The following is a 273,218-nucleotide window of genomic DNA, read 5'->3' as shown; positions in this document are numbered from 1 at the left end:
CCAGGCTACTTACCTCCTTGGTCTCCTTCCTCCAGGTCATTGTAGGATCACTGCAGTACCCAAGGTGGTAGAGTAGATGCCATGGCTTTAAGCCTCGTGATCTTGGATGGGGGACCCTCTATCTACCATGGGGTTCACTGTGACGATGCACTGGGAAAAGTCATCACAGTGGGCACACATGAGCTTCTACCTGCACCAGCCTGGAGTGGGGAAGGACTGTTGCTCTGATCATTTTATAGATTTGCCAAAGTGTAGAAGCAAAAAGAATTGTTCAACCTTGCAGCATCATCTTCAGGAGTCCTGGGCTGGAGCTCTCCCCCATGAGGAGCCAGAGGAAGCAAGGTGGGTGTTTGAGAACTTTCTAACAGTTTTCCAGACTTAGCCAGGTCTGAGTGAGAAGCAGTGCTAAATTGAGCCACTTTATCAGCTCTTTGTCACAGGAGTTATTTTCAAGATAGGGTCTCACTTTATGCCAAAGGCCATTCTGGACTGTGATCCTCCCATTTGCACTTCCTGGTATTGCTGGATGTTAGGCACAATGTGCTTTCCCCAAAGCTTTGATTGAAAGATGCATACCACCTGCTCTGTCATCGATTGAGATAGAGTCTCATGAACCATTTTTTTTTTGTCTCTCAGACTGGCTTTGAACTTGATGCCTTAATCTCTGCTTCTTACATAGGGTTATAGACTATCGTAATTTCTAATAATACTTTTCCTACTCAGAGAGGCTGAAGAGGGGGTGGGACATTTTGATAAGGAGCAAGGCTTATATCCTACAAGTGATGGGAAAGGGTTTCTAAAGCCAGGATTTATGGGGATGGTTCTGGCAACAATGTGGTTCTGTAGTCTGCCAAGGGAGGGCAAGGGTGAAGATGAAGACCTGGAGGCAGCCACAGTTAACAGCCTCTCTCTATCCCCACCAAGCCTTTTTTTCCTGGCATGAATTTAGTTCTTGTTGAACGTTGCCTGTTGACTGACTGCAGAAGTATCAAGGCCTCCATTGTTCCTACCCTTGTTTAATTTCCTTTGAGTTTAGATACTTGTCCATTCAGTGGGAGCTCAGTGGGTGTGGCAGATCCCAAAGTTCCCAAAGTTCTGAGCATCCTTCCTCTGTTCCCTTAGGGAAAGGCTGAGTGGTCCTGGGGACAGCCCACGAGATTTATGGCTAAAACTTTCCAGCTTTTTCTAATGGTCCTTGAGCTGAAGAGGCAAGTGGAGAAAGCCTACAGGACTTTTGGGAAGCCATCTTTCAAAAATGGGGCCTGCAGTATAGCCAAGAAGCAGACTCAGCCTCCATAGGTTGTTGACTGAGATCTTGCCTCAGTGGGCCTCAAGACTGGTGAGGCACAGGCCAGGGTAACATGTGGAGACCCCAGAGCCAACCCACCTGGGTGTACTTATTCAGGAAAGCAAACACGTCTCTGAGCGCAGGTCTGTGGCCACATTCATGTTTTCTTAATAGCTGACTGCTGCTCAATCAGCATCCATTTAGAACAACACCAGCCATTCTGCCCCAGATTAAGTATGTAATGATCTGCAAGGATGAGAAGATACTATTGTACAGAGCTTGGATCCTCTGTCTGTTGCAAAGCTGCGGCTGCTATGGAGGGATGTGTTCCGTCAGAGCCTGGCTGGCTGGGAGAAATGGGAAGGATCACCTCTCACTCTGAGGTTTGTCCCCCAGAGGATGGTTCCAGACGGGGATGCTTTGAGATTATGGGGCATCTGTGATCAGGCTGTGGATTGGGGCGGCGGACTGGCTGGCACAGGAAAGTCAGCAGCTCTCCAGCTCCCCATTTCCCCCTCATTAACTAGAGGGCAGCTTGCAAGCTCCGGGGACCCACAGTTCAGGCAGACTGTGACAGAGAGAAACATGTACCTCACATGGTCCTCGTGGGACATCTTGACACACTGAGGAAGAGGCTCACCGGGGTGAAGAGCTCTTTGGGAGTGAGAGGCCAAGGTGGAGCCGGGTCCTAGCTGGGGGCTCTCCAGAAGAGGAACTTCCTCTGACTGAGTGGGGGAGAACTAGCAACCGCCCCGTAAACCTGGCGATGCGTGATGCATGCCCTCCCTCATGGCGCCCCTCTGGGACCCCAGCTCATGCCGCTGGAGCGGGAGGAAGGGAGGGGCGCAGGCTGGAGAGGAGACTGCGCATTCTTTCCCTCCGACTTGTCCCTGGAGCTTCCCAGCTGATATTCTGATCCCTGACACCTTCCATCCCCTGCATCGGTAATGACCGCTTGCCAGGCCCCAAGGCGGCTTCTCCGCAGCATTTCCCTGATCAAGCACTTTTTCCTCAGTGCATTATTTTCCTCCTGATTTTCAAATTCCCTGTGGACAATAATCAGGCATCGTGCTCCGCACACTTGGCGAATTTTGAGTGTCAAAAGAAAAAAAAGTTTATTTCTAGGAAGCTTTTTTTCCCTTCTTTCCTCATGAATTTCCTTAACAATTGCAGTTTTCACTTGACTCCAGGCTCTTTCTTGACTTAAGCTTCTTAATGCTAACTCTCTAACCCCAGGTTCTTCATGCAGCCTGCTATATCACTCTGGTGTTGACAGTCTCTAATCCTGAGGATAACTTTGGCTTGTCATCCTCTCAGGCTTCCATTCTGCTGTCCATTCAGAACCTAGACTGGACAGGGAAAAGGAGTGAAGAAATGAACCCTGTGTGCATAGGGGCTGCCACAGTGCCAGACCCTATGCTGCCACAAGGAACCCAACAGTGACACCTTTTACCACCACCAAGATCTGTCATAGCAACAGGCCACCCAAAGTGTCTAAGGTCCCCCCGTGTCCAGGAGGCCACCTCCCTGTAGCCATGACACAGATACAAGGAAGATAGGGGTCACTTAGACCTAGTCCTTCCTTCTGTCCAAGTCTTGGAAAGTAGCCAATCAAGGTTGCCTTCTCTTTTGCCCATGTCTGCTCCCAATGTTTGAGGTTCTAGTGAGGAAGCATGAAGAGGTAAAGACTTCCTTTGGGTTGAAGAGCCATAAGCTGAGGGGATGGAACACTTCCAGATGCCACTTACAGAAAGATTACCAATCTTTCTGGGGTGAAACTTGGATTAGACTAAGAGCTAGAAGAAAAAGAAAATCAAGAGGGGCCTTGGCCACTGCCTCAAGTTCCAAAGGTCTATCATGTGCAATACTGTGTGCCACATCTAGGCAGGGCCAAGAAGCAGAGAGCACAGGTGTATGTTTGCACTAAATGCAACAAAGAACTTTAAAAAATTCATCTTTTAGAGAAGATAATACATTCGCATAGGTCAAAAATCAAAAGCAGGTAGGGAAGGATACACCAGCTTTTCTCGAGTCTTTCCTCCCTCCCTCAAGGGCACTTCCATTAATTCCTCAAGAATTCTTACAATGTTTGTCCATGCAAACACAAGCAAATGTAGCATGCATTGTTTTGCTTCTTTTATGTAAAATGTGGTATACTTCATGCACTGCTTCACACATTATGCACTTTAATTTTTTTTTCTTAAAATATGGAGGTATCAATATGGATTCTTGATTCCTAGTTAGCAAAGTGGTAGATCCACTGTGTGAAATGCCATGATTTTTTTCTCTGTTGATGGATTCTTAGCTGTTTCCAGTCTTTTATGACTACACAGAATGCTTCATTGACTAAACTTGATTGTATTTATGTGATTTTATATATAGCCAGAGAGGGGGCAAGATCTTAAGGCGAGAGAGCCAGATGTGGGATTTCTGAATCACAAGTTAAACATATTTAAAATTCTGATGGCCATTTCTGGACCGTTGGCCTGTGGATTCCACTAGTTCCTGTTCTTTATGTTTAAATGCACTGAATTGCCTGTTTTGTCACAGGGTCCGCATTGGCTTTGAGGGCAGGAGGCTTTGGCAGCCTCTGAGGTAAGAAGTGGCGTCACAACATCTTGCTTTCATGTGTGAGATCAAGCATCTTCTCATAGATGCATTTGTATTTTTCTATCATTTTTCTGATCATGTGTTTTGTTCACTTTCCAGTTAAGGGGTTATTTTCTTCTTTGTTTCCAGAAATTACCATTATAGTAAGATCATCTTGCTCTGATCAGAGAAGGAGAGAGAGAAGAGCTTCCAGTCAGCCAAGGTATTGGCAAGGTTGAGGTTGAGGATTGATACAGGGACTAGGGGTTGGACAAACAAATGTGGTTAGTAATAAGATCCTTGTTATGATCACTACCATGTGTCAAGGCCAAGCTCTGTTTCTTCCTCTGCCAATAAACACTCCCAGAGCTGCCCAGTTGGAATTACTGCTGTCTTTCACCAGGGCATGCTACTGAAGGTTGTAATCTACTTTGTGTTGGCAAATGGGTTGCAGGTTAGATGAGACTGTAGACTCGATGATCCTCATGCAGGTTGAGCTGGGGGGCTTCTCCAGCACACTGGCCTGGTCTAGCCTCAGTTCTGGTGGGATGTATTTAGCTATACACCCCTTCCCGGAGACCTCATGGCGGCAGCCTTACCTATCAGGTCCATTTCCTGGTTTAGACATTCAGGCAGTAACTTATTCCTTCTCTAGGTCGACATTTGCGTCACTGACTTATAGTAGGTCCCAGGAAACATTTGTGGAATCTCATAAACAAGATTATTTTCTTAAGACTTATTTTCTTTCCTATTCGTGCTCCTTATGAAAATATGTGAAGGGGATAGGGTAACTATTTTGTGAGTTCTAAACTGTGTGGATTTGATCCACTGTTGGCACAAACTTAATCTTGCCCAAATTAATGACCCCCAAAGCTATTAGCCATCTGGAATCTCTCCCCGATGGGACACGAGGTCACACATTTTCAACATGCAGACTTCATGAATCATTGTTTCCTCTCTGATGCTGAGCTTGTATTTTCTTGATGAAAAATCCATGGTATTTTGTTCACCTGAGTTGAGGCTTCTGTTCACACAGAAACACCTCTCAACCTCTGTTTTAATAGCTCTGGCTTCTTTGACCTTTCATTTCTGCTCCCTTACTTATGTCACCTAGCTTTGGTAGAAAAATCCAGAAAGTGTGTCCAGCAAATGGTTTAAAAGGTAGGGAGGCAGGCACAGGCAGCTCACTGACTATATTTTCTGGCATTTTCTCTTTTTAAATGCTCTAAACAAATAGCCAGCACCACTGGTCATTAGGGAAGGGATGGATGGTGAGCCAGTGCATCAACCCAATTACTGGGCATGTCTAGCAGGCTTTGCACTGTGGGACAGAGCTCTCAGCACTTCAAGTATAATCGGTGCTCGGGCAGCCTAAAGGATTTGTTTTAGGCTTAATTGGCCCGAGGCTGGTACATGGTCCCCAGCTTTGTCCCCTAAAGCTATGCAGGTAGCTTTTCAGAAAGAGTGGAGGAGATGCTTCTGTAAAGTCTCTTTCCATTAGAAATAAAGCCTCGATGTTTGCCACATCAAAGGCATGCAGCAGAGACCACCTGCCTGCCACACACTCAGGCTTGCTGGGTAATGTGGCATGTTGGAGTATCTGAGATGACCTAAACTACCTTTCTTTCTAATTCTCTGCTCCTACTGCTTTCCTGTGATGTTCTTCTCCCATATATCAGGGTCACTTGTGTGTTCACAAACATCTCTCACCATTCAGCCTTCCTTTACTACTTTGTCATCAAATAAATGACAGTATGGTCCCCACCCATTGCCCTGTTGGTGGCGCTGTGTGGGAAATGAGAGTTCAAGAAGTGGTCCTGGCACAGGAAAACGGAATGTCTTGTGCTCTCACTCTGATACACCAATAAGCGGTCTTCAAAAAGAATGGCGATTACTATCCCCCCCTCCCAGCCAGCCCTTCTGCAGCAGGAGCCCAGCCAGGTGTCCTCCAATTCAGTTCTACCAGGGAGGTCCTTGACCCTCCTCTGGAACACTCTTCAGAGGTCAGCCCCAAGCCCCAAGTGATCCCCTTGTGACTTTGACAGACAGCTGGGCATTGGATCCCACATCACCTCTGCAGGTGTAGTATGACCTCACCCCAGTAGTTCGCAGAACTCAGAGGAACACATGTACTAGTTTCTTATAACGGAGGTTACAGAGGCCGGGAGTTTGGCCTAGTGGTAGAGTGCTTGCCTAGCATGCACAAAGACCAGAGTTCAATTCCTCAGTACCACATACCTAGAAAAAGCTGGGAGTAGTGCTGTGGCACAAGCGGTAGAGCTCTAGCCTTGAAAAAAGCCCAAGGACAGTGCTTAAGGCCCTGAGTTCAAGCCCAGTGCTGGCAAAACAAATAAATATCAAGGAGATTACAAATGGTAAAGAGGTGTACAGGACAGATGTGGGGCTCCTGTACCTCTTTGAGTGCAGAGCTTCCCAGGAACACCTGTTTGTTTCAATTCCCTGGAAGCTTCTGGAACCTGTCCTTATGGATTTTTTGTTTGTTTGTTTGCTTTATGGGCACTTCTTTACATGGGCATGACATGATTCAATCATGGGCCACAGGTGATGAACCCAAGCTTCAGCTCCTCGGCTCAGCCCAAAGAATGGGCAGTGGGGCTGGATCATCCTAACCTTCCAAGCCTGCAAGGTCTTTCCAGTGACCTGCCCACAAACCTACCTACAGGCTTCAGATCTCAGCCAACTGCATGTACAGAGAGTTAAGGATTTTATGGGTTACATCCCAGGAGACAAGAGGAAGACCAAATACAAATTCACCTTTATTACAGCCTAGGTCTTTTCATTGTACCAGGTGACCTCAGAGTCTAATTTAACATCTAATAGTCTCAGTTTATGCCTGAGGAAAAAAAAATGGGACAATCCTGTTTGTCTGATAGATTTATAATTTATAACTGGCTAATTATACAATCAAAGGAAAGTATCTCTGAAAAGCACAAAAGTAGCCCAGTTTCACAGTATTATGAATTTCTCTGCTGTTCACCTCCCTCCCCCACTTTGGATCTTGTGTGGTGAACTATTTTTCACCTGCTAGAGAAAGTTTCTTCAAAGCTAGTGTCTGAAGTAGCAGAAGTGTCGCTCACCTTCCCCGCCTGTCACCATTTGTCACATTTTTCTAAGGAACATCTCTGTAGATCATGCGCCAATTTGTTGGGGGCAACTATCCATCTAGGCGGAACCTGGAGCATTCATCTTGAGAGCTGGCAGCTGCCACCGACACAAAGCAGACAATGCCCTGAAGGGCCAGGCATTGACAGAAAAGTCTCCTCTGAGAGGAGTCTCAGCGCCCGTGACACACGAAGTACACACTGCGGAAAGAGTGCCACAAGGACCTGTATGTCAGCCCCATTCTGCACAAAGCCCCAACTCTAAGACACCAGAAGGAAGACAGGCAGGGCCCAGAAGACTCTGGTCTTGATTGCCAATATTTCAAATGTTGACATTAAAATTAATAATTCTGTTCAGAAAATTTATGGAAAGCTCAGGAAAGGCTGTATGTATCCCCTTAAACTTGGAGGAATTATACATTATTTGTGCAGTGAATAAATTGAACATCTGTTGAGTTCTAGGAGTCCAGGAAGACAAAGACAGACATAGCCTTTTTTTTCTCCGCAGAGATGTGATAGGAGACAAGATGGCAGCGATAAGCAAAGACTGCCTAATGTGATGAGATGGGATTTCAGCAACTTGCCTATCTAAGAGGAATGAGGGAAGCTGGCAGTGAACAAAGTCTTGGCTGAGGAACTTGAAAGTATGTATCAGGCATCCAGCCTGCTTTGTTCCTTCTGGAAGGGATGCTCACTCCCTCTGAACCCTGGGGATGGAGGAACCTTCCTTATGCCTTGAATTTTCTCAAGCCACATTGCATTGTGATTCTCAGTTCCTGGCTGACTGGCAGCTGTCCGTCAGTGACCTGCATTAACCTACCCCCACTCCGAGGAATTGTAGAGAAATGTAGCTGAAATTATAACCAGGAAGTCCTCCCCATGTCTCTCTCACTCCCTCTCAATAAATAGTCTGAGAATGAAATCAAAATATAGATTAGAAAAATCAACAAATATATGAAAGATGCAAACAGCAATGTCACCCTCTTGACCTAGTTGACCTTGTGGAACTTACAAATCTAAAACTGATTTCTACCTCTATTTTCACATGACTCTTACCCTCTGTGCCTATCTGTACCCCCCCACAAGGCTTTATAAGGACCTCAGTGACCAGATCAGGGACCACTGCAATGCCATATAAATTCATCTTGCTTTAACTACTTAAGTAGTTGGCTCATATAAATCCATACTCTGCAATCTCAAATAGACAAATCTGAGGGGAAGAGTGATAAACAGTCAACCTAGTCTAAAGGATGAATCAAGAAAATAGGAACTATGAAGTAATAAAGTTAGATATGTAACTTAGTGCTAAATCACACAAACCATGCACATGGGACCACAGTTTGGGAGTTTATTTGGAAGGCAATGAGTTTTCTTTCAACATTTCTAAGCAGAAGGAAGATGATCCCATCCACGTGGTAGATCAACTTGGAGGTAAGAATTGTGCATCCCAAGTGTAAGCTGCTGTTAACTGTCCGGCCCTATCTGGAGGGAGACAGAGCCCACAGGCAGAGTCAGGAGAATGGACACTGGTTGGAGAATGGATTGAATGTGGTAGAATAAAGAAGAGGCAGGATGGAAGTAAACTTCAGCGAAATGGTGACAGGAAGCGTAGCAGCGAATTGCTTTAGGGGCTGAAGGTTTGAAGGTGGGAGTCAATTTGGATTGTAACAAGGGAATACAACCTAGCATGAAACAACCCAATAAGCAACTTCCCAGTGCATCCAGAACAGCCATTCTTCTGCATGTCAGCCCAGGCCTTTCCCCATGCATTGTACTTGGATTCTGATAGGAAGCTGGGCACAGGGAGCTGCAGCCTAGGAGAGAAGCTAAGACTGAACAGGTGGGTTTAGGAATGAGCTCTGTAATACAGAGGTCTTGGTTTGTGGGGTGGAGACAGAGAGGCTTCTAATGAGTAGAGGGAGGAGACTGCTGCTTATTAAAATGTCCCTAGCCTCAATTGTTGCTGTCTCAGATTGGGTCACAAATCACGTGTTGAACCCATCAATAGCAAGAAAAGTGACATAATATGACTTGTCTTGGTCTTACCACCTGGGAGTGGGGTAGGCGAGGGTATAAATATCTAGATGCATGTCTACCTAGAGTAGGGTATGTGTTGAAGGGATTCAGGAGTTATCGAGGTGAGGGAGAAAGTTCACCCTGACTGAAACCCAGGACCATTTTTATACACTCAGTTTGAAGCAATAACTTGGTTCATTTAAAATCCCATGACAAAACTCCCCAGACCAGGTAATTTATAAGCAACAGAAATTCATTGTTCACAGCGTGGGAGTCTGTGAAGTTCAAAATGAAGGCCCCAGCAGTTCAGTGTGGGGAAAGGCTGTCTCTCTGCTTCAGGAATGAGGCCCTCAGGCTTCATCCTCCCTTGTGGAAAGGGCAGGGAGATCCCATCAACTCTTTGGATAAGAGCACTAATGCTCTTCATGGAGGCCCAGTGGCTTACTCTCTTCCCCAAGTGATTACTACATCCTTAAACTACAGACCTGGCAATACAGACTTGGCAGGCAGACTGATCTACAGTAGTAAACAAATGAAAAATCTTCAGGTAAAGCTTGAGTGAGGAGGGGGCAAGAGAGAAAGAACAGGTACCCACAGCACCAGGCAGATGAGGTTCAGGGGAGTTTTCAGGTCATGAACATGTATAATCTTCATGGTGAATGAACTGTTGGATTCAATTCACAAGCGGCCATGCTTTGAAAATACCCTTTCTTTTCTTCTCCACTGACTACCTATTCTCTATCAATTTGTTCTTGGCCAACAGGCCAAGAGATTCTCCTCAGAACATCATCCAGATGAAGGGCCATGCCCAGAGCAGTCAGGTCTCAGCCACCAAGGCCTATGCTCTAGAATAAGACTGTGGGCACCCACGCTTCCCATCACAGGCAAAGTTCTGCAGAATAAAAGAGAAGAGAAATGGACAAGAAGAAAGAGAATGACAAAGCTCAGTGCTGGTCCTGCTTACCACTGAGCAGGTGCTGGGGTTCAGCAAAGGATGCAGACGGAATCCACTTACAAATAATGGCACCTCCTCAAAACCAGCATGGCAACCACATTAATTGTCCTTCCTGAGGGGAAAACAGAGAGGCCATTACACACAGAAGGGAGCCACCGTTTCCTGCCTGTGAATGAACGCTGAGGAGGAAAGTACTCCCTGGAGTGGGCACTCAACACAACAGTCCTCTGGCCCAATGCACCCAGTCCACTGCTCACTGATCCTGTGTCCTCCCCAGGTGGCAACAAGTAGCCAGCTGTTTGGCTTTGGAAACTCGAGGGAGTTGATGATGGAGTAATGAACTTGGTGCTTGCACTTCTACTGGATGTGGTGTCCACTGCCTGCAGATACACAAACTGCATTGTTGCTCACTGACTTTTTCTCCCAATGAGACAGAGATTAATTACGGGAGGTAAGGAAGGAACCCCATTCATAAGTTTGAGTTTGTGCAGTGATGGAGACAGAGATAAATTAGGAGTGCCTACACCACAAAGCCTGTCGGAGGAAGACTCCAACAGATGGGCTTTAAATGTGTGTACTTCAAAGAATAGTTTCTTCTTGCAATGGCAGGTAAAAGGAGTCTGCCAGGCTGTGTGAAGAGTGTGTCTGGATGCAGAAAAATGGAGCCCATCATCTGCATTTCAGTCAGTTCACACATGCCTTGGCAATTGAAAGAAAAGCTAGAATAAATATCTCCTGGAAGTAATTCTACTCATGGCTCTTGGAGTTTGGCTCATCCGTCAAAACAATGAATGTTACCAATGTGCAGCATTCATAAGTAGGGCACCAGAGTGGAGCCTGGAGGCCCCCTTTGAACTCACTTCAATCCATTAAACTATTCTGGGTCTACTTCCGCTGGTGTCCTTAAGAAGGGAAACATGAGAAGGTTAAAAGAAGAGCTGCAATGACCTTGCAAAAGGTGACATTCATGAGCACTGGGGTGCAGACTGTCCAAGAGAACTCCTCTCCCTCACAGATGGCTTTGCATCAAAGAAGCACCCTTTCCTGTTCTTTTATAAGGCATAAATCTTTGAAGATTGCTGGACTCTGGAGTCACAGGCTCCAATTCTTGCCATCTCCCATGCTAAGGTGATGGAGGGCCCAAAGGACCAAGGAATTCTTGGCTTTTAACTTCAGACCCTCTCAGCTCCACTGACTACACAAGCCATGTCCAGTCTGCTGGGGTGAAGAGTAGAATAAGAGTGAGTGCGAGAAGGAAAACCAGCAAGGCTTTCATATACCTGCCCTTGTTCCATTTTCAGTTCTGCAGCTAGCTTGTCAGTTTTCTTAGCACCAAGAACAGAGTCTGGCCTGTCATGGCTTTGTACTTTAACTTACTCATATCTCTTTCCCAAATCTTGGTACCAAATCTTTGGTAGAGTAGCAGTTCTTACACTTCAATGTTTCTTCACAGGCCTTAGGACTTCACAGATCTATACAACTGCAATCTGGGAATGGGGTTGACATGGGACTAAAATCCACAAGTTCACAGCCTCACAGACTTCTCTGCAGACCCAGCTCGTAGAAACATGGCATAGGTTCTTATAATGGGATTTGGTTCTGGAATACAAACGTAATGAGACACCTGGGAGCCCAGACCTTCGTAGTCCTCCAAAACATAGCATCTTGTTCTTGGTTTTGATCTGTCTCCTCTATAAGGCAGTCAGTCATTATTAACTCATCAAAACAGACAGTTAGAAGGAAGGGAGGCATTAGACTGTCTCTCTGTCTTATGCTATGAATAATCCTTTGTATATTCTATTTTTGACAGCACAATCGAAATTAATCAAAGACAGAATGTCCTATTTGATTATAAGAACCTTCTTTGAATGAGAACCCTTGCTTGAAATGTTAACTCCAAGCAGTACTGTGCTTGGCTACCTCATGCCGGCCAATTACGTACATCTCTTCCCAGCTCCTCCTTCGGTAAACATTGGAAACTTAAAATTAGCCATGCTGGGAGTATTGACACTAGAGAAATTGGAAAATGCCACAGATCATGTTTTTTTTAATTAAATCATCTACCAGAATACCACTGGTTCTGGGCTAACGAATTGTATCTGTTCAAAAGGTCTCAAATCTTTCTTTGGCATTTAAGAGCACATGAGAGAATAAAACTGTGAGAATGAGACCACACCATCACTGAAACCAGGGATAAAAGTACAACTGATAGCCCCTAGTGGGGCTGGCCTAATGGGAAACATAATGTGACCTTCTGTGCTATACCACAGAGTATTCTGGGTACAGCTGGACCACTCCCAGTCTGCAATGTTCCCCTTATCTGTCCCCACCTTACACATATCCTCTAGTCTATTGTATTCATCAGTGGCATCAACAGACAGCGCTGAGGGACACATGAAGGTGTTGGAGGTCAGATCCCTAAAGACATTGGAATAGGGGCAGGTATGGCAATAGAATTTTTAAGTTTTTGAGCAAATTTCATGAACAGTGAAAAGAAAGACTAGGAGCAATCTGAAGTTCAGAGATGTAGAAATCAGAGAGTGCTCGAGACCTTGGAATAAGATCTTTGCTCATCTGTGAACCTGTTGCTACCTGTACTTCCCTCCACCCTGCCTGCAACCTCACTGAATTCTTACATCCTACTCATATCTGAGTCTCCGCCTGAGCCCGCCCCCAGGGAGCGCCACAGGTGAAGACACCATATATGATTGTCTTTGTAGATATTCTCTGTTCATCTGTTTCCAGCAGATGCCTGACAGCCAGCAGGCTGCATGGGTACTAGTGGAAGTGGACGGATGACTTGTGCCAATGGTCAGGCCTGATGTCAGGGAAGAGTTGGAAATTCAGGCCAATGGGAAGCATAAATAGAAACCTGAAAATACCTTCACACTGAGTTTGAGCCAGGAGCTCTGAAGGATTCAGCCCGCTTGCAGCTGCTGGCACCCATGGTGGGGGCAGAAGGGAGTGAGGCTGAAGGGAAAGGGGAATGGCAGATGATCTTACATCTGGCTGAGTAGGTCAGAGAGTTTCTAATTATGTTCTTCCAAAGAACCGGAGGGCTCCACAGAGGCACTTCAGGAGTTCTGTAAATAATTTAAATTTAATTTTCCAAATTACATATTTTAAACAGTAATACAATTACACCAGCACACACAAATTTGGTTTACATTAAATTGTAACACCTTGTTTGCCTCCACTAGGTTCCTGTGTGCCACCAGTTCACTTTTCTGAATAAAATTCTGGTTGTAGCCGTTGAATGAAAGACTATACTGAGTGGCCACATGAACTATTACACAGTTTTACTGATACAAATGAAGATTTTTCTCCAGTTTTTACAACTTAAATACAAACACTTGATGTGGAGGCTGATGTAAGAGGGCCAATTATTTCCATTAACCTAGATTTTAGATTTCTAGGTTCATCAACACAGACTCTTTATTATAATAGGCTGGCTTCAATATGTTCACGAACGTTTAATCATTTGAGCTTATAAAGTTATATTAATGCTATAGAGAATCTAAGCAGAAATAAAGGTTTTAAAACTTTGAAAATGTACAAGCTAAAGGCCAAATGACCATTTCTAAATAGTGGTCAGGCCAAAACTCCTGTGGGGTAATAAGTTTCTTTGAAGAAAATACCCAAATTGGGTTCTTAGATGCAGCCAGAGAGCCCACCTGTGAACAAGGGCAATAGCAAGGGAGCTTTCTTCACTACAAGCACTTTCCTACAATCTCCAAATAAGGAGAAAGGCAAACGGAATAGAACAGGATACAACCAGCTGTCTGCCAGAGATCTGTTTGCTCTGCTGGCCTTCTGAAGCCCACTCCCCAAAGATCTGGGTCTCACTGTCCCTTTATAAATGGGGACCTCAACCTGGGCTCAAGAAAGCCACTGTATCCCCACTTTCTCCACCTCTGGAGAGGAAGTCACTGGCTGTGCAGTGCCCTGTTCATCACCGGCCTGGATATTGCAGGACAGGCCCCGATTACAGGTCACCCTGACTCTTTCCACAAATGCTAATTGTGTGAGTAACTCAACGTGACTTCAAACTGAAACCATGTTAAAACTTTCCATATGTAGTAGATTGAATATGAAACATCTCCCCAAAAGGATCACGTGTTGAAGAGCTGGTCTCCAGATGAAGGGACTTTGGGGCTCAAACTTCATCGATGGATTAAACCCTCAATGTACTTGGATAACATCATTGGGAGACAGTAGGAACTTGGGCATTGGACCTGAGTAGGAGGAGTAGGTCACTAAGGGCACACCCTTGAAGGGTGTCCCTTTATGCTGGCCCTTTCCTCCTTTTCTCTCTGTCTTCTGTCCACCATGGAATGAGCAACTTTCTTTCACCACTGTTCCTGCCGTGGTTTTCTTCTGCATCACTATGGCTGGACCCAGAAGCAATGGAACCATGTACATGACCATGGCATGAAAACCTCATTAACTGTGAGTCAAAATAAACGCCCCCTTAACTTAAGATATTTTGTCACAGTGACAAAAAAAAGTAACTAATGGCATGAAAATTCACAAATAGTATTTCTCAGATTTGGTACCTGAAATCGGTTCTAAAAAACTGAATCTGTGAGATCCCTCGTCATGGCACTGAATGGAAAAGCCACAAGAAGAGGGAATCAGAAAAGTCTTCTTCACATTGTCTCCAAGATCAGCCGGGATGCCTGTGGGGCTCAAAGAAAACCTTTTGTGATTCACAAGGGCCAGGATACATGTCTCTAGTAGCAGCATGCTGGAGTAGATGCATCTCCTAGTGCTGGGTTTCAGTTGGCTGCTTTGCAGCTTCCAACATCCTCCTTGCCTTTTACTTTCCACTTTCACTTATGCCTGGTCCTTGTATTTGGTTACTGATAAGGCGCCATCATTATTCAGAATTGATATACATTCAGAAAACCACTGGATCCCAGAGAAGGAAGTTGGTGCTTCCACTGCAGAGTTTTGAGCACAATGTTTGTTGGCAGGTAATCAGGACTCCTCACAGTAGCAAACCATGGGAGAGAATTGGAGAATTGTCCCATCCCTAAATACTTTACCCTCAGACCAGTGCCAGGCCAGAATTCCCACTAACACAGTGACCCTGTAGGTTAACTGGTAGGATATCACATTTGTGAAAAAGGCTATCACAGCGAGGCAACTCTGGGTTCTTGTCATCTGAGATATTTGCTGAGGTCCTGTACCCACCATGGCAAGTACACACGTGCCCAAACAAGGACTTGGATTTGTGAGTTTTGATAAGTGAGGAAAAGATAGCAAAAGAGTCATGAGGCCTTTTACCAGCATGATTCTCCTCTCCAAGAATAAGGATAAAGTTCCACCCTCCCTGCCTCTGCTCTGTCTCTTTCTTATAGCCCTCAGTCTTGACCATCCACACAACTGATCATTTCTACATGAAGATCACTGCCTCTTTTCATTTTCTTGAATTTGTCCCTTCCCTTCTCTGGCTCTTTAATTTTCCACTTTAACTCCTGTAGTCAATAAACCTGAAGGTTTCTTGATGGTGGGGAAGGTGGATTTCTTTCTCATGGGTAAATTTTACCTAAAAGACATGGCTAGGCACAGGGGAGATACTATGTAAATTCTTGTTGTTTGAACTGTAGGCATATGTTCTTTAACTTGTCTCTGTATGGATAGAACTATGAAAAAGAGAAGTTCTAATTCCCTTGCTCACATACTTCCTGAGGAGACCTATTATTAATAATAGTTATAATGACCACAACTGATGCAATGCTCTTTATGTACTTGGGTTTGTATTGGCTTCTTTAACTTGACAGGTAGGTCTGTGCTATCCAATATGGCAGCCACTAGCCATGTAAGGCTACTGAATACAAGTTGGAATTGAGTTGTGCTTTCTATGTAAGATGAAATTTTAAAGACTTGAAAGGATGCTATTTTCATCTCTTGGGTTAGACAAACTATAATTTAATGTCACCAACTTCTACTTATTTTCTTAAGGTGCTGCTGCTGGAACACTTAATCTCATATGTATGGTTTGCATTTGTGGCTTTCAGTATATTTTGTTTGTATTGTCCTGCTTGGCCCAACAGTAGCAGATGCTAGTAGTTTCGGTTTATAGATGAAGACAGTCAGGTTCAGGAAAGTTTTTATGTTTTGTTTCACTTTTAATTCATATTTAAACTTTGTAAAATTTGATTTCTCAATTAGCACGCATTTGTAATAGGAACAAGTTTCATTGTGCCAGTTCTGTCCACGCACAAACTGCATTTTGAAAACACCCACTCCACCCGTATATTCCCACTGGGTCACAGATCAGGAATTCCTGGAACTGGCAGTGGACCGTGGCTCTGTCTACCTTAGATATCACACCACTATGTTTTACTGTGTCAAGTTCATAGCTCCCAAAGTATACTTTGTTTCTGAACAAGAGATTGGAGCCCACCTATATGAAAGGAGCCAGACCACCACTGGAGATTGAAAAAGCCTCAATACTCCTTGGACCAGTCTTTCAGGTAAGCCCTTGGTATTCAAGTTCAACCATGGAAGCTTGGAACTCCAGGTGCCTGCTCGCCACAGCCTTCCCCACTGTAAGAATTTGACTGGCTTACTGAGGTTCTTCTTGGTCTAAGACAGGCATACAGTGACTGTTGCATTTGAGTTGGCTGGTTGATGAAGGAATGAGGAGTCAATTTTGCTCTGATAGAGTTTCAAAGTCAGAGAAAGGTCAGGAAAACCTTTCTGGGCAGACAGAATGACTAGAGCCAGGGACACACTCAAACTTGTGAATTCCATCAAGGCTTTCCAACCTGTGACTCATATCTAGCAGCCTTTAATACAAGGCATTCCACTCTTCTCTGGTGGCTGGAGGAGCAATATTGTCTATCTGTAGTTTGGGATTTGATGGGAAAATTAGTAATTTACCCAGGGAGGCTGGCCAGGGGGAGGGGAGAGAGAATGGAATTGCCTCCTGGAATCAATGCGCATTTTCTAGAAGTGTTTTTGAAAGTATCTTCATTTCCAGAAAAGGCTAGAATAAACCAGTCTTTGAAGACAAAGCTTTTATTGCTCAAAAATATCCAGCCACAGTGGGGTTATACAAGTGTCACAAAAGAAATTAGGTTTCTCTTTTTTTTTCCTCTGCAAGAACAAATATTTATAAGTGTGGTGTTGGTTGGGTCTCAGGGTAAGGAACATAAATAAATGAGTTCACTTTGCCTCCATGCAGAACAAAATCGAGGGAAAACTGACTGTGTATTTTGAGTGTAAGGGCCTGAGGTAGGAAGTAACCCACAGGAGAAAGTAAAAATAAATAAATAGAAGCAAAATAAAACACTTCCCTTCCCCCTTTCTCTGTCTGGCTAAAAACCCAATTAAAGCTTCCCTGTCCATTTGTGGGGCTCTGACACAGGTTCCATGTCACTGAACTTTGGCTCCTCTCCTGCTCCCAGAATAACAATGTGTGACTTCTAAACTGGCCTTGCTGTTAATCAGGGCCCTGTGGACAGAGCTGTACAGATTGCTGGGGGCTCTGATCCAGTATGTTCATTCATTTATCTTGCTTTTCCCTGAAGTGCCTGCTGTCAGCAGCAGAGCTAAATACTGAGGCGTTCTGAGGTGGTTAACTTCTGCTGGAGCTGAGAAAATAGCTTTCCAAGCCCCTTATCACCAAATCAATCTATCTGGTAAACCCTTGCAACTACAATAATATGTTTTCCCAAATTCTCTTCTGGTGTTTGAAGGCCCTGAGAAGTTATTTTTTTCAATTTAGTTTAATTTGTCTCTCTTCCTTTTTTTGTATTTTTGCAAATTGAGTTTTTATTTCCCTTGTTTATTATTCAAATCTCTGTTGGAGACAAAGTTTGTAAGAGTCTCTAGTGGATTTTTTCCTGGTGTTTAACCCAATGTTGTCCTGTCCAGGGACTCCCTGGATCTGTATATAGAGACAATGAATTCTAAAGAACCTAAGCTAACTGTCCCTGAAGGTTGTTCTTTCAGGGAGACTTGGGGTCAGTCCCTGGCCCAAAGGACCTGTCACCCTGGGTGTTCTGCACCCCTTGAGCTCTAAGGAAAAGGGAAAGGTGGCTAGACATCTGAGTCAGACTGTGTTAGGGCTTGGGTCTCAAGACTGAGTGGAAGGTAAGAGATACCCAGACCAAAATCAGAACAATTGAGTCAAAAAAATAATATGAAATTATAGTTTTTACATAGCTATGTGAGAAGAATAATTGTATTTTATCTAGGAAATCTTTTCAACATTAATATTTAACATGAAATAAATATAACCAAATTATTATAACTTTTAGATGTATTGTTATTATTATCAAGTAGTTATACAAATTCTTCTTGGTCAGTGTCACCCTTCTTTGTACTCCCCCACTTTCCCCTCCTGTTTCTACTGTCAAATTGCATAGGTGAGTTGTTACCCACTGTAGCTTTAGTAGAATGACTGCGTTTTCTCTCCTTCTTCCCCCATCAATTGTCCCCTTCCCCCACAACACATTCCCACTTTCTGGCATTCATTTTGCTGCACCATCCCTCAATTGTTGAAAGGAGTTACGCCTTTGGATTCCTGCACTCAATATACTTTTCCTTTAGTCAGTTTGTTTGTGTATAAATGCATCATGCCCTAGATATGTGACTATGTATAAACAAATAATGCATAAGCAAACTATTAATGAGATATTTTTATAGCTAGCACAGCTCAGCTCATTCTAACCACACTGCTAGGGCTCAGTAGCTATCTATGTCTATTGGATACATATGCATGCGTGAGCATGCACACACGTGCGCACACACACACACACACACACACACACACGTATGCAGGTTAGGACCAACATGTGAGTGTGCTGGTTTGTGGAGGGTTGTGCTGACTCAGCACTGAATGTGCTTCCTGTACTGAATTAGGAGGAAGAAATGAGTAAGGTGATGGGCTCAAATATAAGTTGCCAAGAATGGTTCCCAGAGGAGGTAGGACACAACAAATGCCACCACTTAACCTAGGACAAAGGACCAGAAATTTATAAACAAGGATGCAGAATCAGTATCTGCCATGGCAGAGAAACTGAGGCATGGTTCCCCTTCCATCTCCCAATCTTGAGTAAGCCCGGGAGGGTGTCTGATCCACACGGCATGGTCAGAGGGCAGCCACACAGGGTATGTAGAGGGTGTGGCTGGTGTAACAACAGGCTTTAGAGTCATTCCTTTAACATATAACACCGCACCAGGTGATAAGCAGGGACTTCAACTCTAGTTGTCCTGGGTTCAAATTCTGGCTCAACCACTCAGAAGTTGTGGGCTCAGGGAAATGGTTTGACTTCCTCGAGGATTCACCTCATCTGGAAGCAGAGAGCAAGAGTGGGACCAACCTCCCGGGGTAGATGCCTGGCACCTCTTCAGTCTTGTTCAGAGCTGTTTCCTATAGCACTGGATCCATGTACTGGCTTCTGTTCCAGGCAGCCCTGGCAGGCCTGGCGTGCTTCTGATCAGGGTCAGCATTCCCCAGTTCTAAGTGACAGGAGGGGAGGAGACACTTTGCTTGGTGTTTGGGTGGAAAGCCCACCTGTCTGCTCTGCTGGTGAGCAGCTTTCTTCCTGTCAACGTGGCACATGTTATACCTGTGAAGCATTCTGAGCAGCAGGAGGCCAGTTAGCACTCTTCCCTTTCTCATTCTGCCTTCTCCAGAAATCCATAACCAAGGCAGAGAAACATACTTCCTTATGGAAGTGATGCTGGAAATGGAGTGTGTGTATGTGTGTGTGTGAGAGTGTGTGTGTGTGAGTGTGTGTGAGAGTGTGTGTGTGTGTGTGTTTACATCTTTACATCACTGAAACAGAAGTCAAACCTGAGAGAGCTTATGATTGCTTTCATAGTACTCACCATTTCTTTTGTATGCTCTTTCCTTTTTCTTTCTTCCTTAGTTCCAAGAGCAGGTCTTGAACTCAGTACCTGATGCTTTCACTCATTGGCTAGCTTTCTACCAACTGAATCCTGCCTTCGATGTATTCTCTTAGATTTATTCTCCTATTCACTGGAGTTACAGGTAATTAATTGTGTGACAAGCTTGATCCAGCCTCCAGGTCTGGCCCCGGCAAGGGGAGGGGGGAGGACACTGGCAGACCCTGCTCCCCCCAGAGCCACCCTTTGTGCGGGGTGGTCCGTGTCAGCAGGGCATGAGCAGGCCTGGCAAAACCTCTCAGAGCCCAGAATGGTGGCCCAAGACTGAAGGGTCAGGGGTCACCAAGGCCTTTAGCACTCCTTGGCCCAGTCCCTGTGCCTTCCACCCTCTTCACCTTCGCCACCATTCTTAAGCTTTAACCACGCACCACACGCTCATGTGTCTTTTCTTTAACTTCATCCTAGGCGTGCAAGTTGAGGATTATTGTGTTACATGGGTCTATAACCACAGGAATGATCCGATGTCTTTTGAAACTGCTTGTATCTCAGGCTTTGAGCTGCACTTATCTGGAGAAGAATGAGCTGCCTGCTGGCACAATTCTTATCCGGAAAAGAATGAGCTGTCTGCAGGCACAATTCTGCAGGGGAACTGACTGCTCTCTGACTTTGCCTTGCTCTGGGCACTATAATTTTCACTGCAAAGTCAGACAGGGCCGCTCAGTTCAGATACTTATCTGGAACAATGAGTAGAAATGTTCTTCCACTGGAGGCTTTACAAAGATGGTCCTGCAAATTAATTGAGGGCCACTGAAACTACCGTATGCAGGGAAAAAATGAACTCATGTCATTATAGTCACTTATGAGACCAAGTGCTACTATTCAAATGTTATGTGTCTTTCTCTTCTCTCACTTTCTTTTCGCGTTTCCTTTCTTCTCTCCCTTCTTCTTGTCAATACTATAATTCTCCTAGTAGAAGTGTTTAGGGAGGGTCTTAGTAGTTTTGAATTTGATTCCACTAAATAAGTGGTACATGTTTCAACAGAAGTAACTGACACAGAGACTACATGCCTCATCAAAGACAGATAAATCATTAAGAACATCAGCCAAGTCCTCAGTTTCTCTTTCTCTGTTTTTCCATTTTGTACTCTGATTTTGCTTTATTTTACTAAGTATATTACTCTCAGCCTCTCCTTTTGAACCTGCATTATTAATTTCATTGTATAAAGAACTTCATTTCCCTCCAAAATGCCTCAATAAAATACTTCCTCCTGTTTCTCTCCTTGGTACAGGCTACTTCTTGGCTCCGTGCACAGCTCTACTCAAGTTCTGCTGCCATGAGTTGGTTTCCTTCACACTGTCCAATACCTTGATTAGTGTGACTACACAGCTACGGGGATCTGAACTGAGAAGGGAATTGTGGATCAGGCAGAGCTGGTGTAAAGGTATTTAGCACCTTTCTTCCTTAGGAGGGTCTTACCATCATATGCTTTTGCATGCTCCGAAGGAGTGGAGAGGTGAGAAAATGTTCCCACTGTGGTCCACCAGTGTGCTGCTACAGAAGCATTGCCGTGCTCTGGTCCAGGGGTTAGTCTTCAGATGAACTGGAGATGAGGGAGGGAAATGGTTCAAAGTATCCCTGGTCAGTCGCTCAGTCTACAGAGGGGCCCCGCAGATAATTCTTGCTGTAAGAGTTGAGTTTCAGGAAGCACTAGAGTGAGAGCCACCGGTGGTGTCTTTCAGGAACAAAGCCAGAGCCAGTCGGGTTCCCAGGAGGGGGTGGAAGACAGATCCCACACCATGCACCAAGCGATGGATGGGCTGTGACATGCTCTAGGGCAGGAAGGGCCATCCGAGGGCCGGATAAGCAAGAAATGAAAACCATCAGTGACATAACTGACTGAAAAGACAGGAGAGACCAGCTTGGCTAAGAATGCTTTTTAAAGATTTTATGCTGAGCTGCTGGGACTCCTTTGCGACCTGGGTCCCTGGGTGAAGAGCTTGCCTGCACTGGCCTCCAGATGGGGTTGAGGATTTGGTCTTTTGGGTTCCACTTTTGGAAAAGATGGTGTTTTAAAGCAGCCAAACAGTGTCTTTGGACTTCTATTTTATACATTGCTGTTATTACTTGAGATGACGGCCGCAGTTGCAGCTCTGATCCTCATGACGTCCTCCGTCGTATCTGCGGTGGGCTCTCTGTACCTGGCCTACATTGTGTACCTTGTGCTGAAGGAGTTTTGCATCCTCTGAGTCACCACTATGTGCTGACTTCATCCTTCTTATCATCAACTACAAACCACTAGTTTACTTGAATGAGGCCTGGAAATGGCAGCTCCAGCCCAAGCAGGACTGATGACCTGAGAATGCTCATCGACAGTCTGAAGTCCTTTTCCATTAAGTTCATTTTACAGCCATTGTTTATTATTATTATTATTATTATTAAAACACACACTTTCCCTAAGAATCTCCAACTGATTTTTTTAAATACTGTAAGTTAGAACAGCTATTTTCTGTGTCAATCTTCATTTTAAATATGGATACAATAAAGAATTCACTGAGCCAATCAAAGACAAGTTTTAACTTTATGTTGAAGATGTTTCTGAGATAATAAACTGTAGCCCTAGATCCCTTTCCTCAATTGTAAGGTGAGCAACCATTGCTAGTAATTCTTTCATTGTATAAATTCTATTTCAGGTATAACAAATGCGATCATGACATGAAAATATTTTAGAATAGATACTGTACTCAATATTGCTCTGTTTACAATATGTACTATGTTTTTAGCCATGGATTTCAACATGTAGATTGAACTAGAATCCATTCGTGTGATGTTTGTAAATAAAAGTAGAATATTGGATCCATCCCTGCAGAACTCACTGTGCAGTTCAGTTAAAGCGCAGCAGTCCAGCATCGACGGTGACACAGTGGAAGCTGTCAGCCCTGCAGAGCACCCATAACGAGTCCCGACAGAGTGACTGCAGCTCTGACCTCAGAAACGGTAGCATGGTTGGCCTCTTTCTCATAACCCTGCTCAGAAAGGAACAAACTAAATTTGAACATTCAGGAGTTTTGTAGGCATAAAATTGGATCAGTTGTAACTTCACGAGATGAGTCATGTGATCAAGTCTTCAAGTCCAAGGTGGACACTTGTGGTTAGAAAATGGGATATTTTTTTTCGCAAAAATACCTGTAAGTACCAATATAGCATTTTTAGGTAAAGCCTCTTACATTAACCAAGTTTTCAGTGCAAAAAAATTATTTTTTCCATAATATTGGTGCCAGTCAACCAAACAGTATTCTGGCTGTGGAGTGACGGGGGAGAGCCTGCTCTCCCCAGTGGGTTGATCTCTCCTGGTGTTTTCCCTGTCTTGCTTTGCACTTGAGGATTGCTGGTAACTTTCACAATCAGGTACTGGACTTATAATTTAGTGCTCTGTGTGCAGAACTGTGAAGATACTATAAGTAGATAGATCTGGAGGTGAAGTACAGTAATATTCTAATAGCTGCATAAATATAGTAAGACAACATGTAAAGGCAATTTGAATAAACACAAATGAAATTGTGAAAAAAAATTTATGCTGAATAAAGATACCACTGGGCACCAATGGCTTACGCCTAATTCTGAAAGGTGGTCAGGTGAGTGGCAGTTACAAGTGAGTAAAGAAAAGCTCTTGACTGAGTTGATGACGAGCCACCCATGGACAGCCTCCATGGAGCATTGGCAGAGGGCAATTGGGAAAGGAGAATGGATGGGTTGAGGCAGAGGGCAGAGGACAAAGTACGGAAAGTGAGGAGACGGGAGCAGATTCTGCAGAAAACTGGTGCACATGGCACAGACAGGAGGGCTGATTTCATTCCACCAACATCCATCCCGCTGTATGGCAAGTCAGAGGGCATGCAGTAATAACCAAAACTCCAGCGGCCCACAGACTCTTGTGCTTATGGCAGAGATTTGGAGGGTGTGGGAGAGGAGAAGACAGAGATCTAGGGACAGGAAGGCGGTCTGAGCTACCCTATGCTGCCAGCGAGTCAGTGAAGAGAGGAGGCGCCAGGCACTGCATTGAGATGTGGCATGAAGACAGAGGCGCACAGCAGAGCCTGGGGTGACAGCAGTCTAGAGGAGCAAGAGGGTTCACTTGCCTGGGGAGCCTGAGGAAGGAACCCAGGGTGGGTGGGGTGGCAGCAGACACCTTTGTATTCCCAGGAGGCAGCTCCTCCTGAAAGACCAAGAAGAGGAAGGGACTCCTGGAGGAGGGACAGAGAATCGAGCTGGGAACACATTAAGTATGAAACGATGCAATCCTCTAGTGCTCAGGTGACCAGTGAGACTTTTTTTTTTATCGGTCATGGGGCTTGAACTCTGGGCCTGGACCAGTGAGTTTTTAAACGAACATTGTTCTCCCTAATTAAAAAGTTAGGCATGCTCATGATCCAAGTTCAGAGAACAAGAAAATATATCTCTCATACTTCTTCCCAAAGGCAACAGCTGGTGTCAGTTGTTTTGTACATCCACCCAGAACTACCCTGCATAGGCAGCGTATGCGAGCATGTAGATGTGTGTACAGTCCCAAACCTGCCCCCTCTCTACATATTTGGGAGCCTGCGCTGTTCAGCTTGTTTTCATTTTACTCATAAGCATTGGAGATCATTTCCTATTAGTAGACAAACACCTAATTATTTTTAATGGGCACAATTTTTAAATGTGCTGTACATTTGGTAACAGCTTCAATTAACATGCAGTTCAATTGTTTCTTTTCCTTTTGTTTACACATGACACTGCAGAGCACATGTATATATGGTTTTCCTTTGTAATTGTGACTAAATAGACATCAGTTAACTGGCCATGTTAGCCGTGTGTGTGTGTGTGTGTGTGTGTGTGTGTGTGTGTGTGTGTGTGTGTGTGTGTGTGTCTGTGTGTCTGTGTGTCTGTGTGTGTGTGTGTTTGCTGGGGTTTGAACTCAGGATCTAGTCACCGTCCCGCAGCTCTTTTTCCTCAAAATAAGGGCACTACCACTTGAGCCATAACTCCACATCTGGTGTTTTTGTGGCTAATTAGATATAAAAGTCCCAGACGTTTCTGCCAAGGCTGGCTTTGAACCCCAATCCTCAGACCTCGCCCTATTGAGTAACCAGGATTATAGGCATGAGCCACCAGTGCCTGGTCACGTTAGCCATTTTTGAAGCATGAAGTTCAGTGGCACTGTACATTCCCTTTGCTATGCAACCCTTTAAGGCAGTAACTCCCCACCTTTATCTCTCTCTGCAACACTTGCACTTTAATTACCCTAGGTACCTTGTAAAGGGGAATTATACAGTATTCGTCTTGTGACTGGTGTATTCCACTTAGCATAATGTTCTCAAAGTTCTTCTGTGTTGTAGCATGTGTCAGAATCCTCTTCCTTTTTTAATTCCAAAAGCAATCCTTTGTATTGTGTACCACATTTTACACACACTCACTCGTTAATGGATCACTGAGTTGTATCCAGCACCTTTTGACTCTGGTGAATAAGGCTGCTATGAACACAAGTATACACACTTCTGTTTTCAGTTCTTTTTTATGTTTACCCGGAAGTTGATTTCCTCAATCATATGGTTGTGTTGGATTTAATTCTTTATCCACTACTGTCTATTTTCCATAGCAAGTATATGGCTTTACAGTCTCACCAACGTGCTCATTTCCTGATGCATGTAATTGTAATCTGTCTTTGTATTACCTCTATAATAACAATAAAGTAAATTAATAATAAAAAAGAATTATTCATAATAATGGTAATGATGTGGCCAAAATAGAACTCTATTACACTGTTGATGGGAATGTAAGCTTATTCAACCACTCTGGAAAGCAGCATGGAGGATCCTTAAAAGACTAAATCCAGGGGGCCGGGAGTTTGGCCTAGTGGTTAAAGTGCTTGCCTAGCATGGCCGAAGACCTGGGTTTGATTCCTTGGTACCACATACATAGAAAAAAGCTGGAAGAGGTGCTGTGGCTCAAGTGGTAGAGCTCTAGCCTTGAGAAAGTCCAAGGACAGTGCTCAGGCCCTGAGCTCAAGCCCAGGACTGGCAAAAAAAAAAAAATTCTAAATCCAAAGCTCCCTTATGACTCAGCAATTCCACTCTTGGACATTGATCAAATAAAACATAAACATGTTCATTGCTACATTGTTTGCTGTAGCCAAGATATACAGTCAGCCCAGGTGCCCCTCAGTGGATGAATAGATCAAGAAAATGTGATATATAAATATATGAGATATATATTTGCATGTATATATGCAATGGAATTCTACTTGTCCATCAGAACAAATGATATTGTGCCATTTGTAAGGAAATGGAAAGGCTTGGAAAAGAATTATATTAAGCAAAGTAAGCCAGACCCAGAGAAACATAGATTGCATGTTTTCCCTCATTTTTAGTAACTAGAATGTGCCTATAAACACACTGGATGATAAAAGAAAACAATACATGGGGACATGATAAATTATGCCAGGCCTCTAGGCATTCACACAGAGTGAGACCAAAGGAGGATATTCTTAGGAGATGATCACAAAGGTGCAATCAATTGGTATCTGATCACATAAAATAGTATTTATAAAAATGAACTCCAGGAAATGGAAAAAGATTTTTTGTTACTGTTTTTGTTTTCTTTTCCTTTGGTCTTATTTTTGCCATTTATCTGTCTTTGAGATGGTAAGGAGGGGGGCTCACAGAAATGGTGGTTGAAAAGGTAAACAAATGCAGCCGTGATACTCACTAGAAACTATATAGAAAATGAACTATACAACTTGTGGGTGGGAACAGGAGAAAAAACTGAGAGTGAGGGAATGGGGTGACAGTATTCAAAAAGAAATGTATCTTTATCTGATCTGTGTAACTAACTCCTTTACAATAACAACAAATGTTTTAAAATGATCAAATCCCAAAGCATGTACAGCATACCAAATCAACTGTAAACACAGTGGTAATAACAAACATCTTAACTTCAATTTTACTACAGTACACTGAAAAAAGGGGAATTACTTATAAAAATGCATTGGTAGAATTTTTTCCTATCATTTCCAATTTCATCCTTTGCATTTAGCTTGATGACCCATTCTAAATGAATTTTTGTATCTTGTGTGAGGTACAGGTTGAAATCTTTTAATCCCTGTATGGCTATCAACTTATTCCAGCACCATTTGTTTAAATGATTATACTTTCTCCTTGAATTAGCTTGACACCCCTATCAGAATCAAATAGACCACAGACAGTATATTACTGGGCTCTAGCCTAAGTTAAAAGGTCCTCTCTTCTTCTCTCCTTCCCTTCTTTCTTCCTCTGCCTCCCTCCTCTTCCTCTCTTCTTCCTTCCTTTTCTTCTTTGTCCTTTTAAACAGGCTCTTGCACTTGGTTGTATATAGAATAGAGTTCAGATGTGGTGGTGCAATGCATAATTTTAGTTAGTTTCAAATCAGAGCTTGGGAAATGGGGTTTAAGGCCAGTGAAGGCAAAGTTAAGTGAGAGACCCCATCTGAAAAACAAACTCAAAAAATAGAAAACAGAAAGGCTACGTGTGTTCCTCATGTAGTAAGAGCACCTGCCTACCAAATGCAAGGACCCGAGTTCAATCCCCAATATTTGAAAAGATGACAGTGAGAATATATTTGTAATGCACATTTTTGCAAAAGAATGCTTCTTTTTTTAAACTGGTATTTATTAAAGCCTAACATGATCTGGACACTTGACTATGCAATTAGGAAAAAACAAACAAGAATCAAAGTGGCAAATAGAGCTCGCCTGGAATCAGAAGGGTCTTGGCAAGCTTTCTTCCCTAGCACTTTGCCAAACCTCAGCTCAAGGAGAAGCAAACCCCTGTGAAAACTTCAGCAAGTTTATCTCTGTAATCACCCAAGGGCAAGGATAAAAACCACGAAGTCCTGTTTTGACAGCCCCACCCACCACAGGCAGTGAAAACTTGAGACCTGCTTGTCAAAGCTGATGCTGACCAGAGGCCTGACAGCCTCCAGGACTTCTGATTCTTTGGTTTCATTTCCTCCTTGCCACCCTGGAAGATCCTGGTTTCCTTAGGCCTGGCTGTTACCATGATCCCTACCCACTGATTCTCTCTCTGAGGTCACCAGAAGTTCAACTGAACTCACCAAAAAATTACACATTTCCAAGTTTTCGAGTCCACAGAAGAGATCCTAGTTGTATTTCTTTACCTGGAACTTTTGACTCAATTCATCAGTGACAGAAATGCATGCTTATTTTCCAAGTGAAGAGGGAACAGAAGCTTTAAGTTCATATACCATCAGTCAAGCCATCTTCCCTGGAGGGTGTATAATGAATAAATTAGCCTTCTACAAATATATGTTGCAAACATTCCCATACCATTCAGAGCCATTATGATAATTCATCAACGCTTGTATGTAAATGCGACAATTGCATCAGAAAGAAAAGAAAAGGAATTACTCACATGGGGTAAATCCATGCCTTTAATTTGTTTCCTCAATACTCAGAGCTTACCTGCATCCTTGGTAAACAGGAACAGCATTCCTAGCCAACTCCCCACTTTCTGGACTTTGCGGGGGAGGCAAGCATAGGAGTGGTTTGGGAATACAATACACTGAAAATGATGTCTGATAGTTTCTACTAGATAATGCTTTGGTGATTAAAAAAAAAACAGAACACTTAAGCTGATAAGAGTCATATTTTTCCATCTGTATTTCCAACATATCGCCAGAGGATCTGGACAATAGATATGTTTCTGAGTAAATAGAATGCTAACTCGAGGAAATGGATCATAAGTTTAAGGCAACGAAGCTGTCTCTTCACCATCCAATAAGAAAGGTCACTAGACTAAGAGAGAAACAGAATGGTGGAAGATAGAAAATCATCGGAAAGATCAGTAAAGCTTTTCTGCGAAGATCCCATCTTCATCACATCACAGGGAGTATGCCCATGTCCCTGCCAAACTGCCCCTCGTTCTGGGGATCCAGCACAGCAACCGTGGCTCTGATCTCCCAGAAATCCATCAACTTGTCTCTCCAGGGCTTGGGCTTGAGTCAGTGCCTTGGGGAAGAATGGGGAAGCACTCATTTATTGGCCTTTTATATACTTTTAAAGAAAAAAATAGGAGTTGCTTAATCTTTCCTAGCAAGCCAAACTTTCCCTCAGCTCTGGAGCCTTTCCTTTAGGATGTGTGCTCTTTCTGGTGGACAAGGCCTGAGACTGACACAGAACAGGGTATGGGAAGGGCTCACTGTCACCGTGTGCCTCTGAAGGAGTGTGTAAGTGACAAGAAAAGTATCCTACCTCATTTCCATAGGACTTGACATTAAAGCCTTTGGAATGGCATACATTGAGATGGACCTAGCTAATAATGTTGGGTGGAAGAAATTGGTTAGGCAGACATGAGTTTAGTGGGTGATAAAAGCACAAGTTCTGCCATTCCTTCATTCTTCTGGTGGGAATGTTGATATAATTTGAATTTGGGATGTTCCCTCACAGGTTTCTTTCTTGGCTTGATGCTATTGGAAGATGCTGCAAACCTTTAGGGGGTGGGGCCTAGTGAGAGGATTTAGGTCATTGGTAAGGCATTACTTTGAGAGGATTATGGGATTTCCATCTCTTCTTCCTCTTGCTCTTTTGTATCTCAGCCAGGAAATGGACAGTTTACTCCAGTGTTCATCTGACGTGAAGTGCTACCACAGCACAGATCCCAAGCAACTGGCATGGACTGCTCTGCAAAGCCATGAGCCCAGGTATTTTACTGAAGTAATGGAAAGATGACTAATTCAACTGTTATTCACACACACACACACACACACACACACACACACACACGCACAATCTTGAGATTCTGAACCCTGATCTTTTCTCTAAGAAGTTGACAAAAGGATTAGATGACTTATTAAACAAAATTTAATAAATTCAGCACTGGTGCCAAGTGATGCTGATTGTGAATTACCTCTTGTAGTGCACATGCTGCTGTTAGAGAGTTGTGTTGATCAAATAAACAAATCACTTTTTCCTATAATAGTTCCTAGCCCTATGGTGGCTTAATTTCACTTGTTTATGCATTCATTTTTTAGAAGCAATAGGCCATAATACTATTTCTTGGGAAGTTAACTTCTGTCTTGGGTTTAACTGGCATCTGTGACTCTACTAAATTTTCTCAGACTTCCCTCCACCTCCTCTACCATACAGATTCTAAGCTTTATGTGATGTTTTATTTAATATGACATTCTAGATATTGGTCTTCAGTCCAATTGCAATTTCACATCAATTGCGGATGTCTATTTCTAAAGTTTGCATGCTACCTTGGCTCTTGAGGGGCTAATGGAACCACTCACCTACCCTGAGATGTTTTCCACAACAAAAAGATTTCGCTTTCCAAGGAAAAGTCATTTACTAGCCTCCTCAAGTGCCTTGGTACAGTAGAAATGTGTTAAAATACTATAGATATTTCCCCAAACTACAGGTCTACAAGCACTTTAAATCAGTGCTGGCATGCATCTCTAGCATTACCAAGAATATGGGGTTACTGAAGAATTATCTATGAAGTTTTGAGTTTCTCCTTTGCGAGATCTAGACCCTGCTTTGCCTCCCAAATCTTTGCAGAAAATGCAATTTGATCACAAATTTTATTGACCAATCTTCTTGAGGATAGTTGGGCCAAAACCAATGAAAGAAAAATGTAAACCCTGGTACTGGATATCTTTTAAGGTTAGCAGCCTATACAATCCTTTGCCAAATGATTGATTAATAAAAATAAGATAGCAATTTACATAGACTATGAATATGAAATGTCTGTGAATCTCATGTGTTAAATGTTTGGTTGCCAACCTAGATGTCCCTCAGTTGATGAGTGGATCAACAAGTTGTGGTATTTGTACACAATGGAATTCTATGCTGCTGTCAGAAAGAATGACATCACCCCATTTGTTAGGAAATGGAAAGACTTAGAAAAAATCATATTAAGTGAAGTAAGCCAGACTCAAAGGAACTTAGGCTCAATGGTTTCCCTCATTCGTCATAATCAGTAGAAACCTTGGGCTCTACTAGCAGAGATTTGCAATAGAGCAAAATCTTGATACATAAGGACATATAATGTGAAGCTAATTGAAAGGACCTCCAGGATAGTGAAACAAAAGCCATATAACGAATGATTATTGTCCTTAATGTACTACGTTGTCTCTCATCTCCTTTGCTGTCCCTTGGTTATCTCATATTGGTATAGTATCTCACTTTGTTATCTGATATATTGAATTTATTTGTATTTGGATATTTGAAATTTGATAGGGAAGGGGGGAAAACCAAGACGGGTGGGGGGGGGAGGGAAAAGGGTACCAAGACATGTGAAAGGGTATCAATGTATGTGAATTAATGCACCTTCTATCTGGCAAATATCATGTAACCCTTTTACTAATTACAATAAAAAAAAGAATTATTTCATTGTTTGCTTGTCAGTCTCTTTAATTATTAAGTTAAATCTTTTTCGTGTAATAATGACATTTTCAATATTTCTTCTGCTGTTTCTTTAATAAAATTTCCTATTTTTCTAAAAAAAAATAAATGTTTGGTTGCAGCTAGTGGGACATTACTTGTAAAGTTCTAGAAACCTTGGGAAGTAGGATTGGGCTAGGAGAAGTAGGTAACTAGAGGTATTTTGTCCCTGTTCTTACTGTTTATCAACTATAAGGTGAACTTTCCCCTCTCTTACAGGCTCCTAACAATTATGACACCACTCAAAGCACATGGGCCCAGCCAAGTGTGGCCTGAACTCTTGAAAACCACAAGCCAGGATAGAGGATATTTCCTTCTTCCATCACAGAAATGAAAAAGTAACTAATACAGTCTATTAATAATTGCTCTTAAGGCCAAATGAACAAAAAATGCTATAATTCTCTACAAAATGCTATCGGATGGGATTCAATTTCTTTCAGACTTCAGTTAGCCTTCCATTTTTTTACCACCTATCACTCTCTTCTTCATTGATTTATTGTGTATGTAACAAGTGTCCACTGAGTATCTTTTACCTTCCCCCTGTGTTCTGTATTGATTTGAGTTCTACTATCCTATCTTTTTATTTCAGACTTTCAGACAGGAGGAGTTTTTCCTTACTCCTTTCTATCCTGGCTTTCCAGATCATTGGATACTTTTCTGCTTTGTCCTCAGGTAACTCCTTCAGGTTTTGTATCTGTGTCAATGGAAGCCAGGAAAGCCTGAGATTGCTTGTTTGTGTTCTTCTGGACTTGAAACAGGGCAGATGCCCTGTGTCTATTCAGGTGAATCATTGGAATCCCACCGTCTCATCTCCTCTACCCCCAGCCATCTTTCCCTGATCTTCCTCGAAGCACTCTTCTGTTCAGAGGCTTCATAGTCATGATTCCCATGATCTGGAAAACTCTGCTCTGGTATTCTGCATAAGTCTAACCCTCACTGCCTTTATTTCTCTGCTTAGTGCCATCATCAGCAAGTTTTCCTGACAGCTGTGCCTGGCAGAGCCACTCCTCAACTCCACCTCAGTGTGCTATAGGCCAGCAGATTCCACAGTTCATTCTGTCAGTCCTGGAAAGTTCAAGTCCGAGTGAAGTTAGGCAACAAGTTTGATTCTGACATTTATCATTATGCCATGCCAGCCCTTCAAGAAGGACCCACAGCAAAGGCAAAGCTGTCCTGAGAAGCATGCATTTTTGCCCCTTAAATCTGAAACATTCATCCAACTCTGCAGGGAACAGCAGAGGTCAACTCTAAGCCAAACAGCTTATCTTCTCATAAAGGGTGGCAGACAGACCCAAACTAGATAATATGCGCAATGGTTAGTGTTTTTTTTAAAACGTGAAAACACAGTCACCTGCATGTCTTCTGACAAGTGACCTTTCTGTGACTCAGTTTTCTCACCTGCAAAATGAGACTCTTTGCTGTTGAGAAGAATGTTTTACGTCGTTACCACCGCCCTCCCTGCCAGCCCTTGAGAAGAGTTTAGTCAAGTCAGTGATGATTAAAGTACACAAGACATTCCAGGAAAGTTCTCTTTATGTGTTGGTGTTAGACAGGTCATAGAGACAATGAGTTTGATGCTGGTTTTTTTTTTTTCAAATTCTTCATTTATGAATTGGAGAATGTGGATGACAGGGCTAGCCTTTTCCTGAAAGATCAACAACAAGGGAGCAGGGATTTTAAAGACAGTTTGCAGGATGTCAGTCAGCTGGCTTAATAAGAAGCCTCAGTGCCATGAACTCCACTATAACCTTCATTCCAGCCCATCCTTGGGTGACCGCCAAATCCCAGGTTTCAGGTTGGGGGAATGGTCGGGTGTGCATTGGTTGGTACTGGTCCAACACAGATATAAGAAAAGTGGAGGGAGAAAATGGGGGGAAATGCCAGTGACAAAAAGCTTAATTGGATTTTTGAGCTGTTTGTGCTTAGGAAGTTTCTGCTGGGCTGTTTTAAACTATATGTCTGCTTTTAAAAAAATGTGTGTGTGTGTGTGTGTGTGTGTGTGTGTGTGTGTGTGTGTGTGTTTTAAGTATTTATTCAGACCAATGGAAAAGAGAGTTCATATCTAGTGTCTCCATATGACAGTCTCTGTTCTGGTTCCCAGGGTAAACACAAACATGCTTCCTACAACCTAGTTTGATAGAGTTGACTCAAACCTGGAAACACACCTACGACTTCTGGCCTAGCGGCTTTCTTGTGTGCAACTCAGAAACTTGACTTGCTCTAGCTAGTCCAGAGCAGAACTAACATGAAGCCTGAAGTCAGCCGATCCCACAGAATGTGTGCCTCTGTCTGCACTCTGAATATTTTTCTCATTATCTAAGTTTAGTTTCATTAATTTTCATAATAGTTGTTAAATGGGAGTGGAGTTTGTTTACTCTTGCCTATCATTAGGATGCTAAAAGTAATTTTCCTTTGGCAATTCCAAATATTCTTCAAAGACTAATTTGACCTTGAGAAGAAGTGTCTTTCTCCTAGGTAATTTGACAGATGTGAAAAATCACCTCTGCGCCTCTTAACTGGCGCTCTCTTTGGGAAAAGCTGAGGAAAACTGAGAAATGATGTGTAGACTGTCTTCAATCATATTTTTCTCCTAAGACACATCTGCTCTTGAAATGACGGAGCCTGCTGGAAAAGATCAAGTTTGAAAAAAGGAAAAGGCAAAAAGAGCTTTATTTCCCTGATCAAGTTAGGATGTAATAGTCAGATGTCCTGTTATCATGCTACCATCCAACATTAAATTTCTTCCTTACTGGAAATTTAAATAAAAAAGGAACACAATTGCTTACCCATTCTTTTGATAGATAGCCCTTCCCCCCGCCCTTGCTTGAGGAGCAGGGCTGGCAAAAGGGAAGCAAAAGAAGATACTTCGTAACCCTTGGTGGGCTTGGCTTAGCTGTCTGGACTTGGACTTCATCATAAATTTCCATAGTTCAGGGAATTTGATGATGAATGAGCACTGAGTGAGACAAAGCTTAGGAAAGGACAATATTTGCAACAGTGAAGGGCCCAGAAGTTCAAATCTAAGTTCTTCCTGTGCCTGCTATAAGCTGTTTTCTGTATTTCTTTAAAACAGGCTGAACTCCAGGAGTACTGGAGACTAAACAGAGTTTGAGCCTCTGCATGTCAAGCATCCATGCCAGTATAGTTCCTTCTGGTCTCTGTGAGCTGAGTTTCTGGATCAGAAAGAACAAGATTCTTAGAAGCATGGCTTGTGATACTTTTAAGGCATCCATGTCAAAGACATGCATATTGTTTAGCTTTTGCCTTTTCCATTTTTGCCACAAAAAGTCTGGATTGTAATTGTGTAGCTGACATGTTAACAGACCAGAGAATGTTAACTTGGGTTGTTTTTAAACTCGGCAGAGATCACAGATGTATCTGAGTTCAATCTGAGTATTAAACACATCACATGAAATCCTTCTCTAGTGAAAAGAGCCAGGCAGGGTTCTGTCCTCTCTTCCTGGGAAGTGATGAGGATTCGTATCCTGGTCCCTGTACCTCCAGCCATCTTCCTGTCTCCTGCCAAATCTGACATGTTCATTTACTTACTGGGAGAATGCGCATTCACTTTAGGGGGCTGGTTTTTGTTTCTTCATTTTTATTAGAAGTAAGACTACCTTTGAAATTGCATATAGATGTGCCAATGATATTTTAATAGTACACCAGAAAGTAACTAGATTGTGATTAAAATAAAATGCACATCTATCACACCTTGATTGATCTTATCTGTCACCCTTTGGGACCCAAAGCCACCTTAATAGTCTGATGGAAAAGTGAATTTCTAAGGAAGGAACATTTGCCTAGAGACAGAATCATGATGCAAGACCTCTACAAAACTGTACCACTAGGCTCCTTGGTCTTGCTGTACTGTTTTTCTTGAGTCCAGGGATGCAGAAGGTCCATTTTCTGTCAGTGACAAAAGTGTGTCTCAGACAGCTGTCACTGAACAATTAATCTTCAAAATGAGAGCTCAGTTATGAAACATGTGTTCTCATGAGCAAGACTCAATTCTCATCATCCAGAGCTGTTATTAGACACGTCATATATATTTTCCATTCATAATCATTTCCTCTTAATGCCATCTCAGTCACAATGATGTATGCTGTAACTGTTGACTCCTCACAGTTAGAATTGTTAACATATTGCAAAAATCTGCACAAAATCGTTCTTTCCAAGCTGACTTTTGTTGTTAAAATTAGAAAGACCAATATGAGTTTGAACAGCATGAATAGGAAAAGGAGATGATCAATTCTTTTGCTTGCAAATGCATATTGCCTCTCTGGAGCCAGAATTTTTTTCTTTCATATCTTATGTCTTCTGGTGCTTATTATAATAAAGACAATAAAGTAGAAGAAGAGGGGAGGGGTTGAGGCTAAGAGGAAAATAATACAATATTTTAGCATAAAGTGATTTTGATTTTAATATTTTTCTACTTGTATTAACAGGCTGAGTCATGAGAAACTCGACACAGCTAAAACACATTTGGCTTTTCAAAAGATTTCCAAGTGAATTTTGGATTCTAATATCTGCTGATTTGCTGCTCATTCAAGGAGAGAGAAAAATGGTTGAAAATTAAAAGGAAACCCTAGGCAATAAGCATACTTTTTCAAAATTCATACCTAAAATGAAACAGATATCCATTGAACTGACAACAACCAAGGCCATTTGTTCAGTTCTCAAACTTGGCAAGCATATCTGTCAAGAGACCAATGGCTCCTTTGGTTTTTAATATCAATTAGGTGGTCTGCTTTAACAGTCATAACTGAGTGAAGAATACTTTCCTGCTCCATTAAGAAAATAACCAATTTCCGTTCTTTCTCCCAGCCCCTTTGAGATGTTCAGTGTTTTCCTGGCTTGAATTGGTTTTCTTTCTGCTACTGTTCCATGGGTGTTTTGTTTTTAAGGAACTATTAGGGAACCAGCCCAGTCACTTACAAAGTTTAGAAGCCAGTATGCTTCTAGTCCTTTATTTGGGGAGGGCATTCTGTGACTCACAAGTTTACCATGAATATTCCAGAACCCCAAATGCCCTACGCTTACTCTGATAAGAACAGCAAAACCCACTTCTCATCAGGGGCACCACTGCCTGAGAGACAGCACCTGGTCCCGAGGCCCTGTTGGGGTGACTCCTGCAGAACAGATGGCTGCCTTTGAATGGTAGGCAGAGATCTGTTACAGATCCACAAAGAGCTGCTGTCTGTCCTGCGTGCCTCAAAGGGACATTTTAAAACGGAGCATTTTACCCAGAACAAGCACTAATGAGAACTGGAATATTACAGGAAGGGAGGACATTCCCATATGCATGCACATAATATGAAAAATTAATAGCATCCCAAATTCGACCACCCGAGCAGAAAACAAGCCTCCTAGACTAAGTAGGGAGTGGAGGAGACGTTTTTAATTAAAAATCAACTCTCCATCCAGATTCATTTTAATGCGTTGAGCCTTTAAAAAATAATAAAACAAAAAATTTAGTTTCACGAAGGGTATTTTGCAAAGATAACATAAGGTTCTGCTTAACACCCATGTATCCATTAGTATTTATTCCATCCAAGTCTGGCTTTGGGTTCTGGTGCCACCCATAGCTCAGTGACACTCATCCACTGGAAGGCATCATTTCCAAGTATGCATGGTGTCTGAAGGATACCTACTAGCCAGGTTAGAATAACCTGATTCTGAGCATTTGTTTCTGTCTTTCATCAGAACTCCCTGAAGTTCTGCGTGTTGGGGAGTTAGAGTAATGGAGGTCTAGAACTGTCTTGAAGGAGCCCTGCTTGGGCCCCTCAGTGGAGTATTGGTCAGAAGATTTTCACACAGTTTTGCTTGATGCTCTACTATTTCAATGGTTAAATGTATTTCAGATAAGTCAGAGGATGGGTTTTTAAATATGCACAACAACAGAGCAGGAAGTCCATATGGCATGGGATAAAGACACTTACACTTCTGAAAACTTAAAAGGCTGTCATCCGCTGAGCTTGCCTGTAATAGCCACTCTCAAACATAATTGCCACCCCTGTGTCCTTGATGAAAAGTGCATCACACTGTCCAGGAAATTGGCTTAAACTGCAACAAGAAAGATTTAGATTAGTTGCTGCAGAACTTCCTGCTTGTGTAATTCAAACTTAGGAGAGTGAGGGGCTCGGGAATGCCCAGAGACTGAGCTTGTGTATCTTCAGACTGCTGTGGCTTCTTCTTCCTGAGCACTGAATGTCTCCTTGTGTACACTCCTGCATTGTGGATCATTTAGGGAATAGAATTTTAAGACGCTTGGCTGGTTTCCTCCTTTGCCATGTGTGCATTTCTGAAGCATTGTGGTGGGGGTGGTGAAGGGGTGACACGGGCCTGCACAAGGAGACTGGGCACTGTTCTGAGCATTAGATGCTCCAAAGAGGCAAGCCCTGGGCAGGGTAGCTCCCACACTCACCACAGGTACACATGTCCAGCAAGTTCCAAGAGAGAAAGCCTGGCAATCTAGGAAAAGATTCCACCCACAGATTAAGACACCACCAAAGGCATGGGGGCAGGGACCAAGGAGCTGCCAGGGCCTGGGAAGGGGGATGAAGGGGCAGATGGGATTCAGATCTCACATGCTTGCAGAGCTGGGACCCTGGGAGATTGGAGCAGCCAAAGGGAAGATGTTCACAGCTGAGTATGGTGGGCTGGGCCCTAGCAGGCAGGCCCAGGGACTGGGAACGCCCGGAAAGCTGCAGTTTGCCTCAGTGGGTAAAAACATTTGATTCTTCAGTGCTTCTGAAATCCTTTGAAACTCCGGAGGTTACAAACAACTCCTGATCAACACAGCTAGTTCTGTACACAGTCAAATCACCATGAAACCAATTGTGGGGTTCCCTCAACAGAGGGGCAGGCAGAGCAAGTGCAGGTGACCTGTGTGGATGCCTCAGGGGCCATGTCTGGTGCCTTCTGAGCCCAGAGCTCTTTCATGTGGCTGGAGCTGGCTGAGGTGGGGGGTGGGGGGCGGGGAGCAGGGTCTGTGGCAGGAGGGAGCCCAGCATTTGCACTTGGAATTATGGAGCAGTCACAGAGGCTCCACCCCCGTCCTGTGAGCCCCAGGCCACACTGTCTTTTAGCTGTCCCTTGAACCCCACTCAGGTCTTCCAGAATGATGGACATTGGGGCGGCTATGGGCCCAAGCAATGACTACAGAAAAGCCCAGGCTGCCTCTGGCTAGCCAGCCACAGGCTCACAGAGCCACTCCTGGGGTCCCTGTGTAGTCCTGGTGTCCCTCAGTGAGCCATGGAAAATGCCCTTGAGCTGTTTAAAATTCACTCCTGCCACAAGAGGCCTCCGTATTAGAGAGACCTGTAAGCACTGCTTTCTGTGGATTCTGGGTTATTTTGCCTATTTGGGGGTAATAATTTTCATTATGCTTTGTGGTCCTTTTTAATAAAAATGACATTCCCCTTATTTTTTAAAGGTTGAAATCTCAGGCTAATGTATGACCCACAGTCTCCTTGGAGAGTTATAAAAATTAGATTATATAACCTCACATTTCCCACTAATGAACATGGCGATGCTCGGGCCCAATGAGAAGGAGACAAGCAATGGGGATTTATGCTTTAATAATCCTGCTTAGATTGGTGCCCGTGGCTGCGGGCAGCGGGCCTCCGATGGGTACAGCAGGCACTGCAGCTTTCCTGGCCAGCAGGGCAATATTTTTTTATGGCAGTAAATCTCTCTCGGGTGAGGGCTGCGTACAGTGTACCAGGGGACGGCTGTGGCAGTGGCTTAGTATATGAGATCACTCTGAAAATAACACTATTCTCATCAGCTAGAAAAATACCACCTGGTACCGATTTACTCTTCTGGGCCCTAGTGTGTGCATGCTGTTCTGGCATCTACTGGTACCAGGCCTGGTGCCCTTGCCAAAAAAATGCATTTTCCTCCCCACCCCCTGCCCACCACCCGCCCACGAATTCAGTCTTTAAAATCCCTACAAGTTAGCGCTGTGGATCTTCTGTTGTATGTCTGTGACTTGCTGGAGGAGGGGAACCCCATTTTCATTTCAGTATCCCCAGCAGCTGTGTTTCAGAGCAGCTCAGTGCTTGTTGATATACAGAGACTGATAGCCCTGTGTTGCGCTTCTTCTTCTTCTTTTTTTTTTTAAACTGTCAATCTGTCTGGACCATAGTACTGAATATTTGATCAAGCATTGTTCTAGATGCTTCTTTGTTATTGTCGGTCAGGTTTCTTTGAAGAGATTTACATTTAAATTGGGGAACTTTGAGTAAAGCAGATTAGCCATCATCTTGTGAGGCAGGCTGCAGCCAATCAATGGAGATCTTTAATGAAATGAATGAATGAATAAACTGTCTTCCCCAAGTAAGAAGGAAGCCTGCCAGCAGTCAGCTTCAGACTGGAACCTCCCTCAGTGCCAGCCTTCCTGAGAAGGAACCAGTGTTTCCTGTGTCCCTGGTCATTGATCCTGCCCTCAGTTGCCAGTGACAGCAGCTCCTACTGAGGGTAATGGGCTATCCTCCGTACTATACCGAGCATGTCACCTCCTCTGTACCACCTGCTCCTTACCACAGCCCAGGAGGTTCAGGCTGACTGCTGTCTTCAAATCCTTTCTGTAGATGAGAAAGCCAGCAGCTGAGAAGTGACTTGTCCACTGTCACTCAGCACACATCTATCTGTGAGCTAAGACTTCAGTCCAGCCTGTCAGACTCCAGTGAGTGGGGAACTAGCAGGTTTGGGGGGGGGGTTGGTTTGGGGTATCTTGGTGTCTGGATGTTGGTAGAGCTACAAAGGAGTGGAGTCCTACCAGCTGGCTACCCAAGCACTTGGATTCTGAGGAAGCTGGAGGTTGAGGGTGGCGCCCAGTGTGGGCGGGCTCACCCCTCCCTCCCTCTCCCGTCACAGTAGACGCTGTTGGCTGAAGAAGAGTTAGGAGCCTGGCTGGTCCCTCCACCCTCTCATAAGAGCTCATTCCTGTGTACCCCAACTCCATAGTCCCTTCACACCCCACCCACTGTTGCATTGTTTTGTGACAAGGTCACAAGTTCCTTTCTACTCTGATTCCTCTTTGTAGCTGTTTTGATTGGACTGTGGCACCCCTGAGAGGAGAGGCCAGTGGCAGCAGATGGCACTTGAGAGGAACACCTGCGCAGAACGAGTCTCCTCCTCTCCTCCTGCTGATCGTCGGGAGCCGCACATTTCCATTCCGCTAATTGCAGAAAAATGTCTCAGATATGTGGCTGGCAGCGGCCTCTGCTTAGCACACCTGGCAGGACCTTGGCTTGGGGCTTGATCTGTGCTCAGGGGTTGGGGTGAGGTGAGATGCTCTGGTACATGGAGAAAGCAGGGGTCACATGTCTATCACTCCTCTCTGCATGTGTGTGGGGTACTTCTTAACGTGTGAGCTGTCTTAGGTTCCTGGGCAGCCATGGCTGAATTATTAAGGCCAGTTTCATCCACAATCCTCATGTCTAATGCTTCATTACTTCCCACAATGAGAAGGCAAGGTCCATCTCAACAGGGCCCCCTCTTACAGGATGGTCAGTTGTTTCCTGAAGTGGACGACATGGCTGAACTCTCCATCCCCCTCTGCTCGTGGCACTATCAGGAGAAGAAGCCCATGGCTCTTCAGTTGGTTATCCACTGGCAGCCCCTTGAGACTGTGGTCCAGAAGTTACCTCCCTCATGAGTCTCAGCCCAAGTCCGGACAACCCACAGAAGAGGTTAAGCAAACCCTGTTCTTACCTCCCTAAAAGCGAAGAAAGTCCTGGCGCAGAAGTTACAGTTTGGGCTTTATCCTAGAGGCCACCACTGGACTCAGATGCTCTGCCCCAACCTCACTGGTTGCCTTATTAACACACCAGGGACATCCTTGAGCCTTGGCACAAGGTATTCTTCTGCTGTGGGATATCTCCCTCCGGATTTCTTTGTCATTAATGTCCTCTCAGGGAAACAAACTAGCTCGCCAATTTCTCTGTCAGTGTACCATGATTTAGTAATATTCCACATAGCACTTATCACTTCCTTATTTCTCTTGTTTTGTGTATTACTGTAGCAATTGGGTTGTATCCATATTGACTTTATTGGAATGTCAATTCTAAACCTGTCTTGTTCATCAGAGTATTCCCGAGGTCCAGAACTTGATGAGCAGAGGAGCTGCACAATAAATACTGGTTGGTTGGATGGCTGAATGGACAGAAAGTGACAGTCTCTTGATAGTTTTATTTTAATCAGGCACAGGAAAAACAAGTGGAGGTTTTCTCTTTTAAAAAAATCATCCTGGGGGACGGGAGTTTGGCCTAGTGGTAGAGTGCTTGCCTAGCATGCACAAAGATCCGGGTTTGATTCCTCGGTACCACATACATAGAAAAAAGCCAGAAGTGGTGCTGTGGCTCAAGTGGTAGAGCTCTAGCCTTGAGAAAAGTCCAAGGACAGTGCTCAGGTCCTGAGTACAAGCCCAGGACTGGCAAAAACAAAAACAAAAAAACCCCAACATTCTGATTTCAATACTGGGATCAGATAAACTCAAGTCCCATGACTATTCCTAGGAATTTATTTGGGTTCAAAAATCTCTCACCAGAACAATGTAAAAATATATGCCACACACCAGTGGTAAAACCTGCAGTCCTTATGCCTGTGATAGGGAGGGTAGTAGTTCCAGCCCAGCCCTGAAAAGAAACTCCATCTCAAACATTAGCTGGACATACGGGCACATGGGAAATCACAGAGCGGGAATGTACCAGGTAAGGAAATGAGACCTCATCGCAAAACTACCCAGCGCAAGCTGGGCATCTGTGGCTGCCTATAAACCCTAGCTGCTTAGGAGGCTAAGAACAGGATGCTCATTCAGCCCAGGGAGAAAAGAACACAAGACTCAACTCATAGCTGGTCATGGGGGAAAGTGCCTGGCACCCCTATATAAGAAGCTGAGCAAGGGAAGATGGAGATTCTAGGTCAGCCACAGCAGAAAAGCCTGTGAGACTCCATCTCCAAAGGAAGGAAGCTAGAAATCATGGCATATGCCTATGACTCAAGTGCGGCTTCCTGGTATTGTATCAGCATATCCAGCTTGAGGCCCTGAGTTTAGATCCCAGTGCCGCAAACAACAACAACAACAACAAACAAATAAATACAATGCAAAAGGGGCTGGAGGCATGACTCAACAGTAGAGCACCAGCCTAGGATATATAAAGCACTGAATTAAAGCCTCTATACCATTAAAATACTTTTTAAAAATATTATTCCATTTGCCAGAAGTCTCAGTGTTATCAACATGGCTCCTCTTTTATTATAACAGAACTCCACATAAAAGAGGGCTCAGATTATTTTGCCTTGGAAACAAGTGCTTTACCAAGATTGCCGCAAAAGAAAGCTCCATGTAATTGTTAAGGGAAGGCCACTCTCCATTTTCTTCCCACCACCTTCAGATTTTAAAACAGATGAGAAACATTTCTTTCTCTCTCCTTTTAATCCTCACACAGCTCATTGGGAGGATAAGAATTGGGAAGGAATGGACCAAATTCCTTCATACCTTATTGCTGCACAGTTCCTAGTAAAGAAACAATTGTGCTCAGGGAAGATTCTAGCATCATCTCTGGCCCATCACTTATGAAAGCCCTAAGTGAAACAGCAGCTCCTTATGTTAAACTTGATTTCATGTCATTTTCCTAAATAACAGCATCCATATCAACAAAATAAACCCAACAACCATATCTATATAGATAAAGCAAAAATCAGGAGCAGCCATTGGGATGTCATTAGAATCTAAATCTTCTCAGGTATTTCTCATCTCCTCAAAAAACTCAGGTAAAGTGATCCACCGTGCTAAGGCTGGGTTTTGTGGTCAGGTCTATCATATATGACCATTCTGTATGTTATCTCTCATCTCTTTTGCTGTCCCTTGGTTTTTTTCATATTTTTACAGTATTTTACCTTGTTATCTGATGTATTGTATATATGCTTATTTGGTTATTTGAAATAGGGTAGGGAAGGTGGGGAACAAGACGAGGGGTGGGGGTGGGGGGAGGGAAATGGGGACCATGACATGAGAAAGGGTATCAGTGTATGTGAAGTAATGCACCTTCTATCTGGTGAATATAATGTAAGCCTTCTATTAATTACAATAAAAATATATGAAAAAAGAACATTCTGGGACCGAGTTAGCTGACATAAATGTGTCTGGGTTATATTGACCCAGCCCTTGAAAAATACCGGGGAAGCTTGTTCCTAGCTTTACAAAACAAACTCTACTTGTTTGCTTTAGGACTGGTGGGAGCCAAGCAATGGGGCTTTTTAGTGCGTAATTTGTCAGAAAACAAAGGCTGTAGAAATGCCCAGATTTCTAGTTCCTCAGGCTTATCAAGGACTGCAGCCTCCTGTAGTTCTTTCTACCATAAGGTTTCCAACTTCACAGGTATGGGCCCACTTGACGGTCTCATTTTTTCAACCAAGGTAATTTCCTCCTCGCCCTCCTCCTCCTCCTCCTCCTCCTCCTCCTCCTCCTCCTCCTCCTCCTCCTCCTCCTCCTTTACTTCATCCTCCTCCTCCTCCTCCTGCTTTTCCTCCTGCTCTTCCTCCTCCTCCTTTTCCTCCTGCTCCTCCTCCTCCTACTTTTCGTCTTCCTCCTTTCCCTCCTGCTCTTCTTCCTCATCCTCCTTTCCCTCCTTTTCCTCCTGCTCTTCCTCCTCCTCCTCCTCCTTTTCCTCCTGCTCTTCCTCTTCCTCCTCCTCCTTCTCCTGCTACTCCTCCTCCTCTTCTCGTAAACTATGTCACACTTTCAGAAGAGACTGTAAATGTGTATTACAGGTTAAGGTTGACATTTTTCTGAGTGCTACCATTCACCTTGAGAAACCCATTTGTGTCTTCATGCATCTCTCTCTGCCTGGCCACACTCCTTCTTCATAGCCACAGGTAACCTTCTTAATCCTGACTCTATCAATGAGATCAGTGGAATCCTGATGTATATGTTATTTGGGGAAATAAATGATAACTGAAACAATAAATTCTTCCAATTGGAAGTGCTTTCAAGATTCCTATAAGTGAGGGCTGGGACCTGGCTTAAGTGGTGAAACACTGGCCCAGCAAGCAAAGGCCCTGAGTTTAATACCTCATACCACCATTAAGAAAAGATCTATGCAGATATGTGTGTAATTTTCCATTGCCTGAATATGCTACAATTATATTTTTTTCATTCTGTTGCTGAGGGGGCATTTAGGTTATTCCCATTTGTGAACTTTTGTTTTATCTTGTTACTGTGAACAATGCTGTGGTAAACATGCTTTCCTGTGTGTCTAGACACACCTGCAGGAGAGTGTCTCTACTGTATCAAAACCAACTAGAAATGTTGGATGTTGGGCATCACTGTGGAAAGCCACCTTGTAATTATAAATTCCCTGGATGTCAGTCAAAAAAAACCCCTGCATAAACATAAGATTAAGTTTAGTGATATATTTTCATGAAAGCCAATAAATCCAAACCATTTATGACCTTAACAGACAGTTAAAATAAAAAATACTAATGAAATAATTTACATTTTCTTTTCCCATATGATGTCTTCGATATTCAGTGAGTAATTTACATTTACAGCACGGGACAATTTGTACTCTCATATTTCCATACCTTGATTGGTGCACTGCATGCCAGTGGTAATTGAAGTGAACTTGCCTTGTCTCACATTCACGCATAAAAGTAGAATAACTGCATCATAGGATGGGCAGGTGTGCAACTCTGTTATACATACCCCAGAAATATTTCCCTCAAAGGCTAACATTCCTCCACTGGTTGTACATTCCCAATAGACTTATTTTTTATTGGAGTTTGGTCTTCTCACACTTTGACACGTTTCCCTATCTAGTGAGTTTGGAGAGCTGTTTCGCTAGGGTTTAATATGCATTTCCCTGATTATTAATGAAGTCAAAATTAGCATCTTATATGTACAGATGTGGTAGCTTTCCCCTTTATGTTTCACTTGCATTTTGTTTCTTTTTATTGTTTGTAGAAGTTCTTTTCCTAGTCTGTGTACTAGTATGCTATCAGTGATATCTAAAGTAAATACCAGCTTTTCCACGACTTGCTTTTTTACTTTGCAATTGATTTTTTTAAACTTCACTTTCATGTTTTTAAAGTTTCATAGAGGTAGAATTCATGTAACATCCAATTCGCCCACTTAAATTGTTCAACTCAGTGATTTCAGCATATTCATGAAGTTGTGTTACTGTCATCACAATCACTTACAGAACACCTTAGCACCCCCCAAAAGAAAGGAAATAGCACCAGCAATCACTCCTCATTTCTTCAGAGATCATTCTTAACCACCTCACTTAAAACCTATATTATCTGAAAAATTGCTCAGCATTCGCACAGGATGGACTGGTGTCATTTTCTTACTTTATTTCAGGGTATTTTTTCCCACCCACATTTTTTTGAGCTGCTATTGTCAAATATTTTATGTTTCTACAGGTTGTTGCCCTAAAACTACAATAGCATGCATATCATTTCATACAATTGGCATTTTAAATCACTCAACAGAAGAATTGAAAAATATATGCAGTTATGCTATCTTTTATTGTTATAGACATACCTCTATGCCATTAAAACTGGTTCTGTGACTCTCCATGGAGACCAAAATCCATGGACAATCAAATTCCTTACATAAAAAAGTGAAGTATTTGCCTAAGACCGAAACACCCCTCCTGTAACGCTGATGATGATTAGATTACTTATAACACTCAATCCAAAGTAAATTCTTGCATGTAATCATTCGACTATAGTTTTTATGGGACATTGACAAGAATAAAAATGTCTTTATATGTTCAGAAATGAATTTGCAGATGGAGAACATCCTGTGTATACAGAGAACCAACTGCAACTGGAAAATTGTTCCTCCTTCATTTAGGATGATTTTCCCTGTGGGCTTTATGAGCTGGAATCATTTTCTTACACCAATGTGATTTTTGTTCTACTTGCTTTTTTAAAATTTGTTCTTGTCAAATAGTTTGTATTTCTCTGGGTTATATCCCCAACAATACAATTATATACAATGTTACTTTATTCAATGTAGTTTAGTTCAGTCAAGGAGAAGAAAGATAAGATGTATGCAATTATATTGTCTTTTATAATTATATACAACATTATTGGCACTCTATTTTTTCACATGGATTTAAATTATCATTTGGAGTCATTGTGCTTTTAGCCTGAAGGACTAACCTTGGTATTTCATGAGAGGCAGCTCTGCTAACAACAAGTTCTCAGTTTTTGTTTATGTGGAAATGTCTTCTTTTTTTTCTTTTTTTTTTATTTAGTTATTTTCTTTTTTTTTAATTTTTTATTGTAATTAGTAAAAGGGTTACATGATATTTGCCAGATAGAAGGTGCATTAATTCACATACATTGATACCCTTTCACACGTCTTGGTACCCATTACCCTCCCCCCCACCCCCCCACCCGTCTTGGTTTTCCCCCCTTCCCTATCAAATTTCAAATAACCAAATACAAATAAATTCAATATATCAGATAACAAAGTGAGATACTGTAACAATATGAGATAACCAAGGGACAGCAAAGGAGATGAGAGACAACAAAGTACATTAAGGACAACAATCATTCGTTATATGGCTTTGTTTCAATATCCTGGAGGTCCTTTCAATTAGCTTCACATTATATGGCCTTATGTATCAAGATTTTACTCTATTGCAGATCTCTGCTAGTAGAGCCCAAGGTTTCTACTGATTATGACGAATGAGGGAAATCACTGAGCCTAAGTTCCTTTGAGTCTGGCTTACTTCACTTAATATGATTTTTTTCTAAGTCTTTCCATTTCCTAACAAATGGGGCGATGTCATTTGCTCAGTTGATGAGTGGATCAACAAGTTGTGGTATTTGTACACAATGGAAATATCTTCTTGCCTTTATTTCTGCAAGATAATTGTGCCAGACATGAGCCTCCTGGTGGACAGTTTTTTCCTTCTTTTGTAGATGTCCATCTTTTGTAGATGACCTCCACTGTATCCAGTGAGAACCCAGCTGTTAATCTTCGCAATCATCAGACATTTTCATCACTGGCACAAAATGTCTGAGAAAAGCAACTTAAGGGAGGGAAACGTTTTTATTGTTTTTTTGTTTTGGGAGGGGGTGTTTGGCTCATGGTTTCAGAGTCTTTGGTCCAAGATCTGCCAGTTCAGTTACCTAAGGGCTTGAGGTGAGGGAGAACATTGTGGTAGCAGAAGTGTGTATAGGAGAAGGCATTTTATTTCAGGCAATCAAAAGTAGAAAGAGGCAACAAAAGAAGCCAAAACTGAGCTATATACTTTCCAATCACCAGTTAATAACATTTCCCTGGGGTGTTCAGGTTTCTGCATAGACAATACAGTCAAATCTACATTTCTTTGCAGTGGTGATTCCTGAGGTGACTCTTTTGAGTTTGTTCTGATCCTGGAAGGTTCTATCAGCTCGCTCACTCCCTCTCTCTCCCTCTCTCTCTCCCTCCCTTTCTCTCCCTCTCTTCTCCTCTCCTCTCTTTCTCTCTCTCCCTCCCTCTCCCTCTTCTCCCTCTCTTTCTCCTTGCCTCTCTCCTTCCCTCTCTCTCCATCCTCCACTCCCTCTCTCTTGTCCCCTCAGCAATCTACTTTAATTTTTCTCTAGTTGCCAGTTACCACAGCCTCCATTTGTTTTTGTGAACTTCTTTAGTTTGAACTTTTCCCATGCTTTCCTGCAAATGAAGTCAGTTCCACTGAAAGGAGGAGCTTTGTTTTAGGGCCCGCTTCAACTCTCAGGCAGAACCTCAGTTCTACAGCTGTGGAGGTGGAGGTGGTCCAATGATGCAATTTTCTGAGTGTCAACTTTACTTGTAGGAACTGAGCTCTAGGTAGGGGAGTAGGGTCAGCAGACTTGGTACTTCTTGGGCTGCCCTGGTGTTACAGAACCACCACCTGTAAGGATGATCAGGACCACAGTATTCTTAGTGGCATCTGGAGCAGCAGAGTCTCCAGCCCCTTAGTTGAGGTTCCATGAAAGGAGAGTCTACTTCTTAGCTACACTAGTTATCAATTGGAAGCAATATACTTTCCATGACAATAGCTCTTTGAAATTGGTTGGGATTAGCTTTATGGATAGAACAATTGTATAATGCAATATGCAAATAGGAAAATTTGATCTGGGATAGATGTTAAACCGGATAGATATTAAGACAGGAAGTGGAAAGATGAAAAATGATCCTGTCCTAGAAAACAGAATGCCTGTGACCTTGTTTATGATTCAGTGTGTGCTGGAAGTTTTAGTGTTTTGTGTGCATTTGAGAATACATGTTCTACTTCCTTCTGCTGCAGAGTTTTATACAGTGGCTCTCTTCGGAAAAATTTGGTTGGAATTTAACCCTTAGGGAATTACTCATCATTTTGGAAGTCAGTGCTCAGATCTAAACACATCCTTTCCTCTAATCCTTCTTGCATCTCAAACCTTACATGTGGAATCTCTTGCTTTCTGCTTTAAGTAGATACTTCAGAATTTCTTTTAATGGGGACCTTCTTGTTCTGGAATTAGATTTTCTACTTTGTGTGAAACTCTATGTCAATGCTATTTTTTTCTCAACATACTGACAATAACGTTTTTGTCTTTGGGTTTTTCTATTCTAGATGCTAAGGAATTAGCTACCAGTTTTGCTTGTTTGTTTTGTTGAGAGTAGTTTTTTTTTCTCTAGATGTTCTTTTTAAAAAGAAACATAACTTCTTTTTTTATAACTTCTTAATTTAGATTATTTCAAAGAATACAGACTAGTGTAATGAACTTCAATGTAGTTTATCTTTTTAAAATATGTTCCCTTTCCCTTCAGGTATTAAAGTTTCACGTGTGTGCATTTCTTATTGTATATCTCATTTGGATATATGACATTTTAATGAAACTTGGGATAGGATTCTTTTATGTCTTCAAATATTATTTTTGCTTCTTTCTCACTGTACTTTAATTTTGGAACTTCATGTAGATTGCCGTTTCTCTGTCTCCACACTGTTAGCTTCATCTTGGCTAAGCAGGGCCATCCTGTGAGTAGAGTGGGTTTAACAGCATCCCTGAATTTTATCCATTCAGGATTGGGAAATGTCTGGTCTGAAGGCTACATAAGGCCCTCAAAATCATTTACTGAGTGATGAGGGAGGCTTGAATCCTTCTCATTGGGTTCCTGAGGCTGCCACTAACTGGGAATTTTCTATGGCCCATGAATGATATTATGAATAATCAAAATGGCTCTTTGAACAAGGTTCTCCACCTCTACACTAACCCTGCCCACTGGGACATCCAAAAACGTCTTTGAACTTTGCCAAATGGCCCAAGAGTGAAATTTTTCTGGCTGAAAACAACTGGCTTAAACTTATATTAAAACCTTTATCATTAGATCAACCTTACTCATTTCTTAGCATCTTACCCTACACAGTACAGTATTCTATATCTTTGTTATCTCTGCATTGCATTAGATAAATTCTTTACTATGCCTTTTTCTCTCTGTTTCTCTCTGTTTCTCTCTCTCTCTCTCTCTCTCTCTCTCTCTCTCTCTCTCTCTCTCTCTCTCTCTTGCTATATCTTCTTGGCCATTTTTAATGTCTTCGTATCTGCACAGATTCAAGTTTATGTTCCATTTCTAGAAATGTAATTATTTATTGTTTGTGTATGATTATTTCAGGACCATATTGCCAGAATTGATTCTCAGAATCTCTTTTCTACTTTTTCTCCATTCTGGGTTTCAGGAAGGTTAGGCTTTTGGTAGTCCCATTGGTCATTAAGAAGATGTGGAACTTTTTCTCTCTAAATTCACCCTACACTGAGAATCTAGCTCCTGGGATTCTTGTTTTATTAGCTAAGGTCTCTTATTCCATGGCTTCCTCCCAAGAGGTCTTTGTGTTTTGTCTCTAGTATCATGGGAAGCTGTGAAACTCCAAGCTCAATATTCTGGGTTCTCTAAATGCCCACGGGGCAAAGGCTATTCAATTTTCTGCCTACTTCTTAGGTTTATGTCTTCATGTTTTTCACCTTAGTGTTCCTTATTTTCTTGCCAGCTCATCAAGGTGTTTGGAAAGTGTTTGCAATGTCTGGCCAGTATTTTTAGCTATTTTCAATGAGAAAATTGGACAAGGTACTTAGTTTGTTATTTTGCCAGCAATAAGATATTGAGTTACCTTTATTTCCTTCCCTAGTTACAAACCAATTAGTTTGCTGGGCATGCCATTTCAAACTACCTGTTTCAGTAGCATATAAAGCTAGCCTGAATTTCTCAAGTCAGTGTTTTATAAGAAGATACAGATGGAGAAATAAACCAGAAACACTTTTAGATTGCTCTTTTTTACAGACCTTTCCTTTGCCCTTGACTCTCTGGCTGAAACCAATTATAGGCCAAAGTGTGTGAACTTAATGTAATCACTTAGTTATTGATACTTATACTGGTATGTCCCTGAGTAAATCACTATTTCAGCACAAATAGATGCTGGGCTGTTAGGTTAATAATTTCCAGCATCGAGGAAACAGTTTCTGGTACACCCACAACTTCTGAGAATGTTCCACAGTGATTGCATGCCACTTTTGAATGAACTTAGAGTGTGTCGATAGGCCAGGGAGATAGTTTGGATAAAAGTGATGATATGACAACAGTGTTTTCTCTGGATCATGGGTTATGCCCATGGTCATACCTGAATTAATCAATTCCCATTATCTCATCTAATTAATCTCTGGAACAAGTAGCCTTATTATTTAATTATTACATGAATCAAAATCATTAATAACTTATTTATAGCTAATAATCCATTCAGCAACTCACCACTTTCAGTTCTTCTGGCATTCATTTTGGCAACTCTGTCATGGGGATTTTACCATCATATTGTATGCTGTGGGCCTACAGGTGGCGTGCTTTCAGATGGGCATTTAATTTTCTTCCAGAAAAAGGTCCTAAGTTGAAAGTATTACAGTTATACTGGATAGACATTTAGGCATTGAATCATATTGTTTTCAGTGTAAGATGTTCAGGGAATGCTCTGACAACATCTTAATTCTGCCATAGGTTCTCATTCTTTGAGAGTACTCGTTGAGAGAAATTCCATTCCCATTCAGACTTTTAATTTACTCATTCAGTACTTCCAATGTTGGTCAGTAGTTCCCTGCTTTATTCCTGTGTATGTATTTTGACATCCAAAGATAATGGCCTTTTCACTCAACATGGCCCCTTTACTCATTTGCGTATTTTCTCACTTTTGACGCAACAAAATATGCCAGGCTCTTCGGTTCCCAGTCCTTGAGTCAGCTTTTTTCCCAAGGAACCCTGGGCTCTCCTCATCAAGAATTCCATCTCAAACCCAATGGCTAAACCACCGGTGTGTGTTTACTGCTTTTTGGTACTTCTGACACCTTCCCATGGGTAGACTTTTTTTCTCTCATGTTTGTCCATATCAGAACTGATAATAAGCACATTTTAAACATCAAATTTAGTAGGTTTTTTTTTCATTGCATGCATGAATTGTTCCATTTGGGGCATTGAAAATGTAAGGCAAAGTAAGGAGCAATCAGCCCCAGGATAATCAATGGACAGAGCCATGTTAATATTGTCCTCCTGGAGGCTCAGATGCTGACAAATCCAACAGTGTCTATGGAGGTGAGAGTTGTATGGAATGTTCTCCAGAGAAACAGCCGTATTTACATCCTGCTGCACCTGTCAGAGTAGATTCTCCTAGCAGCTCTTAGTGGATTTCCTGCTATACAAAGTTAGTATCCAATGGAAAAAAATGCATTTTGGTTACCACTTCAAATAAATCCAATGGTCAGTCTTGAATGTTTTATAAATGCCTTTGTATGCTCTTGAGCCAATCTTTCCTGTGACCTTTGCCAGCCAGGGTTAATCCTCCAATCATAGGCGCTCCACCCTGGAATCTGGGCAAAGGGCCATCTCAGCATCTCCCCTGGAGTGGAAACATGTTGTCCTGAGCTAGCTGCTAATCATGTCCTCTTTATTCTGTTTCTATGGTTATCCTAGCCGTGTATTCAAGTCACTTACCAGGAAGAAAAGGCTAAATGATGGTAGTTTTGCCTGGATTAAGGGAGACCAAGTGAGCATTGGTGGTATAATGGTGAATATAGCTGCCTTCCAGAATGAGGGAGACAACCAAGCCTATTTGTGGCAAACACTGATCTTGGCAGAGAGCAGCAAGGGAATCATGGTTCTGGTTGTGAGACCTGAGTCAAGAGGAGGATATTGGGAGATCTTGGAAGGCTGGCACTTACTAATGGTTAAGGGGAATGAAACTTTTCCTAGGTAATTGTTCAGTTTAACAAGGTACCAGCAGGTAGATAGAAGAAAAAAATCTTTTGCTGATTTTCTGCCAGATTGGATATCCCTTCTCTTCCTTGGGCTACCTTGAGTGGGTCTTTGCTTCTTGAACCCTTCTCTTTTCTATTCCTGTGTTTATCCAATCTATATCTCCTTGCAGAGGTAGTGACCTGAGGCTGGGGTGGGTTTTCAAACATGTTTGTGTGGCCCAGCTGTGCTGTAAATTAACATAACTGACAGATTCCCATCTGTCCAGGTCACACTTGTAACTGAAGCTGCTCTACTTCTTGCCGCTTAATTCTAAAGATGGATTGGGGTCCTCGCTGTGTCATCACAAGTGGGGTGGAAAGAATAGTGATCAGAATCTCATATCCCAATGTGCTCCCTTGGGAATAAAGTACATTTTATTTTCAGCCTAACCAGTAGAATAGACATGAGCCTTCCTCTAATCTGACGAGCCAATGAGATGATGGTTAAAGTGCTCTGCCATTGCCTGGTCCCTGGAAGGTGTCCAGATAGAGATAGCTAAGATGCCAGTGAAGGTGAGTAAGCTCAGCAAGCCTTCTCTGCCAAAGGGATACAGAGATCTCCTAGGGCTGGAGATAAGATGCTTGCTGCCATAGTACAGAACACGGTCCTTCTCAGAAAATCTTGCTCAGAAATCATTTGGCTCCAATTACCTTCTAGGATGATTCATTTGGCTATAGAGCATCTCAAAATGAACCCTGAATCTCCCACTCCCCATTTCCTAACTTCTCTCCTGACTTCCAGGTAAACTTTCCTACCAGACATTTTACCAGGGAGTTAAGCACCCTGGGCCCAACATTCTACTTGATGTTACACCATCCCTATCTGATCCCATTCTGGAAGTTCTGAGTCTGAGTTTTTCAAATATTTGAAAACCCAGATAACATGTTTCATTACTAGAACATCTATTTGCTGGTAGCACCGAGTGGGACAGCAAGAACAGATGGATCCTCAACTCAGCGTAAGCAGTAACTCTGGGGCACACTACAGAACTTCTGTGGCTCTAAGAAGCCTCTTGAAAGCTCCCTCACTAGACAATGGAAACTGCTTCCATTGTCTAATTGTTCTCAGTGATCACAGCCTTTCTTAGCTTTTTGCTTAGGTTCTTTCCCTACCTAATAGTGCATGTTTACTATTACTGCCAGCCTCGTAGAGCCCCCTTCTTGGTATTGTCACTTGCTAGCTATGTGCCCTTACTCAACTTGTTCCATCTCTTGGTAGTGTCCACCTTTAACAAAATAGGGTTATAATTAGGTCAAGTTTGATCATGCATACAAACTATTGGCTCTATGCCTGGCACCTTATAAGAATGCATCCAAAAACTTAGATTGTGATGTATTTGTTATTTGTATATGTCATCATTTTTCATAGATATTAAATTCATCTAAAAATGAGCAATTTTGTGCTGGAGATGTGGTCTCAGTGAGGATTGTAGCTTTATTTAGTTCTGCAGAATTATGGATTAAGCTTTCTAGATCATTATTTCCAAAAGCATGACAGACCTGTAGATACCTGCATCACAACAATCCTGTGTATTCAGATGTCTGAGTTTCCTTCCAGAGCCTACATTTCTGGGTATGGGGAGCCTGGGAATCTGCATTTCAACATAAATTCTAGGGATTTTTGTATGTCCAACAGATAGCTCTGTGCAGGTGTTAAGTCTTTCATGCCTCCCATTCTTCTCCAGGCTCCTGGAAACCATAACCTTGAGACCACAATTCTTTGGTGCCATTCCCATCAATCCATCTGTATCAGCGTTTAATTTTATTTCAAAAATCTCCTGCCCCATGCTGTCATATAATCAACTCAGGCCAGAAATATTGATTTCACCCCAACTTTTTTTTACAAAATTATTTGTCCCTTGGCTTAAGTTAAGATGTCATTTTTTTTCAGGGATCAAGTTTTTCCAAGGGCCCAGCTCACACCACTAAACAATTCACTACTGAGAGTATAAAACTCCTCCTATTTCATTCGTTTACTCTCCTGATGATAGCTTGTTTTGGTTCATTGGCAGCAGCAACTAATTATTTGCCATTCTTTGGGAATTTTTACCAACATTAGGCCAAATTTACGTTGTGGAACAAGCTATACACACAGTATGTGTCATAATTACTGCTTTGCAATTTCACACTAGCAAAAATTTATTAAAACTTCACGATTCATTAATAGTCAGTGATCATAATCGCTTAATAGAAAAGGAAACGGCACTAATGATGAAGGCTTTGATTAACATATTTGACCTTAAGTCATGAAGTCAAGTGAAATTAATATTGCTGAGTGTTGAACATAAGGTTATTTACAGTGCACGCCATTTCAATCATCATAAAAGGCAAATAAACTTGTTTTGAGTTTGCCTAGATTTGAAAGCCTTTTAACTCTTCACGACAGATTAAGGGAATGTTAATGAAACTCCTACACAATGACAATTAAGTGACAGGATGTGAGCAGACATGGAAATGACTCTTTTCTATCAAGTGCAGGGGAGATGTCATTCCCTTGGCTGGGTAAACAGGCAGCAGGCGTCAGGACGTCGGCAGGGTAAGAGCTGTCTCGAAAAGAATTTGGGATGTGGCAGCAGGGATTTGGCAATCGTTTGAAGATTTTAGCATTCCCCAACCAAATAACTAGATGAAGGTTTAAGAGGAAAGGTACCCAGGAGAATCTTAATCCCACTTATAGGGCCCGGCTGTCCTGGAGGGCCCTGCGGGACTGTGGTGTGACCCCGAGGCTCATTTGATGGAATGAGGGCCTCCATGGTGAGGTGAGTTTCTTAATTAAGAGAGAAGTCTGAATTCCTGAGAGAAGTCTGGGCAGGAGGAAGAAAGAAAAGTAGGGCCTGGAACTTGGCCTAGTGGTTAAAGTGCTTGCCTAGCATGCACGAAGACCCGGGTTCGATTCCTTGGTACCACATATATAGAAAAAGTTGGAAGTGGTGCTGAGGCTCAAGTGGTAGAGTTCTAGCCTTGAGAAAGTCCAAGGACAGTGCTCAGGCCCTGAGCTCAAGCCCAGGACTGGCAAAAAAAAAAAAAAAAAAAAAAGAAAAGTATACCACCTTTCACAAAGGTAGGGAGGGGATCATATTTCACAGTATTGCAAAGATGGCATCCATGACATGGCAGATCTCCAGAAAACCCCGTAACAGGGGAAGGAATGAGGCTGGGGGGTGGGGGGGAAGTCAGTCCATGTGTCTCCCAAGAACCAGTCATTGCAGAGTCAGTCTCCTACTATGTGCTTAGCCTGAGTCCCAATGTATCCTTCAGTTCTTGTCATTCTCTTTATGGAAGCATCTGCCACCAACAAAGCAATCCCTTGAATAATGTTCTTAGAAATATCCCATTAGACAGCTTGGGAAACTGAGGCTGGAAAAGGCCAGGCAACTTCATCTCTGGAGTGGATCCCAGAGGATTCTGTCTTCTCTTTTGGATGGTTCATACTCACAGCAGGGTCACATAACAAGCCAGGAGCAAGTGAGTGCGGGGTGGGGTGTGAGAGCCCAAAGGTAGAGTTCACTATAAGACAGAGTGACTTGTAAAGGCTTCCCCAGGGAAGGTGATGACAGGAGGGTAGAGATAGTGGCTGGTGCACACAGGAGGTGGATAGGATGCCTTCAGGAGGCAGTGAGTGAATCTGCAAGAAATCAAGGTAGAGAGGTAGCTTGGAGTCAGACTGGGCATGAGAGGTAGAAGGCCTGGTGCCAGTGGAGTTAGGAGAATGGGTATGCAGAGGAGGGCTGGGGGCTGCAGAAGGTGCAAGGTCAAGTGCGGAGATGGTAAGGAGCACAGAGAAGACTGAGCATCGCTGGCCAGTGGGAGACTGGCCAGCCAGAAGAGGTCAAGTCAGTGAGGGCAATGAAGACTGAGACTGGAGTCCTAGGGGATCTAGGCCTCCCCAACTTAACAAGAGAAGTCTGGCTCTTCATGTACTCTGCCTGCACTATAGCTTAAACCCTACCTAGGAGCTGTCTTTGGTCTGCTCTGACCTCCTCCCTTCCACCCCTCTGCTCTGGAGACTGCGCAGCCTTTCCTATGGGAATGGCTGTTGCCCTTGACTGTTCTCTCTGACTCTGTACCTGCCCCATGGGGTGCAGAGAGCTCTCCCCTTGACAGCATTAAGGTTGTCTCCTGGGGCTCAGGTCCCCGACACCCCTGCCTGTGTCCAACCACGCTGGCAGGACTGGATTCCTTTCCTTCAATATGTCATGCCATTCCCACCTCAGTGCCTCAAGAATGCTATGCCTTGGCCTCAAGGGTTCTTTTCCCACTTTTGGAAACTCAATATTTAGATTGTAAATCTGAGATTATTGAGAGAGAGAGAGAGAGAGAGAGAGAGAGAGAGAGAGAGAGAGAGAGAGAGAGAAACCATCCCTCCTCTAGCGCTGTCCTCACAGCAGCCTGTCTCTCTTACAGCAATAACCACCTCGTGTTTAGTGCTTGCCTTGGTGCTCACACTGAGAGCTTCCTCCTTGTATTGTTCATATCATTCCAGGACAGCCCAGTGATGCAGTACTCACAGTCATTCCGTCTTGAGAACCGGACAGCCAAGAGAGAGAAGAGGGACAGGGCCAAGCCTTCTTGGTGGTGGAACTGTACAGGATGAAGATACATAGGCAAACTTTAGAGTCAGAACTCATGAAAATGTTGCCCGTGATATGAGCGCCTAAGGGACTGTTCTGCTCCACTCTTAGAAAACCAAAATGAAGAAAAGAAATATTGAAACCTATATACTAGGCTTTCACAGTACCAGAGGATTACCTGCTTAATTCCTAGGGTTTCTGAAATGAAATCCTTGGTTAGACAAGTGGAGGGACAAGTAGGAAGTCTGTTGTGGAAGCAAGCTGTCTCCTCAAGGTCACAATGCAGCTTCTTGAATCCAGCTGTTGAGGTCTGTATCCTGGGGTCCCTTCTGACCTGTGGGTCTTCGCCGCATTACTTCATCTCTGAGTCCATTTCCTTGTCAGCAAATCTGGAAGCGACCCCAGCATGTAGGGAGCCTCCTACTGTGCTTAGAAACATCCAGTGTGAATGTCTTCAGATCAAGAGGCAGCCTTGACTCTGGTCCAGAAGACACAGAGACCAAATAGAGACCCACTCAGAATTGGACTCAGTATTGGGAGCTGTGGCCTAAACTGTGGGTGGAGCGGGCGTGGGGGTTCCCAGAGCCTGGGGGAACTGGACTTTGCTGGAAGAGGCTTAGGGCTCCCTGCACACCCAACACCTGAAGGTAATGCTCCACCAGGGGGCAGCACGGGCACCCTCTATTTCCCAGGACTGCCCCTACCCGCCCTGCCCCCTTACTTAGGTTTGCAATATTTTAGAATTCAGCATCACCATGTGTCTCTCTGCTCTGTTTGTCATTTACTGAGTTTGTGGCAGTAGTCAGCACACCGTGAGATTGATAGCACAGTATCTGAAGTTGGCTCTCCCTTAAGTTAGAGCAAGCACTAATCAAAGAACATACAATATTTAGGAAAATATTGCCTTTGAGACACAGTGAATAGATTCGAGTATGCACATGTGGTATACCAAGTGAATAGTAAATTAAAATGTCTTCTAATTCCCCTGTGAATGGAAAGATGCCACCAAAGGAAGCCCAGGAACTGAAGGAGGAGGTCACACTGATGGGAGGCTGCAGTAAAAGACGTAAAAGAGTAAAAGACGCGTATGCCTCTGAGTAGGCAAAGGCATGCCAGGCTTCTCTTTCTGCATGCAAAGAGTAAGCATGCTAGCTGAGCATCTGACCTTCTGGTGGGGATAGTCAGGAAGAATCATGGCTGCCCACATGCCCCCCCAAACTGTAAGAGCTCCCCAAAGAAGGGGATGCTATCTGAGAACTTCAAGAAACCTCCAAGAAGAAAAATGTCTCAGAAGGAAGGGAAGAAGATAGACACACAAAAAGAATGAAGAATGCAAAAAGGAGAAAAGGAAGGAATGGGAAGAAGGGAGGGGGAGAGGAGGAAAGCAAGGGAAAGAATGTGAGGAGAAGGTGGGAGGAAGAGTGAACGCAACTCAGTCCAAGTGTGGTGGGCTTCTCATTCTGATATCAGCTAGTCCTGGTCAAATGCTGGGGCTGAGAACTCTCCTCCAACTGACTGGAAAGGGAGGCAAACTGAGATGAGAGTGTGTATGGCTGGGATGTCCTTTTTCTCATGCTGTTGATATTCATCTTCTCTATCTTTTTGACAGTGGAATGGGCTGTTTGGTGGAAGTCCTTGGGGGCAAAATAAGGCTCCCCTTCTCCCCCCACCAAGTTATCTACTTAAGGAGCATGTGTCAGGATAGTTAAATCTAGGGTCAGGCATGGATGAACCATTCAATGTTTTTTCTGAGCCAGCCACCCTGACCCCCTGGCGGTCCAAGCTCTGTCAGCTCAGTGTCTCCTCTGTGCTACCAGAAAACCAAAGACAGAGTTGTACAGGGGCTGCTGGCAGGGGGAGGGGGAGAGCCGAGGAGCAACTAACACCCCAGAAACTCAGAACTGGAAATGGTGCTTCCCTGTTGTATGCCAACAGCCAGCTACATTTCTCCGGGCATGGTTTGTGGGATAAAATAGCTCTTTAAAACACTTAGGCAGCCTTTTGTCACTTGGTTTAACTGTGTGTGTTGCGACTGCTTTAATTGGTTTCACGTCTGGAATGAAGGACTGAAATGGAAGCCGGGCTCTCACGGGAGCTGTGCCGGCACTCAGATGGCTTGTCATATTTCTTTTTTAATCTGTTGTTCTTTTCCTGAAGGTGAAGGAGGTAATCTAATTATCTTTGGAAGACAAGCTCCTGCCGAAGGATGCTGACTTGAACTGCTCTCAGTATGGCCCCCAAAGAGGGGGAAGATAAATGCAGTATGAGTGGGGGGTGGGATGTACCTGGAAGGTGGTCCGGGAAGAATGTCTTCCCACTGGGCTGGGAATCCCACAGAATGCAGGTAAATGGGCACTGGCTCCAGCATGCAGGAGGCTGAGGCAGGAGGATTGTGAGCTTAAGGTTGGCCAATAATGCATAGCAAGAAAAGAAAAGAAGTGCTAGAAATGTTAGAAGAAAGAATTCAGGCCCCCGTGGCTTGGTGATGATACATAGGTCCTTTGTCTTCTTGGAATGTCAGTCTCCTCCATTGTAAAATGAAATCAATTCTAACTCAGAGTTGTGGTGAGGACTCGGCTTGTAGCCCATCTGTTTCACCCGGAGCTTGTGTGAGATTTAATTCTCTATGACCAACAGCTGTTACCTCTCAAGACACTTGTCTAGTGGCTCACCCCCTGGCCTGTATGCCAGGAGCCTCTCCTCTCCTAGAGGGTTCAAGCCCTCAGTGAACACAGGGCACAGAGATGTTTCATCCTCAAATTGGGGCAGTTAACCTTGAAGTCAGGCTGCTGGAACAGCCGGCATGATCCTGTGAACTGCCACACGAGGTTTAGTCAGAGTACTCTGAGCCAGGCTGTATCACTTCAAGGCACAGGGCTCAGAAGCTGAGCCGTGTCCTAGACGTTGTACACTTTCCCTCCTTCTACTTCCTATCCTCTAGGAACAAAGTGTCACAAATATTAGATTGACATAGTAAAAAATACGTTTATCTATGAAGTATCTATCTTGTATCTATTATGTATGTCAGCATCCAGCTGATATATTTATCAGTATTTATCTATCTATATCTATCTTTTACCTATTAATAGTTACCTACTCATCCACATTTTTTCTTTTTTTAATTGTAATTAGTAGAAGGGCTACAGGGTTCTATTCACCAGATAGAAGGTGTATTACTTCACATACATTGATAACCCTTCTCGCGTTTTTGTCTCCATTTCCCTCCCCCGCCTACTCATCCACATTGTGTAACAATCATCCATCATGTACCAGTATCTTGTATCTATTACCTATCAATATCTATTCTGTATCATTTGTATCACTTCTTCATCATCTATTAGTTGTCAACTGACAATCTATCATCTACTAATATCTGTTTTATATCATTGCCAATTTATCTTTTATCTATTGATATCTTTGATCTAAACTTACTTGTCATTTATCAGTATCTATTCATCAGTCCTCTCTCTCTCTCTGCCCATTTCTCTCTCATTATATACACACAGAACTCTATTTTCATTCCCTGGCACCACCTTTATCTCAGCACACCTACATACACCTTTTTCATAGTTACATAGCAGTCCCTCCTCTCAGCACACCCTAAGTTCCTCATGTAGCTCACACCAGTGAACGTTCAAGTCATTCCAAGCAGTCTTTATTACACATTGTCTCATCAGGCGAGCCCTTCGGAAATGGACCTTGGCATATGTGTGGATGCCAGGCAAGTATTCGGCAGTGGACCCTTTGGCTTCAGGGGGCAGGGGTGGATTTTAAATTGTAAGATACACATTTGCCCTTCCATTTCCTAAGGAGAATGACCCTATTTCCGTGCTTACCTGAAGCATTTTCAGGCAAAATGCTCACATTATCTTTTATATGCAGCGATTTATTGGCCTGGCAGCCTGTGAGGGAGAAACCTCATGAGGATCAAGCCTGGAATTGCCAGTTTATGTGACTTTATGGTGACTCTTGCTCAAGTCTGTATCTTGGCTTATGCTTTATTTATATCACCCCCTAAACAAGCAGTCTTGTATCTTGTTTCTGTCAGTTTTGATTCACTTTCTTAGCATTTGTCTCAGGGTTTTATTTGACATTTCTTGTTCCAGCTCTCAAAATTTCAATCACCTGCATTTCTGGAGACTTGGTTGCATTTAGAAGGTGATTAGAATGTGGCTCAAGAGCATCTAGGGAAGAGCTGCAAGTTCCCTGGGGAAAGTACTGAAGCAGGGATCTCATTCCTGCTTGAAGGTTTAAACTATGTCCCACCCCGCCCATACCAGGGTCCTACCCACCAATGGTCTACCCCAAATGCCAATAATGCCAAGGATGGGAAACCATGCTCTTACAATCTGCTGCAGCATACCCTGGAAGCTTGATGAGGGGAATCACCAGAGCATTGTTGAGACCAGAATGGTCCTCCAATAAATTAGGATTAAGTTCAGAAGAGACATCACAATATTTTTTTTGGTACAAAAGAAAACATTTATTAGGATATTCTGGATGGAGGTGGCCGAAGAGACTGTGTAGTCTGCAGAGTTTGAGCAACAGGCGAACAGAAAAAGCGATCACAAAACCACTTCCCAAGTCCAGGAGGCAAGGCTTGTACTTGGACTGTAGTTGCTCTTCTGTGGGTGTTGGCAAGAAAGCATGGTACAGACAGCTGTGTGAGGAAGGGCTGTAGGATAGCCTCAGGAGAAACTTGGTTGTTCCTGGAGATCAGACACCCCATGTGAGACAAATACATCGTCTTCTACATGTGGAAAGCTGAAAACACACAAGGTAACATGGAGATGCAGGAAAAGTTGCCTCTTCGCAAAACCCATCCTCCTCTTCAGCCCAGCTCAGAGGGAGCTGGTGTCTGGGCCCCTTGCTAAGGACAGAATTCTAAAAATATCCCCCAAATCAGAAGCCATCTCCTTTCCCACCTACTGTTCACCTGCACACACCTGCATGACACAGAATGAACAGCATACACGGACAGACAGTCTTGGGTGAAGGATAAAATATGCAACACCATCCGAAAGTACAAGAGAAAAAAAAATCCCACATCTCAAGTCTCACACAGCTTCTCAGCAGGAGCTGGATTACACAGAGAAAATAATTTCAATATCAAGGGATAATGGACACAGGATGGGAAACTTTTTCAGGCAAACTCTGTGTTGGGAAGTATTTCCCCTGCTCCTTTGGGCCAGGGAAAGGAGAAGAAAGGATAATTAGGAGAACTGTAAGGCCTTGGATTTCAGGGTTTTGAAACCATTTCTTCAACCCTCTGAGGACAATCAGCTATTTCTAAATCCAGAAGAGCACAGCAGAAGCGCTTGATTACAGAAGACCACAGCCAAGGAAGGCAGAACAATCTGTGAATCTGTGATTTGGCTCTAAGGCTTTCATAGTCTCTGTCTCTCTCTCCTCTCTCTCCCTGCTTTGTAGAAATGCTCAGTTAAAGCTAAACTGTCAAAACTCAAATGCCAGAGCAAGTATATATTGCACACTAGAAGGAATGCTAGAGCATATAGCTCTGCAGTTGTGGTGTGTGTGAGAGACGCAGTGGGTAGGATAGATGATGCTTTACATTCCAGTGCCCTAGGAGATTTAGAATACCTTCACCTAGTCCTAAAACACCCTGGCCTTGCCTCTGGTGACTGGACTTTACTGATTCCTAAATGCCCTGCGTTTTCCAGTTCTTCATCCACTCTACGCTTGTCCTAGGCTCTACGTCTCATCTGGCGGGCAGATGTTATCATCTTCTGCACATTCAGAGTTCAGCTATGTAAATGACCCTTGCTGGCTGGTGCCCTTAGCTAGAGAAACTCTGGGCTTCCCCATTCCCACCTGAACTGTGGCTGGCCCCTGGCTATGGCAGCTCCTCTGGTGTGTCTGTTCAGCCAAGCTCAGGGCTATCTAAGGCCTGGTTCCCCGTGGTGGCCTTGGGCTGAGTGGTGGGTTTGCACTTTCCCTCCCTCTAAAGAGATGACTCCAGTTTACCTGTGGGGACAGGGATTTGCCTGTTAGCGACTGAGTCTGGAAAAAATGGTTTCATGAACTATTTACAAAGATGTTAACTGAAGGGTTTGGGCATTCTAGAAAAGAGGTGTTTCCTTTTAAATGATCTATGAGCTCAAGATTTTCAAGAGGTATTTTAAGATACTTATGAGGCAGCTTCAATTCCAAATGATGGGTTCACCTAGTCAGAGAACTTGTTCAACAAATATACACTAGACTTCGGGATGGGGATGGAGAACCCTCATCCCTGGGAGTGGGTCAGCTTTCTTGCCAATGTCCTGTGCTTGAGGCTGATTAAAATGTCTTCCCGCTCATTGATGTGGCAGTGGTGGAGGGCCACTGAGACTGGCTGGTCATTCCTCCAGGGACAAGCGCTCACTTCTAATTTCTCCACAAGGAATAAAATGGGCAGACTTAATGTTGCTGCGATCCAACTGCTTTCTCAAGACCCTTTTCTCAGGTTACCCTCAGTCTCAGAAGGTCAAGTTCAATGTCAGTCCTGCTCTTTGCCAATACAACTGCACAAATGGCCTGATCCTGCTAGTGTGTCACCAATGAAGCCCTTCAATGTTCCAATGTTGCTTATGCAACTGCCACCTTTTAAGCATCTCCTATGGGTGTCAAGCTTTCTGTGAGGGATGGCTGGCAGCAGGCAGATGTGAGGACTGTGGAAGAGGCTGTGGACCCTGGCACTTTTTTGTCTCCTAGTACTTTACAAAATAAAAGTAGGCCCAGCCTGTGATGGAGAGAAGAAAAGCAGAGAAAACCTCCTCTTGATGCTGGTGCTGGGCTTGGCAGCTGCCCCTGAGCAAAAATAAACTCCCCGTGGCAGTGGGACAAGATGCTGATATTGGCACCTGCCAGAGGCAGAGAGCCCAAGTCGCAGCTGTGCTGGTCAAATGAGCTTGGAGACCTCAGGGGGCTGAGGCCTCAACAACCATTAGCAGGCTGTGGTGCTCTGCAGGCAGTTTATTGAAATAGGGCTTGCATGCCTTCCCCACCCCTCTGGGCTGGGTCTCAGAATAATCAGAAATGCAGGTGGCACATCTCTCCCAGCAGCCACCCTCTCCCTTCCCAAAGGCCCCTGAGAAGTTGTAGAGGCTCATCAGAGAGCACTGGGCACAATAAAAATGTTAGTAGTGAGGATGCATCTATCTGGGCAACCTGAAGCGCAGTAGAGGGAGCTTAGAAGGCTAGGAGGATGAATGCTGCCTTGAAGATGGCTGCCATCTTTAGATAGTCTGTGACGACGACTTCTTCAATAGAACATGAATGAACAGCATTCATGTTATAAAAAGAGTGGAGAGCATCCTATCTAGTGATAAGCGTGGAGATTGGATGGGAAGGGAGCCAGTATCTCACAATATCTGTTCTTGGGAGATAATATATCCTACAAAATACCTGCTGGGAAGGATGTGGTGGCAGAGCCTGAAGATAGAAAGCCTCTGTACTGAGGATGGTTTTCAGCCATGGACTCATGAAAATCCCTAGATAACAGACTTAAAACAAATGGTCACTGAAGAAAAGTTGTGTTTCAGTCTAGCAGTGTCAGATGAATACACGAGATTTTTGTCTCAGGAGAAAAGGCCGCTTGTAAGTGTATCCAACCGAATCCCAGCTGTTCTAAGAATTTTTATGAGAAAATTTCCTTCTTTGGTCACCCAGGTGGTATTAGCTTCGGCTTCCTTTATATAAAGGTAATCTCCCCTAGTTCAAGGAATACTGGCTGCTTTGGTAAAACTGTCCTACTTTATTGGTAGGAAATCGAGGACTGTGCATGCCGCACCAGTTATGACTTGTGGCCTCTGGTTGCACCTTGATTTTGCTTCATTTCTGCGAACTCTCCAAGCTTAGTGCAGATGGGCCTTTTGCTACCATGCTGCCTGGGCCAGGGGCCATTCACTCCCATCTGTTGCCACTGCTTATGGTTTTCCTCACAAAGAAGGGGCTCCTATGGTCTCTTCTGCTTCAACAAAGAGCATAAACAAGAGCAACAGAAATCATGGGGTTTGAACCCGGGAGATTCAGAACAGCACAGAAAGAGTATTAGAGAATGTGCCTCCATTTAAGCAGCTCTGTTCTGGCCCATGGTTTATGGACTCAAGCAAGTCGTGCATGCCTAATGACATGAATGAAAACTTATTTTCCGAAAGACAGCTCCGCTGTGGCCACTGTTCTGTAAATAATAACCAAAGTACACTTATGCCAGATTCTGAGGAAAAGATTCGCTAATTATATAAACTCTCTTTGTCTGTGATGTCTTGTCTCAAATATTTGACAGACTCAGAAATGCTTTGCTTTCCCACATTTCTACTTCCTCAGATAGAATGTTAGGAGACAAGGAGACACCCTAGAAGTGGGGTGCAGCTACAAATGATCTATCCTTGGAGTGTCTACATGACTGGGGCAGTCACAAACAAACCAAGTCAAAGCCACTACAGCTTTGGATGAACCCTTCCTGTCCTTTATTGGATGATCTAAGACATTTTTTAAAGCACTAAACAATAGAAAACTATCACACTCTCTGGATATAGTTTGCTACACTTCATGAAAAATAATTTTATGTAATTCTCAACATTATTTTCCTTCCTAGAGGCTAGGAGAAATCTGATATGAAAAAAAAATAAATACTCCGGTTGGCTTTCTGAATCCTCTTTCCATATGAGCACCTCATACCTCATGTGCTCTATAAAAAAGATAAACACACACTGGTCAAAACTATCGAGACCAAAGTGAATGTGCTTCTCATCACATTGTGGCAGTATTGCCTTTTCTCTCTCCCAAGTCAGTAATGCAGGGTGAGATTTGATCAGAGAGTCATGGATGTACTTTTATCTAAGTCAACTACTATTAGAGCCTTCCAGCAACAGAACCCCTTCTCAGCAGATGGCATCTGTGTTTGTGATGCCAGAATACAGGGAGTGAAGAAGAGCAGGTAATGAGTCATTTTTGCCTCTGCATACTCCAAGAAATTGTAACAACTTGCTTGCCTCCATCCTAGGATAAATGACTTTGTTTAGGGATCACTTTAAACAACCAAGATCACGCCAAAGAACAAGACCACTTGCCTAGCTTGGTTTCATAAGAGTTTCTCTAATATACTATCCCTGAAAAAAAATCATCCCCTTATTTACTTAATAACTTATTTATAAGTTGAGGATGTACTAACTCAAATATAGTTTTATCAACTTAAAAAATGCCCCCAAACCACCCAGGATGTTAATGATCAATTTTTCAAAGTTTAATCTATGTGCTGTATATCTACACACTCTTCACCGAAGGCTGCCCTTGTTAGCCTTAAGCAACCCATCTTCCTCTCCGGTCATCTGAAGCTAATTAAAACTGCTGTACACTGCAGAAGTAATCAATAGCTTTCTACAGTGGATCACCTCGAATCAGTCCAATACACAATTAGTCTACTGGAGATACTCCAAGATACCTTAATTAAAACAAAATATGCTCTGTAAGAGATATCTGCTTATAGATGACTGGCATTCCAAATGTTTTGACACATTTAATGTGTTTATTCAAAGTAAGAGCCTTTACGGAGCTTTTCACTAATCGAATACAGTTGGGTGTTTGACGCATTTCTCATGAAAACATTTTTTTAAAGTGGAAAACATTGGTAGTGAGTATTTCACATTTGTATTTATTAACATTTGGGTATAAATGCACTTCAAATACTGAAAGAACTAAAAGCCTGGATCTTTCTCTTCAGCTTCATAGATTTTTCCCTTTCCCCCACTCCAGAGATCTCCCAAGACAACCCTCAGCAGACAAAGAGGGTTTGTATGGAAAGTGCACAGAGGTCTCCACTCTAGCCCTCTGCATGTGGGAGGAAGGCTCATGCTTCCAAAACTCTGCGGAGGGAGACCCTTTCCTCCACTTTGTTCAGTGTGGGACAAACCCAGCCCCTCCATAGGCCATGACCGATGATCCTGAATCTCACCAGAAACAACAGACCTCCAAGTGCACTTCAGAGTCTGTTCAATTAAGGACAGGAGCTAAGGGAGATGATAGACAGCTATGAAAGCTGGATGGTTTATCAAAGATTAGACTATCCCATTCTGTGTATCTGGGTCAGTCAACTTGTCTCCCCAGAACTCATGCCAACCTTCTCCCTCCATAAACCTTTATTGCCTTTAGCAGTCAGCCTGTCTGTCATGGAAGGCCCAGGACAAGAAACAGGCAGATTCATGTTGACCTTCAGGCCAAACTGCTCCAAGGAGTGGCCACAAGACTGCAGATCAGAGCCAAGGCACCCCTTATGAACACAACCTGTACATGTACGTGTAGTAGGATCAATTTTGAATGATAAGGTAGTACACCCCCACGCCTGCCCCCTCTCTCCCGACCCCAGTCTCAACCAAAGCTGCCTTTGTCAGGTAACACAGGAACTAAGGTAGTGGGTTGTCAGCTGCAGAGCCTTCACGAGCGGCTGCCAGCTCCTGGTGTACGCACACTTGCATTTCAAGATATGATAAAAGACAATGCCTGGTTGCTGTTTCCTCCCTGCCTGTCCACATAAGACGATGTAGAGCTTTCTGCTAGTGCACAGAGGCTCCTCAGGGGCTATGTTTGAAGAGCTGTATTTGTGAAGTTAATATCGGAGCCAGAGCTACTTATGAGAGGAAAACAAGCTCTATGTATTTTGTATGAAACCAGTAGAAAAATGAAGACATTATCATTACTTTTAAAGTTTAGAAAGCCAATAGCTGAAACTGAGTAGTAAAATTTTTTTCCCCTACATATAACCTTCCAAGTGTAGATAGCATTACAGTGACACTTGGCCACATTGTTCACCTCCTGCTGGGTAGAGAAAGGCTTCTCCCTCAGGTGAGCCTGAGGAAAAGTGTCAACCAATGATCAAGTCTCTATTTGACTAAGATAGATAGTACATTTGGATATGACAGGTGGTGCTTTTGTTCTGTTTTGTAGGAGGGTACACAAAGCTGTTTATAGTACATAAACATTAATGTGGGAAAATACACATAGAAAGGTGAACATTTGTACAAGCTTATTTCTACAAAGGCCATGAGAACCTTCTTCACTTTGTGGTTAAAATAAAAAAGCTTGTAATTCAGGTTAGGTTACAGTTTACATGATACAAGTTTATGGAAGATTCTTTAGAAATACATGTTCTTCAACTAATAAAGGCCCGAGTTAAAATTGTTGAGATTATCATCATCATCATCACCATCATCATCATTATTAAAAAAAAAACAAAACATGGCCCCAGTTTGCTTTACACTCTGATTTACAAATTATTTCCTTAGAATACAGCATGCCTCACAGCCTTTTTGAGTCTGGAACGTAGCCCCACGTCAGTTTTTCCACAGTAGTCCCTAAGATCACAAGAAGCGTTCTTTAAAAACAAAACAAAAGAAAAAAGTTCCAGTTAGATGACACTGTTTCTCAACTGAGCTCCTAAAACTGGATTTTTAGATATACAAGAGGACAGGAAACAGATTACTTGGTTTTGTCTTTTTTTTTTTTTACATGTCCATACTGTGTTCAGATGCAGCTACGATGTTTCTGCCAAAGATAAAGATAGCAGGGTGGACAGAGCGGTTAACACCAGAACCAGCAGTGAGCTCAGACCACAGCTTGGAGGAGCAGCCATCGATTTTGTGGTTATGTGGCTGGAAGCACCAGCGAGACCATCCTTTTCATAATCGCGCTGGAAGAAAACAAATGTCTCCATCATCATCCCTTGCACGTCGCCTTCCCATTGAAGCATATTTTACTCACTCACCCCACTGGAAGAACCCCTCCCCAAAGCTGACTCAATATTGTTACCACTGAGACTTCAACTCGCTGACTCAGTCTTAGGGGAAAGAACCATGAACCTGAGTAAGGCCCGGTCTTTTGGATATACTGCCTGGCCAATGCTTGCTGCTTACTCCTTCTTTAATAAGAGATTATTAACACCCACATCTGGGGGAAATATTAGAGCCTGGGTATCCCTGTCCTTTCCCCCCTTTCCACAGATCACCCTGCTTAAGCAGAGGTGTACTGCGGAACACTTTTCCTTCAAGAGAACACTGGCTGAGTGGGAATACTGTTCTCTTCCCACTGAGAAAGGAGAGCAGGAACAACTACCTCTGCAGAACCCTTGTTCCAGCCAAGGAGCACAGAGCTCCTGAAGAGATGAGTCTCTCCATCAATGGTCCCTGCATTCCTTCCCAGTGCACAACGGATTTTGTGGAGAAAAGAAAAGATGCAGAAAGAGAAAGGAGCTTGTTCAGCTCTTCAAGTGGGAAGTCTAGTCCATCAAGTAGGCTGTGGGATCCCCAGCCAACACACGATAGACTTCTCTAATCCCCCACCACACAGGCTGACTTTCTACTCTTGGAAGCATAGAGAGGAGAAGGATATATATAGCCCAACTCTCCCTCTCACCAACTGTGAACTGGCAAGTGTGCTGTGCCCACCTCTCTACCTGTGGTTCATGGTGGAGCTAGAGAGGGCACAGGCTGTTGGCAGAGAATGCTGCTGTGCGTGTCCTCTGGGCTGGGTGATTTTGCGTGACTGTGCTCCCAGAGCCTAATGGGCTTAGGGCCAGGTTGGCTCCCTGATCAGCTTCCCACTTTCACACTTTTAACTTGGTGCACTGAATCCAAATTGCATCCTGCTCCAAAACCAAATAGATACAGAAGGTGTTTAGATTTCTTCTGCTCTTGAAACCTTATTCCCTTTGAGCCTTGAGTAACATCCTATCTTTCCTTAGGGCCCCAAAGCTATGTTTCTATACAGACAGGAAATCTCCTCCCTCTCCCCCACAAAAAAAGCATCACTTACATCAGAAAGACAGAGGTGTGTACTGCCGGACACATTGGATTTCAGCTTCTGTGCCTGCGGAGAAACAAGGGGAAAAAAGCTCATACCCAATAGTGAAGAGTAATTACTGGTAGTCATTAATCAGCAGTGCAGAGCTGTACTAGCCAATAAATATGGGAGCTGTGACTGTGAGTCCCTTCTGTAATTTACAGTTTTCTAGTTGCTACCTAATAGAGAGATAACAGGTGAAGTCAATTTTAATAATATATTTTAGTTAACCTACCATAATACCATCTCAACAGGCAATCAATATATAAAATTAATGAGATACTTTCCCATTCTTTTCTCTTTTTCTTTTCCCTCATACAAACACTTCAAAATCTGGTGTGTTTGACATGGCATGTCTCCATTCTGACCTGTTCCTTCTTAAGACTCAGTAGCAGCTACCTTTCACCGACAGCTCTGGTAGAGCTAAAGCAGGCAGGACAGGGCTATGAAAGGAGCAGTGTGAAAAGAGAGGATGCATTTCTATTTCGGAATGCTAATTTTGAGGAAGTGCCTCCTTCTGTTTACAAATGTGACAGTACAAATCCCCACAGCTTGGTAATGTAGACAGAGACTCCAGGAAGCTTGTTTGTTTGTTCATGTGTGTATTCATTGCTCTAGGCCATGGCAGGCATATTACCCGATGGAGCCCCCACTGTCTCTCAAATGAGGGCACAGGGTGGGAAGAGAAAGGAGTGGTCTTTGGGATCTGAGGGCTCCCTGTTAATGAGGAAAACACTCATGGATGGGGGGGCGGGCTAAGGCACAAGACAGGACTCAGATTGGCACCCTCCAGGGGTCAGTCCAGCTAATTTACAAGCTGCTTCTGGGTGGTTGTGAGAGGGTTGAGCTGTGAAACCATGTGTTTTCTAACCAGATCATCCATCTGGGGGCTTCTCTGTGCAAACAACCCATCCACTATAACACTCTTGTGTTACACAATGTACAACAGAGGAGTAAGGCGGCTTGTCTAAGACCTTGTGGCAACTGGCTTATAGAGCCAGGAGGTAACAAAGCTGCTTTAATTCTCAGATGATAGTTAGACTCTTTCTGGCATTACAGTGTTCCTTCTAGTCTCTGTTGCAAATCCACACAAAGAACTCAATACTCCCATAATGCCACTAGTCACAGCAGCCTTGTTTCCAGTAGACAGAGAGCTCCCCTGCCCATGAAGTGAACCCTGTAGGCATCACCCCTGAATCAAGAACTATCGGAGTGATTGGCTGGCTCGGACTGCCTGGTGCTGGCAGGATGCCTGCCTGCTGTGATGCTCTGCAACTCACTGAAGACATGCTAGATGAAATGATGGCATGCTCACTCAAAAGAGTAATTTATTGACCATAATGCCACTTGGAAAGCATCATAATCTTTACCTATATTTGCATATGCCAACTGTGAATATAAAATAGAAACCTTTAAGCAGGCTTTGAGAATAAGGTACTGAGAAGCATTTTGGGTTGTTCAAAGGTCACTAAATGTTACATATAAGAAAATCAGAGGGGGAATTGGGAGAGGAATCAAATTCACTCAAAGCTGACTTTTAATCTACATTAAGAGCAAATCTGGCCCATTGCATTGTTACATATAGAACATCATATGTTTTGTTTCTACTGGAGGTTGGAATTGTGCCCAGACATTTAAACAGTGCCTAATATTCGGCCTTTTCTTTCCTACACTATCATGTACAAAAGACAAAACCTCCTGCTGAGGATCTTTGCATAAGTAATACGTTCACCAAACTGCATGCAGAAGGCCTCTAGATTGAGGACAGCATGCCCTCAGCCCTCCCTCAAACTGCTCCTGAGCCTATGTTCACAGCTAGCTGGATCTTACTGTCCTGCACCACGGTGGTCTCTGAGGGTTCAGATCTCTCCCCACCAGTTTTATTTATTTGCCTCAAAAGGCCATGCTCTGCTCACTGGTCATTGCCCGCTGTGTTCCCCTCTACTGTGGGAACCTGAGACAGTGCTATAAGAACCTTGCCATTGGGGCCGGGAGTTTGGCCTAGTGGTTAAAGTGTTTGCCTAGCATGCATGAAGACCCGGGTTCGATTCCTCGGTACCACATACATAGAAAAAAGCCGGAAGTGGTGCTGAGGCTCAAGTGGTAGAGCTCTAGCCTTGAGAAAGTTCAAGGTAGTGCTCAGGCCCTGAGCTCAAGCCCAGGACTGGCAAAAAAAAAAAAAAAAAGAACCTTGCCATGAAGGAGTGATTTCAACAGCTGCACTTGCAAAGGCCCCTGTCCTCCCAAACTTTCTACACAGCTACCTGGGATCCCTGGACCTGGTGAACCACTGAGCATCTGCCTCAGACTTCCTCCAGCATCCCTATGGCTCCCCACAGGATGACACATCCAGGTCTAAGCTTCCAGGGTGCGGACATGTGCCCTCTCTCTGGGAATGGCCCATCAGTCACAGAAGAAAAATGCATTTAGACCCGCTCCCTGTCTATGACAGGCCTGCCATCCCACTGGTGTTACTAGAACTCATGTGGCCTGAGGTCTATACTAGTAGACATAACCAAATAAGGTGTTCAGTGAGCCTGTGCAGCCTGGCAACCTCTGATCCAGAGTAAAAGTCACCCTTGTGCTCACCACCTTCCTGACCTCAGCACTCAGACAGTCTGGAGAGTGCCCATGCAGGCTTCTAAACCTGCTTCCAGAAAGAACATGGCTTCCTCCAGAGAGCCTTGGGTCCTGGAAGCCACTCATCATGAATACTGAGGGATCCAGGCAGCCCTGGAAGTCATCCTAACCCATCAAAGGGTCACCATAATGTGTGTGAGACTAACTGGAAAGTGAGGAGATGATCATTGCAGCTATGAAAATGGCACATGACACAATAAAGGGATCAAAGGATTGCCCACAGGTATAAGATCTTATCATCTGGTAAAATGTATGCCAGAGAGGGTCTGGACCTAGACTGGAGAGCAAAAAATAATAGCAGCCAGCGGCCCTAACAATGTACGAGCGGCAGGTAGAGGGGCAGACGTGGGGTTTTGAGCGGTGTGCAATGGCTGGTTACATTCTTAGTAGTTTTGAGCTGTGTGTAATGGCTGGTTACATTCTTAGTAGTTCTGTGTGCCATGTGAACCCCAGAGATTACTGAGGGTCAGAAACCTACTTCTGCAGATGAAGAGTCTACTTCTGGGTCTTAAAGCCAATTTTACAAGCTGGAGAAACCTGTTATATTTCTACATATTTCTACATATATTTCTACATTGGAAAGGCTTTTATCCACAGTATTTTTGAAATACCATCAAGCAATCATTGTCTTGCTAGTCAGGTGTGATAAATGGAAACAGATAAAATTACAGGGCATTATACCCTCTCCCCATTCAAGTATAGTAGAATACTCACCTTCTTTAAATATTGCCCCATTTGCTGAAAACTAGGATGGTTCCAGGAAAATTTAAAGAAAAATAAAACCCTACGTCAACAACTTGTGAGAGTACAGGGAGTAAGGAAAATTAGCAATTGGACAAGTAGCTTTCATTGCTGAGTTACACACCAGGAAGGTCAGCAGTGTGACACAGAAGAGTGTGAAAGCCCTTCCCGTGAACTTTGTCTCACTGACAGGTGGGCTCCTGCTGCAGACCCTAGCCAGGCTGTTCCTGTCTGGACCCCAAACCTTATAGTCTGTGCTTTCAAAATATAATATAAATTTTATTAAAAAGATTTTTTAAATGGCATTTCCCTTCTCTAAATTAACAGGAATCAAGTGATTTGAACAGTCAACACCATTACGGTATGAAAACAGTATGCTTAATTTCTGGTTACCTTTTTTTTAAAGTATCTTTAATTTCTTTTATGAAAGAGTCTTTCTTTAGCAGCCAATTTCTAGTTAGGTTGTTTGGGAGAAGTTACCTGAATCTGTGCTGGAGAAACATCACCTTCAAGACAGGATTTTCGAGATTTGTGTCTAGAGGATGGAGAAAGGCAACGAAAGCAGGCTTGAGGAGCTCATGCTCATGCCAGCCTTCCTACATTTTGGAAAACTGTTCTTTAGGTTCTTCATAATGCCTTTTCCATCCAGCTAGCTGCTACTTTCCTGTTATAAAATTGTCACTGATGGAAATCTGCAAGTCTAGGCACGTCACATAATAGAATTTCCAGGGCACTGTAATTGTGAGGCCAGACCCCGCCAGTCCCTGGCACCAGAGGGTTAATAAATGCATTAGAAGCTGTTAACCTCTACTACCTGGAGTCAGAGTGGGGCCTCCCTACCTTTTACCCCAGCGATTAGCATTGGAAAACCAGTCTTGGTGCCAGTGGCTTTCCTGTGCAGAACACACAGGGACACATATAATTTATGGCCACAGTCCAGTCCCCACATGGTTCTGCCCACAGTAGGCTCTCTAGGGCCTTTGGGACCAGTCAGATTCGTGAGCAGCATGTTTTCTCTCCTTATGGAATCGGAGACTTAAAAGCACACCCACGCAGAGCCTGGCCTTGGGACTCCATTTCTGCAGAGAAGCCAGTGTTTAACCTATGGGTTTCAGGCAGCTGTCAGCCAACAGGGCAGGGTGTACAACCTTTCTGGACTTTCCTCCATGTAGAAGAAAAGCTGTTCTCTGCTCTACCTCCAGAAAATAAAACCAAAGGAAGCTGTCCAATCCGATAGCAACAGACTGTCCAGTCTGAGGCCAAATCGTCATAATTAATGATGCTCTGGTTCTTTTCTCCCTTGCTTTACTGATTAGAGAGATTTGCTATATTAGGAACCTGTTTGCTTAATGACAGAATACAAGCAATAAACAAAGAGATACACAGACTGTAAAATGCAATCAACTCTGCTCTCCAGCACTGACTAACTACCAGGCTGCATCTATCATGCTTGTCAATACCAGTTTGTTAGCATATGAGACTCTTCTATTGCAGAAATTGAGGACTTCTGCTAGGGAAAACCATTGCATGAATTGTTTTCAAAACAATCCAAAAATTGAAGAAGCCACTTCTCAATATAAATATATATTAATGTAGCCAAGCACCACTGGCTCACACCCGTAATCCTAGCTACTCAGAAGGCTGAGATCTGAGGATTGTGGGGCTTCTAACAGAAAAGGCTCTTATCTCTAATTCACAACCAAAACCCAGATGTGAAGCTGTGGTTCAAGTGGTAGGGTGATAGCTTGGAGTGAAACAACTAAGAGACAGCACCCAGGCTCTGAGATCAAGCTTTAGTACCAGCACACACACATACAAAATCGTACATTAATCTGATGCTTTCCTTTAAGACAAAACATAGGAAAAGGAGTGTGTGCCTAATCTGAAGGCAATTTGATCACAGTTTGCATTTTGCACAGTCCATCTGAATGGATTTGTAAGTATTGCATGACAATCTATTAGATATTTGATAGTTCATGTCTCCAAATTAGCTTGTGTACATTAAAAGGAGGCAGACAGAAAGAAGCTACCTGTAAGCAGACACTGTCGTGCTGAGCTACACAATGTTCTGGAGCCTTCTACTTTGCACCTTGTTGGATCTTGCTATTGACTTCTGGGAGGAACAGAGAGGTTTTATTGCTAATCTGCTTACAAGTGATTGGCCAGCCTTCCAAAAATCCTGCCTCTGTCTATTCTGAAACTCACCTTCCTGGTGATTTGCTTTTCCTACAAAGTTGGTAACAACTGTTTGCAGTCACTGGTCTGAATAATGTGCCGTAAAGTCAGCTGTGTAAAACAAGTGAACACATAAATAAGGCCTGCTCAGAGCCTCTGGGCCTGCTTCTTTGTCTTTTGTAACCTGTGTGCAGTCAGCAGGCTGTGTGTACTTTCAACATGAGTTCTTCCAGGAGGAAGTAAGTAGCTGTGGGGGGGCCAGGATAAGCCAGGAGCATCTTTCCAAGAAGGAGCCTGAGAACTCACAGGTCTCCTCTACTTCCTCCTTCCCCAAAGACTATCTGTGCCTCCCTCCACGCCCCCGCCCCAAATCTGTCAAAGCTTCTCATTACTTTAAGCTCTAAGAAGACCTTGAGTGAAGACACTTTACAAGGTCTTCTAAAGATTCTCCACTTAGCACAGGGTGCAGAAAGCCCCGGGGAGAACAAGTTTAGTCAAGCTGAGCAAGTCTAGCCTGGTCGTTAGATGGGCTGGGAAGGGCTGCTGAGGCCTGTGATAGGTTTTTCCTCGCCAGCAGCAAGCATGGCCCAGACTGTCTGACTGTTCAGAGGAGGCCTCCACCAGTGCATGCTCAGCAAACGGAGTAAACGGAGTCAAGGCCAGACAGTTGTGGGAGATGTAGAAACACTCTCTGCATATAGAAGGTCTGTGTACTCACAGGGCAGATAGAGTTTAATTGTGCTATCTGGCTTGAGCTCACTGCTTAGTCTAAAGCAGAAACCCAGAAGGTCTCTGCAGATGGAGTCCTTCCCAGTAGGTGGCCTACTGGGAAATTAAGTGTAAGGAAGGACACATTTGTATGAAATCCTAATTTGAAATCGAAATGTCTCTCATTTACTGATTTCTTGACATTTGACCAGTCACCCTTTGTAAAAGGAAAACTACTAACTATAGTTCTCTGGCTTTTGTATATGCTAAGAATTATGATGTGCCAATCTCACTCTGGATTTCCTTACAAATAGGAGTGGCATTTTTCTGATGCCCAGAGAGGAATCTCAGGAAATTCTTTCGGTATCTATTTTTTTTTTTGCCAGTCCTGGGCTTGAGCTCAGGGCCTGAGCACTGTCCTTGGACTTTCTCAAGGCTAGAGCTCTACCACTTGAGTCTCAGCACCACTCCCAGCTTTTTCTATATATGTGGTACCAAGGAATCGAACCCGGGTCTTCATGCATGCTAGGCAAGCACTTTAACCACTTGGCCAAGTTCCTGGCCCCTCGGTATCTATTTTTTAAAAAGGAATTTTCTTAGTCATTTACAACTATCTTGCTTACAATGAATGCAAAGGTATTACTTAAAAGAACATTTTTTAAGTCCTCAACTGAGCTTCAATTGAAACAATTATGCTTTTCTTGTGTGCTTTCCTGTCATGCACATTCTGTGATGTAATCACAATACTAATACAACCATCACAGATAGGTCAAGGATTGGTGGTTCTGTCTACAGATACTCGGGAAGCTGAGATCTGAGGATTATGGTGTGCAACCAGCCCATGAAAAAAAATAAGCCCATAAAACCCTATCTCCAATGAATTCTCAAAGGTCAAAAGTTGAGTTGTAGTTCAACAGTATAACACCAGCCTTGAGTGAAAAAGCTAAGGAAAAGTGCCCAGGCCCAGAGTACAAGCCCTAGTACTAGCACAAAAGAAGAAGGAAGAGGAGATGGAGAAGGAGAAGGTGAGGAGGAGGAGGGAAATAGACAGATAGAGATGCAAACAGAAGTAGTAGGTCTGGGAACCAACATTCTCAGCTTGGTAAGTGTGTATAACCATCAGAAAGAACAGACGGCCTAGGTGGGCAGAATGAGGGATGTTCTTAGCTTGAAGCTTCACAGGACCTCAAGAATCGGGTTTGCAGAATGGACAGCTTCTGCTGTAATTTAGGATTTGCCCTTGGTATTGGTTTGGTTGATATAGTAAGAGGGTTCTAGATTTGGCTTTATAAATGTTACTATGATTCTAATAATCCCTATCCTAGTGTGTAAATTATGGAGTGATTGTGAGAATCAAGTATGATCCCGTAGAAGGAAGTCTTTTTAAAACTCAAAGTTGTTAACAATGTTCTCTGCTCTCTGTTCTCTGGTCAGTCTTACACTGAGACTGGGGTTGGGGGAATGCAAACTCTCAGGTTTAAATGGGGTGATGAAAATTACATTAAAGAGAAGTAGCTCCATGAGATCCACAGATTTAGAAATGGATGCAACGAAAGAGACCGTCCAGCAAGATATATCAACACTCCTCCATTAGCTAAGCCATCCCTTGGGCCTCCCCGCCACTCAGTCTCCCTACACCGTAAATGGATGCCAAAGCCTTAACTTGTAATTTAACACTAATGGCAGGATGGTGAAGGGGTGTGTGCAGTCTGTGCAGGGTGGAGTGCAATAGGGAGCTCCAGCTGGGCTCATTTCTTCCTTTCCTAATTCTGCAGGACTATCTTGGCTCTTTTTTTCTTCTTCTTTTCCCAATGTTTGGGCAAACCTACAAAACTGTGTGTTTCATTTATAGTTAACTTGCTTGATGAGTAAAATATTCAGACAAGAAGCAATTATGAGCAGTAGTTTAGAAAAGTATGACCACTTAACAGTAAGATGATGCCAAATAATGTGTGAAAGACATTTTTGTTTCGAGATGTGTGTGTGTGTGTGTGCGCGCACACGGGGGTGAGTGTGTGCATGTGCACATGTACATGCATGCAAGTGTGTGTGGTTGTTCTGTAGAATAAATATTCAACCACAGTGGTCTAAAAGCAAAGGGAGGAGGAGGCCCCCAAATGAGACATTTGTTTTCCCAAAATGTGCAGTTGGAAATGCAAATGTGCCAGAGCAACAGAAAAGATTCATTGTTGTCCCCAATGAAAAGTGCAGGAAGCCTATCTCATCAGACACGCATCCTCTTCACCATCAGATAATATTTATTAAGCCTCTCATTCTCCCGTGCATTTATGTGCAGCTGAGTGCGGCCTCGTAATGGCTCTGTGACTTATGGTGGTAACTAAGATTTGATAAAAGAAAAAAAATCTCTGCTGCTTAGAGACAAAACAGGCAGAGGGACACTCTCAGTGTGGTATAAAACAAGGCAAAGGCATTTTCTTTTAATTTTTAGAATGTGCTTTTAGTGTGCCCAAAGAAAGATACTCTAGAAAACATAGCAAAATGATGTAGACTAACAGAGATGATGATACGGTCGTTACTATTACTGATACCATTCACTGAGGAGGAATTAATCTGTTTTTGTTTTTATTTAACTAAATATTTCCTTCTGAAGGACTCTCCCCTTTATATACATCAGGAACAGGAGTGCAGAGAGATTGTGACTTGCCCACATTTCACACCTCGTGGAGTGGCTGTGACAAGATGTGATGTGTCTAATCTCGACTTAAAACAACTGCCGCACAGCAGACTTATACCCATAACCCCACACAGTCCTTACCCCAGCCCTCAGCGATGGCTCTTGCTGTCCTGTACCCTACTGATAAACTACGGATGGCTGTGAGAGTCCTACTTTAAAAACAAAACAAACCTGGGATCACACAGCCAGCATGGTCAGAGCTCACTCAGACAGACCAGAACCAAAATGGCTGACAAGGGGCCCGATGGAGAAGGGATGCTCACTCTAGACAAGGAACAAATCCTACAATGGCTACTCATGTCAGGAGCCAAAGATCCAGCCAGGCTAAGTGGTGTCTTCTGAGAGCTGGGAAGGTGTTACCTTGCATCATAGCCCAGGTCCCTGCCAATGAGGGGCAGAGAGGGGACAACAGCTTTGATAGACAATTCCCCAATGATCTACCATCTTGGCGGCTTTTCATCTAGGCTGTGGCCCCACTAGGTTCTGAAATATGACAGGCGAAGACTAATGGCACTCTTGCTTGAATTTTACCCCACAAGACAAACAGGGCCATTTTCCTATACATATGGAAGTCCCATAGTCCCAGCACAAGGCAGATCTGATTATGCAGGGAAGGCACAGTTGGTTAGAAGTCCTAAGGATAAAAGGTCAACAGGGAATACAAGAAATTGGACTTATTTATAGTATGTGATCTAAGTGTGCTCAGAGGTATTCTCATAGGTTACCCAGAACAAGAGAGTATATTTATAGCCAAGATGGGACAGGCATTCTACGCCTTTTTTATTAAGCATGTTTATTACCAACAATTGGGTTAAGCAATCGTCTAACGGTTGAATTACTGGACTTTTTGATGGGCTTGCCTCACTGCCCTCTGGACCACAGGTGCAGGTAGCCTAATGGATCTTTTTAGAATACACTGGAAGAGCCCATTTGCCCATCCCGACCCTGAAGTTATTCTTAGGTTGTTGTTTCTTTTTTAAGAAAAAAATGCTGCTAAGCAGGAGACTTCATAAATGAGTTATTATAAACAAACAGTTCAACCTAAATCTAGCTTCTAAAAGAGAACATATTTGTGTGAAAAAGTAAATCATGTCCCAGAGGAATCTTGGAGGTTACCAAAAGTACCCCACAGCGAAGGCTGTGTTGACCTATCTCAGGCTCAACACAAACTACCAGGAAGCTAGAACGGTGATAGAAAAATACTGCACTAGAGAACTTTAATATACTTAATTATTACAAGCCTCCTAGGAAGTAATGTTTATCATTCCCAAAGGACAGACGACAATACAAGGATCAAAGCGATGAAAGGATTTTCCTTCTTAGTTTCCAGGAAGATCTGAATTTCCTTGCAGCAAGAAACCTGGTCTTTCAACATCTTCTTGTCCGAAGATAGCTACTATGCACTACAGCCTAAGTTCCTTACACATACAACTTTGAGAACTAAGTATCTCACTGTTGATCTGCTGTCTCCCCGATCCCTTGTCAATAATTGGCACATTCAGTTTTATTTTGCTTGAGCTAAATCAGCACATTTCAATTTAGAGTAAAATGAATGGTAGTGTTGATTCCATTCTCCACAGGAACACAGAATCTGTAAATGCAATCCTTTATTCCCTTACAACACTGTAGACTAATGGGTTCCATACCATAAGTATGGAACAGGCAGAGAACTGGCCCTTTCTTGAGAACTGTCCCTAGAACCGGACCCTAGAGGAAAAAGGGCTTTGCCATAGAACACTTGCTCTAGTGGATACCATTTCTGTGAAACAAAGTTCTGAGCCACAGCTGGTCTGCCCACTGAATACCTAGAGCTCCTGGGTCTACATTCTCATGTGTGTTCCATGCAGCCTTGTGTCATGTCTAGCCCAGGGTGGTCTCTCTTACTAACCCTAATATATCCTTAGCAAAATTCACAAATGTAAGAACATAAACTGTAATCCCAATTAGCAGCATAAAATTGTATCTTATCCTCCATGCTATAGGCTAACATTTTTATTACTCGGAATGAGAGCATATAATTAAATTACAATGTAAACATTCCCCAGTCAGTCCCTCATTTCACAGAATGGCAGAGGATGAGCTATCTGGAAGCACTAATAAGAGACTGACTGTATTAGGGTCAGGAGCTGGAGTTGAGGTGATGTGATCAAGGGCCTCTCTGTAAAAAGAAAGCCATTCTCAAGAGAGGACTAGCTCTCTGCCTGTTCCATTGATGCTCTTCTAGCCTCACAGGTCCTCACTCTGCCCTCAGCAAATAGGCTTATTCTATTTGTAGGACATTAGGTATAAAAGAGTCAAAAAAGAAAAAAGAAAAGAAAATTGTAACTCAAGAACTACTCTACTGTGTGAGCTTAATTTGGAGAGTTATCTGGCTATATTGTAGTTGAGAAAAATAGATCCCAGAATCTGGCTCAGTTGAAAAGAGGACATCTGGGTTTATTAAAGGTGTGCAATAGATTTTGATAAGAGCTATTTTTCTAAGTCATTAAATGGGTTTTTTAAGGAACTTTCTATTCTCCTTCATTTGGACAATTATTAAACTATAAAATAGAAATCACACAATTGCTAAAACTGTAATCCGAAATTTTACAGCCAGCTATAAAATGCTGTATTATTAACTATACTGAGGATGCTCGAGCACATTACAACTTTTTAAATGAATTATAAAGCCCTTACTGCTGATAAAATAATCCTAAATTACAGTATTATGTATCCTAACAATATGTTGAGCTGAAAGTTTGTTACAAGGCAAACATGCCAATCACAAAGAAATCATTACTTGAATAAAATTTGGATGAGGCCCACAATCTGGTAACAGCTGCTTTACAGAGGCAGTGTCGCACCTGACATTGGCAGGCTGGCTGGCCCAGCTTGTCTTCCACAGCAGGCGTCTTTCCTCATGTCCCTTCTCCCACAGAACTAATCAGGAGTCAGGGCCTCCTAGTTTAAAGATGGCACAATGACACTTGGCAGGACTGCAAAGATTAAGGGAAGGATAATGATAACAGCAATTCTTCCTCTTGTCTTCTGATAAGTGAGTTTTTTTATGTCAACTCTTCAGTTTCTAAGTACTTGCCACTTAGACATATGATACCTTTAAAGTACGCCACATATATGCAGACCTACTACCAAATCTAGTTCCCAAGATTCATTTCCTATTTTCCTATTTTCCTTACAGTCTGCCTGCCGCCACTGTCCTTGGAGTTTAAGCACACAATTGAAAATGCATTTTGGCATGCTAGACTGTATGGATGCCTTAATGGAGTAATACCTAGTTTTGAGCTCTGAATTCAAGTAGTCTCTTGGCTGAAGGGCTTGAAAATGCTTTATAAGCAGTTAGTTCAAAAATTGTGTTTTTATGACGGCCTCTTTCCTCCCAGGGCCTCTGTGGGAGGGTCCTGGGACTCGGTTCTCCTGTGAGATCATCTGCTGGCAACTGCAACTGGGAAGATTGAATGCAAGGAAGCCACTGGCAGCCTCCATGCAGGCCATAGCTGTGGTCATATCACAGGCCCAGGGGCTACCTAGGAAAGAGCCTTTGCAGCTCGTGTCTTGCAAGGTGGAGAAATAAAATAAAATAAACTCCTTGTGATCAGAGCAGTATGCAAAGGAAATGGTGGTCAAGATTGGGAATATTCTAAATGATACAGAAATGACAGGAAAGACTGGAAAACACTTTCTGCTGAAATTACACAGAGTCCCTAAGTAAGCCACATATTGCCTTCGATACCACACAGCCTGAAGGCTGTTGTCTTAACCAATGGCCCAACAACTGTGTTTATGAAGCTACTGTCACTTGGATTCAATGCACACCATTGACATGTCTGGGGCTGGCCTTACAAGCCCCCTTAGTCCCATTCAACCTGAATCCCCTGTCCCCTTCGGTTCATGTATGAGGGATCCTACTAGAGCATGCTACCAGCTTTGACATCCTCCTCCAACTCCTCCCCCCCCCCCACTGTGTCATGTGACCAGTGTCTCCTTTGTTCCTTGCAGGTATCCTTGGACGCTAAGGATCCTCTTAGGGTACTTACCTGAGGTACTAGAGGGATAGAAGCAGCCCTCAGAAGAAGGTGATAGTGTAAAGCCCCAGAAGGCCACTGATTTCTTCTTGTCCTTGAATGAGGAAAAGGCTCAAGTGCCTAAGCTAACATCACCGACAGTGCCATCCACAGGTACCACTCAGTCACAGGAGTGTGCCTGCTGCCTTTGGAAAAGTTATCCTGTCCCAGGGTTGGTTTTTAGTGATAGGGGCTGAATGTTTGTATGTCTTCTCCAGTTCCTCTGTTGACACTGTATTGCCCAATGTGAACACATTAGCAGACGGGGCTTCTGGGAAGTGATTAGAGGGAGGAGGTCCGGAGAGCCTCAAGATGGATCTGTGCCCAGCCACAGAGCTCTTCCACATGAGATATAGCAAGAACTCAGCCTTTGATGACCAGAATCCTCACTAAAAACTTAACCTGTCTCCATCTTTCTAATAGGTTTCCCAGTCTCTAGAGCCAAGAGGAATACATTTCGGTGACTTGAGCCTCCCATTTTATTTTGACACTCCCGTGGACTGAGATGGGTAGGAACTACATTGCCTGAAATAGTCAGGAAAAATTTAGTCCAGTGCACCAGTCAGTTCTGACATTCCCTGTGCTCCTTCCCACACAGAGAGGGAAGCTGAAGGAAAGGAGAAGGGTCTTCCCTTTGGGTGCTGATTCTGAGCCAGGGCAATTTTGTCTCCCATTACATATCTGTCAGTGTATGCAGACGTTTTAAACTGTTGCAAAGGGAGAAAAGTGCTACTAGCATCTAGAGAATAGAGACCACAGATATTGTTAAATATCCCACAGTGCTCGGGACAACCACCCTCGCCCCTGTCATAACAAACCATTATCCTGACCAAAATTCCAACAGTGCCAGCAGTAAGTAAGCCCAACCCAGGAACCGACTTAACTCATAGCATGTAGTCACTAAATAATCTCATTGAAATTGCCAAATTCTTCAGCAAACAATGTCAGGAGAAGCCAGCGATTTTGAATAGAGAAGCTTCTGACTTGAAGCTACATGTGACACAGATTTTGTCATTTGTTTCCCTCTGGTGCCTGTACTGGAGCCTGAACTCAGAAACCCATATTCTCACTTTGCTCTTTTGATCAAGGCTGGCACTATTAACAACTAAGCCATAGCTCCACTTCTGCCTTTTTGTTGGTTACTGGAGAGAGGAGTCTTATAAACTTTTCTATCCAAGCTGGCTTCCAGTTATGAGCTTCAGCTCTCAGCCACCTGAATAGCTAAGGATGACAGGCATGAGTACCAGCTCCTGATTTATCATCTTTCCTTATGTGTTCTTGTGGTGCAACAATTCTTGGGTCACCAATACCATAAATTCCTCTGGGCAACAGGACTCAAAAAGGATGTGTGACTCGACCTGGTCCCTGTCATGACTTATCTGTCACCGAAGGTGAGGCAAAGTGTCCAGGAATCTCCAGTGGTAACGGCCCCCTAAACTCATTTATATAGTATAAAGACATGCAAAGTCCCAACTCTGAGCATGCCCTACATGTATGAACATAAATGATCCATCCTCAAAGCATCCCAGGCTCTTCAATCATCATCTGTTACTATCACCACCTTACAGACGAAAAAAAACTGAGACAGAGAGAGATCTGCTCAGTTTCATGCTTAATAAGTGTCATGAGCCCATGCTCCAAATTTCAGTTCCAGCTTCCTAATGAGAACTTCCACACAATTCTCCATCAACTCTGTTAGGTATTGGTGGTTCATGCCAATAATCCTAGCTTCTCAGAAGGCTGAGATCTGAGAATTGCAGGTTTGAAGCAAGAGCAGGTAGGAAAGTTCAGAGTCTTTATCTCCAATGAATTACCAAAAATCTGGCAGTGGAACTGTGGCTCAAGTGAAAAAAAAAAAAAGAGAAAAAGCTCAGTTACAGTGCCCAGACCCTGAGTTCAAACCCCAGCATTGTCCCAAAAACAAAAACACCAATCAACTCGGATAATAATATTATGGTATAATAAAGAATGTCACTGGTTTTGCTCCTGCTTCTGAGAGACAATCTCTAAGTCCCTGGAATATCCTGAGTGACCGTGTCTTTGTTGATTATGAGTCTACTGGCTCATACCTGACCAAGGGAATGGAAGATCAGTGCGAGGACTCAGGATAGAGCTGGTCACCAGAAAAATCAACCACAGGTCACAGAAATTGGACTTGGACTGCCAATTGACCTGACCATCAAAGAGTAGATGGGGAGCAAGAAAATGGAGCAGAGTCACGTGATTGCTGATTCAGTTATCATGCTGGCAATAAAGCCACCTCAGTAACTACCTTGGGCATTGGTGGAGCTTCCTTGGTGGTAAACACATCCATGTGCCAAGACGACAATGAAACGCTCAGATCCCATGAAAAGGGGACGCACAAGTGTTCTGATGAAGGCCCTTCTAGCCTTTGCTGTTTGCATTTCTTCATTTAGTTTGTTCTGACTTGCATCCTTTATAATCAAATGGTTGTCATGACATCAGTTTCTTCAGTTCTGGGAGTCATTCTAGTGAACTGACCTGAAGGGCTCCTGAAAATACTGTAACCAGGTGATCAGAACTGCAGTAGCCTGAGAGGCTTGGCAGGCATCTGAGATGAAGGCAGCCTGTTTGGGGAATCGTGGTCTTAACCTGTGGTCTGACACTAGCATAGGATAGTTAGCATTGGAATTGAGTTGTATTGCAGTTGCAAGCCAGTTGGAGCCAGAATAGGCATCATTACTTTTCTTTATGCTAGTTTATGAACCAATCTGACACTTCAGTCTGCCAGATGTTCAACAAGAATTCAGGGACCAATTTCATCTATAGCAATGCATAATGTTACCCAGAAACAAAATGTTTAAAGTGTTCTCTGATTTAGGTAATACAATGTAGGCATTTAAAGTATATGGAGAAGGAAAGTTATTTCACTTTCTCCTGTCTGGATCAAACATCTTATGTCTCAGGTTTCTTGTTTTTAAAAATGTGAAGAGCAAGAGTATTGAACTCCTGGGGTTAGTATAGTCTTACTCATAGGAAATGCTCTATTCACATTACTTTATTAATATAAAACCATAAAAGGCAGAAGTGATACAAGTTATTGAAGCAAATTGTTCTGGGATAGCTTTTAGGATTAGGTTGTTCATAGTATATCTCAAAGTGGGGTTTGGGGACTACTAGATTTTAGGTGGTATATAAACACAAATATTTTATTGTTTCAATTTTATTTTATATTTATTTTTGTGCTGGTGCTGGGATTTGAACTCATGGCCTGGGAACTGTTCTTCAACCTCTCTGTGCTCAAGGCTCTACCACTTGAGCCACAACACCACTTCCAGCTTTTTCTGAGTAGTTTATTAGAGATAAGTTTCATGGACTCTTCTGCTTGGGCTGGCTTCAAACCACATTCCTCAGCCTCCTGAGTAACTATAGTTGCGAGCCGCCAGTGCATGTTTTGTTCTTGATGTTGTTTTCCCTCAAAGCTGGTGCTTTGTTCCTTGAGCTACAGCTCTACTTCCAGCAATGTGGTGATTCACTGGAGGTAAGAGTCTCAGGGACTTCCTGCCTGGGCTGGCTTTGAATTGTGATCCTCAGATCTCAGCCTCGTAGTAGCTGGGATTACAGCTATGACCCTGACTTTTACAGAGCGTGCGCACATCAAGCCAATGACTCCTACGTTGTTCGTAGATGAGTTGTTCAGATGAGATTTTAGAAGTAAGGTTTTGTAGGTGAGTATCAAGCACATACTAAGATCAGTGGAATATTGGTCTTAGGAAGACAAGAAAGACCTGGGCCTTACGCCTAAGAAGCAGAGCTGATTCCCAAACACCATCTTTTCTGCAACAAGAGCATTTCCTATGAACAACTGTGTCACCTGCTTCTAACATCAGCACTGCTTCAAAATGCAGCAAGGCCCCTGGCAGACAGGCCCAATGTGGTACCCAAGCTAGATGGGATTAGACTTCTGTGGCAGCTCCAAAAAGGAGACTGTCAGTAAGAGGCTCCCAAGAGATGCCTTCAGGGAAGAGAAAGATGGAATCCAAAGCAGTTCTCATCCCTCAGGACCTGACCCTGTCTTAACTGCCTTTGGTTTCCCTTCCTTGCACACCTGGAGTCCAAAGAGTATACATCCCTGCTTCTCCTTCTGTAAGACGTCCCATAATGACATTGAGCAGCTGGTAAGCTAACATTCAATCTCATAGTCTTCTTCAAAATTAAAAAAACAACCACTCAGGGATTCCTTCCATGCTCTGTTGTCTTGGGAACAGCAGCTCCCTTGTAGTGGCATCTGTGAGAGGTAAGACTGTAGCTCGTGTCCAAGGGCTGACAGTCGGATCATTTGTGTACTTGTTCTGTCCTTTAATCCACACAAGAACTCAAACTGGTCCACAGCTCTGCCTCTCCCCAGCAAATGAACGACCAGCTTGTCCAACCTCCAATACAGGTTACCAACAGGCCAGTTCTACCTTTCTAGGAGGAATCACTCAGGGTTTGAACTTCCAGCTCCTGTCAGGGATGGAGATAAACTCCTCCCCCTCACATTCCCAAGGTTGCTCTCCCATCAGGCATCAGTGCAACCTCCCCTCACCCCGCCCCACACCCCCCATCCTGGCCTCCCTCACACAAGTGCCTCTTCTCCAATGGAAGATTCACGGGACGCCAAAGCACCCCATTGCTCTGCAAGCATAAATTGTAAGAAAAACATTTAGAATATTGATTAAGTGCTTCATGCTCGAAGATTTAAATTTACCTCCTGTATTTCCAGGATTAGCTGACATAATGGGGTCAGTCTGCCGGCACAAATGATTTACAGAACACCCTTTGGCAGCTTTCCTTTGAAAATGCAACACTTAGAGTTTCCCTTGGCCACAGCCCTCAGAGTCCTGGGTATTTAGCGGGTCTGGATAATCATCTTCTTGCTACCTTTAGACTCTGGGGATTGGGATCCTCAGAAGAGTTTCAAGATCATCTCTGGAATGGTCAGCCCTCTGTGAAAAATGGACCATGAGGCACTGTGGCTGGGTGGGAATGGAGCCATCTAAATACAGGCCATTTTCAATAGTCTCCAATGGAACAGAGAGGAGTTTCAGGGACTGTGTCTAATCTCCACTCCTCCTGTCCACCTGAAAACCCTAGGCCATGACTCTCTACAGTGCAGGCTTGACTCTGTTCACCTCTTCAGGTTCTCTGCACAAATCCACAGACGGACCCATAGTGTCCCAGCTACAAACCTTCAAGGCTCACCACCAGACAGTGATGGGTCTGCCATGGTGCGGCTAGAGTTGACCTCCACCTCCACATTGCTAAGATGGGCAGAAAGCATTTCTACAAAGGCTGTTTGTGTAGTCGGCGTGCCCATCTCCACACAACCGAGGAGGCGGCCCTGCTGGTTCCATTCTCCCATGAGGAGACGAAGAGGAAATCTAAATCTGAGATTCTCACCTGTTGTCCCTCCATGTCTCACCCACATTTGTGTTTTATTTGGCTACACACACACACACACACACCCTAACCCTGGCTTGAACAGTTCACTAGAATTCCTGTCAAGTTCCTCTTGCCATCCTCTAGCAATCCTACTAGCCCTGGTACTGCATGAATGTCCTGTGTGACTTGTACATACCCTTCAAGGGAAAAGAGACAGACGCACTGATGTTGTCTCAGGGCGTTTAAACCTGGTCCCAGGGCTCCGGGGTCCAACCTGCAGTTACAGTTAGCTTTCTGGACCTCTCAGTTCTGAGGATTCCACCCACTTTAGATGGATAGTATTTACAAAAAACTCTATCTGTATCGAATATGGACAGATTTCTTTTTTATCATTATTCCCTTGACCTCCCAGTATAGTAACTATCTACAGAATGTTTATGTTTGGTATTTTAAGTCAATTGTGAATGGAACTCAGAGGTCCTTCAATATCACCTTAAGAGGTCACCATCTTAAGTCACCAAAGCAAAGCAGTGTTCAGGCATGCAAAATAGATACTTTCTCAACACTGACTTACATCTCCAAAGAGATTTACTCTAAATAAGTGACAATTACAGTGCATTTGGTTTCACTATCTTGAGCTTTTCCAGTTACCAAGTCAATCAAGTGTACAGATGATGAAGTAATTGGTAGAATTATTAAGGTTTCTTTGGTGTGTGTGTGTGTGTGTGTGTGTGTGTGTGTGTGTGAGAGAGAGACAGAGAGAGAGAGAGAGAGAGAGAGAGAGAGAGAGAGAGAGAGAGAGAGAGAGAGAGAGAGGCCACTTTGTACAAATCAAAGGAAGATGCCAACAATAGCACTGCTCTCATCATGCTTGTTACTAATATGACTTCCAATTAATTCTGACATGGGACCTTGGCGCGTTACCCCAAACCCTGCATTTTATCACCTCGGGGGGTTAGCACTTGGACATTTCCATGACATTTTATGCTAATCCATCAACTTTCTTTTTTTAAGCAGAGAGTTTCACAGGAGTCACAATGATCCTGTGATGGCTAGAGACCCAGAATCACCCATTCCCTAAGCAGCTCTGCTATGGGTTTGCTGATAATACCATGATGAAGCAGCCTTTGAAATGTTTCTTTTAGGACGGGGAGTTTGGCCTAGTGGTAGACTGCTTGTCTAGCATGCATGAAGACCTGGGCTCGATTCCTCAGTACCACATACATAGAAAAAAAAGCTGGAAGTGGTAGTAGAGCTCTAGCCTTGAGAAAGTCCAAGGCCAGTGCCCTGAGCACAAGCCCAGTACTGGTAGGGAAAGAAAAGAAAAGAAATGTTTCTTCTATTTCCTCCCTTCCAAGGTGGACGGGGATGGAGAGATCTGTACCAAATGTTAAGACAAGAGACTTCAGTCCCCAGAGTTTTCTCCTATTACTGAATACTTAAAAATATTACACAAGGGCACTTCTCATGGGACGTGAACTTTAAGGTTGTCAAAGACCTTGACTCTCCAGATCTGCGACCAACAGATCCCAGGTTGGTTTCATTAGTTCTATTCTGAGTCATGACACAGGTGGCAGGAACAACCGTCATTCCAAGATATTTCTGGGACCCCCGGCAAATGGTAATTCATCTAGAGACAGGCAAGCAGGCTGGTAAAAGAAGGGCAGACACAAAGAATGAGCCTTCTGGGAGCCCTGAGTCAAGCGAGAGTCCTAAATCAGCCAGAGACTATGTTTTCAGGGTGAAGGCCCTGCATCATCACTGTCACCTCTGTTCCTCTGTCCTCAAATGATTCTTTCAACCATTCTTCATCCAAGTCACCTTAAAAGGTCATCAAGCTGTGAAAAGTTTTACTGATAAACTTTCAGTCTTTCTTCCATACTGTCTCTGAGATCTGGGGACTAAAGCCTAGGTAAAGTGAACATTTTGTACTTGTCTTTCCCATTTAGATCCATGTTCACTGGGAATAACTAAAGCAGTAGGTTCTCTCATATCTAGCTTCTTCCTTCCTCCTTTTTTATTCTTTACCTCCTCCTTGCCATACACTGCTAACATAAGTATGCGCCTTGGTTACCCAACAGTCACAAAACAAGCCAAAGTACATTGGCTATGGGACTACACTGTCAAGGATGTACTGGATGATTCTGGTTACATCTCTCTCTACCTCAGTTTCCTCATTTATAAAAGGGAAGGATGTCAGCTATCCCTGACTCATAGAGCTGCTGTGAAGAAAAAAGGGGAAATGTGAGCCATGTGTTCCCAAGATTCAGGGACACTGTCTACCTGCCAGTGCTTACTCAGGCCAGCGCTCCCTGCTACCCCCCCCCTCCTGTTCCTAAGCAACGTTCAGCATCACATAAGGGACCGTAGGGATAATCACTGCAGGCGGGGTGTCACAGGGGATATTTAAAAAGTGTCATTCTTGAGTATTCATTCTGTCCCATTTGAGGCTCTCTGTTCTTAACAACTAGGCCATACTCATATTTTGTGCATGAGAAAGCTGAGTGTCTAAGTGTGAGCGCCCTTGCCAAAGCCACCACAGTGATGAAGAGCAGGGTGAGACCGGCTGCCAAGTTCCGGAAAAATACAGACATCGGCAGGTTAGAGGCCTTAGGAGTCAAGGTAAGGAGTCTAGAATCTTCAGAGGTGCCACATGCCATTCAGTTAGATCCAAAGTACATCAGAGAGAAGTGTGGCCACCATTATCCCTGGCCAGTTTCATTCCTCCACGCTGCTCTGCTGAGAAGTCAGGTGACAGCCCTGAGATAAACCTCATGGCCTACTCTTTATGTAGCAGAGTGCCTATCACTAATAATGGTTGGCGGACGCTTGGCTTCTTGGGGAATAGCGCACATGGGATCCCCGGCGTTGCCAGGACAACCATGCAGCAGTACACAGAGTCTTCCTGTCAGGGAGGGGTGGCTGGGCAGATTCTCATTGCAAGCAAGGGAATGGTTGGAGGCTAAGCCAAGCCTTGTGCCATAGAAGCCCAAGTCAGAATATGTGATGAAGGTGACACAGGCTGAGAGGCGGGGGCCACGTCCTGTGGCTGATAGATTCCTTTCAACTCATGAGCCGGAACTTAGAACTTGATGGTTTTCTATGATGACTAATCAGAGACGTCACCTACTAACCATAGTCTGACCATTTAGAACTGTGGGAAAGCTATATCTTGCCAACTATACTTTGAGTTCACAGAGGAGTAAAACTGTGCTGTAGTTCTCGAATGTTCATGCCCAGCTACTTCCCAAGCCAGCAAGGAGGGATTTAATAAGTCAGCTGAAGGGAGCCCCAGCTGCCACCCTGAATGTACTTAGATGGGTGCAGAAAGACACTGGTTGTATTGAGGAGCTACTGCCTTTCTTACTGGTCAGAGACCACATCTGGCCCATCAGTGCCTTGTAATGACAAGGCCTTATCCATCATCTAGTCATCGTTTTTGTTGTTGTTGTTGTTTTTAGCCACAGAGAACAGACCTAAGAGGAATGGTCAAGAGCCCCAGGAAGAGGAAGCAGGGTTAGAATTCTAACCAGAGAGGAATTTAAAGTCCTTGCCTGATAAATACCACAAGGTCATTCCTTAAGCTTCCCTCTAACTCAAGACATTCTCTGCACAGTGCTTTGGAGATGGTGAAGCTCCTGAAAGGCTTCGAAAGTCTGAAGAACATCTGGTCACATCTGGGTTATGTGGGTTCCTATCTGCCTTCTCCTTAGTGTTGTGGGGGGGGGTGGGGGAGCGTATTGGGATAGAGGTGTGGGAAGACTGAGGACGGTGACAAAGGGTAAATGAAGGGCATATAAGACAACAAGAGGAGCGAAGCCCCGTGGACTGAGAAAATAGCAAGGAAATGAGAAGCAGGAAAACTCTCCAGACTCTTTGTGAGGAGTAAAGTGAGTGGTAGATCAAGATGGAATGTGGCAAAAGAAGGCTTCTGGTGTGAATTTCAGGAGCCTGATTTCTTGGCCGGGGGGCAGAAGGGTGAACACACACCTACAGTAAGTGTGAGGTCAAAGCACAGTGGTTGACACTCAGGCAACATAAACATCCTTTTTCCAGCATGGCAGGAAACATAAGAGTCCACTCATCACCACTGTACCCTAAATACAGGACAGCCCATGGAAAAAACGAGACTCTGTTATAGTAACAGCACTACCCCCACCACTGCTCAAACGATAGCATCCACACAGGGAAAGGCAGTAAGCATACCAGTCACGTCTTACCAAAGAGTGGAGCACTCACTACTATGAAAAAAAATCACTGCAAGGCCAATTAAACAAACATTCTGCTTTTAACTCAAGGTAGGAAATCAGGGGCACATTGTGCTTCTGCCCTTGCAGATCTGAATGAATCTTGAAGACATTTCTGGGCTGTGATCTTTTTTTTTTTTTTTTTTTTTGCCAGTCCTGGGCTTGGGCTCAGGGCTTGAGCACTGTCCTTGGGCTTTCTCAAGGCTAGAGCTCTACCACTTGAGCCTCAGCACCACTTCCAGCTTTTTGCTATGTATGTGGGGTACCGAGGAATTGAACCCGGGTCTTCGTGCATGCTAGGCAAGCACTCTACCACTAGGCCAAACTCCCGGCCCCTGGGCTGTGTTCTTATATGGGGTTTTGTAGAACAGCCCACAGCATCTCATCTCTGGCTGCTAGAAACAGTTACTTGCTGAAGAACCAACACATCAGAGACAGGCAAGCATTCTAGGTGATGTCCAAGTGTCTGGTATGATGACAAATGACAACTCCTTCCTTTTCAAGAAGTTATAGTTTTTTAGAAAACATGGAATTGGCAATACAGATGCACAGTCCACCCAACTCTACTGTCCCACAAACAAGGACTTTTAGGGGTACTCTTTCCCAGAACTCTCATCTTAGAGAGCTAGATGTTGGGCCCCTTGACCAAAGCTCCCTCCTTAGTAAATGTCAGGGTCAGTTGCTTGTCCATTTGTCTCTCTACTCTATGACACATCTGTTTTCCATTAATTATGTTTAAAATACAGCTTCACATCCATGTCTGAGTAACATTTGCCATTATTTCAGAGCACATTTCTGAAAATAAACCTTTGGGTCCCCTAGAAGTGGGCTTCAGCAGGAAATCCAGACCCCAGTTCTCACCTGCAGATTTGCACAAGGTGGTAAGACATGTGTGGGGATTTCATTCTCAGACCCTGCAGGTGCCTGGGGCTTGTTCTTGACACGGAAGGCTGTGGTGGTGGCAGTGGTAGTCTGTGCTGGGAAGGCTGGCCGCCACACGGTCACATCAGAGCCATTGCCAAAGGCTTGAATTGCATTTTCTGCAGTAAAACAGGAGGAAATCCAATTTCAAAGTCAAGCAGCCAATGTAACAGGCAGGATACATACATACGACCAGAGAGGCACACTGGAAATTTTGATTAAAGCATTGAACTTTGCTGAATAAAACCATCTATCTAGCTATCCTACTTGTGCTAAGAACTGAGCTTTTGGGTGCTCAAAAGTCAATTCAGTCTAGCTGGATGCCAGTGGCTAAGCCTGTACTAACTACTCAGGAAGCTGAGAGCAGAGGATCAGTTAGAAACAGCCTAGGCAGGAAAGTCTGTGAGACTCTTATGTGTAGTCACAGAAAAAGCCAGAAGTAGTGCCATGACTCAAGTGGTAGAGTGTTGGCCTTGAGCAAAAGGAGCTCAGGGACAGCACTCAGGCCCAGAGTTCAAACCCCAGGACCAGAAAAAAATAAAATAACATTCAATCATTAAATAGTGAGATGGATACTTGGATATCCTCCAACAAATGTTTATTGTGTTTCTATTTATATGCCAGGTGCTAAGCAAGGCCCTTGCTCATTGATCAACCCTCAGGCCTTGTTGCTTGGGCTCATAGAGAAATCCTACACTTTGTCAAAATTCCATGGTAAAAGTAAATTGGTGGATGCCTCTTTCTTTTAAATATATTCCTTATCATGAGACTGAGTCAGGCAAAATGTAGCCAGCCACTCTCTCAAAGAAAAATCTCCCTCAGACTTCATCAACAGCTAGAGAACATTTCAGTATTTTTTTTTCTTTTCTGTTCCCAAGTCTTCCAAACAAAATCTACATAATTAGATCGAAACAGTCCCGTTTAAATGAAAAGTTTAAAATGTAAAACTTTAAAAGCTTATTACAATTTCGTGGGATTAGATTGTTTTTTATGGCAGAACTAAATTGGTTGTGTGTTGTTCCCTCCTCAAAATGAATAAAAAATAGTTTTTAATCAGGTCTTCAGGGATTTGGCAAGGATTTGGGAATTTTTATATTTCATACTCATTGTATAAGAACTTAAACTCCTTCATTTGGGGCCTGATGTGCAAATTGTTAATATATGACTCTTAGTTGGCTTCCCCCCCACCCCCCGGTATAAAAGATAAAAATAATTCAGGCCTAACCTTGCCCCAAGAAAGGATTTTTTTGTCTAAAATTTTTATTCTTTTAGTTTAGCAAACTGGAAACTCATTTTCAACAACTTTACTTTTGCGGGGATATAAGAAATAACTTCCAATTAATACAAATGTCTTTTTGTGCTCTTAGCTGTTCTGCATGACTTAACCAGTGGATGAAATGCTGAGAATGGAGAACCGAGGGACCAGTTTCCGTAAATGATCTCAAAACGAACAACAGATCTCTTCCTTTACCCTGTTAAGAAATGTAGATCTTGGTCATGCTGGTACACACTTGTAATCCTAGCACTTGGGAAACAGAGGCTGGAGAATCACTAATTTGAAGCCAGCCTGAGCTCTATACTGAGTTCCAGACCAGTCTATCTGTGCTTTCCCCGAGTGTTAACCTAACCATGTCCTTGTGAGTTCAGTTGCTCAGATGTTTATTCACTCATCCAAACGTTCACAGAAATTAAGTGTCAGGCTCTGCTGCATGTGTTAGGGACAACAGTTCCTCCCCAAACAGAACTGGGGAGGCAAATAAATGAAATCTATAATAGACAGAGGGTGAGAAATAAAAAAAAAACAAAGCAATGAGGAGCTCAAAGATCAGTGGCAAGAGAAGAGGAAGTTGATAAGAAGGGTGGAATGAAGAGGAGGAACTTGATGGGTAAAGTGGGAGGGAGTACTCTCAGAGGGCCTGGCCTCTGGATAAAGACTTGATTGATAAAATGTAGACACTGCTTTCATCACCTCCCATTCTTCTCTCTTCCTCCTACATCTATCTGTCACATACTTGGCTTAAAAAATACAATCTACCAGTCCAACCTAGAAGTAACTAACAGATTGTGTTTGTGTTTGTGGTAGAGCAATTTGAGAGGGGTTTGCCAATGTGAAATTGATAAAAACCGAGTTTCTCCCTCTGGATTAGAACTGAAAAAGTCTAAAGGTTAGAGCCTTTACAAGAGACTGAATGTGAGAGCCCCATGAGTTTGCCATCCAATGCAAGGACACATAAAATAACTAAAAAAAAAAAAAAAAAAAAAGATTCTGGCTGCCTTTGGCCTTTTTTGTGTAGCAAATGCATTTATTTTGATTGAAAAGTCATTAGCAATAAGATACCAGACTACTCTTCCTTATGCCAAAATATTACTAAGACAACTTTAATTTCTCTGTGGGGGAAAAGTATATTTTCCAGACAGTGTATTTTCTCATACTGACTGTATTGTTATTGCCTTATCTTCTTAAAACTTCCATTCTATTAGGAGAATGCAAGATGCGGAAAAGAAAGACAAGAGGAAAGAAGAGCTCCAAACTACAATTCCTTGACATTCCCAGTACCTTAGCAAATGCGGCCATTCTCAGACTAATTTTCTGGGTCTGAATTTCACTTAAGAGTCCAAAAGCTTGTTTAATTTTTAAGAGGATCAAAGCAATAGTTGTCAGCCACATTATTTGAAGTATCTAAGGACTTAGGGTTTTTTTTTTGCAACAAAAGAAGTGATTAAGAGGTTTTAGAGTGATACTCAAAAGCTGTTTTGTGTGCACATGACAAATTGTGAGCTAATCCTTCAAAAACACCAGTCAACATACTGCAGAATGTCAGAGAAATCCTTGTATTTGAGGACAAGGTGCTCAGTAGGGGATAGCTTTTATTAAAAAAAAATAAATAAATGGTCCTTGTCATCTAGAACTCAAAGCTGATCCCTAATGTTTAAGATTACATTGTGGTCCAACAGGAGTGTGTGTGTGTGTGTGTGTGTGTGTGTGTGTGTGTGTGTGTGTGTGTGTGTGTGCTATTACTAGGGCTTAAAGTCAGGGCCCAGGCACTGTTCCTGATTTTTATCACTCAAGATTGGCTCTTCACTACCTGAGCCACAGCTCTACTTCCAGCATTTTGCTAGTTAATTGCAGATAAGACCCTCACAGATTTTTCTGCCTGGGATGGTTTTGAACCATGACCCTCAGACTTCAGCCTCCTGAGTAGCTAGGGTTACAAGTATGAGAACCTGGCTCCAATGGGCATTTCACTATGCCTAAGGATGCTGCCTTTAGATGCTAACCCCGCCACATAAGGCTTTTGTGAATACAGTTCTTATTCAGCTGCAGGACAGACACATTGATACAGATGTCTCATACTGTTCAGGTGCACAGTACACGTGAGATAGCATATTATCAGTGTAGAGTGAGTTTGAACACACACTCTGCCTTCCATAAGTGCCAGCTTCCACATGAGTGAGCGACATTTCCTGGTATCCCAACTAGAGAATGCCCATAGGGGATTGCCTGTGACAGAGCTCTGGCTTTTGGAGTTTGTCTGATGAATGTCCATTGTTCACATCTCTACATTTCTCTCAAGCTCCATCTCTTTAGCAAATGTGCTTCCAAATTGCCTAAAGGACACTGCAGCAATAACCAGCTCTGTTCCAAGCAGGGGCCCCTCCCCTCCTCCATGTAGGAGTGCTTATCTCATCTCCCAAGATAACCCATATTCTGAGTCTCCTGGCCACCTCATCATCTTCCCCCACTCAAGATTTGTTGCTTCTGCTCTCAGCCAACAGTGAACATCCAAGGAGCTATTGATGTTAACATTCTAATTTCTCCCAGAGAGTCCTTGGAGTCTTCTCCCTATCTAATTTGTCTGAGCTTCTCACATTGTGTATTCTGCCCAGGTTTTTAGAGCCTTAGGAATGTACTGGCTGCCAAGATCAAACTTTCGTCTGCGGGTACAAGTATTCTTTCTCACATAATGCACCCTCCAGTATTTGAATTTCTTCCTCTCCCAGGCTTTTGGATTCTGTCTTAGCAACATTAGTTCATTACTTGTTCCTATCCTTGCTACATAATTATATCCAAAAGGAGCTGAAGTCACCATTGGTGACTGGAAAAATAGAGACAGGAAGAGAAAGAGAAGGAGAGAGAGAGAGAGAGAGAGAGAGAGAGAGAGAGAGAGAGAGAGAGAGAGAGAGAGAGGGAGAGGCAGACAGAGAGAGAGACAGAGAGACAGAGAGAGGCAGAGACAGAGACAGACACAGAGAGAGAGGGGGGGGGAGAGCGCAGTAAGATGGGCAAGAGACATGAAACAAAGAGATACCTGCTTCGGCTCAGGGAGGAAAACATGTATGTGTCTGTATGCTTCCTGTGTATTCATTTATTTTTATAAAAACTCACTGAGACATGTGTTGTCCTTGAAGAAATTCAGGAATTTCAAGCATTCTTCCAACTCATTTCCGCTGTTGCTGCAGTCACACCATGGAGCCACACTAAGGCTGCTGGAGTCTATGTAGTTGGGGGTCATCACTGTCCCTGAAAACAGAAAACAAGCCATTTCATTCTCGTGTGATGATGGGGCCCTCTCGATAGCCTAGAAAGGAGCAAACTTTCCCCTGATAGCGGATGTGCTGTGGATAATTACAAACTCTGGGCTTGCTGAGTGGGAAATTTTGTTAAGCAGTGCATTTTCTTGGCAATTAATCTTGAGCACATAGAATAACTTACACATTTACTTTAAAAAATGATAACAATACTCTATGAGCTTCATTTAGGGTATTTTCTTCCTGCAGAAGTGGTAAGGCTGTTAAGGAGTTTGGAGCAAATTAACTAAGAATGCATGAGTCACCAAATCTCTTGCATTAACTTGAAAATGTCATCAATCTTCATAAACAGATAGCAATGAGTCTACATATCTCAAAAAGATAATCAGTGATAGAAATCCATTCTTCTGTGAAGCAATGAAATTCTTCAAAAGAACTACAAGGAAGTTGCAAGGTTTTCAATGTGTCTCCCTACCCCCACCCCTGCCCCACACCACACATCCTGTATCCTGTGTGTTAATGTCTATGAGTCTCCTGATCACCAGATTCTCAACTGATTTAAATGAAGATCTCCATGTGGTAAAAGAACTGGGCCTAAACAGTAGAACTGCTCTGGGCTAGGAGCTCCAGAGATATCCCTCAGAGAAATGCTAGGTGATCCCTTCTGCTTATATTGTGTGGCATTCCTAGTTTTCATAGTGAGTTCTTGACTGGCACAAATGCACCATGAATTCATACTTATACAACTAAATGCCTTTTCTGGGATGGCTCACACCAAGCAGTGTTCATCAATGTCCAGGAGCTTTCTGCGATTAGAGATTCTTATGGGAATAAGCAGTCAGGCGGTCAGTCCATCATTCACAGGGTGTGTTTGGTTCACAGCCAGAAAGAAGATTTTCTTATAATATTCTCTAAATGGTGGCCATGTTATCCTCATCCTCTATTCCTTACTGTTTTGCACTAACTAAATAATATCCTATTTTACCCTGGCCTGAAAAGTCTTTCCTGAAGCATAGAAGGAGTTGTCACTCAGGTGGAGAGGAAATGGGGATTTCAAACATTGAGTGAGAATAATAAATTTATTGTATCCCTGGCACCATGGTGGATCCCAGACTTAGAGAATTAAAAACAAGATTTGTGAAAGAAAGGAAAAAAAGATGGTAGGCTTCAATGTCCCAGAAATCAATGCTGAAGGAGATATCCAGACCCAAGAGAGAAATAAATTTTTGTTTCATAATGCATTCCTCCATCACTCATCCCTTCTATTTCATTGTCGTCAGACATGAAAACTTTGCCAGCTTTAGAAGAACCACACCGAAATGTTGGCTGTGCCTTGTCTTGGCCATTCATGGAGCAGTTAATAAGCATGTGCTCCTAGAACCACATAGGCTTACGTGCTAACAGTGATCACCCGTGGCTGTGTATCTTGGCCTTGTTTTCTGATAGCTCTCTGGTTTGATTTTTCCTTTTCTTGTAAACAGTGGGTATGGTATGATCACTTTTGTTATTTCTATAATTTCACATTGGAATAAGTAATCCCCAGTAAAGACTAACATTGTTAGGACAAAAGGAGAGTGTGAAAGTAAATCTGGAGTAATGACATAGGAAGATGCACTCATTGGTTAGATCAATAAAAATGGTCTATAGCGCCATAAGAATTAAAGTATTATTAAATTATCACCCAAGGAAGCAGAGATGTCATTTCAGATAGTGAAGAGAAACAAATGTACAAGAATCAGAAACAGCACCCCTGTACTAAATTCCATTACTGAAGACTTACGTAGGAGGCACTCTAATGACAAGGAACTTATCCTGTGCTCATTCTGGATGTGAGGTTTTTCTGGGTGGTGATGCTTGTGACCCTATTACAAACACCTTGCTGGAACACACAACCTGTTGGGGCCATCACTCTGGCAATTGTGATTTCTCTCACTTTCCACAGCATGTTCCTTCCTAAATGCCGACCTCCATGGAGTGTTGACAGAAAGGCTTCTGCTGTCCCCATACCTGGGACACCTGTCTTTCCCTCTGACAGCCCTGCTTATCACTGGGTACATGCTTGCTGCTTTCTCTTTTTTTTCTTACCCACCGCTGCCTTGTTTAAGGCATTGTGCTCTTGAATGTAGAGAACGTGGTTTGTCCAGTGCTTGGTGTCTCAAAAGACAGAAGAAAGGCTGTTTCTGTTATTAAACAATTTTTATAGAGAAATAAACCTATCAAACATTAGTGATCCCTTTTACCTTGGATTCCAAAGACGGCTAATGACACAGAAGGACCCCACTCTTTGGGATTTTTATGTCCAAAGGGCTAGTTCTGGGAAATAGCTCCGCTGATTTCCCCAGACAAAATGGCTTTCAAGTTTTTTCTTTCCAAAGTTCCCTAATTCAATTAACTTGGTTTGACTTGCTTTCTTCTTCCACAAATAAGTAAGCTTATTTTCCTGTTTTTGTTCTTCATGGTCAGTTCCCCAGCCGAGATGCTTCACTTCTCATCCCACTAGCCGTCTCTCTGCACTTTAATAATACCAATTTCCTGCCTTAGCTTTTCCTGTATCCTATTGTATCCATTACTCTTGAGTGTTTTCTTCCTCCCTCTCCACTTCTTCTTCTTCCTTCTCCTCTTCATCTTCCTTCCTTCCTTCCTTCTTTCCTTCCTTCCTTCTTTCCTTTTCTTCACTTCCTCCCCCTTTTCTTTTTACAGGTGTGACTAAAGGGATTATTGTTAAAACCTCAATACAGAGGCTTCTGGGCAAGCATCATCAGGTTGTAATGAGAAGTGTGACGGGTGAAGGTATTTGTAAACCAGACCCTCCTCCCACCCTACAACCCCCAATCTTACCAATGAGCCCCGAGTAGGCAAGGAGGCAGTCTGCATAATTCTCCTTTAAACAGCTGCTGACAGACCTTGACTCCGGTTGACAGTTGGTAAAAAAATCTGCTAGGCGAGATCTACAATAGGAATAAAGGGAGACATGTGCTTAGAATGTCCTAAACTTGTGAGGTAGTAAGTGAGGTGTCGGAGACAGAATGGTTAACGGGCACAAGCGGTGTAGTAATATAGGAGGAATAACTTCCAAGGTATGGTGGGATAACTATAGTCAACAACAATCGTCTATTTTAAAATCACTAGTAGGGAGGATTTGGGATGTTTTCAACATAAAAATAATATTCATGTTTCATGTGACAGTTAATCTGATCTAATTACTTTACAATGTAAATATATTAAAATACCACATTGCATTCCATAAATATGTAGAATATTGCTTCAATGACAAATATAAAATATATATTAAGAGAAAAAATATCCAAAGTCTCTGGACATGCATAAATTTTATTCCTTTGCCAGTATGCCTCTTTACACACACACACACACACACACACGCACACACATGCACACACACAAACTATTTGAATATTATCATCCCAAATATCTACCCCCTCTTTCCCTACCAAGCCCTCATCCACCTGTCTGTGCCTGTTTATTTGGAGAGAAGTCTTCAGGGTCTATAACTGGAGAAATCTCGAGGCTTTGAAGTTCCCTTTCAATATTTATTTCTGACTAGACTTATTTGCATCTTTAGGAAAGATGCTTTTCTACACACTCACCAGAGATCCACAGTGGGAAAATATTTACTTTATACAAAAACGTGTTCCCGGCATCCAAGTAGGATCTTAAAGCCCATCTGCTCCCATAATTCCTCCTGGCTTGAAGAATGCATGCCTCTGTCTCCTAAGGCATCTCTCCTATGCTCAGGAGGGAGTGATTTCTTCCAACTTTCTGGCACTTGAAGTGCTGGTCTTTTGGGAACAGAAGTAAGAGGCAAGAGGGATGGGTGCATCTCCCAGTGAGTGGCTTGAGCCTGTGGTGGTTTCGAGAGGAGTCCTTGGGCCAAAGTGTAGCTCTGGCTCTACTTTGGCATCTCTGAAGGGGCCAGTACATTCCTCCTGGAAGACCTGTGGGGCACTGAAGTTGTAGAAACCCAGAAGTGATGAGAAACCACAGACTTGCTTTGTGCGGCCAGCTGGCTGTTTCTGACTCTGAAAACAGACCTTGTTGGAGAAATCCTGAAGGAGAACTGAGCCACCTCTGAGGTCATGCCAGCAGGTTGGGGAAAATTAAAACTATCTGCCAATTATGAGACATGGAGAGGTTACTCTCAGTTTTCTATCTCAGACTTGCTCAACTTGGCTGATTGACACTTCCAATGCTGTTTTTAATTCTTCCTATCCAAGAGAATGTATTTGCTAAACATACGTTTAATACCAACAAGCCTGGATTGATGGGGCTGGACATGGCAGGGGGTGGAGAGTAGGGTGGATATATATGGAGTATATATGCTGCACATAGGAGTCCATGTGGTTTTTCTCATTGAAGCTGGATAATCATCCATGTTGACTTGGGGGGGGGGGTGCCTGGTCCATTGTAGTAGATCTCGAGGGCAGATACTAGAGGTCTGCTTTATTAATTAATTTATTTATTTAAACTTTATTTTTGCACAGTACCTGGCACTCCTCAGAGAGGCTTTAATTATCCCTCTTACTCAGGGTCTTTAAGAAAGGCTTAGTAAAAATCTATGAGACAAGGTTGAGCATTGGTGGTGCATACCTGTAATCCTAGCTATTCTGGAAGCTGAGATTTGAGGATTATGGTTCAAAACCAGCCTGGGGAAGGAAAGTCTATGAGACTCTTATCTCCAATTAACCAGCAGAAAACTGGAAGTGCAGCTATGGCTCAAAGTGGTAGAGTGCTTGAACAGAAAAGCTCAGGGACAGCACCCAGGCCTTGAGTTCAAACCCAACAAAACAAACAAACAAACAAAAGTGATGAGACAGTGGATGCTTGCGCGTGTGCTGGCTCTTAACTTCCGTATGGGTCTTGCAGGTGTTTTTTGCTTTCCCCTGAACACATGGAAGGATATAAAACCTAGCTATTTTCTATAGTCTAGTTAAAGGATTTATTTCTTCTGAGGAAATCCCTAAAGGTGGCTTGGGTTTACTCAACTGGCTCTGATAGCCTGCAGCTTGGATTGAGTGTTAATTTCAGAAGAATTTTCCTGGTCATGAAAGTTAATGATCTAGTGGTACTGGACTTCCAACTTTGCAAAATCAACCCAAGCAGCTGGGGTCCCAGCTCTGCACACAACCTAGCTGTTGAAAAGCTCTGTGCCCTGGCAGCCCCTCATTCCCTGCTTAGCCTCCAGAGACCTGTCTTGTGTTTCTCAGTCTCTCAAGCAGACTATTAACTGAAATCCACTGTGAGGTGGATTACTGTCCTTCGGTGCGAGGCTAATGCCACCAGACTCATTTTGCTTAACAACCTCAGTCCAATTGACTCACAATTGGACTCTGGAATGAAAGGCTAATTGAGTCAGTCTGTTGAAGAGAGCATTGCCCCAATTGGGAGAATAAAACAAAATGCACTGCTTGAGCAGAACCCTAGACGGCAGTGTACTGAGAGGAGACGGTGGGCACGGATCCCAGCCTGAACGCAAGCATAGCCAGTGCAAGGGAAGAGAGGTACAAAATGAGAGGGAGAGAGCAAGAGAGAGCAAGCGCCCCAGTCCAGTCACCACACTCAGGCTTTCATGGTTTTGACACACCTGGCCCACCACTCCTTGATATTTAGTTTGGAGATAGGATGGTCACACTGTAGAATTCCCATTTTGTAGGACAACCTGAAGTTAGAAGTTTATACAGCGTTGTACTGACTGGATCCAGCTCAGGGCTGCTTGGTGGACTTGTTATGAAGGATTTTTTTTTTGGTAGGATGACTTTGTAGTTGGTGGCCTGAAAGTATCATGGTGAGAACATACACACCACAGCAATCAGCAAAGGCTACAAAGCAGGGCTTCTTGCTGTTCTTAGGGAACAAGTTGCTAGCAATTAACCGGCATAACACTGCTGAAGAACCTGATACAGTCAAGCCCACTGATAAAACATGTATTTTGCCTTGGGAATCCAGTCTCATCCCTTCTGTGACAAGTGTCTTCTGCTAGTCACAGGGTGCCAAGTGAGATGGTATGGTACCCATTAACCACCAGGCTTCAGATTATTCCAAAGAGAGAAGAGAGAAGAGACACCCTCAAAGGATTCTTCCTCTGGAATTCCTCCTCTTTCCACGACTGCTAAGACCTCTGCTGACACTATATACTGACAGTGACCGGTTATCATCCATCCCAGAGACTCAAGGATGGATCTGGTGCTTGTGATATAATAATGAAAAATACCTGTCTTGGGGCTTATATAATCTGCAGTTCAGATACTAAGAGAAATAAGTAAAAGGAGTCTACAATTACAGTGGCTAGCTCTTTATAAAATGTAAGAAAAGCTGCTAATTAGAAAAAAAAGACCAAAGAGGAATACGAATTTAGTGGATATATTTTACAAACTATCTATTCTTTTTCCTGAAAACTCTAATGAGGTAGATACTATAATTTAATCCTAATTTTACAACCTAGGAAACCAAGTCTTGGAACATGGAATTACAGTCCTAGGATTTTTAAACCTTTCATTCTGACTATAGTACACATGCCTTTAATAACCCGTAGCTAAAGAAGCTGGCTTTAAAAAGACAATGATTTTGGGGCTTTTGAGGATTCCAGTTGTGGAATATCTGTATATGCTAGGCATAGATATAAGACCTCCACAGCTGTTCACATATTCAATCTGCAAAACAACCTATATGCAGTGATAGTACCAATCCCATTATACAGATAAGGAAACAAGCCCAGTGATAATAAATGGCTCCCTCCAGGTTTTCAAACTCTGTGGGGGAGCCAGAATATGGCACTATTCCATCAGACTCCAGAGCCATGACTCTCTACCGCAGTCCCTGTCGGGAGCACTGATAGCCATTCAGCCTGGACGAGCAGGTCACAGAATGCAAAAGGCCTCAAATGAACTTAACATTGAAGACCTTAAACTAAGAAGTGACATGACCACAGCTGCATGTAAGGAAGATTCTTATATGCAAATGACAGATTTCTCAGTTGTTCAGCAGTGACTTGCTCAAGACCCCATTCCACATTCACCTGCTGGGGCAGCCACGGGGAATGCAGGAAATGGCTAGCGGTAGAAGAACGGTTTCCTATAAGACAGCAATAAAAGCACTCAGGGCCAGAAAGGGAAGGAGAAACGAAGATGTGTTGAGCAGCAGATTATCTCTGGAATGGAAGTTGAGATGCAGAAAGGAGCTGGCAGACTGCCCAAAGGATCAGAGAGTACTGACAACTCAGTGGTAGGAAAGACAGCAGACGATGGCTTAGCAAGGCAGAGAGTGGGGTTGGCTGTGGCTGGTTGAGTGCATGGTATACTGAGGAGCCAAATCCAGCAGGCTGTTAGAGCGCCAGCTCTATATCTGTGGGAACTGATCTGAAAGCTTCAGCAGCCCAGGACCCCCGCAAAGGCACACCCTGGGTTAGGAATTGTGCTGTAATGGCTTTCAGTAGCTTCCCTGCCTAGGCTGCTGTGACCCAAACAAGGAAGCGTAAATGTTCAGTATGGGATTAACAAAGAAATTCCGCAATTGGATTTCTTCTGGAGACATGAAATCTCCATGACTACAGCAGTGATGAGCTCTGATTGTTTTTCTTCACGAGAAAGTGAAAAGGAAATGAATAGGCACTAATGTAGAAATGTATCGCCTTCTGTAAGAGAAAATCTCCCTGCCTTAAAGAGAAAGAGAAGACTGGTAAATGCTGTGATGGCCTTAGGAACTCTGCAAAAAGAGTGGTTTGTACAAAAAAAATCGTATTAAAGGAAGCACACTGCTAACTGGAAATAGAAAGATGATTATAATGATAAAGCCTAGACAGTCTTCTGAAATAGCAGACGGATCTTTGACAGTGTAGAGTGTGTGTGTGTGTGTGTGTGTGTGTGTGTGTGATTTGTCTATTTTTTCTGTAACTGTTTTGGGAAAATACTGTTATGGAGAACAAGTAAAATATATACCAGTAATCAGTAATGTCTAGTTTAATTCTTTCTAGATCATCATAATCCTATAAATGTTTTTTTTCCCCTTAGTACAAATTTCATACTTGGACACAGGCCCTGTGGTTGGTGGAATTAAGCCTGGACTTAGAATTGTGAGAATTTGAAAGGGATCCAGGCTCTGACACTAATTAACCAGAGTTCCTGAGTATTGCTTAACTTCTTAGCTCTGGGATTTCCCTTTTGAAATCTCAGAAATGCAGCCTATGGCATACTTAAAGCTCGCAAGAAAAAAAAAAACTACTTTCGTTTTCAAACTATTATTATTATCATTATCATTATTATTATTCACATTCCATTCTTTTTTCTTTCTGGTACTGAGAGGCTTGACCTCAGAGCCTGGGCATTGTCCCTGAGCCTTTTCCATCAAGGTTAGCATTCTACAAATCAACACACAGCACCACTCCCAACTTTTTGCTGGAAATGAGAGTCACTCAAAGTTGTCTGCCTGTCAAACCATGATTTTCAGATCTCAGCCCCTGAGTGGCTAGGATTACGGGTGTCAGCCAATGGTACCCCATGCCCACATTTTATTCTTCCACGAGTTACAATTTTAGTGTCGAGATGTTTGTTTTTTCTTCAATCTAGAAAGCAAACGCTGTGTTCCAGCGGATCCTCACCACCCATATTCAGGACTACCATCAACCTGGCCAAAGAGATCAAGAGACTGCTCAGCATCCCATGGCAGCAAACACTGATGGCATTAGCAAGAGGAGGAATTATTATCTACTTGTAACAGCCCTTAAAGGGGAGAAGCATGGAAGCCATCCCATTTTCATTTCCATTGGACTGTATTGAAGTCACTTGTAGACTTCTCTTCCCCTTCCACAGCTGCCTGGCCTGCTCTGTAGAGCCTTCTTCCTCAACTTGTCCTGCCTTAAGAGATCCTACAGGTCCTCAGGATGTCACACAACACCACATGGGGGCGAGGGCCCACAGGAGGGAGGGAGTTTATCCATAAATCAACATCTCATTACAATTTTGTCTTTGCTTTGTTTGTATGAGACAAGGTCTCATTACATAATCCAGGTTGGCCTCCGATTTTTCCTCCTCCTTAGGCTCTCCTTTCCGAGTGGGTCTTTAGGAACCCACAGGATTGTAGAGCTTGGCTTCCTGGCAGAAACCTAAGTTCCTCCATTGTTCTGTTTCTGGAAGAAATCACTAGAGTCCTTCTCCGAATTTGATGTAAATGGTAGGACGTTTAAAGTTTCAAATTTCAGTTCACATCATTTGCTTTCTAAAATCCTTCTAAAGGATCTGTTCAAAGAAGCCAAGAGTTAATGGTAAGAGGTGTATAGGCCTAGGAGCCCCAGTTGCTAATCTAGCTCCACACTGGTATTCTCATGTTCCTTAGCAAGCTATTGAGTTTCTCTCCAAGCCTCACCTCCTTCTCCTGGAAAATCTGGCCAGTGCTACTGACCATTGCTTCCAATGTTGGCCTAGACTTCTTCCTCTAAAGAGCAATCTTATCATTGGTGAAATAAGATAATGATTATATACAGTTACTTGACACACTGGTTGCCCAGTACAATTTAGTTTCCATTCTTTCATCTTTCCCCCCAGTTCCTAGTGCATTCCAGTGTTCAGCAAGTCAAACTGAGAACCTGTCTTCTTCCCAGATTACATTTATATGCTACATTTATAGGCTACATTTGTGTAACTAAAAGCATCAACTTTGACCAAAACACTTTTGAAAATTCCCAAGTGAGGCATCCTCCAGTGTTGCCGAAAGTCTCTCTGTCATAAAAACTCACAAAATAAACATAGGTTAAGAGAAGCCACTCCCCCTCAACTGTAGAGAATAAAGACACATTTTTAAATGATTATCCATCTGTTACTTTATGACTACTTCTAATATCTTCTACAGAGTTTTTTTTTTTTTTAAAGAAGCTTGAAAACCATACTTCTAATATTAGACCAGGGACAACAAAGCTAGCACACTGGAATGGTAATTGTCTGGTATAGTGACACAAAACAGATTTTTTTCCCCTTTTCTGTTTTTAGAAAATTACCTTAGCCCTTATTCTCTAAGAGCCCACTGGAGCACACGTCTGGAGAGCATCCTGCAGGAAATTGGAGCCTATATTAAATACATATTGAAGGGGGTGTTGTTTTGAGTCACTTTGGGCTGTGCACTCTGGCTTCCTGGAGCAAAGACCCAGTACTGGCCTGAGAGTTGGCTGCAGAGCTGGGAGTATGAGCCTGGTCCCCTACTACCTAAGAGAAAGTATGGAGGACCATCAAGTGGCATGCCACTTTAGAGCAAAGCCCGGGGGCAGATCCACACTCCCCAGTGCATATGCACAAAGCTCTACACATCCTGTGCTCATCAGCCCCTTACCTTGCTTCCCCCTCATGGTGGGATTATTAAACCCAGGCCAACTGCAGCACTCAAGGCCATTTAGCCAGACGTTGGCCACATGTTGTTGAGAAAGAGTACAACAAGGTCCAAGAAGCCTTAGAGTCTTCCCTGATGCCTTTGCTTCCTGAGACAGGAAAGGCCCCGTGGCCAAGTTGAGATCAACACCTGTTCTCCCCAGATCCTTACTCAGCCTCATCCTGGTATTTCGAGACTCTAAGACACTTAATGAAACCCTGGGGATGTCTTGATCATCACTGTTCCTCTCCTAACTATTTGGCCCACCTCTGGAGCCATTCCTGGCTGCAGTCAATCTAGCACATGGGGCACAGAAATCTTCCATTACTGAACTCTGAGCTGGGCCACAGAGGCTGTTCCGAAGCTTCACCTACCAAGGAAGGAGGTCAAGTAGCCCAGAAGAGACTTGTATTCATTTCAGTCTTCTTGGTCCTTTCCTCTAGGCTGACTTTGGTAAAAAGCAGCTACAGGGCAGAGGGGCACTGTTTCCGTAGCCTTTCTGATCCCACTATAGTGAGTCTTGCCCCTGAGAAAAATCTGGATAGAATCAGATCCATGTCAATGAGTCTTCTGAAGCCAACTTGTGTGAAGACTGGCAGCCATCCGTCAACCTCTACCAGGCAGCTTCTTGCATACTAGCAAATTTGAAAAGCAAGTCATGGGCATTGGCAAGGAAATCCTTCCTAACGTTAGAGAGCCTTTTGACAGCTTCTGATAAGATGTCCCAGAGCTAGGACAGCTAAGACACGCTCTCTACCAGCCTCAGCCAGTTTCTCCCAATACACACCCTGATGGTTACTGTAGCAGCAATCTGTAGAATGGCAAAAGAGAGCACAGGAAGGTGCTATCCCCCAAACAAATAAAGATCTTTGCATTGCTCAGGCCAGCTATGCCGGATACTGCAGAACAGCTAGCTTTGGTGGTACTTGTTTCTAAGGGAAGAAATTGAAGATTTTTTGTGTGTGATAAGGCAAACATAAAGCCCTCATTTATCCAGTAGTTGTCTGCTGGAATAACTGCAGGTGATAAGTATAGTATAACTTTTTGGATAAATCTTCTCCCATAAGCTTTGCGTTTTTTTTTTCAGGAAAAAGAAAAGGAATAAATCCATTTTGTGACATTTGGCCACAAGGAGAAATAGAAATCAAGATGTTCCACCTTATTTTCACCAGAAGCACACTGTGATGAATATGGTGCAAATGTATATCACATGGATTCCAGAAGCCCCTCCAGATTCGGGAGGGAATTTCAGAAGTAGCTTTTCATTCTTCCTAGAACTCAAACACACCCCATGTTGACTGCTTAGAAACCCTACATAGCAATAGTCTTTCACTGGTGATGTTACTTCATTATTTATGTCCATTGTTCCTTTAGCAGGACTTTGATATATATTCAGATGTAGCTGTTGATGCACAGGTGTCAATATAAACAGTAGAAGGAATTTGAGACCATAATGGCAGACAGAGGTAGAAATTGTACCTGGCTTTGAGCATTCTGACAATGGGAAGGGAGGTAAGTAGATAAACCATCATGGCATATCCTCAAATGAAAGCAAGAATGGCCATGCATGGCAAGTTAAGCAGCTATCTATGAGGTACCTCTAGCCCTTGATTAGAATTTTCAATCCAGCTACTTACTAACCATGACATTTGGGGCAAGTGCGGAAATTTCTCAGATTTCCTTGTTGAATGACAGCATGTCCTTCCAATATTAATGGGAGAGGCTAGGCACATCCAGAACCCTACTCCTATCTGCAACTGCTCACACAAGGGTTGTTAGGTGGCTTCTGTTCTGCTCTAGACCAGCCCAGATGCTCTGCATTGATCCTGGGATTTCTATTAAATACTAGGCTGGTATTTATTCCCCCTCACACACACACACCTGGTTGTGGGATTTGAACTGTGGCCATGGACCCTGTCCCTGAGCTCTTTAGCTCAAGGCTAGCACTCTACCACTTGAGGTATAATGCTACTTCTGGTTTTCTGGTGGTTAACTGGAGATAAGAGTCTCAAGGACCTTTTGTGCCTGGCTTGGCTTTGAACCATGATCCTTTGATCTTACCTTTCTGAGTAGCTAGGATTACAGACATGAGACAGCAGTGCCCAGCTTCTTTTCCTCTTTTTTGATGCTTCTTCTCTAGAATTTATCTGCTAATCATGCAGCACATGAAATGCTTTGTCCTGAGGTCATGGATTCTTGAGTTCAAGGACTTCATGTGCCTCGTGATGCTATGATGAACACCGAGCTCATTCTCACCGATATAAGACCAAAGAGATTTTTCTACTGAATCCTTAAGATCATCAAGTAAAAACAGCATTTTATGTTATGAAACCACAGCCCAGAAATGGGTCCAGGCAAATTCACAGGTCACTGCACATGGTCCCCTTACGCTGTCCTCCGCTGGTCAGCTGCCTGAGGGTCTATGCTGTCTTGAGGGGGTGCTGACTATTCTCAGAAAGATGTGGGGAGATAGACAGCTTAGCATCCTGATGTTTACAATTAGAGGGACTGAATTCTAAATAGCTTAGGGGAAAATCAAGCACATTTTAGAAATTCTCCCCAAATGCTGCTTCCTTCAACCCAATCCTCGATCCACTGGGGTTCCCAGAAAATGAAAAATTAAAATTACACAGACTCTCTTGACTTTAATAATTTGCAAATTGCTTCCTCTTGTGCCTGACCCCAAAAGGCAAGCACTAACTATCTCTGTGGAGCCTCCGCACAGAGGAATTTAATTCACCTGTCCCATGCATGTATAAGGGACCTCGTTGCTAAGGGTTCTGGGACAGCATGAGAAATGGAGAGGGCAAATAGATGTCTGAAAAGCTAATGATCTACATTTCCACAAATAAACCTTAAGCAGAAACATAGGAAAATAAGATCCCCTATTAATCTTTAATGGGCTTCCAGACTTCCTAAAGAAAATTATATTCAACAATAAATATACACTAGGCTACATTTCTTCTAGGCAAGTTGTTTTAAAGTCAACAGAGACTTTGAGCTTAGCAAACAACTAGTCTCTAATATCTTCCTTCTGAGATAGGGCACAGAAAATATCACTATTGCTCAGGAGGCAGAGAATCGTGGTGTTGTATGTCAAAAGAATAAATTACTCTACTGCTATCAGATGCTAATGCTCTCTTTTTAAAAAAAAATCTCTAGGTCTTCTTAGTAATCCATTCTCATTTTCAACATCCACTTGGGACAGCACCCTATCCTTTAACATACTTTCTACGTTTTCCCCAAATTCCTTTTCTCCTTAGAGCACAATAGAAAGAACAGATTTTTATGATTTATGTAATCCATTCTCTAAAACCTAGTTTCTCAACTTCTCTGCCCAGACAGTGATTGAAAAGCCTACTGGGACCCTACATAGGGGTCCCAATTGATCTCTGGGCTCTCTCACCAAGCCCCCCCTCGCTAGTTCTGAGTCTAGAGTTGGGCACCAGCCTGGCCTGGCATCCACACCCTGGCCTTCATGCCCTGGTTTACACCTTCATTTTGTCATCAGTCTTGACCACACCTTAAAGGTGAGCTTCAAAAATTATGACCAAGCCAGGCACGGAGGCTCATGCCTGTAATTCTAGCTACTCAGGAGGCTGAGATCAGAGGATCGTGGTTTAAAGCCAGCCCAGGCACTGAAGTCTCTGAATCTCCAATTAGCCACCAGAAAACAGAAAACTGGAAGTGGCGCTGTGGTTCAAGCAGTAGGGCAGTAGCCTTGAGCTGAAGAGCTCAGGGACAACACCTAGGCCCAGAGTTCAAGTCCTACAACCAACAAAAATAAAGAATTATGACAAACACAAAGTATATGTTCAATAAATACATGCTGAACTGAATGAATGAATAAATAAGAATGAGTAAATGATTGAATTGCAATTCTATACACTATGGTTTTAACCACGTATAGACAGATTGTACTCAGAGATATCTGAGAGTATAGGTTTGACAAGCTAATAGACATAGATTAAGAAAACAGTCATCTAAGATGAATGCTATAACATCAATTGCATTGATGTTGAACCTGCAACTGTGTCTGATGCTATACAGGCTCCTGTCATTTAACATACAACCTTCTCAGACAGGCTAATCTTAGTTCGAATATGGATCTAGCAGCCCAGGAAGGCCCACAACCAGCCCAGTCTCAGAGTTGGTAAGGGGAAAAGCCAATTTTGGAAAGTAAGTCCCTACTCAACCCATAGCACTGAAAAGATGAATGCTCAATCTTTTCACTTTAGCTCTCAGATGTCGGCAGCCATTTTGATATGAACTATGAAGCCTAAATCTGATTTAAGTGGTTCGAAGTGATCTTTATCATGTCTAATAAAGTGTAATGACAGAATTAGTGGGCATTCTTTTTTATTTAACAGTGCTTACAATTAAAAAAAAAAACATAAAAACACAGCATCTGTAACTGTTGTTCAGTAGAACTCAAATGCAATCCAGAGACAGCTAAACCAAAAAGTCATCTGAGCCCGGGTTCTGTCCAGAAGTGAGGGATGCCAAAGTGAATCCTCACATAAGGTAGTGGGCCCCCATACTTACAGGGAGATTCTAGCAGCCTCTCGCCTGCCCTTTCTTACTGGGAAGCCCATTTCCAAGACTGGAAACATGAGGTGTCCAGCTAGGGCTGACTTCCCGTTCAGGGGCTCTCTTCCTTGGAGGCTCAGTCAGGCACGAGGACCTGCTCAGAGAGTTCAGGTACCATTGTAGGAAAGGGCAGGAGGCTAGAAATCAGACCAGTTCCCAACTTCCCTCAACTGTGGGTCTTCTCCCTGCATCTTCACATTCCCAGAAACAAAACGCAGGCACTGACAGAAGCTACTTTCTCCACAAGGTGGGGCCTAGGATTAAACTCGTCTCCCAGTCCAGGTACTGGGCTTAGTGCTCTGTAAAGCACTGATGTCGTCTTTGTTGTGTCTATCGTATGTGTCTCCTGCTCCAGTTGCGCCCTTCCAAACACAGCTCCAAAAGCCAAGACAGGGTCGATGTTGCTCCTTCACAGGAGGGGACTGTGGAGAATCCAGAGGGCTCCTCAGGACCCTCAAGGTTACCTGGCAAGGTAACGAAATGCCAGCTGGGTTGTGCAAGTGTCACAGGCCACTTACAAACAGGAACACAGGCTCGCTCCCTTAGGCTGCTGCTCTCCTGCCTATATTGGTAACAGACTGCCACAGGCAATATTTAGGCATTTCTTGAGTTCTCAGAATACACCCCTTCCTGCTGTCTCAGCCCAAGGAATAGTGGGGAGTGACCTTAGCCCTGACTGCATCCCCTCCTGACAACTGAAGATGTTTCCAGATGGGAAAGTAACAAGAAGAGCTGCATAAAATGTGTTCGAGAATGTTATAAACATTATTTTAGAAAGAGAATGAATGTTCTTTTCAAATGACTGGCCAAAAAAACCCATTTAGCTTTGTATTTTCAAGCATAACAAATGGATTCTAATCTCAGATCCAGGCCAACTTCTGAATGATGGACAGTCTTGGTGGTCACGTATAATAAAGTCAAATGCTGATGGATAGATGGCATCCCAGGCAGCAGCCAAGGAGAGCCACAGTTCCCACTTTAAGATGGCTTGGATATGAAATATTCCAGTGGCACTACATAGACAGGCTCTAGATGTTTTTAGAGGCTGGAACTATCAGTTCATTAGGGACACAGGTTTTGGAGGGCTGTTTCTTGTCCTGAACTGCTTCCATCTGTCTGTATATCTCTCTGACACCTGGATCCCAACAGGTGAGCAATCTCACCACAACGTACTATCTCATCACGTATAAAGAAAGGAAAACAAGCAACTATGGACCCACAGCCCTCTGAAATCATGAGCTGAAGTATGGAGTTCCTGCCTTTGACGTGTTCTCTCAGGTATTTTCATCACAGCTATGGAAAGCTAACACACACACACACACACACACACACACACACACACACGCACACGCACACGCACACACACACATACACCTTGGTGTCTTTTTTGTGCATGAAGCTTTAACTAGAAACTAGAAGCACTCTCCCTAAGTGCCAACAGCTTTCTAAACAAAATCCCACCTACTGGGTAGATACATCTCACTCTGATCTCCCTCTGTAATAGGGATTCCACCTGTTTGGTCCTCAGTGGAATTCTGAAGATTTAAGTGTTGACCCAGGATATAATGTTATTTTAATCTCATGTTCTTACCATGGCAAACGATGAGGGGTCTTGGCCTCTAAGATGGCGCACACCAAGGTGCACTCCTCAGCCAGCATCCCATGGCTTACCTATGAAAGACCTACAGGCCCTTACCCACAAAAATCCACATTGACTCTTTCTTGACAACACATTTATAACCATCAGTCTGACAGAGCTGAGCACAATGGTGACATCCTTTGGCATTTTATAAAAGACAACGGCTATCTATCTATGTGTTTGTTGGAGTAGCATCTCTCTCAGTAAGACACCAAGCAGAGCTAGGTGCCTGCCAGCTAGTTCCAGGGTGATCAGTCTAGATGACATCATCTCTTTCTCTGCCAGCCCCTGCAAAAAACCTCATGGTCTTGACCTGCTGCAGCTAAGCCGGCTGGGCTCAAGGTAGACATACATTCACATTGTCTCCATTCAGAGACCTCAGAGACCAAGGTACAGTCACATGCAGATTATCACAGTCCATCGAATATGGCAGTTCCCAGAGCTCCTGGCATCCTGGTGCAGGCAGCCCTACTGGGGAGGGGGAGTGTCAATATAGGCTCTTTTCTCAGTCATTCAGAGACTTCATTAGCCCTGCTCACTCACTGTCTCAGGAGAACATCAGTTTTTCCCAGAGACCACATGACTTGGAAAAGTCAGCAGATTGAGCACACAAATGGATCAAAAGAAGCCAGTTATGTTCCAGCTGGACACTAGATTGGAGAAAGCCTAAAATGATGCAGTGCATTTCCCTAAATTGTTCTGTTTTGGAAAATTTTTTCTAATATAAAAATAGGTTCTGTTATTTACAGTAACAAGTAATGGGCTTCTTGATGTTATTTTTTAATGAAGTAATGGATATGTAAACATTCCTCTAGCTTTGATCTAATAGAGCCAAAAAAAATCAATAGATTTAACCCATATGAACAAATGTCCTTTGGGATCCTTGGTGATTTTCGAGCATATAAATAAGTCCAGAAACAAAAACATTAGAAAATGGCTGCTTTAATGAGCAATGGGATATATCTGCGGAGTACTTAAGTCTTGTCTTGACAAGATGCAAGGCAGCTTACTTAAACATCTTTGTCGGAAAAGCAAGTCAGAGAAAGTGACCTTCAGCACGGAATCCCATCACTCAGAGCATCTACACGTCCCGTAGGTGGTTTATAAGACAAACATACTTCTCACGGAAGTGGACAGATAGGGTTGAAGCACAGGGGCTCCTGCAGCCCACCAGCCTCTTCTGGGCTCAAGTTCCCATCAAACCATTTGGGTGATGTGGTGGTATCTTAAGATCTCACCTCCTCAACCCTCCTGCACTGAGAGGATCAGACAGCTCCCACTCCCGGGCTGCTGTAAAAGGCTCCGCATAATGCCTGGCACAGAGTAAATGCCAAATAAATGTTGCTCATGGTCACCCTCCCCAGAACCACCATCGCCCACACGTGCCTGCCAGGATGCATTGGCTTCTACATGTGCTGAGTGCCCACGTCCTGTAGGACCAGCCCCTCGGCCCCCAAAGGATGATGGGATGGTTCACACCCAAGGGGAAGGCAGGTTCTCCTTGAGTCAGTAACTGCCCTTTGCTGGATCCCTCACACCACTGACTCACACCCAGCTCGTACAGAGCCCCTTATTTAAAGTTACTTCGGGTCACTGAGGCAGCACATGCCCATGAGGCAGCCACAGGTCCTGACCCTCCCTATTTATTCTCAATAATAGCGTCTTACCGCACCACAGCCAGCAATTCTGTGTTCCAGCACCACTCATGTCTTATTGTGTAGCTTTGTACAGCAATAATTGTCTATTGTACACGGAAAAGATTCTTGAGATGATACGTGGTCCAAAGACCTCTGGACTTTGTCAGTCCCTGCTTCCACCCACCACTTTTTGGCTGATGACACAAACAGTACAAAGAGAGTGATATATAAAGCTTAGTAATATAGCCACATGAAACAGCACTGGCATTTCAGCATCCGTGGTGTGGGTGTGTAAGTGTGAAGCAATAAGAATCTGCCCCCCCCCACACATGCCTCAAATCCTACTTTAAAGGTCTCCGCTGTTAGGGGAAAATGTTACACTTAGAATCACATCTTTCTCCACTCTCGCTGACCAAAACCTTCTGGACAATGTGAAGGAGAACAAAGCACATTGCTGAGGATTTTCTGTGGTCAGTGGCAGCTACCTGATGATGCTTCAGTTAATGCTGACACAACCCCGAGGAGAGTGAGTCAGCCATGAGCTCCATTCACAGAAGGGAAATTGAGGCTCAAGCTGTCTGCATCATTGTGTGATGCAAGGTATAGGTTTGCCTCACTCATGAACACATCCATGGATAGCAACTGTGGAAGGGGAGAGAAATCTCCAGGTTTCTCCTCCAGTATGGTTTGGGACTTTCCACATTAATGGTTCTTTTTAAGTTTCTTGTTTTCCTTGGATGCAACATTTTCTGCATAATTAATTGCCTTTGGAAATTACAGAGCCATTTCCCATTCACTGAGCTGGAAACTCACATGCCAGCATGCCTGCAGGATGCCTCGCTTGAGGTCATGCACAGGGTGGGGGCGAAGAAGCAGGACTTGCAGATCTGTCTGTGAGACCTGGGCCTACCCTACCTAAAAATGGGGTTAGGTAGTAGGAGGGTGGAGGGGGAGGTGATTCCCCACTGCACTTGCAGCCGTGTGGAGAAGAGTTCAGGCAGGCCCCCAGCCCAGGACCCTAGAATAAAAAGAGAACCCACTGGCCAAGCCTTGCTACCAGTGGGTCCAACTCAAGCCAACAGATGCTAATTAAACAGAGGGCACGATAGTCACCCAAACCAGAGAGGACAAATTGCCAGATCAGAGACCGAGTGCAAAAGTATATGTGAATTACAAAATGTGCATGACCCCCCCCAAAAAAGAAACACTTGTCTGCATCGGGGGGGGCAGTACAATCTCAGCTTGGGGCTCAGCATGCTGCTAGCACTGGACAGTCGGTGCTACAGGTCCAGATAAGAGCTAACCTCTTTGGAATACTGGCATTTCCCTTCTGCCTACTCTTTAGCCTACCTCTTGCACAGTGGTTGAAACAGCTTTGAAAAAAAAAATGACTGCAGGAAATAGAAGCCTCCCTTGTCCATGAAATTGCAGGGGGAGGCAAGAGCATGGAATCTGGCCGGCTGGCTTACATCTGAGCTTAAGGAGGTAGGAAGCTTGTGCTTTATGCCTGTAAACTTCACTGCTACCAGTAGGGAAAGTGGCTGGTGGGCAGGGCAGAGGGTCTTCTTTGAAGAGGAATGAATGGTATCATGCAGCTGAAGAGACTGATCAGGGTAGCTCTCAGCCAACCAGTTTTATAAAATACCACCGGAAGTCCAAACAATGAAAGATTTCCTTCAATGTTCCCCAGCCCCTCCTTTCTGGGAAAGACCCTGATGTCTTCCCACCAGCCCCCTCTAGCTCCCCTAACCCCAGGCATCTTCCACATTCTTTCCCAGAGCTCCATTAAGATATAATCCACAAAACAGAAGGTTTCCCTCTGATGAATGGAATGATCTCAGGGGAAGGGGAAGGCAGAAAGGCATATACCTGGATGATCCCAGCATGGGACATAACCATGGATTATTTAAAGCTGGTGTCACTCTGTGACAGGAGGGAATTCATCTGAGAGGGAGCTGCATGGCCAGGTCCTCGTGCCCACTGCCTTTGGGAAGGTGAGTGTTGAGGACTCTAAACTCAAAAGACAGTGTAGCACGGAGCCAAAGATCAAACTGGGTGAACCTGAGTGCTGGCAGACAGGCACGGGACTTGACCACCTAGGGCTTGGCTGTCACACATATTGTGCCTCGAGTAAATAGTGAGTTAATAATCATCATCATCAAAAAGTCAGTATGATCCGGGAGGATGTTTTTTCCTAGCTGTAGAAACAACTCTTTCAAATTCAGTGAGCTGCCACAAAGCACCCACTCTGTAATAAGCAATGAGTGCTCAAGAGGAAATTAGATAAAGTAGGAACTTAATGAACATGTATTACCTGAGTGGCTTTTTATTTTTTTTAAATGATGCTAAGAGGCTCTGATGGACATTATGTCCTAACTCTGTGAAAATGGTCTTTACAACTGATGCTGTCTTAGTTACTGAGCCATAAAGAATGTCTGGGCTCAGAGGCTGGCCAGAGTCATCATTCTGGCTGTCTAGAAATAAAGGTGGGAAGACAGCAGTAGAAGAACATTGTATTCTTGTCATGAAAGGTGGTCATTTGAAACTAGTGATAGAAACCATGTTTCAGAGTTAGCAAGCTTGGGCTTGATTCTCAACTCTTCTATTGGAAGCTGGTTGGCTGGGATAGCCCATTTCCCTGGCTAGCCTCTTACAGAGTGGCCAGGTTGATTATAGATGGTGTTCGTTAGGTAGATAGTCTAGTGCTGCTTATTTTACTTTTCTTGTTTGTTCAGCACAGCCCTGAGCTTCTGTTCTGTGACTACACGCTGTTATCTTCCACACCATTCATCCTCTGACCCAGCTCACACAGTGCCCTCTCTAGGAAGCCTTGCTGAGTTGACTGTTCTTGCAAAGCACTTTGCACCTTCCTGACCACACAGTTGGTGTGAGTGTTCGTGCGCTTGCCTTCTTCACTGAACTATGAATGACATACCAGGTCAGTATGCTTGATATGGTAAGTACAGGATGGATGGATGGATGGATGGATGGATGGATGGATGGATGGATGGATGGATGCTGAAAGGATGGAGGATTAGACGAGTAAATGGATGACTCGATGAGTAGATAAATGAGTAGTGAGTGGATAGACAGATAGCTAGAAGAATGCACAGATGAGCAGATGGACTCACATGGGTAAAGAGATGAACACAAATGGGAGGAGGTATAGACAGAAGGATAGGTTATGTGTTCAATCCAATGCCCCTCTAATTTCTGCCCTGAAAATTGACATGATGACCACTTCCCTTTTTGTCTTAAAGATCTGACACCTCCTTCCAATTTACTAAGGTCTAGTTCTTCAAGTCCCTACCTCTCTAAAATCTCCCCAGACATTTGTACCATAAACTGGAGGAGCCCATGATTCAGTCTTTGGCTTATTTCTCTTCTTACTCACTTTCCCAAAGAAACAAATCCTACCATACATCTTGAACAACCTTATGTGGCAGATTCTCAAATTTATACTAGTATTTCAACCTCTTTTCTGAGATCCATTTATGTTACTCATTGAGAAACTGTTCAGGGCACGTTATCAACCCCTTCCCTCACTTCATATTCTTTTCTGTCTGGCCCTTTGTATTTCTCATCTAGTCTTCCCTGGATGGGCCTCCATTCCTCCCTGGACTCTATTCCCACATGGATTCCTCAGACACTCTCTAGACCTTGATAAAGAAAATTCACATTTCAGCATGGCACTGGAATCCTTCAATACCTTGCTCATACTATACTTGAGGTTTCTCACTTTTTTCCTGGAAAGTCCTCTAGGTTTCTCACATTCCCTGCTTCTCAGCGCCAGATATATGATCTGAACACAGTTCCTGAGATTCCCCCAAAGAAACAGAGGCTGTCTACACTTGCTTGACAGAGCCAATTCAATCGCATCCTTCTTTTTCACCCATTTGCTTTTATATCCAAATATAGAAAAAGAAAAATTTGGTGCCTGTACTCCATCTATCCACTTGGATCCCCAAATCAACAAATAGGCAAGGAAGGGAGATGTGACACTGTTCAAAAAGAAATGTATTCATTCATTGTAACTGCAATCCCTCTGTACATTAGCTTTACAATGAAATTTCAATTTAAAAAGGAGTGCCTCATTCTTTCAGTCTCTAGTTTGAGAGTGACAGAGTAACTTTTCAGGGAGATGGGCAATTGGAAGAGGTAGACAAGCTTGGGCAGACACAAGGAGAAGCCAGCTATGGTGAGGGACAAGTGCAGTAAATCCAGTCAGGTAGTTTTTAGTGACAGGATCCAGCAGAAACCGACAAGTGGTTTCACCCCAGCTTCTGCCCAATAAGAGATAAGGGGAGATACAAGGCCACACCTTGGATAGACTAGAGCTGGTTCACACTTGATTCACAGCTCGGGTCACTATAGAACAGAAGCAATAGTGCTCTGAGAGTGCTGAGAAATACTGAATGCCACCAGTGCTGGGACACAGACTGGGGGTGGAGGACCAGACGATTCAACAAGAGGAATTCTTTGTGTACCTACAAAGTCATGGAAGACAAGGGTGGTGGTAGATGACAAGAGGATATCTTTGCTTATCTCTCATCCTTTGATGAATCTCAGGCAGTCATGTGTGTAGGACTCCTCTCTCCCTGTAATGCAAAAAAAGGTGGCAAGCAGCTCTCACGGGGAATGTACATTAAAAACAAACCAGTGGGCATGCTGTATGCATTGCTAAAAGACAACTCATGTCATCATTCACCATGAAAACTTGCTCAAATGCACTGGAAAAAAATGCTTTGCTTGTATTTTCTCATACTCTCGAACCTCTGCTTTTCCACGGTTCAGAAGTTTACATTGTCTAACTGCTGATTTCCATTTGTGAGTGAATCAATGTAAAATAAAATTAAGTGGCAAATTAATCTAGCCACTTCATTTTAGATATTAATTATCCTCTGACCATTTTCTCTTGTTTGCCACTAGTCAAGACAAGCCTGGACACAGTGGTAGAGAATCTACTTTTGACATAGAAATTTAAGCTGGAGAAGAAGAAGATGTCCTTGATCTCTGAACATCCCCAGTTTGTTGTGCAAAAAAGGTCTAATTCTAGGCAAATAAAATACACTTCTATTCAGGAGGCTGAGATCTGAGGATAACAATTCAAAGCCAGACTGGACACTAAAGACGGCGAGACTCTTATCTCCAATTAACCACTAGAAAACTGGAAGTGGGGCTTAAGGGTTAGGGCGGTAGCCTTGAGCTGAAGAGCTCAGGGACAACACCCAGGCCCAGAGTTCAAGTCCCATGACTGACAAAAAGAAAGGAAAAAACATTTTTCATTTCATAAAGGTGCACTACTACTGTCAGAATAAAAAAGCCATTAGAACACAAATTTTCTGCTTTATTGTATGATGTTTCCCTAATTGCTCCAGTTGAGAAATGAACAATGATACATTTCCTTTACATATCTCAGGGACACAGCTCAGCATGGCAAAGAAGGTGGGCAGAAGCACAGAAATCTCAGGTGCTATTCTGGACTTGTATCAAGGGACATCTTCCTGGTTCTGCTAAAACCACTCCAGGATTCAAGGATGCAATTACAGGATCCTGGGTTGGCCCCAGGAGAAAGAAAGAAAAAAATACCCTTGGTGACTTAATCAAGTCACAATCTTTGAAGACTCAAGGGACCAACAGCTAGAAAGTTAGTAGAGGTGGGAACTCTAGCAGGCCACCAAAGCCTTTGGGACAGCTGGCATAGAGTTCTTGACTCCTTCCATTCTAAATGTCATCGTTACTGGTATCTTTCTAGAGGAATGAGATACTTGACATAACACTGTGGGATGCAAATTCACCATTCTATTTCCCCTAGGAGTAGGCTTCCAGGAGGGAAAGAGGGAGGAAGGGAGGGACGGAGGGAGGGAAGGAGGAGGGGGAGAGAGAGAGAGAGAGAGAGAGAGACAGACAGACAGACAGACAGACAGAGACAGAGAGAGACAGACAGAGACAGAGAGACAGAGACAGAGAGACAGAGAGAGACAGAGAGAGAGAGTGCTCTAACTGGGCTAATACCCCAGTTAGACAGCGGGTTCAGGCTGGGGCTTCTTAGGACCTAGTCCCAACAACGTAGCCCACAATGGCTACATGAATAAGGAAGCATGAAAGATGCAGAGCCTCTACTGCATGTGCAGAATGACCAAGAAAGCCACAGCAGCCACCAAACGTGTGCTGGGCTCTTCCCTACAGGGAGTGTGTTTGGCAGCAGTTCATGTCCCCAGGCAGTATGAACCCCAGGCTCCCTGCTTGTTGGGTACTGGAAGCAGAATGGGTTGTATGCTCTCTTTGATTTCTAGACAAAAGCAGAAGGCGTGGGCTCTGGGGGTAGGTACCAGGCCTCCTGGTACTGAGCAACTGTGGCATGTGAGTGATTAATTAGGAAAATAAAAGGACAGAAACAAATCTGTCATTGCACAAGCGCAAAGCTTGCCCTGGATGTCAGTTTGGGAGGAAGGAGGTAAGGCATATGTCTATGTATATAAAACAATTTGCATCGGGAACAAAGGCACATACTTCCTTTTGGCCAAAGTCAGTACTGACATCCTTCCAGGCAGTAAGGAAAGCAAGCAGAGCAAAACTGGCAGGGGAGACACTGAGGCTTTTAAGTTTCATCACAGCCTTCTAATAACACCTCAGTGCGTGCTTTGCTGGAGACAAGCTAGGAGGCCCAAGCAGTCAAGCTCTTGCCTTCCCAAACCACCCCAAGAGGCAAAGAACCTGTCAGCTTTCCTAAAAGAAAAAAGGGAGAAAAGAAAACAAAGTCAAAAGGAAAAGCTCAAGCTGTTTCTCATCTGTTTGAAGGCAGAAGCAGAGGAGAGCTGGGTTTTGTACAGAGGTGCCATTGGGACCTTGGGGAAAGAAACCTGAAGGCCCGTGCATAGGAAAAATCTTACTTTCGGAGAAGTTTTAATGAGCTTGAGCAGTTCTTTGATAGGCACTGATGCTAAAATGGAAAGTGTGAGCTTTCAAAGAGTGGGGTGTTTAGGATGCAATTTTCTCTCTTGCCATCTCTTCCTGTTGGGAATATTCAAATGACGCCTTAAGTCATCCTAGCAGTAGGAGGGAGGGGAGAGGATCTCTAGCAGGAAACTGGAAGAACCCTGGCTCTAGCCAGTACCAACTGCATCCGTGAGATGGAATAAAAAGACAAGATTATAAAATCCAATGAAAGAAAACACCACGCGTCAACCTAGTAGCTCAAATTACATTTACCACCTTGGCAGGAAGTGGGTATCATGAGTAATAAGTCTAGGCTCTGGAAAGAAATTATGAGCTAAATAACCAGAATTATGAGCTAAATAACCAGAGGAAGTCCCCGATTCACCTTCCCAAGAAAGACTCAAGACAGGGCACAAAGCCCATCAATCACACAGAGACAAATTTCCCAGGGTAAGACCCCTGGGCAGCATAGCTCTGGATCTCAAATAGTCACTCAGTTCTACCCAAAGTTGGAAACATGACCATACTACAAACACTGCCTTGAGGTATATAACCCAGTACAGAAAGCCATCATTCCACTCCCCAAAGCTGCGGTATGCTCCGTGCCAAGACCCTTGATTGAGAAGCTCAGCTATTGAGGCAAGGGCTGTCTTGTGCCCCTTTTACATTTCTTCCCCATCAGTGGAGTCTATTCCTGTTCTTAGGGGCATCTCTATTAATTCCTGGAAAATGTTCTTCTACCAAGACAGTCTAAGCCCCCAGAAGAGTAGCTAAACCCTCCTATTAGCTGCAGACTCCTCTGTCTTCCTCCCCAAGCACACTACATGTCCCCAAACCCCCAGCTATTCTTACTTGCTTAGCAGGAAAGCAATCTGATTTAAAGAATTCATACCAACCCTCTAAGGAGTCTCTTTTTAGAAGAACAGGCAGGGAATGCAATTTAACAGCTCAGAATAGGCTTTGGATCCATGTAGGAGGCTCACAGATCTTCTCTTGGAGTCACTGTAAGAGGCAGTTGTGAGAAGACAAGGCTCTACGATCTCTCCCACTTTCTGGCCATTGCTCACTAGGCAGAAGTTGATCCACTGCTCCAGCATGCCCTTTATAAGCCTTCCTTCATCAGGGAGGACCAAAAATCCAGGATCCACCGTTGTTACAACAGTAGGCAAGGCAGTGTCTTAAGGAGAACCTGTCTAGAATCCTAGAAACTAAATCCTACTCACAGAAGGGGAAATTCCTTCTGCTCAAAGGTTAATGGAGCTGGGTCCAGAGGCTCGAATCTGTAATCCTAGCTACTCAAGAGACTGAGATATAATGATCTCAATTTAAAGTCTACCTGGGGAGAAAAGTTTGTAAGAATCTTATCTTCAATTAACTACCAAAAATCTGGAAATAGAGGTATGTTTCAAGTGGTAGAGTACCAGTTTTCAGTAGAAAAAGCCAAATGAAAGCGTAAGGTTCTGTGTTCAAGCCCAGTACAGACACACATATACACATAAAGGTTCATGGGTCCAGTATTTGGGGTTTGAGTCCTAGGATTTGCAAAATCCCTGCTTCTTCCCATGTGTGCATCCTAAGCCAGGGTCCCAGTTTCTCCCTCTCCTGCTTTTTGTTGGTCTCATCTATGGTGGAAGCTCCTTACGGCTTCCTAACTGACTCGTTTCCTAGATTCCAGGCTTTCTGAGGTCCTCCCTCATGCTATGATCACTTCCAAAACGCCCATCTATGCTTCCAGCTCCTACAGCAGCAATGGACTAGCAGCTTAGAAGCAAGGAAGAAGCTGGGCGCGGTGAGTCATGCATGCTAGCCTAGCTACTCAGGATGCTGACATCTGAGGATCATGGTTTGATGCCAGCCCGGAAAGGAATATCCATGAGACACTTACTTCTAATAAACTACTCAGAAATAGCCAGAAGTGGAGCTATGGCTCAGTGGTAGAGCACTAGCTTGGAGCATGAAAAAGAGCTCTGGGACAGCACCCAGGCTCTGAGTTGAAGCCCCAGGACCTGCACAGAAAGGAAAACAGGGAAGAGGACTTAGAGCTGCACTGCAGGAACACATGACTGCTCCTACTATGCGAATTGTCCATGTGATGCCTGGTTAAGTGAGCCCCTCTTTACTCAGCAGATGCACTGCCTCCAACTTCTTCAGACAGACAGGGGCATTGTGCTCAGGAGATCTTCAAATGAGAATAGTAAGAACCATTTCTTTAGTCACGATGATAGCTGGTTTCAATAGAATCTCATTAAACCAGAATAAAGCAAACTGAACAGAAACTCATAGAACCAAATTGTTTATTATATATATTTTTTCTTGCTGGCGTTTCTTTCTTTCTTTGTGTGTGTGTGTGCATGTGCACCAATATGGGATTTTGAACTCAAGGCCCAGAGGGTGTCTCTTAGATTTTTGTTCAGATTGGTGCTCTACTACTTGAGCCACAGCTCCACTTCCAGCTTTTTTGCATGATTAATTGGAAATAAGAGTCTCACAGACTTTTCTGCCCAGGCTTGTTTCGAACCATGATTCGCGGGGCTCAGTGTTCTGAGTAGCTAGGATTACAAGCATGAGCCAGCAGTGCCCACGTGCTCTCTATGCTTTAACAATGAGGAATATATAAGAAAACAAGAGTGTAGCTACACTCTCATCTACATGCTACCTGCCTAATAATTACTGAGCACCTAGTATTAAGTCAGAGCTGGCTTGGAAGCTGGCCTGAATGTGATGTCCCATTTAAATCTCCAGCCAAGGACTGGGCCTGCTTTTCTGAATGAGGAGCCAGTATAGCCTGTCTGCAAAGGCTCAGTCTCTTTTATCAAAATCTACTTGCTCTGATCAACAACTGAACTCAACCCCAAAGTTCAGGAAGAGCATACATCAAATGATCAACACGGGTTCCCTGAGTGCTCAGGTAAAGGGTACTTCTTTCCTCGCTCACCCCAACTCTACGTTCTCTTATTCCTCATGAAGAGTGTGTCCATAGACATCTTCAAATATTGAAATATAACCATAAATAACCAAAAATGGGGTCTATGGGCTGCAAGAGGGGCTGGGCTGGAAGGTGTGACTCTCCCTAGCCACAAACTAGAACAGATCTGGTTGTTTTCAATGTTTCTCTCCCCAAGGCTGGACAGACCTCACTCCCACTGGCACCTCATTTCCACTTTTCTACCCCTGGATGTTGAGAGACTTCCCATCTCTGGTTATAACTCTTCTCTGGAGTGTATGATCCTGGAAGCCCCCTTAGGCCCTGTGAAGTGGGCCCATGCCTGTGAGCTCTCCTCCCCCTGGGGACTCCATGACCTGAGAAGTACTCATTTTGAAGTACACTTTTCAAGAGCAGGTGTGGTGGTATAGCCCTGTAATGCCACTACATGGGAGGCAGAGATAAGAGGACGTTTGAAGCTAGCCCAGGCCCCTCCCCCTGTCAGCCTGGCCATGTCTCCAGGACGAGTATCTGGGGCAGAAAGCATTAAGACCTGTCTAAAAAAACTACACAATTACTTTAAACACAAGGACCAAGGTGTGACTCAAGAAGTGGGTCACAACTTTAAATTCAGTCATGCCAAAAAACAAGCAAAGAAGAGCCATGTTGGAGAGGTGGAAGTCAGACATCCTAAGGCATTCAGAGAAACAGCCCTGGACTGACTCGGGCCTGGGAGCGGACCAGAGAGCCAGGGAGCCCGGCAGCTTCGCCCCCCCAGGGCTAAGCATCATTAATCACGGCCTCACCAGTGTGCTTACCTGCAGATGTAATTTGTCTTGCAGGAGTCCTGCAAATTCAAGCAGTTGGGCTTCTCCCGCTCTTCATAGGAGCACACGGGTACAATGGTCTGGCGTCGCCGCTCCGTGCACGCTATGTCCCGGCAGGAGCAGAAGAGCATTCCATAGCTGTGCTTAGCGGGGACCTTGTCAAAGAACTGCCGCAGGGCCTTGTGACACTTGCGGCGGTTGCAGACTTCATTGGACATGCTGGTGGTGCAGGGGGTGATGTATGCGGACCTGTACTTCTTGCAGGTGTCATCTAAGTTGCAGGCCTTGGCTGCATCCAGGCAGTTATTCCCCTTGGGAATATGCTCCACTGCAAAGCAGAGAAAGACAGGCGTGAACATGCTGCGGGCTCCACACCTGCTCTGCTTTCCTTGAGAGCTGAGCATTCACTAGGTCAGCCCTAGAGGTCAAGGCATTTGAAGTTAATACTTGAATGATTCATGAAGAGGAGGAAGTGTGTTAGGGGTAGAAATGCTAGGAACCTGCTACAGCACACGGCCCCCTGGTACCGCTTCAGTATACAAGTAGGAGCAGAGGGTCAATGGACTAAGGTACCTGCTGTAAGCAAACAAGGCGACAGGAGAATGTCTTCAACTCCTGCTCAGTAAACTGAAATTAGGATCAAAGAAAACAGCAACAAATTATACACTTGTTCGTGATACAGTATATAAAATGATATGCTGAATGAAAGTATAATTGCCATGCAATCCTCCAGGAATATAATTATGTAATAAATGCATATAGTACATACTAATTACTATATGATTACAGAGTAATTACATGGTTATTTGAGCCCAGAAGACAAAATATTATGCCAGCCTCTAAACAGGAAGAAGCAACCACAACGAAGCTCTATTTAAGTTTCAGCTCGCAGGCCATTGGAAGAAAATCAGAATAAATCACATAAAAATTTGCAAACCTCAATTACCACTTAACATATCACATAGAAAACATCGGCTCTGTGAATATGGAAGTTTCCAACAAGGAAAATTTTGTTAGGTTTTGGGGATAGAATTTTAATGGGCTCAAGCATATGCTGTCTTCTGCTCAAACCTTCTGTGCCTACATTGTGAGAAAACCAATGCCTCCACCATGGGACTGCTCTGTGCAGTCTAGACAACAGTATGGAGGAGCTGGGTGCCACTGGTGGCTTGCTGTGCTGGCCATGGGGTGGGGCAGGGCACACAACCAAAAGGCAAAGTTACAGGTAAATGGACAGAGGATTAAGCACCAAACCTACAGAGCGAGCTTTTCCTGAAGAGTGGCATGAATGAAGACCTTCTAGAATCATTTGATAAGGTGGGCCACTGAAGATGACAAGTATGTGTTCAGAGACCTTCCAGAGAGGTCAAGGGGCAGTACACAATTGTGGAGCCAACACAATTGTAGAATCAGAGGTCCAGGCTCAGGCCTCAACCCTTCTGTGGATTCAAGGACTCTTTTACATGCAACCCCAGTTGACGAGGACAGTTGGAAAATTGCCAGAGGCTAGAAGACTGGCAAGAGAGGAGAGGACTACACTGACAGAGTAAGCATCAATGTAGTTTTGCACAACAAAACCATCCTTGACCTCAAACAGATGCAGTTAAGAGTCTCCCTGCTTTCAGACTTGCATGTACTTATTGCTTGTTGAATCTGCATGCATTACTTTTGTAGAAAAAGAGCCTTTTATGTTTATAAGTTTTAAATGACATAATAAAATTAACAAGTTGACACAGGACATCTAGGAAATTTCTTTTCCTTTGGATGTAGTTTATATAATAATAAGATGCAAGCTTTAAAACATTGGCTTAGAGTATGGCTTTCTTTTTTCTCTCCTGGGTCTCAGGTTCAGTGAGTGCACCTTTCTGTTATCATAGTGTTGTTGCCTTTTTAAAGTTGTTTAAAGTATACAAACTATTAATCAAGTTTTTCTTCTTGATGTTATCCAAAAAAGAAAAGCAATTTTTTAAGTAAAAGTTTAGTATGAAATAGAAACACTAAATGCTTCTATGTCTAAACCAATTATTCCACATTAACTTCATTTAGCAGAGGGTATGATTTAGCTTCACTTTCTGTTGTTTCTGTTTTCACCAATATATAAGTTTCAGGAGAATAGCATCTTTGGACCATTATTTCAGGGCCTTTAACAGATTCTCGTACATACAGCCTGGCCAATTCAGTGGCACAAACCCAATTCACTCACAGAAGAACCCAACAAAAGCACAAGAATGAAAGTAATAGAATAATCTTCCTTACAAATACAGATGCAAAATTTCTCCCCAAATCTTAGTAAATTGTATTTAGCCACATGAGAGAAAAATGTGTGGAGACCAACTGGGGCTTATGACAAGAATCTAAGATTTATTTGATGTTCTAAAAATCAATGTAATCCACCACATAAACAGAATTAGGAAAAACCCACATGATCATTTTAGTCAACAAAGAAAAAGCAGTCAACAAATTTAAACACTCTGTTATAAAAGTACTCAGTAAACTTGGTGCCAAGAGTTCACACGTATAATTCTAGCTACTCAAGAGGCTGAGATCTGAGAATTGAAGTTCAAGGCCATCCTAGGCATCAAAGGCCATGAGACTCTTACCTCCAGTTAACCACCAGAAGTGGTGTTGTGGTTCAAGTGGTAGAGCACTAGCCTTGAGCTGAAGAGCTCAAAGCCCAGAGTTCGAACCCCACAACTGACAAAAAAAAAACATCTCAATCTGCAATCTTAGCTTCTTAGGCTAAGAGCTGATGATTGAGATTCTAAAGCTAGCCTGGACAGGGAAGTCCACGAGACTCCTATTGCCAAATAAACACCAAAAGAGCTGGAAGTGGAGCTGTGGCTCAAGTGGTAGAACACTAACTTTAAGCAAAAAAGCACAGGAACAGTAGCCAGGCCTGAAGTTCAAGCCTTAAGACTGGCACAGAAAAAAAAAAGTACTCAGCTCAGCAAGCTAAAAATAGAAAAAAATCTCTACAATCTGATGAAGGGGAGCTATAAAGACCTAAAGTCAAAATCACATCTTATTGTAAAATACCATTTCCCTCTAATACCAAGAACCTCTTAGATTCAGTATTGTATAGGAAGTCCTATCTTCATGATAAAGCAGCAAAAGGAAATAAGAGATATAGAAATTGGAAAGACAGGGGCTGGGAGTGTGGCCTAGTAACAGAGTACTTGCCTAGCATGCACAAAGACCTAGGTTCGATTTCTCAGTATCACATATACAGAAAAATCCAGAAATGGTGCTGTGGCTTAAGTGGTAGAGCACTAGCCTTGAGAAAGCCCAAAGACAGTGCTCAGGCCCTGAGTCCAAGCCCCAGGAATGGGGGAAAAAAAAAAAAGCCAGGCACTGGTGGCCCACGATTGTAACCTTAGCTACTCAGGAGGCTGAGATCTAAGGATCAAGGTTCAAAGCCAACCCATGCACTAAAGTCCAGGAGACTCATCTCCAATTAAACCACCAGAAAACAGGAAGTAACACTGTGGCTCAAGTGGTAGAGCTCTATCCTTGAGCTGAAGAGCTCAGGGACAGCACCTAGGCCCAGAGTGCAAGCCCTATGACCTACCAAAAGAAAAAAAATTGGAAAGACATCTCTTTCCAATGGGCAGATGACTTTGAATATTTGAAAGCAATTGTCAAGCAACCATTAGAATGGATAAGTGAATTTAGCTATTGAAGGATACAAAGTTAATATGCAATACTCACTTGTATTCTTTTGGGTTTACAAGCTTATTTTTCACTAAGCAAAATAATAATTGCATATATTTATAGAGTACAAAGTGTTGTTCTCATATATGCTTGACCTTGTGGAATGATTAAACCAAGCTTATTAACATATTTTTCACTTTTATATGCTAGCTGCAAAATATAACCATTTGAAGTGTAATTTTATTTGTAACAATACCAAATAACAAAAAAATACAAAGCACTTAGAAATGAATTTAACATAACACATGTGGGATCTCTAGAGTGCACACTAAAAAGCATTGCTGATAAAAACTAAAGAGACTTAAAGATGGGAATATATACAATGTTCATGGAACTGAAGACCTAACATTATTAATATGTCTATAAATTCTAATGTTTGGGGATTAGCATATAAATTCACATATATATTTTTTTAATTATTTTTTTTGCTGGTTGCGGGGCTTGAACTCAGGGCCTGAGCACTGTCCTTGGGCTTTTCTCAAGGTTAGCACTCTGCCACATGAGCCACTTCACCACTTCCAGCTTTTTCTATGTATGTGGTACCAAGGAATCGAACCCAGGTCTTCATGCATGCTAGGCAAACACACTACCACTAGGCTGAACTCCTGGCCCAAATTCTTATATTCATAAAGAAATATAAAGGACATAGAACAGCCAAAGTAACTTGAGCACGAATAATAAACACACAAAAATTATACTAATAAGATGTGAACATTTTACTAAAAAGCTATAGTTATCATGAGTGTGGGATGACATAGGCATAAATAAACCAAACAGTAGAGAACTGAGAAATAGACACACAGCAAATCAAATGTGATTTTTGACAATGACAAATCTAATGAGAGATAAAAAGCCTTTGTAACAAATGATAATAGGTTAATTTTCTATCAATACAACACAAAACAAAAAGTGCCACACTTACTTCACATTAAATATAAAATGTAATACAAGATAGCTGGGGCGGTGGCTCACACCTCTAATCCTAGCTACTCAGGAGGCTAAGATCTGAGGATCAAGGTTCAAAGCCAGCCCTGGAACAAAAGGACCTGAGACTCTTAACTCCAATTAACCTTTAGAAAATGAGACTGTGGGGCTTGGCTCAAGGGTAGGGCAGTGACCTTGAGCTGAAGAGCTCAGGGACAACACCAAGGCCCAAGGGTAGGGTGGTAGCCTTGAGCTGAAGAGCTCAGGAACAGTGTCCAGGCCAGAGTTCAAGCCCCATGACCCATAAAAAAACTGTAATACAAGATGAATCACATTAAATAGAAAATTTAGTATAAGGTGCATTGCATTTTTTTTTGTTTAAAAGGAAAGCCATAATTTGCCAGATATTGATGGCTCATGCCTGTAATCCTAGCTACTCAGGAGGTTGATATCTGTAGATTGCATTTTTGGAGCCTTTCAGGCAGGAAAGTTCATGAGACTCTTATCTTCAATTAACTCCCCTTCCTCCACAAAAAAAAAAAGGAGCTGTGGCTCAAGTGGTAGAGCACTAGCCTTGAGGAAAGAAAAAGAAAAGTTCAGAGACAGTGCCAAACCAGCCACAGAATCAAGTATCAAACACTTAAATGCTGAAGCATTTTAACAAAGTGTCTTTAGGTTCCCACTTTAAAAACTTAGAAATCTGGATACATGGATACATCAAGCATTAATGATAGGATCTAGATGCTGGGGATATATTCACTGAAAAATGTTTTCCTTTTCCTAGATGTCTGTAAATGTTTCTAGGAAAATATTAGAAGAAAATAAATGCATATACACCTTACTGTTATTCTTTTAAAATAGATCTCACTTGGACAGTTCTATACAGCTCTCAAGATTCTCCCTCCCTTTCACAGCCCTACATAGTTGGTCATAAGCGTATTGTTAGCTCTCCCCAGGGCCCTAGTGCCACATATCCTGCTCCAGTGGCATTCAAAATAAACACTGAAATCATAAGGTACATAAATGAGAGTTGAGTGTCTGCCTAGTAAGAAGATTGATCCCCTAGACCTATGAAATGGATCTCCTACTGCACAAAAACACTACTTCAATGGCAGGAGGGCAGAGGAGGGAGGAGGGAGAGGATGGCTGGATTTACACGCACAGCCACACCCAGGACTCTCTCAGCCAGCACACACACGGAGGGGCAGGAACAGGAGCAAGCCTATTTTATGATCTGTGCACAGGGCCTTGTCATGTGCCAGGGAAGGCTTCCGAACAGCTTTCCCATAACTTTTGGTGCCCAACGTCTTGTATCTGCAGCTCATTTTAGAGCTCAGTATTGCAATGTGGTCCCCCCTCCCCTCCACCTCTAATCTTTGCCTCCATCTGCTGTTATTCATTCTCTAACTTGGTAGAGTGTCTGGGATGCTGTCTGAATGGAAATGTTCTCAGAATGAAGGCTGTTTACTAGAAATCTTCGGGGGGAGCAGTGCATACGGGAGTGGGCTGTGTTTGGATAATGTTCCTCTCCAGTATGAGCTCACGCTGTATTACGGAGAATGCCATTTAACCAGCTTTTCATTTCAAAGTTCGACACAGCCATACCATTACTTTGCAGGTTACAGATTGCTTTCTCTACCATCCCAGCAGCCCTCTCCAGCCAGCTGGCAGTGCATCTTCCTTAATTTCTTGGGCGTTGGCACCAAGGGAGTAACATTCACCAAAACTGAAAGACCACATCCCAAACCTCACTGCTAAAGAGAGCACTGGATTAGGAGTCAGGAATTTGGGTCCAATCATCTAAAACTCTGTATAAGTCAGATCTGCCCATTGCGGGGCTCAGTTTCCCATTTGGAGATCAGATATGTAAGGTGCTTTCAAGCCTTAAGATTCCTTGGTTTGATATTACCATATAATATGGCTTTTTTTAATTTATCAATTTTATTTATTTTTCCATATATTTTTATTGTAATTAATAGAAGGGTTATATTATATTCACCAGATAGAAGGTGCATTACTTCACAAACATTGATACCTTTTTTTATGTCTTGGTCCCCATTTCACTCCCCCCATCCCCACTCCTCATCTTCTTTTCTGATTACAATTCAAGTAGTTGGTTAAAAAAAAATGGCTAGGAGGGGCTGGGAGTTTGGCCTAGTGGTGGAGTGCTTGCCTAGCATGCATGAAGACCCAGGTTCAATTCCTTGGTACCACATATGTAGAAAAAAGCCAGGACTGGTGCTGAGGCTCAAGTGGTAGAGCTCTAGCCTTGAGAAAGTCCAAGGATAGTGCTCAGGCCCTGAGCTCAAGCCCAGGACTGGCAAAAAACAAAACAAAACAAAAAAAAACCAAAGGCTAGGAGAAGGAGGCATGAAATGTTTTGCTCTCTTTTTCTATTTCTTCCTACTTTAATCTTGTTATATTAAAATAAATCCTTGCTGGGCATTGGTGACTCATGCCTATAATCCTAGCTACTCATGAGGCTGAGATTTGAGGATCATAGTCTAAAGTCAGTCTGGCAGGAAAAAAATCCATGAAACTCCTATCTCCAATTAACCAAACACAAGCTGAACCTGAAGCCATGGCTCAAGCAATAGAGCACTAGCCCTGAGCAAAAAAGAGTGCCCAGGCCTTGAATTCAAGCCCCAGTACCACAGTCCAAACATAAAATAAAATAGCTGGGCTTGGTGGCTCAGGCCTATAATGCTAGCTACTCAGAGGCTGAGATCTGAGGATCACAGTTCAAAGCCCAGGCACTAAAGTCTGAGAGATTCTTATCTCCAGTTAACCACTAGAGAACTGAAAGTGGCGCTGTGGCCCAAGGGGTAGGGTGGCAGCCTTGAGCTGAAGAGCTCAGGGACATGGCCTAGGCCCAGAGTTCAAGCCCCACGACCAACAGCAGCAACAACAAAATTCTTGCTAAAACACAAAAACAAAACAAAATATAATGACTAGGAACAGAATAAAATTCTAGCCGGAGGTCCTATTCCCTAGAAGGGCTTGGTCTCTCAGCTGTTTCCTGCTAAGTGAATAAATGCATGGACCAGTGATTTCAATCCTGACCTGCAGTCACAGCAAAAGGTCTGCCCAACACAAGATGAGATATGCAGATGTCAGGGGTGAATTATGTACTGAGAGAAGCTTTCATATTCTAAAATCCTCTGAAGCAAGAGACTTCCTTCATCCCTAATACAATCCTCACAGTGTCCCAAATCAAAGAGGCTATCATTATTTACACTCAGAAAATGCCACCATTATTGGCAAAGGCTAGTGCCAGCTAACCCATTCAGAATGAAACAGAACTGAAAACGAAGTAGGAATCCTCTTCTATATAGACAATGAGGTGGAATCAAGTAGTAAATATTATTAAAATCTGCATGCAAGGTGATGAATGAAGCGGCAAGTTCATAAGACATTTGAAAAGAATGTTGTTTATAAAAGTTTGCAAATTTCTGGGTCCCTTTCTGCTTTTCCTTTTAGGGCTGCAGAATTGAATTCACAACTTGTTCTCTCTTCCTTTTGGACTTGATTAATTACCATGTTGATATAACGACTGTTCTTCTAGTAGTCTCCCTCGAATGTGTTATCCTAGTGAATAAAAAAGGAGAGGGAGGCACCAAGATCTTCCAGGGGTAAGCAAGCATTTCTGGTAGCTCATGTTGACAGTCCAATCTGATAGTGACATGGGTCAGATGGCAAATCTGATCATACAGGTTGTGACCTTTGTAATACATCCTCCAAGCGCTAAAGAATCACACTGAAAACACACGTGCTGGCTGTTTTGAAGCCCAGTCTGTCACTCAGCCACTGTTTCAGACCTATTATATTGCACGGTGATGCATTTCCTCTGAGTCCTGTTTTTTTTTTTTCATACCTCACTGAATTACATTAAGCCTGAAGCCATACCCAAGTTTTCCCTGAGGCTGACAGCCACAGAATGATTGCAAATATCTATGAATTTGGAGATAATTCTTCTGCTGGTGAAGATAGTTTCCAACATAAACCACAAGGTGAGGGGAAGTCTCATGCATCAGATTTTCATTTGTTTAAGACGTATATGTCGCCAGCCAGCCTGCACCCCTACCCCTTACCACTTTCCATACCTTAAAAAAATTACATATCTCCTATAAGTGCTAGACAAGTCACATGGTTTCTGGTGCACAATGATTAATAGTGCTGTCTCAGCAAATGGGATCATTACATTTTTAATTAACCTTTCCGACCTCCTCCACCTTTTCTTTTTGTTGTACATTGGATCACTGAAGCTCTTTATTTGTTTATGTTGAACTAGGTTTGAAACAAAGGCAAGAAAGATGATAGGGGAGAGGCAGTCACCAGCATGCCAGGTGACTTGCCAGGTAAGGTGCAGCACCTCACTGTGAGTGGGTTATGGGGACAGGCGCTTAGAACTTGGTGGCTGGGTTCCCACCTAATTTTTGTTTTGGCAGCTTAGCTTATTTAATAGCCTTGGCTACCCGGAAACTGGCTTTTCAAAAATCTCTTTCAACCTAATTATAATTACAGTGTATAAATCATACAATGATCAATTATAAAAATCTCGGATTCATAAATATTTAACTTAGCATTTAAATCCACACTGCAGGAGTGCATGAAATTTCTGAGCCCATCTCTTTGCAAACAACTGCTTTATTACAGTTCTAACGCCAATTATGAAGCACTACACAGAGTGCATCTTGCAGCCCCCACTCGGGCACGTATTTGAGCATAAAGCCTGTCCAAGTATTAAAGTGGTGCCATTTAGTTATTTGTAAAATATGCATGCCTCCCGTCAAAAGATTTTGTGCAAAGATTTCGATTGCTATCTTTTAATTCTTCAAGTACGGAGAGGCACAATTATGATATTAGACATGAAGCATTCATTAAAATATATTTTATCTAATGTAAGATTGATTCAGAGATAATTGAGGTCAGATTTGTTTGGGAAAATGTCTTGTGACATGTGCACAGGCTGATGCAAAGAGGATATGATCTAGGAGGACTCGAGCAAAACGGCTAAATATTTTTCAGCCAAATCATAAAAGCATAATTGGATTTCAATTTAGTAATAGTGTGCCTAAGACAGGCCATTTTTAATAATCTAATTATGTGCTGGAGGCCTACCCCAGAACTCAACGATGGCTACAGAACTATTAATTGTCCTCAATCCTGTTGTATCTTCAACCATGAAATTTGCTATTACGTGTAGGACTGGATTTCAGTTACGAATATTTTTTTCCAATCTCTGGTAATTTTTTATAGCATCCACCATGTGCCCATCCCCTTTTTTGCCTCCTCAAACTGAAATCTTTTAATGTCTTTCTCTGGGCCAGAAAAGTAGCTAACATTTGTGATGCTTCTAACACAAACTCTGCAAATATTTTCCCTATTTTTTATGAAGACACACAGAGAAGCCCTTGTTTTTGCTGATTTTCATTAATTAAAGGTATTTAATTGCTAACATCTCATTAGCAGTAAAATTAATGAGCACTTCAACTACAGGAAAAGATCCGCATGTTAATATAAATCTGATTCATTTTATGGGATACAAAGTGTAGCTCCGCCAATATTTAGCCTGTGTAAGCAAGCTCTACTATGGAAGCTATTTTGATGGTAAAAGGCTAAACACATCTTCAAAGCAGGTACTACTTCTCCTCAGATTGGCGGGGGGGACGGATGTACCAGAGCCAAATCAAAAGGACCCCAAGTCCTTTCTCACTTTCCCATCAACACACTGCAATAAAGAAGACTAACTGGGAGAACAACACTGGATATGGAATGCTTTGTTTTAATAATTTTCTAAGGATACCCTAAATAAAACGTGCCTTTGGTGTTAACACTCATATACTCTTTAGGGAGGTGCCACATCCAATCAGTTCTGAACTCAGATTTCGGAATGTTTAAATCTGGGCCATACTGAGGTACTGGACCCATCCCAAGGAGGCTGTCAATATTCTGAATGTTCCACACAACTCTCTCGTATGTGTGTGTTCTGCTCATGGGGTTTGAACTCAGAGACTTGGTTTCTTACCTGACTTGATTACCCAAGTCTGGGACTCTATCCATTCCACTTCTGGCATTCTGCTGCCTAGCCGGAGGTAAGAGTCTATTGAATATGTCTGCTAAGCTAGCTTCAAACCTTGATCCACATATCTCAGCGTCCTGAATAGCTAGGGTTATAGCAGGCAGGGACCACCAGAGCCCACCTTCACCCCACTCCTTCCTAGATGTTTGAGGCATATTCTTTAAACACCTTAAATAACTCTGAGTCTCAGCATTGGGGATGGGGACTAAAAGCTAAATTTCATTTAACAAAAGGATTGCTGAATGACAAGGTTGAGCACTATCTAGGGAAAGAAAATAGGGCTGACAATGTAGAGAAGGTGGAGAGAATGTAGTAAAAAAAAAATTCAATGTATGCTGGGCACGGTGGCTCATGCCTGTAATCCTAGTTACTCAAGAGGCTGAGATCTGAGGAACAAAGTTCAAAGCCAGCCTGGGCACTAGAAGTCCATGAGGCTCTTCTCTCCAGTTAACCACTAGAAAACCTGTGGCTCTAGGGGGAGGACCATAGTCTTGAGCTGCAGAGCCCAGAGACGGTGCCCAGGCCCAAAGTTTAAGCCCCATGACCAACAAAAAAAATTTCAATATATATCTTACAAAATTGAGGAAAGTGAGGAAAGGAGTTGATAGGGATGGATGAAAATGTTGAAAGAGTGACACTGGTCAAGATGCTTTGTACACTGTACATAAACAGCTTTGTTAAATGGCAACTCCTTTGAACAACTATGCAAGCATAACAAAAATAGAAAAAATAAAGAGTAAACTTGAAAAGAAGGGCTGAATATGTGAAAGGATTTTTTTCATAGAAAATATTAATAAATCACTTTTGAAAACAATCACCTGAAATAGCTTTCTCAAAAATGTATTTTCCCAATGACAGTCCTGTAACAACTGTTGTCTATCTAGGTAGCTATCTAGAAGAGAACATTGAACATTGATCAGAACGTGTGTGTGTGTGTGTGTGTGTGTGTGTGTGTGTGTGTGTGTGTGTGTGTGTGTGTGTGTGTGTGTGTTTATTTGGTAGTCTTCTTATCCATAGTGCATGCTGTGCTGTGTTCTTCCAACTGGCTGAAACCTAATAACCAGAAGGTGGGCAGAGGCCCAAAGGTCACTTGTTCTGTTGCAACTTCCAAAAAATGTTCTGGCCTCCTATACATAGAATAAAAAATATCTGTCTTCTAAAGCTAAGGAATCTGCTGAAACAATGAAGACACTGAAGATCCTATTAAGTAGCTGGGATGATGCTGTGATAATAATGAATCATTGATAATGTCGGTGGTTGTCAGGGCCCTCACAGTGTGGATTTCAGCAAAGATAAGCTAAATATCAAGTCTTTATTTTTAGTTAAAGAGCATAAAATCCAATGCCTTTCCTCCCACGAGCCTATTTACATACCTGCTGTGCTACCCATTTGCCTTCACCTGCTTTCCAATTAATACCCCATTAAGCCACTCCACCTGCAGTGGCTTTTACCTTCACCACAGCCCTAAAGCCATCACTCTTCTGCTACAGCTCAATTGTTTCTTTGGGGAAGATAAACAAAAGCTGCATGAATAATGATGGCAGTGCTTTGCAGGTACTGGGCATATAAAAGACAGTAGCCAGAAAACTATGGCAAAATGGGGGAGAAAGAGCCACTAGTTGTGCAGAAATTCTAGAGTAATGTAGCTGGGTCCCAGAAAGTGAGGAGAGAAAGACTGCTCCTCAGTTAGTCAGATATGTGAATTCTGGATTGATAGTATACACATTTCAACAAATTTTCTTTGCTTTCAGGCATGTGATATCCAGTAGAATTAATGAGATTTCATTTCTATGTCAGTGTAATGCAGATTAATTAGTTTTTTTGTGTAAGTTGTATGTGTTCCAATGGGTTCTTCCAATGAGGAACAAATATGATCACCCTCAAAACCTGTATTTTCGCTCAGCTACCAGCCCTGTTGATGATCGGACTCGGGGTTGACTGGTCTTTATAGTTATACCTTTACTTTCTGCGTTCCATCTGCACACAGATTTCCCAGTTAGTTTTGATCAACCATACATGTGGTCCTTTAGAGACATTTATCAATTTAGTCTTCATTCTATGCAGATCTTGTTGATGAAACGACTGTCTCTGTTGTATTTCAGATCTAACTTCATCTTATTGCAGATTTACCACATAGAACAGTGGAGATTGGAGCATCACATAGAAGTCAATGCAGACATGAAAGACTCATGTTCTCTCAACCAACAAAATGCCAGAAGTAGCGCTATGGCTCAAGTGATAGAGAGTTGAACAAAAAAAGCTCAGGAGAATGAGTTCAAGTCCCCTACCCAAACAATAGGAAAATGCCCCCTCCCATACCCAGCACTACCCACCTTCCACTTAAACCCCCCACCCCCCGCAGCCTCTCATGCACTGTGGAGAAACAAAGGAGAATGAGCACTGGCCTGTGTCACCATCCTTCCTCATGCATTAGAGAGCCTCTGGGCTTTGCTTTAATGAGCCACCGGCACGTCTTTCTGCTCATTTTGTTTCAGTCCTTACATTGATTCCAAATGTGTTCACACACTAACCCTCATAACTCTTGTTAGATCCCCATTCGATGAACTACCCCAGTTAGCTCAAGGATTATATTTAAACCCCAGACTTTTTCTACTAAAACTCCTTACTCAGGACCTCTACTGTGTCTGCAACTTAACCTGTGATTCAATCTCCTGCAGGAATTGCAGAATAAATAGTCTCCTGGTCCTGGGCAATAAGCCACTTCTCCTTAGGGGGCTGCATTGTTACCTAGATATTATGTGATGTATGAAGAAGGGTGAAGGGAGATAGCCCAGTCATTCATTCATCTAGGATGTCACCTTCCCCAGATTCTCTGTGACAGTTGCCATGTCTCTGATACATGGATCTCACAAAAATTAAGAATTCCAGCACCTAGAAGTTGACAATTACACCTAAATTTGCCCAAGCAGAATCTTTTGGGCAAAATGTATGAGTTCAGTTTCACACACCTCCAAAGATTCACAGCGTGTGCCTTTTCTAATGGGAGTTCAGGGCTGGCATGCTAGCTAGCATTTTTGTGAGAAATGCCTACTTGAATGGTTACATTTAACCCTGGGCACGGCTGAAGCTGAATGCAAATGTTGAGGTCAAGATAATCCCATCAAGCTTTATAGCCTAGAGAGATCAGAGTGACATTCAGCAAGTATTCAGGTTCAGGCCAGCTGTTAATATTGAATGCAGCACCCTGCGACACCCCAGAGAGACAGGGTCACCCTTTGTCTAGGTTATTCAGCCATGACAGAAGTAAAGAACCTTGGTCTCAGAATGGCCAGCTCTACTGCCCTTCCTTTGGGAAGTGACAGGCAGATGAAGCACTATAGTGTTCCTGTCCCTTCACTAATGCAGAGGTCTTATTTTAAGACATAGGAAGATGTTGAGTACTGGTGGCTCATTTCTGTCATCCTAGCTACTCAGGAGGCTAAGATCTGAGGACTGAGATTCGAAGTCAGCCTGGGTGCCAAAGTCTGTGGAACTTTTATCCCCAATTAACTAGCATAAAGCCAGGAGTAATACTGTGGCACAAATGGAGAGCTCCAGCCTTGAGGGAAAAAACAAAAGGATAGCACTTGGGCCCAGAGTTCAAACCCCCAGTAACAGAACCAAAAAAAGAAAAAAGAAAAAACAGAGGAAGAATCATAGCAAGTCAGATCTCTGCGATTTCCCATTCCTACCACAATGTTGCCAAACACAGGTACTCATTAGCCTTTTACCCTTTGGCCTTTAAACAAATATGAATAATGAATGATCCTGAGAATGTCCCCTAATGCATCCAGAGCTGCCTCCATTACCAGGAAAGATCAGACAGTCTCCTCCCTGGGGCAGTGGTTAATGAACCGACCCAGGAGAACTGAGGATGTTCCTAGGGTGAAAGATGGCAGACGGTAGTTCCTACGGTAGAAATGTGAAGGTACATGTGGGAAGTGGTATAACTCAAGAAGGAAACAGACATCTCCAGGGCCCACAGTGGGCCTTTCAAGAAGTTCTTGAGTAAAAAGAAAACTACAAGCCCAACTGGATTTTTTGGTGGGGACCAAGGGTTTGTCAAAGCTTCTAGTTGAATTGTTGAGTGGGACAGATGACCTCACCAGCAAATATTAGAGTTTGGTTTGTTTTTTTTTCCCCCCATCCTGGAGCTTGAACTTTGGGCCGGGACACTGTTCCTGGCTTCTTTGGCTCCAGGATAATACTTTATCACTTGAGCCACACTGTTATTGCCATTTCCGGCTTTTTCTGTGATTAATTGGAGATAAGAATTCCACAGATTTTCCTACCCAGGCCTGCTTTGACTCTCGATCCTCAGATCTCAGCTTCCTAAATTGCTAGGATTATAGGCATGAGCCACCAATACCTGCCTTTGAGCTTTTAGTTGTATGGGTTCTTTTTCACCACTACAAAGAATCAAAGCCAAGGCCTCACAAACACTACCAAGTTCTCTTATCACTCTTGCTACCCTCCTAGGCCTTGTTTTTCTTGTTGTTGTTATTGAGGTAAGGTTTTGCTAGACTGTTCTGGCTTTCCTTCTTACAGCCTCTGCCTTCTGAAGAGCTGGGATTACAAGCATGCACCACCATGCCTGGCAAGAAATATTCGTTTTCACTGGAAGGAAATGCATCCCTTCGAATCCTCTGCAGCCCTTGCAAGATTTCACAGGAAAAGTTCTGTTCAACATTAGAAGTAGGAGCATAGTTAGTGATGCCTTGGGGCTGAGATCTATGCTGTTCAGCGATTTGGCTTAAGAAGGCATTTGTAAAAAAAAAAAACAGCAGCAACAACAACCAGTGAAAATTAAATGTGACTTTAGGAAAGATGGGTCAAATTGCATGGTAACACAAAGCCAACGTTTCAGAGATCTAACATACAACCTGAAATTGGTCATTTATTTCTAGTATGGTGGTTGCATGTAACAAAGAAGGGAGAAAAAGAGCAAATGTCTAAAGCTATTTCTCCACACCAATGAGAGATCCTTTTTGTGTGGTGAAGGCTTCTTTAAAGTGCCAATAGCTCAGGAGTACTTCTGCATTTGAGAGAATAGAATGGAAATTATAAATGTGATTACAAGTCCTGCACAGTCTGGCAAGGAGAGGAACCACAGTTATCTGCTAGAGCCGAACACTGCAGAAGGGGACAGGTATGTAGCAGATTAGAGTGTCAGTAAACACATAAAGTACAGAAGTCTCACACCGCTGACATTTGAAGAACAAAGCCATCCATCAATGTCCTGGCACAGATCGATCAAACAGAATGCTACTGCTGAAAACCTAATAGTATGATGGTAATAATGTAGCCATAAAACCTCTAGTCTATAATTGACTGCTTCCAGTTGAAGCGTACATGTCTCAAACAGTGACTAATGTTCACCTGAAGGTTTCACTTGCATTGAATGATAATCATTTATACCTCACACAATTCTCAGTGGATGGCCAGTGCGGGACAGTGGTCCACGTACAGACACCAAGAAGGTCGGGGGACAGTAGCTATCAAAATGAGAGATTCCCAACTACATATGCAACTGTGGGTCCCTCTGGGTCACCTCCTTTAGGGGCGATGAGGTTGCCACTTGCTGACAAAATAACCCAATTAGAAATATCAGAGGCCATGGTGTCTGTACTTTGGTTATGACTTCCCTCTTGGAGCATCCAGTTCTTGTCTAGTTTTGTGAAGGAACACACTACTGGAATCCCAAGACTATGCCCTGTCTCTAGACCAGAGGTGAGATATGGAACACAGCTTTCACCCACCTTGTCTGTCTGTTCGTGTGTGTGTGTCTGTGTGTGTCCGTGTGTGTCCGTGTGTGTGTGTGTGTGTGTGTGTGTGTGTGTGTGTGTGTGTGTGTGAACGCTCACTATTCTGGGGCACACACTATGTGTGTATGCCTGCATTGGGGCTTAAACTCAGGACCTACACATTGTCCCTTAGCTCTTCACTCAAGGCTGGCATGCTACCATTTGAGACATAGCCCCACCTCCAGCTTTTTTGCTGGTTAGTTGGAAATAAGAATATCATAGACTTTCCAGCCCGGGCTGGCTTAGAACCACAATCCGCAGATCTCAACACTGTGGGCAGCTAGGATTACAGGTGCGAGCCATCAGCACCCAGTTCCTCCCCACACACACCCTTCCCTCTCTCTGTCAAGCTCTTGGATTATGCTGGGTGGCAAAATAATGACCAGTCTATCCAGGTGATCTTCATGTACAAGAGATGTTTGCGACTGGACTGTTAGCAATGAGAACTGAAGTCTGCAAGGAAGTGGCGCTTCCTGCCACTGCTCCATGATGAAATAAAGGATTCTTGTGTCTTGGCACAAATTCTGAGCCTTCCAATCGTACAAATGGCAGCTGACAGGGCAGGCACCAGGATGCATGGGATTATTCAAGATGAGTATTGGCAAAAAGCTTGATGATAACGTTCACGGAGGTCCATCCGTGCATCAGGGAAGACAAAGGACGGTGTCACATGCATACTGGTGTTTTGTTGAATTGGGTTCTAATCTGAAGTGAGAATTTTCACCTGTATTACTTAAATACCACTCCATTCACATTGGAGAATTCTCCCCTTCCTCTCAACACATGAAAGAGAGAGAGAGAGAGAGAGAGAGAGAGAGACAGACAGACAGACAGACAGACAGACAGACAGATATACAGACAGAGAGAGACAGCAAAGGGAGGGAGGGAGAGGGAGAGAGGAGGAATGGAGGGACAGACAAAGAGGAGAGAGAGTGCCACATCTTTCACTTCCTAGTCCTGAATGAAAATCTTTTGGTTGGGTTCAAATCAAATGAAGCCATCCCAGGTGTCATTAACCCACAGGTCTCCCCCAAAGGCCTTTTTGTACCCCCAAGTATGTTTCCAAATTTCTGTTTTCTACATGGGCCAGAACTCTTGCTTACCAAAATCAGAAATTTCTATCCACAGTGTAACTAAAACATTTAATTAATGTGTCTGGTGGCTTCTAATGGACTTTGAGTGTGTGTGTGTGTGTGTGTGTGTGTGTGTGTGTGTGTGTGTGTGTGTCTGTGTGTGTGTGTGTGTGTGTGTTTGTGTGCGTGTGTGTGTCAGATTGCATTGTGGCCTTTGATATATACTTAAAGGTAATTGGGTAGTCTTACTGATGTATTTTTAAAGAGCAAACTATTGATTAATAATGTTTCAGTATTAATATAACCACTTTGTGGGGATCAAGAAACATCAGCAGTAGAAAACCCATATTTATCTACAAATTAACAACTCTATATAGATCTGTTACTTTAAACTAAGTGGGGTGCATCTACTCATTACATTCCAACAGGGACTAAACTCCTTATAATAAAGATTAAAGGCGAAGTTAGCCTTATTTTTCCCCCCGGCATGAAATGAATGCTATTCACCATGTCATTGCCCTAGTGCAGCTGAAGCATAGGTGCAGTAAAGTACAGGTCCACTTCCTGCTCTGACAGGCTGGTATTTTTTAATGCCTTCCTTGATGAAAATGTTTCATACTATGGGAGCTTTAATTGCTGGCAGTGCTGAGCAGAGTGAAATAAGAAATGACTGTGCTATAGGATGGGTTGGTGGATGAACCCAGCTTTATCCCTGCTTAAAACTAGTTGTACGGTTCATATCCTCGGAGTGTGTACTCATTCCCACTGAATTCCTGCAAAGCGGGAGAGCTGGAGCTAAAAGGAGACTGGTGATGAACCAAACCCTGAGGCTGAGTTTTTACAACACTGGGCAGAGCACTTCACTAATAAACTAGAACTGTCAGTCCTTTATAAAAGAAAAAATACCTAGAAGGCCTAATGCTTCTACTGACAGGTGAGCTTGAATAAAATTCTTGGGTTGCCTTTAGCAGCCATGATGGGTGCCTTAACCCTCGGGCAGTCTGCAGGAACAATTTGATTGAGTAACCCAGACAACCTACACACAGCAGCATGGCAGTAGCCTAGCTAGAAGTCCAAGCCGAATTTCTGAAAGGGTCATTTTGCTTCTGGGGTAATGACAAAATATACATACCTCGTAACTACTACTTGAAAGTGAGTTAGATTTATGAAAAAAAGAAGGTATCAGCTCTCCAGTGCATTTAACTCTTCACTCCCTACCAAGCTAGAAGAGCCACAGATGGGGAAGTTAAAATAGAAGTTAGAAACTTGCACACAAATCACTTGATGAACATACTGGCACCTCAGAAGAGGACTGGAATTTCAAGGCTCAAGTATCTTAGTCCTAGCCCGATTTTGTCTCTACCTGAAGGCATTATGACTTGTAAGAGGTGTGCTGACCTGAAAGTCCCTTGTCACTGTTCTCTTTCTTAGAATGTCTGAATGATATACTAACAAACCTGTGGCTCCTAAATGTCTTTGAATGTAAGTCTTTAGAAGGGGGGTCGGGGGGCAGATGTGGTTCCACACATGCATAATCTCAGCTACTCCAGAAGAAGTAGGAAGATCCAAGACCAAGGACCACCATGCAAAAGCCTATGAGCCTACCTGAAAATAAACCAAAGCAGCCAGGGCTGTAGGTGTGGCTAAATGCTGACACATAGACCATTACAATCTCACTCGAGTATATCTGACTTTGAACAGATCTGAGGAAAGACCCAGAAACATTCTTTGAACACGTCTTTCTCATGTGATTCCAAAGAACACATCTGATATGCCATGCTAAAAAAAAATCACTCTTCAGACATCTAAATTCATCAAATAAACTTCCTGACTACAAAAATATACACAGCAAGCCAGTGATCTAAGCTACGGTAACTACGCTTTAATGATTTTACTGCATTACTCATTCATGTATTCAGTGTATTTGCTATTATTTACAGTGATGACTATCAGTACCAACCAAGAAAAACCAATGCATTCAAATGCAGTTTAAGTTAGTGAATATTCACTGCACAAATGATAACATGTAATTACTGATTGGTTATTTATGAAAAAAGTCTAGGCAATTTCAGCTAAGAAAAAAATACAGTCATTTCTCATATAAAAATCTCAAACAAAAAATAGTCAAGAAATGTTAGTGTTACATGTATGTAGCTACATATTCATAATTACATATGAGGTTAGTAGAAACTATGAGTTGTCAAAATGTGAACTTAAAAACAGCTTTGGCCGGGTGTGGTGGCTCATGCCTCCTGGCAACTCAGGAGGCTGATATCTGAGGATCAAGGTTCAAATCCAGCCCGGGTACAAAAGGATCTGAGATTCTTATCTCCAATTAACATCTAGAAAATGGGAAGAGAGGCTTGGCTCAAGGGTAGGGAGGTAGACTTGACCCGAAGAGCTCAAGGACAGTGCTCAGGCCAAGTTCCAGCCCCATGACCCACCAAAACAAAACAAAACAAAATGCTTTGTAACACCTATGCATCTTCTTTAAGAAACTAGATTTCTAAAGCATCTGTAGATACAAATAAATTCTAAATGGGAAAAATTAAATGTATAAACTGAAACGGTATCAATATATGGGAATTAATGCACCATCTATCTGGCAAATATCATGTAACCCTTCTATTAATTACAATAAAATATATGAAAAAAAACTTTTAGAAGACATAGAAGGTTGTTATATCTATGATCTTGTGATTGGAAACTTCATCTTAATGGTTATCTTTAAATATTTATATTATAATATTATGCATATTACATCCTTTCAAATTACTCCAGCTTATGAGGAAATATTTTAGATGTCAATTTTAAAATGGAGGAGGAGGCGGAATACAAATTTTCCCAACTTTTTTTTTTAAGAGACCAATCTGTACATCTGGCAGTTTGAAGACACTAGCTAGAAAGAACCTTGTGTACAACTGGATAAACACAGATTTTCATTAGACATTGTTTACTTCCAATTAGTCGATACTACAATCCAGCTATCCATTAACAGAAGACAGGACAAACAGATGAGAGGACCCTTACATAACGAAATCCTATAAACAGCAGGGAAATGAGTGAATGAGCTGTAATGTACCAAGATGGATAGTTCTCCAAACACTGCATGACAGACAAGGAAGTTGTAGAAGAAGGCCCAAACAGTAATAGTTATATAAAGAAGGAAAACCCATGAATGGAGATCATACACAATGCTCACATATATGTGTACACACACACACACACACTATAAAAACCTGCAACAGAATGATCAACAGTACCAGACGACTGCACAGAAGCACTGGTAGTTTGAGGAGGATACCAAGTTTCAACCGGGACATTGGGATGTGTTTGTTCCTCCATACTGCACATCACCAACTACATTCCCGGAAAAAAAAAAAAAAAAAAACACTTGGCATTTGAGGCATTATCAAGGAGAAGAGATTAACTTACTTAAAATTTGCTCTCCCTGAAATTTTCCCTCAGATTGGCTTCTGGCTCAATCAACCTCAAACCATGCTTTTCCTCTACTGCAAACATCAGGTGTGGGCAAGCTAAACCACATCTGTGACCCTGTGTGATCTCTGACTCTGCACATGGGGGTCATGCTGTGGATGAGCGCATGCGAAGCAGTAGGCCATAGCCCCATTGGTCCTTCTAGCAGTAACTTAAGAACAAGCAGAATTCACTGCAAAACCTATGAACATGACTCTTCTACACCCGCACTCAGGCTTTCCCAGCCTGCTCTTTGGATGACTAAATATTCAAACCTGTCCAGTCCTGCTGGACCAGAGGGGGTGTGTGAGGAAAGGAAGGTCAGAATGAAAGGATTCAGTGTGCTTCACTGAAATCTCCTACTTCTGCAAATTTTACAAAAATATAATCATGGTGAACACATTGCTACCGCCTCTCCTTTATAGATTGTGGAAAGGAAGGGGTCAGAATCTCAAAGTTCATTAGCTTCACAGGAAATCCACCCTGGGGATCAGAAGATGAGAAAAGGAATCTGTAATGATTTATTTATCTATCTCTGTGTGTGTGTGTGTGTGTGTGTGTGTGTGTGTGTGTGTGTGTGTATGTCAAGGAGGGAGAAGGAGAAGGAGGGAGAGAGACAGAGAGAGAGACAGAGAGAGAGAGAGAGAGAGAGAGAGAGAGAGAGAGAGAGAGAGAGAGAGAGAGAGAGAGAGAGAGAGAGAGATTTCCCTGGCAAATGTGGCAAAAGATAAAGAGTGGATAAAGCTGGGTTTGGGGATATTTGTATGCACATTTATACTGATTACATTCGTTTATATATTTGAAAATTTCCATTAAGAGATGTTTAGTGTTTTTACATCCTGAAGTCTGGTTGGGTGGGGGGGAGCAGGGGGAGGGGGAGGGAGGGAGGAGGTCTGTGGTGATCTCTGTAGAAATGGCATGAAGAAAGCTAGAGGTGGGAAGGGAGACAGATTCTGTGACAGCTGTCAGTTCCCAAAGGCCAAGGCCAGGCCCACCTGCACTACTGGTTAGAGCTGGTGATTTGCACCACACCATTGCATCTACAAACAAGTGGCAATGTGTTCTTTGTATGTTTGTTTGCGGGTTTGTTTTTCCCCAGAAGAGACCAGCCTTAGACTCCAACTCTAGATCAAAAGGGCTACCTGCATTATCAAGACAAAAGTGCCAAGTGTGACTCTGTCATCACGTGTCACTTCACATCAGCTGGCACATATCAAAGAATGACATGAAAAACTGCTGCCTGCTGCCCTCTCATACAGCACATCAAACTTCTTTCTGTAAAACATTTCAACAGCAGCCCAATGCCGTGTCTGAGAAGGAAAGCCAGCTGAATTCTCCTTCCTAGAACTGCAGACAGCAGAGGGAGGGATGCTGCAAAGATCTTCAGCTAAAAATACAGCTTCCTCTGTTTCTATCTATAAGAGCTCCCCACCAGATACCTGTTTCCTGGGAACCCCACGGGAGGCGTCAAAAAGCCACAGGTAGCCTTTATTAGAATATGAGTTGTACAATCTCTGCCTAAAATGAAGGGTATGATAAGACTTGACAGCTGAAATTCTTCTCATGGAGCTTTAATCCAGTATGATAACAAAGAACATGATTTATATGTAGGCAGGGAGGGGTTTTCACTTTCTGGTGTCACCTTAGAACACTTCAAAATAATTAACAAGAATTATGAAATTTCAGGGAAGACTATGACCTCTGAAATAATCCAGTCCAAATATCTTGATTTAAACATAAGGGAAAATAGCAATATGGAAGCAAAGGGCAGAGGCAAGAAAACGCCAATTTTCCTACAGCCAGTGAACACAGAAATAAGTCGTTATAGTGTGTACATGTACTTCTGTGTATGTTTGCCTCTTATAACCTTGCCTTTTTTTTTACTTTTTTTTGCCAGTCCTAGGCCTAGAACTCAGGGCCTGGGCACTGTCTTTGTGATTTCTCAAGGCTAGAGCTCTACCACTTAAGCCACAGCACCATTTCTTTTTTCTATGTACGTGATATCAAGGACTCAAACCCGGGTCTTCATGCAGGCTAGGCAAGCACTCTACTACTAGGCCAAACTCTCAGCCCTTGTTCTGCATTTTGATCACAGCTTCTGCTCTACCATTTGGGCCACATCTCCACTCCCGATTTGTTTTTGCTAATTAATTGGAGATGAGAGTATCCAGGATTTGTCTGTCCAGGCCAGCTTCTAATGGCAACTCTTAGATCTCAGCCTCCTGAGTAGCAAGAATTATAGAATGACTCACTAGTGTCTAGCTTGGGCACAGCTTTTAACCAGAGCTTTGGGACTGCTCCTTAACTCTGACTTCCAAACTAGGTAGTACTGGGCAACTTAGACTTTCATCTTGCTATTTCACCATCTGTTCAATGGGCATATGGTCACAGAAGTACAAACTTCCACTTCCTAGTGGGTTGCTTTCAGCTCAATGTTAGCCTTGTACACAGCAAGGGCTGATGGTAGTTTTCTCATTAATTTGCTTCCTAATCCTCACCAGGACTCTTCCTATGACAAGATTGATCCAGGGAGAATTGGACTACGATGAGGATGGAGGTACATATTGGTAGCCTTGTAAATATAAAATGATCACTTTCAAACAGTGGCTTTTATAAAATAATTAACTTTGATCTTAAGAAAAAGAATCATTAAACAGGAAGAGGACGCTTATTTGAGAGGAAGATGGGAGGAGGAAGAGCTGGAAGAGCAAGAAATGGGATGAAGGAGAAAAAATTTATTCCAATGTGATCAATTTTTAACTTGATTCAAATTAAATTTCAAATGCCTTTTTTTTCTTTAAGAGATTGTTCTATTAATAAGAGCCTACAGGCTCTGTGGACTGCTGCTTACATTGAAACAAAGGACTGGCCTGGTATTTGTAGTTTACACCTGCAATCCTAGCTACCTCAGGAGGCTGAGATCTGAGGATCAAGGTTTGAGCCCAGCTCAGAGAGGGGAAAAGAAAGTCCATGAGCCTCTAGAGTCCAACTGACAAGTAAAAAGCTAGAAGTGGAGCTGTGGCTCAAGTGGTAGAACACCAGCCTTAAGGGGAAAAGACCAAACAAAAGCACAAGGCTCCGAGTTCAATCAAGCCCCAGTACCTGAACAAATGAACAAAAACAAGGCAATGACTTGGGCAGGATCACCACTCACACGCCCACTAGCCTAGGAATCACCAGCAAATTCAACTACCCTGACATTAAGAATTAGCGTCTTTAAATTTGCTCCTAGGATGCTCTTTAAAGACTGTTACTGTTATGCTGGAGAAGTAATAGCAGATTAATAAAGCTCTTGACGTGCTGGAGAATATCTGGGATATCAGAAAGAAGTCATTACTCTTTATCTCCTCGACTTTCCAGAAAGCAAGAAATAGAATCACAATAAAAAAAATTCATAACAGTTGATTAGAAAATATAGCCTGCAGGAAACCAAGCTCTCATCGCACTTCGCACATTAAAAATCCAAATAAATTAGAGAAAGCTGGATTTTTTTCAGCCCCTCCCCCCTACAGCTTTAACACAAAGGATAACATTAATAAGCTACAATTTAGATTTGCATATTTTAATAAGCTGAGGATCAAAGGGAACACATAGCTGAGGGGTTGCTGAGCTGTGCACACACACCACTCGCTGCACACTGGAGAAAGGAGACTCATCTTCCTTACAAGAACTGTAAAATGTTTTCTTCCCTTGATCCATCTTTACTGTTTTCTAACTTCCAAGGCTTTCAATGGGTCCAGGTTCTAATGGACTCAATCTACCCAAATAATACAGATTCACAGTAAGGAAAGAGTTTAAAGGTTTTTTTTTTCTCCTGTTAGGTATATTTCTAGTTACATAAAATCAAGGATCAGTTTCTAATTCTTCTCAGTGTGGTTGATTATTTATCAGATCAATCAGTCCACTGTCAAGAGCTGAGTACCAAGTGGGATTCAGGCAAAAGCACCCTTCTTATCACTCTACGAAAGACTTAACCTGGGGGAGTAGATGGATGACAGCCCTCTCAGTGTTACTGTATTTGTTAATACATGTCCACTGTGGTATTAGCCACGCTAAGTACTCCATCCTCATTATCTCACTCTCTTCCCCCACCTTAAAAATGAGGAATCTGAGTTTCTGAAAGGATCTGTCATAGGGCCTGGACTTAAGTTCTAGCAGACAAACCCCAGAACAGAACATCTGTCTTTGCCGTACTCCTGAAAGGCTGTTTGCTACTCCTTGTCCATATGTGGTTCTCTAAATCAGGTCACCATATCTAAACCATCTTGAGGTAGATACAGTAGTACATATTTGTGCTTCCAGCAACTTGGAAGATAGAAATCAGGAACACTGCAGTTTGAGGCCAGCCTGGGCAAAATAATGAGAAGAAAAAGTTGGTGAGACTCTTCTCTCAACTAATGAGTTTGATATTGTAGTGTGAACTTTTATCTTAGGACACAGGACACAGACAGGAAGGTAAAGCTCAAAGAATGGCTCCTCAGCAAAAATTCCAACACCCTATCTACAAAATAACTAAAGAACTAAAGAAGTGCAAGTGATAGTATAGCAGTGAAAAAAAATAACCCATAACTTATTAAAAAAAAAAACAAAACAAAGCTATCTCTCTAGTGGTATTAAGTTTATATAGATCTCCTCCTTTGGCCCTGATAAATAAGCTTCTTTATACCTCCTTCACTGTCCCAGAGCTCTTCATTAAAGAAAACCCACTGTAGTGCCCTTCCTTCAGGAAATTTCCAGATCCGGGTTGGCCATCCATTCCGGTTTAATTCTTGCCCAAGACTCTTAGGTGGGGGCTAGGGAAAGGCCTCTGAGGGAGCGCACAGTGCATGCTCCTCTGGTGTCTGCACAGCCCAGAGCTCCCTGAGAAGTGCCCTCCAGGGAGGCCTCCCCCCAGCTACATCTGACTAAGCAGGGATCACCACCTGCATCCCCCAAACATTGTCTTCCAGAAATCTGGTGCTACGGTTTCTGCAGAGGGCTTAGTCCTAGAGCAGATATCAAGGCAAGGCCCCTGACAAATCCCAAATGTGCTTTCTGCTCTCTGGTTTCCATGGACACGCATGGGTTCTTCCTCCCCTCTGTGAATTACGCAAATTGAGTCAGTTTCTGTTATTCACAATGAAAAAAAAAGTATTGACTATGAAGAGAAGCCCTTGTAATGTTTGCTATCAAACGGATGGCCTAAGGAAGCCCTGGGGTGGGGAACACTGATAACTTCTAGAAAACCAAATGTGGAAAGGGACTGTCTCTCTGTACCACAACCACCAGCGCTCCCCCAGAGAGGCACAGAATTCATTAATATGAGGCTGGAGTAGAAACTTCTGTCACTGAATAAAATGTGAGTTAAGTCAGACTTGAATGGGCACAATGGCTATGCCAAGAGGCCACAAATTCCTAACCAAGATGGAGAGAAAGCAGCACATCTGCAATTTGCAAATGATACTGAATAGGGTAGCGCCCAGACAAGGGCCATTAGCAAGGTAGATGGTTGGTCTTACAATGTAGGGTAGACTGAGGCTAAGAACAAATGGTCACTGATTTAGTTGAGGTGGGAAGGGCTGCCAAGGGCTAGATTGGGGACAGATTCATCAGCCAAGGAAGACGTTTGGATATTTTTCTAAGTGCAACAGGAAATCGTGTGAGAGTTCTGAGTTGGAGAAGTGACACAATCCAATGGGAATTTCACAGTGGACATTTTGCCTGTGGTGGGAAGAATGGATGGGTATGGAGGAGCAGGGGAGGGCAGAAAGGAATCAGGAATAGCAACGTGGAGGCCAGTGCAGGAATTCAGTGTCTCTCACAGTGTAATTACGGCAGCGACTTCACCATCACAGTTAAAAATACTCCCATAAGCCCCTTGTAATTCACTCACTCACATGGCAGCAGTCTGCTATGTATCATCATATTCATTGCAAGGTGATATCTTTTTGTTTTGTGGTTTTTGCTCATTTTCAAAACCACACACTTCTGCTACCAAAGCCCCAAGGCAACAGTGCACTGTGGACTTCTTAACATCAGTTCCATTTATGTTACTATCTGCTGTACTAGCTTTGTCAAACTGGTGACATGGCAACTAATTATTTTCCGGAAGAAAATAGCAAGAAACATATTGAGCACTGAAACATGTGTTAGCCCTGGATTGCATTGTAAATTTGATCTTCCTTAATGGTCAGTACATCCAGTCAACCATCCATTCATCCAAAAAGAAAATTTTCCAAAAGCTCCTACTTGCTGTGCCAATTTTTCAGAAGAAGAAACAGGCTAGGACAGTTCAATGATGCATTTAACATTTCAAAGCCAGTCATCTGTGTTCAAGAGGGCCAGAGGGTAGGTTTATCTTCTGTGAACCCAAGGGTTCTCAGAAGATGCGGAAGGCAGAGGTAAGCAGAGGCCTTCTAAGTACCTACTGAAAAACAAGTCTTTCCAGTAGCCCCGTACTTCTGTTTCACAGTCCTGCCTCTCTTATATTCTGTCTAGAAGCTACTAGAGCAGGAACAAAGGCGCATAATGACAGACTAAAGGGCTGTTAAAATCGAGCAACTTTCTATGCTTACCTAGCCTGGTTCAAAGTAAGGAGCAAAGTCAGGGTCAGGATTTTGCCTCTGACCAACAGGCTATGTCAAGTATAGTCTACCTACATAACTCTGGCGTTCTTGATAGGTTGGTGTGCCTGCTTTGGAAATTGGGCATTCATTCCCTTAAGATGTCACTTTAGATAGCTCCCATTACTAGAGGGTTGTTTAAAAAATGATTCTCTTAACTGTGAAAATAAATAATACAGTTTCTAGAAAATGGAAACTTATATCCTCAGTTTCTACATCTGTGGATTCACCCAAGGATAGAGGGAACTATTAGAAAAAAAATACACTTGTACTAAACATATACAGACTTTTTATCTTGTCATTATTCCCCAGAAAATACAGTGCAATGGTCATTTACATAGCATTCACACTGTAGTTACCATAAATAATCTAGGGATGCTTCAAAATATACAGAAAATTATACATTGCAGATTTATATGAGGAACAGAAAAATCTCGGTTCTTGGTATTTTGGAGCAGTCTTTAGCTGAAACTCAGATGATTTATATTCATGACCTAGAATTGACAAAGAACTCTTAAAAATACAAAAAATGCTGGGTGCCATTGACTTATGCCTAAAATCTCAGCATCTTGGGAGGATGAGAACTGATAATTGACATTTAAAGCCATCCAGGGAAGGAAAAAGTCTATGATGCTTACCTCCAATTAACCAACTAAAACTGGAAATGAAGATTTAGATCAAGTGATAGAGCACCTGTCTTGAAGGAAAAAGCTAAGGGAGAGTGCCTAGGTCCTGAGACCAGGCCCTAGTATCAGCGTATATACACACAGAAGAGTGCCTGCACAGGGAAAACCCATAAATTGGACTACATTAAATAAACAAACTTCTGTTCATCAAATGATACCACTTAAAAAGTGAGCCAGCCAGCTATGTGTAGGAGGAAATATTTGTACAACATTTATCTGACAAAGATTTTCTAAGCGATCTGTGAATCAGACCGAAAAAGACAAGCACCCAGATGAACAAGAGGCATAACATTCCAGCATGCACCTCACGAAATATGAGAGAGAGAGAGAGAGAGAGAGAGAGAGAGAGAGAGAGAGAGAGAGAGAGAGAGAGAGAGAATGAAAAGATACTTAATACCATTCGTTATCAGGGCAACACAAACTGTTAAAGTACCAACACACCCCACCAACATGCTTAAAATGTGGAGCTGAAATGAAGACAAACATGTTTGAGAATATGGAACACCTGCACACTTATGTGTGTTCACTGGCACAACCATTTCTGAAAAGTAGATACTCGGGTGACACTAAAGCTGAATGTAAAAATATGACCCAACAACCTTTCTCAACTTAAATGAGGGTGTATGTTCATCAGTGGACACAAAAAATTTCACTGCCGCTCCAAACTAGGTATGAACAAAGGTCCAAAACTGTGGAGCAGATAACTTATATCATATAATAGCCTGTAGTAAAGAAAGGTAAACTACTGCTTTGTGCAATAATGTGGGTAAGTCCCATGAGCAAATAATACTGTTATAAAGAAGCCAATCTCAAGTCCATGTTCTATCCCTCCATTTACCTGATTCTCCAACAGACAAGCCTAAGCTGTGCGGATGAGTCAGGATAGAAGCCAGCTTTGGGGCACAGTGCCTAGAAGGAGTAAGTATGGGGCTGTGGATCCCAGTGAAGTCTTCCTTTCTTTGTTACACAGCTGGGCTCATTTTGTTAAACGGCATGTAGCTGTATCATTTTTATTTGTTCGTTCTGCAATAAACTTCAAACTTAACAAATAGTTTCATCACAGCACTTACTGAGTGTCTGCACCGTGCCGATCATAGGCAGAACCCAATTCCTTATCCAAGTGGACCTCCAAGCTTTGTTGTCTTTATTTTCTGTGCCCCAGGCCACTGCCAACTAATCAGTGAGGACAATTTCATGCATGAGAGAAGCTGATTCAAAGTAGCCCTGCTGGGAGTTCCTCAGAAAAATATATGATCTTGCCTGGCTTTTGGAAAAGATATATTTTTAATATCAGATGTAGTAAAGTTAAAACAATTGTTATTTTTAGCCCCATTTAAAAAGTAGCACATTAGCTGGGTGTGGTGGCTCATACCTCAAGTCCTAGCTACTCAGAAGGCTGAGATCTGAGGATGGCAGCTCAAAGCCAGCCCAGGCACTAAAGACCACGAGACTCTTATCTCCAATTAACCACTAGAAAATGGGAAGTGGGGCTGTGGCCTTGAGTTGAAGAGCTCAGGGACAGCATCCAGGCCCAGAGTTCAAGCCCCATGACCCACAAAATTAAGATAAAATGATTAAAATAATCAAATAATTAATAAATAATAAAACAATAATTTAAAAATCAGCACTTTTTTGTTGCTGTTTTATGCTGGCACTGGGGCTTAACTTGTACTCTTGACTGTTTTTCTGTTTTTTGCTCAAGACTGATGTTCTGCTACTTCAACCACACCTTCATTTCTGGCTTTTTGCTCATTAATTGGACAGAAGTAGCAAACAGACTCTTCTGCCTGAGCTGACTTTTCGCCATGATCCCCAGATCTGAGCATCTTGAGTAGCTAGGACTCACAGGTATGACTCAGTAGCACGCAGCAAAATAGTGCTATCCTTAATAGCTTCTCAGAACTCTTATGTGTTAAGAACTTCATTTCGTTGCATCTTCACACTCACAGCTACAAGAAACATGTACTGATCTTCCCATATTAAAAAAGAAGGACATAGAGAGAATGGACGAATCACTTGCCCAAGGTCACAAAGCTGGTAGGTGGCAGAGCAAATCCAGTCCCTTAGATTCTTCAATGCTTCTATCAACTGGCAGTACTTATCAGAGAAAGGGGTGTCTGTCCCACTAAATCTTTCAGCACCTCGTAGAGGAAGGAAGACACAGCAACAAAAGCCACCTGTCCACCTGGGATGTGACGAGCAGTCCCAGGTCCCAGGATGAAAGGGACCTTCTTTACCTACACACATGGAGAGATGGCCCCCAGGGACCTGCCTCTAAAAGCACAGACACTGGTAAACATGCATGGAATAAAACATTTATGAAATACAATGTTGCATGTCACTGAGCAACGTCTGCTCTTCCAGCATAGTCAGGTTCAGTAGCACATGAACAAATGTAAAGCTAAACCAGCACTTCATGAAAAATTGAAGGTTTGGCTGTCGGGGAGTAAATGGCTCTGCTTCTGAGATAGCCAATCATTGCACTGGACGTCTGCTGGAGCTGCAGACAGAGGTTTATGGATTTGGTTTAAACAATGGATGGCTGTAAAGACCAGCTCTGGCTGATGCATCTGGTCCACTGGGAAGAAGAAACCCTCTGTTGGAGCAGGCCCTCGAGAGCAACCACAAAATGAAAGAGCTAGGAAACAAAAGTGGCCGTGCCCCACGAAGACTTCAGTGACATAGTGAGTCAGCCTCACCTGGAGAAGGTACCAAATGGGACGCCATTTCCACCCACAATGAGGGCTCCCTCACCTCTGAAGGAAGCCACACACGGAGTCCCCAGGTCAAATCAAGAAGAGCAAAGCCTGCCACTCAGAACAGGGAACAGAGCCATGGCTTTCTTCCCTGTTCCCAGTTAGCAATTCTGGAGGGTAGATTGAGAAGGGACAACAAAAGAGTACTCTTTTTAATGAGAATAATCTATCACCACTACATCAATCTGATTAATGTAATGGGACCATTTCAAAAGGAGGAAATTACAGGTCATTAGGAGTAATTTCAAATGAAGTTATGGCTTTAAATGATTTTCTTTGTTGTTGTTGTTTTTTAAGAATTTACCCAGATTTTTATTTTGCATGTCTCATTCAGAGCACAAATAATATTTACATGCTTTCTTTGTTTTTATAGAGCTTTCATGCCCAAAGAACCATGTAGAAGCCTGAATGTCAGATACAACTAGAACTGTTTCAAAAAAATCTACCTTGGCTCATATTTCTATCTCCCATATGGTATGCTGTATGTTCAACTGAATATGTACTTCATCTATTCCTTATTTATTTTATTCCATGATAAAACAAACACTTCAATTGTGGGTTGTTTACAAAACAGTTTGATAATCTATTTTCAATTAAATGGTGAAGAACTACAATAAGGATAAAACTATAAATCATGTTAACCATCTGTTTTTGTCTGACAGAGGCAGCAAATGGAAAGGTTAAGTTGATGCTCTGCATTTAATCTATGCTATTGTGGAAGTAAAACCCAATTAGAGATGGTATTTCATTGCAGACTCTACACTGTTTTCCTTTTGTTCTTTAATTTGAGTTGTACCTATTGTGTTTGCAAACCAGGAGGAGGTTTCATTATCTCCTCTCTCCAATGTTTTGCAAGAGGTCCCTTCACTGATAAACCGAACATTGTCAATGCCAACTAATTATAACCAACCTTTTTCACCTGCTCTGTAACTCTTCTCCCTCCCACCCCACTCCCTGAAACTGAACAGCTTAGCTGTCTTCTAATGATCAGATGACAATGGACTCAGTTACAACCCTCCTTGCTCTTTCAGGTAGAATGAAGGAAGTAGGAATGCAGTGAGAAGATGCATTCACACATGACATGTATGAGGGAAAAGCCCATCCAAATATTGTCTCTGGAAATAGATCTCTCTGGGCATTGGGGGTGACTGGATAGGAAATTCTGAAAGGAGAACATTTGGAAGTGGTGTATTGAGGAAATGCTACTGGCTAACTTCAACTCAAACTGTCCTTAGTATAGATCCCAAAAGTAAGATTTTTGTGATTTTTCTTCCAAAGTTCCAATAGTCACAGGCAGTGACAGGTATCAAATGCACAGATGGACCGGACACATTGTTCTTTGTTCCTTCCTAAACTGTGGCCAGGTGAGGCTAAAAATGGCCCCATTCCCACGATCGGGGGCAGGAGGCACTTGCTGCTCATCTGTTTGCTCTCTTACGAAGCTATGTGTTCTCTTCCCTCAATAGGGCTCCAAGTTCTGCTCACTCACGCTTCACGCTTCTGAACATGCTGTCCCTACGTCTTGAGCTCTATTTGTCTAACCTCACTGTCCTGCCCTCGCCTCCTCTGGGCCTTTCTCCTCGGGGTCTCACCAGATAGACTGTGCATAACACCTCCACAGCAACACCTGTCATTGCATATAGCCAGAGTATATATTGACAGTTTTTAATGTAGCCATACAATGCACTGTTTGCTTTAAGTGTAATGCCCCTGCTTCCAAGAACGAGCACCTCCTCTTTTAGTATGTCCCAAGACATAAGTGTATGTGTGCTCACATCTGTGTGCTCATGCGTATGCCATAGTTGGATCTTTTGCCTCCTTCATAGGGGTTGGAAGTGCTGGATCTTCAGTACTAAAAAAAAATGCCAATATATACTCTGCCTATATTCAATGACAGGCAATCCAACTATGAAACAAAATCAGTGTGCATAGGTCAATCAGTATGGACACCCAAAGGGCAAAGAAAATAAACCAGTTTCTAACAGGACTTCAGGATCACAAAAGTTAGGGTCTCCAATTGCCTTCTAACCCTACCTTTTTACCAGGATCCCCATTATGGCCCATTTCATTCTCGTCCCACCTGAAGTCTAACCCAGCAGTCCTCTGGTGTGCTCCTCAGAACTCGTTGGAGGGATGCGTAAAGTTAACCTCCATCAAATAAATGGGACATACTTACTTAAAAGGAATTGAGCAATTGTCATTACAGAAAACTTGCCAGAGCCTTCGTATGCCAGTATGTAATGGGTACCCATGTAAGGAAGACAGTGTACTGTGCCAGGTTTTGACCTTGGAGAACATCACAGAATAGAAATATTATTCTAACTCCACATTCAGGATACCCTGGCTCTACCTGGCTCAGCCCTCCCAGAGCTGCCCCAGAACAAGCACTGCATGTACTGCACTTAGTCCATGCTCCTTCACCAGCACAGAAAGAGATGCAAGGGTGAAAGCCAGCTCTACTGATCCTCACGTACTCACTCCCCAAGCATGGCTACTACAAGTGGCACGTAGCAGGTGCAAAGGAACAGAATATCCTCCCTTCCCCTTCCCCCCCCAAACTGAGCTGACAAGTCAATTCCGAAAGCCAAGAGTGAGCCCCATCTACATTTCCAGTTTCTAAATCCCAAGAAGAAAATCAATCCTGCCTCCCACTGGATAACTGGACTATAAGGCAGAATCAACTGAAATTTTTTTTTTCAACTAACCATTTGAGGAACATCTTAACCTGCAACATACAGAATGCCTCTATCCATACAATCAACTCCCTCTTCTTTCCCAGTCCCTAACTGTTGGTTAGAAAAGGCTTTGGGGTTTTACTATTAGTTGTTACAAATGAATGTTCTGGAATTTATGTCTTCCTACATCGTATTTCTGAGTCCTAAGTGCCTAGAAAGAAGATTGCAGAGTCAAAGAGGAGGATTTTTGTTTAATTTTAAAAGATATTGTTATATTACTCCCACAAAACCGCTGTAACCATTTTATGGTGCCTCCCACGCTACAGAAGACAGCTGCACAGCACATTTTCACGACAGTTATTTGGGTATATGTCTTATTTCCACAACCAGATAGAAAATGCCTCGAAGGCAGCAAACGTCACTTATCTATCTCTGGGTATTCATGTCCTTGGTGTCTCATCTCTCTCACAGTACATAGATGCTCAAAGAATATTTGCTGGATGGATGTCAGTAAGAAATCATTAGACATCATTCAAGTGCCTGAGATGAAACCATAATCCACAAGCAATAAACTATGATTCAGTGTTATACAACATGACAAAGGCATACAATTATCTGTAAGAATAACTGTCCTAAATGGGTTGGAGATCAATGACCAATTAATGGGCAATATAAGTTTCACAAAAGGATGTATTGCCTTTAACAAATCATGCGTTTAGACAATCCCCAAGTGGCAGGGACCACCAGGCACACAGCCCTGAATAGATCAGGATATCCACTCACATGCCACATTCAATTCTACAACACGTGCCCGAGTGGGCTCCTGAAGTACTCAGAAAGGAGGACACCTGTCAATAACAGCAATGAATTATTAATTATTTGGTTACAGGATCTTAATTTACTGCTCAACTGCTCATAGGAAATCCATGCATGAGTGGAAACCAAGACACATCAGGACTTTTCCTTTTCAGGAGAATTCTGGGCAAGGAAGCTGAAGTAGCCAAGGAGACTTGATGATTTTCTGCCTGGAGAACTGACCCATGTGGCAGAGCCTAGGGATAAGACTGAACCCTGTCATGTGATCCAGGAGATGCAAAGTGAGCCCTGGTGCTCCATGTTTCATCCATGAGGTGACTGCACAGAAGACAGGGGAACCATAAATATCTGTGAAGACAGTCTAGAAAAGTGTCGCACGACAACCGAACTGTTCATGATCTTCCGGAACTTTAGCCTTTTTCAGGATGTTCACTGAAGTCAGTGCTGTGCCTCTAGTTCTGCTTCCACTCCTGGGAGTTGATATGGGAGGTGTTCCCATGACCCATTCTGACTCTGAAATCTGAAGATTCTCATTTCTAATGGATGGTATGACATGTTCCACTGGAACAAGTTTGGGAATAGGGGCAGTTCTATAGCACAGCTCCTTACATCCAGAAGTAAGTTGATTATAACTAGGCCATTGAATGGATACCTACTTGACTGCTATTTTGGCAGAAACACTCATGGGTCAATCTGCAAATGGGCCTTTTGGCCCTGTTCCAATGAGAAGCTCCACTTAGGATCATTTAAAACATGTAGACTTATTTCAAACCCAAGAAAATACCTGCCTCTTCCACACTAGTTTTGTTTTTAACCAGCACTTTCTCAAGTACAAGGTTCCTGAACAGATTTCTCTTTCCTGACTTTCTTTTCAGATGATCCCAAGTGTTGATTGACCATGGTCCCCGTTCCATCAGCTCTTCCGAAAGGTAAAAAAAAAAACAAAAACTCCCCAAGACTGATTGGCTTAAACAGAAGGTGTTGAATCCAGGTCAGTTTGGCTTGTATCATGGATCCAAGCAAGAGGTAAAGAAGAGACAGTACCCAAAGTCTACATAGAAAGAGACTCAAGACCAGAGAGATGATATGAAAGCACTAGCTCTAGTCTCAGAATGCAGGAGTATACTTCTCACTAGCTTGAACATAGCATTAATGGTGGTACAGGGAGGGCTAGATGCATAGTGGGGCAGCCTCCAGGATTTCCATCAACTGGCTCTGGCCAACTCTCTTGCCAAGCTCTTGTGGGCAGGCCTCACAGTTCACACCCAGGAAGCTCTTCAGTAGAGACTTAGTGAATGGAACACACACGTGTATAATATGTACACTCTCACACATATCTGGCCATTGCACCTAGTAGCTAAACTCACAGCAAATAATCTAGGTTGGAAACTTTCAACTAACAGATTTTCTTTAAAGGCAAATCATACATTATCCCAAAGGAGACTGTGTTGTGGTAATTGCACAGCTTGTATGCACAACTTGAAACTATCTCATATGGTTACAGTATTTCACCGGGTTATCTGATATACTGTATATATGCGTATTTGGTTATTTGAAGTTGGATAGGAAAGGGAGGAAAACAAGATTAGGGGCGGGGTGGGGGAAGGGAAATGGGGACCAAGACATGAGAAAGGGTATCAATGTATGTGAACTAATGCACCTTCTATCTGGTGAATATAAGGTAACCCTTCTATTAATTACAATAAAAATATATGAATAAAAACTTTTCCTTTTGTGAAAGCTTGACTTCCACACTAAGTAACTGATATCTCAAAACAGAGGACTGTGATTTCCTTGCACAAACTGGGAATGCCATCGGTGGATATACAACATGACTAAATTGACAAAGACAGATCTGGGGTTTCTGTCACCCATCTTAACACATACCTGCAAGTAGAAGCAGTTGGGAGATGGCCACCTTACCAATTATAATGGTCACCTGGCTGTGGATCATTTGAATGTCACATGCTGCCGCTGGCAGGTGACCTCTCATCTACAAGTGTGGGAGAGGCCATATGACCTGCTCTTAATATCCCCAGGCCTAAGTAAGGAAAAATCAATTGTAATGACCCATAAGAGAAATTTGGTCATAAAGAAGGTCACTAAACATCTCTAGCTATTCTCTGGCTCTTCAGAAACGAAAATGCCATGAAAAGTCTGTGAGTAAGGCATCAACCAAAGCTCCACTAACACATGTGATTTGGGAAGGAAAATTACTCATGAGTACTCATGCCAACACTTTCCACCTTGTCTCTGTCCATACCAACAGCCCTGCTTGGATTCATTTAGTAGTAGCTGAGTGCCCACACATCAGGCACTTGTTGGAGAAACACCAGAGGCCAAAGCACAGCCCGACGTTGTCAACATGGCTATTTGTTCTCAACAAATTGAAGATGCCGTTGGAAAACAATTTATCCACAGACCGTGATTCCCAGCGTCAGTCTGGTGCCTTCCAGGCCCATTTCATCTTAGGTTGTCAGTTGCTAAGCACAAACTCAAAGCCAAGTGGCATCCTGAAAATCCGTGAAAATTCATGAATAAATACAATTTGTTGCCTTTGCCTTTCCCACAAGGTCTTCTCTCTATGCTGGGCTGTGCTGCCTCATTCAGCCTGGCATGGTCTCACACAAGTCTATGTGACAAAGAACATGGTCCAAGGAGGGGATCTGCTTCCTTCAGCTCCTTCTCCAGGCTGAAATCCACGTGGTCATTTCTAGTTCAAGGAGGGAGGGTGGTGTCTGTAAAACCCATAAGACCACAGGCTTCTCTGACATTGTTCAGTAAGGCCTCTTCACTGCCCTGTTTTCTTAGGGATTCTAACTCAAAAGAACCTTCCCTGGGTCTGTGTCCCTAGCTTTTTTTGTCCCCATCAGTATGTGGGTGATGACAGAATGCCACCATATCTTGTTACAATGCCACATGGGTTTTCCTGTAGAACCCCCTTGTGGCTTCCTATGAGTTGTCGCCATGCCTATTCCTGAAGAGGTGGGGGGCAACATGAGGTCACGAAGAACCTGAGGGCCCCACAAAGAATGACCACTCTTCTTAGCTCTTCTTCATGTCACACAAGCTCTGGTTACCACAGATAGAACGTTAGCTAATGCAGACTGACAAGCCCAAAGATTAGGCCCCAGTAGACAACCTTCCTACCCCAGCCCTCATTTACTGGCTGCCTGATTGAACTGTATCAATTAACAGCAGGATATAACCTGGGCCTCCATTCTACTTCCTAGGCTTAAACATTAGTTCTCTGAGTTCTCCATTTGCCTTTAAAAAAAAAAATATCTAACACTTATCCCCTCCCCTCCCCCCAAATCACAGATTGCTTTGTTTTTCAGTAGTTTTTGTACAACCAATTAGTCTCTTTTGTACTCTTAGCCCTGTTTTGGCTTGGGAAAGAGTGAATAGCATTTAAAATGAAGGCATTGTTTATTCACAAATCAAATAAGCTCCTGACAGCTGCCCCTGTGGCTTCCTCATATGGTTAAATTAATGCCTAAGGCCTCAGGGTGAATGGTTTTCTAGGGAGAATGTATTTATTTTCAGATTCCCATTTGGGTTGGGTCTTATCATGCCAGATTCTACTTAATGTACCCGTTTACAATAAACTGTGCAAACTTATTCTATGAACGACTTGACAGACTTCTACTATAAACCTCATATGTGATTTTCACTTGTAATATAAGGTTTTTATTTCACTTTTATGCAGCAGCAACCCCAGTGCTTCTGACAGGGCCTGTAAGCCCTAGAACACACAGTTGCCCTTAGAAATCAGCCCTCATTTTCCTTCCGTGATCACTGTTGGAAAAGGTCAGTTAAAAACACCGGAGGCCTTCTGTTCTTCACTCACTCAGCATCCAAACGAATATTTTTAAAGTTTCTCATAAAAAGCATTGTTCTTTTTAAGTATATAACCAGCACTCTTTTCCAATATTTGCTTTCTCGTTTCACCTTGTAAGAGACAGACAGCTCTTAATAACATGTTATTGAGTTTTAGCACTGTCTCTCAGACTGCACTCGCTGGAAACAGCAAGCTTCTAAGAGCTTGAGGTCCTGAAATCTCTGAGTCTGGGGTGAGTTCTGAACAAACCACAGCCTTGATTTCGTCAGTGACTCAACTTTATGCATCTTATTCTGCCTTCACAACACATCTGTTCCTCAAGACCCCTCAAGAGTGCTCAAAATAGCACAATAAGGAGACTCTGGGTTGCAATGCTTTGTCTCTCTCTCTCAAACTATCTTTCTCTGGTTGGGGATAAGAAGGCACTACTCTACTGTGTTTGAAATGTTTGGTCTTGTCCCTTCTTGCAACACAGAATACTGTAAGAGAAAAACAATGATAGGGATCTCTTAAAATTGGAGCCACTATTTAACAATGGCTGGGAATAACATTTTTCCTGGTCCACAAAGCCACTACCAACCAGGATAAATCTGGGGAATTCTTGTAAGTCCTCTGACCTATGAAATGCTGGAACACACTACATGTTTATGAGGTTCCTAATTACTAACTGGACCTCCCCTCCCCACTCCACTTTCCTCTTCAGTGTTTCCTCTCCTCCCCCACCCCGCTCCTCAATGTCTTTTCCCCCTCTTTCTCCTCCACATCTCTCCCTTTCTCTTTCCTTACCCCATGCTCTCTTTCCCTCTTTCTCCTTCTTCCTCCTTTTTCCTCTACCCTCTTCCCTCATCCTCTTCTGAATATAAAAGCTCCAGGTTTCGTTTTCTTAAAAGTACCTTCCTTCAACATCTCCAGACAGTGGTCTACTTTGGAATCCAAGGCCATAGCCTAGAGGCAGAGGCTAGCCTGCTGCCCTCCATCTCTTCTCCTTCCATTCCTTAAAGTCTGATTTCAGCTGAAACCTGTCATAGATTTTCCTTTTGGAAGGATTCTAACACTCTTCTGAGCCTTAAAGCCAGCCATGTCCCCTCAAGCCATACTTTCTTTAACCATTATTAAGCAGAAGGTGGTCTACTTTTGGCATCTTTATAGATGCTTCCTCCTGACACGAGACTCATAAGGTTGTGTTGATTTTTCAACAGCTTCTCAATTCTTTTCCATAGCAATAATTTGGCAGATGAATTCCTGGGACTTGAACTTTATCTTCCCACCATCACTGGCTCTTTAGTCCTTTCCATTAGGCCTTTCCATTAGGGTCCAGTTCCATTAGGCTTTCCCATTGTTGTCTTTAATTTTCCATGTCAGAACAACCATAACACATGGTCGGCTGTGACAATCATACTTTCTTCTTGATGGTTATGTTCGTTCCCATCTCCTCTCCCTGAGGCTGAGGCTGGTTCAAGGTCCTAAATGTCTACCTTGTGTGGTCCCACCTTGCAGTGACAGCCCCCCTCCACTTGTTCTCCAGACCTCAGAATTCAGGGCGTCCAAGCTGGCCTGCTGATGTAAGTATTCAAGTCTCCTTCAAGTCAATGCTGACTAGTGGAGAGGAAGAACGGCTGGTGGGAGGGGGCTGGGCAAGGAATTCTTTTCAAGTCCTCAGGGAGCTTCCCCTTCCTGCTGTCTGTCAGGCCCAGGCTGTGAAGCTAGTGCTGAATCTTTCATGGGTATTGGCTGCTCCTGGGGTTGTTTTATTCATCATTACTTTTATATGATCCAACTGTTTCTTGATGCCATCCACAGCCAGCATGCAGATTACATGCATACCAGATTTTCCTTCAAGTACAAAACCCATCCTGTCTGCTATGTAAACAATCTCTCAAGACTTCAAAGTGCTTTCAATAGCATTCCTTTAGAAACAAAATGCCCCAGTGATATTTAGACACAGGTTCCAGATGGGGAAGTTCTATGCCTCCTATTCCCAAGTGAGTAGAGACTCCCTTCAGCAAGAGTGGTGGGCAGGGTCGCCTTCTCTGGCTGGGCTTCCTGCTACCTGGAACCTCTCACTGGTTTTCTTTACCACAACTGTGTCTGGTCTCTGCTTCCAGGATTCAGGAGTTACTTCAGAGCCATTTTCCAAGGGAGACCACTGTCCCAATGAAACAACTACTTAGCAAACTCATCCCATGCCCCTGAGATGACCAGGGTTCTCCTTGACTAAATCCATGTAGTCTCCTCTTTTGCCTTCCAAACACAACCCTAAGCTTAGCATACCCTAAAGTCCCAAATACGAATTGAAAAGCTGCTTTTCTAAAAGTGGATTCTGATCCCCTACTAATCAAAGTTCTCCAATGAGCTCACTGTAAAATCAGGAGAGGAAGAAAGTTACCAGGATTATCCATTATGGGACCCTAATCCTTGGTCTTTGTATGGATTCTTCTAAGAGGACAAATCCATGAAGTACCCTTATTTTCATTTTCTGGAATCGACTAGGTATGTGAAAAAGAAAGTCTTGGGCAAGCCTAATCTTTCTGGGTCATACTGCACACGTGTTTCACCCTTGGCCCTCAAGCTCTGGACTGAGAATATGTCAGAATATTCCTGTCAAATGCCTGGAATATCACCTGAGTATTGTACCTATACAACAAACGGTGGCCCCACTCGTTCTTCTAAAATTGGCTAATAAGTAAAGAAGTGGAAGCTATTTAGTACCCACCTCCTCTTTCAAGAATTTAAAATGCCAGCTTGAGATCTCCCCTGAGACCACACAATACATGTTTAATGGCAACCTCATTCTGCTCATCAAAACCTGGGGATTTTGAGCTGAAGATTTTTAAAGAAGCTCAAAATCCTGTTCCCCAATCGGCCTCTGCTTGTGCCCAATCTGATCTAAATAAAGCAAGTGAAACAAACCATATTATTTTTGTAAATATAAACCTAAAGGTTTATAAAAGTGAGCTTGCGTAAGCAAGAAACCCCCATAAGTATAGATAATCAGGCATCAGACAAACAGCTTCCAATGAAAGCTTATCTGTGCTCTGGGGTCAATTTCAGCAGCTGCTGGTACCTAATGTCTAGAAATCCTGAAAGAAGTCACACTGGAACTTTTCAATATTCACAGGACATTTCTTTCAGTGAACATACCCAGACCAGGTCTCCAAGTCATCTTTGTAGCATCTACAGGCAAATCTTCCTATGTTTACTTGTAAAAGCTGTCAATTAGGAGACCCTCACTTCTCTTGACAGGCAGGAACCACATTCTATTTTCATGTTCAGAGACAAACAATGAATCATAGGCTTCACTAATCCTTTAAGAGTGTCAGAGGTCCCCTGAGACTATCAGAATGAAAGCAAACCCTGCCCTGTATTATGCTACTTCCTACTAATCCTAGGAAAATGAATGTTAATTTATCATGAAAAAGGGTTAATTATGCATTTATTTCTGACGCAGGTACATGAGATCAGGCTCAGAAATAATACCAAGTATAATTCTCTTCTAAATGAGGATTCCATTTTAAGCATTTTTATCAAACAGATGCTAAACTCAGAGCAACTGTGCAGAAGAAAAAGAGTGGCTGGGTAATGACAAGCCCCAACTATAATTTTAATTAACCTTCTGATCCTGCTTAAATATATTTTGCCTTGTAAAAATCTGTAATAACATCTATTTCAACCTTCTCCGTTATTGGTTATTAAATTGAAAATGGATGCCCACACTGATTTGGCTAAGATATTCAAGAAATTTTTCTTTATTCTCTCTAGTTTATTAAAGTAATCATTTGTAGCATAAATTCCTTTTTTTTGATTAAGTAATTTAGTATAATTAAATCACCAGATTTATTAGGCTTCCTGGAACAGCACACACACACAGCTGGAATGATGCTGTCTGCTAGCAGATGCAAAACCATAAGCACATCTTGGTGGTGACTTTCCTTGACTCTCCCTGCTGCTCAGACCAAGGAACCATCAGCTCTCTCACAGTCCTTGAAGTCCTAATGCTTTCCATCTACTGACTGACTCCTGCACAGAGGGAAGTCCTCAGGAAGGGTTATTTTGCAGGAGTCAGTGTGGACTCAGCAGATGGATGCATAGCAAGGAAAGAGGGTTTGCTTAGCCAGATGTGTGTGCTGCAATCCTCCAAGCTTTCCCTCTTCTCTTCTTTTCTCCTGTATCCCATCTTGCATTTGGATCCCCAACAGCTCCATTCTGAAAGCTTCCTATTTCCTGGGGATCCAACTCAGACACTCTGGCCTTGTCTATGTTCTAAGAACTCCTTAGAAGCAGGGCTAAAGTTCAACCTCCTGAATCAGATTCTATCACCTTTGCAGAGGCTTTGGAGCTCTGGAAAGAAGCGGAGGAAGAGAAAGAAGAGGAAGAAGATGAGGAAAAGGAGGAGGAGGACTAGTGTTAAATCTTCATAGAATACACATCCTCTATTCTACTTCATGCTATCTGCTCATGACAACTAACACACCAGAAGTAAAAAGGTAAACCAAGAATTCTTACCAATGCCCAAGCATCTATGTGTCCACATGCCCAACATGTTTATGCTGGCAGCTTATACTCTGTTCCTACTAAAGTGGCATGGGAGAAAACAGAAGATCTAGTAAGTCAGTGTCAACATGTTCAGACTCCACTGAGGAGAGAAATCAAGCATTCAGGAGTGTTAAAATGATGAGCTGTTGAGGAGAGCTGAGGAGCGGCTAAACCTCTGTGGAAAGAGCAATAGAGGGTTTCCTAGAGACATGGCACCTGCATCCCTTCTTGAAGGAAGAATGAGCTGGGATGTAGAGTTCTGAAAGGTGGGCATACCGTGCAAAAGGGCAGGCAGGTGTGAACACACAGGAGGTGGAATAGGACTGGCTTCTGGGGAGCAGTCTCTCCAGTTGGCCTGGAAAGAAGGGCATGTTGGAGGAGAAAGCTGGGTAATCGGCAAAAAATGTGAAAATATAGGTCATGTGTCCAGGCCAGGAGAGGGGGTTTGACAGGATTGAGCAGTCACCACCTGAGGGTTTAAGTGCCCATCCCCCTTCCTGGCTGGCTGAAGCAGAGTCTCTGACTCAGATTTGCACTTTAAAAGCCTCTCTGGCAGGAGCTGTGGCTAAGAAAGGCTCCCTCAGAGGCCCAGAACCCCTTGGGCAGCGGTTGATTGTGGACACCAGAAGTGTGAGGTTGTAACACTGTCATGAAAATGTCCTCAGTGAGCTGTGCTGCAGGCAGCAGCTTGCAGAGGTCGACTTTGGGAAAAGATACTTTTCATTGGGGTGTATGGATTGTCCTCTCACACAACAAACATTTGCAGAACATAATTTGTGTGTCTGGTATCATATACAAATATTTACACACACACACACACACACACACACACACACACACACACACACACATATATATATTTGCCAGTTCTGGGGCTTAAAATCAGGAGTCTGAGCACTGTCTTTGGGCTTTCTGAAGGCTAGAGCTCTACCACTTGAGCCACAACACCACTTCCAGCTTTTTCTACATATATGGTATCAAGGAATTGAACCCCAGTCTTCATAAATGCTAGGCAAACACTCTACCACTAGGCCAAACTCCCAGCCGGAAATATTTATATTTGAAACTGAGAAATGTTCAATTTCTTAGAACGATACATACTTAAAGGCAATCCAATCTTGTCCTCACCCAAGCATCCTTGAATACTGAACCACCTCCATTCTCAGACACCTAAGGTGCTTTTCCCTGGCTGCTGAGAAAATCCTATCTGGAGTTACTGGGTAGGAAAGGCTAGAATACTATCCTGAAGATGGCTGTGACTGATACAGGGCTAGTGCTTATTAAAGCTCCACTAAACAGATGAGAATAAGGAGGCTGCTGAACACTGAAGCTGACACATGCTCCCTTTCTGACCTTTCCAGGCTAGTGGTTTCCCCTGTACTCCTCACTCTCTGGCATAAGGCACAGTGATTGGGTCAACCCATATATGAAGCATAAACCTACTTCTTGCACAGAAATGCCTTACCAATAATTCTGTGTCTTCCCACTGAGGGGTTCAAGATGGACTGCAATCCCCAAGAGCTTTACATAGGTTCTCCGATTCCACACTGAGGCATAGTTCCAGATTTACGTCACAGAACAAAACATTGCATTAAACACCAACCAGAAGTGGACGAATGAGACCTAAAAGCTTTTTTCCAATGTGTCTGTTTAGTTTGGACTGAGCAAGTTTACTTTTTTCCAGATTGAATAAAAAAAGCCAGTCAGTAACCAGATCTGCCAATTCTGGTCTTTTCAACAAATTAAGACTTTTTCAAAACACTCACTCACTGACCTTTTGTTTGCAAATCTCCAAAATATGATTGTATTCTTTATGGGCTAAGATACATCCTGCTATATTTTTTATCTATATACATTTACCAAGTAACAGAGAAACACTGTACAGATTTCAGAAAAGAGTGCTAAGTGAATTCTCACAAGTAAAATGAGCTAATTCTGTGAAGCTTCCAACTAGTCCTTTCCCTGCATTCTTTTCCTTAATAACCTATAAATTTTTGTCATGAGAACTGTTCTTCAATGTCTGGGGCAGTAAAACCCTTGCTAAAAATCAATAGTCTGCCTACTTTTAAGACTCCACCATGTTGTTAGGCAGTAGAGGTTTTCTTTATAAAAACCCATAATAACCTAAAACAGATTTGATTCTAGAAATCAGAATTCTCCCACTAATAGGTTTTCATTGAAGAAGGCTCTCCTAGCTGAGCACAAACTACCAAATGGCTTAGATTTTTCAATTTTATACCTTAGTCCATAAGTGCTAATTTCTCAGTGGAACAGTCAGATAATATACTACTGGAGATTACTGAAGCCTCAAGTCACAGTTCTGAATTATTAATTTAAAAGGTTAGGCACCAGTACTAATATAAATTATCTTAAAAAAACCTATCTAGATGGGTAACATTTTAATAAGCTTTAAAACATGATTTTCCTCTCTCAACACTGAAAGCAAAACATAATATGCAATGGTTCTAAGTGAGCTATGGATTTATTGTATTTTTTTCCAAAAGATTTGCACAGCCTTCCCCATAACTGATGAGAAAGACCCAGCCATGGATCCTGCCTGCAAATACTCGGTCCTAATCAATTTAAGGTTGGCAGGTGCACAGCCCTATCCCAGGAGTTGGAATGAAATCTCACTCAGGCACACCCCGGGCAGCCGGGATGGGGGTGGAGGGGGTTCTCCCTCCACAGCCTGTTAGAAAACCTGTTTACAGCATTCAGGCTTCATCTGAGCATATCACAGAGAAGAGGCAGGATACGGCCAGGCCCCAAGGGATGCAAATAAAATACCTACACTGCGGCAGCATGCAGAAATGTCAGCTTTCCCCAGGTTAATAGTGTTTGTTCTATACCTGGTGCAACATGAATCCTTAGCTTTCTCCTCAACATGGAGCCATATCCTCGGGAAAGAGGACGACTTGGAGGAAATATGTGACTTCTTAGTTGTCTAACTATATGCCAGTTGCAAAAGATGGTTTGACATTTATCAAGAAGCCCGAGCAAGCCAGAGCTCGCAGACTGCCTTCTACCAAGGACAATAGAAAGGTAGAGAGAGAAAAAAAGATCACAATGTTAGATTACCATGCATAGATCATTAAAGGACAGGATTAATGATTTTATACTCAGAACAATCTTTGCTTGGAAATTTCATCCAACATTTCCTTGCTACCTTTGTTTTGTGAGTTGAATTCGAAACTACCAGAGAGGGGGGGGTGGGGGGTGGAGGTGGGAGTATCTGGCTTTCTTTTTTAACATTGTCATACCACTGTCTTACCCTAGGAGGCTAAAATATTACCATAGTTACAAAATGTAAATGTCAATACCATAATGAAAAGATACTCCTTTTCAAATCCAGGAGGAGGATACTCCTTTTCAAATCCAGGAGGAAATGAAAGTCTTTTGATTTTCTCTGCATGTGCACTACCTCATTTTCCAAAGGAATGTGCCCATTCCAATTCTGCAGGCCCTAAACATGAAGGCATAAAACAGGCCTAACTGTGATATTGAATTCTCAGCTGGTTACCAAATGGCCTTCTGTGAGCTTTTCCTGAGTGGATGTTGTTTCCTTTTGTTTTGTTTCATTTTGTTTTGTCTTTTTAATAGGAACAACAAATGTCAGATTTAGGTACACTGTTTCAACCACAAATAACACACCAAGTACACTAGTTTTATTTCAAATATGGCTTACAAAAATCTTTCATTTATAAGCAGAAAGAATATTAATTTATGTCTTACAGCCAGATTATTCTTAAGACTATTTTCCTAAGCTGCACATATTTACTAAAAATCCACTATTTGCCAGTGTTCCAAAAAGGTCAGTGACACCTTCAGAAACTAGAAAGATAGAAGTGTCCATATGGCTAATACCTTAGGAATCTACAATGAGTTCACTCATCCCTACCACCTGTTTTTCCCTTTCTCCCTTCCTCTTTCCCTCCTCTTCTTCCTTCCAGTCTCCATTCATCATCCTTCCACCCATCCATCCATCTGGCCATCCACCCACTCTTTCAATTCTCCTCAGGTTCAGTAGTGAAAGGCCGATCAGGGAGTTACCAAGTAAGACTCAGTGAGTCCTCAGTTAATTTCTAAGAACAGACAAGCAAGACAGGCAAGTGAGTGCCATATGATACATCTGGAGCAGGCAGAGTAGTGGAGAGATGGTTACAACATATGGCTTCTCAAAGAAAGGACTTCGGGACTAGTTTTGAGGGATGAACTGAGCTTCCCAGGAACATAGGAGGCAGAAACCACCAGATAGCAAGAACAGATAGATAAGAGCATGGAACAGAGGTAGACAAAGTTTCCCATCCCTAATAATTATGTAACTGGCAAAGGTCTTTTTGCCAGAATGTGGCCTGGTGAGGCTGTCTGAATGTGGGCTTTGGGAAAATCAGGTGGCGCTATCTGGATGGATAACAGAAGGCCCACAAAGTAATTCTGAAATTGCACACCTGGCATGGAGTTGCTGTCACCCCACCTAACTTTTTTCTTTCTGCTTAGTGACCTGAATTTTTGTGTGTGACCAGCTTCCTTCCTCTGAATCCTGGTTTGGGTCCCAGGCAATAATCTTTATCCTCTCTAAAAAGTGGTCTTGATCTTTGCTTGTCTGTAGTGCTGTAATAGAATTAATCTGACTTGTTTGAGATGTGGTAATAAGGTAGATGTGTGTAGAAAACTTGCCTCTGCAGAAAAATCACAGGTTCTAACAGGAAATTCAAGCAAAGAGGACACTTGCTAGAAATTATAGGAGCATCTATGAGTTAGAAAGATGAGTCTACTGATAAGATCGAGAACAGGATACTGGAAAAAGGGAGACAGAGAGCGAGAGAAAGAGAGAGAGAGAGAGAGAGAGAGAGAGAGAGAGAGAGAGAGAGAGAGAGAGAGAGAGAGAGAGAGAGAGAGATCCATTACAAGATGTATATGATATCTAAGCAAAATAATAAGCTCCTTAGCTAAGAAAAAGATACCAATTAAGTTACAAAACAAGACCTGAGTGAGTCTATTGTGAGTGAGCTCAATGCCAACGTGGCATTGCCATCTCAAACAAGAGGTAACAAGAGGCTACCCTGAGAGTCTGTAGCAATGATGAAACTGGGAGCTCAGAGAGAAGCAGCTTGAAGCTTAGGAAGAGAAGCTGGGTCACAGTGAGCACAGGCAGGTAACAGAAACCATGCAGCAGATTTAAGTGCACAGGAAAGAGAAATGGGCACTAAGTATCCGATGCCCCCAAAGACCAGGGTACTTCCAGGGAGACAGTAATAAACTGGGAAAGTGAATCTTGTATGGAAGAAATGACCTCTCGACTATCAGTGTAGTTTCCAGTAGACATTAAAAGCCCTCCTGGGCCATTTCTTCCCACTCGGCTGCTCATCTGGATGCTGAGGAAAAAGCCAACTATTCCAGCTCCCTCTTTGTCCTGGGACTTGAACTCAGGGCCTGGGCACTGCCTTTTAGCTTTTTTTTCTCAACACTAGTGCGCTACCACTTGAGCCACAGCTCCATTCCTGGAGTTTTGATGGTTAATTGAAAATAAGAGTCTCATGGACTTTCTTAACCAGGCTTTAAAGCATGAACCTTGGATCTCATCCTCCTCAGCAACTGGGATTACAGGCATGAGCCACTGGCTTCTGGCAAAATGTTCCAACTTCTGTGCTAGAAAGAAGGTGCTAAGAAATTACATCCATCCTTGACACTAAGCTCGTGACACATGACACATGCTAAAGCAAGGAGCTCAAGAGACCAGCAGGCCCTGAGCCCACTCTGTCATTCCCTTCAACAACGGTGTCCATCAGATACTGCCATGATTGTATTTTCAAAGTCTGATCTTGGCATCTACAAGTACATACATTAGTCAGATACAAATACATCCTTTCAGAAGTAATGACACTCCTACCTGCAGTACACCTGCTGAATTCTATGCAAGTCTTATTTGGGTTTTGCTTCTTGACAGCTGGGAACTGAAGTTTTCATATAAAGGTGAACTGTGCATTATTTGTTTCACAGCCCCTAAACATAGGGCTTTTAGCTGGGCCTAGAGCTTTTCCCTGAAGCATTGCACCCACAACCAACACCTCTTCTGAATGCCTACAACACGTATTGTCTTGTACTGTTAATTAACTACATCTTTGTTTATTATTATTTGTCATTTGGCCCAATGTCAAGGTTCTTGAGTACATGCTGAATTACACTGTTTTTGTGGTACGAAACAGGTATTTAGTTCAGGAATCTAATTCAGCAGTTTAGAGAAACCATCCAAGATTTCAAAGTTGGGTAGACAAAGCTGGGCATGGTAGTGTAGGCCTGCCACCTCAGTACTCAAGAGGGCAAGACAGGAAGATAGTGGGTTCAAGAGAAGCCTGGGATACATGGCAAGACTCTGCTTCCAAACGCAAATTGAGGGAGCAAAAGACTTACATACAATATGTAACTGAATTCTAAAAAGAATTAAACATAGTACATATTGGACATCAGAGGAAATGAAGCTCCATCACTCAAGATGCGTGTCTCCGTCAGCATCAGGGATTAAAACTGGGTCAAGGGCACCCTGAGTGTGACAGAAAAAACAGATTCCATACAGCAAAGCAGCATGAAAACAGAAAACCACTTTGTCTCTCCTGCCCACCGCTTGCTTGCTCTCACATTCTCCTTAGGGACTTTTCCTGACAGGTCATCCTTTGGGATCGCTGAAAGGAGAGTCCTCCCAGCCTCTGTGTGTTCCTGTGTATCTGCCCTGTGGTAGAAAGTGTCTGCAAATGGCAGCCAGAGTTTCCCCAGAGCTGGCATCTGCTCCCTCTGCCCCTCCTCTGCAGATAGGAGTTACAGTGAAATATAGACTGATCAGCCTCCAAGGGGCACACAGTCCATGAGAAGACCAAAAGCAACCTGAGATCTAACCAATCACAGCCTTAGTACCAAATGGTCCCACCCTCCAAATCTGATTCACTACATCAAGCCCATTGCCTGGCAGCCCAGCACATATTAATGTCCCAGGAGGTGAGTCCTTTCATCTCTACTGTGCCAATGATGAAACAGAGGCACGATGATGAAGTAGCTAGCCTGAAATCCCACAGATGGCTAGTGATAGGGTCAGGATCTGAACTTGGACTGTCTGATTTTGTAGCTCATGTTCCTCACCATCACAATAAACTATATATTATTCTATCACAAGCCTGAGCTGGTACTAAGGATTAGGAGCTAGGGTGCCCTTTTGAAATGAATGATCTGACGCTAAGGAATAATGATTGGGATTTTGACAAGAAAAGAACTCACTCCATGGAGAAGAAATGTCAGAAAGAGAACAGGGTAAGCCTCCCAGTGGAGGCCCAAAACTACTTGTCCCACTCCTGGAGGCTCTGAAAGGCTACAGAGGACTTGGAAAGGAATAGTTACAGTGTAAAGAGATATGCAAGGTACAGACACTAGAGTTTCTGGGGTCCTTTGCCCCGCGAGACCTGCCCTGGTCCCTATCCCCCAGTGGTGAAACAGGACTGCCAGGGGCCACCCATCAAGCAGACAGAAGAAAGGAGATATTTAGTTTCCTACACTGAAAGTCTTGTAATCTGGCAGTCGACAATTTGTCGAGTGAATTAGATTCCTTAATAATCATTACTCCACTCTGTGCCAGTCAGCAAATATTTCTTTCCAAACAAATACATAATTAATTCAGACAACACCTTTTTGACTCCAAGGTTTTAAAGTGGCTGACTGGGGTGAACATTCAGGAAAAATAATGGCATTTCCAAAGGAAAATTCATGCATAGCTCAATTTACAATATTGTAATAAGACTCTGAAGCATAAATTCCAGCACACTGGACAGAAAACCTATTTGTGTAGCGTGTGGGGACATAAATAAAAGCCAAATACTTATACTGTCCTCACAAATATGAAATTTGCTTTTGTGAATCTACACTCTTTGACACATATCCTAAGAAAGTTGGGTCCCGTGATAAATATAGTGACTTGGAGGTCCTCATCAATATCAACTCTCTTTCTCATTACTCAGTTACTAAATAAAAAGGGCGGTCATAATAGAGTAACAAATAACAGAACCATATCATGAAAGCTGGGTATCAACCTTCATTCAACACTCAAACTGACTCTATATTTTGTCATCAACTTTTTTTGAATTTTTGCCAACAAAGCTAATGATGTCAGCTGTATTTTCTGGCCCCTTCTCCCACCAGTAGTCAATCATACTCTCCACTTTCTCTGTTTCTAATTGCCTTCTATCTACTTCCTTCCTCACCGTTTCTTTGAATTCTGGAGTTGGAGCTTCCTTGTTGCTGTTGAAAGTTCCGTCTGTGCCACCACAGCACCATCATCATCCGCTCTTCTAATGTTCTTTCTGGACCCTTCTCTAGGCCACATTACAGTTTCTTTTTGTAGAAAACATCCTGTATCTGGGCGCTTTGTTTCACTTCTGACTAGTTTTTATGGAGCACAATTTTAGTAAGGAAAGGCCACAGGTACCCAAGTCCAGTCTTTCTCCTTCCCAATCATCCTACCAAATTATACTTGTCCGTAAATAGTGCTCCCTGATAGTCAATTTTAAGGGAGCTCTTGAGATGGATGACAATAATGGACTGAAATAGGCCTATTGGACTCTATTTGTAAGAACCCTGGAACAAAGGCATTATTATCCTTATATCTATAAGAATTTATTATTATGTCTATAAGACATAGTATTACCTTCTCTCTCAAGTGGAAGGGAGTCCTATCTCTTCTTTAGTAGCAAAGGAATATAGGTAGAAATGGTTTGTGAGTAGGCACGTGTAGAGATGAAGGGACTGGGGTAGGAATATCCCATGCTCAGGTGCGCATTCTTTTGTTCCAAGAAATTTGATAAAGATGCAGCATCTAAGGTGATGGAGCTCAAACTCCTTACAAGCCACAGTGCAACGTAAGAAAAACATGGTTACTGCCTAGTAGTGGGCAGGGCTCAGGCCAGGCATTGGGAAGAAGGTCCTGCTGTGCCAGTAGTCCTATGGTGGAGGTCAGAAAAATGGTCCCAACAACTCTTCATTCAACTTTTAGTTCACTCTTGAAACAGAGACTAAGGACTAGCTATACAACAAGGGTTGATTTCCAAAACTGGTTTTTAAAAAAAGTCCCCCCAATTTTTAAGTTTTTAAGTCACAAGTAGCTCAATCCTACAATCCCAGCCACTCAGAAGACTGGAAGAAGACTGAAGACTGCATTTAGAGGTCAGCCTAGACAGAGAACTACCAAGACCACAACTCAACAAAATCCTAGGCATGGTAGTATGCACCTATCATTCCAGCTAGTCAGAGGTGTAAATAGTAGGATTACAATCCAGATCAGCCATGGCAAAGAACGTGAGACCCTACCTGATAGATAGATAGATGGATAGATAGATAGATAGATAGATAGATAGATAGATAGATCTGAAAAAAGCTGAGGTATAGCTCAAGGGTCACAGCAACTGCTTAGCAAGTACGAGCTGAGTTTAAACTCTAGAACCTCCCTCTTCCAAAAAAGCACAGAAGAAATACATATGATGAGAGCCAGAGGTTCCCGGGGAAGGTAGAGGAGATAAGACGGAGACATCCTCCTTGGGCCAGAGAGGGGCTATGCCTTGTCCAAAGCAATGAGTGGAATTCTCTATAGATACTCATTACAATAGCTTGACGTGGATGATAAAAATAATAATCATAAACAACCATTTTGCTGGCAAAGCATCATATCTTAAACATTAATGAAAAAGAAAAGATGTTTTAAATGTCACAGTTTGGTTTGAATATTCCTCTGTCTGTAACCACTCTTCTCCGCGCCCCCCCCCCCCAGCACACACACACACTTTCCCCAAACTCCAGGAGTCCCAAGCGAAGTAAACAAATTCCTTGGAAAGTTGCTGAGATCTGGAGTGCTGAAGAGCTCTTGGTCCTGTGGCTGGGAACATTCAAAGGTCTGTACTCAGAAAACCCCTAGAAGCGAGGGCCAGTAAAGGGCCAGTTCCAAAACAAGCTGTTTTCCATCTTCTCAACCAGATGATCCAGAAGCAGCTCAGTGACAGAACAGCTAAGGAGCTACTATGTGCAACATACGACTTCTGGAATGTCTAGAAACTCAATTCATCTCACTCCAAGTATCACTAGAGGAAAGACTTGAAAAGGGCACCTTACTCTTCCTTTGACAGTCTTAAATGTTGCTCAGAAAGGTGCTTAGATGGGCAGCTGCAGTAATAAGCAAAGTACCAGGCACTGCTTAAAGTCCCACCTAGAGTTGAGTGATAGAGAGGCACATTACACAGTCTCAGCCTTCCCAAAGCCAAGACTAGAAAACTTCACTTTTGGAATCAGGTCTACCCAAGCGCCCAGTCTATGCACACTGTATTCTCTGTGTGTTTTCCTATACTCTCCTCATTTTTTCTAATTCTTGGATATTGAAGTGGAAGAAGTACACACAGGTGCCATGCTTGGAGAAGCAAGCGTCACATTTGTTAACCTATTTTCTCTTCTTTCACTATGTCTAAACCGTCTCATCAAAGATAGAGCTCTGCTTCCAGTCCTGGGGTTTAAAACTGACCTCTGAGATAGATGAAGCCTGGTGGGATAGACCAGAACCCCACGCCTCATTCTGGTTGCTATTTCAATGGTTCAACCCAGCTCACACTCACTGAGTGCCCTGAGCACCTCATCCTCTGACTGCTTAACTGGATTATATCAGGTAATCATCACAACAGCCCCCTAAACTGCTCTTTTTTAGTCTCATTCTGTGGGGGAATCTCAGTCTCAGAGAAGGTAATCTGCTCAGCATCAAGGCAGTGAACACCAGCTAGTGTGAAGTCATGCTCTGTGGCCCCATTCCCACCCTAACTTATTTATAGCTGTGATGGGACAGAGGCTGGTGAATGGAGTGCAATGAGGAATTGGAAAAGGTGGAGAGCAAACATTCTCCCTTTTCTGCCTTTTTCTAGCCCGTCCTCTTCTTCTGAAAGGCTTGGGGTCTCTGGCAGGCTGGGATGAGACTAATGTTTGGGTCTTTCTCCTTGCAATTCCCTCTCCCTCTCCCTGGATTCCTATTCCTCATTTACTCTTATTCTATGTCTACTAATTCTCTTACTCAGGGCAGGCCAAGGGGCCATCTCTGCTTGGCTAACAGCCTGCTTCCAACAGGCTCCTATGTGCTGATAACACACCAAGGCCACGCATCTTCGAATCTCCACCCACTCGTCAGTCCCAGTTTCTGCAGACAGAACTGGCCAGAAGCATGTTTGTTCTCTCCCAATATCTCTCTGATCATTCTCTCACATTACACTCAGGACCTGGGACAGGTCCCCCAGCTCCCCAGATGAATGCTCTTCTAGTCCAGCTGCCTCCCCTGGAAAACGGACTGGCAGACAGCCGCCATAGCTTCAACCAGCCAAGCTTGGGTGTACTCCAGGGCGCTGGCTACTTACCGTGCTTCCAGAAGTGGCATAGAACATTGTCACACTACACAATGCCTTCCCCACCTGGGGATCCAACAAAGTCACTTGCTTGTATATCATGAAATGCTGTTTCCAAGCCATGTAGTTCTCTACTCTGTAAAGACTGGCCAGTGTGGGCAACAATCCTAGCCCTTCAGCTAGCCAGCTTCAGTGAAGCTCCAGGCATACAGAGGAGCTCTCCAAGGGCCCCAGATTGCTTGGGGGAGCCTCAAAAATCACAGGTTACCAGGGTAGTCACGTCTTGGTCTCCCGCCAGGGTGAGGCCTCCACGCAGTATGGAGAAAGATGGATGGTGGCCTCTCAGGCCAGCCACCTTCAGGTCCACAGTTCTCTGGGCTGCCCTCACTCAACAGGCAAAGGAGGAATGACCCTGTTTTCCCAAAGGAGCAATATGCTTCCTATCACTGAGTCTGGCAGCGCCTCTCTCTTGGGTGCAGCTCTAAACCAAACCCCAACAGGCGAGGGGTGGCATCTGGCCACAGAGAAAGCTAGCTCCCTTGCCAGGCCCTGCTCTCCAAGGAGGCAGGCACTGCAGCTGGACTTCCTGGGCAGCTGCTCTAGTTCTAATTGAAATGTGTCCTCAGAGGGTCACAGCAGAGACCCAAGGTCCCCTCAGAGCATGTGTCCTGCCCAGACCTGAGGCTGTTCCAAGTTCTCAAAGCAAGAGGTCCAGGAAAATCTGTCCTAACTGTCATCTGAATGCCTGGTTGTTTAACTAAGGCCCTGGCACAACAGGACTCCAGCATGTCCTGCCCTTTGGGCGAGGAAGAGCACACTGCAGCACCTCCTCAAGGGACACCTCTTTTACCAGGAACACATGTTCCATCCATCTGCAGACATCTGTGGAGCTAGCCCTTCCCAGGCCCCCATGGAGCTCCAGGGGTGAGTACATCCATCCAGAGCCTCTGTATATCACATATAACCTTGTTTTCTCATGGAAGGAATATATTTTTATTTGAGGCTTTTGTAGTCCTTAGAGCTGGGCTGCCCTGATCCTAGGGCAAGAACCTTTATGTAGAGACAGACTACAGCTAATACAACTGTCTATATCATGGAGGTCTAAGAGTGAGTAAGCAAGGGAAGGAGAGAGAGAGAATCAGAGTTCAGTTCTTAGTCATTTTCTAGCCTTGTGATCTTGGGCTCTAAACACCATAGCCCCAATTTCTATCTCATGAAGATGGGCTAACAACAGCATGCCCCAGAGTCATGACAATGCAAGGATCATCTCTTTCTTCACTGACCTCCTTCATCAGCTCTTTGTGCCACTCTCAAGTCCTTTGGAAGTACTTCTACTCTAGCTGGCACTTTGGTAGTTTCTTAAAGGAGCCTTCCTTAATAATCTGTGTGTGTGGTGGTGGGGTAGGGAGGGTGCCAGAATTAGGGCTTGAACTGGAGGACTTGATCTCTCTCTTGGCTTTTTCACTAAAGTCAAACACCTACCATTTGAGCTATGCCCTCACTTCTGGCTTTTTTGCCGGTTAATGGGAAATAAAGAGTGTCTTAGATATGTCTACCTGGGCTGGCTTCAAACTGTGATCTTCAGATCTCATCTTCTTGAGCAGCCAGTATTATAGGCATGCGCCCTACACTGGTGTGGGCATTCCATAGTAAACTTTTGCTCTGGAGTTCTCACATCAGGCTGCTTTGGCTTGGTGTCATTATTATTATTATTACTATTACTATTTTAGATATTATTGTGATCGCACAGTCTCACAGGCTCCAATTCCCTGAGTTGGGATCTAGATAGGGACTGTGATGTACTCACTGAAAAGCTGTGGTTTTCCCTATTTTAATTTCATTTAACTGTACCCTTTTGGGTAGAGAGGGCACCAAAAGCAAATTTCTTCCCAGGGCTTGGTGCACAGGATCAGCCACCAGTTGCAAGGACCCAAAAATGGTGACACAGGCAGCAGAGGGCCCTGTGCCCAGGAGAGATGTCAGCAGGTGTTAGGTACCAGTGACAGTCCTGGGAAAGAGGATTTCTGGAGGTTAAAATGTAGTTAACACAATCCCAGACAACCAGTGATGAAATGTGACTCCCCTGCAGGCCCTGGAGGAAAGGAACTAAGTGCCAAGAGAAAGAAGCCACATTACTGCACGCCAAGGTGATGGCAGCTCCTAATTACTGATGCGCCACTAAGCAGGGTTTTTGCCAACAGCCAAATGAGCAAGCACACTTACAAAATGAGGGCATGTGGCACAACTGAATGTTTTGCACACATGCCTGTGACATCGCACAATCTGGAAAGGCCAATCTCTATCTTTAGAAGGCAAAGGGAAATGGCTCTTCAAAACAAAAAAAATCCACATTTTAAGTGCCTTATTGTTTCCAATTATCTCCATATTCTGCCTACAAAAGGGGAGGGGATGCTGAATGTTCACTTTAAGTGTCATCTATCATCTGCTTAATTAATCGCAAGCAGACTCCTATTTGCATGTCAGGTGAGTAGAGCATAAAAGAAATGAAATCTTTTCTCTGACAAATTAAGAGTACAATATTTATAAGGAATATAACATTTCTTCCAAGTAAATAGAACAGTTTCCACTGCCATTCATATCTCAGCTCTTTATGGGCTTTAAACCAACTTGAAGCACTGGCCCTCCATACTGTCTCACTGAAAGCTGGAGGTGACCTGTGTCACCCAATGACAGCCCAGGCCTTTGTCCAGGAACCACTCCTGTGCCTGAAAACTTTAAGGTTACTGATTCAATGGAGAAGCAACTAGAGTATTTTCACAGGTGCACTCTGTAATGGGGCTATTTAAATGCCATTTAAAGCATTGTGTGTGAATGGAAGATGGGACTTTAAAACCAATGAGATATAAAGAATGGTGACTGTAATACCTATGTTTGTTAATAAAGGCACCGAGGATTCTATAAAATGACTCACCTCCTCCTGAATGCAAATATTCTGTGAATATTTAACATTTGCGCATTATTGTTTTATTCAAAACAAAGTCTACTAGAGGCCTGAGACTGTAGCTCTGACCTCTGCTCTTTGTTCTGGCAGTGTCTCTGGGGGACTCTGGGCGACCCCTGATGTAAAAATGGTACAATAAGGTCCTTTACCCCAGAAGGAGTCAGATGAGGCTTTCTGTGAGCTAACAGGCTATGACTACAGACTTATTTCAAGGAATGATGTTCTAATTCTCCACACCTGAAAAACTGCAACAGAATTTTTCATAATAATAAAGTCTAATTAACATAATAATCTAGGAGCTAGTGGTCTGGATAATTCTGTGAAGGAGATCATCCAAAAGCCATTTGATCTAGCATGCAATAACACAGGGACTGACTTTTCTATAGCAAATTTTATCCTTTTATTGGTGTTTTACTTTGCTTACTATTAAAATTTGTTTACCTTCTCTGAGTACACATACACACAGGAACAAGAGTAAAGCAGTTTAGAAGCTTGTCCTAGCTGTGAGGGGGAGTGATTTTAAATTCAAACGTTTTTAATTAAAAATCTTTAGTAGCATACATTAGTTGTAGAAGGCGGGTTTCAGTGTGACATTTTCACACATGCATATGCAACGCAGTCCATCAAATACACTCCTGTCATCCCTCTCCCTCGTCCCCTCCTGCTTCTTAAAACAATTTCCACAGGTTTCATTGTTCCATTTTCATATTATGCTTACATCGATCACATTCGCCATCACTCACCCTCTCTGTTCATCCCTCCCTTTCCCCGCTGGTCACCTCTCCTAACATAGCTTATTTTACTTTCCCGTCATTTCTTTTTTTTTTAGTGTATATTAATTATACCAACAGTTCACACCATGGTATTTCACATGTGCATATATTACATTTTAATCAGATTAACCCCTCTTTTGCTCTCTTTTCCCATCACCCTATCCCCTTCCATACAACACTTTTTAGTGAGATTCCTTGTGTATTTTTGTTACTACTCACCCAAACATTCTCTAGTAAAATCTTTATGAATACAATGAAGACCCTAATGCGAATGGCAGCATTCAGTTGCATTTATCTCCAAGGCATCTAAAAGACAACCTCTTCTAAACACCTCCTAACCGCCAACAAGTGTTCATTGAACATTCATTAGGTGTGGTAGGAAACTGGATTACACAGAAACAAATTTATAAAAAGTAGCTATCTCTGCCTCTCAAATTTCATCATCTGATGGTCAACCAAGGAGCAGAAAGCCATGAACCTGTATGTAATACACACAGTAACAAAAGACATGAGTAGAAACAAGCAGGAATCGGGGACAACGACAGGCTTCCTCTTTAAATAGGAGTGTTGGGGTGGGGAGATTCTTTGCGGCAACAATACCATATAATGTGAGAAGTTGAAGATGTGGGATTCTGCTAGGATGCACAGGAAACAGGTGCAGGAGAAGAACACCTATTTCTCTGTTGCACAGACTCCTAAATGTGCTGCTCCCTAGCCTTCCACAAGGCAAACAGCAATGAAATAAGCCAGGCAGACGTGGGAAAACAGTGCATGATTCTGCTTTCGTGAGCTGTTCTGAATGTTTGAATTCATACAATGGAAGGATAGAAACAGAACCATGGTCAGGGGATGGAGTGAGGGAGATAGAGGAGAAATTACTGTCAATCCAATGAACCTGGAGTTTCAGTCTGGAAAAATGAACAGCTTCTAAAGATAGATGAGAACGGTGGTGACAACAATATGAACGTGCTCAGTGTCACCAAACTGTATGCCTACAGATGCCACAAATGGTAATCACAGATGGCAAAAATCTGTGTTCTGCAGTTTTTTTAAGTTGGACATGGTGAGTATACTTGAGCATGCTCCCTGTGTGAGTTAACGAAGAATCTACCTTAAGAAGTGACTCTGCCTCTTTTCAGATGGAATGTACATCCTGCCCCCAACATAGCTAGCAGGTGGCTTTGATCAAGAGGCACCTGACACCACAGTGTTCTGTTTTTCTGTAGCTCAAGAAACACTGCCTACAGTAGGACCTCTAATGCCAAAGAAACAATGTCATTCTGCCACCAGCCTGCCCTCAGATGGGTTTGTTTTGAACTTGTTCTCTCTCTATTCCTCACCTGCAGATACTGCCCGCCTTCCCAGCTACTCTCCAAACATGACTAGCCTTTAGTGCAATCTTTACTCTTGTAATTGGGGGAATGGACTATTTTAACTTTTATTTTCTTCTTGTTTCTCCATTAGGAACTGCTTTATGACTTTCTTTTTTTAAAAAATCCTTATTACAAATGTAATGTACAGAGGGGTTACAGTTATGCAAGGCAGGCAGTGAGTATATTTCTTTTTGGACAATGCCACCCATTCTCTTAAGTTTCATAAAGGAATTATTACATAAAAGTCTGAAATCATTCATTCATTCACCTACCATTCATTCAATTATTCTTATTGAATAAAACAGCTTATGCTATAGAAACCAAGTAGGTTGAAAGTCATTGACTTCTATGATTTTATTCAACACTTTTGAGTTTTATTTTCTATTACAGTTTATATTTCCAATTTTATCTGGTACACTGCTTTTTTCTAAGCCAAAGACAAAATTTTCTATGAACCATGGATATATAATAGTTATCTATGTCTCCATTTATAGCACTCATCATTTCAGAAGGTCAAGGCAAATGCATTAGGCCAGAGGTTTTTTTGAGGTCTCTTTTCCTGATGAAGGTGAAGATGGGCATAGCTTTCTTATGAGAAGACAAAGGCCCCCTGGGGAGGCATTTGAAGTCTTATGAGAGGCCCAGGCAAGGCAAGGCTGAGCAGGAGCCCAGAGCTGCAGTGAAACAGAGGCAACAACATTCTGCCATCAGATGAGAAAAAAAAATCATTCGTTCAAGACACTAGCCTCTCAGATTCTCTCTGCTGCTAAACCCTGTGTTAGTGGCTGGCAGTTCCCCTGCAGTCCCAAAGAAATCTTTCCAATGCACAATGTCTACAGATGTACTCAAGACTTGATGGTGTTAGAAATCAACATCTCAAATCCAGCAGTCACAGGGCCCATACTCTCTATCTCTCCCTGTCCATACAGCAAAAGCCATGTATCAAAACAGCGACGGGTTCTCAGGCAGGCAGCTTCCATCCCCAGATGGGAGGAAGCCAGGATTCTCACTGTTTTGGGGAGCTCTCATCAGGTGCAGCTCCTGAGGTATGCTGTGGATCTCTCTTACCCCGCCCCTACCCCCACTTCATTCAGTTTTTCCCCAGAAGTTTCAACAAATCCTTCCCCAAACCACTCACGATCACATGATCTACCGATTCCCAAAGCCAGTTCTAAGATGTTCGAATAGTGAACGAAACAGGAGGAAGGAGGAGAAAAAGAAAGCTGAGTCTCGCTCTGCCTGAGGAGGGAAGGGAATAAAACCAGACTTTCCACCAATGTGCATCACGTATTTGATGACAAAGCTTCAAACACTAATTGAATGCACTAGAGGCATAATAACACAGTCCACAGAATTGTTTTGCTGCATTTTTAAACATTCAGTGTGCTCAGCTACCTATAGCTGAAGGAGAAAGGTAAAAGATCTCCCTCCAATAAAAACAAAGGGAGGGTGCGAGTGGGGTGGCAGGAGCCTACTTGAGAGTTCACCAGATTCCTGTGGAGAAAAGGGCAAGTGCCTGGTGCAAGGCAGTTTGGTATCAATGCAGTAACTTCTGGAGAGCTGCCAATGCTAAGGTTAAAAAGCAATATTACAAAGGTTCTATGATGACAGCCTACTGGGAGACATTTGTTGGAAATTGCTTTGCCTATCATTTAGTCAGCAAAAAAAATAAAAAAATAAAAAAAGCCCACAGTACTAGTTATGCTCGAACTCTGTAGAGTGTGCATCTATAAATGATTCAAATTGGAAGCACATAAAGCCCCCATACAGGTAGATGTAATCACGGTAAAAGCCTGGAGCCTCAGTCCTGTTCTTTTACATTGATAGGTCGTATAAATTTTCACCATATGTTGCCAAATAAGAAGCATAATTACAAAGGAAGTATGTTCTGCGCTTGAAATTCGACTTCTGGAAATGAAATCGTGATGACTTTTTTGGCACCAGACAATAAACTTTTCGGCAGCTACATTGTCAGAAACCAACTCACAAAATGGGACAGCTTCACACAAATCGAATGAGTTTTAACTGTACTTTTTCAGTCTCCACGAATGGGTAACTTAGGCATTGACACATGGAGAAACTACAAGGTTTTAACTAGACTGTCTCTTTCAGGTTCTAAATACCTGAAAACATTTTAAAGTGAGCTAAATCATATAAAAGAAATATCGAGGCCTGGTATTTTCAGTGATCAGAGCAATGTGAACTAACCTAACAGTTTCCAGTTAAAGAGGGATGGTTAGAAGACGCAGAGTCCAAATAATGCCTTTCTTTTGTTTTTCACCAAGATCTAAGGAATAATTGACTTTCTCAGTGGTCTGAGGCCTTTTACCTGCATGGAAATAGATTCCCTTGTTTTGACAGGCGCTGCAGCCCTTTTCCCCAGAAGATAATAGTATCTCTATTAATGTAAACAAATAAATCCTTATTACTACTTAGGTTTAAAGATTGGGTGACTACAGGTGTTTCAGTGCGGCCCCTGGCCAGCAGAAAGGGAGTTAGGTAGGTTTTGTAGACTGTCACCCAGAGTCCCCAGATGTCAAGAGCATTCAATAGAGTTGAATCCACAACTCAGAGTTACCACCAACCCCTGGACACCTAGCTGAGATAATACTTCCCAACAGGCCCACATTGATTCCAAAGCTATCAGTATGCCTTGTGCTCTAGTGAAGGGGAGGGGGACAAATTGTCCAATGCAAACACAGAGTTGGGTTTGTTTAGAGACAGGAGCTACAAGGAGAGAATAGGAAAGATGTACCTATGCCTCACTGAGAGTCCTTTCTTTCTTTTTCTTTTTCATTTTACTTTTTTTTTTTTTTGCCATTCCTGAGCCTTGAACTCAGGGCCTGGGCATGGTCCTTGGGCTTTCTCAAGGATAGAGCTCTACCACTTGAACCACAGCACAATTTCTGGCTTTTTTCTATGTATGTGGTACTGAGATATCGAACCCGGGTCTTCATGCATGCTAGGCAAACAGTCTACCACTGGGCTAAACTCCGGACCCAGGCGTCCTTTCTTTCAACGTAGACCAGATCCTGTTCTTCTATCTGGCAATACCCTGAACACAGCCTCTCAGAAGCTCAGTTCAAAAAAAGGTCTGTGCCAGCATGAAGCTGGTTATCCTCATTCTCTCCTCCCTACTCCCAACCAACAATTGAAACTGGCCAAACTATGCAGAAACTATAGAGACCAGCCCATTCATAAGGAAGTGGAAAGACTTGGAAAAAATCATATTTAGTGAAGTAAGCCAGACCCAAGGAAACAGGCTCCATAGCATCCCTCATTTGTAATAATTCCTAAACGTTAGGATTTTCCTAGGATAATAGCTCAAAAGCTATGTGCACATGGCCATATAGGAGAAGGTTAAGCAAAATGAACTCTAGGATATGGAAACAAGAGGTTTATCTTCATGATTGTTGCTTTTAATGTACTATGAGAAGTTATTTCTTTTCTCTTTTGTTTTCTTTTTCCCCTGTGGCTTATCCCCTGTTGTTGCTATATCTGACTTTGGTACTTAGTATACATTTATTTGTTTATTTGAATTAGAGAAGGAAAGGAGAAAATCAAGATGACAAGACAAAGGACAAAGGGTGAACCAATATAATAGTGATACTCACAAGACAATATGGAAAGGAACTTTACAATTTGGGAGGGAGAGTGAGAGAAAAACATGGGAAAGAGTAATACTGTTCAAGAAGTACTCACTACCTTACAAATGTAGCCATAAACCCCCTATACATCACCCTGATGATATAAAACAAACAAACAAACTACAAGGGCCAGGAAGAGACAAGGAATAGGCAATTCTTCCTTCTCTATGTCAACAAAGCATGGGGACACTGAGGCAGGTCCTAGGGAGTGCATTTTCTATGCTTATGTGGTCAAGAGAAGGCAGTGCAGCTGCCGTCCAGGAATGAAAACCCCACTGCTCTGCACGCCGCGCTCTCCACTGCTTCACCAGCCCTCCACTCACCCCAGTCCCCCTGATAAGGAGCTCTTCACTGGTCAAGGTGGGAGCCATATTTGTGAGACTAATTTTCAGGAGTTACTAACACTGCTTGGAGAAAAAAAAGGAAGCCAAGGAGATTCAGGATTACAAAATAAAAATAGATTTTTTTTATTTTGGAGGCATTTTAAGAGCAATTATACTGCTGCAGTCATAACAGCCACTTGTACAAACAGCAGGTTGAAGAAGTACAAAAGGCCCCTGCCACCTCCACACCCACTCCAGAGACTATTAAAGTTTGGGGAGGGAAAGGAAATAGAAAGGATTTTTTTCAACTTTGGGGTTTTTTTTGTTGGTTGATTCTTAAAAATCTATTAACATATTCTTTACCATTCAAAGGAAAATAAAACCAAACACACTTGGAGATGAAATGGGGAAAAAATGGTATGTTGGGGATAAAGAATGAAGGGTCTCATTGACTCTCAAGTTCACAGAAGTGTCAACATACCTTGCTATCACGCACATCTGTTTTATACTTTCTGTTGTAGCTAGCAGAGAAGGGTTGATGTCCTAAGAGACACAAATCCTGGGAAAATTCTGTGTCCTGTTACCTAGGAAGGCCAGCAAGCAGTTTCTAAGCCAAGCCCAGTGTTCATTCTTGAATATGGACCAGCTTTCAGCCTTGCCTCTCCCTTCCCTGGGCCAGCCTCATTCCAAGGCCACGTTGAGGGTCAACAATTTATCAAAAGAAGGTTCATTCTAAAGTCTTCCGTGAGAAATTGCAAGATGACTGGCCAGTTACTATTAAACTGCTGTCTCTCAATCTAATGCATATGCCCAAAGTCATTTCTAAATATTCCAGTGGATTTGTTTTACTATTTACAAATTGAGTCTGTTAGGTAAATCGATATTGCCAAACTTGACTGATAAATGAGAATAGAACATCTAAAAATAATTCCATGAATACTTTCCTGTCAGACAGTCAAGCAAACAAAACTATTCCCTACAACTCAGTCCTGACCCAAATCACCTTGTTAGTCTCTAATGTACCCTCACTGCAAATGAACCCATTAAATACTCTGTGTTCTCTAATTTACCCTGGAAAAAATTAAAAAGGCAGTTTGAATGGTTAATTTCAGTGTCTGGCACAAGCTGGGTGTTGGTGGCTCATGCCTGTAATGCCAACTTTCCAGGAGGCTAAGATCTGAGGATCATGGTTTGAAGATAACCTGGGTAGGAAAGTCCATAAAACTTTCATCTCCAAGAAACTATTGAGAAAAGGTTAGAAGTGGCACTGTGACTTAAGTGGTAGAATGTTAGCTTTGAGCAAAAGCAGCTCAGGAGTTTCCAAGCCCTGAGTTCAAGCCCTGAGTTTTCAGCCCAAGACTGGCATCAAATAAACAAACAAACAAACAAAGGGCCAGGAGTTTGGGCTAGTGGTAGAATGCTTGGCTAGCATGCCCCAAAACCAGGATTCGATTCCTCAGTCCCACATACATAGAAAAAGCTGGAAATGGTACTATGGCTCAAGTGGTAGAGCCCTAGCCTTGAGAAAGCCCAATGACAGTGCTCCAGCTCTGAGTTCAAGCCCCAGGGACTGGCAAAAATATATGAATTAATTAATTGGCACAGTTTCTTGTTTATAGTGTTGTGTGGAAGTATAAAACGCTTAGCTGGCTCAATATTTCAGTCTCTAACCTTGGCACTAGTGGCTCACATCCATAATCCTAGCTATTCAGGAGGTTGAAATTTTAGGATTATGGTACAAAGCCAACCTGAGCAGAAAATCTACTAGCTACTAGTCTCTTAGCTCCAATTAACCATCATAAATTTGGAAGTGGAGCTATAGCTTAAGTGGAAGAGAACCAGCCTTGATTAAAAAAAAAAAAAAACAAGATGAGGGGAGGGGTGCAGTGGAGGGAAATTGGAACAAAACATGGGAAGGGGTACCAGTATGTGTGAAGTAATGTTCCTTCTATCTGGTGAATATAACTGTAACCCCTCTGTTATAATAAAACAACAACAACACAAAAAGTTAAGGGACAGCACGCAGCCCCCTCAGTTCAATCACGAACACAGCACTAAATAAATACAGCTGAGTTGATAAAAATTATTCTGGTTAATATATACTTATGCTTCATTAATGGATCATTAATGTTTAAGAATTAGTATATAAATCAAACAATTTTTTGATAATTCAAACCTTAATCTACTGATTCACATGCAGCAGAACATTAAAACATGTCAGATACTTAGGTATCTCGGCATTTAGGGGCACGGCTGAGCCTCTGGTAAACTGTCTTCATCTCCCTATTAAGATCTTCATCTTAACTCACTACACAGATTGAGAAGCACTTCTGAAATTTCTCATTCATTATGGCTGGTGACCAAACTACTGTTGTGTAGACTAAGGAAGTAGAGGTCATACAAAGAATGGAAAATATTTTCTCTTACTCTTTTATCAAACAACTAGATACTAAAATTTTTCCATCTGGAGAAAAACATTCAGCTTTGCCTTTATCATGTTAAAGCAGCCAATATGTCAATGAACAGGCATGAATTTATTCCAATAAAACTTAATTTAAAAAAATAACAGCCAGCCTCTAGGTCACTGTGTTCCACATCCTGCATTAAAGCAATACTTTCTTTTTACTTCATGTCCAAGTTCGGACAATACCTCCCTCAATGAACTCTTCTTTACTGCCTTTCTGATAAACTCTTCTCTACTTTAAATTACCCAATTAATTTAGTTCTCTTTTGTCATGATTCCATAGCCAGACTTCAATCACACAGCAAATAAGACAGATTGTTGGTTTTGAACCCTCCAAACTGATAGTTTCTAAATAACTGCTTAACATTCTTGTAGAGGAAAGATTAAGTACTATGACAGGGAACAGCAAGAGGAATCCATGGTGGGGATTTCCTGTGCAATTCCCAGCATCCAGTTCAGGCGCAAACTTGCAAGCTCTATCCAGTGAAAGCTAAGCCATCCGTTCAATGTAGCTGTAAGACAGGAGTGATTGTGCATATCTGTGATCCCAGCTTCTTAGGAGGTAGAAGTAGAAAGATTGTGATTTGAGGCCAGTCTGGGCAAAGTTAGCTCATGACTAGCTGAAAAAAAAAACAAGCTAAAAGGTTAAGTGCAAAGCAGCAGGTGGTTAGAGTTCTAAACACCAACCAATGTGGTCTTACTACGCATCTATACTTTTCCTTGATCTTAGGACTGCTCTTTAGTGCTAGAGTAAAACAGAAATTCAAGGCTCAAGTATCAAGATTTAAGGTATTACTGATCTTCACAAACAGAAAAGTTGTAACCAGAGAGCTTAACAGAATAATGACATGTGCCTTCAAAGTGGTAAATGTTTCTCTAAATTCTACAGCAAGTTTTTTTTTCCCTTTACAACTGTTCCCCCTGTTAGGCTATCAGCTATCCATCCATCTGTCTACCCAGGAATAGTAGCAGTGAGGAGAGACTAAGGAACAGCTGCCAACTACTAGAAGAATATTCTGGACCCCTGAAGTATGAGTAAACAGATGACACAAACCAAATAGAGGCCTGTGAAAAGGATCAAGTGTGGGCCAGGGGGTAGGAACCAGAAGAAAAGGGAAGATGTGACAGTAACAAGTGGCTGAGGCCCAGTCCTGTAAACTGATATGAGATCCGAATGTGGTAGGAGATCCTTAGAACTAGGCTGTATTAACTTTGCCTCCACAAGGACCAAAAGAATTGTACTTGTAATCCATCCACCAAAAAGAGTGGGTGGTCCAATCCCAGGAAGCCTCAAACCCCAGCAGGCCTCTGATCAGAGGATGCATTAATTTATAGGCTCCCTCCCATACCATACAGGTGGTTTCCTGATGCAGGATATTAACTTTCATCTGCCGGAAGTCCCTAACCTCCAGGCTGGCCTGAAATGTTTCCTTGGGTTTGGATAAGCCTCAGATAAGGAGGTGAACTTTTGCAGGTTTGTGAAAACTGCACCTGCAATCCTTCAGAGATTCCCTCCTCTTGAACCTTAATCCATCTCAAATAAAACCCAAGCAGTATATAGACCGTGTCCCCCCACCCCCAGCATGGCTGTTTAATGGGGAAAGCGAACACCTTTGTGTTTTCTCTAAAAGCCTCCCTCTATTTATACTACACCCTTGGATGCAATTTCCAAGATTTATATTTTAATTCTTTAAGATATTCAGGAGATAGAGAGCTCCTTCCTGCAAACCCTTTGTTTCTTTCTTCTGTCAAATTCCACTTGATTCCCTTCTCTATGTTCCTAAGGATTTCTTCTCCATCTTCTAGACCCAGGCTTCTCTGCTCTGCCCAGTTTTCAGGGAACACACCCTACTTTTGCATCACCCAGGTTAAGCTGTTCATCTACAGCAGTTTGAATAGTGTTCCCTCAAAAGCCCATACTGACCTAGAACTCCAGAAAGAAAACAGGGTCTTTGTAGATAACATTAAGTGTCATAATACAGTAGACTCCAAATCCCAAATGGCCACCCGAAGATATGCAGAGGGAAAGACTATGTGATGATGGAGACATGGGAACAATGAGGCTATAAGCCAAGAACTGCTGGCAACAGCCAGGACTTAGCAAAGGGCAAGGAAGCAAGGAAATTTCCTTCTTGAGAGCTTTAGTAAGAGTATGTTCCTGTCAAACGCATAATTTCCAGAACTAAAAAGAAAAGTTGACTGCATTAGGCCAGCCTCTGCAGCCTGCTCTGCAGCCATCACTCTCACATTTTGGTCCCTACATCTTCCAGAGTTCTATAGCTGCACCCCAAGGCCCTGCCTCTTCCTACAGAGTGTTTCATCTCTGGCTGGCCGGTCCACATGCTATCTACATCTCAATATTTTAAGAGATTTTTCAGACATAGTTCAATAAATTTTACAATGAACATTCATACACCTACTGCCTAGATTCTACTATGATTAAAGTGGTAGTGTACTTACTTTATCAATCCACTATGCATCTTATTTCCTTTGGGATGCATTCTGGAATAAAATGTGTGCGTGAGGGTCCTTGCCCCTTTAGTGGATGTATCATTCAGTAGTATCTAAGTTTGCTTACAGTTTTTTTCCTTTCCATATTCAGGTGAAAGTTACAAAATGTGATGTGCACAACTCCCAAGTGTATTTTCTGAGTTTTGAAAAATGCTTCTAACTGTATCGCTCAAACTCTATGAGACAGAGACTATTGTCATCGGCCCAGAAGGTTCCAGTTTGCCTCTATCGCGTCAATATCTGGTGCCGTTTCCCCAGAAGCAACCAATATGGTCAGAGTTTTTACATCAAAGATTAACTTTTTAATTTTAATTAATTATTTCATAACTCATTTTTTCTGTGATACTGGGATTTGAATTCAAGGTTTTGTACTTGCTAAGGCAGGCACTATACTACTTGAGCCATGCCCCTATATCTTTTTAATCTGATTCTTTCTGCAGTACGGTTTCACCTCCTGTCTGAGCCAGCCTGGCCCATGTTCCTCCTATTTTCACTTCCTGTCATAGCTGAGATGACAGGCACATGTTACCATGCCTATGTTGATAAGGGAATCTCAGAGACTTTTTTTGCTTGGGCTGGCTTAGAACTATGATTCTCTCCAATCTTATCCTCTCTTACAGTAGGGGTGACAGGTATATATGCCATCGCATGCTATCACTAGTGTTTTGACCAAGTTAGTCTTGAACCAGAATCCTCATAAGTAATTAAATAGAGACTACCATTGTCATTAGCCACTCACCATTCAACATGGACTCTTTTGTAGTATATAAAGTACATGCTGATTCTCTGCTCAAAAATGCCATCAACAATGGCATGTTGATGGTTCTAAGAGCAAGACTCAACTCTACTGCCTAAATTTAAAAATAAACTAGAAAATCATTGTTCAAATGATCTGAAATATTAAATATATATGTATATATATGGATTGCAATTTCATCAGTCCAGAAACATAACGCTCACTCTGTTGCTTAGCAGTGGTAACAGTTTATCTGCAGCCCTTCATCAACAATAGAAGTAATAAAATGAGTAAGAAAGAGTTGGGAAACTCAATAGCCAATTTTAATCATTTAGTATACAAAATCCTTTTTGTCGTACAAGCGTGTTTAGGGACATACGGAGGATTTCCAGCAATAAACAAGTTGTGAAGACTCTTAATCAGCCCAACTCTCAGTCCAATTCACTGTCCTAGGAACATTCTAGAATGCACTGTGTGTGTCTCTGTCTCCATCTGCATTCAGACTCCCACTTCTGACCCATTCACCCCCAGGTCAGACCTGCCCTGTACTACCCACTCAGACCTTCTGCTTCCTTTAAACCATCTCCAGAAATCACGGGTTCCGTAGCCTTTGCCGTCCATGGCATGGCAGATGCATCCTGCAGTACCTCCCGCATGATTGGAAGTGAACAGCTCTAACACAGGTTGGGTCTCTGGCAAAATCAGCACTTGGAAGGCAGAGGCAGTACACATTCAGCCTCCTGCACACAAATGAGCAGGTACAATTCTTGCAGACTCACTGTAGATACAAATATAACCCATCCCTACCACCACCACACACAGAAAAAGCATTGAGAAAACCAAGGGAGGAAGATTTTTTTTAACTCAAGAAAAGGATATAACGATCGCCAATATGACTATCCATCGCATCGTTAGCTTTGTGCTTCAACTTCCTGAAAGGTTCTAGAATGTCAGAGGAAATGTAACACATGTATGCATGGGGACATAAACGAACGCAACCACTAGGACTGCATGCAAGACACTGACTTCCATGAGCTTTGTTAGCTTTTCCACTTTTATTCATCAAACATCTATGGGGCACTGCATTTAACACTATGTCTTCAAAATAAAGAAGAGGAGTTCAATGTGGCATGAAAAGCTAAACATTCAAATGGATCAGGATACGAGTATGAAAGAGGTATTGAGGGATCAAGAAGAAGCAACAGACAGGAACAGAGGTGAGGGCAGAACTCCAGGCCTCACCTCAGGGAGTCACAGAGGATATTTTGAAGAGAAAGAAGGGGCGGCAGTGTATCTGGAAGGGAAGCGGGAGTCATTTCCTCAATAATTTCTTAGTAAAACGTAACAATGGCTGAGAGTAAGAAGATAGTAGAGGACTGTGGAAATAAGAGTACATTTTCCCATACACACGGGAAGACAAGCAGTCATGCCCAAACTGTGTTGGCAGAACCTATTTAGCTAAGGCTTCAGAATAGGGCAAAGGGTGCTAGGAGGATGCAGAAAAACAGGGTCATTCAGATGCAGCTTTATGAGGCTTACAAAGTGAGATAAAGGGTGCTAGAAGTAAAGGTGCTGCCACAATTCAAGGGGGTCTGCCCAGTGCCCCTTAGAAGAAATGAATGACACTTTTCAATGAGAGCTTGCATGCTGCCTTCTCTGGGGAGTTTGTGGCAGCAAAGTCACTGTCAAGTATCAAGAACATATAATCAACTCAAAAATTGTTTCTCCAAACATGAGCTCAACTATAGACAAAATGTGTATATGTTCAAAGTGTTCCACTGAGCCCAGAAAGCCAAACTCCAACAAGAATGCAGGTGACATTCATTGGCTTCAATAGTCCAGGCCACCCCCACTCTTAGGCAAGGAGCTAAGGGAAGGAGCTGCTGAGCACATTCTGGCCCAAGCAGATAAACATGCCCAACCACTCAGATATACAATTCCTCCCATCTGAGTTTTAAAGCAAACCTTCATCATGTGTCCACAGGACACATGGAGACTTAAGAATGGCTCTATCATGGTCCCTACAGAGGATCGCTCAGCCTAAGAGCTGGAATACGATAAATAAATCAGGTGATTCATCCCTGGATTGCACAGGCAAGAAGATCAGAAACAAGACCCCAACCCACCAGAGTCTGCCCTGAGAAGTCCATGGGACTGGTTGGGGGGTGAAGGGAACAGGCCTGCTGGGTCAGATAGTCTGGTGTGCAAGCAGAGATGCATTTGGTCAATGTGCCATTCTGCATCCACACAGTCCTTAAAATGGGCCTTAAAATGGGTCAAAAAAAATCTGGAATCCTACACCACTGGGAGTAGATTACGTGGGCCAACACACTGAAGAACATGAGGCCACATTTTCACTGGTTTCAAATTCTAGCCAAGGAATGACAATTTCCAAGTAAGCAAGTAAGTGGAATGATCCATGTGGTAATGGATTAGAATAAGACATCATAGCAATCAGGCTGAATTTAATCCAGGTACACCTGGTTCTTTATAAAATGCTGACATGTATGTATGCACAGGTCAGTATATACAGCTATATTTATTTGCTTAGACATTTCAAAGGACTTAGAAGAAATGACACCTCTCTCTGAGTAGCAACAAGCAGCACTAGCACCCAGACTTTGGTTTCAAAGAGACTCGAGGCTCTGTGGAAAATGATGGATTAGGTTTAGAGTGAGCAAGCCACTTTTGAGCATCTCCTGGTACCATGGCATATTGTTTAAGTACCCAAAGTATAGTTCTGATGTGTATTATATCTAAGAGCATCCATAATTCTGATGTGTAGTATGTCTAAGAGCATCCAGTCATCAAAGCAAATGGGGGGAAAAAGGAGGAACCAACTCAATAGTGATACTCACTGAATACTATGTTGGAGATTAAACTATGGGGGGTTGGGAAGCAGGGGAGAAATGGGAGAGGGGGGAGGGGTTAATACTGTTCAAAAAGGAATATACTCATTACTCTACTGATGTAACTATAACCTCTCTGTATATCCCCTTTACAACAAAATTTAAATTTAAAATTAATTCATTAAAGACAATAAATAAATATTAGTGGGTTATAATCTAAAGTATAAAAATTTTAAATCTACTAATCCATATTGGTGGCCACTATGAATATTTTTATGAATATATCATATGACACATTACTATAAATATATAAAATCAATTAATGAATTATTAAAGGAAAGGCAAAGTTCCAGTGCAGAAGAATATTTTAAAATATATTCAACCTTTCAGTGAAGTAGATACAACCCCTCACTAAGTTGGGCTGTGCACAGACTTCCTACCAAAGTGCATAGTGTGGGAAGGGGAGTAGAAAGTAATTTTACTCTTCTCTTCCTCTCTCTCCCTCTCCCCCCACTCTCTCTCCCATCTTCTTCTCTCCTTTTTCCCTCGTTCCCTCTCCTTTCTCTCTCTCTCCTTCTCTCTCCTTTCCTTCTTTCTCTTCCTCTCCTCCTCCCTCCTTCCTCTCCTCCTCATTTACTGCTCCTTCTTCTCTCTCTCCAACCCCTCTCCCCCCTCACATATACACAGTGAATCTATGTAAAATTAAGTGGCAATATTGTTTCACTTTAAGCTTAAAGATGAATGCATTTCCTACATGGTACAGAATATTCGACTGCTGCCAGACAGATTAAGTAGCTGGTACACAGGCACATTATGCATTAAAATGCAGGAAGTTAGCCCAGAGAGCCCACTACTTCCCACCACTTTAGTATTAAGCATCCCCACATACATTTACCAGCTAACCATCATATATAACAACTTGTAATGCTTGCCTGGAAATGGTAACAACAGACTTAATTCATTCACCCAAATCCCATACTCATAAAGAAAACAATATTTCATAATGTAAAACATTACAAGTGGGACCATAATTCATGGCTAAGGGGTCAGAGCTTTCTGTATAATAGATGGGCTTTCTGAAGTAGCTGGGAAAACCTCACATCCAGTCCCAGCAGTTTGACCAATAAGTTTGAAATATGCAAAAGAGGTCAAGTCAAGCTCATTATAAATGGTAGTGGTCCCCTGTCACCACCAGCCCACCTCAACAATTAACAAGCTTGGTTCAGCTGCCAGAAACCACACTGTGATTTATTATTCTCTTCAAATTAATAAAGGCAGCGCCACCCACCAACCACTGTAAAATTCTAGTATGCATTTAGGAGAGAAAGAGCCAGTGTTTCTAGAGGACTGTGAGAATAGGCTATACTTTTGAAACCACATTCTTCAACCCGCTCCTCAGCCACTAGGAGAAGCTTCTCCTTTCACCTAGGTCCCCTGAACAATAGTCTGGAAATATCCAAGCTATGAACTCAAATTCACTTGCAACTTTTCACGCTAGAGCCAACAATGCTGGCTCTCTCCAACCCTCCCATTCTTCAGAAGAGAAAACTGAGGCCAGGGAGCACACCAACTGCTCTAAGACACACCAGCAGAAACTCCAGCTGGTTGCAAAACTGAGGTGACCTAAGCAAGGGCTATCAATTCAAGTGCTTTCGGGTCACAGTTACGTTTTAGTTCATTTGTTTAAGCTTTAGTGAAAAGCTCAAACTGACTGGCTTCTTTGCAAAATCTTGGATGTCTGTCAACTGTGGATCCAAATGTTTGTTCATTGTTTAGAACTGAGAAAAGTACATGGGGATGACATCCTCAGAGGACACAGTGCCATGGACAGCCTGTTGCCAGAGGTCCTCAAGATCTAGAAATTTGTTATTCTTTCTCTACATCATACTCAGCTAAGGAGATAGATAGATAGATAGATAGATAGATAGATAGATAGATAGATAGATAGAGAGATAGATAGATAGATAGATAGATATAATGTCTTCTATCTCATATACAATCATCCCTTAGGTTCTTTGGGGGTGGACTCCAGGATCCCTTTAGAATGCGTAATCTGTGGATACCTGTGTCTCTTCTATAAAATGGAATCATCTCTGAATGTATGTGCACAACCTTCTTTAGTTGATTTACAAAAATCCAATGTCTAGGAAGTGGTGCTATGGCTCCCACAACTGACAAAAAATCCAATGTCTAAGTGCTATATGAATATTTGTTAGAGCTGTGTGTGGTGGCTCATGCCTATAATCTTAACTACTCAGGGAGCTGAGTTCTGAGGATCAAAGCCAGCCCAGGCACTAAAGACCATGACACTTTTATCTCCAATTAACTGCTAGAAAACCAGGAGTGGCGCTGTGGCTCCAGGAGTAGGGCAGTAGTCTTGAGCTGAAGAGCTCAGGGACAGTGCCCAGGCCCAGAGTCAAGACCCATGATAGCCAAAAAAAAAAAAAAAAAAAAAAAAACCAAACTGTTACAATGAATTGCTTCAGGGGAAATGACAAGAATATAAGTCTACCAATGTTCAGAAGCAGCTGCAACATTTCCCATCTGTGGTTGGTTGAATCCATGCATATGGAACAGAGGTCTATATGAATAATATCTGTATTTGTTGGAGCAATGAACATGCATGTGACATGTAATACAAACATTACATGAAAGTACATGTGTGTGTATATGTGCATGTTACAGAAAAGTTGGTTTTTAAAACCGGAAGGCATATTTTAAAACCTAAAGAATATTTTAATAATGCCCTTAAAGATTTGTTACCCTTAAGGACAGGAAGTATGAGTCACTGGCAAGACACCTGCCATGAGCAAAGAGATACCCAACACTCAGCAGAAGTAAGCTAGCTGGGAAGGAAAGGCTGGCTGGTTCCCCAGTCCAGTGAAGCAGAGACTTAGGAAGGGTAGTGAGTTAGTCCAGGAGACACACAGACCTGGTCATCCTGGTTTCCATATTCACACCTTGCTCACAGCAGCTAGAAAAGCCATTATCCCCCCTCTTCCTGAAAAAAAAAGCCACTTCCTATTTCCTGATGGTGACCTCCAGTGCTTTTCTACTCTGTCACTCACTTCAGACAGGGCTCGCCTCTCCCCAGTAGCCCATCCCATCTTCATGCCTCTGAGCTTGGGCCTCTGCTCTCCTGCCCAATGGGGCTTTTCCCTTGTAAGCTCCTAACCATTCTTATAGAGCTTCAAATAACTGAGCCACCCATCTTTCATGGTCTGGCCACACCATCTAAAGCAACCTAACTCATCAGCCTGAGACCGTTTCTTTCATTGAACCCTCTCTCAATTTTCCTTGTTTAATTATTTCTGCATGTTTGGCTACCAAATGTACCCTGCTTTTAGTTTTAAATGGGGCTTTGCTGCCTTGTTCATGGCTCCTATCCATATAAGAAAACCAGGTCCAGAAGGTACCTGGCTCCTATTTAGCAGCTGGAAAACAGACACATGCATCCCGTTCGAGGTACAGGACAAGAAACCTTCTCATTAGCAAGATTCTAGCTCCTGGTAAGAAATGAAAGAGGGAAAGCCTGTCTCTGGTCTCAGAGTCTTTCAGGGACTATAGTTGACAGTGTAGAGAGAATTAACTCAATGGTGAAATCTTTATACTACAGCCACTTAGGTTTTAAAATGCTCCACTGAGTGATACCGCTCTCATTTCTAAGCCACTCAACTCGGTTTCTGCTCAATTTCAGAATCAAGGCTTAGTCTACAGACAAGCATTCAACAAAAGTGCTTCAGTGACTTCAGACGAGGTGTGTGAATGGGGCCATGTGCACACAGCCATGCAGTCCTATCTTCATTAGTAAAACATTGGTATAATAGCGCTCGAAAACTCAAGATACTGCAAATAGAGCACCTCCACCAATCCACATGATACTGTGAAGAGCAATTGTATGACACTTGGGAACTTCTGAGAGCTACCCAATGGCTCTGTTCCTCTGAGAGGGACAGAAATGTGGGTCAATTAAAGCCACTTGAAAATGGAGCACTGTGGCTCTAGAACTCCTATTTAGAAAAGGCCCAGCTGTACACCTACTGGTTCTTGACCATTCTCAGACCCTGTGGTCCACACACCAGAGCAAGTGGCATTTATACATGAATTTTTTTTAAAGCCCCAACAAAACAAGCTTACAATGCAAGGCAAAGAAGTAACACACTCCCACGTGCATGTTCCACAAATACAGCAGAGAAAGACACAGCAGTTCTGCTGTGCTGTCACCCACTGTAACAAGATTGATCTGTAGTGAAATAAAAGATAATGCAATCCAGAAGAAATAACTTCTGTTTCCTCAGAGAATGTCTGATGTTGTCAGCTGCAAGCCCGCTTCTCTCGCCTGCCTGCCACAATACCCAGCAGCACCAGCCTGCAGGCACTGCTCTGGGCAGACAGGCCTCTCCCCCTCACTGCCAGCAGCACACCTGAAAAGCAGCATCTCTCCTCCACCTGCCAACTCCTTAGCCACGCCAGAGTAAGCAGAACCTGAATCCCAGAGTGTTTTCAGGAGGGCAATGCCAAGGCGAGTTGCCATTGTGGAGATGGGATACTGAAAATAACCCAGGAAGCCTTTATTCATTTGAATCACCCCCCTCCCCAGTTTTCAGCTTCTTTATTTCTAACATCATCCATCATGCCCCTAGTATGAGGTTAATGGCAGAAGCATTCTGGTAGTTTGGACCCCAGAAGGTCTTGTGGAGATTGTGTTATCAGATTTTGTCTAGAAGACACACAATGTTTTTATCTGCATCTCATGTGACTGTCACTTGACAGAACATTTACACAGAGTGTTATTTTCAAGGCAGAATTGCCAGAAATGCAGTTGAGGAGAATGTACCAATTGGGGAACTATCGGCCATCATTTCTGGAATGTGTGTGTCTCCATACAAAATGGCCCACTAAGGTCAGGACATGTAAATAATTCACAACAGCAAGTTCAGGTCTCCCTATTCAAAATCCTAGTAATATCTTTCAGGGAGCTGCCACCCACCATTACACAGAACCATTGGTAGCTATTGGCTCTCATCTCTGGCAGATGCTATTAAGTCTCAATAGCCAGTGATTTGTAGATGATTATAACTTTTGCTCTGAATATCATTGCTACTGACAGGCAAATCCCATCAATCAGATCGCAAGAACGATGAAAGACTGAAGCGAGCTTGAAACAGACAGCCATAAGGCAATTTTAATACTAATTATGGTCCCTAGGATGTTCTCTAGGTTGTCTAGAAAAGTCAGACCTGATATGATCATGCTTTTCTTTTTAACTCTTCACCGGGAGCCTCAAAGCATGTATTGGAGAAAGACTTCCCCAATGCAAGTACATCGTGTGTTGAGAAAAGGAATACAATTCCGAATTGGGTGTTGTTTGTAGTTTAGATGACTCCTCCCAGAGTGGCTCACTGAACCCCCAATTTGTCAAGGAAGAGAACTTGCTAAGGCAACGGGGCCTGACAGTGTGTGTTCACTGCACCAACAGTCACGGCACCTTTTCAATTTTGCTGGTTTCTTAGTCTCTAGCCAAATGGAACTTATTACTTATAGCTTGTTGGGATTCATGAATTATTTATAAAAGTAGGTCTATGACTCCAGACTCTTAAAAATACCACACAACAGAGCTCTCATTGTTACCCACTACCCACAACCGTATTTCTATCAGAGAGCAGATAGTCTCCGTAATCCACGAGCTACATGTGTGGGGTGAAATGGCAGTTATGAAAATATCAAGCCTGTAAGAGTATTTGGGAGTTATTTATGGAATGCTGGGGTATATTTTTAAACTAGTCTCTTTTATTTTAAGCCAACTTTGGGTTCCGGGAAGATGCGGCCAATGTATGCTCTAAACGTATTTCACAGCTTGAATACAAACAGTGAAGACCTGACATGTCTACCCAGTAGTTTTAAGCTAGGATGAAAAGGCAGTCTTCCCATCATCTGTGTCAAGAAGGTTCCAGGAAGCTGTGGCCCAGGATTCTGATAGGGGAGGGGGGCTTCAGGGGAACCCATCCTCAGTGGGATCTAAGAGCTGGACTGGAAGACACCATGTGGAATTAGACTTTAATTCCCTGCACTCCAGAACATATGACCTTGGATGAGAAAACAATGCCACTGCCTCTCCCTCACCTGGCCCTAATTCACTCACAGACTCAGTTGGACATGTTGTGAGGCACACTTGAGTTAAAAGGCCAGACATGGCCTTACCACGCCTCCATGATAGAGATGTGTGGTTGTTGTTTTTCCTCAGCAAAGACATGTCCCCTGATACTGTCACAGCTTTAACTGAGCAGCAGCTTGATACAGTGGCCAGGAGGCACAGAGGCTTGTACTGAGCTCTCCAGAAACACCTGCTTCTCACCACTCTCCCTGGTCTCCCAGCACCCTTGCCGCCTACCAAGCACAACCATAAACCTGATCCCTTTTGTCCCTGTCCAAGCTGTCTATTTCCCCCACATATAACCTCTACACAGGACTCAGAGGAAGAAATGGAGGCCCAGGAAGACTGACAGCACTTGAAACTATCATCATCCTGATAAAGTCTATGTACCATTCGCACAGAGGGAAAAGCCCCACAACTCAAAGAGCACAGCCAATGGAAGACCAGCAGGAAGCAGTAAAACTTACCTTGCTGGAAAACATCTGGCAGGAGAGTGGAAAACCAGGGTAGAAAAGGAGGAGAGAAAGAGAAAAACATCATTAGTCAGGATGAAAGGACAATCACAATAGCCAGCCAACACACATGATCTTGGTAATGCATTCTACACAGAGTGCCCTTGAACTTGGGAGGCATGGTTAAAAGGTCAGGCTGTGGGGACTAGCTGGGTCTGAATCCTGCCTCCACACTGTCAAACTCTGTGATGTCCAGTTCTGGAAACCACAGCCCAAGTGAGAGTCCTGGAAAGATGAAGCATTTTATCATGCATTTTAAGGCTTGGAATGTGCCTGGCACATAGTAAATAGACGAATGGTGGTTAGTCTTAATATTACAACTTTCACAATGACCCTATAAAAGTAGGTCCTACCATCATTCTTCTTCTATAGATTGGGAAACTGAGTCTCCAGAAAGCTAACTAAATCATCCGGGGGCACAGAGAGAAAGCAGGATCTCAGGATTGATACCAGATCTGTTTGGTTCCAAAGCCTATCTTCATACCCAGTGCCTGATGGATTTATAAACAGCCACAAAAACAATGGCATTTAAGGGAACAGAAAAAGGACATCTGAATATACATCTGTATTTAAATAACAGAAACAAAACATGTATGCATTCTTTACATTCTACTCATGATTAATAATTAACAGTGTCTTCTCATAGTAAATCCTAACTCAAAGTCTGTGAGAAAGGTAGAAAGTATTATTGCATTATTTTTGCCAGTCCTGGCTTGAGCTCAGGGCCTGAGCACTGTACTTGGGCTTTCTCAAGGCTAGAGCTCTACCACTTGAGACATAGCACCACTTCAGGCTTTTTTCTATGTATGTGGTACCAAGGAATGGAACCCGGGTCTTCATGCATGCTAGCTAGGTAAGCACTCTACCACTAGGCCAAACTCCCAGCCCCTATTATTGCATTTTTTCAAGTAATATTTGAGAGGCTACTACGTGCCAATAATTTTGTTGGTCTCTAGAAAAAAATAGCAAAAAAACCCCATAGATAAGCAGAATGCCCCTAAGAGTAACCACTAGCATGACCTTTCATTAACATGGACCAAATATGTTGCCTGTATTTGCAGTCTGTAGACTTGGACTAATAGAACAGACACAAAACTGGAACATAAAATCTTAGTTCATTTATATACGTGTGTGTGTGTGTGTGTGTGTGTGTGTGTGTGTGTGTGTGGCTACATAAAGGGAGATTTGTAGTTAACAATTATCTATCTACAAAAGATGAGATTTGGGTTGTTTTGAAAGAATTCAATGAGATTTATGCACTATTAGTAACACTGTCTTACATTTATCATCTGGATTAAGAAGCAGTTATTTCACCAGGTACTAGCAGTTCATTCTTATGCCTATAATCAATGCTACTCAGGAAGCTGAGACTAGAGAAGAGGAAGACAGAGGAGGAGGAGGAGAGGGGGGGGATAGAGAAGGAGGAAAAAGAGGGAGATGAAGAAAGAGGATAAAGCAGAAGAGAAAGAAGGAGGAGGAGAAGGAGGAGGAGGAGGAGGAGGAGGAGGAGGAGGAGGAGAAGGAGAAGGAGAAGGAGAAGGAGAAGAAGAAGAAGAAGAAGAAGAAGAAGAAGAAGAAGAAGAAGAAGAAATGAGGAAGAAGAAGCAAAGAGGAAGAAAAAGATGGAAGAAAAGGAAAGGAGGAATCTGTTTACAGGACTCCATCCCAGTCAGTGTTCTTTTAAGTGTGATAGTGTGGTGCACCTTTTATCCCAGGTAAGGGAAAAGCACAAACAGGAGGATCACAACCTAGGCTGGCCCACGAATAAAACCCAAGATTTTAGCTCAAAAATAAGCAATGGGAGTATAGGGTCAGAGGCATAGCTCAAATGGTAGACCATCTGCTTAGTAAGATCAAGACCCTGAGATTAATCCTCACGACTATCACCCCTTTCAAAAAATTTCTTCTGAAGCCGGGCATGGTAGCTCACACCTGTAATCCTAGCTACGCAGGAGGCTGAGTAGGATCATGATTTAAAGCCATCCCGGGCACTAAAAGTCCCTGAGAGGGCTGGGAGTTTGGCCTAGTGGTAGAGTGCTTGCCTAGCATGTACGAAGACCCAGGTTCAATTCCTTGGTACCACATACTTAGAAAAAGCCAGAAGTGCTGCTGAGGCTCAAGTGGTAGAGCTCTAGCCTTGAGAAAGTCCAAGGACAGGGCTCATGGCCTGAGCTCAAGCCCAGGACTGGCCAAAAAAAAAAAAAGTCCCTGAGAATCTTTAATTAACCACTAGAAAACCAGAAGTGGTACTGTGGCTCAAGGGCTAGGGAGGTAGCCTTGAGCTGAAGAGCTCAGGGACAGTGCCCAGGCCCAGAGTCCCAAGCCCCATGACCCACAAAAAATAAATAAAAATTAATCTGTACTGAACATGTGCAGATTTCTTCTTTTGTCAGTTTTCCCTAAGCAATATAGAATGACTTATTCACAGAACACTTACATTGTATTCTGTATTACAATCAGTGTAGGTGCTATTTAAGGCACACAGAAAGCTATGCACACATTGTGTACCAGTACTATCCCATCTGATCAAACAGACTGTGTATCAGCAGATTTCAGAGTCAACCACTCACAGATACCAAAGGCCAATGGTACGTACTGTACAGGACAATTTTGATAATTCATCCGAGTAGTGAAATAACATTACTCAAAGACCAAGAGAAGGTGACCTTTCCTTATATTTCTAAATATATTACTTTCACCGGCATTTGTTTCCTGAACTCCATAGTGCGAATCACCCATTCCCTGACCAGCATACACATCTTCAAATGTTAGTCACTGCGAAGTCTGTCTCCAGAGGAGAGGGAACCTACTATTTCCACCTCTGTGCTCCTAGAGTAATTTGTCCAGGTTGAACCTGATCATTAGTTATAAATTATTAGTTATTTGTATGAATTATTTATATAGATATTTGTGACAAGAACACTGCATCTTGATCACATCCTTGGATCCTAACTGCCTCAGAAGGGAGAGAAAGAGACCCAGTCTGCCTGGACACTCTTCAGGTCTAACCCCTTCATTATACAGATGAGTAAACTGAGTTGCAGATCAATTAGAAATGTCTCCTAAGGTCACACATGAAGTTCAAAACTCAGTCAGATCTACAGGAGACTCACTAAACCTTCATGAAGCACAATAGCTCATTGCCCTTATTAGCAATGTACAAATTAAAGATTTATCATTCCCCTCTAATGAATAGAGACAGAAATGTCCAACCTTGAAAACATCAGGGAAATAAGATTAGTCTTTCAAATACAGATCTCAACCTCCATCTAGGAGCTACAACCTCCCCACCATGGTTCCTGACAAGGAACACATCCTTGGAAATGTAGGGCTGGTTTGAATCATTGGGAAGCATCAGGGAGTAGGGAAGACAGAAACTCAGGCAAGGATTTAGTGGCTTTACTCTTTCCAGTCTTAAAGTACAGTTCACATTAGCAGAGAAATTTGCATAGAGTACTATTCAGAATTTCTACTCCAAAATTGCTCTTGATTTTCATGTAATCTATTTTAAACTTCCTCCCCCCCAAAAATATCTCTGTCTTATTTACATTTTGCACCTTTTTACTCAAATGTAAATCTGAATAAACACTAGGATAAATATTGCAACAATTTTGCACGTGAGCTGTCTTGTAATTTACACTCTAGATTTGTTGCTTTTTGTCCTCTGTGGTATAAATTATTCTGTTCTTAGCATTCTTTACCTTTTCACTTTGTATAATAGTAGCTTTGGGTACCATCTTTCACATGTCACTTTTCCAAAGGAAACAGCTATTCAGGCTCAGGCCCAAATGATTTATGGGAAGAAGAATGGAAAATAAGTGAGGGGGTAGTTTATGGGTAATGGGAACTTTCCCACCCCTCAAAAACCATGTGTGCCAGAAGGAATATAAGCCAAGGAAACACTGCCATCCTCCATTCTGGCACTCAGTCCATCATCACCTCCCAACCCATCAGAGGTCACCCTATGTCTCAATCTCAAAGTGATAGCTTTCATTCGGTGTAATCAATCACAGCCCTTCTGAGCTGGCATTTCCTTATTGCCAAGGTAGGCCTTACCCTTGGTTGCTGGGAAGGTTAAGTACTTTACATAAACATTATTCCCTCTTGCTATGATGGTTCATGCTAGGGATAACCCAGTGCCATCTTTCCACTCTTACAAGGAACAGGGACATGTCCAGAGCTGAGAGCAGTGAATGGAGACTACTGCAAGCCACAATCAGGTTGACCCTAGAGGACAGAGAAGACACTTGTGCAGAGGAAATGAACTCCTGGAGACAAAGCTGTGCTCAGATTCACTTCCCAAGGGAGGAAACCTCAACCCCCATCATTCATGTGAACAAAGAAAGCCTGTTTCCCTGGGTCCCAGATCCCAAGTCCCTGGAGCCCTTCTGGTCCTAGAGAGACATGAAAGGCTGTGTGTAAGACGGTGATTCAGATGTGGGAAGAAGAAAACAAGGAACTCAGATTTGCCTTTCTTAGTCGCCATGCTCAATTTCTTCCCTTAGAAATGAGCTTGGGGCAATGTGCCCCTCCTCCATGGCTACGGAGAGATTCACACCCTAGAGATCTTTAATGCACTGAGTCCTCCAGAGAATGGGCCATAAAAAGACTAGATTATTTATTATTATTAATAAGTTATGGCAATTAGGCTGGGTGATTCCTAAACGTTGCTGATTAAAAACTTTCTTGAGTGCTGCTGCTTATCCACATGGCTAGTGTTTACCTCGATTAAAAATGATTTAACTACACTCTGGGTGAACCCCTGCCTTGTGCCTGGCTTAATAATTAGCAGTGCACAGAGCCACTCGGGTTAAGTGAGTTGGCTCTCCTTTATTTATCTATTCCTTTGTTTTATGAGGAGAAGTAGATGGCAGTCTTACTGCCTATTCAGTCTGCTAGGAGTAATTTACTATTCCAATCCACAGTCCATAACTACGGTGAGAGAACCCTTCATTGTTATTACAAGAGCACACACGGCACACACCCCATAGCATTCAAGATATGCCAAACACAGAAAGTATGCTTGACTTCCCTGAGACTGGGGGAGGTAAAGTTACTAGTTCTCAAACAATGTAATCACACTACTCTCTCAATTTTGCTTTCTTTTCTAGGTTAAATTATATATGAGGGGAGTTTAGTTTCTTGAAAATGCATGCACTTAACTCCCATTTAAGAAGTCTCACCTGGGGAGACAGCTGTCTTACGAGTCCTCCTGTGGTTTGAGCTGCAGAAAGAAAATTCCTTTTTTTTTTTCAATTACAAGTGCTTTTACAGTAAAGCACTGTAAATTTTACTGGGACCCAAATAACCAGGGCTAAGGATCCAGGGAACACCTGAAATGAATGCAGCCTTCTTGAAAGGAGTCAGGTTGGCTACAGACCAAAGTCAAGTTCAAGATGAGCCTAGCTGCTGCCTGCTTATCAAACTTCAAAAGCCAGCCATCTCGCACACAGATAGAAAAAGTAACCAGAACTCAGTCTGGGCAGTTCTGCTAACCTCTGTATATGAAGTAAATTCTTTCTATTCCATGGTGAAAAGTGGAGCCATTAATACCCTCGTCAGCATATTGCTTGTCAGCACTCTGGAGTAGCTCTGTTTTAAACAGACAAACATACAAACAAGACTTCCCAAAGAGGGCTGGGTGAATTCCTTCTCTTCAAAACATGACCCAGTGCATGTCGGCACAGGATCATGGCCATTACATCCCCTAAGCCTGAGATGGGACCCACAACCCCTTACTGGAGAGAATTCTAGGTCATGCAACCTCTTGTATCCTGTCTCCTCACCTATAAGGCAAAGAAGTCATATCCCTCTTCTCCTACCATAGTGACATCATGAGCATCAAGCTGGAGAACGTTTTTCAGCTTTTCCCATTGTTTATTTTAAAATTAATTTCTTTCTCTTTTTCTTCAATATAGGAGATAACCCAAAGGCCACCATGTTGGTAAAGCACTCAACCACCAAGCTATGTCCTCAAACATTCCACTTAATTTTAAAATTTTGTTGTAAAGATAGCATACAGAGGGGCTACTGTTACATAAGTCAGGTAATTAGTACATTTCCTTTTGAACAGTGTTACTCCCTTTCTCATTCTCTCCCAGTTTTTCCTGTCCCAAGTTCCCTCCCACTCAAGTTGGATAGTTCATTTGCAACACAGTGTCTAGTGGATTTCAGTGTTGAATTGGCTCACCATTTGTCCTACAGTTTCTGTGCTTCCCTTTCCCTTCCCCAACTATTTGGTTTCCTTCCTTCCTCCTCCTCCTCCTCCTCCTCCTCCTCCTCCTCCTCCTCCTCCTCCTCCTCCTCTTCCTCCTCCTCCTCTTCCTCCTCCTCTTCTTCTTCTTTCTTCATCTTCACCTTCTTCTCCTTCCTCTCCTCCTTCTCCTTCTTCCTCTCCTTCTTCCTCTTCTTCTTCTTCCCCTTCTTCCCCTTCCTCTTCTCCTCCTCCTCCTCCTCCTCCTCCTCCTCCTTCTTCTTCTCTCATTCTTGAGCTACATGCAATTAAGAAACCTCAAAGCCATTCACATATATTACTTCATGAATGATTGAGTTCTTCTTTTACTTTTTTTTATAGTACTGAGTTTGTTTTTTAGAGAGGGTGGTCTGGCCTTGCCTATGATTCTCTTATCTTTACCTAACAAGTATCTGGAATTACAAGTGTATGCCTGAAAGAATGATTCTTCAGCCCTGTGGTCAAAGATCTGATGACACTAGACTTTCAACAAATATTAATGAAGGAAGACATTGTGGTTAGTATTTAGAGACTCCACAAACTGAAACCAGGGCTTGGCCTTTTTTTTTTTTGGTACCATTCATCCCTTTGTCCTTATCTACCTCCTCTGGCCTTGTCTTTGCTTCTCCAGATCTCCCAGGGGCTAAGAGTCTCCCCCTTGAACTACTGTTCCTCCTGACTAAGGATCAATAGAAATAAGGATTGTCTGGAGGTAACTGAATTGTCAGTACTTCCAAGAGAATCATGCTGCTCCCTAGAGTTAGGGGGCTAGGAGGAATTTTCCTGAGAAAAGGGCTCCACCGCTTTATTAAATATCTCAAAGTTGGAGCACACCACACCACTTAGGCAGAGTCCCTTCCTGTCTACTGCAGGTGCAGGTCTGCTGCTGCTGGAGCGTGGCCAGTCACGCACTCCTCCAGAGCCTTTGGTAGGCCTCGGTGGCACCACATGGACTGTGATTAGTTTTCAGTGTCTCCAAAGCCAGACAGTTCAGGCAGCCATGTGGCCACTCGGCCAATACCCATGACCTTCCTGCTTCTTCCTGGCACCAGCAGGCATCACAAACTGAACAGCCCTGGTGAGTCTGGACAAAAGCTTAGAGGACTAGCTAGAAAGCCTTGATGTCCCAGACCTGACAATTCTCTGATGCTGCAAAGTGTTTTGCCTCCTTCTAATTTTTCTCCACAGTCATGTTATAGATAGAGGTAGGCAGAGAAAGTTCTATCATTTTCCTTCTTCCTGGCCTCCCCTCACCTTTTATCATGTTAGAAATGAAGACCAATACTTTGCCTGTCATTGTTGTACCTCTGAAGGCACTCAGTGATCAGTAAATGTCTTTTATTTGTGGGCGAGAAAAAATATAAAAGCCCTGAAGAATCTTCCAGTTACATTTTCTAGGGAGTGAGCTACAAACATCAATCTGGGGCTCTGTGCTTGTAACTATCAGCCGACATTGATTTGGTGAGGCAGGAGAGAGAGAGAGAGAGAGACAAGAGCTGGTAAAAGTCCCTAGCATTTTATGACTTTCTATCCCTAGTATATCTCACTCTTAGCACTGAAGGATAAAGCTCTTAACTATGGAAAGCACATAAAAAAATAGATTTAGGAATAATACTTTTTATGATTGCATTCTGTATACTATGAAAGTTATGTTCGAGTCTGCTAGTATTTTATGAAGCTGAGAAAGTAGAACAGCATGGCTTCACAGCCAACAGTGTATTTTATATCCATTTAAAATGTTTTCCCTTAAATTGAATTACTTTTTGAGTAATTATAATAAGACTAATCTTGGCTTAATGAATTCATGTACAAATACTTTCGACTGCATTATTAAAATTGCTATGATATGAAACTATATTAAACTCGAGCTCTCTTGCAGCCAGTGTTTTTCTTTGAAAAGAACAGCACACATGACTTTCTCCGAATTCTTTTGAATGTGTGCTGAAGAACCAGGAGAAGCCACATTCACAGAGCAAACAAAAGACAACACTGACAAACAACACCATTCTAATTTTCCTAAAGTTGCATAACTGAGTATTAATTAGAAGTCACAAAGTATTTTCAGCAAATATCCATCTACACAAAGGAACCGTAGAGGTGGCTTATCCTCTGGAAAAAAATGCCATTATAGCTCTGATTATCAATGACACGAAACCGCTATGGATAAAAATACTAAAATGAGCCCATAGATATCAACCTGTATCTTTTAAAATGTTCCCAAACATAGAAGTCTGAATATCTGAATTCTGCTACCCACTGAGCACAAAGCCACCACATCCTGTAGAATTCAGTTTCTCCATCTGCAAAATAATTTTGTACTAGATGATCTCTCAGGTCCCTTACAATCCTAAAAATGGTGGTTTTAAGTTTAAAATTACACACATTATATCAAATGGGTTCTTACCGAATGCAGCTTAGTCGTCATCTTATCTTTACTAAATTATGTTCACTGAAAAAAAAAAGTGTTCCCAGCAATCCACATCTATCCACAAACACATTCATAATACAGCCTGTGATTTCAAATTTATCCCAAGATATTATCTCAGTGGTAAAGTATTTTTCCCATTACAGATAAATTATAAGCCAGGTGAAACTTCCATGGGTAGAGTGGCTTCTTGCATCCATTTCTAATCCCCTACCCACACATCCAACGTACACTTGTAGAACACGCTCTTTCATCCCCATTTTTAAGCCAACCGATTAAATTTATTACAAAGGTATTTCTGGACCTTTGAGGTCCAGATTTTAAACAGATTGGTTAGACAGTCTCCTCAGTTTGAACTGGGTGCTTACAAACATCCAGCAGAATATAGCTCCCTCTTTGCCAGGTGATCATTATTAGGATGGACAACTTGAAAGCAACTGTAAGACAACGGTCATCATCATTATTCTGATGTCTTGGCATAAATTACTATCAGGACAGCTCCCAGGAGCCAGATATAATTAAAGTCTGAGTTCTGAGAAGCTATCCCCGATGACCGGCACTGCTGATCATGAAATGGGCCCACGTCTGGCGACATGACACACGCCAGGCTGCCTTCAGTTTCAGGATCTACAGGTTTCAGCCTGGCTCAACTCTGAAACACCGGAATAAACCTGAAAACCCCAATCATTTAAGCTCTTTAGGTTGTAATGGGGATTCTTCAAGAAAATATTGACAAACTACCCCAGTTCCTACGTTCTATCCATGAAAATTTCCAGTTCTTTCATTAGGTGCCCCTGCTCCATTGCTCTCCAATTTCCTGCTTGGTCTCCTTTCTCTCCAACTAAGCTGAAAGTACCTAAATGTCCAGGTATGTTATATTCATCGTAGTTCCAAAGCCCGGGGTCAAACATGACAGTCAGTATAATAGAGGCATATCAATATTAACTGGTACATTTCCAAAGCTATTCTTGTATTCTGTGCTAATTTATGTAGTCTACATAGACTATTTGAATTCTCTCTTTCTCCTTCTGGATTTTTTTCCTTTCATTTTTGGATTAAGATACTGTGATACTCACTAGACACCATGACAGAAATGAACTTTACAACTTGGCGAAGAGGGGAAGGAAGTGGGGAGGTATGCAGGAAAAAAATTAGGGAGGGGTAACAATGTTTAAAAAGAAATGTAATCATTACCTACTTATATAACTGTAACCCACTTTTCATCACCTTTACAATAATGTTTTAAAAATAAATAAATAAATAAAAATTTAAAAAGATATTATATAGTAGATCAGGCTGCTGTGGAGCTCACAATCATCTTGACTCTGTTTCCTAAGTACCAAAATCACAGGCATAAGCAGTCACGGCCAGTATCTTAGTCCCCTAAAGGAGAATTATCATTACTATGCTAACTTTGTAACTATGGACATATAGGTCCAGGGAGCTTAAATAAAGTTGTCAAGAACCACAGGGAAGAAAGTGATCTAGAATTCCACTGAAGCAGTCTGGCTTCAGAGACCACTATGATCTGTCTTTCAGTGAATGGCAAACCAAGAGATATTTACAGTATGATGATTAAATAAATGTGCTGCGTTCCTTCTAAAACATCTCAGAGAAGCCAAATCCATTATACTTTTAGAACCAAGATCCCAATGTTTTTATATCCCTCGCCCACATTTTTTTCTGTAATTTATCATTCTTGGATTTGAGGGTTCCACCTCATAAACTACCTAGATATAGACACTTTTCCATTTGTCCTTGACTTTACAAATTCTTGTTTAGAAAATGGAAACATTTCAGTGGATCAATGCCTGTTGTTGGACAAAAGAAATGTAATGATGTAGGGAAGGATACTGAGTTAGAAGAAAGGACACAGTTCAAAAACAGATTAGACAAAGGAAACCAAGACAAGACAAGGAAAGGTGAAGGAGCCACAGAGATCAGGAAGCTGCCCCTCCCGGCTACTGTCCTACACCAAGGTTCATGAAAAAATGGAAGTGGGAGGTTTTGAAGGAAGAAGTCATGACAGGAAGGTAAGGAGTGCAGGCCATTTGGGGCTGGACATTGAATCAGAGGGCTTGTGTCGTGTGGATCTGAAGCTGCCACAGGGAAGGTCGGATCTCATTAAGCAGCCCTGGCATCTTCAAGTCCACACTGGGACAACAGAGGTGTGTGATGGTGGTGATTACAAGAGATCAGACTCCTGTGTGAAGACTTAAGCACAGCTCTGTACATAGGGGTGGCAGATTCTGAACAGATCTAGAAAAGACATTTATAAGAAAATTTAAGTTTGGGGACTGCACACTAAGATCAACAACATTTTTGGAGACCCTGTAAACCGTGCTCTTTATGATGGATGAATGCACTTGTGTAGATCTCAACACTCACATCTCAAAGGCATCCAGAAAAATTCTCACCCCCGGCATGGATGGGCTGATCCGGCCCAGGGAACAGACAATGAACCATTGCTAGCTACAGAGCATCCCTCTTCTACTAGTCATAGATGCCTCTGTTTGCCAGGTGAGCAAGTCCTAAACCTAGAAGCATTACCTCACAATCCATACCACCCCGAACCTTAGTATTTCTCAGAAGTGGTTGGAAGTTAAGATAAAATATTAAAAAGTTATCCACATAAACTCTAAGTACCCAGAAATCTTTCTTTTCAGTCACCTAACTCTCCATCATTTCTTGTCCAAGAGTAAGATACTAGGCTGGGCTCCTCGATAGCAAGGCATTTAGAAAGGAGAGTAACCAAAGAGCTGGAGACACCTCACCAATAATCTCTGCAGCTGTGAAAAAAAACCCTAATCTGGGATCTCTTCATCTCTGTAAAAGTCAGAAAGTCATAAAATATATTTACCACAAACCAAATCCCATTTAAGGTTCCTCTTTTAAAAAGAGGGAAAGTCCATTTGGCAGTTTAAGATAATTCTAGACCTGTGTGATACATGGCATTACTCACTGGCTCTACACAAATCATGAAATATAAATGTCACTTTCATGATGGATTTATACAGCTGGTTTGCTGAGAGCTGCCTGAAAAAAAAAGAAATTCAAGCATATTACAGAGCCTAAAAAAATTGTAAATCTTGCCTCATGTACACATATATTTCAACACCATGGTTGGCACAGAGGCCTTTCCCTTCAGAGCATGAAGCAATAAGATGCCACCTTGGAAAGCAAGTAGCCCTAATTAGAAAATCAAGTCTGCTTCACCTTGACCTTGAACTTCTCAGCCTCTAAGAATATGAGAAAACAAATGTCTTATCTTTATTCACTACTCAGTCCCAGGTATTTTTATAATAATATCACATATTAATACTAACCAATATAATTAAAAAGTTAAGATAATAACAAGTGTTGGTAACTATACAGAGAAATTAGAACTTTCATATCTTGCTGATGAGGATGCAAAATGCTTGTGATACTTTGGGAAGTAGTGTAGAAGGTCCTCAAGTGATTATGTACATAAAATTCACCCTATCATCCAACAACTGCACATCTAGGTATAGGCCTAATCTTATGCGCAAATATTCAAAGCATGTATTTATGATCACCAGAAGGCATAAATAATGTTCACCAACTGATAAATAGACACAAGGCCATTTCTTTTATAAATATTATTCAGCTCTAAAAATACACAAATTTTCAAAAAGTATGATTCCATGAAAAATACATGAAATTCATATACATGGTGGATAAATCTTGGAAATGTTAGGCCAAGTGAAAGAAGTCAGTTACATAGGACCACATATTGTATGACCCTGTTTCTATCAAATGTCAGAAACAGGTAAATAGACTGGAATAGAGGCAAACAGAAGACAGGTTAGTGGGTGCTAGAGGTGGAGGACATGAGGTTATGCGGGAGGAAGGGGGTGCTGGGTTTCTTTGGAGGGATAACGAAAACATTCTAAAATCGACTATACTATACATACATAATTTTATGAATCTACTCAACGCTGAACTGTACACTTTAAAGGGATGAATTATAATGTATGTGAATCCTATCTCTATGGCACCACTTGAAAAACTGGATATATTATTAATGTCTAGCACATAGACTTTGTCTCTCTGAGCCACAGCTGGGCACACCAATCTTGTACAGCTGCATCCTGGCGCTCCATCCTACAATCCACACATTGAAAAAAAAAAACATGCAGATGCTAGACACCATGTGAGATACCACACTTGGTGCAGAAGGCTAAATCCAGATGAAATTCCCCTCTCCTCCAGGGGTTATAGCCTGATACCTCCATCTGCCCTCAGGTTCTCCAATATGGCAGCCTCACCCATGTATCATGACTGAATATTTGAAATGAGATGAGCCGAATTATACCATGCTTTCAGTATAAACAGAAACCAGTTTTCAAACACTGGACAGACAAAAGAATGTGGACTATCTCATTGATACTTGTTTGTACTTAATTATTTGCAGAAATATTTTAGGTGAAACTAAAGGTTATTAAAGTTAATTTCACCTGTGTGAAAATGTAAATTACATATATGGTCTACACTATCTTACCTACCTATTATTGATTTCTCACATATTTTAAGATCTCTAAAAATAAGTAAGTCATTGGAATTGTCCTCATCCCTGGTGTTTTGGAAGATTATTTTATTCAGACTTCTAAATGGTAATTAACTTTGAAGTCCACTCAGCAGTTATAAAATGCCTGCTGCTCTGCAATTACAGAGGCACAAATGGTTCCTTGTTCACTGCCCTCTGCCAACTGGTTCTCTGTACAGGGGTAGAAGAAGCTTGGCATTGCCTTTAAAATATTGGCATGCCCAAATCAGTACAAAGCACAAATGTTTCCCAAATAAGGCAGGCTCAGAAAACTTTGCCTGGACTCTTCAACGCTCATGATCAAAGAGCTGTTTTTGAAAATGCTTAATGATCAAAGACAAGATAATAGAGTATTTCTCACAGAAGGAGAATTCTTCTCTGCATAGTGGGTCTCCTCTTGCACATCAATCTGTAAGCATGTGCCTTAGGCCACATTTAGGAACTCTGCACTATCTAGGAGGCCTTTTGATTCTTTTTCCTCAGAATCCTCTTTGGTACACATGTTCAAGACAACGAGAATATGGCCAAGCTGTGTGGCAGGCTATGAACTCTGATCCTGTTGCATCTTCAAAAAATCTAGAGGCGTATCTATATTCCTAAGAGGGGAAAGAGGAATGGATCTCAGATGTGGTAGATCCTAAAGATGGAGACGTTCACATGGAACAGAGCTGAGATCTCTACAAGCCTGCCTGGTGCTTCCTTATTCAGCCAAAACAACACATCATGTAAAACTTTCACTTTTTGAGTCTTCGGAGTTAAGAAGATATGGATGTGCCCCAGTGAGACCAGAAAGATAGGTAGGTAGACGATGGGTCCATTATTACACCTTAGATGTACTCAGTTCCAAAGTGAATGCCCTTTACAAGCACAGGCCTATGATGTTTCCTTCTCATACCACATGCAACTCCTTGCAGTACACAGAGTTACTCTGATCTTTTTATTTTGCTTATATTTTGGTGATGACATGAACCAGAATCATGTACACTCTGTGTGGTCTGAATCTCCAGTACACCAAAATAAAAGACAGTTTCATTGGCTTAACTGTCTCCCGTCTGTGCATTATAAAAGCACAGATCAAATATCCCAGGTCCTTAATGTCTTCTGAGCACGCTATGGGTCCAGGTGGGAAATACAGTGCCTAATTCCATCTCCTGTTCCAATTGACTGCTTCCTCTACGTGATCAGAAACGAGAGTACACCAAGTACCACACCTGTTGTAGCAGGTGACACACCATGCTCAGAGCTGGACAAAGGGAAAAGACAAAATATACCACTATCTCTTCCCTCTAGACTGTTTCTTAAAGCCCATTAAGTTATGTTAAGGGGCCTTTGTGGTGGGCTGAGGGAGCTATAAAGAACAAGCTCATTTCTGAAGTCAGTGTGTGGCTTGAGACATCTTCAAATTATAGCAGTTCTTACAAAATGTACCTGACTTAGAGTTCCAAAAAAAAAAAAAAGACTGGCTGTAAAGTGGTTATTTCTAGATGGACTTTTTCAGGCTTAGGTAATCAAAGATCTCATTTTTCCACTCTCTTCCCACCATTCCCATTATCTCCCAGGACTGATAGTAACGAATAAACTGACAGCTTAGAACATCCTGGTTGGTATGATTTGGGATGACAGAAATACCTCTGTAGGCGACCAAAAGTCTGGAGGCTTTTGATGAAAGAAGTTTAAAGAAATCTCATCACTGTCCAGCTAGGCACTCCAGTTGACTTGGCAGCCAGAATGACTGCAAAGGATAAGCAGGGGCTTCAACCCCTTCTCTGTCTCTGGTTCTCACCAGCAGAACAATCACTAATCAAAACTTCCCGTGTCAGCGGGGCACCAATGATTTATGATGTGGTAAAACAGTCTCCTGACCAAAACACTTCTTTATACCAGAGAAGATGTACTATATTATCTCACGTAAAGCAAGAGAAATATGTCCATCTATTCCTACCATTGCCCCGCCCACTTGAGTCTCAGCACTGTGATATTTGTTTAAAGTTTGTGTCAATCAGACTTTAATTGCTGGACAATTCTAGGGAGAGAAGGCTTCCTTTGGCCCCCTGACTCAGAGGTTTCCGTTCATGGTTGGCTGAATCCATTGCTTTGGGCCTGAAGTGAGGCAGAGAGCATCATGGTGGCAGGAGCATATGGCACAGGAAGCAGCTTTCCTCATGGAGGCCAGGAAATAGGAGAGATTAGGAATCTGCTTTAGAGAGTTTCCTCCTTCTTCTCTGTTGTATCTAGGTCCCTCACCTATTAGGTTAGGATAACATCCACTCAGGGCAGGCCTTACCACATAGCCCTGTGTGGAAAACCCTGACAAATAGGCCGAGATGTGCTTTAGCAATCTCCTAGGCAGATCTCAATCAAGTTGATGGTCAAGATAACCATTCCAATGTAGGTATGGGGGAAGAGAATGGAAGTACAGCTCTATATTTAAACTAGGAGGAAAGCTACCTTTACATCTCTGTGTGTCACTCTAAGTAGTTTGCCTCTATTCATGGTTTTTACTGAACCTTATCATCTCACTATTTCAATGTGTATGACAAGTATGTTTTCAATTGCCTCTGTAGCAAATTATGCCAGATTTAGAGCCTTAACTAATAGAAACATATTAGCTACCTGGTCCGTAGAAGTCCAGTCTGGATCTCACTGAGTTAAAGTCGAGGTGTCAACAGCCCTGTATCCTACTGGAGGCTAGAAAGCAGATTTCACCTGTGGTTTTTGGCTAATGACCTCCATTCCTGTCTTCAGAAACAGCATCTTTCTGGCCCTTTTTCTACCATACATCCCTGACACCTTGCAGCAATTCTTGCAAGCACTATTTTCCTGAATGAGCAACTACTTTCTTCCAAGCCCTTCTCATTGTTTTATGATATTGATCACAGGCATCCCTAAAGGATGACTATCGGGAACTCATTTTAGAGCCGAGAAAATTGTTCAAGGTCATAGTGAAGGAGCTAGATTCAAAGTCAAGTCTAGATCAGGCCAAAATACAAGCTCTTTTGCGTCTGTTGAGTGGCCTTCTTACATGGACCAAGATTCCCAACCCTCGAAAGTTCCTCAAAGGTTTATGGTCAAGATGCACATATACAAATTCTTCCCTGTATCAATTCTCAGTTACAGTCTACCTTCTTCAGTTAGCCAAGAGTTCTTGAGATAAACAAGACTATTTCCAGCATAGTAATATTTACTAAAGAATCATTAGAGGACATGAATACAAACACACCAAGACCATCCAGCACTAGGGAAACCAAACACACAGGGTTGGACACACACACACTCACTCACACACACACACACACACACACACACACTCACACACACACACACACACGTACACCCACCTACTTTAACATAAGAAAGAGGATAAATAAATGCTTTAACAAAGCTTCAGGAAGTAAAGCGTCATCAAAATGCACAGAAGTCTCACAGTGATTAATGCAGCCTTAGAGCAGAGGGTGTCTTGGTAGAAACAGACATACAGAACACTTCTGGGTGAAGAGAACATGTCTGTGTTCCTTAGGGGGAAAAAAAGGAAAATAGAGAGGAAGCTGCCAAGGGCAGGGTAGATTACAAGTTGGCTAATACTTTGAGGAAGATGTTCAGGAGAATTTGGGATTTGTTTTCTGTTTTTAAAGTATTTTCATGTATATTTTAAAGTTACTTAATGAATGGCCATGATGACTTCTAGCAAAATATTCACAACTGTGAACAGACATTTACACATGGAACAAAAGCTGTTGGTGCTCCCCCCACTTTTTAAATTTTTTTGCCAGTCCTGGGCTTGAGCTCAGGGTCTGAGCTCAAAGTCCTTGGACTTTCTCAAGGCTACAGCTCTACCACTTGAGCCTCTGTGTTCCCATTTGATCAATCTGGTTACCTTGTATCACTTGATGGCATGGAGATAAATCATTCTCAGATGACTTGGACCTCATTGTAGATTCTGATTATATAATTTATACAAAACTGTTTTACAACATATGTGCGCTAAGTAAATCCAAGATGAAGTTTCTTGTTTCCACTGTTACAGTGCCTAAATAAAGCATTCCTTTCTTGGTCCTTGTAAGCATTCCCCCCTATTCCCTTTCCCCAAATTCTAGACCTTTTTTTCTCTTTTCCTAAGTAAAAACAGCTGCCAACCTTTTCCTACCTTACCTGCTTAGAGAAAAAAAATACTGTGTTGTAATACAGCCATAAATTTAAATTCTAACCACCATATAAAAGCTAATGTCCTGTGACAGACTTTACTTCACATTTCCCCAGCACCTAAATCAAGACCTCAGAGCACCAGCTTATTTAAAACGAATTCAACCACAATGTGAATCAAGAGCACTTCCTTCTGAAATGAGGACTCTTCTAGAAGAATTTTCTTAGGGTTTGGCCCTCTCTACAAGTAGACATTATTCCTGGGATTGACCTGGGAACCAAGAGTGGGAGGAGTAAGAGAAAGGAGCTCCAACTCCTTCATGAGATCCTCACAGGAGGAAGACCCGACCAGCCCACCCTGGGAGTGGGACAGGGAAGAGGGCATGGCCCCTTAGGTTAAACCATCAAAGTCAGGGTGAAGGGACCCCAGAGTGTGCTGAAAGAAATGGCTTACCCATTAAATGTGTTCTATACTTTCCAGAAATTAGGTGAGCAAATATTCATTCACCCAGGGAGAGTAAAATCTGGCAAGTCTCCAGGGTCTGGTCTTAAGTAAGAGTTAAGTGATTTAAAAAGATGAGTATTTTAATATCTTGACTTCTTCTTTAAATGCCTTGACTTCTTCTTTAAATGTGCACTATGTAAATGAATGCAGTTATTGTAAATATCAAAGCATTCCTATCTTAAAACAAAAAAACAGAATTTCCCTACTATCTTTCTTCGAACCTTTTAGGGTACTTAAGTATTCCTAATTTTTAAAAATATATATTACTAATCCTGGTGTTTCATGATAATAAAGGACTCATCTATTTTTATAATGAATCACAGACAAAAAGCTACTATAGAATAATTAAACACCACACTCAACATAGATATAGAGAAAAAGAGAATTGCAAATTACTTTCTTTACAGCTTGTTCTGAAGTTTTCTCAAGTGGAACACATTTTCATCATTACATTCCTTAAAGGTAATCAGGAGAGCTCTGTAACAACCTTCAACCCCTGGCTCCCAAGCTTCAGGCCTTCTCAGGGTTTCCACCTAAGTGTGTTACCAGATTGGGTGCCTCAGCCCACTGTTTTGTGAGTCCCTTCAGAGACACCTGCTGGGGAACGCCTTTCCAGTGCTTCTCTGCTTGAGGAACCCATTGCGGAGACTGGCCATATGTCTGACCATTAATTTTAAATAAGATTCTTTGAAATTCAGGCCTAAATCAGGATTCTAACAACCCATCCATAAGTCTTCCTTGTTATTTAAAAAGTAGAACTAGTATTGAGCTAATCAGCTCTCTACATATATATATATATATATACATATATATGTACATATATACACTTGGGAGTGTGTTAACATAGTAATGCATTAACATAGAAGGAGTCCCTAAATGAAGGAATTCCTAGGACAAATTCCTAGCACGGTTAGGAGCTATCAAGCTAATGTTTCCCCCACACAGACAATCCAGGCAGATGCTGTTTGCGCCTGGCCTAGAACATCACAGATGCTGGGTCCCCCTCATCCTCCCCAAGCTTTAAGTACTTATAGCTCAATACCCTCTTTTAGAACTTCTCCCCTTTGAGACCAGTGTTTCACGTACACAGAGCCTGCCTGTTGTTCATGTCCCCCATCCATATTCATCATCTCACCCATAGTTGTCGTCTATCAGTTGGCGTCTGGTCTATCAGTCTCTTCCTCTTCCGGGAGCCCTGCTTGACCTAACAGCCTAACTCTCTCAAAGCCCAACAATCTAAGTACATTTCTCAGCCTCTTTTCGCAAACACACTTTATTTTCCATTTTTCCCAAATACATATAATGTATAAACACTAGTTCAAAGGAAAAAAGAGGATAAAAATAGAATCATGTTCCCTAAATTCCACTGAATATGGCTCTAGGGAAGAATCTGTTGTTTACTATAATCGATATTTCTTGCCATGGCTGTTGGAAATGGGCGGTTTCACATTGATTTGTTTTTTGGGTTGGGTTCCTTTTCCCTCTTTCCTCAACCCTTGACCAAAATGAGCGTGTGACTCTCCATGCTCCTTGAGAGAAGTTACAACTTACCTTTAGTTACCAATGAATGTGGATTCCCCCTGTTAAACTGGAGGTCAGCTGGTGGAATTGCTGTTTTACTCATTACTTGCAAGGAAAATGTCCACAACCAGTTGTTCAGTTTTCTCCAGTAAAACATTTCAAGTCTCTGGAAAAGCTTCTAGTTATGGGAAACCTTTCAATTCCCAGCTACCTTAGGTTAAACCTTCTCTGAACTGGATAATATCTCAGAGACCTTGATCAGTGAAAGGAGAAATGAGAAAAAAATGGCTCCAGCAAGTATGCGAAGTAGTGTCTTGAATTCTAAACGGCAACCACTGTGTTTAAAACAGCAGAGATAAATCCTGGTCTACAGTATAAAACTATGTTTTATGTAGGGTAAGTGTTGATGAATCCTCAGTGCAGAGTTTAAACTTGGGATATACAGGGAAAGAGATTTTCCTCAGGGAAGGGCTGTTCATCTGGATCCAGTTTAGCAAAACTGCACAGACCTGAGCCTGCACATAACTTCATGGCCCTCAATTACTCATTGGCCCCTGACAATCCATGTGGCCTCTTACCACCCTCCTCCAGTAATAACAACCATTATGAGGTGTAAATCACATTCTACGCATACAATAGACCATGCACAGAGTAGAAAGGAACAAAGGTCTACAGTTCCAACCTGGGCAGATCTGAGAAGGCAATGTTGGAGAACCAAAAATCCCAGCCTTCTGATGGGATTTGTTCCTTCACGTGAAGAGATATCACAGAGCTTTGCTTCTCAGCCCCACCGATGCACAAAGAGATCAATTAAGCACTCTACAAGCTGGTAGTCATCTACAAGACAAGGGAAGGAGCTTAAAATGATAGCCTTCCAAGCAGCTTCCCAGCCTCCAGGAACTGAGAGAAATAAATTCCTGTTATTTAAGTCACCAACTTAATCTATGATACCTTGTTGGGGTTAACCTGAGCAGGGTAAGAGACAGCCAATTTCAGTGAGCTTTGGCAGTGTTCACATGGGCAGGAACCATGGTGGCAGGAAATGACCAGAATCTATCTCTGTTTTTTGTTTCTTTTTAATTTACTTTTCTTTGGCTTCCTTTGTTTTTTATTTAAATTTATTATAAAGGCTACAGAGGGGTTACAGTGACACGAGTCAGGTAATGAGTAAATTTCTTGAACAGTGTCACCCTATTCCTCATTTTCTCCCAGTTTTTCCCTTCCTGACATCCCTCCCTCCAAGTTTTATAGTTCATTTCCAACATATTTTCTACTATGACTACTAAATTGGTTTACCCTTTATCCCACTGTTTCTGTGCTTCCCCTTTCCAAATCAGATAAACTCTTTTATACAAAAGGTACAGAAATCAAAAACAATGACAAACGGAAAGAAAAAAAGAAATAACAGCAAGAAGTACAATAAGGAACCACTAGTTTCCATTTCTCGGAGTTCATTTTGATAAGCATCATTTTATATAATTATATGCACATAACTATTGAGCCCTCCTGAGCCTCTCCTAAGAATATCCTCCTTTTTTTCTCACTGTGTGAATGTTTTAGTGATGTTTAATGAAGCATGACTAAGTGTAATTATTTGTCTTTTACTATTCATTGGATTTACTTTGTAGATTTATAAACCCATTCTAGTTATTACAAATGAGGGAAACCATGCAGCCTGTTTCTTCGGGTCTAGCTTCCTTTGTTTAATACAGTACTTTCTCTGCTTTTAATGTTTAGGACCACAGCCAGCTGCGAGTATGGGCGCCCCCTAGTGCCTGCTGGGATAACAACCGCAACTTATGTTGCCCCAGGGGACCTGCCTGCATCACTGGTCTGGCCAATGCTGCTCTACCCAAATCACTTTCCCATTTCCGAAAGGCCCTGAGGTCAAGACCTTCTCCAGGAATCACAGAAGGAGAAACAACAACTCTCTTTCAGTAGAGGAAGGTCACTGGGGTGGAAAATTTCACCTCTATGGCCCAAAAGAAATTACCATTACTTTTTCAGATAGAGAAGTATCTCCTATCTCATAATTATAAAAATCACCATGTCAGAACAAATCACTGTGAAGGGAAACAAAATTAACATGATCCTTGCCTTCTAGGAGGCAAGTAATTTGAGAGAGGAAAAAAACAGACCAAGAAAGGAAAAAAAACAGGCAATTGATAAAAGTTTATGAACTATATTCCATATACAAATGAAACTATTTTATGACTCCCATTTGAGGAAAGGGGCCAGTTAGAATTAACAGAGAAACTGTTTGCATGAAAGAATGCATTTCTTTCAACAGGAAAGGAACTGAAGAAGACCAGCAGAGGAGGGTCTATCTCCCCTTCCCTCACAAAAAAAAAAAAAAAAACACTGAGGCACAACACCATCTTGTTCTTAAGGAATTCTCTTTCCTTCCCCTGGTGCAATGGTTATATCCTGATATTTTCCATCTCACCACTCAACTGATCATGTTCTATGCAACTATGTTTAAACATTACCACAACAATAATGCAAGTGAAGTTATAACCCAAGTAGTGCTGGGTTTGAGCCAGACCTTAGAATAACAACTTCAAGTACCTATGCTCATTGAATCCCCACAGAAAATTCATAAAGCTGTTATTACTATTATATAAGAGGGAACATATGGTTCAAAAACATTACAAAGACCCATTAAAAAGTCTCCTGCATATTTCTGTCCTCCATATGCCAAATCCCCACACACCCTTCTTCACTCTATCATCATATTAACATTATATACCTGTAGTTTCTTTATGTGCAGTTAAGTCTCGACACTACACAACTTCCCTGGGTCCTCTAAAGTGCTTGCTCATCATTTTTACATACACAACTAGCTCCTGGTTGTTCATTTGCTTTATTTTTTTACAGCTATATAGTATTCTATTCCATGGTTTAATGATATTTAATTATATGTCTATACATGGACATATGGATTTTTCTGTTACTTTATTTTATCATTAAGAAAACTAGATCTGAAAAAGGGAAGGGAAGGGGGAAAACAAGGTGATCAGAAGGGGGAGGAGGAGGGAAACTGGGACAAAAACATGAAAAGGGGTATCAATGTTCAAGAAGTAATACACCCACTACCTGACTACATTACCCCAACAATAAAATTTAAAAAAAGAAAACTAGGGCTCAGAGATGTTACATGACCTGTCCAAAGTCACACAGCTAATATGTGGCAGAGTTGAAGTTGGTTTGCCATATTTACTGCTTGGTATAATGCAGACAATACTTGAATAAATACTTGAATAGATTAATGAATGAACAAACAAGTGGCAAAACAAAGATAAAGCAAGCATGCTTCCTCTGCAATCTCTCTGTTCCTCTCTGTGTCTCTGTCTCTGTCTCTCTCTGTCTCCGTCTCTGTCTCTGTCTCTCTGTCTCTTTCTCTCTGTCTCTCCCTCTGTGTTGTTTTTCATTGTCCCTATCTAGAAAACTGTATGTACCTAAACCTACCCTGTGTATCATATCAAAGTGTAGAACAAAGATACTTCCAGCCAGATGCTGGTGGCTCATGCTTGTAATCCTAGCTACTCAGGAGGCTGAGAGCTTAGGACCAAGGCAGGAAAGTCCACTGGGTGTATAGACAGCCAGTTTTGAGCAAAAAAGCCAAGGGATAGTGCCCAGGCTTCAGGCTTAAAAGTCAAGCCTCAATGAACACACACACACACACACACACACACACACACACACACACAGAAATAGATCCAGCTATTCAACACAAATAGATCCAGCTATTCAACACACTGCAAAAACCTGCTGGATCCCCATATACTTATTTAATCCTAAGCAAGTCCTGAAAAACACTCTAGGATGGATGGAAGCACCAACATATCCATATCAACTCTGCAGGGCAAAAGCCCCAAAGCCCTGCACAACCAAGTTCCAAATGGGTAGAAGAGGCTCCTCTGAGAAAGAATCTATGTTCTTCCTCCCCAGACACCCCAGGGCCACATCTGAGCACCAGCACAGGTAAGGAAACCCAGCTCTACTCTTCACCCCATGGCTTGCAGCATCAGATTTCTGCCATGAGGCAGACATCCTGAAAACCTTCAACTCCTTCCAAATGTGCCAGAAAGCTGACACACGGAGCTTCAGTTTTACACTGTGTTTTACATTAGGCTCAGCCTTCCAATAAATTTCACACCAGAATTATATACAACATGAAGTGCATGCAAACCCAGCTGACATCTTTGCAAGGCCCTTCCTGAGCAGCTGCTGGAACGAGATGGCGTTTGACAACAGGAAAACTACATCTTTCACCGTGCGGGTGCCTGGGGAAGGCGCCTGCAAGGTAACCTCCCAGTGACCTTGCAAGGTATCAGAAAAGTTTACTTCATCTGGCTTGTGTTAGGACACAATGACTTTCTCCATCTGCTTTTAGCCTTCAAGACCCTCAAAAGACACAAAACACCTGTCTTCCCAAGTGCCAGACTTCAAGTGATTCTGAGCATGTCATGTCTAGTGACACACTTAACAGAGATAATGCCCTCAGCACACTGTGCATCTTAGGTACACACGTGGAATTTCTGGAGAGCTAGTGGCTGATCAGAAAACACACACCTGGCATCCCTCTGACACTTTGCCATCATGACTGATAGTAAGGGATATTTATTTAACAAGGACTCAGAATTACAATTTAATTGGCTTTAATCTGCTCAATGAAGAAATAATGTCTTCAGCAATTATTCTAATCTGGTCCATTTAATCTAAAAATCTATGAGACATTACAGATTTTCCTGAGACAGAGTAGTTAAATCCCTTCTGCCACATTTAAGTTTCAACTATTGACATACAAAACAAAATGACTATGCCTTCTAAAGGCTATGATACAAAACAAATGTCTATTTTTGGCTTATGTTGAATGCGAATTAGTATTTACAACTGCCCTAAAGGGAGAAACTTCCAAAGCTTATGTGTTTGTCTTTTTGGTTTGCACTGAAATATACAGAAATCTCAAAGCAGATATACCTATATTGGAAACATTAGATATTAAATTCAAGTCTCCCGATGTTAGAAACAACTGGGAAAATGTATTTTACCAAGATTGGGGGGGGGAAAAGGGGAGACATCAGCTAGTCAATCAATGACCACCCATGTTCATCATCATTTGTGGGTTTCCATTCAAGTATTCACATCAGTGGTTCTTACGCTCTATCACATCGCATAGATAATTTTACTCAAGTAAACTATATGCAGTTCGGTATCACAAACCCTGCAGTTCTCAAGTTTCACAGATGGTCAAAAATGCAGATCACGATAGCTTGACATTTTTTGTTTTATAATTATTATGATCACAGTGCAATTCTAGAGGGGTTTTGCCAGATATATATCAGAAGTGAAAATCTTTTTTAAAAAATAAATCATTATAAAATCCCTTTCCTTCATACCATGCCGGTAGTGTGGAGTCTAAAGGTCTTTGGGGAAAATAAATAATGGAAATTTTGTTATTGATCTCATGCACAGGCAGTGAATCTAATGAGTTATTGTTACTTTACCCACTGCAAATATTATGAGGTCCAAAATAATAACATTCAATTAAAGAAAGAAAACCTGATAGGGCAAAAGATAAAAACATAACTTAACAATGAATTGCTTTCAGTACTTCCTAAATACTAATTTAGCCTGTCATACATTTGGAAGGAAAATTGTTCTAAAAAGTAGTTTCCCTTGCCAATATAATAATTAAAGTCATTATTTATCTTGTGATAGACAAGTATCATCTTCAACAAAAGGAAGTTGTTGCTCTTCATTAAAAGATAATTTATACTTGAATTTTAAAATATAGATATATAACAACAAAAGCCTTTTAGCTCTTTAGCTGATAGCCAAGTCTCCTAGGATTTAGTGAAAAAAAAATTTTTGAAGAGTTAAACTTGAGTGAAATTATCAAAGCAATTTTGAACATGTTGCACAATAGAGCCCTGTTAAATGGCTTCTCATTACAGAACTGAAGGGTCATTGGATTAAGAGGCCACAATGTGGGTTCTCTGAGCTTAGCTAGATCCAAGACTTCAGAGAACTTGACACAGGGAAAAAAACCATGTCGGCAAGCAGGTGTTCATCCTATTTCCCTGTGGTGTGACATAAAACTTGGGAATCCTCTGTGCCTTAAAAATCTGTATCTGGCTCTTCAGGCCACCAAGAACATCCTAGTGACTCTTGGGTTTTAGGAAGCAGCTGGTATAATCTTAAAGTCTTCAGAACAAAGCCCCCAGTGTTTCTCCTCAGGCTGACCTAATGCATCAGCCTCTGATTTCCTCATGGTGACTGAAGTTCTGCTGCTCCTGTTCTTGCCTGGGGAGAAATCCTCAACTCCACGGAAGTTCCCATTCATCCTTGGGCCACTCTTCCTGTAGCCGAACGCTTTTAGAGGTCCTCCCACTATGTAGTGAAAAGCAAGATGGAATTTCTCATCAAAAAAAAACCGTACAGAGCTATTTTCTAGAGATGGAGTAGCTTCAAGAACTCAAGTCCTACCATTTCTCAAAAGCCAAAGAGTAGATGAGTCCGAGCTTTTGTCCTTAAGTGCTGTCTAAACACAGCTCATAGGCAGAGCCAAAGGCTCATTACCTAGGAAACAAGAAAGGGTCACTTCCACAACAGCCAGTCCTCTCTCCTCTCCCTCCCCACGGCATCACAGTGAATGTTCACCTGCCTTGGAGCCCTTAGTCCCCATTTAGGAGGAAGAAGGAAGAGTGAAGGAAGGAGCCTACACCTTGGGTATCTCTGTAACCTGCCACCTCCATGGTACCTGGTGTACAGTGGGCACTCTCTTAATGTCTGCAGACTGAAGGGAACAGACAGCTGAATTCCAGCTAGCCTCCAGAGTGATGACTGCGTCAGGCACAATGCCAAGCAGACCTATGGGATGGGCTTAATCAAGTCCTTCCATTTGACAGATAATAAATGGAGGCTTCAAGAGGTTAAGGTACTCCATCTACCACTGTGGAGGTGGGATCTGAAACCAAACCATCTGTTCCAGACTTATTCTTCCAACCATGTGCCAAAGAGCTTCACAGATTGATAAAATGGCTCTCAGTACTCATAAACAAGCTCTTACTTAAGATGCACCGAATTCCACACAGTGGATAATCTGGAATTTCCTAACACACAGGATTTCTAACATATGTGGTTTTGCAAAATAATACAATCAGATCATAACGTGATGGTGTATTTTGCCAGAAGAAATGAAAGAACCTTTATGACCAACAACCAGAGGGAGGAAAACAAATTCGAACATTTCCAAGAACCTGTCACTAACAGGTTCATGGTCCCTATGCTTTCGTCTATCTTGCAAAGCATATCAAATTGCCTGGAAGAGACTGAGAAAACAGAGGGGCCTTGGAGAAACAAATCTGTCAAGACATATCTCAGCCACATAATTTCACATTCTGGCAAAATATGGGGTCCCTGAGGCCTCCAGCTGAGTGTCTCGGCATAGTCTCCCTCCTCCCATCCCCCAAAACATTATTAGCATCCTCAGCTGATCCAAGTAGCAGCTCCAGGTATGAATACTTATTGCTACATGATGTAGATGAGCTTGGGCTTGGAATTAGAAAACACTGGCTGATGTTCCACTTTGGCATCTCAACAGAGGTTCAGCAGATACAAATACCATCTGGAAGTAATGGAATGGTCAAATTGGATGGTTTCCTCTACTTGGAAGTGTCTGCCATGCTACTTGTGATTTCGGGGGCACAGGTGGGGACTGTCATTGCTATTTTGTGCAGGACTAGGAAGCACTGGCTGGACTAGTACTCTACTTATTCACAGACAAGCCAGAAACACCAGTAGACCACTAACAAGTTTCTTTAATGCTAAGAATACAAACAACTGGACCCAGCCATTCTCACTGTGAAGAGTACCTACCAGCGAAGGATCCAAAGAGTGAGCTGAAGTACACAATCCCCAAGCAAGAGTGGTGATGTTGAATAAAAATGGTTATTTCCAAAAGGGGGACTTTTTTAAAGTTGTCGATCATAGAACAGCTGTGTTTACACATACAAAGTGAAGTGGAAAGCTCAGGCAATTGCCCAGATGATCTTAGTCAAAAAATCCCTGAAACTGAAATATCCAGAAAATTAAAGATACAGTATGGGGATCTCTTCTTTTTTTGCAACTTGAATTATCCAGATAATTGCTTCATATTCCCACTCCTCTTGCTTGAGCACTCCGTCAAATCTATCCTGTGCGCTGGCAATTGAAAGTACAATTATTTACAGATGCTTATATTTAGGGACGCCAGTGTCTGTGGTTACAATTGTATGCAGATGTCATCCAGAGGAGGCCAGAGTCGGCTCTAAAGTTCTGGAAGCCTATTTTGGAAATGTGACTATAAACAGAGATAATTCCTTTAAAACTCAGTCCCCTATAAAAAGTCACTTAAGCAGGTTATATCAATTTTTCTCCCAAAAGCTAAACGATAGAAAGTATTTCCTTAAAATTGCCCTATCATTTTGAGGGAAGGATCCACGAAAACATGGGTATTTTTTTAGAAGCAAAGAATTCCATTAAGACTGCCCTCATTTGCTTTAGAAACCACAAATCCAAAAAATATATTTTCTTTCTTAATGCATATGTTTAAGCTATACACCCTAACTTGGTGAAACCGTCATACTCATTTAATGTTTTTATAAGTTAACTAGATAAATGACCTCCCTCTTAAATAACACTTCTTTTCACCTTCATTTTTGAATAATCTACCTGTCACCCCTAAAAGACATAATTCCATCATTTCTTGTGTGACATTTAAAATCTCACTACATGTATGCCCTTCAAATTTCACTTATTTTGAAACAAATTCTTTAGCAACAGAATATATTCAATATTTGTATCACAAGGAAGTAGAGAATGCCATTAACTCAAATTCAGCCCCAAACTATAAATTCATTTTAATTAAAGATATTTGATAAGCACCCATGCTGAAAGAAATGGAGTAAGGGAGGGCACTAGAAGAAAAAGAGTTATCTTTTGCAGAGAAATTAAAAATCGCATGAAGAATTCAATAACCCAGGGAGGCTTCTGCAGCCTTTTTCTAAATCCTTTTATCTACAAACATGCTAGTTAAAATATAGCACTGAATGATGCAAGTGTACAGATACTTCTCTCCTCACTGAGAAAATAATATTAAGAATAAACTAAAAAATACTAAATGTAATATAACTAAAAAGAACAAAATTGCTTTTGCAAGCAAGGGAGAAGCTTGGGAATTGGGTGTGTACTCATAGTTTAAAGAAATAACTGTTAGTCTTGCAATAGGCTTTATACCTGCAACAAATGCAAGAAGAATAATACTGTTAAAATGCTGAAAGCAAATAAGTGCCAAACTATTACTCAGAATAAACAGCCAATAAAGACATTTCAGGCCAACAGAAAAACACTGAAACACAAATCTGGAATAGGATTTAATTCAAAATATGAAAAGAACCCTCAAAATTTACAAAGAAAAGACACAATTCAGTTTTCAAAATGGGTGAAAGATGTGAAATGACATCTCCCCAAAGAAGATCCATATATGGTAAATAAACAAATCAAATGTAATGATGTTTAATATCATATTCCATTAGGGAACTGGAAGCTTGAATGAAACCACCATGACCTCCCACTGTCTTTCTGTGAAAATGGTTAGAATACCCAAACCTGATCATACTACTAGGTGATGAGGTGATAAGGGTCAGGGACTCTCTTTCATGGCTGGTGAGAATGCATGATGGAACAGCCAATTTGGAAGAGATTAATAGATTTTTTCATATGCTAAACATACACTTATATAATCCAGCAATCATGTACCTAGATCTTTGCCCAGTTGAATTATATAGGTCTACCCAACAGAATGATTCAAAATCCTCCAGCACTGAAAGCATCCAAAAGAAGCAACACAATTATTGAGATACAAAGAAGTGAACGATCAAGCAACTAAAGGTACAAAGGGACCTTAAGTTAGTTGCTAACTGAAAGAAACCAGCCTGCAAGAGTACGTGATTCCATCTCTAACACAAAATGGTAAAACCATGGTAATAATTTTTTTTAAAGTCTGTAACTGCCAGAAACTCAGGGGAAGAGGAAGGATTTATAAGGCCACAGGATTATTCTGTATGATCACGGTAGATATTATGCCAATATACTTTTGTGGGAACCCACAGACATCTATAACACAAACAGAAAACATAGATGTAAATTGTAGACTGTACTTAGTAATAATGTATTCATATGAACAAATGTTATCACACTAAAGCCAATTCTCTAATGATCAGAGAATTTCCTAAAGTGAAGTGTATATGGGAATTATCAGAACTATCTGGTCAATTTGTCTGTAAATTTAAAACTTTTATAAAAAATTAGTAATTAGCCAAGAGAAAAGGAAAGGTCATAATCACATGGATGTGGTAAAATAACTATTACATCAATAGAAAAACATGTAGCCTGAGTGATAGGACAAGAAACTGGATAATTGGATAGGAAGGTAAAAGATATGGAGACTCCTTACAAGCAAAAAATAATTTTGAAGGCTGTTTTCTAAAGGTGAACATGTGTATCCCTTTGTAGATATGTGAATTATATGTCAATTTTGTAGTTTACCAAAAACAATGTGTGCTTCATAACCCAGTAATTTTATTTTAAAATATAAGTTTCCTATAGAAAGGGTCCAGAGAAATGACATCATTGCAGCATTATTTACAATTTCAAAAACACAGCAACAACATAAATGCTCATCTAGAGGAGAATATTATTCATGGGAAATATATCTGGCAAAATATATAGTGAACACGAGATGAACGTAAGTTCTGTGAACACAGAATTATGTAGAGGCAGAGCTGATCACATGAGCAAAAGGCATTTTGGAGATAACATACCTACATTAAGTATGCACCTCCCACAGGAAAAACAGCACTCAGTCCTGTCCCTTTCAGTTATACCTAAGCACTAGCAGCATCATTCATTCAATTGAACAGACTGAAAACTGTCTAGAAGTCCTCCCTTTCTCCCCACCCTCTCTCTTTCAGTATTTTCACTTGACATTTCATTCCTTGGGCTCACCAGGCCCTTTTCACTTCTGAGCCCTGGCTGGTTCCTCAGTCTTAAAGACTGTCAGACCTTACAAAACATAAACCACTCCATCACTCTCTACGGCCCACCCTCCACTCTCTATTTTCATTATATATTCACTTATTATCCTAGATGGAATGTAGTCTCTGTGATGACAAGGACTTTTCCCAGCTCGGTATCCCCAGCGTGCCTGTCCCTGAGATACCATTCAGAAAATTCTTGCAGGATTAATTATCTAGTGACATTTTGGGGAGATGACTATCAACTACTACAGTCATTCTTTTAAAAATGTAAGACATCCAGGCACCCATGGGCTCATCCCTATAACCCTAGTTATTCGGGAGGCTGAGATCAAATTCAGCTTGTCCATGAGACTCTTATCTCCAGTTAACCACTGAAAAGCAGGAAGTGAAGCTGTGGCTCAAGTAGTAGAGCACTTGCCTTGGGGGGGGGAAGCTCAGGGGAAACACTCTAGCTCTGAGTTCAAGCCCTAGAAACAGCACAGAAGGAGAGAATGGGGAGAGGAGAGGAAAGGAGAGGGGAGAAGGGGAAGGAGGAAGGAAGGATAGAAGGAAGAAAAAAAGGAAGGAAGGAAGGAAGGAAGGAAGGAAGGAAGAGGGAAGGAAGGAAGGAAGGAAGGAAGGTAGGTCTCTTAAGGCAATGGTCACATGGCCTCATTTTGGATGGTAGGTACTCAAGCATTTGCTGGAATCCTTTCAGCTATTTTTATGTCTGACCTAAGATCCTAGTTCTCAGACAATGGAGAAGCTGGTTGTATGTTCCACAGGCTAAATCCTGGCAGACCAGTGGTCCTGCTCATCTTGTAGAAGGTGGCCTATTGGAGCAAAGGGAACGGGAGACAAAGAGGCATCACTGCAGCTGGAGACAAGGAGGATCCTCGGCTTTACCTTCTACATACTATAAGGCTGAATAAGTCTCCTAAGGCCTAGACCTGAGCTGTCCCTGCAACAGGCAGATGGTCCCCAATCAAGTTGGAAGGGGAACAGCCATCCCCTTCCCCCAGGAGACACTAGGGGGATGCTCCAAGGAGGAAAGGGCTGACCTCGGGGTTACCTTCCACAGGTGGACGGCAGCACTTTGTGACTCACCTTCCTCAGTGTAACCGCCATTCCCTCAGCTCCTTCTGGTTCAAAAGCTCTTGAACTCATTCTTTCTAATGGGTCCACTCTCTACCTAAAGCTGAGGGAAAGCCCAAACTGGAAGTGTCTTGCTTTTGAATTTTGCCATGTGCCGAGCGCTTTGCTCTGGTTTTATCTACTTCAATTCTGTCCATATGTCTATCCTGGGCAGATAGGAAAACAATATCAGCTAAGGAGACTGAGGCTAAAGGGTTATGGGGTTAGTTTGTAAGAATGGGATTCTCTTTGCAAAGTAAACGAATTAAATCCTTATTATGCCAGCCCCTGTGCTGGGATGGGTGTAGTTGGCCCTCATGAATGTGACAATGACGACAGCAGGCTGAGGAAATCATAAAGGCTGCACAAATCCTGCCAGTATGCATTCCCAGGCATTGGCTCTGGGCTGTGACTGTAGGCCTGTTCACCCCAACTGCCTCAGGCCCTTACTCATTCCTACCAGCTGCCACCAGCCCAAGATGACTTCTTCAGGCTCATTTTACTGGCCTCTCTTACTTGTTCCTACATTGAATCCATTCTTTGCCTGTGCTTGAATTATTTTTCACAACCTGGATAAGTCTAACCCCTGTTGCATGATCTCCTTGTATTGCATGCCTCTTCCAATAAGCATTCTTTCTATTTGGGAGCCTTCTGAGTGATGTTCCTCTCCCTGCTGTACAATGAGCTCTGAAGACAGGGGTGTGAGTCTCTTTGGTCACTATTTTATCACCAAGTCCATTTGTGACCAACAAGGGAGTTCATGGAAGGGCTGGGATTATTTTTATACTCTGGAAGTGACACCTCCAACATAAAAGGCAGAGCTGGGCACTGGTGGCTCACTCTTGTAATCCTAGCTACTTAGGAGGGTGAGATCTGAAGATCTCGGGATCAGCCTAGGCAAAAATGTCCAGGAGATTCTTATCTCCATTAAACTACTAAGAAAAAGCCGTAAGTGGCACTGTGGCTCAAGTTGTAGAACAAAAGATGTTCAGGGACAGGACCCAGGCCCAAAGTTCAAACTTCAAGAACAGCAAAACAACAACAACAACAACAACAAAGCAAGCAAATAAAAAGGCAGATCCAAAGAGCCAGAGGTTCAAAAGTGATGTCCTTAGTGAGAGCTTTGGCCAGAAAGCTCCCCTACCTCTAGACTTCTTACAAATTCTAGAACTCAGTAAGTTATCAGGCAGATATGGTGACATTTGCCTGTAGTTCCAGTTACTCGGAATGCTGGGATGAAGAGGGAACACTTCAGCCCTTGAACTTAAAGCAAACGTGGGGAGTGAAGTGAGAACCTATCTCAAGGGAGAAAAATATGAATGGGGTTGGTTCTGGAGCAGTCACCAACAGGGAAATGTAGTAAACAGGAAAGAAGATGGAACACATTTAACTAGTAATTATAGAAGACCTGTAATCAAAAATGATCAGAAGTCAGCCAAGTAAAGCTAGAGTAGAATATTCAAGAAAAGGGGAGGGAAACAGAGGAATTCAGACATATCAGAATACGTCAGATATATTTGTTCCTAAGTGAGAGGAAGCTAGAAAACTTAGGCAAAATTAAGAATTCCTCCAAGAATACAGATTCCTACATGCAGACAGACAGAATCCTGCTGTTCTGTGTGTTACCATCTCCAGGCCAGAAGGGAGGATGGTAAGCTGGGAGCCGGTTCTAAGACCAGCTCATCTCCTTCAAGTCTCTTGATCATTGTAAACTTTATTTTCATGTTCTGTTCATCAATTTAGGGCCTAGACTTAGGGATCACAAGACTCTCTCAGCATCAATAGGTCATTATTGTCTTCTTTGAGTCATCTTTTTAATCAATAGAAAACATGAATCCAGCATTTAAGAATGGCTTGGGTTTTTGTTCTTGTTTTTGTTTTTTTTGGAAGGGAGTTGTCAGTCCTAAGGCCTGAACTCAGGGCCTGGGCACTGCTCCTATGCTTTTTAGCTCAAGGCTATCATACTACCACTTGAGCAACAGCTCCACACCTGTCTCTTTTTATTTTGTAGATAATTCAAAATAAAAATCTCATGGGTTTTCCTGTCTGGGCTAGCTTTGAACCCCAATCCCAAGATCTTAGCCTCTTGAGTAGCTAGGATTCCAGGCGTGAGCCACATATACCCAGTTGAGCATGACATTTTTAAAGCATGGACTTGAAATGCAACAGAGCAAATTGGGTCACTCTGAGTCATACTCTAAGTTTCTAGTTCAGACAGCAGCTTCACCCCTATCTCAGAATCTAGAATGAGGACATCTGCACAACCATAGATGGATTCTCTGGTGAGGGTCACAGATGAGCCCTCTCTCCTCAAGTTAGGTATCATGGCCCTGAAGTAGCCTAGTCTCCCCATCTCAGTTCTCTCCCAAACCCTGATCATGACCCGGGCCTCTGACCATAATGGCAACGGGACATCATTGCTGGCACACACCAACCACACTGACCCAGTTCACCTTGAGTCTTGGAGCTCTGCCAACAATGCACTTTGCTTGGCACTCATAATGACCAGCCAGTTCTTTGTCAATTAGGTCTCACTTCAAAGTCACTTCCTCCTTTTGTGACTTTCTTATGTAGCAAGGTTCCCACTGTTTTGTTTTGTTTTTTCTTCCTGACTATACTGGTCTGTTTCTTCTCCACAGTACTGAGAGCCATGGAGCATAACTTGCTTTAACTTGTAGTTACGCATAACAAAATGTGAGCATCATGAGTTCATTATGGCTCGAGGATCACAATATTTAGATCACAGAAAGTTAACTTTGCAAGTATATGTTGGTGAATAGGAAGAGGAAGTCACTCGAAGATCCTTGACAAAGCAGAGAATACGTGATGGGTCCTAACCAGAAAGTTCCTGGGGAAATCATCTAGCTGTCACCTAGAAATTTCAAAACTTCAGTCACTAGAGCTCATTTACTCCTGAAGGCTTCTAGAAAGGCCCAAACTCCAAACACCATAACTCCCCCTCTGCACACGGGGACTCCTAAAGAGCTGCAAGTAAGGTAGAACCTAACAGACAGTCAGAAGTTACAGAGCAAAATGATCAAAGAGGCTTAATTCAGGGGCAGATTCAAATCTGAGAAAGGGGTAGGAAAGAACATGAGGAGGCCAATTACATAGGTTCTAATCAAATGAATAGATAAATAAACTATGGGAAATATACTCACTGGAGGAAGGAGATTATCCAGTCATAAAGAAGAATGAACTTCTATCATTTGCAGAAAAAATAAATGGAACTGGAAACTATCAAGTTAAGCAAACTAAGACAGACTCAATACAAAAATCTCATTTTTCCATATATACAGAATTTAGATTTAACAAAAAGACATGAATACAAAAAAGAACTATTTAAAAAGAGAACCAGCAGAAGAAGGGGGAATAGCTTGTAATAAAGTGGCGAATTTAATGAAATAATTGTATGTATGGAAATGTCACAAAATTAAAAATTGTGCAAACCTGCACATACACATGTATCCCAATGAAACTCCTGACTTTGTACAATTAACATGCATTAGTTAAACAAGAAAAACAAGGTTAAGGGACAAGCAAGTATGGGAGACACAATATTCTCATGGCTGTATCATAAGAGGTACCTCATAGTACATGAATAATGTTGGACTTTTGTTTGGTTGGGCTTTTTCTTTACACAATTATGAAATATGAAACGCTGAGTGTAAATTTTTCTATTTTAGTGTATTCTAAACATTTAACTTGGAGAGTTTTTTACATGGAGGATAAATATTTGCCAGGTATTTAGGCCCATGTCACTATTTATCTAAGAAAGCTATTTGGTTCTGCTCTTAACAGGAAGTTTCTACACACTCAACTCAGCTACTCACCTGCCTGTGAACCCACAAGCGCCTGTCTTCCCCCATTCTCAAAGGCTCACCTGAAATTTGAGCAGCAGGCTAGAAGTATGTAGGAGCCATTTCTGGCCAGCTATTTCTATCTGTCTCAGTTCCCTTCTCATAATGAAGGGGGAGGGTGTGGAGGTACAAGGCAAGGATCCGGGTGTAAATACCAACAAGTGAGGTTGAGAGTTAGGTTACTTTATCTTATAGGTGGTGATCAGCAAGGAAGGCAAAGTCAAAGAGCCAAGCAACAGCAGAAAACAGCAGGAAGTCTGCGACATGTGCTGGGGTGATTATCTTGAAGCTGATTACAGACCTTGTTTGTTCATTTGTTTGCTTTGTTGGTATTAGGGTTGGAACTTAGTACCTCATACTTGCTAGGCCATCATTCTACCACTTGAACCACATCTTTAGCCCAGAGCCAGAGCCAGAGCCAGAACCAGAGCCAGAGCCAGTTACGGGATGTGACTCTATTTTTCAAATGGGACTTTGCATTTTTCCTAGTCCTGCCTGGACCACAATCTTTCCATGTAGTTGATATGACAGGCGTATATCACTGCACATTTAGTAGTTTCACTGGTTGAGATGGAGTATCACAAACTTTTAGCCAAGGGCTGGCCTTAAATCATGATCTCTTCCTCCTGCTCAGCTAGGATTACAAGCACATACCACTGTGCTTACCTAAGTCCTGTTTTTCAGTAAGAACTTCTATTTCCATGAATTCCTCTTATGACACAGATGCACAATGACTTCACAGTACATGTTATATTATCTACATCCCACGAATCCTGAAACTGAGATCAACAGCAGTTAAGCAACTTGTCTACAATATGCAATGATAACATCAGGATTCAAACCAGGTATGGCTCCAAGTTTACATTCTTTCCACTACAGCCCTACTCCTCACTAAATCAAAAGCATCCCAGTAAGATTCTGTCTCTTCCTTGTGCCCCAGGCTTAAGAGAAAAGACAAAGTTCAAGATGGAACTTGTTTTGAGCTATGGCCAGAATACCTTAGTGGAAGTACCCAACAGATAGATGGATATTTTCAAAGAAAGTCTTCTCACATTTGAGAGCTTAAATCTGATCATCCACTGGTTCCTAGGAGTTCTGTAAACTCCACAATTGGAAGTGGAAGACTCCCCAGTCACCACCAGTGTGAGTCATAGGCAGCCAGCAGGAAGCATACATTTCAAGAGCTAGGAGGCCACAGAGGGCACTGCGATTTTAACTAGCCAGTGCCCAACACGAACCACTGAATCAAGGTCAAGGACACTGAACATCAGTATTCAAGACAACTGACAGCCATATCCAGAGCCTTCCTCCTACTTACTCTGCAATAAGAGACAGTTATTTGCACTCAAATACGGAATGGGACTTTGAGGGGCAACTGAGAACCTGTCTTGCCATTAGCTGCTTTTGATGGCTTTTGAGCAAACAATCAAAAAGGGCAGTAAGCAGCATGGCACACAAGGAGCTAAGCTTCTGGTGCTGGACAAACTTGGCTGGACAAACTCTACCCTGCAACAAGCTGTGCGGTGTTACACAGGTCACTCAACTTCTCTGAGTTTGGGTTTCCTGTGACACAAAGTATAATGAAAGCCCCTCTCTAGGCCAGCACTCAGGGCTTTTGTGAGAATTCAATGAAACAGCCTATGAAAGAATCTCCTGTCCTATTTATGGGCACCCAGCAGATCTTTCACAATTAAATCATCTTTGCGGTTGCTCTTTGGCAACTACAGCTGGTTCTGACTTTGACCTCAGGGCTGCTTCTTGAGTGGGAGATATCCCAAAAATGTTCTGGGGAACTACCATGGATTTTCCTTCAAGTGTGGAGAGGATGTCTATGGAAATCTACATCCTTGCTGGGCAATGCCACCTTACTAAGGGAGAAAACCTAGTCACAGGAAACAGATACCAAAGATACCAGAGACCTGATGACATTCATCATCTCCGTTTGACCAACAGGCCACCATTCAGGAACTAGCTGCCACCAGACCCCAAAAGAAGCTGCATCCAGGCAATGGCCTTCTAAGAAAAGAATTTAGAACGATCTCAGGCCCAGACAAAGGGAACTAAGATAAATGGGTGATGCTCAAGAATTCTGACCCCTACCTGACCTCATGCACACTATAGTCCCAGAAAACTCACTTTCTCTACAGAGGGGCATAGCCTCCAACAGCTGGGGAATGTCAAAAAACAAGGCTGCCAGGGGCTAATGCCACCCTGCCCCCACCACGGGAGGAAGAAAACACATTCTGGATCTCTGGCACTTTATGTTTTTGCTGCTAAGGAACAAATGTCGACAAGATATAGGGTGCACTGCTCTATTTGCCACCAAAATGCACAGAACATAATTTTCTATGAAGCTACACCAGCTTAATTGTGATGCATTAAGGATTATGTTCATTGTTTCTGAAACAGGGGAGAAATGAATAATTTATTTCAGACAAAGAAAATTCTTGAATATGAAATGCCTCATCTTTTAAAATTACAATTTGGAAGACAAGAATGAAAAAATACCCAGAGCCAGTGAACCTTATACTGCTAATAGAAAACAATGCTCTGACTGTTTCTACTTTGTTTGCAAACACTACATTTTTTAAACATTCTTGAGGATAATCAATGGGGAAAGAAACACCACACTCGCATCCATGCAACACAGGGTTCATGTCTTCCAGTGCTCGTGTTCTGTGCTGAGTGGATATTCTTTCTTCTCCCAGTATCATGCATTGACTCGCCCCAAATCTTGTTCCCAAGTCTTCTAGAACTTTCTTCCCCATATCCTAGTTTTGCCTCTCTCCTCCCACTTGCATGACACTTCACCCTGCTCTGCATTTTGTGGCTCATTATCATATCCCCAGCAACAAACACAGTGCCTGGCACACAGTAAGTTCTAGAAGAATAATAGCTGCTGCTACTTTTCCAGCAGATATCCATTTTGGGGAGGGAACTGAACTGATGATTGTCATTTTAGGTATGATAGCTGTAAGTGTTTCTTCTCCTTTAAAATTTTTTTTTTGCACGGCTAGGAGCATAGTCTACTGACAGAGTGTTCGCCTAGCATGCACAAAACTCTGGGTTCAATTCCTCGGTACCACATATTCAGAAAAAGCTGGAAGTGGTGCTATGACTCAAGTGGCAGAGCACTAGCCTTGAGCAAAAAGTGTCCAAGGACAGTGCCTAGACCCTAAGTTCAAGCCCCAGGACTAGATGTTTTCAGGGTAGAAAACATCTAAATCCACTCAATCTACTATTCTGTTTCATGCTAATGAGTTGAGGGAGGAGGTCAGGAGTTAGAAGGCTTGTGAAAGAAACATACTGGCAAGGAATGGCTTCTGGTTTCCTGAGCTGTTAAGCAGTGCCAAACACACTAAATAGGCTCTAAGTGTTACCTCCAACAACCCTGGAACTGCATCCTATTATTATCCCATTTATAGATAGCAGACCAAGAAGATTGTAAGCAACTATTTACCCGGGTTCCCACAGCTAGTGAGTGCCAGAATGAGGAATTGAAATCCTAGTATGCTTCACTCCAAGGCTTCTGTTCTTTATCACAAGGCACTTGTGTATTAAATGGTTTCCTGGGACCGTCAGGACATCTTCTCCTGCCTCTTCCTGTCTCCTCTCACTCCAGTCTCTAGAAGGACTGCAGGTGGTGGGTATCATGCCCATCTATGCATGTGAGCAGTCTCTGCCCAGATCTGGGTTTCTCTCTCCTAGAAAGCACCAGAAAAGGGTGGCACTGAGTGCCTCACCCCCAGCTCCAGGCAGTCACTGAAGCAATGTCATAACCACTCCCTGAGCTTCAGGAAGGACTGAGAGGCTTCCAGGGCATCCTAGGAACCAGGCTGTGTGCTGCAGAATGATGGGTTGCAGTCTCCATCTAGTCAGTTCATTATTTCTTTTCTAGAGTCATATACTATATGCAGAGTTCTACTCACTCACATTAACTTACTTTGCTCATTTCTGTCCTTAAGGGAATTCATCGAAGCCAATCCAAGGATCCTATTTACATCTCAGACATGGAGGCCTCTCACTATGCCCATAGTGAGTTCTTAGCATCTTAGAAATGAATTGGCAGGAGTGAAATTATATCACACTAAAAATCTGAAAACTGAGAGGCCAGAAATTAACCAAATTTTCTCTTCATTTTTAAATAAACATGTCATACGTAACTAAAATAATGTGTCATACCTATCTAACAATATATCTATTATATTCATATACAATAGATATGTAACATATACTATATACTAAATATAACATACTATAGGTAACATATAATCAATAATATTTAAATATATTTTGCTAAGTAAAATAGTCACACAATTCATGCACTTACTTTCCTGGATTATTCATCCTTCTGTGTATATGCAAATTCAAATAGATACATATACATATGCAACTAGCTGGATGCATCGCAATATGCTAATTAATGATGCCCATGAATTCTAGAGTCCAACTCTCTAGATAAGAATGTTGGCTCTGCCATTCTGTGGGCCTGTGTCTTCAGACCAGTTTCCTACTTGAGTCTCTGTGTCCTAATCCACCAAGTGGCACTTTGGGTAAGAATTACTGAACAAGAATTACACATATCTAAACACATTATGCTATTACATGTAAAACATCTGATGACATGCTTCTCATTTCCAGTCAGGTCATTCCTTTTTCCCATTCAAACGTTTTTGCCCTGCTTAAGCTCATGCAAACCAAAAACAATGGTTCAATTGAGGACTCTTCACATTACAGAAATGATCAAGAGTTTCTTTGAAACTTGGTGAAATGAGGACCAGTGAAATATTTCATAGACATCAGCTTTAGGAAACTTGCTGGCCTACTCCTACAAAGCATGCAATGGAGCCTTTTCATACATCATTAAGTATACACAAAAATGATAATGCACAAAGGGCAACAAAAAAACAGCTGGCCTGGTACTTCTGAGGCAAGTCACAGAGATGGGAAGGAAAAGTAGTAGCTGCGTGGCAGAAGACAAATGAATAGCATATTAGGTCACCTTAAAGTGGGATTCAACTATGTATTTCTTTCTTTACCACTGTGTAATGCTATTTATATGACAACATAACAAAAAAAAATGGCCCTAGGCATTCTGTTCTACTTTAGAAGCTTTCTGTCTCACACTGAAAATGAAAAAAGATAGAATTCACAAATTGCTTCTTTGGTTAAAATGTCTGCAGTTCCACAGGAATGATTTTGATAGTGTGCTTGCTCTGGATTTTGGTTGTCAATTAAGAACTCACCAGAATGCAGGGCTTAGTATTAAAATAATAGATACTGACATATTTCAACTTTAGAGGCCATTTGTCAAGCAGTATTTTTAAAAAAGGGAAGACCAGAGAACAGAAGTTGAGAGTCTAAGAGTTAGAGACCACACACACATGCACACACACACACACACACACACACACACACACACACACACACGCACACACACACGATACTGGCATATGTTCAAAATACTATTATAGAACAGTAAAAAGAGCACTGTGTTGGGAGTCAAAATGTGGATCTGAGCTCTTTCAGATATCACTGGCTGATTGACCCTGAAGAAGTTATTCAACCTCTCTTAAGTTCATGTTTGGTGACAAGGGTGACCAAAGGGAAGTTGTTCCCTGTGCATAAGCAATTGAGCAGAGGACACCCGGCAGGATTTCTGTGTAGTTACCAGAGGGACCCTCCATATGGCAGTCATTGGTCCTTTAAATACTGCAGGTTTGAGGACTATTCCAGTCTGGAATTGGCAAAATTCCAGAGGGAATTGTGGTTTGACAAAAAAAAAAAAAAAAAGGCCATTTTGACTAAATGATTAAAAGACTGGCCTATGCTAATGCGTGGACACAGTGGACCTTTGGCCAATTTAGTAGGAGTAAATTGCAATTGATTTTCAAAGAAATTGCTACTCCTCTTTCCTTTCCTCAGCTGTGTCACTCTCTCATACAGCTGCCTGTCACAGCCAGGTGTAACTGAATGCTTATCAACGAAGACCTCATAAGGCAATATGCTTGATAATGCAGACGTCTAACACATGCCCCCACAAGGAAGCACAAGGAAGGTGTGTGTGTGTGTGTGTGTGTGTGTGTGTGTGTGTGTGTGTGTGTGTGTGTGTGTGTGTGTGTGTGTGTGTGTGTGTGTGTGTGTGTGTGTGTGTGTGTGTGTAGGTACACGTTCCTGTTGATGTTTTAGAAGGCTCATATTCAGAAGCAATTCTGCCAGGAGGGTTGGATCCTTCTGTGTGTTTTACAATTTCCCCTGTGGCTGGAAAGTGATCCTAAATCGTTCTGATTTTTGCAGTCTACGGTTTGAAGAAAGATCATAAAAGAACATACCCCTAAAATTTCCCCCATGCTCTGTAGTCCTACTCTACAGAGCCTGGGAATGAGGGAAATGGTTAAAAGATCACTGAGATAAGAAATCATCATACTAAAGGTTAACAATGGCTGCTTTCACCCCTAATTTCTGATATGGTGATAGAGCCTCTTAGAACCTTAATTAGAATGGAAGGAGAGATGAAAGAAATACCCACAGGACATAATAAATTAGCCCCTTATGCAAATTACCCATTCGTTTTCATCATTGACCCAGCTAGTTGAGTCTCTAAATTACGGAAGTGGTTAGCTTCTTTAACAAATAAAAAAAAAAACCCAGATGAAAGTTGTTGTTTTTTTAAGTCTGGTACTGGGTGGACTTAGAGCAACAAATAATTTCTCTTTCTTTCCTTTCACACAAATCTGAAGGGGACAAAAAATAGGAAAAGTAACGTTCAGCCACTAGTGCTTGCTGTCTGAGAATTATTATTCACTAACTCTTGATCAGATATAGTAGGCACTCAGTCACATTTTTACCTGAGCCCCCATTGCTGTGTCTTTCCCTTCACTCTCTTCAGAGACAGATGGCATCTTGTCTTGAAGGGGGCACCAATCTGAGCAGATCAAGGGCAACAGAGGGGAGTGGAGGCAATGCCCAGAGATGGAGAATTCCAAGTAGCAATTTAAAAACAAACACACACCTAATTTTACTTGTCATCACCATCCTAGACAATTTATGTTCCCCTCTACTACAAATTTATGGAACTCTCAGTTTTCTTATCAGTACAATATGGAGACTGAACTAGAATGACCTCCAAAAGTCCTTCTGATCCTATAATCTGATGGTTTTATTTATTCCTGTTAAACAAACACAGTTCTAATAATTTAATTCATGTAAATATAATCTTATGGCATGCATTTTGTCTATCAAATTCACTCCTAACTTCCTTTTGTCTTTCTTACTCTCATCTTCCCCATATCCTGCTTTTTTTTCATTTGCTGACGATTTTTATTTTATCTTCTTCCATGTACTCAAAAGAAATGTCTTGAATACACTTAAGATCAAAGTAAATGATGCATCAGACAAATCATAAATGTTATCAATAAGAAAGATACATATGCCAAGGTCACCAGTATCCCTGGTCTAAAGACAAAGATTGAAAAAACAAAAAACAAGAGAAGGCAGGACAACCCAGAATAACACAACTGAATATGCAGACCCTTTGCACACCAAGGAGGGCAATCTGCTAAGAGATTATCTTTGCCCACTGTTCCCACACTGTAAAAGGGGTCCACACTTTGTAGGAAGAGCCAACACCAGCCTTCCAGTTAGAGATGAAGCTAGAAAGAGAAGACAGGGCTGCAAATGCCTGGACTCACTAAGACTATTTGAATCAAAAGAACTTTGATTCGATATCTTCTCTTGAGAATCTTGGTCCCCAAAATAAAAAGGATAAAACACAACCAACTTCAACAATTGGAAAATTTAAGAGATGGCAGAGAAATACTTCAGAGGTCTACGGAGATGGAATGAGGACAAGTATATTTGGCTATAAATAATTTTTCACCTGTAACCATCTTCAGTTCATGCAATTATCTGTCACTCAATGATGCTTTATCTCCCTTTCTCTGTAAGAGGACCCATAGTAACTCTGTGCAAAATATTTGTCTCCACCTTGACAGCTTTCACTGGTACATGGAGGTCTCTGTCTCAAGTAGTTAGATACCAGAACTATTCCTATTGCTTTACTTAGTGCAATGCTACTTTCAGGAAGTGGGCAGTGACATACAAAGACTAACCAGTTTCCTCCTGTCATTAAGCAGGTAATGGCAGAGTGTGCATAGACCAAGAGCCTATTTTTTTTTTTTGCCAGTCCTGGGCTTGAGCTCAGGGTCTGAGCACTGTCCTTGGACTTTCTCAAGGCTAGCACTCTACCACTTGAGCCTCAGCACCACTTCCGGCTTTTTTCTATGTATGTGGTACCGAGGAATCGAACCCGGGTCTTCATGCATGCTAGGCAAGCACTTTAACCACTAGGCCAAACTCCCGGCCCCAAGAGCCTATTTTTGTTGAAGAAAATGTTCATGTATGCCTGTGTGTACCTGTGTGTATACAGATAGATACACATATTCACGTAAAGAGGAAATAGCCGAAGAGCGGTCCACCAATGTGATTGCCCTCCCTTTCCGCTTGTTTGTAATTCCATATTGCTGGACAATGAAATGGGATGCTGAGGGCTCCAGAAGGAGAGAATCAAACCTGAAAGTAGCCTCCTGTGAAAGTGAAATGTGAGTGTACTTAGCAGAGCTTTGGAAACGGAAGTCTCTCCCAGGTTTAAGTCCTGCCCTTCTCAGAGAGCAATAATTCCTCTGCCGTGAGGGGCGGTGGGAAGATTTATGGTGTGAGGTTGGAGAACAGGAATCAGTGAAGCTGAGAAGGGATGGCTTACCACAAGAATCCTTAAACACAGGAAGAGCTCCTGCCCCAGGTGGACACCTGCTATCACAAGCTCACCTCAGACAAAAAAGCCTTGAGGACAGAGACTTCTCCAAAGGAGCAGCTGGAATGGGAATCTTTTCTCTAAAGCATAATTAAGCCTCAAGCAGGGTTAGTTAGAGGCAGAACTTTCCTCCAGGGCCTTTTAAATACTGGACCAATTTTTCTCAGTTTTGTTTTTTATAAGCAGTACTCCTAAAGGTCTGGATTGCTACTCTCTCCAACCCAGATTTGAGGAATTGCCTCTCTTGCAAGGCCCTTGAAGTCAGAAATGAGCCAACCACTAAAGGGATCTCAGCACACAATATTAAAATGGCCAAGGTGTTTTGAGAACAAGGACATGTCAGGCACTTGGTGTGAATTTTCCAGAAAGCATCATTAGTCCACAAGGACCCATTAAGTGAACATTCTCCTCACCCCATTTTACATCCAAGGAAGCAGAGGCACACTGAGCTCAAATGACTTGCTAAGTAAAGGGAGTGACACCGCTGGGCGGGGTTAGGTTGAGTGAAAGTCAGAGCATGTGTTCTTTCTCCAGAGAATGTGCACAGGATGGCAATGCAAACATTTCCACAGCACCCAACATCTGGCTAATCTACCCTATCTATAACACAGCGTGAGTATTACCTGGACAGAAGTCAGTCAGTAGGAGTCTGTGAAAGAGGATCAGAACCCTACCAAGGTACCCACATAAGACCTTGCAGTTGAGGAGATTCTGTTGCTCTGGGAGAAACAAGACACAGGGAGCAAAGGCCAAGACAAAATTCAAATAAGAGACAAGGTGAGTACATTCAGATAATAGAAGAATAATTTAAGATGCAAGCAATTCTGCAATTTTTAGTGCTGAACCTGCTAAGGGAGTGAGGCAGACAGAGGGAACACAGATGACTCCCAGTTGATTGCATAAATAATCACACAATTGATAATGCCATTATATAAGACAAGAAAAATAGGAATAGAGAGTATAAGGAGAAGAGGCAGGTGAGGTAGTGAGTTCTGTTCTGGACTTGCTGGTGTGGGATGTAACTGAGATACAGGCAGTGGATGCTGTCCACGACTCAGTGGGAAATAGTGGCTTAGAGCTTGGGAGAAGCCGAGAATGGGAGGGGAGATTCTGGGAAGTGGTAGAATCTACCACTTTTAGAAGATTTCAGGAATGGGAGAGGTGTATGGAGAGAATAAGCATCAGTAAGACACCAATTAGCCTCCAGTGTGGTTGTGTGTCTGGCGATACAAGCAATGTGACCCTAGCCAAACCACCTCCCTTTCTGATTTTAGAGTCTAAATATAGAGGGATAGACCAGATCTCTCCCATTCACACACTCATGGCTGATGGGTCATCTGCTCTGGGTGAGCAGGAGAATGCTTGTTGCTGAGCAGTATGCTGCATGACAAGCCAGTCTCTGACTTTCCAATAGGAAAGACAGACACATAAATAAGCCCTTTCAGTGTGGAGTGATTAACAGCTAACCATAAAAGCAAAGAGTGCAAAGCAGTAGGAGGGAGTCCTGAGAGGAAGTGCTGGGCTGGGGGAATTCCAGCAAACCCCTCAGAGCTGAAATCTGATCTTGGTCTTGAAGGGAAACTTCCTAAGCAAAGGCTAGGCCAAACACAAAGGTCTGAGAAAGTGATTTCACTTAGAATACCTGGGAAATGGTATTGACCCTGAAGCTCCAGGAAAGCTTAAAGGAGGCCAGGAGAATTAAGTTAGGCAAGGCTTTCTCAGCCTGCTAAGGAGTGACCACAGGCTCAAGCTGATAAACAGGATGTTAATATGGTTCTTGAATACAAGGACAACGCATTTAGAGAGCTGTTTTCAAGAGCTGGGTGAGAAGGAAAGGCCCTTTACATGTCTAATGGATGTTTTGTCCTAGTTTTTCTTTCTGATCTTGAAGACCTCATTTTTTTATTTTGTTTTTAAATAGTGACATAAAAATGCTAAGCATGGTTGATGATCCACAGACACAAGAGAGTTTAGGTACATCTTATTCTCAGAGTAAACCATTTCCAATCACTACAGCATCAAGTTCAAGATCCTACAACTCCAGAGACAGAGTCAGTCATAGGCCCTGACAGAGATCTGATAAAACAGTCAAAAGAGTGAGACTCAGCCTTTCATTAAACCATACTGGAGGTATTTCAATTCCTTCTTTTGAGTGAGGCAACTGGGGATTGAACTCAACACCTGTTCCTAGTAGGCAAGTGTTTACCACATCACCCACAGCCCCTAGTGCTTTTGCATCACCAGTGTGTCTTTCAGCTAAGATGTCACACTTTTGCCTAAACAGCCACAGATCTCTATGCTTCCCATCCAGCTCAGGCAATTCCAATCCTAAGGCTGTTCTATCCCTGAATTCTCCACACATGACTGCTGTATGTGAGGCAATTATCTTTGAGTGGAAGTAAAGAAGGGCTGGCATCATTCGACTCTGTATAACATCCAATATCCCAGTCAATGTTTAGAAACCTTGGAGGCTCTTTTTCTCTAACTGCTCAGGAAGAGCTTATCTCCTCCCTCAGATCTTCCACCCTGGGATTTTCCTTGCTGTTCACTGGACTTTCAAACTTTCTTGCTGCTTTGTTCTCCCCTTGTGGGGAATGAAAACAAAATTACCAACAGGCTCATCATCCTTTCAAATCACTATTTACTTCCTGCTGTTGTTTGAACTTTTGTGAAGAAGAAAAAGGGAGGGGAGGCAGAGGTTAAAGGGCAGAGGGCTGTGGCCAGGGGAGAGGCAGATGTTAAACTCCACCCCTCCACTTCAGCACCCACACAGCTCTGCCCTGTTCCCTCCCAAGAGACTTTGAAGCACTCCTCCCTCCACTCCAACATCCTCTCCTCCTGGCTCTCCTTTTCCTTTGTGAATTTCACATTCCAGAGCCCAGAAAACCAAGCTGGCAACCACCTGCAGTAAACTCGTTCAGCATGCCTTTAGTGGTAAAGGCTTTGCTTATTAAAGTTCCACCAGAAATAGGCTAAGTAACCACCTAAGTCTTACCTGATTAGCCTGCAGGACTTTTGTTCTTTTGTTTCAGAAGAATTTTAGTTTCTACAATATTTTTGCTATTTTTATTCCTTTCCTTGTTTCCTGACAGGTCACTGATAATACCTCCACATGGCTTTAATCAGGTTAGCAAGTAAATAATGGCTAACATGACTGATGAATACAAAGAAAGTGGAAATACAAGGAAGTCAAACATGTCTTGTTCAGTGGGATGATTCTGCTCACATTATAATGTATGTGGATAAACAAACTCTTCATGCTGGGTAGAGACATCCTAATATGGAAACTGAGAACTACCACATCTGTAAAAGGCAAAGACCCTGTTGTCCTGGTTTCTTCAGAGATTTCCAAGACAGAAAAGTTATTCTAAAAACTCAGATTCAACCCATGAAAAGCAGCATTTATCATCCTGCCTCTCAATTCTACAAAGACCAAACTGGCTAATATACATAATTCAAAGACTTAAAAATCTCTCAAGACTCCATTTGGCTTTCCTACACCCACTTAAGGAACATAGTCACTGTCAGAGGTCAAAGCTTATTAGTGCTGAAACCTAAAGTCAATGCCCTTGAGATATAAAATAAAGCTCCAGACAAAGCCTTCCTGGCTCTGCTTAATTCATGATGAATTTGGGGTTCTCAATAAGACAGATACCACAAACTCAGGTTCAAATTTGCTGTAAAAAGAGATGTGGCTAAAAGAGGGTTCTGATAAATGAATGAGTAAAACTTGGGCCACAATAGAAAAATGTTTCCAACACTTAAAAAAATATTGCAGATAAGCAAATGATACCCATTGATCATGCCACTTCAGGTGTGAAAATGAATACCAAGATTGGAAAAGTGATTCAAGAGCACAGGGAGAGTTTGGAGGTGACCTCAATCCTTCCATCAGAATCATGGTCTGTTAGGACTGGTGAATATTTACTTCAATTGCCTCATTAGACAAGAAGAAATGAGAGATTCACAGAGGGAAAAAATGAGCCTGTGAAAAGACTCTGATTTTAAAGCATTTCTGAAATTAGAACCCAAATGACCTTCTTTCTTCTCCGTTTCCTCAGTTCTCAGTAGGTCCTAACTGTCCAGTCATGTCTAGCCTGTCTGTACAGGCTAGAAGTACCATGCTTACGGGCAGGCAGTGGCAAGAGCTCTGTCTCTCAAAAACACGGGACAGTCAGGTTCATCCAGGAGCTCCACTGTCCACACATCATTCTACTTCTAACGTATTTCCTACAAGGGCACAAGATGGTGCATACACTTGTCTGTGCATTGTCATGCAGTGGCTGCTTAAGCCACTGGACCATCAGGGTAGGAAGCATTAGTATAGGGCAGTGAAGTGGAAATTATTCAGCATGAAATAACACTAAACATGTAGTCTATATCTACCCCTAACACACACATATATGTACATACACACACACACATTTTCCTCTAAACCAAAGGTCAAAATCATGTAAAACAGAAGGTCTCAACACCTATGAAGGACCAAGTCAAGGGTCCTTGTTAAAACACAGATTCTGATTTAGTAGGGCTGGCACAGAACCTGGGATTCTGGGATCAACTCCCAAGCAATGTCTTCTTCAAGGTAGCAAGGGACAGATGTTAAAAAAAATAATGAGTAAAACTTAGAATCTAACAAATCCTGAGTTCAAGACTGGTTGCACTACCTAGGAGCTTTGGGATAGTGGCTAGTTTCCTAACTATATCTCGGTCTCCTCATCTATAACATGGAAATGATAACACCTAAGAAATACTTGATGATGAATTACATAAGTTAATAATGTGAAGCTCTCAAGACAAGGCCTAGAATATAATAAAGGCTTAATAAATGTCAGTGGTTGGCAGCCTCACAGATTCACAAGGGCAGGGGTAATACATGGCTCACTGCCAAAACTGCAATAGCTGAACACAGTATGCACTTGGCCTATTGTGTATTCGGCCAATGAATAGATGTATATGTAATACACTCACATCTAGTATCAATATTTACAGGCTAGGTTCTATGATTTTCATCAGGAAAATCTTTCAGAACCCTAGGACCTTCTCAGGGGTAACAGACCATAATCTCATAGATTCTAATTCAAGGCCTAATTCTAACCACTCTATTTAATCACTAAGAAACATGTCATTAGTGGTGACTGTATACACTTGAGAAAGCATCTTAACTTTATTTAAATAAATAAAGATATCAGTCTGGAACCTATGCATCCTTTTTTTGGAACGTGTACATCCTTAAGAGGAATTACTACCTTGCTTATCATTTATAGGCTATATGAATGCAGGTATTATGAAAGACTTAATTCCAAAAGGTCACTGCCAAACCGAGTGGAGAATTGCAAAGGAAGACAAACACAGCCATAGGAAGCAAAGTAGCACTGGGGCTGTATCATATCCTCTCTGAAATGCACAGTTGCTCAGGAACAATTAGAAACAGGAGACTGACTAACAAATGGTACTGCTTAAATCTTTTAAATCAAAGGCAGACAGATGAGTCTATCCAAAATTCTTCAACAATGAAGGGTTCAGCCTTTCCCCAGAAAGTGGTATCATCATTGGAACAAATGCCATTCATTCAGCGGTGAGCCACTGTGTAAGGTACCCAGCATCAAGAATAGCATTGCCACCTACAGACAGAAGTGGCATTCCCTTTGCCAGGAGTCGACCAATCATATTTTAATGTGGAAAAATAACGCAGCCAAGTCATTTCCCTCCAACCTCTTTCAAACCATCACACCACATTACTTCATTTAGCATTACTTTAAGTCAGACAATCATTGCCAGGCATTCTTCTTCTTCATTATCCTCATCCTATTTCTACTTTCCTGGAAACAATGTGCCATTCAGGTATCTACTTATACACTATTTGAGAGAGAATGCAAGCCAACAGATTTCTAGCAGACAAAGGCATCAGAGTGGAAGTATAAATCTGCTTACCTGATATGAACGGGACCACCCGGAATATATCGGACAATCTGCTGTTAACTGGCTCATATGGGGAATCTTCGAGCAAATCATTTCCTAGAAACGACAGAAAGATGGGGCTCAGATCTGAGAAGCATACATTTCGAGCAGTGTTCCACTGCTCAATCTGAATTCTAAGTATGTTATGATTGTGTAACAAAAAGATCTGAAAACTTTCAAAGATTTCCAATGCATGTATTTGGCTATGGTTATTTCTTTTTATTCCTCTGCTTTTGTTGTCCTGTTCTCCCCAGTGTGCCATGAAAATACTGGAGCACAATCCAGCCTGATCTTGCCAGAAAACTCCCCCACTCTGCAAAGGAATGAAATCTGAGAAGAAAGAGGCAATGACGTCAAAAAATCTTGCTGGCCTCCAGGAGCCAATGGAAGAAAGGTGGCCCAGAGGAGGCCCTGATGACTGTATACTCCCAAAACATGGTATGTGATCAGAAATGAGGTGCCCTGGCTACACAAAAGTCCATCTCAGAAACAGGTTTTCATATAAAGATTTCTGGAGGAAGTGGCAGCTGACATGTCAAATCTGCCTATTGCAAAGTTTCAGCTTGAGTCCCAGTGGAAAATGGATAGCATGGATGTTTCTGTATGACTTACAAAGTCCTGCTACCTCTGACACATAAGTTCATATATATATGTGTGTATATAACCATATATATATATACATATGTATGTGTGTATGTTTGTATACCATTGGAATAGAGGGCTGTGATGTCTTTCTTTCCCTGAGCTACTTCTGTGTTAACCAAGGTTGAACCACAACAGCTGGTTCAAGACTCAGCTAATTTAAGATGACAAATGGTTTTTCACGCATGTGTCTCTGATCATGTCTGGGGGGGTGTAAAGAGAGAGTGGATTTTACTAGACCTTTTATACTTCTTAATCTCAGGTCGGGGGGGGGGGGGGAAGAAAAGAGGAAAAACTCCAGGCAAATGCTAGACAAGCCTTTACACTACTGTTCATGGAGGCGACCCACTGGCTGTCCCTGAGGAGAAGCTAATGGTTCCTTGGGTGGCCTTTAGTGGATTCTCACTCTGATGATCTATGTGACAGAAGGGTCCAGCCAGTAAGGTCCTGGGGGCTGAGCCCCCATGGGTTTTCCAACAACCATCCCCAACAATGCAGCTCAGCCACAGCAAACACCAGCTGCTGCTGTCTCCAGGGGCCAATGAAAGGCCCTCCTGCCGCAGCTGGGGAGAAGTGAGTGGAAGATGAGATCAACACACCAGGCCAGGGCCCCGAGGGGCCGCCTGCCTCCGGAGCTGGGCGGGCAGGGTGTGGGGACGGGTGGGGGGACTGGTGGGGGCGTACCCTGCAGGCTCTGATACATGCTCCAGTAGATGCGCAGGCAGTTCTTCTCCTTCTTCATGCCTCGCTTGCACCGACAGTTGTACAGCGATTTCTGCTTCAGGGCCTCCATGGCGCTGCGGCACTCATCCTTGGCTTCGAGGCCGGATGCCAGGCTGAAGTTGGTCTCCTTGCCCGCCACGCACTGCCTCAGTGTGCGGTACTTGGTGCTGCAGCTCTGCTCCTTCAGGCACTGATCGCTGGCCTTCACGCAGTCCAGGCGGTCCCCGCCGCTCACCTCGGCCGACAGGAGCAAATCTGCGGAGGGGGAAAGAGCGAGCCTGAGTACGGTCCTACCCGTACCCTAGACTCCAGGTCTTGGGGGGCCACCTCCCCCCGCCAAGGGAATGGTGGCTGGAGTTGCCATCTGGGGCGCCCTGGGCAGGTTACAAGCCCGCTTCCTTTGCTAGGGAAGGAAGCCCATGTCCTCGCCCCTGGGACCAGTCCTGCCTCCCCGCCTCCCTGTCCCGCGAAGGAAAGTGGCCTGGGCTCAGCCTGGGGGCTCCTTTCGGGATTTGCCCGGGAGCCTGCGAAGCTCCACCGCCCCAAGCTTTGGCTCTCGGGCGGCTGCCCCGCCTCCCCGTCGCCCCCCAGCTGCAGCCATCCCCGGCTCTACCGGGCCGGGCTGGGCGCGGCGGTGGAGAAGCCCAGGGGCGCTCAGGGCGCCGGGCGAACCAGGGTCCGCACTCTGCCCGGTGGGGAGCGCCAAGATAACATTAGGAGGAAAAGTTTGGGGTTTTAAAGTTTGATCTCTGGGCCCAGCGTTCTCCCACACTTTCACCTGCCCGGCCGCTTCCAAGGGCGCCGGGGGACCGGCGAGGAGCGTGGGGCCTGGGGCTGGAGGACTTCACCCCCAGCCAGGCTTGGATCTTTTTAAAAATCCACAGCAAACTGGAAAGCGAGCCGACAACGCCTGCCAGCTATGCGGCGCCACCGCTTCGGACACCCGGGGATTCGTGATCCCCTTCCCCAAGGCGAAACTTCTTTCTCCCACATCCACCGCACCCGCGCGGCAATTTCGGGGGGCCACTGCCGCAAGGCCCTCCCCGAAACACCTAGGGAATAAGAAAGCTCCCCGCGGCCTCGACTTACCCAGGAGCGGGAGCGCGAAGTACAGGGTCGCCAGGAACATGGTGCCGGCGCGCAGCTCGTCCCGCACGCCCCCCTCCCCAAGAACAACCCCGAGCCGCCGCTGGGTTTCGCTCGGGGAGCTCAGCACGCAGCGACCCCCGGAAGGCTGCGCTCCTCCGGTCGCCCAAAGTTCAGCTCCATCCAGTGCGAGAGGAAACTCCGATCGGTCAGCCGCCTCCACCGCCGGCGACTCAGCTCCCCGCGGGCGGGCTGCGGGCGGGGAGCGGTCCCGCGTTTAGGGGTTCAGATCCGACCCAACCTGGAAGGCAGAGCGCACTTTGAAATGAGAGCCCCGAGAACTGAAGCCGCCCCTCCCGGCCCTCTCCCCTCCCCCGCCCCCGCCCGGGGGGACCTCGGAGCGCCGGGTTAGGACCCACCCCCACCCGGGTCGGGGCGCGTGGGGGGGGGGGTGCGTGTGCTTGGATTGCCAGGGCTAGGGAGTCGCGTTACTGGAGGCTGGGGCTGGAGAGATCGGGCGCAGCGCCCCCCCCCCCCAAAGTCCAAAGGGGCGTTCGTGTGCGCAATCTAAGGGGCTGAGCAAAGAAAGAGACGTTACTTTCCGAGCGCCGGGGGCAGAGCCGGAGGATGCCCAGGGTCGGAGCCCTCAGAGGCGGCTGAGCCGGCTCCGGAGCCAGCCGCGGCGCGGACAGACCCCCTTCTCTTGGGAAGTTGGCCGCCCCCTCCTCGCGCCCCGCGCTCGCCCGCTCGCTCGCCAGCCCTCTGCATCCAAAGCACCAATCGCTAGCCCTGATCTCCGCACCCCTTCCCACCCCTCCTTCCCCCGCTCGCCTCTCTCCCCGGGCAGCCGGGCTACGGGAGACCGACGTCCGGACTGAGGCTGAATCGCAGATTCTGGGATTCCATCTCTCAGGGCGTCAGCGCCTCTCACCCTCGCCGCCCCGCGCCCGGGGCTCGGGCGCGTCCACACCGCCGCCCCCGGCTAGCGTGCTGGGCCGCAGCGCCCGCGCTCCCAGGCAGGTGCAAAGCCCCGCGGCGCCTCGAGTACCACCCTGCCAGACCCCCAAAGTGGGCTGGCGTCGGCCAGAGGGGAGGGAGTGTCGGGAGTGAGTGGGGAGGGAGAGAGATCGTCGATGGGTTCCCAAATAGAAACAGAAGGGAGAAGAAAAACTCCCATTGCTACCAACCTGGTCTCAAGTGACCGCGTCCAGCTGCGGTGGGGACAGTAGTTACTTATTCTTTTTTTGGGGGGGGGCGTTGTCTCCGCCCCCCTCTTTTCTGAACGGGCTCACTTTCTCTGAGCTAGGGGGAAAGAAAGGATGCGGTCATCTTTAGAGCTCAGAGAGCAGAGTTGGCCTGAACGACGCCAGAGCACAGTCCCGGGCTCTGGCGACCACGAGGATTGGCGGGCGGCCGAGGACGGCCTGGCCAAAAGCCCCCCGGCCTGATGCTGCCCCCCAGCGCACCGCCAGCCAGCTCGACGCTCTCACACACCGCAGCCGCAGATCCGCGCGCTGGGGCCCGGGGCTGATCCGCACACGAGCGCGCAGAGGACACGCAGCGCTGTGCAGCCAGCGGTGGGCGCTGCCAGACAGCCTCGTTCCCTCCCTCTCCCCCCCCCTTACACACACACAGGGCACAATGCACAAGGGTTCTTAGCGCAATCCAACCAAACCCTTCTAGTGAGCACAAAGTTTTCCCCTCCCCACGACACTTGGCCCAGCAGAGAGACACTCCAACCCGAGCCCCCGAAGCGACGCTCGCGCTCCACGCGTTCATCTCCTCCCGGGCTCATCCGTTCACAGCCACACGTCCTTTCCACCCGTGTCCTCCCGCGGGAGCCCCCAGCCCCCTCCCTGCCTCTAAGTCCCGTCACATCCAGCTTTGGCGGGGGTGGGGGGATGTATGATAAGGTGACCTTCACCTTGCCTGTTTCTAAAGTAAATCTAAAAACAAACCCAAAGGGCCGAACCTATACAAAGCCCTTCGCTCCAAGCTCCAGAGCCGCTCCTTCGCAGTCCCACTGCCCCACGCCCCGTCGGTTCCCACGCGCTTCCCTTCCCGCCAGCCCCGGGGACCGGGAGGGCAGGGGCGCCCCAAAGTCTACACTGGATTCCGGAGTCCGGTCTAGAGGACCCTCCGCCGCGGGTGGCTGGGCGTCTCGACACTGGCGTTGGAGATCTTTGCGGACGACCAAGTACATTTCTCTGCGAAACCGCGTCTGAATCAAGTCCTTGCGAGCCCAGCTGTCAACCCTGCACACCCATCACGCCAGACAATGCGCGTCGGCGGCCGCTCCTCTCCGCCCAGGGGGTTAATGACCAAGGGCACCGGGCCTGGGTGGAAGTTTGAGGCCCGGGTGCGAGGGCGGGGAGAAGTGCAAGTGGGATGGGTAGTTCTCTTTTCAACTGCGCACCAGCCAGACGCGCCCATCAGCTGCGGCTGCTGGCCTTGTGTGATGTGTATTGTTGGGGTGGCCAGAGTATCTCGCCTCCTGGCATATCCCCGAGCCCTGGGGACCTCCCACCAATCCAAGTTCCTTCTTCGCTGTGCGCTGGTCCTCCGGGACAGGTAGGGGGAGACTGGGGTCTCCTTCAGAACCACCTCCCCCAACAGACAGTACACAGATTTCTCGTGGGTATCAGTTGACAGTCGGTTGTTGAGTAAACAAAGCAAACATATGTCACATTTTCGAGACAGATGGTTCAAAACCAAGGGATACTTAAGTTCTCTCTTTCTCTGCTACAGGCTGGACTAAAGAGGACATGTAATTAAATCTTCCAATCAGTTTCTTTGTCTTCACTAAGTTTATTCTCCTCTTTTGACACACCAACCACACACACACACACACACACACACACACACACACAAATCCTGGGCAAAAGGGTTTAGTGAAAAGGAAATAAGAGTTTATCTGCAGCACCCAAATATAAATCAATCCTTCCCCCCCCTCTCCCTCCCTCCCTACCTCCCTCCCTCCTTCTCTCCTTTTAGTTCCATTTCGTGAGTGGAAGCAAATTTCCTTGGAAAGTCAGTACTCACAATTCTAATTTTCAATATCTGGACCAGTGGGTATTATTGCTGGCCTTTTGGGATGGTTGAATGACAGTAAATTTCATTGAAGAGATTGTCTACATCTTTTGTAAGTATTCTTTGTTTAGAAAATACTCTATGTTCCACTATGTGCTCCACAGAAATCTTTTAAATTAAATTTTAATGGGATGGAAGGAAGGTGGATTTTGTTTTCTCCAATTTTAAACATGAGACTTCTCTTAAGTCTCATTCTTACTGATGTTTACTGTTGTTTAAAAATAATAGTTAAGCCACTAGCTACTACAACTGTGTTATTCCATACAAAAGACGCCAAGCCAGGGAACAATTTCAATGACTTCGTTAAAGTTGAATACAAGGAAAAAAAATGTAGCTTATCAGTAGCACTAGTCAATAACCACTTGTGATTAGTGGTTACCACAATGTATAGTAGAAATGTAGAATATTCCCACCATCATAAAAATCTGTAGTGGATAGCACTCCTCTAATGTTGGTGTGACATTAATGTTTAAAATTAATTTTCAGAATAGTAGATTAGCAAAGGCATCGAGAATACTTTCCAAGCAATAGGAGTTATTGTTATGAAGAAGGAGGAGGAGGAGGAGGAGGAGGAGGAGGAGGAGGAGGAGGAGGAGGAAAATACTTTTGAGGATGTGGAAGAATTCTATGAGGACAAAGCTCAGTTGTGGTGGTATGTTCTTCACTTAGGATGAGATCAGAAAGCAAAAGAACCCAGAAGTAGAGAAATGAATCTGTCAAAAGATCCTCTCCCCTGGAGAGCTGCGAATAATATTTGTCCTATACTGTGCTTTTATTGACTTATTTTAGTCAATAAAAATACCACTGCTTTACAAGAAACACATGGCCAGAAAACCCTGGGAATATGGGAAGTAGAAAAGCTCTGTAACCTACTATATTAATGCTATGTAGATTTCCTTACAGTCTGCTATTCCCACATGTACAGGGCAGGATTGATTTTAGGATGAAAGGTGATATGTCAAAATAGCAAATATTAACCATTACAAAAGTTCATGCAATCCTTGATGACATGTTTCCTCAGCAAAAAAAAAAAAAAAAGTTTGTTTTAATACTAGAAAATTAGGTTCAATCTACCCAGGAGCCACGTGAACTGAGTAGCCTTCTCATGTTTTTGTTTGTTTGTTTGTTTGCCAGTCCTGGGCATAGAGCTCAGGGCCTGAGCACTGTCCTTGGACTTTCTCAAGGCTAGAGCTCTACCACTTGAGCCTCAGCACCACTTCTGGCTTTTTTCTAAGTATGTGGTACCGAGGAATTGAACCCAGATCTTTGTGCATGCTAGGCAAACACTCTACCACTAGGCCAAACTTCTGGTCCTTCTTATGTTGTTTTTTTTTTTTTAGCATAAATATGTTTTCAGAAGTTAACAGACAAATCAGTAAGTATGACAATGTTATTCCATGAAGCATTATATTGCTTTCTCTTGTTGTCTTGGCATGATAGAATATGATGTAAAAGATAATCATGCTGTTAAAAATGACACTGCACAATATCATTCAGGCTTTTTTTTAACAGAAGCTAGTTCATCAGAGTATATCATTTGACATTAGACAGTTGACAAGCTTATCACTGTAACTATACAAAAGCCTTCATCAAGCCCCAAATGCACCCTGCTTTTATTTATTTATTTTGGATTTTGCCTCTTTACTTTTCCCCATTCATTCCATCTGCCTAATATGAAAGTCAGCCTGCTACATTAGGTCCAGCCTGCTTGGATAGGCCAGTAAGATAACAAAGACCTCTTGTGTCAGAACCAAGAGCTGCCTGTAGCCCATGGCCTCACTGGAACCTGAGTCATATCTGTGGTGACATTGTTTTGTAGTTAGTTGGTCCGTCTGTCTCCTCAGTTGAAATAAGAGCTCCTTGAAGGAAAGAAGACATTGTAGCCATTTGCTATTGTTGCTACTGTACATCCAGCATTTAGACTTGTGGCAGACGCACACCTACCCACCAGAAGTGCATACTGATTACGTGGATAATGAGTGGTGCTCTTTTACATTTTCCCTGACACCATAATTTTACTGAAAGTTTTACATAAAATCCCTTTACTCTGTGAACAATACTAAATATAAGTACTTCATACAATTACTGGTATTTCGCTTCCAATAATAGTATCAAGTATGTATTATTCCTTTGGGGATTTGACATTTACGTTTTTTTTTTAAAAAAACACAAAATCCATTATTGTAATAGAATTCTCCTTTTCTGGTTCACTTTAATAGTAACATATGACATATTTCATTTCTGGGAAATGATAGCTTGCCTTAGGTCATATTGTAAGGCATAAAGCCAGCAGCAGAGTACTATTCCCACCTGAAGTTTCTCTAATCATCTAGAAATGTACCTCTCTCTGGGAGAAGGGCCAGACTCTAACCACTCTGAGGCCTTCATCTTCAAAGGTAAATTTTTAAAAGTCAAATTAGGCAAAATTATTAAAAATTTTCCTATAAACACTAAAGTCCTCTTGCAATTGTTTTAGAGAAAATATTAATCACCCAAATCCAAAAGCTGGCATAAGGACTAATACGCTGACAGAGATCTCACCCTCTAATGCTAAACTTTGACACTTAACACTTTAGCCATACTGAAATGAGCCAATTCTCAGGTTTCAGAGCCCTTTTCTAGGCTGACTATATCAGGAATTGTCATTTAGACATTATTTACAAATGAGAGTTTCTTATTGGCTCGCTGGATTCCTGACCCTTAGGAATCTATCTTTAAAAAAAAAAATCTTTCTTCCTCCTTAGTTTTCAAGTAATTTTCATTTTGTGGTGCTAATAACTCAGGGTGAGGATTTTAATGCATTTGTGGAAGAATATTGGTGAGAATTGAAGTCATTTGTACTTTGGCCTTCTGCCACAAAATGCATAAGGTGTGGGGCCCTGATGAAATAAAGTGCCTGTCATGTCTTATTGCTTAAATATATGGCGAAAGATATCCATCTTTGGGGGGACACTTGCAAGGGATTTCTCACCAAGGTGTTGGATTATAAGCACAGTGCATTTCATTCCTCTTTATCCAGGCAGGATGGAGGAAACACCCCATTCTCCCAGTAAGCCCTAAATCCTGATCCAGTGGGACTATTGCTTCAGAAGAGCAAAAGGGAAGCTCAGTACCCAGCTTTGTCCACTTTGTCCAGTAATTAGTCAGTCTCTCTCTCTCTCTCTCTCTCTCTCTCTCTCTCTCTCTCTCTCTCTCTCTCTCTCTCTCTCTCTCTCTCTCTCTCTCTCTCGGCAGCAAACACAGATGCCAAACCAGATGAGCTCTGGGACATGGAATGAAAACAAGACTGAAAACATTGACTCATTTCTTCAGAAGCCTTTTAGCAGCCTTTAGAGCAGTTAAAAGTTCTCTTTCCCATTGACGGTCATCAGGTCTGAAGTGGGAAGAGGGGGCCCTCTCCCAACTGCGATACAGCAGCACAAGCAACAATAGGACAAAACACTTGAAGGTAAGCATCCTGATTGCAAGTTGTGGACAATAATAAAGGCTCTGTAGGCTATCATTACTCATAATAGTTTTTACCCGGGTGTCTTTCAATAAGTGCCATGGAAATGCACTGTTTACTACAACCAAATCCTCTGGAAGCAGAGTAGTAGGATTTCACTAACACAATTATCCTGCAGTTAATGGTCATGCCTTCTTCACGGGAGCTAATTAAGCCAAGCATGTGAGTAGCACAAAAAGTCCGGGTCCTGTTCTGAAGTGTCTTTCGTGACATCATTTAGAAATCAGTTTAAACTCTTTCAAAACTGTTGCTCTATAAACAAACACTCTGTTGTTCTTAGAGTTGTTGGTTTTATATTTTGCTGTCAAAAATCTGACAAAAGTCGAATGAAACTGTCAAGGAAACAAACATCACACAATATGAGGTTTTCCTCAAATTTGAAGTCTACAGAAGGAATGACAAATCTGTTATATAGAGTACTCTAGCACAAAAGTGAATTAGAGAAGCCTCCGAGATTCACTGTCCTAATGAAGGTAGGATGTTGCCCCTGACATGGTTCATAAATGACAGAGATTTGAAGTTAGATCCACTTGGGTTTGATCTGAATTATCTGGCAAACTTAAAATACAGAACGATCAAGAAGATGGATGGATTTTTTAAGAGACAAAGAGAATTTCTCTTCCTATCCCCAGAGGTTCTTGTTGGAAAGAACCCTCTGGATTTCAATATTTTGTCCAACTGTCAGCAGAGACTCCATGTATAGCCTACTATTTCATTGGTTGCTTGGTTGACTTATTTATTTTCCTCTATCTCATGATGCTTGCTGTAAGGCAGACTGGTCAATGATCTCACCTAAGTTCGGGCTGAGAGCTTCCTTCCCCCTGGTGGAGTTCCCTGGAGACACACTGGGATTTTTTTCCTTGCTGTACAGCAGAGTTTTCAAATCTCAGATTATATCTCATTCATCAGTCACAAACAACACTTGCTTTTTATAAGATATGAAAATATGCTACACAAAACAAGGGCTAAGTATGATTTTGCAAAACTTTTCATTTCTATGTGTCTCTGGTACCTGACTTGGGTTGTCATATAAAATACATTTCTTATTGTGAACAGTGATTTAAAAAGGAGGCAGACTTGGGACAAGGCTACCCTTGACAAAGTTAGTGATAACCCACCTTAGTACATCAACTACATAAACCAAAAGGATTTGGTGCAGGGCTTGGTAGATAAAGCGTGCGGCCCTAGGTTCAAAATCCCCAGTATGGAAAACAAAAAACAGATAGTCATATATCATATGACTATGAATCTGAGCTGGGTGTAGAAGCCTATGCCTAAAATTCTTTGGTTACTGTGCTTGTAGAAAGCTACTCTGGATTAGGAGACAACAGCTTCTGATGGGCTCTAATTCATCCCACCCTGACACATCTCTGCACTAGAATGCCTTGACCATGGCTCTATTCTACACAATTCTGTGAGGCTTCTAGTATTTTTCTAGGTGATTTTGGACTGTTAATGAGATGAATATTGTGGAAGTCTGTATTCTGCATACCAGCTAGAAGCCATTTAACACTTGGACCTCCCTACAGAGAAGATGCATGGCTTAGAGATTCCTGGCTGGCAAAGCATGGGTATCTTATAAGGAAAAGTGTTATTTCAGCAGACTCACCAGACACAGAGGTATGTGTTAATTAAGTTAATTGTGCCATCAGTGATGTAAGGGATGACAGTAACTGCTCCTCATAATGGAGCTGGGTTATTGCCATCATCTATTAAACATACTGGTTTTCTTAAATGCTATCACCTCCCCTGTATTTCAGTCATGTGCATGCACTTACATACATACAATGTATGGTTTGCCAACTGTTTTCACTTGAATTCATCTTTATACTGCCTGTATGATTAGAGACTGAAGGCCATTTAACTTTAGTCACTGGGTAGGAAGTTCTTTTCTTTCTTAAAGCAAATGAGGAAGTGAAGCTCAGAGTTGTTCATTGAGTTGTCCAAAGCCAGAGGGCTTCTGAGTCAAAGAGCTAAATTCCAAGTGCAATGTCCCTTCGCCTGTGTCTCATTACTTATCCAAGATTCCTGATATTCTAAAAGGCAAAAACAAAACAAAAAATCATACATTCTCTTAGCACACTGCAAGTGACAATAATTTAGCTTTCGAAATCAATCCATTCATGAAATACTTAATGTAGTAACCAAAACAATCTGTACAAATAGAAATCTGAGTTAGTTGGAGACTTATCCAAGATCCCTTTCTACCTGTCTTGCTAAATATTTGGCAAGGGAGTTCTTGTCTTAACTTGAAATATTCGCGCTGTAATTACTATAGAGATTAAGAGTGGGAAGGGAATGCAGTCAGGACAAAATGCTGAGGTATGTTTGGGTCAAAGACATCTCTCCAAGCAGGGAAGATTTATCTGAGGTTCATCTTGGACAATTCACTCATAAGCTTTCTAGAGGAATCCTCTTCAATTGTTGAGCAGATGGGATTTAAACTCATGACAGGTGAGTCCCCTCAGCCCAAGTAGAGGAAAGAATCAGCAAAGCTTATTTATGCATAAATTCAGTATTTTCTATTAATGTAAATAGCAAAACTAAAATTTTGCTGCATGTTAGGCAGAGGGCCATTATATAGCAGCTCCTAAGAGAAACTTTGAGAACTGAACCTTTAATGAGCTTCCTTGGATGCATCTTCAGAAAGACTCTGGGAAGTTTGCTACTGGTAGAACTTTGTTCTATGTACCTTTTATTTTATTGAGTTTACCATGTCTTCTTCCCATTTGATAAATTACAGCCCAAAATGCAACTATATTCTGAATCATGTAAACTCTCTTAAAGGTCCACTAAACAGCATAGATGTGGTTTTGGAGACCCCTTAACACAAAAATACTTCAGCTGTAGGTTTTGAAAAGAATAGACAGTAGGGAAAGATTGTACAGGACCATGTTGAATCAGTCAAAGCAAGGCTGGCTTTATGACCAAGAGATCTATGTAGCCACATGAGGTTCCTATGTCTAGAAGGATCCTGAACTTAGTTTAATGCTCTTCTGTTGTCCTTTTGAAATTCATAATGTTGCTTTTTTTACTTTGTATTGGGTCCTATAAATTGCACCTTGGATCCTGGGTCAAGGTGATACTTTTGAGTGAAACATCTGGTTACGCCAAATGCTTACTATCTCACTACTTGAAATCTTTTTTTTTTTTTTTGCCATCCCTGGGCTTGAACTCAGGGCCTGAGCATTGTCCTTGGACTTTCTCAAGGCTAGAGCTCTACCACTTGAGCCTCAGCACCACTTTCAGTTTTTTTCTATGTATGTGGTACGGAGGAATCGAACCTGGGTCTTCGTGCATGCTAGACAAGCACTCTACCACTAGGCCAAACTCCCGGCCCCACTTGAAATCTTTTGCTTAGAATTCCATAGAGCAAAATCTCTTCTTATTAGAGTTTCACTTTGTGGAAAAGAATGCTAAGTAGTTGCTAACTACTCAAAGCATAGAATGACTTATGTACTCTTTTGTGTAAGCATGGATTCCTTCAGAACTCAGCATTTCTCAGTCTGATGCCCTGAACATTGTTCCCACATGTATTGAGAAAGAAAAAGTTTCACTGTCATTTATGTTAGTGATGATTTAACTTTCCTTTTGGAGATTTAGGGGTCCAGGTTAAGGAGTCACATATGAATGATTATGAGAAGGGTTGCCCTGAAATGAGCTGTTCAGTATATTACAGGTAGGTTGCCTCAACAACAGAAAAGTCTCCATCTTGTACCTCACATGTTGGCAGGGGACATTCCTGCTGAGAGCAGTGAGGGAGAATCTGTTCTACATCTCCCTTCTGGTAGTTTGCTTGGCATTCTTTGAAATTCTTTGATTTGTGCATGGATCACTCTGATTTCTGTCATCATACGTGATATTATCTGTGTGCACATTTGTGCATCTCTGTCTGCATTCTCCTTTTGATAAAGAGACTGGTTATACTGGAGTAGGAACTACTTTAATCATCTCATGTTTATCTCTGTAAAGAAACTTTTCCTAAATAAGATCACAGTCTGAGGTAGTGGGGTCAGGATTTCCATGTATGAGGGCACACACGAATCCAAGGCCTAACAAACTAACTTTGCCCTCCACATATTTGATTCTTTGAGGTGTGGAGCTGAACTGCCGTTGACCTCTCAATATTCTATCAGATGATGAGAGGAAAGTCTGTGAGGCTGGCCACAAAATAGAGTAACAGAGTTAGGGAGCGGAGTAAGGAGGGAATGCAATGAGAGCAGAATGCTGCAGCAAGTGTGGGCCATACACATTCCGGATTCTGCCACTCAAAGCAGAGAAGGTTTACCAGAGGTTAATCTTGGACTTCTCAGGGAAATCTAACCAAGAAAGAACACATTTTAGGGACTGAGGCAGGAGAATCACGTGTCTGAAGCCAGCTTGGACTATATAGCAAGATGCTATACCCCTAAACAAACCAAAAATACAAGTAAGTACTAGAGCAATAAGTTGAATGAATGAATGAATGAATGAATGAATGATGTATAAAAGGACTTGAGACAACATGTACAGGAATTTGTAAAAGTAGATGAGAAACAATGTCATGTGATAATTACTAATTCAGGACCCATCCTTACCAAAGTGATTCTTAAATTTTAAGCCAAAGACAAATATTAATGGTCTGTGTTAATTTAATCTTTCCCAAAGAAAATTCCTTTTCCTTAGGGGAAAAAAGAAACAGCAAGACTTATTTTAAAAGCTTCATAGATGTCAAATTACCTTCATAAAGGAAAAGAAAAAAATGCATTTGAGTGGAAATGCCCAGAAACACGTGGATTGCATTTCCCTTAAACTCTCTTGGGTTTGCAAATTGGAAAGAAGAGTCTGGAATAAAAATGCGTTTTCTATTTTGTTGAAGTGAGTATATTTGAGAAACAGTGATGTTTGAGATATTCAGGAAGCTGAATATATGTGTGGATACTTGTTTAAGTACTGTTATTTCCAGTACTACATTAAAGCAGCTGATAAGAAAGAGGAAGTGGGCATTTAGCATCTAAAAAGAACCATTCAGAAAACCATTTTTTCACACACAAGAGAAATCTCCCTCTACTTCCCCCTTTGACCACAATCAATATTTTTTAGGTGATGAAGGCAGGAGGAAGAAAGGGTTTATTCAGTCTTTTGTATGCGACTGAGCTGTGAAAACAGGATGAAGATTTTGCTAAATATGTCCATTAAGTGACTCTAAGTGCCTTTAAAACATGTCCTACAGCAGAATGGAGGGCACAAGAAGGAGAAACTTGAAATTAAGGGCACATCAATACATTTCGGGGCCTTGCTAGTAGAAATGTGAGAAAAAATAGCAGGACTGGCAAGCAGATAAAACTTCAGATGCTGTACTTCAATCTTCTGTTGAGCAGCCTTAAGAGCTGAAAAGTTGTTTGGGTTTTTAAGTGGAGTTTAAGTCTCTGTGGCATGAGAATTTATTTTTCTGGTTATATATAACTATAAATGCATAGCTTTTCTATAGATATGCTATACAAGAATTGGGTGAAAAATGCACAAATCTGAATGAAAGAGAAAGTGGGCATATAACATCTGATAGTAATTTCTGGCAACAAGAGGTATTTACTTTCTAGTTTAGATATTTAATAGAAGAACATTTTCAACATAATATCTCAAGGCTTCTAAGTAGAAAAAACAACAATGTCTGTACATTTGTGTGCAGATTTTAAAGATGTTTAGGTTATGTTAATCTATTAATATTTGGAGATTACAAAGTCATTCATTTTTATATTTGCAAATGACACACATCCATTTGTGTCTGAAAGGTGAACTGCTAGAGCCCCCTAGCTGTGGGAAATAATTCTGGTGGATAAGTAGTTATCAAGAAACCTACAGGAAAACATGAAAGCAAATAGTGTGACCCTTCTTCCCTATTGGTTTATCATTTAGGTTGGGAATACAGTCAACATTGAGTGAGCATCTACAGACAGCTACCTGGACCTTCCTACCTTGGACTTCTCGACAGAACAGTTACTGGGCTAACATTATTCCTCCTTCCTCCGCTGTTTGGATTGATCTGAACTAGACGATCTCCCAAATTCAGTGAGTTCATTCAGAGTCAAGGATTCTAGTTCTGTTTTCAGTAGCTAAATCTATCTCAGGGACCTGAAATCCTCAGAGTATGGGGGTGAGTTACAGGATATAGACAAATGTGTTTTACTTGGTTTGTGCAGTAGTTGAAAACCATTCAGGTGGTTATGCAACTTCTATAAACTGGAAGATTTCAGATGAAAATCTAAGAATTCCCAGATGCATCTAAGAATTCCCAAGATCTATATTTAAATGCTTTTACAGCACCAGCAGACAAGGGCTGGGTCATAGTCAACGCATCTTGAAGTATTTGCAATGTATCCCACTACAGTCTATATCATTTCATACTGGATGATACAACCTAGCTTTCCAAATATAATCACATTGCCTGATTGGAGCCTATAGGATCTGAGTTTGTAATTCCTGATCTAAACCCTGAGTAATTATACTCTTTCTCCTCTTAATCTTCCTCCTCCTAGTCCTCTTTCTACTCTTCTGTCTCCTCCTCTTCTTCTTCTTCCTCTTGCTCCTTCTCCTCCTTTCCTCCCCTCTTCCTTCTCATGATAGTAATAATAAAAATACCCCAAGTTCAAGCCCCACGATCGACAAAAAATAACATCTTGGGATTGAGTGCATAGTATGAGACAAGCACAGAGCAAGGTCTTTGTATACTTTATTTTATCTCTTCATCCCAAATATTCAGGACAATTATTAAATATATTTCAATTATGGAAGATGAGATTCATATCCAAGTTAAGTAACTTTATACATATATTCATGAACACCACTCTAAGCCAGGTATTTTACTAAATACTGAAAATGCAGTGCTGGAAAAGACAGCCACTGGGTCCTATCCACATGGAGCTTCAGTTGAATTTCAGTGGTTATGGAGTGACAGTATACATTGCTATGGAGTTACTAAGTGGCAGGTATTTAATGCAGACTGAATCAAAATGTCCTCAAATTTTATATCAGAGTAATTCCAGAGAACATGTACTTTCTCACTGTGTTCCTACCAGGTCCATTATCTTTCGCCTCTCTCTGATGTGATTTTAAAAGGTTTAAATGGGAATCTGACTTACACACTTCTTAAAAATTCTGGTAAACAAAACCTGGAGGAAAAAATTTACCACTTTTACCACTTTAAGTGTACAATTCAGCAATATTAGACATTTTCTCACGATTGTGTAGCCTTCCACACCACCTGTCTCCAGGAGTTTTATCATCCTCCTGTGTTCTCTTTTTTTTAAGTTGATTTCCCAACCTCCTCTTCCAGAAGCAGGATACTTTCCAAGCTCAGCCAAGGTGTAGCAATGTATCTGCATTTTCTTTGTTTTAAGACTAAATGCTAATCCATATATATGTATATATTCATATATTTTTATTGTAATTAATAGAAGGGTTACATTATATTCACCAGATAGAAGGTGCATTACTTCACAAACATTGATACCCTTTCTCATGTCTAGGTCCCCATTTCCCTCCCCCCACCCTGCCCCTCATCTTGTTTTCCCCTCCTTCCATATTCTATTTCAAATAACCAAATAAACATATATACAATATATCAGATAACAAGGTGGAATACTGTAATAATATGCGATAACCAAGGGACAACAAAAGAGATGAGAGGTAACATAGTACATTAAGGACAACAATCATTTATTATATGGCTTTTGTTTCTATATCCTGGAGGTCCTTTCATTTAGCATCATACTATATGGCCTTATGTATCTAGGTTTTGTTCTATTGTAAATCTCTGCTAGGAGAGCCCAAGGTTTCAAATGAGGGAAACAATTGAGCCTATGTTCCTTTGAGTCTGGCTTGCTTCACTTAATATGATTTTTTTCTTTCTTTTCTTTATTTTTTGGTTGTCGTGTAGAGCTTGAACTCTGGGTCTGGGCGCTGTCCCTGAGCTCTTCAGCTCAAGGCTACCACACAACCCCTTGAGCCACAGGGCCACTTCATGTTCTCTGGTGATTAATGGGAGATATGAGTCTCATGGGCAGCGGCTTAGGAGTGCCGGGCTGGCTTTGAACTGAAAGTCTCAGATCTCAGCCTTCTCAGTAGCTAGGATTATAGGCATGAGCTACCATACCAGCTTCAGAATTAAGGAGAGATTAAAACCAACAGGGAAATTACTTATGGCGAGGATGTATTTCATCTTTAAAAGTCAATTTTTACCCAGGAG

General features: G+C 42.7%; 1 protein-coding gene and 1 long non-coding RNA gene across 6 annotated transcripts; one reads left to right on the top strand and one right to left on the bottom strand.

The window, feature by feature from the left end:
• The first annotated feature begins 29,014 nt into the window (after positions 1–29,014).
• Positions 29,015–41,088, top strand: LOC150053801 (uncharacterized). 4 transcript variants are annotated; one of them, XR_016537792.1, is made up of 4 exons: positions 29,015–29,096; positions 29,466–29,570; positions 31,534–31,652; positions 40,364–41,088. It is a non-coding gene; the product is annotated as an uncharacterized LOC150053801 (long non-coding RNA). The 4 variants fall into 4 exon arrangements; XR_016537791.1 differs by lacking the exon at positions 40,364–41,088 and adding an exon at positions 35,760–35,863; XR_016537793.1 differs by lacking the exon at positions 40,364–41,088 and adding an exon at positions 33,790–33,944.
• Positions 41,089–63,548: 22,460 nt separating this feature from the next.
• Gfra1 (GDNF family receptor alpha 1) lies at positions 63,549–258,485 on the bottom strand. 2 transcript variants are annotated; one of them, XM_090345789.1, is made up of 10 exons: positions 258,403–258,485; positions 257,275–257,568; positions 255,922–256,005; positions 205,684–205,698; positions 127,031–127,367; positions 100,958–101,067; positions 97,977–98,111; positions 93,530–93,708; positions 69,990–70,043; positions 63,549–68,868 (listed from the first exon to the last, which is right to left on the bottom strand). In XM_090345789.1, exons 1-10 carry the CDS (start codon positions 258,440–258,442, stop codon positions 68,713–68,715), a joined length of 1,404 nt encoding a protein of 467 aa, XP_090201915.1. In that variant the 5' UTR covers positions 258,443–258,485; the 3' UTR covers positions 63,549–68,712. The 2 variants fall into 2 exon arrangements, with proteins under 2 accessions (XP_090201915.1, XP_090201916.1); XM_090345790.1 differs by lacking the exon at positions 205,684–205,698.
• Positions 258,486–273,218: the final 14,733 nt, after the last annotated feature.

This window comes from Megascapheus bottae, chromosome 15 (assembly GCF_031878675.1).
Source record: "Megascapheus bottae isolate mThoBot1 chromosome 15, mThoBot2.hap1, whole genome shotgun sequence".
Classification (NCBI taxonomy): Eukaryota; Metazoa; Chordata; class Mammalia; order Rodentia; family Geomyidae; genus Megascapheus; species Megascapheus bottae.
The sequence above is the reverse complement of the archived record's forward strand: the minus strand, read 5'-3'. Positions and strand labels throughout refer to the sequence as shown.

Coding starts and splice junctions, on each gene's coding strand:
- Gfra1 (XM_090345789.1), bottom strand. CDS start 258,442: ATGTTCCTGGCGACCCTGTACTTCGCGCTCCCGCTCCTGG. Junction 256,006..257,274: donor CATGTATCAGAGCCTGCAGG/GTACGCCCCCAC, acceptor TGTCGTTTCTAG/GAAATGATTTGCTCGAAGAT. Junction 101,068..127,030: donor AAGACAAATTACATCTGCAG/GTAAGCACACTG, acceptor TTCCTATTGTAG/ATCTCGCCTAGCAGATTTTT.